This window comes from Lissotriton helveticus, chromosome 7 (assembly GCF_964261635.1).
Source record: "Lissotriton helveticus chromosome 7, aLisHel1.1, whole genome shotgun sequence".
NCBI lineage: Eukaryota > Metazoa > Chordata > Amphibia > Caudata > Salamandridae > Lissotriton > Lissotriton helveticus.
The window spans coordinates 1,111,348,052-1,111,636,409 of record NC_136068.1 but is presented as its reverse complement, the minus strand read 5'-3'; the positions used below and the strand labels follow the sequence as shown (position 1 = coordinate 1,111,636,409).

The 288,358-nt window shown below is 45.5% G+C and overlaps 1 long non-coding RNA gene across 1 annotated transcript; it reads right to left on the bottom strand.

The window, feature by feature from the left end:
• Nucleotides 1–80,672: 80,672 nt before the first annotated feature.
• LOC144767258 (uncharacterized) lies at nt 80,673–247,182 on the bottom strand. The gene is made up of 4 exons (XR_013598124.1): nt 247,053–247,182; nt 217,507–217,589; nt 86,533–86,581; nt 80,673–80,786 (listed from the first exon to the last, which is right to left on the bottom strand). It is a non-coding gene; the product is annotated as an uncharacterized LOC144767258 (long non-coding RNA).
• Nucleotides 247,183–288,358: the final 41,176 nt, after the last annotated feature.

The following is a 288,358-nucleotide window of genomic DNA, read 5'->3' as shown; positions in this document are numbered from 1 at the left end:
AGTTTTAGTTGGTGGGTTGAAGATCATATACTTCGTCTTCTCTGTGTTCACCTCCAACCCGTGTTGACGACAGAAAAGACCAAATCCATCCAGGATCCTCTGGATCCCCATGGGGGATTTGGAAAGCAGGAGGGTATCATCGGCAAACATAATTGCCGGAACCCTCCTGCCTGCCAAATATGGGGCGTCGTTGTCCTTGACGTTTTCCAAATGAGAGATGACATTATTGATGAATAAACAAAACAGGGTCGGTGCCAAGACACAACCCTAACTCACCCCTCGGCGGACAGGGAACCTGGACGAAAGATTGCCATCCCTCCCACACCTGACCTGCGCATAGTTGTTCTCGTGCAGCCTGGTTATGATGTTAAGTAACTGGGGGGGTACTCCTAGCTTTTCCAACACCTCCCACAGTTTCCTGCGCGGGACTAGGTCGAAGGCTGACCTCAGATCCACGAAGACCATGTACAGTCTTCCCCCCTCAATCCTCACCGTCTTCCAATAGAGGAGGACGAGGCGGAAGATCTGGTCCATGGTCGACGTGTTTTTTCTGAAGCCAGCCTGCAAGGGACTCATGATGTCATTATCCTCTACCCAGTCTAATAGACTGTTCCGCTCTGCCCGCAGTAAATTCTGTGGCGCCATCCGACATCAGAGTCGAGTGAACAGGATACTATCCTGGTTAGGGATTCTAAAACAGAGCAGCCAATGAAAACTACAGAATCAAAACTACATTTCCCGTGACTGTTTTTAGCTACATCGCAGGTACAATTAACCAGTCAGATCCTTATAAGTCAGAGAGTTACTAAGAACACTCCTCTTTCTTTGCAAACCAAATTCAACACTAAAAGAACAGTAGAACATTTTCTAGCATTTGCAACAAGAATTGTAGATTCTATTAAGGATGGAAGATGAGGATTGTCCTTCTCAATCGTTGCTACTCGAAAATAGCATAAAATGAAACAAGCATTTGCAATGAGGTAGGTCTTGCATTTGCGAGAGTTTGAGTACTTGGCATTGTAAATGACAATGCCTTTTATTTATATGTTTTGAAAACGTGCAAGTGGTGATTAAACACACACTTTGTTTTATAGTCTTTGCTTACTAGAACCAAGGCTGGCAGTAAAAAAGATGCAGTTACTGCCAGCCTTGCTTCTCATAAGCAATGACTATAAGGACAAAGTGCGTGTTTACAGACCGCTTGCAGTTTTTCAAAACACATAAATAAAAGGCATTGTCATTTACAAGCCAATAGCTCAAACTCTCACAAACACGAGAACTATTGCATTGCAAATGCTTGTTTGCTCTTGTTTTCCTAGTCTTTCTCTGTCGCAATGCTGAGCCCTAACTCCCCTTCATCCCAATATGCTCAGTTCTGTCAGTTCTGTCTCTTTGTTGATTTATTTTTGACCCTCTGCCCAAGTGCTGAGATCACCACCTGCCAAACAGCTGGACTTCATTCACTCTTTGGCCTCTCTGGGACGAGGAGCTCGGCACCTTTCGTGACGCCACTTCCTGTTGTGACGTTACTTTCGGTGACAGAGTCCTCCCACTTCTTTTTTTTACGACTTGTGCCCTGCAACCCAGGAACTACATTTGAGTGTAGCAACATAATATCCACTTCACGTTTTAATCTGGCAGCAGTACTCTGAGTTCTGCATTATATACATTTCTGAGAATCTACAGAATTGAATATCTTTTTTAAAGATCATTTATTTTAATTTTATTTTACTGATGGGTGCAATTGACAATAGAGTGCACACCTTAAGTAAGATATAATGGTTGTTATGTAATGTCTTTCACACAATGAGGCGATCTAAATGAACGATAAAAAAAACGTTGTCTGCAGAATTTGCAATGGTCTCGTTAGGGCCAGTCAGCCTTTGGATTTCGACGCAATTATGCAAAAGGAGCAGTGGACGATTTGTTGACCTTGCGGCTGCATTCCGAGTCATGGGTAGGCAACATGAAGCCTTCTCCTATTCACCTTTAGTTTAATTTTCTTCTCCTGTGCTTGGGTCGGGGGTCCTGCACATATGGGAACTTGAAAAGCAAGCAGAACAAAGCCAAACTCATTACTAGCCCTTTTGCTGATGGTGAACTATTGGGCCAAAACCCACCCTGGAGAGGAACACTTTGCCCCTTGAGAATCCATAGCAGGAAATGACTCGTCTAGATCTGCCTCTTTCCCCTGGCATAGCTGAGCAGCCCCACTCCAGTCTTGCTTTGTTCACTTCAAATGTAAACTGTCTGCTTACAGTCCAATCCCAGTGAAGCACCCATCAGGCACCGCTGTTGATAATGCCAGGCTGCCCCGGGCCACCGAAGGGGGCCACCTAAGAGGGCAGCCACCCTTAGTGCCACAGGATGGCCCAGACCCCTTTGAGCGGTCTAGTGTGGGGACCAGGGGTCCCCAGTGGCGTACTTCCGGCGGAGGGAGGGGCTGTCCGCGGCTATATGGCCTGGGGTCGCGGGCCTGGCACCCTCTTTGCCCCTCGATCCGCCACGCGGACAGGAACCTCTCCCCTTTGACCAAAAGAACGCTAGAAGGTGGGGGGGCTCTGGGGCGGCGGCGGCCACACCCAGAGCCATGGCGGAGTTACAGGGCGATCCAATGCTGGAAGGTACAGAAGGGTACCCTCTACAGGAGCACCGGAAGGGTCCGAGAGCCAATTATCCCCAGCAAGATCCCCGGTGGGATCCTGGAGGAGTGAAGGCGCCCCGTTAGTCCTTCGGGCGGTTGTGGACCTGAGCAACCGGGGGTTGCCTGCAATGCTCTGCCCCTCCCTAGGGGGGAGGGGCACGAGTAAGGGGTGGACTGGAGGTCCACCGGTGGGAGGGGCTAGCCCTTCCCCCAAATTGACAACACCCCGCTGTGAACACCACAGGGGGTTTATGGCTTATCAGGTGGGCAGGTGGCGAGAGGCGGCCTGACCCTGGATCGCCCGTAAGATAACCCAACATGTTGGCATTTATTTTGTTTATGCAAATAAAGCTGCAACAACTTTCTCCAACAAATATATTGTGTGGTGTCTGTTATTTGGGAAGAAGTTGTGAGCGGTCTGGGGTATGGGCTGATGTTGACACTATGCCAGGCTGCCCCGGGCCTCCGAAGGGGGCCAACTAAGAGGGCGGCCACCCTTAGTGCCACAGGATGGCCCAGACCCCTTTGAGCGGTCTAGTGTGGCGACCAGGGGTCCCCAGTGACGTACTTCCGGTGAGGGAGGGGCTGTCCGCGGCTATATGGCCTGGGGTCACGAGCCTGGCGCCCTCTGTGCCCCTCGATCGGCCACGCGGACAGGAACCTCTCCCCTTTTACCTGACGGTCGTTGCTGCCCGTACGCTTTTTTCCATCCCTACCGCTAACCCGGCTTGCTGACAGCAGGGGGGGGGGCTTATTTAATGAAATTTTGTTTTGTGTTGCAGGCGGAGTTACAGGGCGATCCAACGCTGGAAGGTACAGAAGGGTACCCTCTACAGGAGCACCGGAAGGGTGCGAGAGCCAATTATCCCCAGCAAGATCCCCGGTGGGATCCTGGAGGAGTGACGGCGCCCCATTAGTCCTTCGGGCGGTTGTGGACCTGAGCAACCGGGGGTTGCCTGCAACGCTCCGCCCCTCCCTAGGGGGGAGGGGCGCGAGTAAGGGGTGGACTGGAGGTTCGCCGGTGGGAGGGGCTAGCCCTTCCCCCAAATTGACAACACCCCGCTGTCAACACCACAGGGGGTTTATGGCTCATCAAGTGGGCAGGTAGCGAGAGGCGGCCTGACCCTGGATCGCCCGTAAGATAACCCAACATGTTGGCATAATGTTTATGCAAATAAAGCTGCAATAACTTTCTCCAACAAATACATTGTGTGGTGTCTGTTATTTGGGAAGTTGTTGTGAGCGGTCTGGGGTATGGGCTGATGTTGGCACTAAGGGAAGGCAGGTCTTTGTGCCGGGGAAGGGGTAAAATGCTCAATGCCCGCCATAGCCATGTGCAACTTTCAAAAGGAGCCATAAAGACCAGCTGTGAATAATGGCATCTGATGAAGTCTAACAATGGTCGCACATGAATGCCCATGACAAACTGCACCCACCATGAAATCAAGCAAAACTGCTCTGGAAAGTTTGAGTGGTCTGAGTGGAATGTCTATTACACGCCAAGTATGCAAGTCAGCATTATGTCAATTGTGGCAGCCATTATGTCATGGACACCAAAAAATGCCATCATTATGCAAGAGCCAGCATTATATCAGGGGTGGGCACTAATTGGTACAGGTCTCTCTCCAAAATATCAATATTTATAACAACAAGTACTCCCTGGACTCAGGTTCTAAAGGAACAACAAAATCAATATCTTAAAAAATGTGCTAATGTTTTACACTTTAGGACATTTACTTGAATTGGCCAATTGGAAAGTAGTGTATGAGTCCAGAAATGCATAGGCTGTCTACACCAATCAGGGAGACTAATGCGAGTTCAAGGAGACCTGAGAGGCCTATGTTATTCAAGGAGACTCGGTGCCAATCAGAGAGACTTTTATGAATTCAGGGAGCTATGAGCTATTCTCGCCAAACAAGGTGGTACATGTGAGTTCAGGGAGACAACCAGGGAGACAATCGGGGAGACATATAGGCTGTCTGTGATGCTCAGGGATATCTGTGAGTTCAGGGAGGGGCTGGGATGAATGTACCAATTGAGGAGATTCTCACGAGTTCAAGAAAACGTGGGCAACCTGTGATTCCACCTTATAGGGAACGAGAAAAGTCTGTCACATTGCTTCTCCTCCAGTGTCACAAAAACTCAATCTGCTGCCCCCAACACCAACAAGCTACAGATGGCAGGGTTCACTGTTGGGAGATTCAGCAAGCTGAATTGGGACAGAGGCACTAGTACACGCTCCCTTGCAGATAGACAAGCACATACAAACACAAGAATTGGTAAGCACATACATCATGGGTACTCGCAAACAATTGCCCATGGGCTACAAAGAATGGTCTGCGGTGTGACCGAGGGTCGTTCTTATGCCAGCAGGGTGGGGTTGTAGGTCAAGAGGTCCGCAAGCGGCCCCCGGTCCGTACTTTGAATATCACTGAAATGGAGGCATGCTCGTACACAGACAAGACAAGCGTGGCCTCACGGATCTCAGATTGGTGAAACAAGTTTGCCATTAGTCCAGTGCCAAGAGATAATGCAGTTTGTGGTAGGAAGCAGGGGTCATTCTAATGGTCGATGCTAAGTAGGTTAGCCATTGCTCAGCACTCTGAAGTAAACATTGGTAGCATGCATAACTTCCTGTTCTAGGCTCCCTTTACCATACCTTTTGAATCTCTTTCCATATGCCTATCTTCCTCTCCTCACTTCTTTCTCCCTTTACTCCCTTGCTTCCTTCCATATTATGCCTCTACAGTGACGTTCTTCCACTTTTCTGTTTACCCCTAAAGACCACTTAAACCTTAAACCTGGTGTGTGTGTGTGTGTGGAGGGGGGGGGGGGGGGGGGGGCGGTCGTGTAATTTGCTTTAGTGTAATTATGCAAATTTTCTGCAAAGTTATGTGAAATCATGCAAAATGTAAATCTGTCATTTTACACTATATTGTAGTGTGAAATCCATCTTCTAGCCAATTTTTTAAGTGGCGATGCAATTAAACAAAAGCAAAGTAAACAGCTAGTCACGTTTGGTTGTTCTAGTCTGTTCTTTGTACATTTTTAGCCCAGTTGGCATGTTTGCTGTACGTTTTTACTGCAAATGGTGCATATTTACATAAAGTGGCATAATGGCATAATTTTGGGAATTTTATGTAACAAGTGTAATGCAAAATTCACAAAATTGCATGAATTATTCTGAGGGATTTAAATTTTGCACATGCTTACATAAACTGTTATGCAAGAAAAAGATGGCATGGCAATGACAATGAAAGCAGCAGAACTGTATTTATTTAAATCTTAAGAACCCTTTGTTTGCAATTTTTAGGGTTGGGTAGTTGGCTATGATGGAACCTGAAGGAAGTTGAAATAGTGCTCAGTGCAGTAAACGAGTTCAACTTAATTGTCTGTGGACATTGAACACTGTGTGGCATTTGAGACATTTAAATACAAATAACTTGTTTTTGTTATTTTTAAAATAGTGGTTTATATAAATATTGTATTGCTTCCAAGTACTGCATAAAATTGGTGATACTATGGCACAATCTAATGTACTCAATTTGTCAACCTTACAAGGATGAAAGGCTGGCTTGATTCTGTTGTGATTTAAACTCTTAAACTACTCTTCACAGTTAAATTAATGCAGCGCATTGGGTGATCTAGAAAGCTAGGTTGCTGGGAAACGTCTATTTACAGACACTTTCAATGGTAAAAGAAGCAGCGCCAATTATAAACAACTATGAAATCGCTTTATGGCCAGAAGCCAGTGTTATTTGCTGTACATCAAAATATGAACAGGCTCTCTCTGGCAAAGCCAATATAACTGGCTGCCAGCCTTTTTCTGTGCTTCTTTTGTCATTTTTTTTGTAAAAATATTTTTGTTGAGGCAGGTGACGGGCCCTTGTTAATATTAAAAAAGTACTGCCTGAAAGCAAAAATATTTTTGTGGTCTCATAACGCACATATTGACATAGTGGGCCATTGGCACTGAAGGAAGCTACTTCCAAGCAGCATTAGACCTTCTTGCATGCCTATGCTCTCACTGTGAAAGAAGAGAATGACTGACTCCATCCTTTAATCTCTGGAGCCCTATCCACGATCTCTGCAACAATAGGTCTCTCCTGCCCTCATCTTTGGACTCCCCACCTGCTCCTACCCCTTTATATCAATTAATAGCACTGTTTTGAAACACTTTCTTTTTCACTTTACAAGAAAATAAAAATAGCTTTCAGAGTGGACTGCAGATGAATAAAAGCAGTGGACATACATTTGTGCCCCCACCGTTGATTAGGGACCCCTGACTCTATACCACACCTTATATCTAGACTAGAGCACCCTCTAACTCCCTGAATTTTGCCCTTGCTAAAGCCCTTTTTCACACACACACAAAGTAACCCCATTCCCTCACCTGGGATATTTCCCTACTTTAAAGGTTCTCATTAAACATGTACATTTGAAAAAGCTGTAGTGCAAGGTGCGCATGTAGTGTATGCGTTTGAGTCTGTAAGGGTTGGAGGAATTGAGGAACTATTTCAGAAACTGTTGGGGTGTCTTTTTAGGGTGCATGTGGGAATGTAAATAGGTGGGACTGGCCAGTGTCCTGAGCAGTGCAAGGGGAATTGGTGCCCCGTCTCAGCATTTGTTACTAAACTACAGCTTCAATTTACATCCCCTGAGCAGCGTGCCACTATTTATAGCTATGTTCCTGCCAGTGTTAATTGCAGGTCGTGGGTCGCACATATGCTACGCTCCCCCCAGAGGGACTGCCGTCTCCCTTCCTCAGTTCCTCTCTGCAATGACATTGATATTTTTATCAAAACTTACCTCTTCATCCTGCAACAAACCCATAGCGTGCTGCGCCTCATGTTCTTCTATTCCTTCAAGACCCCTCTGACTTCGGGTTAGGCAGAATGGATTTACATTCTCTCTGTGATTGGTGTTGCTGAGCCTGCATGTCTCACCTGTCCAGTGATGTCAATCAATCAGAAAGAGCCAAGTGGAGCGAGCCCAGCTGCCCCTCGGAGGTAGAGCGGCCGACTTTGTAGCCGGCGATCCAGGCTCGAGTCTCTGCAGGGACGCTCAAGCATCCTGTGATTCTGGGCAAATCACCTAATCTCCCCCTGTCTAAATAAAAGAGAAGGTGTCCATCTGTAATGCAAGTGGTGCTCACGGGTAAGGCGCTCTGATACCTTCGAGTCTAGTTTGTGCTTTATAAAACTGGAAGAAAAAAAAGTGGGAGGCAGGCCTGCAAACGTAAGGGCCTAGTGGGAGCAGCATTGTAAATCCGTATTTGTAAAGCACAAACTACTCACCCTTACGGGTCTCAAGGCGCTGGGTGCCGTCGTGGAAATTAAGTGAGCTATTGCCCAGAGTCACATGGTGCTGAGCTGAGCTGTCGCCGGAGGCAGGGATCGAACCGTGAACCCTGTGCTCCGAAGACAGCTGCCCTGGCCGCTGCACCACATCTCTCCACCAGATTGGGAACCCAGGTGGAGCAGGGCGGGAGCCGGTCTCCACCTGGGCTGTTTGACGCAATTGAAGTGGCCGTGCGAGGGGCAGGTGTAGGTAATTAGGCAGGGGAAGGGATTCAGGAGGCGGTAGTCAGAAGCAGGCGGCGGAGGTGCCCGGGGTGTGTTGTAGCTGTTTTTCCCGTTGTTGCGGTCCCTTTCCCCGTTCAGGTATTTGTTTCAGGGTGCAACGGGTACTGTGGCTTGGGGCTGTAGTCTTGGCCTGGCTTGGGGCTGTAGTCTTGGCCGGGAGCCAGGGCCGGACTGGGAACGAAAAACGGCCCTGGCAAAGTGCTCGCCCCCCCCCCATTCCCCCTGCCCCGGGGATGGGGGGAGACACTTTGCCGGGGCCGGTTTTTGGCCGATTTTGTTACAGGGCCGATTTTGCTGCTATGCTGCAAAAAAGGTCCTGTAACAAAAACGGCCACCAGGGGCCCAAAACCGCCCCCCACCCTTGTGGCGCACCGGGGAATTGCCCGGTGCCCTCAACGGCCAGTCCGGGCCTGCCGGGAGCTAAGAGGTGCGAGCGGCCATTCTGTGTCCTGCGGGACGGGAGGATTTGCTGTGGCCTGGGGTCCCTGGCGAAGCGTGGGTGGGGTGTGCTGGCCCTAAGAGGAAGGCAACACTAAGGGTGGAGAAGGTGGCTGCGTGTATGCCGGCGCAGCCCAATACCTTTAAGGAGCCGCTTCCTTCTGTATCGCGAGCGGGTGAGGGTGGCGGCCCTCCCAGGAGTCAATCTTTAGGGGCTAAGGGTCACGCGGAAGTCCCCTTTTCATCAAATGCTGGTCCTTGTGTGGCGGTGCAGCTTCCCGGGTCCCGTGCAGGACACAAGTTGAGGCGTTCTCGGTCACTGGGAGGAGGGGCTCTAGGGCTCGTTTTGCTGGCTCCCTAACACGTGGGTCAGCTTGGAGGGGACGGGGCTTGAGTCTGCAGTCTCCTCCTACAGAGGTTGTTGTGGGGTCTGCCCCTTTAGAAGCTAATGCTCTTGTTGAAACTGGGGTTGCTGGATTTTCAGAGCCTGCGGTCAGCTTTGGCACTCAAACGGAGACGCTGGAGGATGTTTGAGGTATATCTGGATGCTCTTCTTTGCTGGTCGCTTATTCTAGGGACAGCGGTGAGGAGGAGGTTTATGACTCTGCTGGCAGTTTTCCATCGCAGCTCGGGGGTTACCGCTCCTCCCCTGGTTGGTGACTTTTACGGTCAAGTGTCTGACAGGGAAGGGGTTCACTTTGGTTCCGTCTCAGTGGGCTCACACACAGTGGCGGGACCTGATGCATTTATGCAGGTTGACCATGATGTTGGCGCAGACGGCGAACAGGTTGTTTTTTCGCATTGACCAAGCCGTAGGGGCTTCACACATGTGTCTCAGGATGGGGTGTCTCATGGAGATATTTTTGATGTACCCTCAAGCTTTCAGGTCCCTTCCAAGCCTCCTCACTATGTTGACTCTGCGATGGGTTCACAGTCTGGTCAATGGGTTTGGGTGGAACATTCGATAGGGGCCTCTGCTGCAGGGTCTGGTGGAACGTCTTTGTGGCACTGGAGGGGGACATGGGGTGCTACATCTTCTTCAAGCACGAGCGGTTTGAAGACACAAGTATTGCCCCCCTCAGAGTCGAAATTGGGCGGCTCCACAGGTCAAGAAGTGGAGCACGATGTGGCTTTGCTGCGTTGGTCTGATCCACACGGTAATTCACGTGCGACGTTTCCTTCACATGCTGGACATCAGAAACGGAAGTCGGAGCAGCATTGGAAGTCTTATGATGAGGTTTTGGAAAATGGGGGAAAGCTGGGGATGAGTACTAATGAGTTGAATCCAGTCGATGATAATTTGATTTATGGGGATGACAGTGACTTGGAAGAAGGGGAGCTGCGAGAGAGGGACGGTGTTGAATCATTGACGGTTCCACACTTCAAGAGTGGGGTAAAAGGGGTTCATTGGGGGCAACAACTGTGCTTAGTATGTTTCAGATGTCTGGAGCGGACCGAACAACAGCTCACAACTGGCTAGGCGGCCCTCGTCAGTGTGATGACCCTCGGGAATACCAGAAACGCTCTGCTCTATTGCCATCAGGTAACTCACAATGGTGGGACACATGGACACATTCTGATTTCAGAGAGCACAGTGAGCGCTCTATTGGTGTTGGGGGTGGGGTGTTGGTTGCTGAAGCTCTGCAAACTGAAGTGGGAGAACAGGATTCTGTTATGCCAACCAAAGTTACAAGTTGTACCACATTAGAAGGGGTTCCCAAGAGTCAACCCAAACAAGGGGCGGAGTTGCTGCATACTGGGTTAGAGAAACAGGATGAAGATCGGAATATTTATAAAAAGCTGCCCTATATGGGTATTTCAATGCCTCTTGGATCTCACCTTTCCAAGAAAACTAAGGCTAGGATTTGGAAGCATGAGTTTGTGGACGTTTTTAAGTTATTACATAGGGACGTTCAGGCCAAGGAGGGATCCAAGGAAGAAGAGTGGGAGCTGGCCAAACGGCCTAGGGTCCCTAAAAATATTGACAACTGGATATCTGCTTACCTCATATATGCAAGTGTATATTGTGAGCGGCACCAGGATAGGGCAGTGGCTTTGTTCAAATATCTTGATATAATTTGCAAGACACAAATGCACTTTGGTGGCTATGCTTGGCTCAGCTACGATGAGGAGTTCAGGGCCCGACTCAGTATATTTCATGACAAGCCATGGAGGGAGGTGGATTCGGAGCTGTGGCTACAATGGATGTCTTTCACCAGCCAGCAACGACTCACACGGCTAGCGGGTTACCTATCACTTACCGGCCCTTTCAACCTTGTCCCACCCAGGATGGGGTGGGTTGGCTTGAGAGGGGCACACCACCGGTTCGAGGGGCCTGCTGGAATTTTAATAGATGATTCCGTAGCCATCAATTTTGTCGATACACGCATGAATGCTCACAATGTGAGGAAAGCACCCAGTCACTCAATGCTTCGCAGGTCCTAAAACCGGAGATCAAGGCAGGTTCCAGAGGGAGAGGGGGTCGTTTTTACAGTATCCACCAAAGGGCTCCTACCCCAATTAGACTAGAAGTACTAGAACATTAGTTGGGTTCCTATTCAGATGTCGAAGTGGCTTCTAGTTTGTACTGGGGTTTCAAGGACAGGTTTACAATTGGTTATCAAGGGCCGCAGCAGCAGAGATGGGTGGAAAATCTTAAATCTGCTAAGGAACTTCCTCAGGTGGTGCAACAAAAACTTCAGTCTGAAATGCAGGCAGGTAGAATTCCTGGCTCTTTCATGCAGAGTCCTTTTGCGAATCTGATAGTCTCACCCCTGGGAGTGGTCCCCAAGAAAGCTGAAGAGGGTTCTCATTTGATACACCATTTATCCTGGCTATAGGGTCAATCGATCAATGATTTCATTTCCCCAGCAGATACCAGTGTGTCCTATGCTTCTGTGGATGATGCTCTGAAATTGGTGAGGTCTGCAGGGGCTGGGGCGGAGTTGGCCAAGAGCAATATTAAATGGCTTTTCGCCTGTAGCTGGTCCACCCTTCAGATTTTGAATTACTGGGCACGTTTTTTGATGGAGCTTTCTACTTTGACAAAGTCCTTCCCATAGGTTGTTCTGTTTCTGGTGCCCTCTTTGAACGGTTTAGCACGTTTTTATAGTGGCGCTTTCAGCAATGCTCGGGACACGCTCTTGTATGCCACTATTTGGACGACTTCATGTTCATTGGTGCCAGGCAGTTTAATCAGTGTAGCTTGGCGTTGAAACATTTTCAGGATATGGCTCAAGAATTGAGTGTTCCCTTAGCTCCTGAGAAAACGGAAGGTCCTAGCACCAGGCTAATGTTCTTAGGGATTTAAATTGACACGTTGGACATGCAAGCGAGGTTTCCTGCAGGGAAGGTTCATGAAATTAAGTTCTTCTTGTTATTGGTTCTCACTCAGACGAAACTGTAACTTAGCAGGTTCAGCCCCTGCTAGGTTATTTAAACTTTGCTTGCAGAGTCGTCAGGGCTAGTAGGGCTTTTTGTAGATGATTGGGGATGTCCATGTCTGGGGCTTTCCTCCCACATCATAAGGTCAGGCTTTCCAAGGCTGTTAAGGATGATCTCCATATCTGGTTGTAATTTCTGAATGATTTCAATGGAGTCTCCCTTTACTTTGTGGAAGACAACATGTTGTGGCAGGTTCAACTTTACTCAGATGCGCCAGGAGAGCATTGATTTGGCCTTTTCTGGGAGGGGCGGTGGTGGGCAGAGAGCTGGCCTCCCATTGGTTGCAGCAGGGACGCAGCATTGCTTTTCTAGAACTTTTTCCTTTGATTGTGGCCCTGTCGGTTTGGGGTGAGGAGTTCAGAGACAGGTCGGTTCTTTTTCATGTTGATAACATGGCAGTGGTTGAGCTCATCAACAGACAAAGGGCTACATATCTGAGAGTTCTATGTCTTTTGCGGTCTTTTACGGTAAAGAGCTTACAGTTCAACATTGTTTTCAAGACTAGACATATACCTGGTACGGATAACTCAATTGCAGACGCTTTGTCTCGTTTTAATTGGCAGAAGTTCCACACTTTGGCGCCAGGGGCTGCACCCAGCAAGACTTCGATCCCACAGAGCGTTTGGGAGTTGGGGGATTGAAGTGCGCATAGTTCGTGGAGAATTCCGTGACCCACTCTAAAAGGAGAAGTTGTCGCCAGGCCTTGTTAGAGTTCATAAGATATGGCAATTTTTTATTTCAGTCTGAGATGGTGGCTACTTCTGAACAGCTTATTCTGGGTTTTGTTTTGCATTTAATTAGCAAGGGTCTGTCTCACTCCACCATAGCAGGGAATTTGGCAGGAATTTCATTTTACGGTCAGTTGTGGTGGGGGCAAGATCCACTTGTAGGTTGTTTAGTAAAGAACGTTTTGAAAGGCCTCAGCAGGCAGCAGAAACCTACAGCAGAGCTGCGCCAGCCAGTGAGTTTTGATCTCTTACAGCAACTTTTGCTTCAACTGCCTGTTTGTTGCTACAATGATTGGGAAATTTTCTGTTTTTGTTTATGTATGATTTGGATATTTTTTAGAGCATTTAGAGTTTTGGAGCTTTTGGGTTTGCGTGGCCAACCTGGCAGTTGCAGCAATGAAGTGTTTTTGCAGCAGTCCAGCCTCAGAGTATGGCTGAGGGCTTCTAAAACGGACCAGTTAGGTAGGGGTATAGGTATACCTGAACAGGAGTGGTGTAGAGGGATGTTGCCCAGTGGTGGAGTGGGAACGTTTAGCAGCACAGGTGGACCTGCTTCGGGTGCCATATTTTGTCATCAGGATGGCTCCAAGTTTACTAGTGCTCACATTTTGGCAGTTTTACGGAAGGCTCTCCTTAAGATAGGTCTCAATCCGACTTTGTTTGGCATGCATTCCTTTCCGGATTGGGGCTGCTATAGAAGCAGCAAGGTTGGGTTGGGCATGGGATGATATTAGGTGCATTGGGAGGTGGAAGTCTACTTGTTGTGCTTGTTATGTTAGGAAGTGATTGTTTTGTTTTCTTCTTTGCTAATTTTGATTTTCCATTTAGGATGCACCGAGGCCCACTGGCAGTGAAAATGAATACATGGATAGTGGGCCATTCATTCATAAAGTGGGCAGTGCTTTTCGCAGAGCAGCAGATCTACGGCAGATCAATTGGACTTCCCGGTGCAGGGCATGAAGTCTTATGGAAGGGTAAAAGTGGAAATAGGTGGGAGAGTTTGTTTAATACTTTGTCTGGCTTGCTTGCTTCCAGAGGGGGTCCTCCGGATATGCTGATATTACATTTGGGGGAAAATGATTTGGTGTCACTATCCAGTTTGTCCTTAATCAAACAAATGAAGACCTTGCCGTTATAAAAAACAATTGGGCGGGCACTTGTCTGGTTTGGACTGAATTCATTTACAGGCAGCAGTGGCGGGGGTCAGGAGTCACATGGCAATCGAAAAAGCCTGCTGCAAACTCGCCCGTGCTGTGAACATTTTTTGTCAAGCAATGGGAATTAAAGTACTGTCTAACAATAACATTACAAAGGATGAAGGCCACTTATTCAGAAATGATGGGGTGCATCTATCAGAACTGGGTCAAGCATATTATTTGCTAGAAATGAGGGACTTACTGGCTCAATTATGGAATGAGAATCTCTGGTGTAGTCAAAGTTGTTGATGTTTTCTTTTCAACACATTTGGGTGGGAGCCAGGAAAACACTGGGGGTTTTCCTGGGTGGCGTGTTATGGGGGGGTAAGTCAGGAGCATTCTTATCCCCTCCTAGGGGTGGGGGGAATATCTGAATGAGGGGTTGGGGAAGAGAGAAATAGGGGGTTACACTGAAATGGGGTGTATTATAAGAAGTTTTGATTGAATTGTTGGAATAAAGTTTGGGGGAAAATGCAAGTTATTTCATGATGTCATACTGTATATATTATGCGAGTGGGTAAACTTCAACTGTCCTAAAAAAAGTGGCCTTTTCTGCTATGATGTACATGAGTGGGGCTGTGTTTATTGCGCAATGGGAACCCAGGTGGAGCAGGGCGCGAATGGTCTTCACCTGGGCTGTTTCGCGCAATCAAAGCGGCCGCACAAGGGGCAGGTGTAGGTAATTAGGCAGGGGGAAGGGATTCAGGAGGCGGTAGTCAGAAGCAGGCTAGCGGGAGGACAATTGCGGCAGAGGTGTGTCGTAGCTGTTTTTCCAATTGTTCCATTCTCCCATACTTAGATGTAAAAAAAAAGTAGAGTTGCTTGCCACTCTAGGACGGCATTGAAGTTTCCAAATTTTTTCCTGTTGTCATTTAAGACGTGTTTTGGGAGGGGGTAAGTCAGGTGTGGTCTTACCCACTCCTAGGGGTGTGGGGGATGTCTGAAAGAGGGGGTGGGGAAGAGAGAAGTTGGGATTTACAATGAAATTGGGTGTATTATATGAAGTTTTGATTGAATTGTTGGAATAAAGTTTACGGGTTTCAGGGAAAATGCAATTTATTTCATGATGTCATACTGTATATAGTTATGCGATTTGTTAAACTTCAACTGTCCTAAATAAAGTGGCCTTTTCTGCTATGATGTGCGTGAGTGGGGCTGTGTTTATTGTGCGAAGGCCTCAGCCAGGCTGTCTGTCCATGCAACTTTTAAGTTGCTTTGTTTTATTACTTTGCAGCAGGAACTCTGACAGGTGTGGGGGCCCCATACTGCGAGACCTTTGTTAAGTTATTACGCTCTCTCTCTTCTTTTTCTCACTCTCCAATTTTAGATTAAACTAACTCTCACATCTTGTTCTCTTACTCTCTCACACTTGTCTCATTTTGTGTGTCATTTTCAACCTCCTTGCTCTTTCAACCTGCTTGGTCACCTTTTCCCTGTTCCTTTTTAGGTCGAGCATTCAAGACCTCTTGTATATACTTTAGTATATACTTTAGTATATTTACTTTAGTATATACTTTAGTATATACTTCAGGGGCAGCTGGCCCATAGAGGGCGCTGGGGCACAGCCCCAGTAACTTAATCACAAAAACCCGAAGACATTGTTTTTACAGCTACGGCAGCAGAAATGAAAGCAGACAAACTGACACACCTGTCACTTTGAATGTTTTCATTTCTGTTGTGTGTGTGCTATGTGTGCTATCAGGGCCAAATGCCTGCTCATGTCATCAGGAAATAGGAAAGCACAATTAGGAGAGTTGTGGTTACTGCGCATGTTTGAGGGGCGTTTTACATCTCCGCTCCTTTTAAACATTCGCAAGCCATAGACATGCTGCGCATGCCCAAACCAGCGCGGCATGTCTGAAGAATGAAGCCTGTTCGGGCAGAGAGACATTTCCGCCCGCTACCCAAGCACCCTATCAGAAGACTGATTAAAACGGGGGAGAAGCAGGTTGAGACCCAGCCCTTTACTGAATTCCGATTCTTGGGAGTCAGTTCAACAGCGTCAGACCCACTTGCAGTTGGATAGAAACATGCAGCTCAGCCTGCCAGATACCTATATAGCTGTGTAGTTCCAGCAAGGATTAAAGGTAAATAAATCGAAACACTTGTTGGCCGTATATTATATAAAAGCATCGGATCTCCAGTGCACTTCGTTCCCTGTAACTGCTTAGGTGCCTTTCGATGTTTCACCCAGCATTCTCTCCCTCAAATCATGTTTGCATTGTTATCATGCACCAATCGTGGGAAATACACCGACTTTCAAAACGTAAGACACCGATTTTAATTCTTGCAATCCACTTTCCTAAATTCTATGATTCCAGGCAAATGCTCTGCTTCAAGTTGTCTGTCTGCCACTGAATACGGATAGGCGGTTTATTTTGCGCTGACAAGAAACATGAGTACAGTTTAATTTAATTTTATTGTGGAACGTTTCTATCCGATATTTCCAAAATCCAAAATGATGTGCCCTTTCCAAGCAGACTTGTGTCCACATTAGTGGCGCTTCCCTATTCCTCCTGCCACCGCTGCACAATCCCTTCTTACCCCTCTTTCAGAAAGAAACAGAAAACACGTTTCAGGGCAGTATTTTCACAGATTTGTCAGTGCATTGAACCCTTTGGTGTTTACATGCTATGCCAAAAACCCTAAATTAAATAATATAAAAACATAATATTAAAAAGCAACACTCAGGCTGGGATTAGATGTGCAAAAATAGACTTCCATTGAGATTTGTATACATATGTGACCTAATGGCTCCAGAGTTACATACTTTTAGAGTACTTGTTCCAAATCACAGGAAAGGGCAGTGATGGCATGCCAGTGACAAATTATGTACTATTAAAATGGTAACAACGAAATAACGACAAATGCAAACGAGGGAAAATGCACAGGTGTTACTACTTGGTAAAGCTAGTTGCTATAACATACGTTTTTGTAGCTCATAACGGTCACCCTCTAGGGCCTCTCATCCTATTGAATGTCAGCATGTTGTTTGTCACCTTCTTCAAGGATATTCGACCTTTGAAAGATGAAAGGCTGAGTGGATGGGGCAGAATAAACAGATTTGTCTTGCTTCTGCATAGTCCACCAAGCTACCAGGCCCTGCTTGTGCACTAAAGAACTATGGGCCAGATGTAGGTAGCCAAATACCGGTCGGTAACGGCCGGATTCGGCCGTTACCGACCGGTATTTGGCTTTTGACATGTAGGGGGCAGGAAACAGGCCATTTCGGTAATTTTACCGATTCGGTAAATATACCGGTCGGTACATTTACCGACCGGTATTTTTACAGAATCGGTAAAATTGAGATGTAGGTGGGACTCTTCTGAGTCCCACAAGCCCTAAAAAATCGGTATTTTACCATCAAATTCAATTTGATGGTAAAATACCAATTCAGGTGTGCATGCACATGTGTGCATGCACACCTGTGCCATATGACAGGCAGACCTGCCCTTAGGGCAGGTATGCCTGCCACATGGCCCCCGAACCTTTTTTGGGGGTGCTAGAGGGTGTCAAAGTGACACCCCCTGCACCCTTGTCAAAATCGGTATTTACCGAATCGGTAAATACCGACTGGTAATGCCCCATTCATTCCTATGGGCTTCAAAGCCCATAGGAATGAATGGGGCATTACCGGTCGGTATTTACCGAATCGGTAAATACAGATTTTTACCGATTCGGTAAAAGGAACATCTGGATGTTCCTACATCTCCCCCCTTCCTATTTACCGATTCTTATTTACCGAATCGGTAAAATTCGGTAAATAAGAATCGGTAAATTACTCCTACCTACATCTGGCCCTATATTGGCCACTTAAAAGAAAAAAAACTGTAATTACATATGAAACCTTTTAAAAACATCCTTTCACTATTGAAATACCCTCAAAAGAAAGTGTGCGCTTCAGTTGTTATAAAAGGCACCCTAGGGCTACACTGCTGGGACAGGGAGTTTTAACAACTCGAAACATCATGCACTCGATGCACTGCTAGTGCAAAGCTTGGTTTACCAACATAAAAAGCTGGCCTATGGTTGCACAGCCAGTGTAAAAGGTTTTTACCAATTCAATAATATTTCCAGGCCCAGGCTTTTTTCAAAGTTTCTAGAAGGAAGGCCCCTATGAATCCCGTTCAAGGACATGGGTATTGTTCACTTTGCTCATTAAATTGGATCTAAGACATGTACTTTCAACTCACCACTTTCCAAGTTCACCAGCCGCCACTGATATAATTATATGTGTATGTCCTTTGTGGGCTCTGGAGACCAGCCCTAGGACTTGTCTGCTTTCACTTAGGAACTTTTTTTTCTCTTCCACTGCCTCTATTTAACTGTCTTTATAGAAAACGACCAGCAGAGGTCAGTAAAATACCAGAATTGCTTTCTGCTGAGGGACTTTCTTTTTTATATTTTTCTGGCAACTGCCTCATTCAACTTTCTTGATATAAAACGACAAGCAGAGGTCAGTAAAATACCAAAATCACTTTAGCAGTCTCTAGATTCCAGTCCATAGAAATGGTCTTCCACAAGCACCTGTACACAATAATATTTTTTTCAAATCTTGTATTTTCAGTGATATGACCACCGAAGGCCCTGCTATTATATTAAAAACAGAGCTTTGGTCTATACTATTTCCCACTGAAAGGCAATATTTCTCTCCATGTGTTCCCATACCGGGCATGTCACACAGTTTGGTGCTTACTTTCCCTCCATGTTAAAGAACAGTAGATGTTTCAGCACCCAGGCTAATGTGTTGCATAGCTAAATACATATAAGGTCCCATAGGCGAGACCTATCGCATTGCAAATGCTTGTTTCTCTCCTCTGTGCTTTTTGTCTATCTGTTCGCTTTCAGGCAGTACTTACTTTGTAAAAAAACATACGTGCCAGGGCCCTCATCAGGAGGCCATCCAAGCTTGCACCATCCATTGACTTCACTGCCAATAACAGTACTTACAAAATTACTAGCCATCACACTCCTACAAGTGTGACAATACAGAGTTTTCGAGGCCCCCCAAAGCTGTAAGAAATGCTTGGGAGCCAGGTATTAGTTGTTTTAATGTCTATTTGCTTAATAAACAACTGTTGTTGTGGTACTCGATATAACACAAACGGCGCCACCATGAGGTAGCTGTCATAAGTCCTGGTGTTGTCAATTAAGAACCGGTGCCGAGCACTGGAAACCACTGGCTCAAATTAAGCACTTCTTTCAGGACCAGTAACATTGAGGGACAGGAGCACCTATTCACTGGGTCTATGTCCGCCGGCAACATTAAATCCCCAATGTTGAAAATTTGTTACTTTCTATTTTGGAAAACATAGCGACTTTTACAAGCATCTATCTATTTGTATGTTCCAAGCCATTGCAGGGCTGTGATATTAGAATATCAGTGTCAAATATCTTTTGAGGTATATATTGTGCCCTAAATATCCTCTAGAAAAATATCCCATCCTTTTGGAGTTCACAACAAAGTCTCCATCCAATGAGACACATTTGTAAATAATATTTAGGATTAGTATTTAGACGACATTTCCGTATATGACATTCTGACATGAAATCCACCGCATGCATTCTGCAGAGGGGGTTTAGGGTACTCCAGTGTTCCTCTCCAGCATGGAAAATTTCACCCGCCCTGCAGGGGTTGAAGGGGAGTGTGTACCCTCTCCTACAATGTGGCTATAGGTCATGGCCGGTCTTGCATCGTCCACAGTATTCATTCAGCATTGTCAGCTTGCATGTCAACATGTATTATGATGTTATCCCACATTCATCGCCTGAGAGAATTTTCTTTCATGTCATCAACCATTTTCATACATTATCAGTCTAGCATTATAACATTACACTCTGGGAAGACACTTGTTTCAACTTGGCAATGCATGAAGTGCATTGTCTTTATGATAGAGAACATTTTCATTGAGTTTGAAACAGCACACTGTTGTGCCATCAGAATATCCAGTGCCACATTTTCTTTATTTATTTAGAAAGTTTTATATAGCACAAACATGACCCATGTGGGTATCAGAGTGCTTTACACATGACAGAGGCAGGGGATATTGCTATTGTTCTCCGATTCAAATAGATGCAAGGAAAAGAGCATACAAACAATAAGAAAAAACAGTAATCAAAACAATGGAAGAGAACAAATGCAGCACGGGGTCAAGATCCTAGTATCTAGGGCAAAAATGTGCTCATGCGTAAAGACTTCACTTATTTCTTGAATGATACCCTTGAAGGATTCAGTCTGGTTTCTGGGGGCAGTGAGTTCCAGATCCTCGGGGCGATCCTAGAAAAGGCTTGGTTGTATGTTTTCTTTTTGGAGAATCTCTATGGTTTTAAGTAGTAGAGTGACGGTGCTTCTGGAAGATCTGTTGCCAGCTGAAATTCTGGGTCAGATATTCCGGGGTATTGAAGGGAACGGCTTTATGAGTCATGAAAGAGATATTTAATTGAATTCTTGCTTCATAGGGGAGCCAGTTGAGAATTTTAAGGTTGGAGGGGATGTGACACTTTCTTTCTGATCCCATGATAAGTCTAGCAGTGGAATTAGGGAGGCTCTTAGAGGAGCGGTTGTAGACCTGGGTAGACCACAAAGTGGTGCACTACCATAATCGAGCCTAGGGATTACTAGAGCTTGTACTGCAGATTTGAAGTCATTAGGGGAGGAAGGCATTAATCATTGCCAGCTCCACAGTGCAGTATGATGTCATCAATCATTGATTGATTGATACACACCTTGTCATGTCATCAAATGTTGTCACTCTAACAAAGTACATTAAGGTGTTATCAGATGTTATGAGTCTAACAATTCGCATTGTGACAGCATCAGCATGGACAGCATCATCTTCTAAAACAATTGCACTGGCATCCAGCATTGCCACTTCACATTTGCTTATCTAGTAGCTCAGGTTGTGATGACTTCGGCCTCAAACAGCCTACTGGATTACAGGATGTGTTCAGAATTAAGAGGACCGTTTAAGCAATTATTAAAAATTTTAGAGCAATACCTGTAGAAATGACTTGAGTTGAGAAGTTGGCAACAGGCCAAGCATTTCAGTTTCAACATAAGTATTTAGCCTGTGTATACACACTGATGAATGAAAAAAGTGAAATGATCATTGAGAATGGATAAAGCGGGAGGTGAACAAACAAACCTTTCACAGTAAGGATCAATATGGGAGCTTTAAGTTGGGAAGCTCTACAGTAGTTCTCCAAAAGTACCCTGTAAATTATCATACAAATGTATGACTCCATGTGCTGCTATGAATCAGTGCAGCCTCCAAAGGCCATATAGGCAAAAATGTGTTCACGCAGAAGTGCATACACACCCCTCAAATTGCAAAGTCTCCAGGTCCAAAAATGCAGATTGTAGACGCAGAACTTCATCACCAAAGAGGGGGTCCGTAATGGACCTTAGATTATCTTGAGAAATCTTCATCTGATCATTCAATCTATGGACAACTCATTCCATGCTGTAATGCACAGCATCTCAAACCACTATACCCATGAGTGAGACACAGCAAGATATGTCTTCAGCCATCAATGGTCGTGTGCAGTGTATACTAAACATCATATCAATATTTGTCCAGTTCAACTCCAGTAAATATGCAATATATCACAGTCTGATTGTGTACACCTCTACTAAAGGAGAATGGGTTCACCAATGCCCGAGAACACTACGTGGTGACCAACTGTGTAGAATTTTAAAGTACAGAAATTTCAGTCTAGCTTCCGTACTGCAGCTGTTATGTGAATCCAGCAGGGAGGAATCATCTTCCGCAATGTCCTCTTGTTGTCTGAATGTGTATGGAGGGTGTTTGAGTATGTTTTCCTGAGACCCCCCCTAATGATGGTCCCATACCGTGAGGTACGGTACAGTTAGGGATGTGTTAAGTACCAAGGGAAATCACTACAACGGTTTTCTGAGGCAATGGCTCAATTTCAAGGCATGAGAACTAATCGGACCAAATTTGCTACACAGAGATACAGAGATTCAAAGGTTTAAGGGGAGAGGTCACAGAGCAGCTGATTGGTTGTTGATATACTTTTATTACCCCAGGAGCAGACAAACCATCTTACCCACCCACTTGTAGCCCTATGTTGTACTAAATGGAAGCCCTGATATGTACCCATGGATCAATGTTAAGTTTCTTAGCCACAAGGAAATTTCCCAGATGCTGTAGTAGTTGCGATAGATTTGGAAAAAGCTTTTGATTCTTTGCACTGGGATTTTTTACTAGCAGTAATGGGGAAAATGCAGATAGGTGAGGGATGGCAGAAGTGGATTCGTCTTCTATACGCAAAACCTCGAGCACGTGCGCGTACTGGCCATGTAATATCTACTCTGTATCTCATTTATAGAGGCACCAGACAGGGATGTCCCCTGTCGCCCCTGATTTTCGCACTATCCATGGAACCACTGGCGGAATGCTTTAGACAAGAAGGGAGTAGATTGGTGATCCCCCTCGATGGGGCGAAACACATAATATCCCTATATGCTGATGATGTGTTGATATATTTGCGAGATGGCCTCAGTGGGATCCACACAGTGATACGCATATTGAAAGAATTTGCAGGACTCTCTGGTCTACGTTTGAATCGGCGGAAAACTTGTGTTCCCGCTGCACCCGCTCTCCCGAAGCCACCAGGGTTTCCGCCTAGCCTAGAATGGGCTTTGATCTCCTTCAAATACTTGGGGATACAGATTTACCACACACAAACTGATTTATTTGACGCTAATTTAGGGGTCCCTTGAGAACACTTAGGGCGAATGTGGCCTTCTGGCGTACGCTCATACTTCCACTAATGGCTCGCATAGCATTATCCAAAATGGAAATACAGCAACAACTTTTATATTACTTTGTCAATCTGCCAGTTGTGGTGCCCAAACACTGGTTCCAGACGCTTGGAGGGATAATGTGGGATGATGGTTGGAATAGAGTGTCGCTGCAGACCATGAGGCTCTCGTTGGCGGCGGTGGACTGGGAGCCCCTGACTTTGAGGCCGACTACCTGGCGGCTCAGCTTCGGTGGCTTGCTAGATGGTTGGATGGGAGAGACCTGTCTACATTATCGTTTACCCCTAAGACTATGCACATGTCTCTGCTTACGGGGTTGCTTAATCGTCATCAGAGAATTAATCGAATGGGGGTGTTGCTCTCCGTGGCGGTGACTTGCTGGGATAGATGCATAGCACGTTCCAAGGGAACCCTGCTCTACGCACCTGATATTCCACTTACAGGTATCCCTCAAGCGGGAAGAGGTCCTCCCCTTACTGACTGACAATTGGTGGGATGGGAAGAGGCGGGCATATGGACAGTTGGTGATTACTCCAGAGATGGCGAATTGCTACCATTGGATGAGTGTCTTGAATATCACAAACTCCCACCAGGACAATTTTTAAACTACCATAAAATTCGAAGGGGTGATGACAGAATTATGGGGTATAGCAGAGAATGAACCGGGTACCCACCCCACCCTACAGGCTCTATTGACTCTGGGTTTGGCGGGGCATTTGATTAAATGGTTGTAACTGGCAATAAGGGAACTAGCTTCACCATTATTGCCTAGACTGCTAGAGCGATGGGAGAGCACGCTAATTAGACAATTGACTGAGAAGGAATGGGGGAGGGTTTTGGGCAGTCCAAAAAAGATATCCCGGAATCAAGCTTTTAAACTAGTGCGATTTAACATTATACACAGAACTTACCTCACCCCACACAGGTTAAATGTGGTATATGGCAGGGAGGACCAGGCTTGTGCTCGGTGCTCACAACTGGATGCAGATTTCGACCATATGATCTGGTCCTGCGGGCAGCTAGTAGACTTCTGGTGCAAAATTGTAGAAATGCTTAATGGCGTCTTCTCTAGATCACTAGCGTGTTCCCCGGAGATTTGTCTGCTGGGATTATTTCCGAGACCCAAGCCACAGAGAATAGGGCATAGGTTTATAAACTTCCGTCACTCGACACTCTTGTGGGGCCCTCAAGTGTATCTGTCAGTCTGTGTATTCTCATGGCGGGATTTCTACCTGGGATGAACCTCGTTTGATCAACATGGATAAGATGCTGCACACATGGCATAAGCCTCATAGCAAATATCCTACTGAGAATTTCAAAATCAAGATTAAGCATGAAGAGGGTCTGTAAAGTCAAGATTCAGCATGAAGAGAGGTCAGTAAAATCAAGATTCAGCATGAAGAGGGGTCAATAAAATCAAGATTCAGCAAGAAGAGGTGTCTGTAAAATCAACATTCAGCACGAAGAGAGGTCAGTAAAGTCAAGATTCAGCACAAAGTGGGTTCTGTAAAGTAAAGATTCAGCTAGAAGAGGGGTCTGTAAAGTCAAGATTCAGCATGAACAGGGGTCAGTAAAATCAAGATTCAGCATGAAGGAGGGTCAGTAAAATCAAGATTCAGCATGAAGAGGGAACTGTAAAGTCAAGATTCAGCATGAAGAGAGGTCAGTAAAATCAAGATTCAGCATGACGAGGGGTCAGTAAAATCAAGTTTCAGCACGATGAGGGGTCTGTAAAAATAAGATTCAGCACGAAGAGGGGTCTGTAAAGTCAAGATTCAGCATGAAGAGAGGTCAGTAAAGTCAAGATTCAGCATGAAGAGAACTCAGTAAAATCAAGATTCAGCATGAAGAGGGGACAGTAAAATCAAGATTCAACACAAAGAGGGGTCTGTAAAATCAAGATTTAGCATGAAGAGGGGTCTGTAAAGCCAAGATTCAGCACAAGGAGAGGTCTGTAAAGTCAAGGTTTAGCACAAAGAGGGGTGTGTAAAATCAAGATTCAGCCTCCAACCAGGTATTACAGTCCTCCCCCTATCGCAGGCTAGAGTCAGCATCAGAGGGCTATGATCTGATAATTATTCTTTCCATTTCTTTATTTTTATTTATGTTTGATAATATGCCAAATAAGCAAAACAAACCTTTAAACCATTGCATATATTTACACCATATTATATTCTAATACATTAAAAACTATGGGGCAAATTTACAAGGACTTAACACCACCAGAACATCACTTTTTCTGACATTCTGGTGGCGTTAACTACTTTGCCTAATTTACAAGACGGCATTGATCCACTTAACGTGGCTTAATACCGCTGTGAATAATGCTCTAAATCAGGGGTACTCAAAGTACGGCCCGCGGGCCAGTAGCGGCCCGGCAAGCCTTCAGTGGCGGCCCGCGGAGCTTTAGACATCGCTCGCACCTGTGTGTGTTTTTTTTTTATCCTCAGCAAACACCTCGGGGAGCAGCAGTGCGCACTGTGGGGGCACGGGCGATTCCAGCCACAGTCAAGAGTGAAGCTGCAGGGGCGCTAAGAGGTGAACAAAGCCTCATTAACAAACAAATGGTCGTTTAAAGACCTGTTAAGTACTGGGGTGCCCGAGAGGCTGTGTCAGCCAGCCTGACGCACAGAGGAGAGGGGGTGGGAGGGGGGAGGACAGCAGGAACTGAGAGCGTGGTGAGGTGGGGGGCAGAGCAGGGAGTGAGAGCCTGGGTGAGGGAGGTAGAGGGCAGAGCAGGGAGTGAGAGCTAAGTGAGGGAGGTGGAGGGCAGAGCAGGGAGTGAGAGCCGGGTGAGGGAGGTGGAGGGCAGCAGGAACTGAGAGCCCGGGTGAGGTGGGAGGGAAGAGCAGGGAGTGAGAGCCGGGTTAGGTGGGAGGGCAGAGCAGGGAGTGAGAGCCGGGTGAGGGAGGTGGAGGGCAGCAGGGAGTGAGAGCCCGGGTGAGGGAGGTGGAGGGCAGAGCAGGGCGTGAGAGCCCGGGTGAGGGAGGTGGAGGACAGAGCAGGGAGTGCGAGCCGGGTGAGGGAGGTGGAGGGCAGAGCACGGAGTGAGAGCCCGGGTGAGGGAGGTGGAGGACAGAGCAGGGAGTGAGAGCCCGGGTGAGGGAGGTGGAGGGCAGAGCAGGGAGTGAGAGCCCAGGTGAGGGAGGTGGGGGGCAGCAGGGAGTGAGAGCCTGGGTGAGGGAGGTGGAGGGCAGAGCAGGAACTGAGAGCCGGGTGAGGTGGGAGGGCAAAGCAGGGAGTGAGAGCCGGGTGAGGGAGGTGGAGGGCAGCAGGGAGTGAGAGCCCGGGTGAGGGAGGTGGAGGGCAGAGCAGGGCGTGAGAGCCCGGGTGAGGGAGGTGGAGGGCAGAGCAGGGAGTGAGAGCCCGGGTGAGGGAGGTGGAGGGCAGAGCACGGAGTGAGAGCCCGGGTGAGGGAGGTGGAGGGCAGAGCAGGGAGTGAGAGCCCGGGTGAAGGAGGTGGAGGGCAGCAGGGAATGAGAGCCTGGGGGAGGGAGGTGGAGGGCAGCAGGGAGTGAGAGCCTGGGTGAGGGAGGTGGGAGGGCAGCAGGGAGTGAGAGCTGGGTGAGGGAGGTGGAGGGCAGAGCAGGGAGTGAGAGCCCGGGTGAAGGAGGTGGAGGGCAGCAGGGAGTGAGAGCCTGGGTGAGGGAGGAGGAGGGCAGAGCAGGAACTGAGAGCCGGGTGAGGTGGGAGGGCAGAGCAGGGAGTGAGAGCCGGGTGAGGGAGGTGGAGGGCAGCAGGGAGTGAGAGCCCGGGTGAGGGAGGTGGAGGGCAGAGCAGGGAGTGAGAGCCCGGGTGAGGGAGGTGAAGGGCAGCAGCGAGTGAGAGCCTGGGTGAGGGAGGTGGAGGGCAGCAGGGAGTGAGAGCCTGGGTGAGGGAGGTTGAGGGCAGAACAGGGAGTGAGAGCCTGGGTGAGGGAGGTGGAGGGCAGAGCAGGGAGTGAGAGCCGGGTGATGGAGGTGGAGGGCAGAGCAGGGAGTGAGAGCCTGGGTGAGGGAGGTGGAGGGCAGAGCAGGGAGTGAGAGCCCGGGTGAGGGAGGTGGAGGGCAGAGCAGGGAGTGAGAGCCGGGTGAGGGAGGTGGAGGGCAGAGCAGGGAGTGAGAGCCTGGGTGAGGGAGGTGGAGGGCAGCAGGGAGTGAGAGCCCGGGTGAGGGAGGTGAGAGGGCAGCAGGGAGTGAGAGCCAGGTGAGGTGGGAGGGCAGGAAGTGAGAGCCGGGTGTGGGAGGTTGGAGGGCAGAGCAGGGAGTGAGAGCCCGGGTGAGGGAGGTGGGAGGGCAGAGCAGGGAGTGAGAGCCCGGGTGAGGGAGGTGGAGGGCAGCAGGGAGTGAGAGCCGGGTGAGGTGACAGAGGGCAGCAGGGAGTGAGAGCCGGGTGAGGTGACAGAGGGCAGCAGGGAGTGAGAGCCGGGTGAGGTGACAGAGGGCAGCAGAGAATGAGAGCCGGATGAGGTGACAGAGGGCAGCAGGGAGTGAGAGCTGGGTGAGGTGAGACAGATAGAGGCAGAGACAGCTAGAGACAGGGACAGGCGGAGCTAGATAGGGTCAGAGACAGGGACAGCCAGAGACAGATAGAGGCAGAGAAAGACAGCAATAGAGACAGACAGCAATAGAGACAGACAGCGATAGAGACAGACAGCGATAGAGACAGAGAGAGACAGAGGGAGAGAGGGAGAGAGAGAGAGAGGGAGACAGACATAGGAAGGGATGGAGACAGACAGAGAGACTGACAGAGGGAGACAGACAGAGGGAGAGAGGGAGACAGACAGACAGAGAGAGGGAGACAGACAGAGGGAGACAGACAAAGGGAGGGAGACAGAAAGACAGAGGGAGACGGTGGCAGGGAGACAGACAGAGGGAGGGAGGGAGACAGACAGAGGGAAATAGACAGAGAGAGGGAGACAGACAGACAGAGGGAGGGAGGCAGACAGACAGAGGGAATGAGACAGACAGAGGGAGGGAGACAGACAGACAGAGGGTGGGAGACAGAAAGACAGAGGGAGACGGTGGGAGGGAGACAGACAGAGGGAAGGAGGGAGGGAGACAGAGGGAGGGAGGGAGCGAGACAGAGGGAGGGAGGGAGCGAGACAGAGGGAGGGAGTGAAGGAGACAGAGGGAGGAAGACAGAGGGAGGGAGGGAGACAAGGAGGCAGAGGGATAGAGGGAGACAGACTGAGGGAGATAGACAGAGGGAGGGAGACAGAGGGAGAGAGGGAGGGAGACAAAGACAGAGGGAGGGAGACAGACAGAGGGAGGGAGACAGACAGAGGGAGGGAGGGAGACAGACGGAGGGAGGAAGGGAGACAGAGGGAGGGAGGGAGGGAGCGAAACAGAGGGAGAGAGGGAGGGAGACAGAGGGAGGGAGGGAGACAGACAGAGGGAAGGAGACAGACGGAGAGAGGGAGGGAGACAGACAGAGGGAGACTGACACAGACAGACAGACAGAGACAGACAGAGGGAGGGAGACAGACAGAGGGAGGGAGGGAGACAGACAGAGAGAGGTAGACAGAAAGACAGAGTGAGACAGACAGACAGAGGGAGGGAGACAGACAGAGGGAGGGAGGGAGACAGACAGAGGGAAGAAGGGAGACGGAGGGAGGGAGGGAGGGAGGGAGACAGAGGGAGGGATGGAGACAAACAGAGGGAGGGAGGGAGACAGACAGAGGGCAGACGGAGGGAGAGAGACAGAGGGAGATGGACAGTGGGACACAGATAGAGGGAGACAGATGGAGGGAGACGGAGAGAGGGAAGGAAAGAGAGGGAGGGAGACAGAGAGAGAAAGAGAGGTAAGACAGAGAGAGACAGAGGCAGAGAGACAGAGGGAAACAGAGAGAGAGGGAAGGAGGGAGCAAGAGAGAGATAGAAGGAGGGAGACAGAGGGAGGGAGAGTTAGGGAGAGAGAGTGTGTGTATGCTGGTCTGTTGGCTCAGTGGATGAATGTGTCAGCTGCAGGGGCCTGTGTTCAACTTCATGGTCACAGTTTTTTTCTTTCTAGCCCCTTCCCCGTCCCCCACTGACCCCGCCTCCACCGGTGCGGCCCTTGGCCACAAACCACACTGTAAATTTGGCCCCCGAGAGAAAGTTTGTGAGTACCCATGCTCTCAATCATGCAGCACTTAGCGTGAAAAAGGCGTGCAATGGATGTAGCAGTGGGCATTCTGCCGCAACACACATTTCTTTTTGACATCGTCCCATATTTACAAGGTATGGGGCAGGGCCAAAAATACCGCCTGTGAATACTTGGTCTTATGAAGGCCATACGAGGAGAAATGTTTTATTTCTCCTCGTATTTTGCTCTTTCCACTTGTGCTGAATTCTACAGCACACATAGAGCAAATGGCCTGTAAAGATTGCTTTTGTGCAGGATGGTATCCCTTCCTGCACATAAACAATCGCCCCTGCAGAGCAGGCACCCTAGCTAAATGGCCCTAGGGTGCCAGCGCTAGTGCTAGGCAGCTTTTTCAGCTCCAGTGCTAGGGGTAACGCAAGGGTGCACCACATTCTTGTGATTATGGCGCATTCCCTGCATTTTAAAACTGTTGGAGTGCAGCGTTCCTGTTGCAAGTAAGAATCTTTAGGATGCTAAGATGTAGGTTCCAAGTAATATCTTTATTTGTAGTTAAGTTACAAGAAGGTTAAGGTAGAGCCAAGATGGTAATTAGGCATAAAGTACGCCCCACCAGGAGCAGTCTCCTCACTGCTCAGCCTGCTGACTCCAGCTGCCTAAGATCAAGCACCCAGCATTACATGAAGTCATCACATTCCACACACAACTAGGCTGAACAGGAAAGGAGGATATGGTGGAAAGAAGGAAGAGGAGGAAAGACCGTATAACAGTTATCAATGTTGGTGTAACACTAGGCTCCACCAGTTCTTGTAAATATGCCTGTCCAAAAGTATAACAAAAGTAGTGGTAGACTAAAAATGTGTTAACAAATTCAGAACCTCTGTAGGAAGAATACTACACAATGGAGAAGAAAAATAAGCAAAGAATCAATTTCATTCACAGATCTGTTCTTAAAGTACATCCGCTCCCTAGACCACTCCTCCACATAAACTCCCTCTCCACTATGCCCGAGTCATATAAGGGGGAGCAGCAACGGAGCGTTAGGAGTCGATAAAGTGCAGTGGTGATACTGGGAAATATGCAAAAATTAGGAAAACTTGCTTTTTGGAAGTTCTGTGATTTATTTTTACAACATAGAATTAAAATTCCCACCAACAAATTCAACCATAACATTAATCTTGTGTTATTCAATCGTTTCTATCTATTGCTATGTCTAAAAATGTCTTAAACTTAAAACTATATTCCCATATTTTTACTCATGCCATTAGGTCAGCGATGCATCGAATATGCAATTCTCTAAACACTGGGAGTAACTAATACTTTCATTCCAGTTCAAAGGATGTCCATAATACTAATAAGTGTAAAAGAGTTCCTTGGGCAGTCTTACAAAAAACGCAAAAAGCAGCTTCAATGGGCCCTTTTTCAATAGGCTCCATCGTCCTTTTTTTAATGTAAATATACGAGGATTTGGTCCAATCTTAGCTTCAACATTAACCTCCTAGTACTTCTTGTTTTGATGTTTTTTAAATATGGTTCCAATTTCCTTCTGAAATCTTTGTTCAACAGGAGAAAAAGCTGTTTCCGGCCCCCACAGTCCTCTAGTTCTTTCTTAGGGCACCGTCTTTGTCCAAACCTTTTATACTCTTTTTTCAACATGTTATGGTTATTTATAAATTTTCCAAAAAAAGAGGGTTTTGTCTGACGCCCCCTTCATTTTATCCATGTTGTCCAGACAAAAACGGTATGCCTAATTTGGAGGTGAAGTTTGTAGTACTTATTAGGCCTAGGTAGACCAATCCCATTTTTAGGTCGAGCCTAAACAGCACTTGCACTTTTAGGCGATCTGTTGTCTTTACTTTGTGGGGTCTGACTCCTCCCACGTTTTGGATTGGCTTATGTGTGTGTTTTTTAAAAATTAAAGCCTGCAATGGCTAATGGTGGGTACATGTCCCACCTTTTCTCGCAAATCCACTCCCAGGGAGTATTGCTGCGGGAGCGAGTAAGAACGAGCACGCTGCTTGCGTGCCTTTATCTTCTTCTTCTTCCTTTTAGACACTGACCTTTCAACATCGAGACTTGATAGTCGATTTCGAAAATATATCGATAATGGCAAAAACTCTAATGACCTTTTTGAACATATCTTGTGCCTCATCGTGCAGGCAGAGTGTGACAAAGGGTCTACAGGGACAGCAACTCCTCTTTTTACGGCCAGCAGGGGGTGGTGAAGAGAGAGTAAACATTTCAATAGTGGCAAACGCAAAGCTGTATCTCCTTTAAAGGGACCTTGTCAACCAGGAGGTACTTGTGCTGCTACTGGAGGGGCAATGCAGTGGGCTAAAGCTGCTGGGACATATTGGGCCCCCTCTCACATTAGATGGGGTAGGGAGCCCCCAGGGAGTCCCCACCCCAGAGCTTGTGTGTCACCGCTTACTAGGAAGTAGTGCTGAGGCTGCTCAACTCCTCCCAGCCCAGTCCACACAGTCGTTGTCTTCTGTGGCACCTCAGTCTTTGAAACTCACGACATAGTTGGCAATATAAACGTGCCTCATTTCCCATATAGTGTGCGCTGACAGTCAAGAATTGGAGAACAAGTGGCTTTAAATCTTTTTTAACATCCAACGCACACTATCTCAGAAATGAGGAAGAATGCTAATTGTAGTTTTATACTCCCAAGCCAGTCATCAGTTTCAAAGAATCATTCAGTCACTCATTCTGCTGCCAGTGCTGGTTCTCTCCTTTCCCGTAGAGGTGACAAAAGCCAGTGCGCAGGTCACAGACGCCGAATGACTGGAACTCTTCCCAGCTCCTCCACTGCTTCCTCACCATGGTAATTTGGGAGTCAAAAACGTGTTGAACTGTATGTGCGTGCATTTGTATTATGTGGTGTATGTGTGGTGTTTGTGTAGGTGAGGTCTTGTGCGTGAGAGTCCCAGATTGTGCATGTGTACCATGTGTTCATTGTGCTTGTTGCATTTTGCGTGATTGTGTGCTGCATACATGTATGATTGTGTCGGCATTTGTTATTTTGCATTTCAAAAACAGTGAGTCAGATTGTTTATATGTGAACACTTTGCCAATTGTGCATCTGGTGTCGGGCACTGTACAAAAGTCTTTTACAATCTCAAACTGAAGTTCTGTTTCTTCTAATTGAAAAATTGTCAGCAACTCGGCACAGACGCCTGACGTTGCTTCACTCGCTTGCAGAGCAGTCCCTCTTGGACACGGCTTTCATTATTTATTTCATTTGAAGGTATTTACACTGTTCAAATATTCATGTTGTGTAGCTTTCCTCTAGGGGCGCCCTATATTCTCCTGGGTGTTACTGTGTTACAAAGATGAATTGTAGGAAACTCCATACGTAGCCCTGAGGTATAATTAAATGGTTTGTTTAAGCTTAGATGTTGTTCATCAGTTAAGTAGTTAAGATGGTTCAAGGCCCCACCAGGAGCAGTAACCTTGCTGCTCAGCCCACAGTCTCCAACTGTCTCTCTCTCACACAACTAGACACTCTACCATTCTGCTCACTCATCAACATTCTAACATTCCACATCCACACCACATTCATACTGGCTGAGCAGCAGGGAAAGGAAATCAAGGTACAACATATTGGTTCTCAGGTGTTTATTCCCAGTGTCAGAAACAGGCTTGGCATCAGTGTAAATGGTTAAATTAGCACACATACCAGATGAAATTAACACAATACAAATAAGGCAAAGTGGCTTGGGAGAGAGGACGCAGGAGGCAGAGGGTGAGGCGTGCACAGGCACCGTGTCACGTGGTGTCTGATGTTAGCCCATTCCCATCATGTAATTTCCAAACTGGACAGTAAGACAACTCAGGGGGTTGACGCATACATGCATGTGCAGCAGGTCACTGTTTTTTAGGTCTTGCCTAGCGTTGCAGCGAGCATGCGCTGCGTGCTTGGCGAGACATATTGTGAGAGAGGACATTTCAGAAGGGGTCTTGAAGCCCCGCCCCTCATTTTCATTGGAAGGCATCATCGTTTATGGCAAACAGTGGCCTCCCATTGAAAATGAGGCGTCTTTGTTATCACCCTTTCACCTTTTGGGACGGTCCATCCGGACTGGATCGTTTGCTTCATGGCTGTCGTGAAGCACTTTCATATTAAAAGGAGGCGTGTTAGATAAACAAGCCATGCTGCAAAGGATCCAGTCCAGATGGGCCATCCCAAATGGAGGAAAGGCTGCAGGCAGACACAACCCACACAAAGCTATAAGCTTTCCTTCCACGCAGGACTACCTCATTTTTTTTCTTTCAAGTGCAATTTTTTTCACTTTAGGAAGGGCTGCATGCAGGCACAACACGCACAACGCTTTAAGCTTTCCTTCCGCGCAGAACTGCCTCAATTTTTTCTTTCTATTGCGACTTTTTTTTTCACTGTACATACTTACTAATAAATGCCCCTCCTACCTCCCAAACAGCATCGAGCGGCAAACGCCGTGGCCATTTTTTTTTTTACTTCAAAGAGCGTGCCTGTGTCTAACTTTGCTGCCATTGTGAATTGCTCGGACTCAGCGTCGCAGGTGTCTGCTGCTCCGGTCGTGCAGTTCTGCACCCGCCCGTCCGCTGCTCACATCTAGCCCTCTATGTGGTTGCAGGAATCCTCTGCGCAGCTTGAGGGCGAGCTGTATCACACTGTGGACTGCAGGGCACCTCACTTTGTGGAAGCGGTTTCCAGCATGTTTAAATAATTATCCACTCCTTTATTTTCGAGAATGAAAGTGTAACAAATTCACGTGTCCCTCCAGTAATCCCTCCCCCTCCGTCCAGGCGCAGTCATAAAATGTTTATTTCACGGTTTAAGTTCTACTTGTTGTTTTTAAAGGTGCCCTAATGTGTCCACTTGATCTCTAACATGTGTCGACTAACGGACACACATGCAGCGGGTATGGCTCGCAGCCTGGAGATGTGCCCTCGTGTTCGGAGCTGTGAAGGGCTGGTGAGTTCTGTAAACTCAGCCCCGGCCTGCCCATTATAAGCAGCTTCACAAAGAAAATGGAGGGGCTGTCTGGGGATAGGAGTCGTTTCTAAGACTGTTTTTCTAGTTTCGGTTTTGTTTTTACAAAAGTTGAGAATACAGGTTGCCGAAAGTTCCCTCATAAAAGTTTAGAGCAGACTTTAGGATGCACGGGTGTGGGTGGGGTGTTGGGAGGGTTGAGCAAAGAGGCAAGAGGTGTGGGCACAGTGCCCCCCTCACGAAACTACAGCAGTGTCTGTCCGAGCAGTGATTGCGAACTGCTGCCTCAGACCTGCCGACCAACAAATATGAAGTGGGCCACTGCGGCCCAGGTAAATGGTGACATTGTGTCGTACTATAAAGGAACAGCAAATAAGCAAGTCCTTCTTGGGGTTCAACGGTGTCCCACACAGATCACAGCAGCATGTGATCACAGCAGCATGTGCATAATACCCCTAAGCTGTCTGTCCAGCTGGAACAAACGTGATCCAAGGACGCAGACACTGATTCGTGGAGTTTTGGCTGTCATACACTCGGCTCCTCAGCTGCTATCCGTGTGGTTTTTACAGCTGTCTGAACTCAGATCCCCTGAGTCCTGGTCCAGTTCAGGAGGGCATCAGACTTGCAGCCGTGGAAGTTCCAGAGGCGGCTAGTCGCTGGAGTGCTAGAGCCGACCAACAAACCCCGGCCGAGTGAGCCGCTCCGTGGAGCCCGTGCTGCATTGCTGCATTCCCCGACAATCCTTTGGAGTGGCAGGATATCTGGTGTGCCTCAGTGAGTACCCCGGAGTGAGGTGTGGATGAAGGAGGACTCGGATGGGTCATTCTGGGCAGCAAAGGGGTGCCGGGTGAAGCTGTGTGCCTGTTGTGCAGTGTTGCCAGGTTTTGAGACCTTCGTCGTACTGCCTTCTCTGTGCCTTATTTCCCCATCTCACATTTCTCGTCATTTCTTCTTCTCTCTCTGCCCCCCAACACACACTTTTTTTTTTCTTCTTTAACAAGCGCGGCGCCGTCTTCACGTACACCGTGCTATGCAATGCAATAGGTGTGCTTTTGGTATTGTAAAGAACAATGCCTTTCAATTTTTTAAAAGGCATTGCCATTTACAATGTCAATAGCTCAAAATAATGTCATTGTGAGACCTATTTCATTGTAATTGCTTGTTGACTAAGGAGCCAGCTCGGCCTTTTATGTGCCAATAGCAAATAAAAGCAAGGGCAGTATTCCACAGTGCTGTGAAGTGTCACAGTAGTGGCAGCAACCATTCATAAAAGGTAGTTCTTTTCATAGTTGCGGATGGGAAGAGGTGCCTACACACACAGTCTGGGTTATCAGCAGCTCTGGGAGGCTGCCAGTGATGTGCCAGGACCCTGACGACGCACAAGGGGCCCTTCAGGGGCAGCAGCCTACCAGGGCATTCCATCATCTCCTTAAAAGCAAGGCCTTATGCTGGGACCTCATAATCTCCCAGGGAAACCTGCTTCTTCTGACATCAGTCGATGCCCTTACACTGCAAGACATGTGACTGACTCCACCCATCTACCCTTTTCAGGGTTAGTGGGAGTAAATCATAGATATAATGCACGCTTCACCAGCAGCAAGATGTGACGGTGCTTGCTCCCAAGGACCCGGGCGGATGTTGTCATGACTCCTTTGTTGTTTTGTTTACCCAATTGCTTGCAAGAGCCGGAAACATTGCCTCTCAAGTAGCTGGGGACGTGGGCCGTTCTGCTCTAGCCTTTTCCTCACAAGCTCACAAACGCCCTCTGTTTCCCACTCCGTCTCATATTTCTTCTCCCCTGTCCTATTCTTCCTAACCATCGTTTTGTCCCTATCACTAACGCACACTTCTCTCTAAACCCTCGTTCACTCTCTCCTCTTTCACACACATATCCTGCTCTGGTATCACGCTCTCTCCTGTAATGCATTATCCTCTAACCTTTATCGCAACTCTTTCCCTAGTTTTTAACTGAAACCTATTTCCCATTTTCTGGCTCTCCAGCACCACAAGGACATACGAATGGGAATAGCTCTATGCAAATATTAACGCATGTTGGAAATGGGATCCCCGGCTGGCCAGGGCTTTCGCCAAAGTCAGTCAGAGACCACCACTCCCAAGTCAGGGCAAGGGAGTTACACGCCAAGATAACCCCTACTCACCCTCTAGGTAACGTGGCGCGAGCAGCAAGGCTAAACTTGGAGGCGATGTAAGTTAAGTATTTGCGCACGCACCCCAGCAACAACAACCAAAGGCCCACCACAAAGGAAACTCCACACAAGGTTATATAAAAATAGCCTTTGTATTACACCAAAACACATTAGATAAAACACACTTTACAATGTGCCAGAGGCACGGGCAGAATTTACAAGGGATTATGTACAATGTGTAGTATGTTTTGCGCACCCTGTGTTCTGCACCTCTGAATGTGTTGTTGATACATTATGTGCCCTGTTCCTTACACCGCTGAATGTAGGTTCTGCATCATGTGTTTTGTCCCCAGGTCTATGCCCCTACTTGTATTGTGATACTGAGGTGGTTGTTCTTGCTAGTGCAGGTGGTGCTAGTAAGGTCCTGGTTCCCTGCGTGACCTGTTCCTAGGGTGGTTAGGATTGCGTAGGGGGGACTTACCAGTTACCAGTGGGTACTGGTTGTGTGCTTTATGTCTTATTTTGTATTACAGTGATCTTCTGTTATAAGTGATCCCAAGGGCTTGATACTAAGCTTGCCCCCTGACCAGAGTCCCAGGACCAGTGGACTCTATGGTGCCTTCCCTGCCAAATTGCTGGGACTTGTCTGATCTCCCTGGGCCCCTGGGGCCTCGCTGAAGTGTGCCTCGCTCGTTCCCTCGGCAGCTCGTGCACGGCAGCCCGTCCAAGCCTCGAGCAGCGCCGCTCTCCCCTGAGCCGCGCCGCTTCGCTGGGTCGCCCGCATCCTGCCTCCCCCTCCTCTTCTGAGCCGCACACATTGGTCGCCCCAGAGAAACGCTTGTACCGTGCCGGCAGCCCGTCCAAGCCTCGAGCAGCGCCGCTCTACCCTGAGCCGCGCCGCTTCGCTGGGTCGCCCGCTCAAGCTTACTAAGGAGGTCACTCGCATTATCCCGTGCAACCAGGACGGAAGGTACTGTTTGATAGGCTATGTTCTAAGTTCTAGGCCTACAAGTATTGTATTGTTACTTCTAAAAATGCTGATTCCTGACAGTGGTCCAGGTGGCCCTGTCTTGTAAATAATCCCTTGTAAATTCTGCCCGTGCCTCTGGCACATTGTAAAGTGTGTTTTATCTAATGTGTTTTGGTGTAATACAAAGGCTATTTTTATATAAACCTTGTGTGGAGTTTCCTTTGTGGTGGGCCTTTGGTTGTTGTTGCTGGGGTGCGTGCGCAAATACTTAGCCTACATCGCCTCCAAGTTTAGCCTTGCTGCTCGCGCCACGTTACCTAGAGGGTGAGTAGGGGTTATCTTGGCGTGTAACTCCCTTGCCCTGACTTGGGGGTGGTGGTCTCTGACTGACTTTGGCGAAAGCCCTGGCCAGCCGGGGATCCCATTTCCAACATTGGTGGCAGCGGTGGGATGAGGATTTGTGTTTGCGTTGTACCTTAGTGGCAGCTGGCTGCACCACAAAACTCTGCATTTTAGATGACAACATTTTGGGGATTATTGTATGGAGTTTGCTAAAAATGTCATTTCTGTGGAAATGTGTTTCTTGTGCACTTTGAGTTAGGTGTCCCTAGCTCGGGAGGGTAGATCATCCCCCTAAGTGCAGTGTGTTTTCTGGATTCACCAGAAGGGTGGGATCCAGTGGTGGCAGCATAAGTGTGTCCAGTGCATGTGTCCCCCGTCCCTGCCCTGGAGTAATGGTACCTGTGTCAAGTGTGGTCAGGTTGAGAAGTCAGGGGTGGTAGAAACTGCCTTACCAGTCTGGGGAGGGGTGTGCGCGGATGAATGGTGTGTGGCACTGAACGTGTTGGTGAGTTCTCTGGATGGGGAGCTTGCTGAATGCTTGTGTACTCTTGTTTTGTTCAGATATTTAAGTCCTGTGTGTTGAACTTTTCCCAAGAACGTCTGCAGACAGTGGAGCCTGCTTTTTGATTTCTGTGGTCTGTTGAGAGACAGAATTTTGGAGTTGGTAATGTTCTGGGAGTAGGGAGACATAGGGGATGGAGTGATTCCAAAAGGAGTGTCTGAGGTGTCTTCCAGCCCAGCGTGGTGGAAGAGGTTCAGTGTAGCCCAGCTAGGTCTCGGTGTAGGGGCTCACGTCCTGTCTCAAGAGGAGAAGGAGTGGGTGGGACTAAATGTCTCCAGGTGCCCTAAACCCAGTGTCAGGGCCTGGAATGTTTCTGAAGGGAACATCAGGTCGGGGGCCTAGGCTGTACCAATAGGTCATTTGAGGAGGATCTTCCAGAGTGTCTGGAGAACGTGGAACCTCTGTAACCAGGGTTCCAGTAGTTCTGGTGTCTGGCAGTACCGCTCCAGTTGGGAGGGTGCAGAAGTCCAGATGGAGGGGTGCGAGGGGGATAGGTTCCCCAGTGGAAGAGCCAGTGGGTCAGGGGCCAGCCAGAAGGGTTGTGTCGCCAGTGAGTGACCATGGTGATGCCACTTCTGTCCTGAGTGTCAGGCAGACTTGTACACGACACATTAGTTGTGTCACCCTCAAGGAAGTCCTGGTGCGCCAGGCATCTGACCAAAGGGTACGTCCCTCGGTTGGGGAGCCAGTAGCCGGTGTTTCCGGATCTGGACGTCAGGGCAACTGTATGTAGTGTCCTGAAGTTACAAGAGGGAACTCCTGCCTGATGAGAAGGAACCGGGTAAGCTGTATGGGGTATTGACCTGCAGTGGTTGCCTTGCTGCTGAAGGAGGAGAGAAAGTCTTAGATTTTTGTTTTCTACTTGTAGAAGTCCTGGTGTGCCAGGCATCTAACCAAAGGGTAGCGTCCCTAGGTTGGGGAGCCAGGGTCAGGTGTTGCCTGTCCTGGACGGCAGGGCGACTGTAGTCAGTGTCCTGGCCGGTTTGTCTTCTAGGGGTACCCCTGTGAACACAGGTGGGGCTCATCTTAAGTGAAGAGACCCTGTGTTTCCCAGAAGGGGTGGTACAGGCCTAGCGGGGATCTTTAGGGTTCTTGGCTGAGTGTTGTGGTACTACCCTGAGAGCAGGTGGGGCCTACCTTAAGTGGAGGGACCCTGTTCTACAGTGGGAGGGTGCAGAACTCTGGAAGGGGGTCAGAGGGAGTCTGACCCCGGTGCATCCGGTGAATTTGGATCCCAGGTGGGAGATTTGTGTTCTGGAGGGTGCTTCAGAAGTAGAGGTAGGGTGGGGCATTCTTGCCCGTGACCTCTGGTCAGCTTGAGGGTACGGACCCTAGGTTGAAGGATCAGTGGTAGTTTGGAACTACGCTGAGAAAGGGAGTGGAGAATGGCTATTGTAGGCCAGGGGTTACTACCCCCCACTCTGTGTATTGGCAAGGACCAGTGGTATCTAGGTGGCCTAGGGCCTGGTCCTAGCCGTGGACAACTAAGGAGTACCAGTGGGGTAGCCTAGTTGGGCCTGTTTTTTTAAGGATGTGCTTGTCTTATGGATTAACTTGGCGTAGAACCGGAGGGTGTCCCTGCAGTGCGGGCCCGCGTCCGTGTTCTATCGCCCCAAGCAGGGAAGTCCATCACGGTGGTGATTGGTCTCCCCTGCGTTTTGGCTGGAAGGGGGTTGTGTTGGACTTGGGCCTTGTGGCAGGTTCACCCCTGAACTTTTTGCCTTAAATTATAGTGATTTCTGTCCTTTGCGCACTTTGACACTGTGGCGCAGTGTAAAGTGCGTGCTCTCCCTGAGTGCGTGTGTGAGATTGGCCTACCCTCCCATAGGAATGCATGGGGAATGTCTGTGTCCCTGGTAGTTCCTGGTGCGTGAGGTGTGCATGGTCAAGTTTGGTATGTGTGAACTCGGGGGAGTGAATGCTGCGAGATGGTGTATGCCGCATGTATGTGTCTAGTAGGGAAGCGCCATTTCTAGACATGGCTGTACGTGTGCTGTGAGGGTGCTGACGCATGATTGGCTGGAGCTGGCTGGCATGCCAGGCTCCTGGAAGTCTGGATGGGTCTGCCCGGTGGTGAGTGGGAGATTAGCATGAGTGATGTGTGGGAGGAGTGTACCTGTGTCCTGGATGGGCTGGGTTTTCCCCACACAATGCTGGCTCCGCCCCCCTGTGGTGTGACTGATGACCCAAGCCCTGCCAGTGAATAGAATGGGTGGTTGGGCCATCAAGAGTGCTCCAGAACCAGCTGCGACTGGTTCTGCCCCCACCCTGCACCTAAAGACAAAGGGAAAAGGTGTATAAAAGAGGGGCTGTGACCCCCTGAAAATGTTCTTGTTTGCCAACTTGAAACTACCAGGGGCGTGTTGCTGCTTGGGCCCAGGGGAAGGCTTGCCTCCCTGGGCCCTGCCCAGCCCCTGGATGCCTTCTCCCTCTGGGGTCTTTCTGCCCTGCCCAGCTCCTGGATGCCAGAGGGACTTTTGCTGGATTTTTGGTTGCCATAGTGCTTGGGAGCACTGTATTTACCCTCCAAGCGCCTGAAAGTCCTTTCTTTCCCCTCCTAGCGCAAGGAGCGCTTTTATTCTGCCTCTAGCGCTTGAAAGCGCTGTGTTGTTCCCTAGCGCTCGGAGCGCTTTATTTTTACTTTTGCCCGTATTTTCAGCATGGTTTCATTTATGGGTGCCACCCCTTTTGTCTGCCCCATTGGCGAGTGCCTACCTCGCTGTGACGTTGGTTCTGCCTACGGAGGGTGCCACCCCTCATTTGCCGACCTGGAAATCACCGCCGCGGCCCGAGCGCCGCAAAACAGGAAGTCAGGCACTACGGTGCCTGACGCGGGGCGGGACTTCCGGTTTTCCGGAGGAAGTCCCGCCCGCCGCCGCGCTGGGATTGACCAGCGCCGTCAGGGAGACTGAGCCTGGGGCTGAGTCCCGGTCCCGAGATGGGGGACCGGGTGAAGACGAAGGAGAGAGCGGGCGGGGCTCCCATGAGGTGAGGGAGAGCCCCGCTCCTGCCAGAAGATGCCTGATGTCTGCCGAGGCCCCCGTGAGCGAGGGAGAGCCCCGGCAGACTGCTGAAAGAAGATGGTGTCCCCCGCCGCCTCCGGAGAGCAGCCGGTGAGTAGAGCTGCCCGGGGGGAGGGGCGGGGGGGGCGGGAGACCTGGTCGGTGCTTCCTTTCCAGGGCAGCCCCGCTTGATAGAGGGCTGCCCCAACGGTTGTCCACTGCAGAGCCCCAGTGAAGGGGGCTCTATGTTGTCGGTGCCTTCAAGGCACAGTCCTAATGCACTGAGCGGCCCCCGATGGCAGCGGGCCGCTCCCACATTTCGGGGCATCAGTATTTAGGAGCCCGTTAATTCTAGAGCAGAGGGCTCCAACGATGGGCCAGTGTTTGTGCCTAGTAGGCTCCCAGCTTGCGCAGCATTTGTGGTGGAGGAGCCAGAGTGCTCCAAGGGGCCCCGTTCTTCAAGAGCCTAGAGGGCTCCCACGTCTTGGCGCATCTTTGTCCCAGAGGGCTAGTAAGAGCCCTGTCGCAGTTCTGTTTTCAGCTGCCCAGCAAGTAGTGGGCAGCTGCACCGTTTAGGTCTTTCTCTTTTAGGGACATGTACTATGGACTTAGGAGTGAGACGCACTCCTTCATCCCTGGCCTTTCCCCAGCTGCGCAGCACGTAGTGCCAGCTGCAGCGTTTAGGCCCCCCTGTCCTGTCCCTCAGCTGCCCAGCAAGTAGTGGGCAGCTGCAACGTTTAGGTTCTGGCGCAGTGGCGCAACCTGGACTTTGTGAGTTCTGCGCTAAAGGTTTAGATGCTGTTATCATCTATGTCCTATTGCTTTTGGGTGTTAGGAAATGTACAATGTGTAGTATGTTTTACGCACCCTGTGTTCTGCACCTCTGAATGTGTTGTTGATACATTATGTGCCCTGTTCCTTACACCGCTGAATGTAGGTTCTGCATCATGTGTTTTGTCCCCAGGTCTATGCCCCTACTTGTATTGTGATACTGAGGTGGTTGTTCTTGCTAGTGCAGGTGGTGCTAGTAAGGTCCTGGTTCCCTGCGTGACCTGTTCCTAGGGTGGTTAGGATTGCGTAGGGGGGACTTACCAGTTACCAGTGGGTACTGGTTGTGTGCTTTATGTCTTATTTTGTATTACAGTGATCTTCTGTTATAAGTGATCCCAAGGGCTTGATACTAAGCTTGCCCCCTGACCAGAGTCCCAGGACCAGTGGACTCTATGGTGCCTTCCCTGCCAAATTGCTGGGACTTGTCTGATCTCCCTGGGCCCCTGGGGCCTCGCTGAAGTGTGCCTCGCTCGTTCCCTCGGCAGCTCGTGCACGGCAGCCCGTCCAAGCCTCGAGCAGCGCCGCTCTCCCCTGAGCCGCGCCGCTTCGCTGGGTCGCCCGCATCCTGCCTCCCCCTCCTCTTTTGAGCCGCACACATTGGTCGCCCCAGAGAAACGCTTGTACCGTGCCGGCAGCCCGTCCAAGCCTCGAGCAGCGCCGCTCTACCCTGAGCCGCGCCGCTTCGCTGGGTCGCCCGCTCAAGCTTACTAAGGAGGTCACTCGCATTATCCCGTGCAACCAGGACGGAAGGTACTGTTTGATAGGCTATGTTCTAAGTTCTAGGCCTACAAGTATTGTATTGTTACTTCTAAAAATGCTGATTCCTGACAGTGGTCCAGGTGGCCCTGTCTTGTAAATAATCCCTTGTAAATTCTGCCCGTGCCTCTGGCACATTGTAAAGTGTGTTTTATCTAATGTGTTTTGGTGTAATACAAAGGCTATTTTTATATAAACCTTGTGTGGAGTTTCCTTTGTGGTGGGCCTTTGGTTGTTGTTGCTGGGGTGCGTGCGCAAATACTTAGCCTACATCGCCTCCAAGTTTAGCCTTGCTGCTCGCGCCACGTTACCTAGAGGGTGAGTAGGGGTTATCTTGGCGTGTAACTCCCTTGCCCTGACTTGGGGGTGGTGGTCTCTGACTGACTTTGGCGAAAGCCCTGGCCAGCCGGGGATCCCATTTCCAACAACGCACCACTGCAAGCAGAACAAAAAGTGGAAAACATTGTCATTTACAACGCAAATAGCTCTAACTTTCACAAATGCGAGACCAATTGCATTGCAAATGCTTGTTCAAACGTTTGTTTCAACTGCCTGGAGATGGCTAGAGGCTTTCTCATCCAGTATTTCACTGCCATGCAGCAATAGATTTACTATTTTCATGTTAGATTTCTCCTTTAACCCATCCCATGCTCGTGACGGAACCGTTCCGTCACAAGCCTCGGGTGGGCTGTGCTGGTGACGGAACGGTTCCATCATGGCCCGCTCGCCGCGCCTGCGTGGCGCGAATTCCGTGCCTGCGCTGACGTTCTAAAGAGCGGGCGGGGTGGTGACGGAACCGTTCCGTCACAAGCACAGCTCACCCGAGGGCTGTGACGGAGCGGTTCCGTCACGAGTACGGGAGCGCCGCGCGGCCCTTCCTCCCGCTTCGCACTGCGGCGGAATAGCCGCCGCAGCGAAGGGGTTAAAATTCTAGTAACTTTTGACCCAGTAAGGAATCCATCTTTCTCAATGTCCCAGCCATTGCCATCCCACTTTGTTCTAGGCGGCATATGTGGCTGTTAAAATTAAAGATTGCTTGTAAAAACCGTTCTTAGGTATGTATATTCTTTCACAGATTCTAGTCGATCTCCGTTCAATCAAAACCTCCTCTTCATTTTTCACGTTACTTTTTTAGAGAAAACTTCAAATTATTGTTTCGGAAACATTTATAATACGTTTATTTAAAACACAATATTTCGTTTAATTGTCTTTGTAGACCTACCTTTGTTTGATCAATAAGAAGCAGTGATTAATTTGAGTGGGTGGCTTACGATGCTCGGCACCTGCACTTTATTGTCAACTCCAGGCACTTGTTACAGTCTGCCACAAGAAGGCGCTGTCTGGGTAATTTATAGATGACCATAACAACACTTAATTGTTAATTCAATATACATTAAAAAATATTATTACCTGCAGCCCAAACCTTTCTTATCACTTTGGGGGCATGAAATAGTCTGAATTATACAAAAGTAGGTGTGTGATGGCGAGTAATTGTGTATCATGGGCAGCATGACAGGGCCAGAGTGTGGTGCAAGCTGCAGTGGCCTTCTGACAAGAGCCCTGTCACTTATTGTTTTTCTTACAAATTAAGCACTGATAAGAAAGTGCATCTTCTACATAAAATATGTGTGAGATTGTTTTTGCCACTAATTTTGGGGGAGCATCAAGCGAGCCGAGCTTAAGGCTTGCGAAGCATCAGCTATATCAATTGAAAATAGGAGTGACGCCAATATACATACCTGCTGAAGCCCAATCGGGGTACTTATTTCCCTGAACAGTGCCCCGTTGTTGCACAACTCTATTTGGTCCAGGAAACTCCGTTCAGGTGAATTATGAGTTTTAATAAGTCCATACGGATCCTCCATTATTCCATTTTCTTTCATGGGCGAGCTTGGTTGATGTACTGAATGCAGCAACTCTTCTAAGACTTGTAGGATATGCTTTATGTATATCTTTCTTGCAATATCATTAAGGCAATCATCTAGTAAATATTTCAGAATATTTCATAAGCCCTAAAAATCTGAACCCTTTCACTGCTTTACCAAGTTGTTGGATTTTTTCCCCCATTAATTACGGCTTCAAACAACCCTCACATTTGGATGACGTTTGTATACGTTGGCAAAACGTCCAGCTGGTCCCTGAGCCTGTGATTTTTTAAATTTCCTTATAAATTCTTATTTTTATTTTTATTTCTGGTGTTGGTATTCATTGTTCTGGACTTGTGCTTGTTGTATTACATAGCCTTTGTCTTGATAATGAAGGAGATTCACAAATGGGGGGCGTGACCCGACACCGATGGAGACGGGAGCCTGAATCGGAGCTCCCTCCGGTGGTCCCCTCTCCAGCACCGACCTGACCGATTGAGGGGGCCCTCAAGTCCAGAAATAGGCCCAGGGGGTGTTAGAAGATCTAGGGCATTGGGGCACCACGTTGCCGAGGGCTGCAAGCCCCACCTTAAAAATAAATTGCAGACAGACCTGCGAGGCCGCAAGACAGACAAAATGGCCGCCGCGCGTCGATAGTGTCCTCGGGACTGAAGAATAGTACACAGATCAGTAACTGCGGAGTGGAAGGGGAGCATCGCCGGAGGTCTGGTCTGTGCAAAACGCAAGTGACGAGGCGGCGCTGAACGGAGCGGAGCCCCGAGACCGGCATATAAAGATACTCACCAGTGGCCGCTGAACACCTAGCTTTGACAGGGGCCCAGAGAGCCGGCGCTCACTTGTAAGGGGTTGGAGCACCTGCGCGGTCTGAGCGGACACCCACGGCGCTCTGTGGCCCTCAAGGACTTGAAGCAGGGGCACAGTCTGGCGGCCGCATACCGCAGGTAGTGCTGGGGGACCACTGCGGGGACAGAGACCCACACGGTGACGGGACGGACAAAATGGCGGCCTCGCGGCGGTAGTGTCCCTGGGGCGGATGAAGTGCGGGCTGCGGAGTGCGGGGGAGTGCCCAAATCAGCAACTGCAGGGAGAGAGGAAGGGGAGCGCCGCCGGAGGTCTGGTCTGTGAAAGGTGCAAGTAAGAAGGCGGCGCTGAGCGGACCCCGGGACCGGGCACATGAGGGCACCCACCAGTCACCACTGAGCACCTGGCCCTGACGTGGGCCCAGAGAGTCAGCGCCGACTCGGGAGGGGTCAGAGCGCCAGCACGGTCAGGGAGACAAGAAGCTTGCAGCACTCCACAACCCTCACGGCCTTGGAACAGAGACACAAAATGGCGGCCGCATATAACAGGTAGTGTTGGGGGGAACACTGCGGGAACAGAGTTGGGCGGCGAAAGCAGCGGGCAAAGCGGGACACACGGTTGGGCACTTATACACTGCGGAGAGTGCCTGGCGCCCCTGGGCGGACTTGGGAGGCCTGGGTGAATGCCTGGTGGTGCCTGGTATAACGCGAGAGGGACAACGGAAGCAGGGGAACAGCGGCGCACCACTCCAGGCCTGCAAGGAGACCCACACTGAGGTGGAACTGGTGAAAGCGTTGGCCCCAGGTTTCTCCAGGAATAATATTGGCTGTGATAGAGCCTCAGTCACAGATCCACGGAGTCTGAGGAGGAGGGTCACCGATGCAGCCTGGTAGCCAGATGACTGAGCCATACAGGAGGACGGTGCAGCAGTCATTAATGCTGAGGCATATGTGGGAGGAAGGCGATGTGGACTGGACCGATTGAATAGATGGCAAGACACTGTTCAGCTGCATACAGGCCCACAGAGCCACAAGGAGACATGCGTTGGCAATCGAGACCCCAGGCCTGACGCAACAATAACACAGCCTGGTTAGGTGGAGACAGGCCAAAGAGGCAGTAGATCCTGTGGTAAGGGAGGAATTTGACCGCCACGAGCACAGTGGACCCAGGGCGCTAAGGAGAGGCTATCGGCAAACAGATGAAGCGCCGTCGGACGGTACAATAGAGGTGAGGCCGAGGGTTGGTACCTACCCACTACATAGTGGAGGCGTGCACAGTCAAGACCCTGAGCACCAGTAACGGCGAGCGAGGCGTACGGACCAGTACGTCAGAGGGCCGCAGTCCCATCCAACTGAACGCCGCATCGGAGGCAGCGAGCATCTACGCCAACGGCACCATGGGTTGGACTACCAAGAGATGCGATACCGAGCATCAAGAGGTAACGAGTGATGAAAACAGAGAACCCTGCTCATGCTCGGGGACCAGAAAGTTAGGGGTGACACACCAAGAGGAGTTATCACTTCACAACATCCTGCAGGCCAAAGAGAGATCGCAGACGGCATTGGAGACCAAGATTGACACAATCCGGAAGGACCTGGGCCTCCTACGAGCAGACCACATGAAGCTGGCTGACCGGGTCACGGTCGCAGAGGAGGAGCTAGAAAGCTTGAAGTCGCTGGTAGCAGCGACTGCCCGCAAGGTCACAGACACAGAAAAAAGAGTCCTGATCCTTGAACAACGCGCAGAAGATGCGGAAAACAGGGCCTGCCAAAACAACATAAGAGTCACAGGCCTACCTGAAAAAGTTGTGGGGGAACGACATGGTGGCATACCTTGAGCGTTGGCTGCACACAGCGGTGGCGGAAGAGGGCCTGTCAACATTCTTGGCCTTTGAACGGGCACACAGAGTACCCGCTTGACCACCGCAGCTAGGCAGGCCTCCGGAGCCGGTGGTGGCCCACCTTCTATTCTATAAAGATAGAGATCATGTGCTGAGCCGGCACACCTCAAAGGGCAACTCAAGGTGGACAACAGCATTGTACCAATATTCCCTGACTTCTCCCGGGAGGTGCAACAACAGAGAGCATCCTTCATCATGGTCAAACGAAAACTGCGTCAAATGGGGGTATCCTACTCTATGGTATTCCCAGCCAGACTTCGTATAGTGCGCTCAGGGCGAACTACATTCTTCACCACTCCCCAGGACGTTTGGGACTGGATTGAGGAGCAAGATCCCCAAGGTCTGCCATGGGAGGACAAAGAACCAGCTGGAAAAGACATGGCACGTTCTCCTGACAGAGGAACGACCTCAAAGAATCACCCGACGACGGAAGAGGCAAACCGGGCTAAAGCTAGTGCGATTGCAGCGGTTGCCTCATAGAGCACAGCGCGCCCGCGTGACCTACTGTCACCTTCCGGAGAGGAGAAGAGAGACTCTGAGACCACCGCGAGCTCGGTGGGAGACGCCAGCCAGGCCATGCCGCATGTAACTCCCAGATCAGCAGACGACCGGATGTGAAGTGAACTGCGCAAGCAAATATGGTCAGTACATTATTGAGAAGGGGTGGGGCATAGTGTTAGTACCGCCCTACATATTGCCAGGTGGGGTCACTAGGTACTTATACGAGCTCCCTCTGCTGGGGAGGGAGACCCGGGGGCGGAGAGGACGGCTGTCCTCCAGGCGGACATTGGCCTAACCACCACTTCTGGATTCTGACTGTTCAGGCACAGTTTGGATGGGAGAGATGTTCTCGCTTGACCTGGGGAGGGGGAGTTGGGATGTTTATCTAGTTTTATTATTAACATGGGGGGAGCGCTGCTGGTGACGAAGGGAAGGGCCAGGGCATGAAATCCTACATGGGACTTCTGCGAGAACCGCAGAATGGATCTGGGTACAGGGACACGAACAGGGGGGAGTATGAGCACTCATGCAGTCGACACAGGCCACCTATAACATAATGTTGTGTAATGTTAGGGGCATGCATTCCATGAGCAAACGGTATAAAATATTCTCGCAGTTGAATAGGCGGGGAGTACAGATAGCGATGCTCCAAGAGACCCACTTATTGAACACAGAGGAGGCGGCATAGCGCAGGCGCTGGAGGGGCCAAGCATTTTACACATCTTATTCAGCATTTGCCCGAGGAGTCTTGATCTGGGTAAGGGCGGGGGTCCCCTTTCAACCTATTGGGCATAAAATCGATCCTGAGGGACAATACGTGCTTGTCTCTGGGAGACTTGAAGGGCAAGATATCACCCTGGTAAATGTGTATGGCCCAAATGTAGATCATATTCGATTTTTGGAGCAGCTGTCGGGTGTTCTGGCACCGTACATGACTGGAGCAGTCCTAATAGGGGGAGATTTCAATTGTATAGCGGACCCTGAAATGGACAGATCACACCCGCCACTTTGAGACTCTCCTGTACATACTGTAGCTTGATCCTTTCGCGACTGGCAAACCCACTGGGGCCTAGTGGAAGCATGGCGCAGCGCACACCCAACTGACATGGACTACTCGCACCTATCCCACACCCATGATTTGCATGTCCGCCTAGACACTTTTTTAAGCACCCCGGACCTCTACACCCAACCTGGGGGGGCGAAGTACCTGACCAGAATGATCTCGGACCATAACCCGCTCATGCTTAGGCTAAAGGGGGGTGGGGTGCTTTCACAGCCCATCCCTACATGGCGACTCAAACCAGAAGCCCTGGAAGACCAAGACTACCAACACGAGACTAGGGAACATATCATATAATATTTTGCTGACAATGCTGCCTCCACGGACTCTAGAATTATGGAATGGGAGGCCTTTAAGGCCGTAATCAGAGGGCGGTGCATGGCAACCTCTTTTGGGGTTCGTAGGACGCTTACAGCAGACATTGAGAGAGCAGATGTGGCACTCAAGAACTTAGAGCGTAGACGACCGGAACACCCGGAACTGAGGCAGGAACTACTTTCCGGAAGAGCATCTGCGCTGATTTGACTACAAAAAGTACGTGGATAGGACACATGCTGAACGGGACAAGGCAGGGCGACTGTTGGCATGGCTTGCCAACCCGTCCAAGCGAGGCAGTACTATATTGACAATTCATGACCAGATAGGACGGCCCTTACATAGGCAAGAGGAGATCAATAACAGATTCCATGACTACTATGGCCACTTGCACAAAAGCACAGGCAGCCGTGAGATAGCTAGAATTGTAGACTATCTGTCACCCCTCCCTCTTCACACCCTTGAGGCGGAGGAGGCAGAGTTACTGGGAGCCGCAATAACAGAACGGGAGATCAGAGGGGCAGTCGCAGCTATGGCATGAGGGAAATCCCCAGGCACCGAAGGGCTACCCCAGGAATTCAATGCCACATACCTTACAGAACTAGCGCCTAGATTGGTGGAACTATATGCAGACAATGGGAGTCTACCACGGACAACGCTAGAGGCGGTAATGACTCCCCTGCTCAAGCCTGATAAGGACCCAATGGAGTGCGCAGCATATCGACCGCTGTCGATGCTATATTTAGACTTTAAAATCCTAAGTAAGATATTAGCCACCAGACTGCTGCCACATAAGACCTCCTTGGTACATTCCGACCAAGCAGGATTCCTCCCTAGCAGAAATACAACCCTTAACATCAGGCGTCTCTTCGCAGTCCTACAGCAGGGTATGGAGGAAGCTCCGCAGGGGGCGATCTTTGCTACCGATATTGAGAAAGCATTCAATAGTCTCGAATGGGAATTTTTGTATGAGGTTCTCATGTGAATGGGGCTTGGACAGGGGTTCATTCAGTGGGTTAAAATACTATATAAGGACCCAATAGCAAGGGTCCGCACAGGGCACACCATCTCCACGCAGTACCGGGTGGAGAGGGCACAAGACAGGGGTGTCCCCTCTCCCCCCTATTATTCGCTCTAGCGATAGAGGCACTTGCATGCATAGCGCTCTCGGGGACGCCATAAGAGTGTATTAGACTGGCTGATCAGACACATCACATTGCAATATATACGGACGATCTCCTGCTATTCATAAAAGACTCTGTTGCAGCTTTAGAGGGGGCCCGACGCATGATGGATGAGTTCGGAACGCTTTCTGGACTGTCCGTTAACTGGCAGAAGTCACGATTCTTCTCGGTGACAAGGGATACTCCGCCTCCCATGGACCTGGGCGACCTATAGTGGGAGCTGTGTTGTTTCAGATACCTAGGGGTGAAAATATATCATGACCTCTCTGATGTTCAGGAGGGGAATGTAGGGGGGCCTTGCGATCGTTAAAAGGTTGTATGACTTTCTGGGGAACGCTACCCCTTTCGGTGGCAGGGCGAATTTCCCTACTGAGAAGGATAGCACTGCCCCGATTGCGATATTTCTTCACCACCCTACCAGTGTGGATTCCCAGGGCGTGGTTTCGCTCGCTCGACTCTCTTATTACAACTTTTATCTGGGGGCCCAGCAGAAACAGAGGGGCCTTAGCTACGTTGAGAAGGAAGCCAGTGGAGGGAGGGTTAGCTGTGCCAGATATGGAGAATTATTACCTGGCAGGACAACTCCAATGCTTTACGCAGTGGGTGGCGGGTAGTCTTGATCCAGAAAGGAGGAAGCCCCCATTCACTCTGAATAGGGCAGATGTCATGAGCACATTAATGGCCACCATTAAACAGCGAAAGATAAGCTCTTCGAAACACAGCGTCCTACAGAGCTGCTGGGCCAGATGTCTCCAGAAGACACAAACCAAACGTCCTTACTCCCCAAAGATGTCGGTGGCGTTGCTAGAGGCGCTCCCGCATGGGGCCACTGGGGGGGGATTGGAGGAATGGGCGCAAGCGGGAGTCACTAAAATAGGGGACTTGTATAGCTACGGTGAACTGCTTACATTCCTGGCCTTCCGAGCAAACTGGGACATTCCGCAGGGACACTTTTTACTATATGGGGCGGTCACTGGGGCAATGCGCAGACACTGAGGACAGGGGTTAACCGAACCACCCACACATTCCACATGCGAATACATAAGCCTGGCAGGAGGCGTCATCAAGGCGGTATCGTGCCTCTACCGAGCCATTCGGCGGGACTCCACAAGACCACTGGAGGGACTGAGGGATAAATGGGAGGGGGACCTTGGGATTCCAATAGAGGATAAGGATTGGGAAAATGCACTACTCCGGGCCACCAAGGTATCCTGTAATGCAAGATTCCAGTTAATTAGTTTTTACACCCTGAATAGAGCGTACATTACACCAGATAGAATTAATCGTTATTTCCATCAGGATGATGAGAATAGGCCAGGAGATAGGAGCTAGCTACATCCACATGATGTGGAGCTCCCCACAGCTAGAAGGGTACTGGCGAGAAGTGGTTAGGGAGACAGCGCGCGTCATAGGGAAGGAGATCCCATGCATCCCCAGCCATGTGCTGCTCAACCTGTTCTCCCACTCTGCTAAGACCAGGGTTACGGCAAGGTTCCAGGACCTAGCATATATACTGGCAAAACGCGAACTAACAAGCACATGGAAGGCACCAGCGGGTCCTGGGGCGGTCAGATGGATGAGGGACTTAGAGAAGTGGGTGGGCTGCAAGCATAGAATACTACTCCGGAATGCGCAACGAGGCACAGGCAGACTAGAGAGAGCGCAGGCTTGGGGAGTATTAGTAAACGAACTGAAGAATGTAGATCAAGAGTCTACTCCCAGCACACCACAGGCCAGGTTTCGACCGGCCAGCCCTAATAACCAGGAACAGGGGGGAGAGAGGGGGCGTTATAAGCAGACCATAGCACCCTAACATTTACAGAGCTGAAGGTTTACGTGAGTCCGGCATTCGGATAAGCCAATAAAAACTGCGACCCAGATCGCAGGTACAATGCGAGACATAGTGGCAGGTTAGTCGACAGCAGCGAGGGGTGGGGAGAGGTGGGGGGGATAGTTGGGGGGAACTGTTTGTTATATTGGAGGACAGTACCTTACTCCTAGAGTTGCATAATGCGGCGGAAAGTCACACAGTGAGCCGAGACATGGGCAAGTGAAATAGCTAAGCTACTAGGAATAGCACTATGAAATTTTGACCAGAAATGTCTATGATTAGGAAATGAATTGAATGTGTACTGCTGATGCTTAAATGCCAATAAACTATGTTTAAAGAAAAATAAAATGAAGGAGATTCACAACAACTAGCCATGCAGTGACACATAGAGTTGGACGCTACAAGTAGACCCAATGAACTCTTTCACACATAAAGAAAGGGGATAGACACTAGGGTCTAGTGACGGTTTTATCCAGCTCTCCAAAAAATAGCCTCCTAATTTGAGGTTGGTTGTCATTGTTAGGCATTGACTTGTTTTGGCCCGTGATTGTTATTGCCATCTCGCCCCTCACTCCTCCTTCTGAGCTCTGTTTTTCTTGCATCCTCCCGCTTGCCGCCTGCCAGCACTCCTCCCCTTTCCCAGGACCTACTTAATGGAGGCCGCAGCATTGGCCCCCATTGAGCAGTGCCATGTGCTAGCTCCTCGCTGCCCTCAGCCTAGCACCTCTTCCTTGGTTTGCCGGTACTGTGCTACACTTCTTGCCCTTTGTATTTGTGCCTGTTCTAGCTCCTGTTTTGAGGTCGTTCCTCATTGCTAGGCATTGACTTGTTTTTGCCTGTAATTGTTATTGCCATCTCACCCCTTGCTCCTCTCTCGTAGTGACATTTTTCCCGCTTTCTCCTGCTTCCCGCCTCCCAGCGCTCCTCCCCTCCCAGGACCTACTTAGTGGAGGCAGCAGAGTGGCTGCGCAGAGGACGTTCACAGGTGACACATCACTGGTATGCCAAAGGTGAGAAAAAGGCAAGCCATCTTTGCCCGTCCGTATTTGGACCACACTGAGCACCAGGAACCCTGGCCCTCTAGTCACCCACACATACACCACTGCAGAACGTCAAGCCCTAGACCCCGGACACAACAACTGGTGACTCACATCTCCTTATTCTACAACAGGACCATACACCTGCCATAGCTGTCTCTTCACTTGCAACTCAGGACATCCAACCTAACAGCAACTGGCACCACTCCTAATTCGCTGACAGAGACCACCCAACAACCACTCCGATAACTCCTGCTCAATGCCCAGTCCCTCTGCAAACATGCCACCGAAGTCTGGGACGCCATCTTCACCCTTGCCCCCGACATGACCTTCATCACAGAGACATAACTCACCCCTCTTCTGCCCGTCATCGCCACCGCAATGACCACCGGTTACAAGATGACACACTGGGACTGCACCAACAAACACGGAAGAGGCATCACCATCATCCACAAAGAAATAATTCATTGCACTACCACCAATGATGACAACACACTGATCATGGAACACCTCAATTTCCAACTCCACTCTGACAACAGAGCAACCATCAATGGCACCCTTGACTGCAGACCCACAGGACCTCACACCAGCCTCAGCAACACCGTCACAGACTTCATCACCCCACTTGCCATTGAGTCCAAACACTACATCTTCATTGGAGACCTCAACTACTAACTTCACCAACCTCCTGGAGCACATGGACAGCATCGACCTGACCTAGCTGGTCATTGACGCCCACATACAGAGCAGGACACACACTAGGCCAGATCTTCACGTTCAGAGTCAGAAACAACCATACCACAGAACTCACCTGGACTGAACACTCCATCATCCACTTCACCATCGCAGGATGGCCCCAACACCTCCTTTTGCAGCTGTAACAAAGTGATACAGACCCAATGGACAGATGCCTTAAACACCACCCAGCTCGACCCCCCCAACCAACCTGGAACAAGTAGCCCTGAACTTCACCACCTAATCACCAAAGCCGCAGACCGAGTCGCCCCCATCAAGCCAGTCAAGACACACAGATCCACCAAACATGCCAGCTGGTACACACTAGGAATAAGGATGATAACAACGCAGCAGCAAACAACCGGAGAGAGGATGTGCACTAGCATAGGCGCTACAGACCGATCCACTTCAAGTCAGCCCTCAGTCAAAACCACCAACTACTCAACGTGAAAGCAGACTGCATTGAGGCAAGTGCCAACCACACCACGGAACTCTTCGGCATCATCAGAGTTCTCTTTCCCCGAGGTCACAAGAACACAACCCTTCCTCTTAGGAACTCTGCTACGATCTGGCAAACCATTTTCACAACAAGTTATCCACCATCTACAGGAACTTTGAACCCCAACCCACCCACCTCCTCAGCCTCCTCACTCTAACAGATGCCATTACAGACCAGCCACTCACTACAAGAGAACATCTCACCTCACAGAACACAAAGCCATCATCAACTCCATCCACTGGGGATCACCCACCAACCCCTGCCCCCATCACCTCTTCAACCTAGAAAGTAAGGATATCAGCCTCCAGCTTGACACCATCCTCAATGCATCCATCTCCACATCCACCTTTTCCGGCATTTGGACATATGCAGAAGTCAGAACCCTCCTCAAGAAACCCTCCACCAACCTTAGCGAACACCAGAACTACTGCCCCTTCTCGCTGCTCCCTTTCCCCGCCAAAGTCCTTGAGAAGTCCATCAACTAGCATCTCGCCAAACACCTGGAGAGAAACATCCTGCTAGATGCCTCCCCCAATCTATTTTCTGCACCAACCACAGCACCGAAGCCGCCTTGTTTGCTGCCACTGCTGACATCTGCACCTTACTCAACAGGGGTGAATGGGCGACCCAGATCCTCCATGATCTATCTGCAGCGTTCAATACCATATCCCACCACACACTCATCAAGAGACTACACCAGATCGGTATTCAGGGAGACTCACTCAGATGGATCACATCGTTCCTCATGGAATAAACACAGAGTATTTGCCTATCCCCATTAGACTCGAAACCCAAGAGCACCATCTGCAGCATCCCTCAAGGTTCATCTCTCAGCCCCACCCCCTGCAACACCTACATGACACCAATAGCTGACATCATCAGAACCCACAATCTCAACATCATATCCTTTGCCGATGATACCCAGCTCATCCTCTCACTCTCAGCAGATCCCACCACCATGAAGACCAACTTCCATGACTGCATGATTAATGCAGCTGACTGGATATAGGCCAACTGTCTGAAGCTCAACACCGGCAAAACCGAAGTGCTGATCTTTGGCAATATCGCCTCCTCCTGGAACCACACCTGGTGGCCCCAGAACTCGGATTCCCTCCCACACTGACAGCTCACACCTGCAACCTCTGCATCATCCTGGACAGCAAACCCTCCATGAAATGACAGATCAATGCAGTCTCCTCCTCCTGCTTCCACACTCTCCACATGCTCTGAAGAATGTTCTAATGGCTCCCCATCAACACAAGAAAAACTGTCTCGCAAGCCCTAATCACCATCCGGTTGGACTATGGACACACACTGTACACAGGAACCACTACAGAAGTCACGAAAAAACTCCAGATGATACAGAACTTAGTGGCTAGACTTATCATCAACTTGCCCAAATTGACCATCCCTCCTCCTCCTCCTTCGCATAGACGCGTGCATCTGCTGAAACCACAGCAGAGACTGTTCCTTCTCCTACCTTGCAGCCAGGTCCTGAAACAGCCTTTCCCTCTACCTCCAAACATCACCCTAACTGGCTGACTTCAGGAAGAGACTTACGACCTGGTTTTGACTGAGCCCAGAAACCTAGCACCTGGATACCCTCACGGGTGAAAAGGGGCTCTTTAAAAACACTGTTTGATTTATTGACATTTACCCTCAATATGCTCAGGAAGACCTACTACTCCAATATTATTTCTGCGGGCCCACCCCTCAAGTACACCACCCTGTATTCCAAAAACTTGTATCCTCTTTGTTAGATCATTTAGCTGCACCTGGAGATAATCAGATGTGGTCCATAGGGCCGCAGTGACTTGTTCTCTCTTAGCAGTCCAAAACGCCATCTTACACTGATCATCCAGTAGTAGTGTAATATCCAGCACCACCAAGTCTATTTAAAATTCAAGAGCATCTCTAGTACCTATTAAAGGAGCTAGAAAAGTGTCAAATGTGTCACCTTAATCCATGCCACTGTTGTTTATCGCAATTCCCCCTTATTGCCTGCGTGGCCTCTGGCTGTCTATACATCTCTAGAGTTTTGCCTCTGGTGTGCCTTCTCATTGCCATAAAGACTGTGCTTTTGGTAGTCGTTATAAGTCTTACACAGAAGTGCTGGCACACCAGAGTCCATTTCATAATTATATGGTATCTTTACATGGTGTCTGCACGTAGCTTAGAAGGTGCAGGTAGGTTCCATCATTTCATTAATTTGAGGTCTCATGTGGTTGGTATCACCAATGATCACTCGACAGGGGACTTTTCAGTACAAATGCCCTCAATCAGTTCCCAACCTGGAACCAGCAAGGACTTCAAAGAGGAGGTGGCTATAGCAAAGGTCTGAAAGGGTGAACCCTTGACATGTAGGTCAGATTGAGAGGCCTCCTGACCTCCTTAATCTCCTACCACAACTAGCAGTGGAGAAATTCCTCCATCAAACGGTCTTCTAAATTGGCATTGCAGACATTGGTAGTGTGCTGCTGAATTTTTCATAACAGGTTTGAGGTTGAGTTTCAGCGCAAAGGACAGAACTGGTTGCAGTGACCACATAGAGAGGTTGCTCATTTCCCTGACCACACCTCTGGGGTGGCAACAGGCCCAGAACAAGGGGAGAAGGGTTTTGCCATCTTGGAGTTAGGCAGAAAAGGGCACTGTGGAATTGTTTGGAGTAGGGCGAAAGGAAGTGCTGCAAAAGTGGGTAGGGCAACCCCTTCAAATGTTTACCTAATTGGTTAACAAGTCACCCCTCCCACCCACAGGCTGCTGCCAGGGTATAAAGTGGCATCGCAAGCACACTTCTCAGACCACTACAGGACCTGAGGGAGATCAGAAGAGTACTGCGCATTCTGCCTGAGATCTGAGAAGAGGCCTGAAGGAATGGACCTGTTCTTTGGCAACTAGAACAAAAAAGTGGACTCCTAAGGACATAGGCTGACACGAAATACTACAAGAGGCCTTTTCTGCAACTGCCCTACTGACCAGCTCCAAATGGACCTACCATGGACTCTGCTGTTACACGATGCGAGAGGGAGTCCTGACCCCCAACTGCTGTTCCTAAGGTTCTGGAACCTTTGGATGTGTCTGACTGGACTTCGCCTACATCCCTGAAAACATGGGTCCTAGGGAAGTTCTTGGCTCCAAAGACCTACGGAATACCGGAACAAAACTACCAACCCAACCTGACTGGGATGCGTTGCCACTGGCCATAAGATTTAAGTTTATCCTACTAAGAGCTTTCTGCAGCATCAAATCTGATTCAGCGGGACCTAGCAGAGAAAGTGTGCAGTCTTGAGGATCCCTCATCGGCTACAGCCTACTGCTGAAGATTTTGGACTTCCATATTTTAGACTAAGCCTCTGGGTAAAACTGGGTCAAACCTAGTTTTTGTATCTGACCCCACTCCTGAGGGGTCAGACTCAAATCTTGCCTATGTCCTGATCTACCATGACTAGTAGACCTTGGTTGGTACTTAATGATTTCTGGCACCATTGTTATTTAAACTTTAAAAATTCATAGCTATGATTCTCAAATTATATTTTTGTTGTTTTGTTATTTCATTTATTAAAATTGGCTCTATTTTTCTAAATTGGTTTGAAATGTTTCTTCTGTTGTATTTTGACTTTACTACTGCTTTGGTACTGCATAAATACTTGACACAATGGCCCTAAATTAGGCCTGTCTGCTCTGTGCCATAGCTGCCAAGGGTTTAAGCTCAGGTTAATTTAGTGACTTTTGTTGTTCACCCTGACAAATTGTTTATTATTTAAAGTAGGTAATCACCTCCACTTAACCAATAACCCAATTTCTTGCAAAGAAAAACTGAGAGTGCTTTAAATTTACATGACCACCTATTTCTGCTGATCAATGTTAGGCTTTACCCTCATCTCACATTCCATGAGGTCAATTAATTAACTGACACACTTGTCCTGAGCAATTTGAATTATGAGAGACTGCTAGTGGGCTTCCCAAGCTTTCCCTTACCCTTGACAAAGTGATCAAATTTGCAACATGTACTTGTTAATCTTCTCTGACTCCAATCCACCTCCCATCATCTTCAACAGGCAAGTTAACTAAACACCTGCTGCAGAGCACCGATCATTTTCCTCGGTTGGGTTTTCATGGTGGATCATGGTCACTCACCTGCTTTGTTGCCAACTTCCTTTTCGATTACCCTCCAGTCAAACCATTGTGCTGTACCTCTCAGCTGTTTCCAATCCCTACTGCACTTGAATGGGCTGATCAATCTCAAGCCACAGCTCCCTGTCTGCATTCAAGGACTACTCTCAAATCCCTCCCCCACAATCTGGATACCCATGATGAGCTCTGACTGAGACCATCACCATGACTCCTACGCCTGGCCAGAACCACTCTTTGGCAGCAGGCATCATGACATCACAACTCAACTAGAATGGTGTATTACAGTTGACCAACTAGACCATTTCACTACTACACCACTACAGACATCATACGCCAATGGTAACAAAGAAATTAGGGACAGGCTCCTATGTACTATATTATGACCACAACCAGTGTATTAACCCCCAGTGGCCCCTGAAAGTATCTATTCATAGACAAAGACCTTTCAGCAAACATTTTAAATATGACAGTTACTCTTATAGGCTGTATGGATGATGTGACGTGCCTATCCATACCTCCCAACATTTCAGGAAATTGCCTATGTGCGTACTCAAGCTGCGTACCTATTCCAGTTACTATGACGTGTTGCCATATAAGGAGTTTCTGTTCGAAGTGATCCTGCCTCTTTGTAAATAATTAAATTCATACTTTTTTCAAAGAGCAGACGGCCATGTCTTGAAGCTTTAGAAACCCAACAAAGTTATTGTGAGATCATTAGGCCGATTGTGATGTCATCAATCAGTGCAAACACATTAAAGCTCATTGTGCACGTCATCATAGATCACTGTGATGTCATCTTAACCGTGCAGAAATGAGGCGAGAGCATTGTGATGTCATAAAGCAATGCTAAAGGTTGCTTGTTAGTTCATCTCTATAACAACCACATGCCGCTGCCCCGTTCATCTTTCAGCTGGTTGGCCACGTTTGTTGTATATTATTTTATATCAACTTGTAAATCTCTTTATTAGACAGAAGAGGGAGGAATTGAAGACATGGTGAAAATAATGTCCTCGGAGGAAATCCCAGCTACGCTGTGGATATAAGAATGTAAATCAGAGGGGAGGACGGGGATGCGAAGTTCTACAAAAGGAAACACTGTCTGCAGCAGTTCGTAAATCATTTTTTATGGTACAAGATGGGCCCCGGTGGGCTCGAGAAAATAGGTGCATATTTCTTTTCGCATTAGGAAAAGTCCATGAATATAAAATGTAATGAGTGAATGGAAAGTGTCTGAAAATGGGATTGTGATATACTCACTGGCGCTAACCTTGGCAGGGTATGACGTACCCCTAGGGTACTGTAAAACATAACCGATTTTCTCACCGGAGCAGTTGACGACATCCATTCGGTTGAATCCCCAGTGACAGATTCTCTTCCTGGGCAGGAAGGGTCAGAACAGCCATCTTCTGTTCAAAAATTAATACAATGTATTAAAGAAAACAGGTTCTATATCAATTGCCTTCTGAATTGTAATTACGTTTTAAACGGTAAATGTCTTTCCTGACCTTTCCCTCTGAGCAAGAGACCTACCCTCAGGACTTTGGGACGTTTGATAACTTAGTCACAAATGAAAACCAGCTTTATTGTTACCACACGACAGGGACACGTAAATCGTGATAGCAGGAAAAGCCGGAGCATTTCAGGAGCTGTGTTTGCCAGTACGGAGACGAGCCCGTTGACATATATACGGATCCCCATGCATCATGCCAAGTTGTAGACAGTGTCAGGCCTCCACTTAATGTCCATGAGGGTCGCTTGGGGTTTCTCCACAAGCCTTCTGACCCGCTCGTCTCAATTAAGTAAAATAATTCCAGTCATTTACTGCAAACCTTCTTGAAGCGTAGGACATGAACGGGGGCATACAATTCCAAGATCCTCCAGCCACAATGGGCAACAAAGTTCCTTTGTGAAAAGGCTGGAGGCCTAGGAAACTCCTACCACTGGCACCTAGTGTTATTTCGCTAACCCATTCAGGGTGACCCCCTAACATGCATCTTATAACTGTGTTTCCCATCTACGGTAATGGAACCCAGGGAAAGTTCCCACACAAGGTCTCAGAGCTTGTTCTCTCATCTTCCCAGGTGCCCAACTTCTGCATGTACCCCTTCGCAGGGGTCGGCAGATCCCACAGACTCAAGTTAATCTTCTTTGCAGACGACACTCAACTGATTGTCTCGCTCACCGAGGACCTCTCCAACGCCAAAACCAACTTCTGCAACATCATGACCAATGTAGCCGAATGGATGAGACAACTGCCTCCAGCTCAACTCCAACAAAACTGGAGTGCTGATCTTTGGGAAGAGCAACTCCACATGGGACCACAGCTGGTGGCCTGCAGAAGTCAGACCTACACCAACACCGACAGACCAGGCACGCAACCTCAGCATCATCCTCGACAGCCAGCTGACCATAAAACAAGTCAACACACTTTGCATGCTCTACAGAATCTTCAGATGGATCCAACCAACACCAGAAAGACCGTTACTCAGGCCCTTGTCACCAGCTGTATCGCCCTCTATACCGGCATCTCCACCCAGCCCCTCACAAGGCCCCAGACCATACAGAACACCACAGCCAGACTCATCCTGGGCCACCCCAAGTGAACCCACATCGCACCACCCTGAGAGACCTCCACTGGCTTCCCATCCAGAAGAGATGCCAGGGCCAGGCCCTCACACACACCAACAAAGCCCTCCAAGACCTAGGACCTGCCCACATAAACTATCAGCTGAACTTCCACCAACCCTCAAGATACTTGCACTCCTCTTCACTCGCCCTCACAGCCACAGTGAAGGTCACTCCTTCTCCTAGATCCGTGCCAAGACCTGGAGAGACTTCCCCCTCCAGCTCTGTACAGCTCCCTGGTTGGCAGACTTTAGCAAGAGATTCAAGACTTGGCTCTCCAAAGGAGACCACAGCTCCCAGATACCCATAAGGGTGACAGAGTTGCGCTTTGCAAATGCTGTTTGATTGATTGATACCTAGCTCGACTACTTTGATAGCAAGGATCGGTTTACCTCACATTAGTCCAAATTCTAAGGTGTTTTTTTTTAGTCGGGGCTATTGTTTGATGAGCGTTTGTGACGAAAATCGTGGTGTTAGGGGTAGAAATTAATTTAAAAAGGAGGTCCAGCATACCTCAACAATGCATATGGTTTCACAAACCTTCCAGACACCACCTCCCATACAGACTCCTACTTGCAAATATCTCACACATACGGAGCCTTCTCTTTCATCACTCCGAAAGAATCGGATGACCTGCCACTTAGATAAGAGTCTCCTCCTCACTTCTTGAATTTCGCAAGAAGCTGAAGACCTGGCTTTTCAAATACTCCTGATAGGTTCTTGGTGGGGCTAGACTCACATCTACTCAGCGCAAGGATACCCTCCTGGGTGATAGTGCTCTCTACAAATATAACATAGCATAATCTGCCTCTGCTATTAGTAGTCCAGCAAACCAGACGACTAAATTCACAAGCCAGTTTCTGCGCTAGCAACGCTGGCAGAAGTGAAAAATGCTACCAATAGTAGTTGCAGTTTTTTTCTTTTTCTTTTTAAAATTAGTCGCTGCCTGTGCTCTCTGCATCCATTATGGTGGGCGGGGGTGAGAAACGAGCATGTGCGGGGGACCCCTAAGCTCCTGGAGCCTCCGGCCCTGACAGCTCTTGACTGGGCCCTGAGCATGGGCACTTTGCAGGGAGGCCCCCTCAAGTTTCGTTATGCGACTGGAACTTATACACACACATATGGAAAAACACTGTCTCTGCCTTCACTGTGACACACAAAGATACACTCCATATGAGAAAAGCATTAAAATACAATCTCTAAAGATTATTTGTGTAACAACAGTTCTACGTTCTTGTTTTCCAGATTTTTAATATCAACATCCTCTATCGACCCGTCCTTGGAAGAGGTTTACATTACACACTGAAGCGCCTCATTTATTCTCTGAAGCACAGCATGGTCGTGCATCAGTTTTCCTCCTCCTGCATTCCTAAGTGAGCGGGCTGGCACAAGCAAGAGCAGAAAATGACAGAAAGAGTTCAAGTTGGCTGTAAAAAGCACAGGTGTGTTACTCACAGAGCTGTCATTGTCACCAGTATGAATACACAAAGGGAGCCTTTTTCTAGTTGGGCAACTGCAGATGAAGCCCTCCAGCACCACGAAGAGGCCCCTCTTCCCTGCACTGTACTTGTCAGGTACGGACTGGGCTGTCATCTAAAGGGATATGGTATGGGTGATGTTACTGAAAGCCTCCGTACCAACTCAAGATGTCTCAAGCCCCCTCTTCACCCCCACACATCACACACAATAGCCACAGCCGCCTTCTCGAGCAGATCGAAGTCTCCTGCCAGGCATACAAAGGCTCCTACAGTGTTGCCTCTCCTTCCACTGGGTCAATACTCTAGGCGGGCTGTAGGGAGCCCTCCAGCCAGGCTACTGGGTCAATGCACCTTCACGCTTTGTGCAAAAGGTGCCCAGTCACGGTGAAGTCTCAGGGGCTGATTTAGAGCTTGGCGAGCAGAGCACTTAGTAGCAAAGGCGACAGAGCACCCCGCCCATCCGACCACCTAATTTATAGATGGGTGGATCTTAAGTTTTCCACTAACAGAGTCACCGTTGGTTCTGCCGATGGAAAAATTCCACTGATGGCACAGCGGAGTGGTATTTAGGGTGGACGATATGATTACTTTTTCAGACAGACTCCATTGTCTGTCAAATTCGAAATTGGGACCTAAATATACCCGGTTGCCTCAAAAGCCTTCCCCCACTCACCCGATGCAAATCCCCCGAGGCTTTATATTTGTTAATTTAGGAGTTTTATATCGATAACTCACCCATGCATCAGTGCCCGAGATGTCTCTTACAATACCATGAGCAAAAATATCATCTAATGCCTCCCAAATATTGCTTATAAAGACATCATCTCATTGGGAGTTGATAATCTATTATTAACTCTAGTGGTCTGATAGTTTTGTAAACGATATTTAGGAAACAACATTTCTGTCAAGCGATATCCTACTTATGATTTTCTAGTACCATGCAATGGTTTTCAAAGCACTGTGCCCAATAACATGACACGATGTTACATAAAACATGTCTTAAAGCGTGGTATAATACCACACATGGCTAAGCCTTCTTTTTCAAGAATCGGGGGCACCTGAAAATGCTGCAAAGATAACTATTTGTTTATTTCTCTAACATATAAAGTTTTATTTTGCATATTAAAAAGTGTTAATCCCAACATGTCTCAGAGTGAAGGGGTTTTTCATTTTCTTGGAGGCAAATATATGGAACAGCTTTTATGGTCTTGACAAAGAGAGAGAGAGAGAAAAGAGAGAGAGAGAGACAGAGGGAGAGAGGGGACTGGGACATTCCAGTAATGTGGCATCAGAGGAGTACATGCAAATTCATGCAAAGTATAACATATTTTAACAGTAACCCTATTCCTGTGATTTAACAAAAAGTATGCTGCTCATGTAAAAAATTGTGTCTAGCTGTCCAATGATGCAGGGACAATAGTTTTCTTAGTTAATTCTGGTGGTCATCCAATTTCTGTGATTTAAAAAATATATATATCCTGTGCAGTAAATAGTACAGTGGGGGCTTTATTTGTCCTTCAAATTAAGATTCTACGAAAAAGGGTAACAAAGACCATGATAGTCCTGCACGGAATCTTAATGCACAGTTTAGTTAGTCATACATTGAGACCCAGAGGCAGTGCTTAATTTGAGCCAGTGGTTTCCGGTGCTCAGTACCTGCACTTCATTGTCAATAATGGTACTTATGAATGTGTTCCACATGGTGGTGCTGTTTATCTAGTTTAGAAGTGAGCACAGCAGCAGTTGTTTATTAATTCAATGCACATAAAAGAGTACTAATACCCACCACCCAAGCCAATCTTACACCTTTGCGGATCTGGAATAGTCTGAGTTGTCTCACTTGTAGAAGTGTGATGGTTAGTAGTTGTGTTGGCACTGTCATTGGCAGTACTGGCAGGGGCAATGGGTGATGCAAGCTGCAGTGGCCTCTGACAAGGGGCCATGGCACTTATTGTTTTACAAATTAAGCACAGCCCGGAGGGAATGCTATGGTAACCTAGGGGCATATTATCAAGGCAGGCGAAATGAAATTATCGCCGCTTTTTCGGACGCAAAGCGGCGATAATTTCATCGCCCTATTAGCAAGCTGTCGCTAACATCAGTTAGCGACAGCTTTTAGGTGATAGCGAGCAGTTTGGGGCCCGCATTGCATGTCAGCGATATTTATCGCTAATGACATGCAAAGTGGGCATACCTAACCAGTTAGCGACTGAAAGCAGTCGCTAACGTCGCTATCGCCTATTAGCAAGGCAGGCGTAGTGATAAAAAAATTTGCGCTAAGCGCGAATATCGCTAAAAACGAACGCCTGCTCAGACCAGTTCTTAGCCATTATATCCAATAGGAGGTGGATATACTGGCTAAGACCCTATTGGCGATGATGCATGAATATCTCTGGTTTACCAGCGATATTCACGCATTTTGCCGCTAACGCCGGTTATTTTATTGGAGATAAACGTTGATAATAGCACGTTATCTCTGTGATAAAATCCGGCGATGCTTGGCGATCAAAAAAATGTCCCTAAGCTTCTTTAGTGATAAATAACGCTAGTTGTTGATAATATGCCCCTTAGAGTTTAGAGAAAGAGATGAAGTGGATCGAAGGCTATACTGAGGGTGCTGCATACCAGGCTGAGGCAACTGTGCCTGGCTTTGATAAACGCCGATCACAGGTTTTGTGATGGGGAGACAGACCTTTGATAAATGAAGGTAAATTGGCTCACCTGATCAAAAACATACGCTAGTCTGGGGAAAATGCAGTCTTGATTTCTTTGGAAATTTAGAAGGCCTTTCACTGGGTGAGTTTGTCCTTTCGAACTGTATTTTGTAAAGATTCAGTCTGTTGGAAGTCTTTCAAGATAGTATCATGGCTGGCTACGAGCTCAATCATCCAGGGTTGAGGACAATTGGGTACTTGTGACTGTTTGGGCAGAGGTACAGGACAAGGGTGCCCCCACAGACCATGGCAATGGAACCACTGGCAACTTAGATTTGAGATAATGTAAGGGTTAAAGATATTACATTTGGGCCCATGGTTGATAAGGTTTCACACCTTCACCAAAATGGTACTTTATCTGCTGGATATGAATGTGTTAAAGGACTACAGTGTGGCATCAGGATTAGGGATTATTGAATGCAAAATTGAATAGTTCCGGCAGCCACAATTTTCGGTCACTGGATAGTCGTAATTAGTAATAGGGATTGAAATATATAAAGATGGTCCTGAAGGAAGCTATAGTGACCCGTTGAGAGCAAACAAGGGCTGAAAAATGTAGGCCAGAGTTGATCTGGAACACTTAATGATACTCTGTAGACATCAGTAAACATAATTCTAGCCTTGCCTAGGGGCCTTGAGAAATAAACAAGTAAATGGAGGCAATTTAAGGCAGTTTTAACCAAGCAGATCCCTTCCTCTAAAAATCGGCCTCACCATAACAGCTCCCCTGAAATCTCCAAGGTAGAGCCCACCCAGATAGGTTTAGAATATTTGAAACTTGAAATGAAATTAAATGAAAATTAAATGTATAAAGCAAGCCAATACTCTAAGGCATCTAGGCACTGTGCTCTGACAAATAGATCATATTCCTTCAGAAAAATAAGATAATCCTAGATTTTATTAAAAAGCCAGGTTTTGAGAGCTTTACAGAAAACAAGCAGTTGTTTTTTTTTCAATGCAGAAGGTATTGAATACCGGTGTTTAGTGGTGCAAGTGATAAAGCTCCTGCCACCCCATTTAAGTTTTTTGAGTTTGGGAACCACCAAGTTTAGAGCGGAGGATGCTCTGGGAGGTCTTTTGGGTAGGTAGAATTTAAATCGGTGTCTGAGATATCTTGGTCCTATTGCCATGGAGTGCCTTGAAGGCGATGCAGAGTGCCTTAAACTCAATTCTTTTCCTCACTGTTCGTCAATGAAGCTGTACAAGACCTTGGAATACTTATTGTAATTTGGGAATTTCCAAAAGAAGATGTGCCACCACGTTCTGGAGTATTTGCATTTTTTTTTAAAGTTTCTTTTCTTAACTTTAATGAAGAGTGAATTACAATAGTCTCAGTTTGAGGTGATAAGAGTGGAGACTACACATTTCCTTAGATCTACTGGTATGAACAGTAGAATTTTCTTAGCATTTTGACCACATGAAAATATAATGGTGTTAATGTGGCCCTCAAAAGAAAGGTCAGTGTCGAAGACCACTCCTAGGTTTGTTACTTTGGGGACTGGGGTAGGCGTTGTGCTGAATTCAGGAGGCCACCATCTACAGGACCAAAACGATGTGTCTCTGCCGAGCAGTAAAACATCCGTTTTGTTAGAGTTCAATTTAAGGAAGTATTGGGGAATCCATTTGCAAATCTTTATCATGCAATCGTGGAATTTATTGGCAGTGTCTTCTGGATTGCTAACTAGAGACACCATAATCTGGGTGTTGTCTGCGTAACACACTACCATAAACCCAAATGATTTGATCAGTTCCGCCAAGCAGGTCACATATATATTAAAAAGCGTAGGGCTCAAGGATGTACCCTGCAGAACCCCACAGGCAGGGAAAAAGATGAGGAGGAGAACTCGTCTAGGGCAACCAACTACTCTACGTCAGAAAGAAATGTCTTTAAGAGCTGGAGGGCCTTGTCTTTAATGCCCAGGGAAGATAGACAGTCCAGTAGAAGTGTATGATTTGCCATGTTGAATGCTGCTGAAAGGTCCAATAGGACCAAGGTAGCATTCCCACCCAGTCTGTGTTCTTCCGAAGCTGTGAGTAGGGTGGATTTGGTGCTCTGTTGGCTTGTAAATCGAAACTGGGTGTCATCCAGGAGCCCATCACTCCTAGTGTACTCAGACAATTCGATGTGTATAGCCTTCTATATCACTTTGGCTGGAAAAGGAAGGCACGAGTATTAGGATCGTTGGCATCTAAGGTGTTTTTTCAAAGGGGACGTATGGATGCTTTCTTCCATTCCCTCTGGAAGGTACCTGTCTACTATATCTTATTGAAGATGTCAGTTAAATATTTCGCTACCGTCTCTATTCTAGGGGGGCAGGGGTTGAGCGGAGAGCCTGACTTGACCTGACTAAGTAGATTTTGAGTCATAGTGGTAGAGAGAGTGGAAAAGGAAGTTAAGATTCTATGATCCACCATATACCCGTATGAGCTGACTTCTTGAGGGGTCAGATTATGAAGATGGATTAGGATTATCATTTCCTGTTTTCTACTACTCTTGTGATTAATTAAGATGGAAGAAGATGAATTAGATGAAAATGCATTGTAAATGGTCTCCACCTTTGATTAAAAAAAATACCACTAGTTAATTGCAAAAGATTTGAGCAACATTATTATTTTTGGGGCCCGAAGCCTTTGTCAGTTGTTTTATTACTGTGTCGAGTTCTTTAGAGGAACTAACTGAGGACTGACATTTTCCTGTTAAATAACGTGATTTGGCTTCCATTTTCATGACTTTATAGACTGAAATGATCTCTTTGTATTGGTATCTGTCTCATGAATCATAGTTGACCCACCATTTTCATACATGTCGACTACAGGTTTGCCTTTGTGCTCTAAATGAGTCATCAAACCAGGGTGCCATCGGCAATTCTCTGTGGTTTTTATAGAAATGCACCAGAACAAGATGATTGATAGTGTTATTAATCCTTGGTTAAAGATAAGAGTGCTATTATCAAGGTCCATACATTTTTGTGGTATTGATTGAGATAATGGCAAATTTTTCTCATCAGCATTAACTTTGTGCTAAGGTCAAAGGCTCTTAATAGCACTGTTGACTTGCTTAGTTGGAGTCTTGGTGGCCCTTTTTAGCAGAAACATAACTGACCGGTGGTCAGACCATATAAGAGGGATGGAATACAAGAAAGATAAATGACGATTATTTGAGAAAATGCCGTCTAAATGATGGCCTGCTGAATGAGTGGGTCCTATTTCTACTTGAGTAAGACCAATGCTGGCCATCGTATCGCAAAGATTGGCTGGATCATCAGCCGCTGAGTTCCCAAGATTAAAGTTTAAATCACCCATTATGGTGAAGTCAAGTGAGTCTACTATGCCATCAAGCAGTTGGTTAATATTACCTATAAAAGTGGACCTTATGCCATCATTAGAAACGTATAAAAAACCTAACTTAGATCCATGGGACTGTAAGAACTACCATCCCATATTTTTGCTTCCAATTCCTGGAGCTGCATCTTAATAAGCAGCTCATGGAAACTTCAGAACAATAATCATGCCTCAATGATTCTCATTTTTACTTTAGGAGGTATCATCAAACGGAAACAGCTTTAATATCAGCCACTGATTATATCAGGCATACTGTGGATGAAGGACAGGGGGTAGTGCTGATTCTCTTGGATCTGTCAGCAGCATTTGATACCATTTCACCTATTCTGCTGCAGGACAGACTCCGGAGTCTCGGTATCGGGCATCGAGTGCTAGCCCTCCTGTCCTCATTCATGTCCGGGAGATCCCAAAGGGTGAATTTAATATCGTTTCACTCAGACTCCTATGTTCTACCCTCTGGAGTTCCGTAGGGATCGTCTCTGAGCCCTGCTCTTTTTAAACTGTATGTGGCACCCTCAGCAACTGTGATCCACTCATTTGGACTGGAAGAGGTGTCATATGCAGAATTTAGGGGTGGGTGAAATTTGCATATTCGCGCTACGCAAAGCTCAGCGAAACGGTAAAAAATCTCCACGAGCAAGCAAAAGTTCAGCAAACACGCAGAATTGCTTGTTCCGCCCGTTCGCAGTGCTCGGGGAGAAATATCTCGGGAACACGCATTTTGAATGCGCGAACAAGCAAAAAAATCCACGAAGCTGCGGATCATGGAATTTTTCGCAATTCCGCGTTCTCGGCGGAACACAAAATTACCCAAATTCAGCAAATTCCTTGAGCGAAACAGAATTTGCTGCCCAGGCCTAATGCAGATGACACACAGATTATGGTTACTGTCCCTAAAGGGCCATGCACATCATCAGAAAATATTCTTGGATACATGACCAAAGGTGCAGAATGGATGTCTGCTAACTTTGAAACTCAATGGGATGTAAGTGCTGGGGTGGATGCCTCACCTCACTTCACCGGACCTTTCTTCTGGCTGCCTCCGGTGGCAGACAGAAGAAAGATCCGGGGTACCGATGGAGAGAGTGGTGCTTCACGTCCTGAGCTGTTGCCAGGTGAGGTGGGGCATCCACCCGTGCACTTACTTGTGACCACAACAATCCTGTATATTCTTCACAAAGGAGACCGCAGGTGTTTGTATGTTGTATTGCTCCAATCACAATATTATTATTTTTGATCACATAGGGGGCCATTAGGATGGCAGGCGGACTTAGTCCGCCCGCCATCCTATCGGTGTTTGGGACTGCCCGCCGTAAGGGCAGGGGTCCCGTGTGGGGGATTAGGATGCACCCACCACTGTGGCGGGCGCATCCTGCATGTTTAGCATTGTGGCAGGCGGTGCTCTCAGCACTGCCTGCCACAATGATAAAATTGCACATATGCATTTGCATTAACAAAGCGGCAGGCACCGTGCGGTGTCTGCCGCTTTGTTAATGCAAATGCAGGGGGGTACCACAGGTACCCCCCGTGTGCACCCCCCAGCTGTCCTTCACTCCAGGGGCCCGCAGGGGGGCCTCGAAGTGAAGACTGCATGCCTTTCCGTGGCGGCATCGCCGCCACCGAAAGGCATCTGTTTTGGGCAATGCTAATATGGCTGGCGGTGTCTAATGGACATGCCACCATATTAAACCAAAGCGTTGGACAGTCTTTCCGTCCGCCGCGGTCCCCCCCGCCATCCTAATATGGCAGGGGGGAATTTAGGTGCAGATGGTGGGCGGATTGCAATCCGCCTGCCATCCTAATGGACCCCATAGTCTTTGCAGTATCAATCACCATCTAGGTCCTGAGGAAGGCAGCGATCACAGATTGATCATCATGGCTGAAACACGTAGACCATTTGTCTCCCAATATGGCCACCGCTTTTCTCATACACTTCCCAGCGCCCCCAGCCCACCAGTCTGCAAGCTTCAGGCCCAGTCCACCATTGGCGTGACCAGTGCAATGACCTGTGAATGTACTGGGATGCCACATGCCATACTCAACTCCTCAAGAGCCAAGGGGTCTCCTCTAGCACTCAAGTCAGTAGAAGCTGGGTGTTACCATTTCTGCAGTGCATTGACTCACCATGCAGGCCTTGGTCTGCTGCATGCAGTGAGACCAGGCGTCGGTAGAGTGGGTCCATGGGAGGCTGCCCAAATGTGCCCAGGAGTGAGGTGGCGCCAATCAACCAGACATAGGCCCGATGTCCATATTAAGCAGCAGGCAGACACTCCTGGACATTGACATTAAACCATAGGCAAGATCAGTAATGCAGACTGACTGTGGAGCCTTCAGTGCCGATGTGGTTGGCAAGACATTGTCATTGTGCAGCCTGAGACCCACTGAACCGCAATGCTGCTAGGCACACAGTCGGCCATCCCCACCTACACAGTACAAGGGGGTGCCTTCAGGGGAGTAGGTGCACCAATACGCAGCTCTGTTGTCCCCGCTATGTAGGGGGTGATCTTCAGGAGCCCACCCGGATGGAAGCCAAAGTTCAGCGCTTGCGGCTGCTCTGAACCTCAGGGGGCCACCATCATGTGAGGCTGACAGTCAGCTATCCCGTCCACCACTCCGTGGAAATCAGGCACTCGTGGGCCCAAAACAGCACTCAGACAGGGTCATTGTGGTTTGAATGTCTCGGAGGGCAGACTAACCAATCAATATCTGCACAGGGATGCTGTAGGTGATATCCTTGTTTGGCCCGGGTGGCAGTGGAGCAGAGAACACATCTTACTCCAGAGCTACCTACACCAAGCCCTTTCTTTTTTGATTTAGATGTGTTTTATATATATTTTTAATTTGGTAGATTTCAATTTTTGAAGGCGGTGTGGAGGGTAGTGTCATATCATTATGTAAGGTACTGCTTTGTTTTAGACATTTTTCTTTATATGAATACGTTCTTAATCTCTTAACTGCTAAGGCTTTCCCTCTGGTGCTAAGCCAATTTTTTGATGTTTTGGGTAGCTTGTGCTTAAACCTTCATACCTTTTTTCCACAAAAGGTGTCCAAGCCAAATGTGCGTCCCTTTTTCCCAACATCCTGGACATTGTAAAGGTAACCCTTAAAGGGAAACAAGAAAATACCCCAAAATGTAGCTAAAGTATGGTTTGTGTGGGAAAATGAAAAAAAGATGCTGTGCAAGAAAGCATATTTTTTTCAGTAAAAAATGGCATCAACAAAAGGTTTGGTCTGCTAGGATATCCATATTGTCAGTTATCCAGAACAAGTAGAGTTGTATCAAAAACCGTTTTTTACCACTGTTTTTCGATTGGTATAAGAGGTAGTCCATTTTTCCTCATTTTAATGATTGCAACCTACTTGCACTTTGTGATAGAAAGAGGTGTGAAACCCATGGGTGTACACAGAAAACTATACCTTCCTGAAAAGTAGATACAATTCGGAATTCAAAAAAGCATCATTTGTGTAGATCCCGTAAGGTTTTCCTTAAAAAAACATTTGGTGAAATAAATAAAAGAATAGATAAAATGGGTATGAAAAAAAACACCATTTGTGACAACATTTTCATCTGTAATTTGTTTTCATGGGGACTGATTTACAAAGGAAATATACTGTTACATTCAGTAGACGGTTCTAGTCATGAGGGTATGCAGAGTTTGTAGCTTCTACAAAAACCTGCAATATTCAGAGCCAACAACTTACCTGCACCTTACCTTTAATTTTCATTCTGAACTCACTATACGTCAATTAAATGGGTAAAATATAAGGAACGAATAATGGCTGTGACAGAGAACTATGTTTTTCTGAAGTGTACATAAGATACTGAGTTGAGGAACCAGGAGCGGCCCATGCAGGTAAGAGCAGTGTGGTGTGCGGGGTGGGGTTGGATTTGATAGACGACGATGAGCGAAAATAATTATTTATTTAATTTTAACTCTTGGTCCTCTGCCGAATCCCACCCACCCTGCCCCACTGCCCCATCACTCTTACCTGCACGGGCCGCTCCTGTTAGCCACACTGCTTATTTGTATATGCCTGAATTTGGTGTCAGCCATGCTATCATGTAATTCAGAGGGCATTTTGTATAATGTCTTCTTTCTTGCATTCTGACATATGTTTGGATGCCCCAATGCAGAGAAGTCCAATTGGTAATAACAGATGTTCTATTATTCTGTTTTCACATATCCCCCGATAAAAACAGTACCTCACATATGTGGTTGGACTTAAAGCCGGCAACCAAAAAGGCCCCAAAATACAATCCGGAGACATCACATTTCAGTCAGCAAAATCAACACTTTTTGTGAGTTGTTGTGTAAATAGGGTTGTAGCTCAACCACCACCCAGGGAAACCTATCAAACCAAGACATTTCAGAAAACTAAACACTTGGGAGTCCATGTTGGTGTGACGTAGATGACTCTCCAAAGGTTTTCTGTACCCAGAAGCCCTTGCAAACCACAAACTTGCTCTAACCAAACATTTTCCTCACAGTTTTGTGAGGGGAAAGTTACAGAATCTGCTGGGGTTCACAATTTTCATATAACCCAGCATTTCCACATGTATCCCCAAAGAAGCAGTGCCGACTTGTGTGGGTGGGCCTAGTTCTGGTGGCTGCAAAAGGCCAAAAATGCAACACGAACAGATGTCCTCAAAACCAACCTTTTTATTATCAGTGTTGGTAGCTATGGATTTTGGGCCTGTGGTTGGCCGTCACTCAGGGACACCTACCATACCTAGACATTTCAGAAAATTAGACACCCGATGGAGTCCAGAGTAGTGTGACTTGTGTGGCTCTTACAAGGTTATTTTACACCGAAGACCTTGCAAACCTCAAAATGTTATCTAAAGCACACATTTGCCTCAAATTTCTTCGAGGGGAAGTGCCAAAATCTTTTGGGGTCCTCAAATTTCCTATCACCTATCACTCCCCACATGTCTCATGATAAAAACAGTGCCCCATTTGAGTGGGTTATCTAGATCTCTGAACAGGAAAGCAGGGCAAAACTGAACATGGAAAGATCAAATATTTTCACTCAAATCCGATGCATTTTTTTGCAATTTCAATGGCTGCAGAATTTGGGCCCTAGCTCAGCCAGTGATGTGAGAACCAACTAAACCCAGATACTCCTGAAATCTCTACACCTACTTCAGGGAGGTATGACTTGCATGGATCTGAATAGGTGTTTTACCCAGAAGCCCTTGCACAACTCAAACTTTGGCTAACAGTACACATTTTCCTCTCATTTCTGTGAGGGTAAATGTAGGAATCAGTGGTGATCTCAAATGTTATACCACCCCGCATTCCTCCATGTAGCCTGATAAAAACAGTACCCCAATTGTGTGGGTGGGCAAAAGTGAAAAGAAAAGGCCCAAAACACAAGGACAAATAACATTTTTCCATCCAAAACCAACCTTTTTTGGGGAATGTGGGTAGCTGTAAATTTTGAGCCAGACCATGGCCATCACCCAGCTGTTTCTGAAAACTAGCAACCTAGAGTAGTCTAGGGTGGTGTAACTGGTCTAGATCTCACACAGATTTCCAACCGAGAAGCCACTGCAAATCTCAAACGTTTTCTAAATAATTTTCTCCACATTTCCACAAATTTCCTACCATCCAGCATTCCCAAATGTCTACCAATTAAAACTGTACCCCACTTGTGTGTGAGGAACTAGCACCTGCACCAGGAAAGGCCCGGAAAAACAATATATAAACATCAACATTTCATGTAAAAGATTACATATTTTACAATGGGGAAACTGGATTTGGGGACTAGGCTCAGCGGACACCCAGGTTAACCTACTAAACAGGTCCCTCTCTGAAATCTAAACACCTGCAGGAGTCTAGCATGGAGAGCCTTTCATGTATCCCACAATGTTTTCTTACCCACAATGCCCTGCAAACTTCAGACTGTTACAAAAATCACTCATTTTCCTTTAATTTCCATGATAGAAACTTCTGGAATCTGCAGAATGCACAAAATGTCTGAAATCGAGCGTTCCCCCCTCTTGTACCAATAATACAGCAACCCCGCTTGTTTTACGGGGCATATTGCCCGCTACAGGAACAGATCAAACCTGGGACAATGGGAATCCATGCAAGGCACCCCACCCTGGATCCCTCGAATGTCTAATTTTCAGAATTGTGTGGGTTAGTTAGGTTTCTCCATTTGGTGGCTGACCTCCAACCAAAATAATACAGCTATTAAGCAAGGCAAGAAGGACAATATTGGGATTTAGCTCTACTCTTTTGGTCAATTTGTAAAAACAACACCCAAAAGAATTGACATTTCTTCATCATTTGTCATAGAGATGGGGATACTTTAGTTCCTAGGGGAGCAGAACACTGTTTAAGGGGTGGAGGTTGGGTCTAATATCAGGATGGGCCATACTTCACCCCATTACCTCATAAACAGTATTGCTGGTATCCAGTGACCATTCTGACCCTCCACCCAAACCATGAGCAAATTGGAAGCACACCTGTTCTCTGCCTGCCCTCACCCCCCCCCCCAAATTAGGGGCAAAAAGACTGGTTCTGAGGTGATTATGGGGACATTCCTAGGGTAAGTGGCCTGCACCCCTTTGCGTTGCCCAAATGCGAATTGTCTGGTGACTAGTGGACTTTGTTCTGCCCCAGGAACAGATTAGGATTAGCTTCCCCAATGGGACAAACCTCCTACTTGCCTCCCTCAAGGAGAGAAAGACTGTATTGCCCCTTCTGGTGTGGGAGTGGGGGTTGATGTCAGGTCTGTCCACTTCCATACTTTTGTTTGTTTTGGCAACATTTTGGAATCCCTTGTGTCTATTGGACTTTCTGTCCCCTGGGGTAAATCCTTTTTCTGTCCGATGGGGGCACAAAGACTGATTTCCCCCTTTTGAGATGGGATAGGACCCAATGCCAGGGTGGGACACCAGCACCACTTTGCCAAAATATAAAATCCCTGGTGTCTAGTGGTCCTCCTACCCTGCCAGGGAGAAGATTAGAGGCCAACTTCTCTAATCATGAAAATGCTCCTCTCTGCATCGCAGAAGGGGCAGAAAAATGTATTGCCCGTTCTGGCATGGGGACATGGCATGATGCCAGAGTAGGCTGCCTCCATCCTTTTTTTATGTTGTCACTGTTTTAAAATCATGTGTTTCAAGTTCTATCCTGAGGGCACATTTGGGGACAAATCCCCTAACTGCCATGGGGTCAGAAAGACTGGTTTGCTTCTTTTGGGGTGGGGTTAAGGTCAAATGCCAGGGTATGATGTCTGTGCCCTTTGTTGGCAAAAATGTGAGATCCCTGGTGTTTAGTTGGCTTTCTGCCCTACCTGAGGCAGGGGAGGGCAAAACCCCAATCTGCCATTCCTGGTGGGGAACGAGAGACAGTATTGCCCCCTATTGGGGTGGGGGCATGGCCCTAAGCCAAGTTTAACCGCCTCTATCACTTTATGTGCTTTCTCTGGTGTCTAATGGACTTCTGCACAACCCTGAGAGGCAATCTACTCCCAGGAGACAGAAGTATGGTAATGTCCTCTTTTTGGAGTGGTGGCACAGCCCTACACATGGTGGCCGCCCCTGCCCCTTTGTTTTCTTTCAATAAATATATCCTTGAAAGCCAGCTGCCTCTTTACTCTTTGAGGGGTGCAGATTGGGAGTAATCCCTCCAACCTTTATAAGGGAGGGGCATAAAGAATGTAATGCCCTTTTTTAACCTTTTTTTACTAATGGCATACGTTAATGAAGCACAGTGATTGTTCACATATCCAATAGACATCACATTTACTGCTTCATGCATTGTCGTGCACATTTACAACTTCCACTCTGCTTAACATAATTAGCTCTGACTCTGGGTAAGTACCTAGTAGGGGAGATGCACATATGTCCCCTCTATATGAATTCCGTTTTCCCCACACCTGGTCCCATTTCCTCGTGCAGCCCCGGCTTTCATCTGCTATCTTTTCAGTTAACATACACAAGTCCATATCCATCAGGAATGCCTAAATTGTTGGTGTTTCAGGGGCACCCCATCATTTTGCAACATTGCGCTTGGCTGCTTTTATTCCCAGTGTCACCTAGGTCTTTTCTTTGCTCTTTAAATCTGTGGCACCCCATATGTTTAGGAGGCACCACTTTTACTCTGGCTCCAATCTCGTCCCCCGTACCTCCCCAAGCAGCCTATAGCTTCCCTCCAATATTTTTTAATGTGCACGCAATTGCAAATTATATGAAAAACGTGCCCTTCCAGTTACATTGTCTCCTACATTTAGGATATGTCCTGTAGCCAATCCTGACCAGTGCTTGTTATCCGAGTTATATTCTATGCTAAATTTAAATTTGTACTAATTTAAACCTAGAAGAAATTGCTACTTCCTTCGGGGAGGCCAGCGCTACTTGCCAATCTTCATCATCCAGCTCCTCTATGTTCTGTCTCCAATTTTCTCAAAGTTGGGAGAGGGGGGTCAGGGGCATTATTAATCTGTTTTTGGTAGGTCAAATTGATCGCATTTTGATTCATATATTCAGTAAGAATTCTATCTTCCAATGGGAGAGCCTCCACCTTGGGAATTGCCACTCAGAAAGCGTGTAGAATTTTCATGTATCAAAACATTTCTATGGCAGATAGGTCATATTCTCTTTGTAGTTGAATGAAAGGGACTGCCCTTCCCTGTGACCACAGATCACCTACTCTCAAGGATTGTATGACAAAATATCGAAAGACAGAAAATCGACCTACAAAAATATCGGCACAGAAATATTGACATCAAAAATATCGAAGACCTATCTACATAAAGGTAAGTACAAAAATATCAAAGAAAAAAATATTGTTGTAAAAAATATCGATGTTAAAAATATCGCTTTTTTAAATGTTTTAATAATAATGTAAAAATAAGTAAAAAATGAATATAATTTACAAAATTATAGATATAAACATTAACACATATTTAAAGAATAATAACTAATACATATAATAAAACATTAATTAAACAACTACATGTAAATTAATTATATATACTTACTCCACATATTGCAACAATAGGGAAAGCGTTGGATAGCGTAGGGTTAAAAATTACTTTTCCAAACTCCAGAGAGTACAACAGTAGGGAAAGCGCTGGATAGCGTAGGGGTAAAAATTACTATTCCCACTCCAATGAGTGCAACAGTAGGGAAAGCGTTGGATAGCGTAGAGGTAAAAATTACTATTCCCACTCCAGTGAGTGAAACAGTAGGGAAAGAGTTGGATAGCGTAGGGGTAAAAATGACTATTCCCACTCCAGAAAGTGCAACAGGAGGGAAAGCGCTGGATAGTGGAGGGGTAAAAATTACTATTCCCACTCCAGAGAGTGCAACAGTGGGGAAAGCGCTGGATAGCGTAAGGGTTAAATTAACATACTTATCAATTACATATTTTTTTATACAAAAATAACATAATAATTAATGTAATGAATTAATAAATACCAATAAATTAAAATTAATATGTACCTAAATAACATTAAATTACATCCCACACTATTCCCCCTTTGCCGCACAAAACACTACACATACAAAAAACAATTAATGTAACTATCAATTAATCAATTAATAACAATTAATACTACATTAATATAATTATAAATTAACTAATAATATATATTAATTACCAATTAATAATTAATCATATATTAATAAATAATTAACAATGAATTAATTAGCAATAGCAGTCAATAATAATTATTAATAAATTAATTCTAATTAATAAAAATAATTACCAATGAAGAAGTAATTAACAATTAATTAATAATAAATACCAATAAATAACAATCTCATTAAGTAATTTAATTTCATTATTTCCCACCCTATTCCCCTATAAACCCACAACCCACTACACATAAAAAATAACAAAATTAATGTAATTATTAATTGATCACTCAAATAAAATTGATCACCAATTAATTATTACTTAACAACAAATTAATTAGCAATAACAATAAATAATAATTATTAATTAATTAATTATAATTAATATAATTAACAAAAATGAATGAACAATTAATCAATCATCAATATCAATTATTAAAAACATATTCATTAATTCATTATAATTAAATTACTTCCCACCCTATTCCCCTATAAACCCACAACCCGCTCTGATACTAAAACGCAAAATTTACTTTGACAAAATTACTAATTTCTAAACATTTATTTTAAAATGTATAAAAATACATTAAAAAATGATTAACATACATATGAAATACATACTAAAATACATAACACTAAAATTGTTTTCGATATTATTAACAACAATATTTTTGCTTACGATATTACTTACTTTGATATTACTTACTTCGATATTTAAAAAATCGAGGTATTCTGTTCAGCGATATTCTTGATTTCGATATTCTGTCCCTACGATATTAAAAACTCAATATTAAAGTAGGTCAATATTTTAAATTCGATATTTTGACTGCCTACCACTCTCGAGATGCCGATTAAATCCCACCTATTGAAGCACTTGACCTCCATCAGGGTCCCCAGCCGTTCTGTTTCCCATAGTGGGGTGGCTTGTTTGATCCTTTTTGCCCAACGCAGACTCCTGTTTACTGCATGCCAAATCTGAACTGTGTGTTGAGTGGGGTCCGTGAGGTGTAGTTGTTTTGGTGTGGTGTAAAATGCCCTTTTATAGCTCCCTCCAGGTGAGACCTTTGTCCATTCTATATCCTGGTTCATCAAACAGACGATATAAACAATGATTGAAAGGCGTTAATTGTGCTGCCCAATTATATTTACGTATGTCGCTGCATCCAATCCCCCATCATACCACCCCCTTACCAACTTATGCATAGCTATTCGAGGTGATTTCTATGGCTTTAAAGTAAGAGGTTGGTGCGTCCCATTAAAGACAGTGGGAGGGTTTTCCAGTGTCGCACATCACTTTTCAGGTGTTGTAGTGGAGGCTGTAGATTTTGGTATTAGAATCGCTCCAGATCAGTGGGGATGTATATGCCCAGATAACACTACCCTTCTACAACCATCGTTTCATCACATTCCCTGGGTACAGATTCCCCTCTCAGTACGTATACTATGGACTTTGTCCAATTAATTGTGTAGCCCAAATACTTCCCAAAGTTTGAGAATATACGTATTACTGTATTTATCAAGGATTTGGGTGAAGCCAGGTATAAAAGTATGTCGTCCGTATAGAGGGAAATTTGATCTTCCCAATCTCCTGTCCAGCAAAGTCCCCTTATCAAAGGATTCCTACGAATCCATGATCCAATGGACTCAAGTATTAGAGCAAAGATTAACGTCCACAGAGGGCAGCCCTGCCTCATCCCTCTTCTAAGGGCAAGTAGAGGGGACTGTATGTCATTGACTACTACCTGTGCTTGTGGGCCTCTGCGGAGAAGTTTAAGCAAGGCAACGCAATTAGGACCAAATCCCATCTTATTCAAAACTGCAAATAAGTAAGGCCATTCAATGGTATCAGATGCCATTTTGGCATTTAGGGACAATACCACTGCATCTTGCCTTAACATACTTACTTGTCCCATTACCCTGTGTAACCTGTGTATATTAAGTGGAGTATTCCTTTCTGGTATAAAGCTGGACTGGTTGGGATGTACCAATTATGGAATTGATCTGTATAAAGCATGTGGCTAGTAGCTTGGCAAGGATTTTAGCTTACACATTAAGCAAAGAAATGGAGGAGCTATTTCTTGGTTTGTCTTCTTTATAGATGACAACTATTGTGGTCAATCGCTGGTCAATGGGAAGTTTACCTGCTTTTCAACTCTCAACGTACATGTTTCTCAGGTAGGAAGCTATTGTATTGGTCGCCAACTTGTAAAGCTCTATTGGAAGGCAGTTAGGCCCCATTGCTTTGCTGGACTTAAGTTTTTTTTTTGTGAGGTATCAAGGGCCCCCTGATAAGGATAAAGATCCTGGGTCAGGGAAAACATACAATGTGAAGGTATAAACCCAGGCTATCTTAACAACAAAACACTAGCTATGTCCAAGCAAGAACTGTTACCAAAAAAGAGCATAAACTACACACACAAACAATGAAATTGATATCAAAACCAGTTTGTTTTAATTAAAAGAGAATTGATTTTTACAATAAAATTTTGTATACATGATGAATTGATACAAAAAAAGGGGGATATTCTTTATATATAAAACATATAAATTAAAAACATTGAAAGGACAATAATGTCTGTCCTATCTACTATTGCTGTGGCTGTAGTATGGCAGTCAACGCGTTTTGACACGTCGTGGTGTCTTCATCAGGACAATTATATTTTCAGCCAATTTATCTAAAAAGAACAAGACAGTTTTAGTTCTCATTCTTACTTAAAACAGTGTTATTGCTCATAGTCTCATCATGTCAATTTATGGTAACATAGAAAAGTTTAGGGAAAAAACGGGGGATTCCGCAACTAAGGAGGAATGAGAAGCGGCTCGCCTGTCCTTAAAATGGCGGCCGCATAGGACCACTATAATCACGCTAACAAATCGAACTCGCCAACCACCATCCGCGAGGCACAGATATAGAAATAGGACTGGCGTGCCAAGGAAGATAGACACCCTGACCCTACCGAACCGACAATGAAAAGGGACCAACCAAATTAATAATCTGAAACTGAAAAAGGACTGGCGCCGGGAATCAAGTTAAGAAATAGTAAGAGAGAAAGGACTAAGGGAAATAATAAGGGACTAATAAGGGACTAATCAACCCCTAGAAGAAGAGTGGAAAGAAAGAAAGGACCAAGGAAAGAAAAAAGGTCTAAACAACCTCAAGAGAAAAAGAGAAAGAATCCTCCCCCCTCTCAGGAAATCATCGGGGATAGACTCGGCTGGCATCTGGTCACTGGCTACTTACCTCCAGACAACCAGCTCTCACAATTAGGGATAGTTAATTAATTGTTAAATTAATTTAATCAATTACTATTGATGGCATCATAATATCTACAAAGAACGGATTTGATGTGAATAAGCAACAGAACTAATAAGGACCCATCAACTAGAAGATCTAATACAAAACAGTAGCTTGGAAGTCACTGCCACCTCCTATATCTTCCACACCTACAAAGGTATTATAACAATGAGCAAACTATAGAACAAAGAAACTATACCTTACACCTCGAAACCAGGGTACCGAGTGACCACCACCCCCAGGGGATTTCTAGGTACTGAGTTACCACCACCCCCAGGGGGATTTCTAGATCTCTAGATCCTCCTGGCTACACTAGCTGGGAACTACTCAGTTCAAAACAGTCAATAGGCCTCCGCAGACCCTCAACGTGAAGCGGAAATGGAGGGAAGAAACCAAGGATCGACTGGCTTTAATGCAAAGAGCATAGTCTACCCCTCAATGCTATTCAAGAACGCTGCCAAAAAATTCAAACACAACACATTGAGAAAATACCCGGACACGCTGTTCTCTGACCCATATTTTGATATAGTCAAAGGCATCAAGATGAACGACCTTATATTCTATACAAACAAAACAGCCAAATGGCGTAACGCCCTGACTGAAATGCTGTTCACTAAAACTATAAAAAACATACCATATGGCACAAAAATAACGACCGCATTAACTAAAAGAAGTAAGACAGAATTATGCATTACTATATATAAAACGGGAATAGTGCTGATACAAGCAACCAACAGAGAACTCGAGAAATTTGAGATAACTTTCCAAAACCTAAAGGAATACATAGATGGACTAAGCTACCAACAAAACTGGACACTTCCAGATGACACACTTGAAAACAAAGACTCCAATACTAGAGACACTAATCAAAAGGACGACCAGAACAACCATTTCGCTAACACCGAAGATTCAACCGAAAACGTGTTGGTAATAACAGAGAATGAGATAGAAAGGACAGCGTTGTCCACTAACCCTGGAATCAAAGAGAAGAACCAGGCCCCAAGGAAAGAGCCGTTGCAGCTAACGCATAACTCCACCGCACTTCAAGAGTGTACCCCAGCTCCAAGCAAGTCCCTCTATGAAATTAACGAAATGAACAAGGTAGATGATATCGACCTTCTCCATCCTCCCTCGGAGATGAAGCCTGAGTCTCTTAGTTCACTATCCACAAAAACACCCCTTACATCCCATAACATAAGAAGTAACGGGGACAACTCTTATAGAGCCAGAAATCACAACCAAACTAAGGATTCTGAGAAAAGATTTATGGCAATGAGAACGGATTATTCACGGAGAAGAGCAAAATGCAACACCCATCTAGCCAGGTCGATCTCACATAAAAAATCATCCCGAACACAGAAAGAAGTCAAGGAGCTCCAGAAACTCGTAGGTAACCTGGCACAAAATTCGATGAACGTCTCACAGACAATTGGAAAAATCTGGGAGATGGCGATAAGTACGCATTCCAAGGTCTCACACATCCAGAATCTGATACTCAGACACAACAGACCTAACAGGACTAAGCCCTTGGCAAATGAAGAAGCTCTGGCATTACTCCGATCCTATGAACAACCTGACTGGAATAGGGAGGAGAATATCAAAGTAGTACCCACTGACTCTAATAGAACGTCCAGAAAGAATGACAGGAAAGCAATGCACCAAAATTTACAACATATTCAGCTAATCGCATCTGAATCTGATAATGGAAAACGCATTAAGTCACAGAAACCCCTAAATTGTCTACTACTTAACTGTCGTTCAGCAACTAAACATGCATCAGACATAGCTGCCCTCATCATGAATAAGGAAATTGACCTGGCCATCCTCACGGAAACATGGCTCAACGAATCATCTTCCCCCACCATGGATCTCTTAATACCACCACATTATAACATCGTCAGGTTAGACAGACCAAGGAATGTGGGAGGAGGCATAGCTTGCATTCATCGCTCAGAGATCAAGGTCTGCCAATTCCAATCTGACCCCCTAGAATCATGTGAATACCTTGGTATTAATGTAAGAACACCAAATAATCAAAGCTGCAACTTGCATGCATTCTACCACCCACCAGGAGAGAATGCTAAGTTCACAGAGCAACTGATGGAGATCATAACGACCAACTCTAACTCGGATGCCAATAACATATACCTAGGCGACTTTAACCTACATTGGGAGGACGGCAATGACAAACTGATCAACTCGCTTAAGGACTTCCTCAGTGAGCTAAAACTTATACAAGCATGCAACCAACCCACTCACTCACAAGGAGCGACCTTAGACTGGATTATCTCAAGAAATGATGAGGCATCAATCCTCGCTATAGACCCATGTGATTGGTCTGACCATCACGCCATAACATTCGCGATACCTACAATGAAAAAGGGCAGGACCGTGCAACCTCGCAAGCTCAAGAAACTGATCCGAGACACAAAAGAGGCCAATATTGAACTACTGGTTGAAAGGTGCGAAAAAGATCTGAAGCCACCCAACAATAAGCAAAATGTCAATGAGCTGACGGATCACTACGTAACCTCGATCGGTAATATCGTCAATGACACAAATGCCCCAAAAACTGAAAAAAGTCACAGAGAAACCAAAAAATCCCTGGTTTAATGAGTCATTGAACGAGGACAGACGCAAACTGAGAATGGCCGAAAGGAAATGGAGACAACATCCCTCCTCCCCGGAGCTGATAGCCCTCAGGAAAACAAGAAACAAATATAACAAAAAGATAATCAACTCCAAAAAAGAATTTATCAGAGCTGAATTGGACAGTGCCATAAACAGACCACGAAAACTCTTCGAGATTTTAAAACAACAGTCAAACAAACTCGCCAAAACGGTTCAAGAGAATACTAAAACTCCCATAAGCTGCGAGGAATTCTCCTCATTTTTCACGGAAAAATCCAAGCTGCTAGAAGTTGAACTCACAAATGCAGCAACTAACCTGATGACCCTTCCTCCACCTAAAACTGAGGCCAATGTCTTAACAGAGGGTCTCCAAACAAAAAACAAGGCAATATGGAATACATTCGAACTATACGACCAGGGAAAGATCGCCAAAACGCTGGCGGAACTCAGACCAAACAACCACTATCAAGACCCTCTACCGGGAAAGTGTATAAGAGAAATCAGCTATACTCTAGTTCCAATCTGGACCGAGATAATAAATGCCTCACTTGCACAAGGGACTCTCCCTGACTGCCTAAAAACAGGGCAGGTAGTGCCCATCATCAAAAAACCGACAGCTGATGCAACAGACCCGAACAACTATCGTCCAGTGACCAACATCCCTCTACTGGCCAAACTCATTGAGAAAGGCGTGCAGGGCCAACTAAGCCAACATATAGCGAAATTCTCGCTACTTGACGATTGCCAATCAGGATTCAGAACAGGACACAGTACTGAAACTGCGATCCTGCACATTGTCGATGACGCCTTACAAGCCCTAGACCGTAACCAAACATGCCTACTGATCCTCCTAGACTTGTCATCAGCATTTGACACGGTAAAGCACGAAGTACTAATGACCAGGCTACAAGACAGGATGGGTCTGTCCGGAAACGTACTGAAATGGTTCAACTCCTTCCTACAGAATAGGACTCAGCGATTCCTGGTTAATCAAGCAATCTCTTCCCCGAGCCCCAATGCAATCGGGGTCCCACAAGGCTCAACGTTATCCCCAGATCTATTCAACTTGTATGTAGAACCTCTCACGGAGATTCTTCAAAAATCACAGATATCCTATCATATGTATGCAGACGACACGCAATTATACATAAAGATCGCCTCCCTTGAGGACATTGACCTAATGAACAAGACACTAAAGGAAGCTTTGCGATGGTTAACAATGAACCATCTGAAATTAAACGCCCAGAAAACAGAATTCCTGCTAATTTCACCGACAAGGAGCCAAGCTGAAGTTAAGGAATGGACTAAAATGGTGACGGCGCTAAATTGCGCCCCGACCCTAGTGAACTCAGCCAAATCACTAGGAATTACGCTAGATGAAAACCTTGACATGAAAGACCATATTAATTCAATGGCTAAGAGCGCCCGCTTCCACTTGAATTACTTAAGAAAACTGAAACCCTTTATCTCAGAGACGGATCTAAAACTGGCTACCCAATCACTAGTTATCTCGAGGATCGAATACGGCTGCACCACACTAGCTGGCCTACCGAAAACATCCACAGCACCATTAAAAGCCTGCCTCAACGCAGCGGCAAGACTCATTACGGGAACGAAGAAATTCGATCATATATCTCCTCACCTGAAAGCACTAAACTGGCTACCTTACGAGGCCAGAATTCAAATGAAGATGGCCTGTATTACACATAAAGCGGTTCACTACAACACCCCTAGATACCTAGCCAAGAAACTGAAGTTATCAGGAGGTAACAGAACAACTAGAAGCGCAAGAGAGCTGCTATTGCGACCAGCCTTTTTCCACAAGAAAAAGACCTACAACCGAGCATTCTCTGGAGCTGCCCCCAGAGTCTGGAACTCAATCCCGCCAAACATCAGGAAGATCCAAAATACATTAACATTCAAACGAGAACTTAAGAACCACTTGATGAGTAAATACCCGACTTAGAGAAACCTACGGACTACTGAGATGACCATTTACGCTAACAGAGGATTGTCCTCTTTATGAAAACTGGAAGATCAATACCTGACAATTGACTGTTGCCATGCTCAAGCAGAGGCTTGACACATTAATGCTACCTCATATACCTGTAAACTTATTACTATATCTCTCTGACAAAACTATATAACCTCTACCTCACTCTGTGTATTCATCCTCATTATTCTTTATATGCACTGGAATACCATATAACCCTACCTCACCGAGCTTGGTTTGATACCAGGACACTAGCCAAGCCTTACTAACCATCTAAGGCCAATTGCACATACATCAGGAATTTATATATCTAATCACGCCCACACATTTTATTGCCTTCTACCTCATATCGATTTTTTGTTGTTATTAATGCTATTATAATGGATATATGTTTTGACATTAGGAATTTATATAGCTAAATACGTCCATACACTATACTGCCTCTACCTCATATATATTGTTTGTTTTTACTGTTATGATAATGTTATATGTCATTCTTTACCTGTTAAGCGCTCTGATACCCACGGGTCTTGTCCGCGCTATACAAAACTCTATAAATAAAATAAATAAAAAATAAATAAAATAGTGCAATTATTATTTTCATTTGAGCTTTTTTTTAACCATATAACGTCTCTTTATACATAGCTTAGTGTCAAAAGGTATATTATTTCATGGAGGTACCTAAAGATGAACAGACATAGACAACATTATTTTTATCACATTCTATTGGGCACATAACTTACAGTTCTATAATTTTTGTCATGTATTACATTTCATGCCTCTATTCTAATACAGATCATCAGTTTCTCATCCTTCTATCTAAAGTGAGACCATAAGTGTAGGTAAAGGAAAGGAAAGAATAAAGTTTGCAGAATTGCACAAGTTTAGTCATATTTACAGTGTGACTGGGGAATCTCGCAGGGCATACCTATCTATGGTAAGGATCTATGGTATTCTTGGTTGCTTTATACGTGCTCCTGTGCTCCCTAACATACCATTAAGTTTTTACATATTACATGCCTATTCATATCATATTGAGGCATTCCATTTTCTTTTCTTTTACCTGGTTGGACTTTTTTTTAAAAGGTCTTTTAGTTCTTCCTTTCAGGGCGGGATAAGTGAGGCACCTTTATTTATAATATGGCATGTGAAACCTGAAGAAGACATAATTTACATCTCTTAATCCTCACACATCTGATGTTTTATCGTGATGAAGTTAGGCGCCTAATTGACATGTTTGCCATGCCCTGTTAATATGATATCGCATACCTTTAGCTCTGGATTTCACTGCTTCCTTCTCACTTAACGTATCCTGAATTCTTTATGGATTTACTTAGTTCAGAAGTCCCCTTATCAACTGTTAAAAAATCATCATAGCTAAACATTACAATCTAGCGTGAAGTCTTTTTTAGGGCCAAGTCATTGTAAATCTAGGAGTGTTCTATCTCTCACCGTTCTCGGGAATGCCTTCCGAGTATAACCGTCACACACTTGGAGCCGGTAACTGATGCCGGATGGAGATTTCCAAACACCCGCGGGCGAAACCAATTTTTGCAAGTGACTCTAAAAAAGATAAACAGCACTCGTGACTATTCTGTATTTTATTTAAAATCCTATCTCTGCTGTATCGGCTGTGGGGCGACGCAACTCCCTACCTTTTAGAATCCTTTTCCTAAGGAAACAACCGTTCAGTCTTTCATTCTTGCAGGTAGACTATCGCAGTGAGAATCGGTCTTTTTTTACCGCGGAAAGCAGTAATTAGCGTCACAGGGCGTATACTTCCACCAGGACTCGGTTTTCTTAAACTTTGCAGAAGTCTACGGAAGTTAAACAATAGTTTTGTTGGTATAAGGACAACCAAAATTATCTACTTGAAAGAAAGGGGGCCAAGGGGGTTTAATTTTACCTGTATGGCGCTCTCTGTCGTGGTGGTCGCATCAGCAACCGGCGGTTTTTGTAAAAAGGAGGGATTTGTAAACCGCAATGTCATTGGTATTTATACTATGTTTTCCTGACATCACGTCTCTGACCCTCCACCCCTATTTAAAGCTATAGTGTTTCTAAAAGGTGTCCCGTTTTTTTTCCCTCTCATTTAGGAATCTTGTTGTACTTTATTGCTACAAAATGACTTTTCCCTTTGAAAACAAAGTCATGCTCCTTTTAAATCACTTTGTAGCAAGAGTCTTGTCTCAAAGAGATGTATTTTGGGTCTAGTAATCACACATCCTAATCTAATTCAAGATAGATTCAGTTTCCTTATTTTATTTGGTGTGTGCCTAATCATTTCGTGATTGACATTTGCCGTCAGAAGAGGTATCTATATTCTGCCTTGAGAAATATTTATGTTTTAGTCTATCATGACCCTCGGTTTTAGAGAAGGTATCCTCAATAAGATGAACGAGTTATTATATTATGGCATTCTCCCAGGGACATTCTTGGTTAAGGCCGTGTTCATATGTATCAAGGGTAAAAATCCAATATAATTCTCGTTTTTTCCTAATTTTTTCCCCGCCTCTGTCATTTGGTAAGTGTATTTTCTCTAGGATCCGCCATTTTATTTCCTCAGGGGAATGTCCGAAATCCAAAAAATGGTTCACCAACGGTGCTGTGACTTTTTTTGTTTTTATCGCTGACCTATGCTCAGTGAGTCTAGTTTTTATTGCTCTTCCTGTCTCACCAACATATCCCAAACTGCAGGGACAACTGATTAAATAGACTACATTTTGCGTGTTACATGTCCATAAGTCCTTTGCTTGTATTTTGACATTATTCAAGGTCATAGTTTCTCCTATATGGATGCTCTTACATGACTTACATGAGCCACAACTAGAGGTACCTTTTATCGGGTTCTTATTTTCAAAAGACCTCTGCAAAAAAGGTGGATTTTCTGTTGTTTTAAGGAATCTGGAGCGGACAATCTCATCTTTGAGGTTTTTATTGCGCCTGTGCGCATACATGGGTTTTGCCATCTTCTGTTGAGTGTTATTCAGATTCAACAAATGCCAATTTGAATTAATTATTTGCCTGATGGTTCCATCTAGGGTTGAGTGTTTGGTTATACAGACCAAATTCGGGGCTGTCTTTAATTTTTTTGAATTCAGAAGAGCATCTCTATCGTAAAACCTCGCTCTCTTGTATGCCTCTCTGACCAGGCGGTGAGGGTACCCTCTTTGAATGAATTTCCTCTTCATGATTTCTGATTGTGAGTCATAATCTCTTAGGTTGGTGCAATTGCGCCGTACTCTAAGGAATTGTGAAAACGGAATACTGTCTTTCTGACATTTCGGATGGAAACTTTTGAAGTGTAACAAAGTATTCCTAGCAGTCGGTTTGGTATATAGATCTACCCCTAAGGTACCTTCATCGTTTTTAATGAAATGTCAAGGAACTCTACCTTATTCTTATTGGTGTGAGCAGTGAATCTCAGATTTTCATCTGCTTCATTCAGCCACAGGAGAAATTCCTCAAGAGTCTGTTCCCCATTGGTCCACACAAAGAAAATGTCATCTATGTAGCGGTACCAATGGGAAACAGACTCGAAAAAAGGGGCCATCTCATTAAAGATGTGTTTGGTCTCAAAAGCAACCATATAAATATTAGCGATTGAAGGAGCCATTGAAGCTCCCATGCTGACTCCCTTAGTCTGGAGAAATAGATGTTCTCCAAATTCAAAAAAGTTCTCTTTCAGTACCAGGGTTAGACATTCCTTTATGAAGTTGCTGGAGCATGGGATCTGGTGTTTCTCAATAAACCACATAGTTGTTTCTATGGCTCCTGTTTGTGGAATATTACTATATAAGGACTCGATATCAAGAGTCACTAGGATGTCTCTCTGTGAGTTGAACTGAAGGTTCTCAACTTTTTTTATGATCTCACCTGTATCCTTAATGTAGGAGGGTGACAGAGAGATATATGGACGCAATATATTGTCAAGATATTTAGAGATCGCTTCCAAAGGGGTACCTATTGTTGATACGATAGGGCGGTAAGGTGGATCTTCTTGGTTCTTATGGACTTTGGGTAGTCCATATATACATGATACTTTTCTCTCTGATTTGTTTAAAAACTCAAATTCTTTATTATTTATGATTCCTACATCTAAAGCTTTACTTGTTATTCTGTTGATGGTTTTCACTATTCTCTCTGTAGGGTTCAGTTTAATTTTCTTGTAAAACGTTGGATCATTTAACATCTCCAACATTTTAGTTTCATATCTTACTGTGTCAATCAAAACTATTCCTCCACCTTTATCGCTACTTTTGACAGTAACTGTTTTGTCATTTTTAAACTTATTTATTGAGTCATGTTCCTCTTTTGTGATGTTATAAATCGGTTTAGGGACAAACCTTAGAGTTTGGTCTAGTTTGTTTAACACCGCTTTTTCGAAGATTGCTATTTCTGGCCCTACCTGTTCTAAAGTTGGGGTGAATGTGGATGGTAGAGATACTATGTTTGGGGATATGTTCTCTAATGTCAGAGGATCATTGTCTGTAAAGAATCTTTTTAATCTAATCTTTCGGAAGAAAGCATGAATATCTCGATATAATTCAAAGATATTAACCTGAGCATGGGGGACAAATGATAATCCTTTGGATAAGATTGAGAGGTCAGAGGGAGCTAAATTATGTGAGGATAGATTAAATATCGGGATTACATCCCGTTCCTCCAGTATTGTTTGCTCCTTGTTTCCAGGTATTGTTGAGGCTCCTGGACATATTGGTGGTTCTGGTAATTGCCTCTCGTTGGGTTCTGAAATCTTACTTTTCTCCGTCCCCCTCTCCCCCCTCGGTTCCCTAAAAAAGGTTGGCGATTCCCTCTTTGGTTGTTTCTAGGGTCAAAAGGTCTTTCATCACGGAAACCCATGCCGTTTTCTTCTTCTGATTCTGGGTCTGATGAATCAGAGAATGTATTGATTCTATGTTGGGTTTCGTATCTGGGTGCACCATATTGATAGTCTGTTTTAAAAAAACCTTCTACAATGTATGGGTAGGTCCGTTCTAAGGTATAGAACCTCTTATCTTTGACAAATTTCTCTTCTTTTCTTTTTTTAAGATAATCCGAGAAAGAAGCCATATCCTTCTTTATGGTCTCAAATTGTTTGTTAGCCTCTTCCACCGTTGTTGATTTTTTGATCTTATCTTCTAATTCTTCTATCTCCTTTCTTATTTCTATTGCTAACTCCTTAGCTGTAGATATTATCAGGATCATTAAGTCTCTGGAGCAGCGGGTAGCAATCATGCTCCATTTGGTAAGAAAAGTTTTGGTATCGACAAACAGACCTGGAATGTTCCTAACCCTAAGCCCTAAGGGGATTATGCCATGCTTAAGGTAGTTCAACATAAATTCCCCATGGGCTTCTATCCTTATTAATTTCTTTTGTAAGTCTAACAATTTGTTTGTGTCACTATTATTAAGAGAATTGCTCGTGGAGCCATTCCCAAACGCTGCACTTGTGCCTACTAGTGTGGCAAAATCATCGTCTGAGAACCCAAAGGTCTGGAATTGGGCCATCAATATTATTAGATACTCAATGAATTAAATAAGCAATTTATAAGTGATAGAAGAAGGAAAGAAAAGGAGAAATCTCAGGAGAATTATAGACAGAGATAGAAGCGTACAGTCCTTAGGTAGCCTCCACGTTATCAAGACTGCTTCAAGAACAAGACTGGCTAGAGCCCCACACGGAATAACCGTGGGTATAATTTTTGTGAGGTATCAAGGGCCCCCTGATAAGGATAAAGATCCTGGGTCAGGGAAAACATACAATGTGAAGGTATAAACCCAGGCTATCTTAACAACAAAACACTAGCTATGTCCAAGCAAGAACTGTTACCAAAAAAGAGCATAAACTATAACACAAACAATGAAATTGATATCAAAACCAGTTTGTTTTAATTAAAAGAGGATTGATTTTTACAATAAAATTTTGTATACATGATGAATTGATACAAAAAAAGGGGGATATTCTTTATATATAAAACATATAAATTAAAAACATTGAAAGGACAATAATGTCTGTCCTATCTACTATTGCTGTGGCTGTAGTATGGCAGTCAACGCGTTTCGACACGTCGTGGTGTCTTCATCAGGACAATTATATTTTCAGCCAATTTATCTAAAAAGAACAAGACAGTTTTAGTTCTCATTCTTACTTAAAACAGAGTTATTGCTCATAGTCTCATCATGTCAATTTATGGTAACATAGAAAATTTTAGTGCAATTATTATTTTCATTTGAGCTTTTTTTTAACCATATAACGTCTCTTTATACATAGCTTAGTGTCAAAAGGTATATTATTTCATGGAGGTACCTAAAGATGAACAGACATAGACAACATTATTTTTATCACATTCTATTGGGCACATAACTTACAGTTCTATAATTTTTGTCATGTATAAAATTTCATGCCTCTATTCTAATACAGATCATCAGTTTCTCATCCTTCTATCTAAAGTGAGACCATAAGTGTAGGGAAAGGAAAGGAAAGAATAAAGTTTGCAGAATTGCACAAGTTTAGTCATATTTACAGTGTGACTGGGGAATCTCGCAGGGCATACCTATCTATGGTAAGGATCTATGTTATTCTTGGTTGCTTTATACGTGCTCCTGTGCTCCCTAACATACCATTAAGTTTTTACATATTACATGCCTATTCATATCATATTGAGGCATTCCATTTTCTTTTCCTTTACCTGGTTGGACTTTTTTTTAAAAGGTCTTTTAGTTCTTCCTTTCAGGACGGGATAAGTGAGGCACCTTTATTTATAATATGGCATGTGAAACCTGAAGAAGACATAATTTACATCTCTTAATCCTCACACATCTGATGTTTTATCGTGATGAAGTTAGGCGCCTAATTGACATGTTTGCCATGCCCTGTTAATATGATATCGCATACCTTTAGCTCAGGATTTCACTGCTTCCTTCTCACTTACCAAATGACAGAGGCGGGGGAAAAATTAGGAAAAAACGAGAATTATATTGGATTTTTACCCTTGATACATATGAACACGGCCTTAACCAAGAATGTCCCTGGGAGAATGCCATAATATATTAACTCGTTCATCTTATTGAGGATACCTTCTCTAAAACCGAGGGTCATGATAGACTAAAACATAAATATTTCTTAAGGCAGAATATAGATACCTCTTCTGACGGCAAATGTCAATCACGAAATGATTAGGCACACACCAAATAAAATAAGGAAACTGAATCTATCTTGAATTAGATTAGGATGTGTGATTACTAGACCCAAAATACATCTCTTTGAGACAAGACTCTTGCTACAAAGTGATTTAAAAGGAGCATGACTTTGTTTTCAAAGGGAAAAGTCATTTTGTAGCAATAAAGTACAACAAGATTCCTAAATGAGAGGGAAAAAAAACGGGACACCTTTTAGAAACACTATAGCTTTAAATAGGGGTGGAGGGTCAGAGACGTGATGTCAGGAAAACATAGTATAAATACCAATGACATTGCGGTTTACAAATCCCTCCTTTTTACAAAAACCGCCGGTTGCTGTTGCGACCACCACGACAGAGAGCGCCATACAGGTAAAATTAAACCCCCTTGGCCCCCTTTCTTTCAAGTAGATAATTTTGGTTGTCCGTATACCAACAAAACTATTGTTTAACTTCCGTAGACTTCTGCAAAGTTTAAGAAAACCGAGTCCTGGTGGAAGTATACGCCCTGTGACGCTAATTACTGCTTTCCGCGGTAAAAAAAGACCGATTCTCACTGCGATAGTCTACCTGCAAGAATGAAAGACTGAACGGTTGTTTCCTTAGGAAAAGGATTCTAAAAGGTAGGGAGTTGCGTCGCCCCACAGCCGACACAGCAGAGATAGGATTTTAAATAAAATACAGAATAGTCACGAGTGCTGTTTATCTTTTTTAGAGTCACTTGCAAAAATTGGTTTCGCCCGCGGGTGTTTGGAAATCTCCATCCGGCATCAGTTACCGGCTCCAAGTGTGTGACGGTTATACTCGGAAGGCATTCCCGAGAACGGTGAGAGATAGAACACTCCTAGATTTACAATGACTTGGCCCTAAAAAAGACTTCACGCTAGATTGTAATGTTTAGCTATGATGATTTTTTAACAGTTGATAAGGGGACTTCCGAACTAAGAAAATCCATAAAGAATTCAGGATACGTTAAGTGAGAAGGAAGCAGTGAAATCCTGAGCTAAAGGTATGCGATATCATATTAACAGGGCATGGCAAACATGTCAATTAGGCGCCTAACTTCATCACGATAAAACATCAGATGTGTGAGGATTAAGAGATGTAAATTATGTCTTCTTCAGGTTTCACATGCCATATTATAAATAAAGGTGCCTCACTTATCCCGTCCTGAAAGGAAGAACTAAAAGACCTTTTAAAAAAAAGTCCAACCAGGTAAAAGAAAAGAAAATGGAATGCCTCAATATGATATGAATAGGCATGTAATATGTAAAAACTTAATGGTATGTTAGGGAGCACAGGAGCACGTATAAAGCAACCAAGAATAACATAGATCCTTACCATAGATAGGTATGCCCTGCGAGATTCCCCAGTCACACTGTAAATATGACTAAACTTGTGCAATTCTGCAAACTTTATTCTTTCCTTTCCTTTACCTACACTTATGGTCTCACTTTAGATAGAAGGATGAGAAACTGATGATCTGTATTAGAATAGAGGCATGAAATTTAATACATGACAAAAATTATAGAACTGTAAGTTATGTGCCCAATAGAATGTGATAAAAATAATGTTGTCTATGTCTGTTCATCTTTAGGTACCTCCATGAAATAATATACCTTTTGACACTAAGCTTTGTATAAAGAGACGTTATATGGTTAAAAAAAAGCTCAAATGAAAATAATAATTGCACTAAAATTTTCTATGTTACCATAAATTGACATGATGAGACTATGAGCAATAACACTGTTTTAAGTAAGAATGAGAACTAAAACTGTCTTGTTCTTTTTAGATAAATTGGCTGAAAATATAATTGTCCTGATGAAGACACCACGACGTGTCGAAACGCGTTGACTGCCATACTACAGCCACAGCAATAGTAGATAGGACAGACATTATTGTCCTTTCAATGTTTTTAATTTATATGTTTTATATATAAAGAATATCCCCCTTTTTTTGTATCAATTCATCATGTATGCAAAATTTTATTGTAAAAATCAATCCTCTTTTAATTAAAACAAACTGGTTTTGATATCAATTTCATTGTTTCTGTTATAGTTTATGCTCTTTTTTGGTAACAGTTCTTGCTTGGACATAGCTAGTGTTTTGTTGTTAAGATAGCCTGGGTTTATACCTTCACATTGTTTGCTGGACTTAAGTCCTCTGATACTTTGTGCTACTTCTTCGTTTGTTATATCGCTCTCTAGTAGAGCTAGGTCTTCAGTGTTAAGGGATGGAAGGGGCATATCTACTTGTAGTTCACTTGATTCGAATTTGTTAAGGTATGAGTAGTTGAATAAACTCGTTCATAGTATGCTGCGAACTCTGCTGCTATCAGTTTTGGATCTCGTATTGTTTCTCCTTCATCCGTTTTGAGCTCTGTCACTAGTCTGCTTGCTTGTTCTCGCTTATCAAGCCAGGCGAGTAGTTTCCCTGCCTTATCACCAACCACATAAATTTAATTTTGGTTTGCTCTACTCGTTGCCTTTGCAGCATCAGTAACTAAATATTTATATTCTTTCTTTTTCTTGTACAACTTATGCTTAATACTTCCCGACTCGTCTCAGTCCATTTCACCCTCTAATTGCAAACTATCGTTCCCTAATCCGACCAGTACTGCGCTCTTTTCCTTCCGAACCCCGCCGGTCAAGGTAATGGCTTGCCCCTAACAACTTTCTTGAATGCTTCTTACTAGTGGGATTTTAAGGCTCCATGGATTAATAGGTGTTATTCTCCCTGGTTGTCGCACCCCTGCTGCATAGAGAGCGCACACAGAGGATGATCCGAGATGCCTCTTGCTAGATGGCGTACCTCTTTAAATTGGGATACCTGGTCTGCTAGAGTGAAAATGTAGTCTATTCTAGAGAGGCTATTGTGTGCACTCAAGTGGAAGGTGAATTGTCCCTCTTCTCAGAGTGGACTCACCACACGTCCACTAGCCCCATCGCCCCCAGGAACTCTGAGAAACATGACTGTTGACTGTGCAAGTCATGGGGGTGGTAGTCCAGCCTCCCCGATATAGCAGCATCAAAATCAATTCCTATAAGGAGCATTCCAACTGGGAAGCTCAATAGCAAATCTCTCAAATCCCTGAAAAGTCATATTGTGGAGAGCTGAAGGGACATATATTGTCACAATCATGATTGGATGACCCTTCCAGTTTCTTGTAACTGCAGTGTATCTACCTTGTGTGTCCACCCAGGAGTAGTCTATAGTCAGGGAAAGGCGTTTCGCAAAAGTATACCCACCCCTTTAGATCCGGTGAAAAATCCGGAGCACACTACTAACTTATATCCCCATCGATTCAGAGCTTTAATGTATTCTCAACAAAATATATCTTTTGCAGTAAAACTAAATCAGTGGAGTGTTGCTTTATGTACTGGAGCACCAGCCCACTCTTGAGCTTGTCCCCCAATCTGTTTACATTCCAGGAAAGAATCCTCAGTCCCATATCTGTTAACAGGCCCACCGGTAACCTCTAAGTTATCCTATTTACGATATCAAGCCATAGGGAAACCCTCCGCCCACCATGAAGCATAACGCCAGTCTCTGTGGAACTATGATTATTTCACGTTCCAGATAATGTGCACTCTCCCTTTACTTTTTTATCCTTTTCCTTTGTGTCATCTAAACTATAAACAATAACAAATTACAACCTAACTACCCCCACCCTGCTTCCCTGCAATCCGGGATTAAAACGACGTGGCTCAGTGGTTAGAGGCGGCAGACCCGGAAGCTGAGATCGACCGTGGACCAGGGTTCGATTCCCCGCCACGGCGGGTCTCGGGCTCAAAATTCCACGGACTCGACAATTCTCGCTCTGGTGCCTACTCAACTCACGGGGTCACACTCTGCGACTCTGGGAAATAGCTTGCTTAATCTCCACTACGGCCCCTCGCGGCGGGATGCCTGGCTTTCACCTTGTGGACACCCTGCCGGGGTTTCTCACAGGGGAATACCAGGACGGGTTCCCTAAGCAAGCGCCGGGACGCTTACGGGCAGCTGTGCGCTTTACAAGTCCAGCACATTTACATTTACATTTACATTTACATTCCCCCAACTATGCAGAGTGCCTGTTGCCTTATCCCAAACCAATGTATGAAATGAAGGGTAGTGACCTGGTCGACTCCTCACTATTCACCACCACCCAAATTTATTACGTTAGTATCTGCACAGTTATATTTGTAGTGGAAGGATATAGTCACATTACTGCAGCTGGGCCCTTCTGTACAATGTTCAGACCCATCTTCCTCCAGTGTCTCGGCAATATGAAACAAACAGCCTGTGGACTCAATGGGCACCTCAGTTGCCCACATCAGCTGGGTTTACCATTTTGGTGGCTGTTGTCCTTTAATCCCCATAGTCCATTGGTTTTTTGTGGGGTCTCTCCCGTCTTGGCCTGGGACTGTTCCCCCTCACCATTCTCTATCCATTGAGCCATTCCTGTGCTGTCTCAGGGGTGCCTTGATCCACATTTTTTCCGGAAACAGCATAGAACATTTCATACCTTTATCTTGCAGCACCTTTTTCATCTCAAGAAAGGATTGCCTTTGTTTCTGCACTTTGACTGTGAAGTCGGTAAAAAATGTTATTGTGCTGTTCTCGTATATAACCGATGGAGCACTCCGGCCTCACTGCAATACAATGTCTTGGTCATGACCATTAAACAATCTGGCCAAGGTCTGGCAGGGGCACCAGGCTTCAGTTTAACCCGGGGATCCTGTGTGCTCTTTCAACAGAAAAGAGTTAGAAAGACCCCTTGGTTGTAGGTGATTTGTAATTAGATCTTCCATGAAGTGGTCGACTGAGGGAACCTCAGCTCGTTCAGGAACCCCCAAAATTCTAACATTATTGCGGCATGATCTGCCCTCATAGTCATCTAGCTTGATCTCCAAGTTCTGACTGGAGACTTGCAGCTCTTTAATTTGCTGCTGCAGGGTTTTTGTATCCAGTTGGCGGTCTGCAGTAACAGTTTACATAGTTCTATTTTTATCACTCATTTTCTGAAGGTCAGCCGTGATGAGTGTCACCACATTTATGATGGAATCCATTCTATTTTCTAGCAAGGCACATACTCCACTTATTGCTTCCATAATGTCTTTAAGGGTGGGGTCTCCGGCTTCAGAAATTGGCACAGCTGAAGTGAGTGTCCTGATCGATGCCTCCACCTCTGGAGGCCCCCGCAGTGCATACTACACCCCAGTATTTGGCCCTATATAGGGACCTGTGGCGATGAGCGGCCTTCAAGGTGGTCTGGAAAGCCCCAGGTTAGACAGTCTATATGCGATTCCCCAGTGGATTACCACTGTCCCTTGAACCTCCACTGCCTGATATGTTAGAGAGGGGGTTTCCTTTGACCGATCTCGAGCCTACCGTAGACACCTCTCTGCGCCCTTCATTCCAACATATCCGGGTTTTAGCCACTTGATTTATGGCCATGGAAGCTCCACCAGAGCACGCCGGTCCACAGGGAGATCTGTGCAGAATCTTGCAGTCCCACCAGTTATGATCAATTCGTAAGCAGGCAGCCCCACTCCTGTTTCCGTGGTCCTTTCTTCGGGTCGCTACCGGCGTCTGGCCTGCTTGCTAGCTACTATTCAAGCCTACTGCAGGGAATCCCCAGGGGTTCGGAGAGCTCCGGGCCTCGATCCTCTGCACGGTCCTCCCCCAGAGCTGCATGAGCGTTCAGTGGTCGAATCGGTGGGGGGGGAGAAAAAGCAGCCAATTTGCCCTCGGCCCAGCTCCACCGTTCCAAATGACATCGCTGCTAAGCGGGACCCGCCTACTCCGCCGAGCTCCAACTCTGGCCTCTCAATCGAGTACAAGGCTCAGTGTCGCCAGAAGGCGACAACCGGCCTTGCTGTCTGTGGCTATAAGGATGGGCAGGATTTTACCCCAAACCCAGCACGCTGATCCAGGAGATGACTCGATGCTACAGTTACTTCAGCATACTGATTATTGAGGCAGAATATAAGGGCCTTTCTAGCTCGCGGCCATCTTCTTCTGCACCTAGCCACACTCCCTGTAATGCCCTTTTTATTGCAGAGGCATGGCTCTGTGTGATTGTGCGCCACCACCATGGCTTCTTTTTGATTTCACTGGTGTCTAGTGGGCTTTCTATCCCCTCCCCAAGAGTTCAGATTGGAGGTAAATGCTGCCTTTTACCCAAAACAAGCACGAAAGTATTAGGGATTGGAGCAAGAACAGGACCTTCCCCAAGGGGCACGTCTATTCCTGAAAAAAATCCCCAGTTTCTAGTGGTAGCGCAACTCCTCACAGTCCACTGTCATAGCTTGGTGCTTAGCAGGAAAAGAGAGGCATCATTGGATAGCAGAAAAAGTCAGCTTTCCAACAATACCTCCTTGAAGGCAGTATTCTCTAGGAGCACGGAGAATGAGGCTGATTTCAGGCCCCTTCATGCTCTCAGGGAAACCAGGAAGCTGTTTCCCTGATGCCTTTCCTGCAAATGCAAATTGCATCACTGATGCAACAATGTATTTTGCAGGACTTTCACTTACTCCTGGGGAGGGGGGGCTGGAGTGTCTCCTGCTCTGACCCAGAGGGGCATTACAGCTGCTGCTCCATTGCTGGACACTTGGACATGATCTCCACATCCATACTGCCCTGTTTTGAGCAATATGAATGTGGAGAGGATGTCCATAGCATCCAAGGAGTTAATCTTAGAATGTTTAATTATACTATTATTTATGTATTACCACGGTGCTGCTCATTTCGATCTGGTGCAATCTCAGGCGATGGTGGCCAGGGCAGAACTAGCCGTACTAGGCATCGGGCAGTGCCCCAGGAGGCTAGGAGAGTGGAGGGGGCGGTTTTGTCACTGGGGGCTGGCTTTACAGCGGTGCTACAATATCAGACCCCAGTGACAAAAGCAGCAAGCTTCCCCAGGGACTGGTCCGAGAAAATTGCATGGACTGCTTTGGGTTCATAGTCCGGCCCTGGCACTGGCGGATGTGCCCAGTTAGCCATGTCTTCCCTGGACCGGAATCAAGCATCCTAGGACCGGTTTCTGGCTATCAGCCGTCTTCAGCCAGGATAGCTTGACTCCAGTGGTGTGGACAGCACGGGACTCACGTCTTAGCATACCCGTCCCACTCGGGGTGACAAATGCAAAAACAACAGTTGATGGACAGAATGCAGAACAATGTCATACATTCACCCCAGTACAGAGATCTGGGCCTAAATCCATCATTTTTTTGCTCACCACACCACCCCAATTCAGACAATGCCATATGCAAATCAGCCTTGACCCTGTGCCTCATGGGAACAGTCCAGCCAATCAAGCATCCTAGGACCGGTGTCTGGCTATCAGCCATCTTCAACCAGGATAGAGTGTGGAGAGCACGGACTGATTTGGATATGGCCATGTCTGAACTGGGATGGCTTGGTGAGCAAAATAACGATGGATTAAACCTAGATCTGTGACTGGGGGTGAATGTTTTGCCATTGTGCAGCATTCTGTCCATCATCTTGTGTGTTTTGCTGTTCACCCTATGTGGGAAGGGTATGCCCAGACGTGGGTCCCTTGCTCACTATGCCACTGGAGTCAAGCTATCCTGGCTGAAGATGGCTGATAGCCAGAAACCGGTCCTAGGATGCTTGATTCTGGTCCAGGGAAGACATGGCTTGGCAGTTCGGTCTGGACTGTTCCCATGAGGCATAGGGTCAAGACTGATTTTCATATGGCCATGTGTGAACTGGGGTGGCTTGGTGAGCAAAATAACAATGGATTAAACCCAGATCTGTGACTGGGGGTGAATGTTTTGCCATTGTGCAGCATTCCGTCCATCATCTTGGGTGTTTTGCTCTTCACCCTATGTGGGAAGGGTATGCCCAGACGTGGGTCCCTTGCTCACTACGCCACGGGAGTCAAGCTATCCTGGCTGAAGATGGCTGATAGCCAGAAACCGGTCCTAGGATGCTTGATTCCGGTCCAGGGAAGACATGGTTTGGCAGTTCGGTCTGCACTGTTCCCATGAGGCACAGGGTCAAGACTGATTTGTATATGGCCATGTCTGAACTGGGGTGGCTTGGTGAGCAAAATAACGATGGTTAAACCCAGATCTGTGACTGGGGGTGAATGTTTTGCCATTGTGCAGCATTCCGTCCATCATCTTGTGTGTTTTGCTGTTCACCCTATGTGGGAAGGGTATGCCCAGACGTGGGTCCCTTGCTCACTACGCCACTGAAGCCAAGCTATCCTGGCTGATAGCCAGAAACCGGTCCTAGGGTGCTTGATTCCCGTCCGGGAAGACATGGCTTGGCAGTTCGGTTTGGACTGTTCCCATGAGGCACAGGGTCAAGACTGATTTGCATATGGCCATGTCTGAACTGGGGTGGCTTGGTGAGCAAAATAACGATGGATTAAACCCAGATCTGTGACTGGGGGTGAATGTTTTGCCATTGTGCAGCATTCCGTCCGTCATCTTGTGTGTTTTGCTGTTCACCCAATGTGGGAAAGGTATGCCCAGACGTGAGTCCCTTGCTCACTACGCCACTGGAGTCAAGCTATCCTGGCTGAAGAAGGCTGATAGCCAGAAACCGGTCCTAGGATGCTTGATTCCAGTCCAGGGAAGACATGGCTTGGCATTTCGGTCTGGACTGTTCCCATGAGGCACAGGGTCAAGACTGATTTGCATATGGCCATGTCTGAACTGGGGTAGCTTGGTGAGCAAAATAACGATGGATTAAACCCAGATCTGTGACTGGGAGTGAATGTTTTGCCATTGTGCAGCATTCCGTCCATCATCTTGTGTGTCTTGCTGTTCACCCTATGTGGGAAGGGTATGCCCAGACGTGGGTCCCTTGCTCACTACGCCACTGGAGTCAAGCTATCCTGTCTGAAGATGGCTGATAGCCAGAAACCGATCCTAGGATGCTTGATTCCGGTCCAGGGAAGACATGGCTTGGCAGTTCGGTCTGGACTGTTCCCATGAGGCACAGGGTCAAGACTGATTTGCATATGGCCATGTCTGAACTGGGGTGGCTTGGTGAGCAAAATAACGATGGATTAAACTCAGATCTGTGAGTGGGGGTGAATGTTTTGCCATTGTGCAGCATTCCGTCCATCATCTTGTTTGTTTTGCTGTTCACCCTATGTGGGAAGGGTATGCCCAGACGTGGGTCCCTTGCTCACTACGCCACTGGAGTCAAGCTATCCTGGCTGAAGATGGCTGATAGTCAGAATCCGGTCCTAGGATGCTTGATTCCGGTCCAGGGAAGACATGGCTTGGCAGTTCGGTCTGGACTGTTCCCATGAGGCACAGGGTCAAGACTGATTTGCATATGGCCATGTCTGAACTGGGGTGGCTCGGTGAGCAAAATAACGATGGATTAAACCCAGATCTGTGACCGGGGGTGAATGTTTTGCCATTGTGCAGCATTCCGTCCATCATCTTTTGTGTTTTGCTGTTCACCCTATGTGGGAAGGTTATGACCAGACGTGGGTCCCTTGCTCACTATGCCACTGGAGTCAAGCTATCCTGGCTGAAGATGGCTGACAGCCAGAAACCGGTCCTAGGATGCTTGATTCCGGTCCAGGGAAGACATGGCTTGGAAGTTCGGTCTGGACTGTTCCCATGAGGCACAGGGTCAAGACTGATTTGCATATGGCCATGTCTGAACTGGGGTGGCTTGGTGAGCAAAAGAACGATGGATTAAACCCAGATCTGTGACTGGGGGTGAATGTTTTGCCATTGTGCAGCATTCCGTCCATCATCTTGTGTGTTTTGCTGTTCATCCTATGTGGGAAGGGTATGCCCAGACGTGGGTCCCTTGCTCACTACGCCACTGGAGTCAAGCTATCCTGGCTGAAGATGGCTGATAGCCAGAAACCGGTCGTAGGATGCTTGATTCCGGTCCAGGGAAGACATGGCCTGGCAGTTCGGTCTGGACTGTTCCCATTAGGCACTGGGTCAAGACTGATTTGCATATGGCCATGTCTGAACTGGGGTGGCTTGGTGAGCAATATAACAATGGATTAAAACCAGATCTGTGACTGGGGGTGAATGTTTTGCCATTGTGCAGCATTCCGTCCATCATCTTGTGTGTTTTGCTGATCACCCTATGTGGGAAGGGTATGCCGAGACGTGGGTCCCTTGCTCACTACGCCACTGGAGTCAAGCTATCCTGGCTGAAGATGGCTGATAGCCAGAAACCAGTCCTAGGAGGCTTGATTCCGGTCCAGGGAAGACATGGCTTGGCAGTTCGGTCTGGACTGTTCCCATGAGGCACAGGGTGAAGACTGATTTGCATATGGCCATGTCTGAATTGGGGTGGTGTGGTGAGAAAAAAAACGATGGATTTAGGCCCAGATCTCTATACTGGGGTGAATGTATGACGTTGTTCTGCATTCTGTCCATCAACTGTTGTTTTTGCATTTGTCACCCCGAGTGGGACGGGTATGCTCAGACGTGAGTCCCGTGCTCTCCACACCACTGGAGTCAAGCTATCTTGGCTGAAGACGGCTGATAGCCAGAAACCGGTCCTAGGATGCTTGATTCCGGTCCAAGGAAGACATGGCTTGGCAGTTCAGGCTGGACTGTTCCCATGTCTTAATTGGGGTGGTGTGGTGAGCAAAAAAACGATGGATTTAGGCCCAGATCTCTGTACTGGGGTGAATGTATGACATTGTTCTGCATTCTGTCCATCAACTGTTGTTTTATCATTTGGAGGTAGTCAAGGGTCGCATCTGGGACCTCTAGCTTCCTCCCTGCTACAAAGTGTTGCTCCCTCTGGGGCCAGGGTCACAAAAGTGTCATTAATAGCAGGGAACAAGCTAGAGGTCACAGCTGCAACCTCTGTCTACCCCAAATGATGTTTATGTACTCAGCTGCATTTAACAGTGAAGTACTACAACCCCCTTCTCTCTAGTGCCCCCCTCCTACCCGCTATAATGGAGTTTCTGTCTCTACAGTTCCCAATGCTGTGCAAAATTGTAAAGGTTTAGTTACAGGAGCAGACAACTAAAAGCGGTCTCACTCGTTAATGGAGCAACTTGGTTCAAATTCCTTTTTCAACCTGTGCTTAAAAGGTTTCAAGTGGAGTGGTGGTCTTGCCTGTGTATTTGAGTCTCTGTCCCTCTCTGATGATCTACTCTTACTTGATCCTGTTTGCGTTGTAGTTCAGGTTGTATGGCATGTGTGGGACCCACGTGAACTGTGTCAGAATTGCATCAGAGCAAAATAATCTAACCTGGATGGTTGTCTCAGACTTGAGATAATAGTACAGCTAATGTCGGCATGTTGTATGTAATGTTGCTTGGAAAAAAAAATGAAAGTTGTATCGACTGAAGTAAGAAGCAAGGATTAGACTGCAGGCCACTGAGTCCACAGAGACATCATTGTGATTAAACTTGGCGGGAAGGTAATAAATGCAACATCAGATCACCATTATTCTGCCAGCTACAAAGTTCACAGCTGGCGAAGATTAGTGTGACCCTGAAGACCTGCCCAGGATGTCCATTCTGTAAACCCTGACCTGAAGAAAGCTGCTGCGGCCACAGTAAAAACATCTACACTTCTAGGATGCCGAATAGTATATGGAGCAAACATCTCCCCTCAATGGAACCTTCAATACACCTTTCCCTAAAAGACCAAACAAATCATTAGCAATATTATCACAAGAAACATCATCATGCTGAAGATCCAACAAGCATTCATCAAACTCTGAATAATCCCTCCTATTTTGGTTCCAAGTCAACTCATCAACTTCACCTTAGTTGTTGCTCACTTCATGCATGCCATATAGGGCACCCATTTCTTGCATGCCGCAACAAAGACACATTTCTTGTGACTCATATTAAAATCAGACTCTCCAGTCTTGCCAGTAGGCTTCCTTTTATTGAACTCCAAATGCTTGAGCTTCTTCAACTGCTTCCAGCAATAGCATCCTCATCCTCTCACAAGAACAAATATTCCATATCTGAGTTTTCTATCCTTCATTCTCTTACCTAGAGCAGTCTTACCGCTTCCCAAGGAGAAGCCTTAATTTTGGACTGAATTCATCTTTTTATAATTTCTTGGTTCATTGCACTTTTTGAAACCTCCATTACTGTCATTTCCACTGCCTGTGTCATTCCATACAGCATGCACTCTTTTAAAGATAATATCCATAAATAGGGAAAAAAATCATCCAATAAATACCCCTTTCCTCACTAAAATACCCAATGCTTTAAGTGGGATGAAAAAAGTACAGATGTCTCTAAAAGGGGTGTGACCAAAGGAGCACAATATGGACTCATTTCCAAGAGGCCTGGCCTACTTAATTAAGGGCGTTGCTTATAAATGTAAACTAAAATCCTGTGCTTCACACAGCATGCCACCTGACTAGTATTTTGGTACCTCTGTGAGTTTTCTCTTATTGCATCCAGACATGTCACAGAGCAACAAACATTAATTCCTAAAACAAGCCAGACACATTGGCTTTACCAATGCTTGTTAGGTGTTTAAAATAAACGAATAACATTGAGTTGCATTGTGAATAATTAGAATTGAAAATGTTTGACTTCTTAAAAGACGAGACTGCAAATTAAATGTTAATAAGCTTTGTGAAAGGGGCGGTGAGCTTCAGAGTGTCTTAGACACTCATTCTCTCCTTCACACAAACTTTCCTCTGCAGTGCCTGCCTCTTTTTGACACCTACGCCTCCTTACATCTTTCTGAAATCCTCCATCTATAATTCTCATACTTTTTCACAATTTCAAAACTTAAACTCACCTAGACACCTGGAGGCGACTTAATTGAAAGTGCACACTGTCCAAGAGTCATATGTAGCCATAAAAAAACTACAGAAACAAAACTTTATAAAACAAACACAAATACTCGTAGGGAATATAAATGAAGTAAACCATTTGAAATGTAAACAGGGATTGCATTGCTGCCATGGAATACCTTAAGGGTTTTTACAGTCATTGTTGAGAAATTGATCAGTACGTTTGCCAGTACAGTAAAGAGCATGAATAATAAGCCATATAGGAACCCGCTTCAAATATCAGTTTTCAATTTCTGCTGGGTCCAAACCCCGACTGGAGTCAGGACTCGTCCAATTTAAAGCCTTGAAAATACTTCTAGACTGCTAAATCATACTTGCACCACTTTTTCAGGGTCTTACAAATTAATGCGCCTTCAAGAATAGCTTCAATGTGGCTGGCCTTTGCTCTGTGTATGCAAGCAGCCATACCGCCAAACAATGGCAAAGAACCCAAACCAAAATTGCTGCTAATTCTATAGGACACACTGACAAGTCGCCTCACTGGTTACAGACAGTGGGTCCCTTGCTCACTACGCCACTGGAGTCAAGCTATCCTGGCTGAAGATGGCTGATAGCCAGAAACCAGTCCTAGGATGCTTGATTCCGGTCCAGTGAAGACATGGCTTGGCAGTTCGGTCTGGACTGTACCCATGAGGCACAGGGTCAAGACTGATTTGCATATGGCCATGTCTGAACTGGGGTGGCTTGGTGAGCAAAATAACGATGGATTAAACCCAGATCTGTGAGTGGGGGTGAATGATTTGCCATTGTGCAGCATTCCGTCAATCATCTTGTGTGTTTTACCTCCAAATGATGTCCATGGCTGAGCACAACCCCTTTTAAGCTTGTATTGTGTTGTATTTAGTTCTGATGTGTGATTAAAGTACTTTCTTTTTCCATAAAAGATAAGCACTGGGCTAGACATTACATTATTCTGTATGATGGCTGAGGGTTGAATTCTAAACTCATGTCCTCCAAGCACCCAATGTGAGCCGGAGCTTATGAGGGCCGGGTCTACAGTCACCGAGTCACGCTGCATTAAGTGCACCTGTCCTGCCGTCGTTACGTCGAGTTGTGCGCGTGGCACTGGCCCACACAGAGAGCGTGTGCTGACTGTGATACTGCTGTGGTGCTTTAGTGCTATGCTGCGTACTGTGACTGACTCACTTCTTAGTTTAAGAAAGTTACCGACGACAAATCTTGATGCATGCATTAAATGTAAACACTTACTGTGACGTGACATGACTGACAGTGATGACATGACACTGACTCCGATTCGATTCTCAAAATTATTTCCTCCTCCTCACTCTCTTCAAGACGTCACTTCCGGCCGCGGATCAGGCCCAGTGGGCGGGACACTGCAGTAGTTGTTGATGGGCAGAGGGTTTGCTGCCCTGGACTGATCTTCTTCTGCGGGGGTTGGGCTGTGCACGGCAGAGGCAGCGACGCGTGCCCAGAGTATGCAAAAGAATGCCCGTGCATTTTCGCTGCCCGCCCCAGCATACCCGCACCTCTCCGTCCTCACCAGCCACCACACCGAGTATCCAGTGGTGGTGCGTGTAATTTAACTACTCATGCACGCCCAGTGTCTTTGAAGTAACGGACTCAGGAGCGACGACGGTTGAGGTTGGTTGGCTACTGCTGCAGGTCTGGACTGCTCAGCACAGGTGAGGGCGAGCGTGGCTGGCAGGGCAGCCGTGACGCACAGTGATGGTGATTACTGGTCAGGTTTTCCCGTTTCGTTTTTTTAAAATCGTCAATCATTTGGTAGGCCGCCGCCGGCCAAATGATCATGGATGGTTTAAATAAATCAAGCTGCGTGATGGAAGGGCAGGGCCTGGTAGCCCACAGGCGCAGGCGCAGGATTAATGTTTTATTAATCATAATTGTTTATTGGTGACTGACAGGTTTGATCATGATGGCCGCCTGGGATAGGCGGGCGGCAAAATCATGAATTAAAAAATAAAGCTGCGCAGGTGAGGCCTACTTTTTTATGTTGATGATGGTGGTCACGTCATGAGGATGAGAGGTTGTTTTTGATCGCCTGGGCTGGTGGTGGTTTGATCATCACGATCATGTTTTACTGGATGCCAGACCAGTAGTGGATGCACTGACTGCAGAGGGCAGGGCAGTCACAGTGGCTATTTGTTGCGCAGTTGCAGGCCGGCCGGGCCCGGGCTTCCTGGACAGCACTACAGGCCCAGGATGGATTCAGTTTAGTTTCAGCCAGGGTAAGGAAAGCTCATCTGTGGGGGTTGGGGATGTGCGTGGCAAGCAGCGTGCATGCACACATTTTCTCACATTATAAGGCGCACGCACATTCACTGCTTTGCCACCACACCCCAGTGATAATGATGGTCAGTTCGCTCAAGTAGAAAGCTCCGATAGGAGTTCCCTTAACTTTAACTTTGGTGATAAGATACAGACTAGTCCTTCAGTGATAGACCAAAATAGAGGGTCCTGGTTTAATGGCTCTATTTTGGCTTTGTCAGGGTCTGGCTCACAGGCCCTGGCCCGTGTAGAGCACCGAGTCCTTAGCCCCCAGGACGAATCTCTTCCTATCAGTGAGCAGTGGTGCAGCTGCTCAACCTCTCAACTCAGTCTGATCCTCAACCTAAGCTATGACTTGGTAGAGGGTAGTCATATTCACAAAGTACATAATTGAGTTAAAATAACTACACATATCTAGCACGTTAAAGTGAGTCTACACATGAGTAATGGGTGTTGCTTTCACCCATACTAAAGGTACTCATCTTAGCTGCGGTGGAGATGTGTGACACCCTGTGAACACCTGGCAAATAAACTTGCAACACTTACAATTCACATACAGCTAGATTCATAAAGCCAAATTGCGTTCGCAATAGCTGCGAATTCGCAATTGCGCTCGCAATTTGAAGGGAAGGAATTCAAGAAACCCAAACAACTAAAATAGCGAAATCGCAATTTAAAAATTGCGAATTCGCTATTAAATTCGCAGAATCCTGGAGGATGGGCATTTGCGAATCGGAAATAGCGAGAAGCCATGGATTCTGCGAATTCAATAGCGAAGTCGCAATAAACTCGCAATTGATATTCATGAAAAATCGCTAAAAGCGAAAACTGAGAAAATCGCTATTTGCGACGCGCAAATTAAGAAGAACTCAAATCAGGTGGTAACCAGTACTGAATTTGTTTTTTTTTTTTACAAAAAACAGTTTGGTCACTCCCAACAGGTGCAGGGCTGATCAAACACATTTAAGGACATGCAGCTGGAGCCTGGTGATTCCCACAATGCCTGGACTTTACATGCTGGTGAGGCGGCGTGGGCTGCAGCGAGCTGCACGCAACAGACGGAGGATACAGGAGCGGATATTCCGCCAGCGGGTCACTCTTCTGGGCCAAACCAGGGAGCAAATCTATGCCAAGTACCGCCTGAGTGGGGCCATGATAATCAAGCTCATCCGGGACCTAGACACCCTGATGCAGCACGCCTACAAGGAGGACTAATGCCGTGCCCACACTTGTGCAGGTATTGTGCTGCCTGCACCTCCTGGCCTCCGGAAGCTTCCAGGGGATGGTCGCAGTTGCAGGGGGGGTATCCCAGCCCACCATGTCCCGCTGCCTAAGGAGTTTCCTGGAGGTAATGCTGACCCGGCTACACCACTATATATCATTCCCCACCTGCCAACAGGACCTCAATGATACTAAGCTGCAATTTTACAATGTAGCTCAATTCCCACACGTCATTGGATGTATTGACTGTACGCACGTCCATATTTGCCCACCTGCTGAGACGGAGTACATGTACCGCAAACGGAAAAGCTACCACTCCCTCAACATCAAGATGGTGTGCAATGCCAAAACAATAATCACGGACATTGTGGCACAGTACCCGGGGAGCACACATGACTCCTTCATCTTCAGGCACAGCGGCATCCACACACGACTGGCCAGGGGAGACTTTGGGGAAGGACACCTACTAGGTAAGTACGCATGCCCCAAATCTGTACGTTGTGATCATGTAGCTGCGCAGAACATGCACTCACCCTTTGCTCCTTACATACAGGTGACAGCGGCTATGCTCTCCGTGAGTACCTCCTCACCCCATACCTCAACCCTGCAACTCCACAGCAACGGCAATTTAATGCATCACACATTCGCACAAGGAACTGTATTGAGAGGACATTTGGCCTGTTGAAAAGCAGGTTCCGCATACTGCACAAGACAGGTGGGGCCATGAAATACGATCCTGAGGTCTGCTGCCGCATCGTGGCCGTGTGTGCGATCCTTCACAACATTGCTACCAAGCGCAGGATCCCTGTTGACATCTCTGGCAGTGAGTTGGAAGGGGACAACCGCCCGCCTCCAAATGAGCGTCATGCACGTGGGGAAAATCCTGCTGAAGGACACAGGCGCCGCAACCACATCACCATTAACTGTTTCTAGTGCACCCACTCCCCACACCCATTACTTGACTCATGCATGTGGACATTAAGAATGACATGAGTCAGATTAAGGTAGTCAAACCAATTGTATTTGTTAAATCACAATAAACTTGCTATTCAGGTAACTTGTACATCACTGACATATTGCGCCATATGCCTGTCCTTCAGGAGGGCATGCTTGTACCAGCAGCATGGCCCCTCAAATCAATGTCAATGTTCAATGGCGCCTCCGGGCAGATGCTCCCAGCCTCCTTTCCCCATCGTCCTCCTGATTAGGACGTGAGGCAGCAGAGGGCCTGCTGCTGCAGCGGGGTGCTACCACCGGAGGGATGGACTGGCCGCTATGGCTGGATGTAGCCTCACTTGTGTCGTCCTCCCCAACCCCCGGCCATGGTTGGCAGCCTGCATGGCCTGGACTGCAGTAGCCACATGCTCTAGAGCTGTCGTGACGTCCTGGCACCACTGGACCATTTGGACCTGCATTGCCAAGGAGCGTCGCGAGAGCTGTGAGGTAGCGTTGCCGATGATGTAATTCGAGCGCGTGTACGCCGACAGGCGGGTCAGCAGTTGGCGGTGTCTGCGGCGATTGAGTTCCCGCTGCCTGTTAATTGCCTGTGTGTTGGCCTCCTTGGCAGCTGTCATCCGCTCAGACATCAAAGCAACATTTCGGGCTGTCTTGTCCAGTTGCAGGTGGATGGCCCCAAGATGACGTGCCTGTGTCTGGTGCACATGCAGCATCCTGCGCTCGATGGATAGGCCACCTGCTTGCAGATTTAGCCCCCTACCAGCACAGGAAATGTTGGAGCGCTGACCCCTCACCAGTCCGCTGGACTGGCTCCTCACAGCCGCAGGGCGGCGGGTTGGTTGGCGAACTAGAGCTGGTGTAGGTTGTCCCACTGGGGACTGTGTGACAGGCAGTGCTACTGCAGCGCGTGCTGGCACAAGGGTGGCACTGGCCACAGGGGCAGGTGGTGTGATGAGCGCCGGTGCGGGAGCTTGCACAGATGGTCCGGGCTGTGGGGAGAGATTTGCGTCTCCCTCTGTGTCCTCCATGATGTCCATGACCAGGCCATCGCTGTCAGTGCTTGGGACATCTGCGCCACCTGTGATGTAAAGTGGACGTTGATTAGTGACATGTTTCGTACCCATTTGGACTTCCTACATGCTTGCAGACTACCATTCCCTGACTGGCTGCAGGATTGACTCTCACTAAACATGTGTGGCTTAATGGGGCAAGATGGTAAATGTGGTCAGACTACATGTCCCACAATGCATTAGGGCTTTAGTGGTGTGCTTTGGCTGCATGACTGGGCTTTGATATGGGAGGCTCTGGAGTATTGGACATTGTTAGGGGACAGGGGGTCGCAGTCGCATGGCACTTACCTGGTGTGTCCTGTGTGGGTCGGGAGGAGTCAAGCTGTGTCACACCCACGCATGCCTGTGGATTAATTGTGTCCTCCACTCGGTCCTCCAGTGGTGTATTCGGTGGGACAGTGGGCTCCCCTCCACCTGTCGCCACACGCTCACCCAGCCTCTCCGCTATCCTCTCCTTTGACCTCCCTCTGAGGTCATACCACCGTTTTTTGAGTTCGTCCACGGAGCGCTGGGTCACCCCCACAGAGTTAAATTTTGCGCGGATGAGCAACCATAGCCGCCTTTTGTCCGCCTCGGCCACCCTCCTCGAATCTTTGCCAAACAGGCGATTGTAGTCCTTGCAGACTCCTTCTATCAGGAACTCAAGCTCCTGCTCAGAAAATGTTATCTTTCTTTTGCGCCCACTAGCAGATCCAGCTGCAGCTTCCTCAGTCATGCTTGACACTGGGGTGTATCCTGCACAAATCCTGTAGGCACACTGGAGGGGATCTCTGAATGTGATGCTCCCTGTATAGGCTCTCACTGCTGAATGAAGGTGGAACCTGCCTACTTCCTGGTTGTGATGTCATCACTAGGCTCAAGATGCGACTTCCCGTTTTTGCGATCTCGCACTTAGCGAGATCGCAATTTGCGATCTCGCTATTTGCGATATCGCAATTTCAGAACGGATTTCGGCCGGTTATGCGAATATTTAGTGTTTTTCGGCAAATCGCAATCGGCGATTGCGGCCGATTGCGATTCGCTTTTTTTTCTCGCATTTTTTCATGAATGCCAATCTGCGATTCCTTATTTGCGATTCGCTTTTTCTCGCAATTAAGGAATCGCAGATTGGGACATTGATGAATCTAGCTGATAGTAATCATCTTGTGATGCATTTACTCAATACTCATTGATGATGCAAGTGCATGAATTCAATGAGTTTTCGCATTGACAAAGCAAAGGCAGCTGTATCACCTTCCAAGTGTGACGCCTCCCCCTACACATTTTTCCATTGTTGGAATATGATACAGGCCTGTGTCCAGCACAGGTTATAACATGTAGAACCTGTTCTATGCATAACATACTATTGTCATTCATACCACTGATTTTGAAGTATCAGTACCTCTGTTAAACTGGTCCCACGTTTGGTTACATGTTTAAACTCCCATCCTTTTAGGGTCACTTGATATTATAGTGTATGGCGCTGCACTGACCATTCTGTCACCCTAAGGTAGAAGGAAGCGAATCTACATAAAAGAGAAGCGAGGCAGCAGCATACACTTTGTGAGTGTGAAGGGCGGTGCGGTGGTGAGGGGTAGGAAGAGATGAGGCAAAGGTATGATGGGGTGAGGTGTAACACAGATCCCTCAGCGAAGATCTGTTTCATAATCATTCTTTTATGTAACACTATGGGGGTGGGGTGGGAGGGTCAGTTTGCCAGTATATTCTTGTTTTAAAAGCAGCTGGTGCCGAGTTCATGGGCTCCAGTAATATTCAGGCATAAATTAGAATGTCAAGATAACTCTGGAGATTATTCGTCTACCTAGAGAGAGACAGGAGCTTTTTTTAGGGGAAGCTGTGACTGCTTTAAAGGTAGTACAGGTTTATATACCTGCTGCAAAGAACGTGTACCATGCAGATCAAAAAGTGCATATAATGTAAAATCGATCAGTGTATTACTGTTTCTGTCAGAGAGATCCTTTTGTTACTTGCACTTTGTAAGTTAAAATCCTATCATAGAACAGCAAGCTATTAACTAGTCTGTCTGTCATCAAATAGCTGCATGCAAACGGCAAGTTATATATTAGAGCTATATGTTTTTTGGGCCAATCTTTCATTATCCTAATCTTGCAAAAAGAGTCTAATGTGGGTAGAAATCAATTCTTATTGAAGAGAATCCCTAACAATGCTGTTATGAATGTTTTAAATTCTGCATTTCCGTTTTTCCAGACTTTAAACCCTTAAACTATATTGCCTACAATGACAATCATGGATGACATGTGACTCCTATACCTTGTAGTTCTGTCTGATGTAACATTCGAGTTACACACGTAGGATTGTATTTATGCAATGTGTGAATGATCATGCAAAATGCTCTGACACCTTACACTGGTATGAGAGGCGCTATTAAACTAAATTAATTTAAGAAACTGGGTACTCCGCTACATAATGCTCCCAAACAGGGCGTTACACGTCGGTGATTGTTCAACAACTTTGAGCAATGTTTTTAATTTGTAGGACTGCCGGAATGAGCAAGGCTCATTTGCTATGTTTGTCCTTAGTGTATGTTTGGGATATTTAATTATTGTTGTGTTCTGTATATAGGTTATTTATTTGCATTGATTGACAGTGTCAATTTATTTAATATTTTCTTACAGTTGTCTCTTGGTTCAGATGTTATATATATTCTATTTTATATAATTTATTTTGTTGATATAAGACTTACCTTGCTTTTTCGTTTTCCATTTTAAAACATATTTATTTGTATTTGTATATTTTATGTTACATTATTTTGTCTTTATATGTTTATATTTTGTACGGCACTATGGCCATTTTGCACTAATAAGTATGACTTACTTGCAATACTTTGAAATTCAAACTGCCTCGCCATTACCTATTCCTTTGGCCTAGGTACCTTTAGGACTTTTTGGTGGAGATTATATTTTTCTGAGCTTTATGGTAAGATGCAAATCTTTAATTAAAAAGTCATATTTGGAATATATGCCTCTTTTCTAATCTGTCTTGTCTGTGTGATACAGATCTGCATAGTTCCATGTTTTATTTAACTATTCTGTGTCTAATAAATGCACATATAGCTCCAGGGGACTAAGTTATTGTAACAAGCCCGCTTGGTAATCATCTTTTTTCAATTGTTTCTCTAATAGAATACTTTACTATACTGAATAACCACATACCCCTTCGGCCACTGGAAGTGCCATGACTGACTCATTCAAGTATATTGCATGATGTTATTCAGTCTCTGTTTATAGTGGTTTAACAACATTTTGGTTTATTTTGGCACATAAGCTATGTAAAAGTTGTACCTTAGAACTCATAGACTGTTACAAATGGCATACCCTACCCCAGTATTGGCCTTTCACCAAATCAGCACATACAGCACTGAAATTGTCCCTTTTCAATCCATTAGTGATTCTAGCTAATCTATACCAAATTGTGCTTTCAATGCACTTTTGAGTTAATCTTTTTCAAAATGTTCACAGGGCAAGGGAACCTCCTATCAAAACCTTACTATGAGGAAGGCTCCCTTGCTGAAATTCGGATCAGCCAGGTATATATTACCTCTGACTTTTAGCAGTGCTAGTTGAAAATGTGGGTGGAGCTAATATAGTAAGTGGGTGGAGCCAGTGAAGGAAGTGGGTGGAGCCATAGAAAAGTAGGTGTGGCCTCCGACAAACATTTGAGCACCTGCACTTCATATTTTACAAATGAAGCACTGTCCATGAGAAGTCTGGCAGCTCGCCCTCTGTACCCGGAGAGGGCAAGCTGAGAGGGAGGGAAAGGGATTAAAAGATCTGGACTTGGCAGAGTTTGAAAAGCCATAAAGGGCAAACCCAGAGCACCAGTGGCAAGCAACCTCAACAGATGGGCCCAGAATCTCCTTTCTGTCTTGTGACACTCACTACCATGGTCCGACACACAAATGGAAGTTCTCTGAATAAAATGTACTTTTATGTCTTTTTGTATCATAACTATTCACATTTGTTCCTTATCTGATCATTTCTTTAAGTTGGCTGTCATGGCAGAAGATTTAAAAATGTGAAGTCATATTCCTTCCACTTCTCAGGATTTTAACAGTCATTTAAAGATGCCTGAAATTTGCGAGGTGTCTGGGGATTCTGCTGTGATCAAAAAGATGGGTTGATCTGAACATCCAGGTATTACATTTGAGGTGTCTTGTATAGGAAAACAGATTTGAACTTTTGTCTGAAATCCCTTGGTCATCTATTAGCTAAAATAAACTCTCTTTCCCTGGTGACACAACTGACATCTCTCTCAGCTTACTCAGTCCCCACAGTCATCAGTGCTTGATAATTTGAGGAACATACAGAAGGAAATTGCACGAGCTAGACCTAAACTGGCACCTTATTTTTTACTCAGGCAGCAAGTTAAAATTACAGAATCGCAAAATAGGTTAGCAATACAGTAATAGGAAAGGGCATGTTAAGGGCGTCCCGTACTAATTGCAACTCGCAACAGTATGTGTGAATGTTTTGCGACCGAAATACGGTCGCAGAACATTCACACTTTACTGCCTACTTCAAGTTGTGAATGTAAGCAAAATATTTTTAAGAGCAGGCACCACTGCCTGCACTTAAAAAATAGTAAGAAAACGTTTACCTTTTGTTTTCTAAATGCATCTCGTTTTCCTTTAATGAAAACAGGCTGCATTAAAAAAAAATGTGTTGCTTTATTTAAAGACACAGACATAGTGGTCTGCTTACTCCAGCAGGCCACTGTCCCTGCGTTTTTAGAGATTCCCAATGGGTCTCTGATTGTGACCTAACTCATGAATATTAATAAGGTAGGTCATGTGCGACCCACTGGGAATTGCAAACAGTGTAAACCATAGCTGTTTGCGACTTCCTAATAACAAGAAGCAAACATTTGCTATTAGGTAATCGCAAATCTGAGTCTATATACATCTGGCCCGTAGATCTCTTTTCAAATGCGGAGACAGAATTGTTCCATGCTGACAAACTTGCGTTTTACTCGAATTGTACTTGCAAATAATAAATAGAAGACGGTTCGATTTATTAACAAACTATGGGCCAGATGAACAATCATTTTTTGCGGTCACAAACAGAAGATCGGCCCGTTTGCGTATGCAGAAACAGGTCCTGGCTTGTGCAAACACTAGTTTGCGAGTCACTAACTCGCAAAATAGCATGTGCGACTCTCGCTATTAGGAAGGGGCAACCCTTCCTAATAGCGAGTCATAATGCAATGTACTATTGTTTTGCAACTGCATTTGCTGCCGCAAAACATTTGCAGTTTACCACCTACTTCAAGTAGGTAGTAAACCACTTGCAAATGGGAAGGGGGACCTCAGGGGACCCGATCCCCTTTGTGAGTGTGTGCGAAAATATGTTTTAAGAGCAGGCAGTGTTCCCAGGAACCACTGCCTGCCCTTAAAAAATGAAACTGAAAAGTTTCATTTTTCTTTTTGAAATGCTTCCTGTTTTCCTTTTAGGAAAATGGGCTGAATTTTCTTTAAAAAACTACTTTATTTAAAAAGCAAAAAACACAGTTGATGGACAGAATGTAGAACAATGTCATACATTCACCCCAGTACAAGGATCTGGGCCTAAATCCATCGTTTTTTTGCACTCCACACCACCGTGGGTTAGACACTGGCTATATGCAAATCAGCTCTGACCCTGTGCCTCATGGGAACAGTCCAGTCCGAACTACCAAGCCATGTCTTTCCCAGACCGGAATCAAGCATCCAAGGACCGGTTTCTGGCTATCAGCCTTCATCAGCCTGGATAGCTTGACTCCAGTGGTGTGGAGAGCCTGGGACTCACGTCTGAGCATACCCAGCCCACTCGGGGTGAAAATTGCAAAAAACACAGTTGATGGAAAGAATGTAGAACAATGTCATACATTCACCCCAGTACAAGGATCTGGGCCTAAATCCATCGTTTTTTTTGCACTCCACACCACCCTGGGTTAGACACTGGCTATATGCAAATCAGCTCTGACCCTGTGCCTCATGGGAACAGTCCAGTCCGAACTACCAAGCCATGTCTTTCCAGACCGGAATCAAGCATCCAAGGACCGGTTTCTGGCTATCAGCCTTCATCAGCCTGGATAGCTTGACTCCAGTGGTGTGGAGAGCCTGGGACTCACGTCTGAGCATACCCAGCCCACTAGGGGTGAAAATTGCAAAAAACACAGTTGATGGACAGAATGTAGAACAATGTCATACATTCACCCCAGTACAAGGATCTGGGCCTAAATCCATCTTTTTTTGCACTCCACACCACCCTGGGTTAGACACTGGCTATATGCAAATCAGCTCTGACCCTGTGCCTCATGGGAACAGTCCAGTCCGAACTACCAAGCCATGTCTTTCCCAGACCGGAATCAAGCATTCAAGGACCGGTTTCTGGCTATCAGCCTTCATCAGCCTGGATAGCTTGACTCCAGTGGTGTGGAGAGCCTGGGACTCACGTCTGAGCATACCCAGCCCACTCGGGGTGAAAATTGCAAAAAACACAGTTGATGGACAGAATGTAGAACAATGTCATACATTCACACCAGTACAAGCATCTGGGCCTAAATCCATCGTTTTTTTGCACTCCACACCACCCTGGGTTAGACACTGGCTATATGCAAATCAGCTCTGACCCTGTGCCTCATGGGAACAGTCCAGTCCGAACTACCAAGCCATGTCTTTCCCAGACCGGAATCAAGCATCCAAGGACCAGTTTCTGGCTGTCAGCCTTCATCAGCCTGGGTAGCTTGACTCCAGTGGTGTGGAGAGCCAGGGACTCACGTCTGAGCATACCCAGACCACTCGGGGTGAAAATTGCAAAAAACACAGTTGATGGACAGAATGTAGAACAATGTCATACATTCACCCCAGTACAACGATCTGGGCCTAAATCCATCGTTTTTTTGCACTCCACACCACCCTGGGTTAGACACTGGCTATATGCAAATCAGCTCTGACCCTGTGCCTCATGGGAACAGTCCAGTCCGAACTACCAAGCCATGTCTTTCCCAGGCCGGAATCAAGCATCCAAGGACCGGTTTCTGGCTATCAGCCTTCATCAGCCTGGATAGCTTGACTCTAGTGGTGTGAAGAGCCTGGGACTCACGTCTGAGCATACCCAGCCCACTCGGGGTGAAAATTGCAAAAAACACAGTTGATGGACAGAATGTAGAACAATGTCATACATTCACTCCAGTACAAGGATCTGAGCCTAAATCCATCGTTTTTTTGCACTCCACACTACCCTGGGTTAGACACTGGCTATATGCAAATCAGCTCTGACCCTGTGCCTCATGGGAACAGTCCAGTCCGAACTACCAAGCCATGTCTTTCCCAGACCGGAATCAAGCATCCAAGGACCGGTTTCTGGCTATCAGCCTTCATCAGCCTGGATAGCTTGACTCTAGTGGTGTGGAGAGCCTGGGACTCACGTCTGAGCATACCCAGCCCACTCGGGGTGCAAATTGCAAAAAACACAGTTGATGGACAGAATGTAGAACAATGTCATACATTCACACCAGTACAAGCATCTGGGCCTAAATCCATCGTTTTTTTGCACTCCACACCACCCTGGGTTAGACACTGGCTATATGCAAATCAGCTCTGACCCTGTGCCTCATGGGAACTGTCCAGTCCGAACTACCAAGCCATGTCTTTCCCAGACCGGAATCAAGCATCCAAGGACCGGTTTCTGGCTGTCAGCCTTCATCAGCCTGGGTAGCTTGACTCCAGTGGTGTGGAGAGCCAGGGACTCACGTCTGAGCATACCCAGCCCACTCGGGGTGAAAATTGCAAAAAACACAGGGCCCGATTCACAGAATGAACTTAAGACTCAATCCTAAACTTACTACTATTTTGGTATTCACAGAGTGCACTTACTACTTTTGGAATTCACAGAATGAACTTACTACTTTTGGTATTCACAGAAGTTAGGATTTTGTCTTAAGTCTGTCTTAAGTCTGTCTTAAGTCTGTCTTAAGTTTGTCTTAAGACAAACTTAAGACAAAATCCTAACTTCTGTGAATACCAAAAGTAGTAAGTTCATTCTGTGAATGGCAAAAGTAGTAAGTGCATTCTGTGAATACCAAAATAGTAGTAAGTTTAGGATTGAGTCTTAAGTTCATTCTGTGAATCGGGCCCAGAGTTGATGGACAGAATGTAGAGCAATGTCATACATTCACCCCAGTACAAGGATCTGGCCCTAAATCCATCATTTTTTTGCACTCCACACCACCCTGGGTTAGACACTGGCTATATGCAAATCAGCTCTGACCCTGTGCCTCATGGGAACAGTCCAGTCCGAACTACCAAGCCATGTCTTTCCCAGACCGGAATCAAGCATCCAAGGACCGGTTTCTGGCTATCAGCCTTCATCAGCCTGGATAGCTTGACTCCAGTGGTGTGGAGAGCCTGGGACTCACGTCTGAGCATACCCAGCCCACTCGGGGTGAAAATTTGCAAAAACACAGTTGATGGACAGAATGTAGAACAATGTCATACATTCACCCCAGTACAACGATCTGGGCCTAAATCCATCGTTTTTTTGCACTCCACACCACCCTGGGTTAGACACTGGCTCTATGCAAATCAGCTCTGACCCTGTGCCTCATGGGAACAGTCCAGTCCGAACTACCAAGCCATGTCTTTCCCAGGCCGGAATCAAGCATCCAAGGACCGGTTTCTGGCTATCAGCCTTCATCAGCCTGGATAGCTTGACTCTAGTGGTGTGAAGAGCCTGGGACTCACGTCTGAGCATACCCAGCCCACTCGGGGTGAAAATTGCAAAAAACACAGTTGATGGACAGAATGTAGAACAATGTCATACATTCACTCCAGTACAAGGATCTGAGCCTAAATCCATCGTTTTTTTGCACTCCACACTACCCTGGGTTAGACACTGGCTATATGCAAATCAGCTCTGACCCTGTGCCTCATGGGAACAGTCCAGTCCGAACTACCAAGCAATGTCTTTCCCAGACCGGAATCAAGCATCCAAGGACTGGTTTCTGGCTATCAGCCTTCATCAGCCTGGATAGCTTGACTCTAGTGGTGTGGAGAGCCTGGGACTCACGTCTGAGCATACCCAGCCCACTCGGGGTGAAAATTGCAAAAAACACAGTTGATGGACAGAATGTAGAACAATGTCATACATTCACCCCAGTACAAGGATCTGGGCCTAAATCCATCGTTTTTTTGCACTCCACACCACCCAGGGTTAGACACTGGCTATATGCAAATCAGCTCTGACCCTGTGCCTCATGGGAACAGTCCAGTCCGAACTACCAAGCCATGCCTTTCCCAGACCGGAATCAAGCATCCAAGGACCGGTTTCTGGCTATCAGCCTTCATCAGCCTGGATAGCTTGACTCCAGTGGTGTGGAGAGCCTGGGACTCACGTCTGAGCATACCCAGCCCACTAGGGGTGAAAATTGCAAAAAACACAGTTGATGGACAGAATGTAGAACAATGTCATACATTCACCCCAGTACAAGGATCTGGGCCTAAATCCATCTTTTTTTGCACTCCACACCACCCTGGGTTAGACACTGGCTATATGCATATCAGCTCTGACCCTGTGCCTCATGGGAACAGTCCAGTCCGAACTACCAAGCCATGTCTTTCCCAGACCGGAATCAAGTATTCAAGGACCGGTTTCTGGCTATCAGCCTTCATCAGCCTGGATAGCTTGACTCCAGTGGTGTGGAGAGCCTGGGACTCACGTCTGAGCATACCCAGCCCACTCGGGGTGAAAATTGCAAAAAACACAGTTGATGGCCAGAATGTAGAACAATGTCATACATTCACACCAGTACAAGCATCTGGGCCTAAATCCATCGTTTTTTTGCACTCCACACCACCCTGGGTTAGACACTGGCTATATGCAAATCAGCTCTGACCCTGTGCCTCATGGGAACAGTCCAGTCCGAACTACCAAGCCATGTCTTTCCCAGACCGGAATCAAGCATCCAAGGACCGGTTTCTGGCTGTCAGCCTTTATCAGCCTGGGTAGCTTGACTCCAGTGGTGTGGAGAGCCAGGGACTCACGTCTGAGCATACCCAGCCCACTCGGGGTGAAAATTGCAAAAAACACAGTTGATGGACAGAATGTAGAACAATGTCATACATTCACCCCAGTACAAGGATCTGGGCCTAAATCCATCATTTTTTTGCACTCCACACCACCCTGGGTTAGACACTGGCTATATGCAAATCAGCTCTGACCCTGTGCCTCATGGGAACAGTCCAGTCCGAACTACCAAGCCATGTCTTTCCCAGACCGGAATCAAGCATCCAAGGACCGGTTTCTGGCTATCAGCCTTCATCAGCCTGGATAGCTTGACTCCAGTGGTGTGGAGAGCCTGGGACTCACGTCTGAGCATACCCAGCCCACTCGGGGTGAAAATTGCAAAAAACACAGTTGATGGACAGAATGTAGAACAATGTCATACATTCACCCCAGTACAACGATCTGGGCCTAAATCCATCATTTTTTTGCACTCCACACCACCCTGGGTTAGACACTGGCTATATGCAAATCAGCTCTGACCCTGTGCCTCATGGGAACAGTCCAGTCCGAACTACCAAGCCATGTCTTTCCCAGGCCGGAATCAAGCATCCAAGGACCGGTTTCTGGCTATCAGCCTTCATCAGCCTGGATAGCTTGACTCTAGTGGTGTGAAGAGCCTGGGACTCACGTCTGAGCATACCCAGCCCACTCGGGGTGAAAATTGCAAAAAACACAGTTGATGGACAGAATGTAGAACAATGTCATACATTCACTCCAGTACAAGGATCTGAGCCTAAATCCATCGTTTTTTTGCACTCCACACTACCCTGGGTTAGACACTGGCTATATGCAAATCAGCTCTGACCCTGTGCCTCATGGGAACAGTCCAGTCCGAACTACCAAGCCATGTCTTTCCCAGACCGGAATCAAGCATCCAAGGACCGGTTTCTGGCTATCAGCCTTCATCAGCCTGGATAGCTTGACTCTAGTGGTGTGGAGAGCCTGGGACTCACGTCTGAGCATACCCAGCCCACTCGGGGTGAAAATTGCAAAAAACACAGTTGATGGACAGAATGTAGAACAATGTCATACATTCACCCCAGTACAAGGATCTGGGCCTAAATCCATCGTTTTTTTGCACTCCACACCACCCTGGGTTAGACACTGGCTATATGCAAATCAGCTCTGACCCTGTGCATCATGGGAACAGTCCAGTCCGAACTACCAAGCCATGTCTTTCCCAGACCGGAATCAAGCATCCAAGGCCCGGTTTCTGGCTATCAGCCTTCATCAGCCTGGATAGCTTGACTCCAGTGGTGTGGAGAGCCTGGGACTCACGTCTGAGCATACCCAGCCCACTAGGGGTGAAAATTGCAAAAAACACAGTTGATGGACAGAATGTAGAACAATGTCATACATTCACCCCAGTACAAGGATCTGGGCCTAAATCCATCTTTTTTTGCACTCCACACCACCCTGGGTTAGACACTGGCTATATGCAAATCAGCTCTGACCCTGTGCCTCATGGGAACAGTCCAGTCCGAACTACCAAGCCATGTCTTTCCCAGACCGGAATCAAGCATTCAAGGACCGGTTTCTGGCTATCAGCCTTCATCAGCCTGGATAGCTTGACTCCAGTGGTGTGGAGAGCCTGGGACTCACGTCTGAGCATACCCAGCCCACTCGGGGTGAAAATTGCAAAAAACACAGTTGATGGACAGAATGTAGAACAATGTTATACATTCACACCAGTACAAGCATCTGGGCCTAAATCCATCGTTTTTTTGCACTCCACACCACCCTGGGTTAGACACTGGCTATATGCAAATCAGCTCTGACCCTGTGCCTCATGGGAACAGTCCAGTCCGAACTACCAAGCCATGTCTTTCCCAGACCGGAATCAAGCATCCAAGGACCGGTTTCTGGCTGTCAGCCTTTATCAGCCTGGGTAGCTTGACTCCAGTGGTGTGGAGAGCCAGGGACTCACGTCTGAGCATACCCAGCCCACTCGGGGTGAAAATTGCAAAAAACACAGTTGATGGACAGAATGTAGAACAATGTCATACATTCACCCCAGTACAAGGATCTGGGCCTAAATCCATCATTTTTTTGCACTCCACACCACCCTGGGTTAGACACTGGCTATATGCAAATCAGCTCTGACCCTGTGCCTCATGGGAACAGTCCAGTCCGAACTACCAAGCCATGTCTTTCCCAGACCGGAATCAAGCATCCAAGGACCGGTTTCTGGCTATCAGCCTTCATCAGCCTGGATAGCTTGACTCCAGTGGTGTGGAGAGCCTGGGACTCACGTCTGAGCATACCCAGCCCACTCGGGGTGAAAATTGCAAAAAACACAGTTGATGGACAGAATGTAGAACAATGTCATACATTCACCCCAGTACAACGATCTGGGCCTAAATCCATCGTTTTTTTGCACTCCACACCACCCTGGGTTAGACACTGGCTATATGCAAATCAGCTCTGACCCTGTGCCTCATGGGAACAGTCCAGTCCGAACTACCAAGCCATGTCTTTCCCAGGCCGGAATCAAGCATCCAAGGACCGGTTTCTGGCTATCAGCCTTCATCAGCCTGGATAGCTTGACTCTAGTGGTGTGAAGAGCCTGGGACTCACGTCTGAGCATACCTAGCCCACTCGGGGTGAAAATTGCAAAAAACACAGTTGATGGACAGAATGTAGAACAATATTTGAAAAAAACAATTAGGAACTAATATTTGGACAAGGGACAGAGACGGACTAATGACAGCACAAACTATGATTAAACAAAATACATGGTACAAAATTATTTTATTAAATTTTCATTATGGTAAAAAAACATTGTTATTTAAATATACATGATTATTGCGTGCATGCCTTCATTATACATGTGACTTTTTATCTACATATATAGACATATATTGTCGAGTCCTATACATATTTCATGATAGTTGATTTTAACTTGAGGTCTGTGCGAAGGCTTGTTTTAGCACATTTGTACATTAAAACATGGCTAGGTATGTCATCTACGCGCGTTTCGGCTGAGGGCCTTCATCAGGGAGCCATGTAGGTATCCAAGTGGACCTGAACGTATAATTGGTATTGGTTCTCACACAGGTGGAGTTGAAGGAGTGATTTGGGATGGAGGGTGGTATGTCTTGAAGACTTGAACACTTTAATGTGTATTGCTACTCTGTTTCTGATTTTCTATTTTCACATGTCTTGTTATTTAGGAGTGAGCTTCTCGTATTAAGCTGTAAGGTTACTCCTGTTTGGTAAGAGGCTACGTACTGCTGGTGCCCAGTAGATGATGTGCAGATAACCTGTTGACTAGATTTAATAGTTCTCTAGATGGGAGTCTGTTGACGGTTCTGGTCGCACTGGCAATCTTGAAGTTACGTCAACTGCATGAGCACGTAGAACAATGTCATACATTCACTCCAGTACAAGGATCTGAGCCTAAATCCATCGTTTTTTTGCACTCCACACTACCCTGGGTTAGACACTGGCTATATGCAAATCAGCTCTGACCCTGTGCCTCATGGGACCAGTCCAGTCCGAACTACCAAGCTATGTCTTTCCCAGACCGGAATCAAGCATCCAAGGACCGGTTTCTGGCTATCAGCCTTCATCAGCCTGGATAGCTTGACTCTAGTGGTGTGGAGAGCCTGGGACTCACGTCTGAGCATACCCAGCCCACTCGGGGTGAAAATTGCAAAAAACACAGTTGATGGATAGAATGTAGAACAATGTCATACATTCACCCCAGTACAAGGATCTGGGCCTAAATCCATCGTTTTTTTGCACTCCACACCACCCTGGGTTAGACACTGGCTAAATGCAAATCAGCTCTGACCCTGTGCCTCATGGGAACAGTCCAGTCCGAACTACCAAGCCATGTCTTTCCCAGACCGGAATCAAGCATCCAAGGACCGGTTTCTGGCTATCAGCCTTCATCAGCCTGGATAGCTTGACTCCAGTGGTGTGGAGAGCCTGGGACTCACGTCTGAGCATACCCAGCCCACTAGGGGTGAAAATTGCAAAAAACACAGTTGATGGACAGAATGTAGAACAATGTCATACATTCACCCCAGTACAAGGATCTGGGCCTAAATCCATATTTTTTTGCACTCCGCACCACCCTGGGTTAGACACTGGCTATATGCAAATCAGCTCTGACCCTGTGCCTCATGGGAACAGTCCAGTCCGAACTACCAAGCCATGTCTTTCCCAGACCGGAATCAAGCATCCAAGGACCGGTTTCTGGCTATCAGCCTTCATCAGCCTGGATAGCTTGACTCCAGTGGTGTGAAGAGCCTGGGACTCACGGCTGAGCATACCCAGCCCACTCGGGGTGAAAATTGCAAAAAACACACAGTTGATGGACAGAATGTAGAACAATGTCATACATTCACCCCAGTACAAGGATCTGGGCCTAAATCCATCGTTTTTTTGCACTCCACACCACCCTGGGTTAGACACTGGCTATATGCAAATCAGCTCTGACCCTGTGCCTCATGGGAACAGTCCAGTCCGAACTACCACCCCCTTTTGTACCACTTATTTAAAAAGCAGTCACAGACATGGTGGTCTGCTGACCTCATCAGGCCACCATCCTTGGGAGTGCTAGCCATTCCCAATGGGGTCGCAAATTGCGCATGCCTCATGAATACTAATGAGGCATGCAATTTGCGTCCCCATTGAGAATTGCAAACAATGTCTGAGACACTGTTGTACATTCCATTTTGCGAGTAGCAAATTGCGAGTCGCAATTCAACGCAATTTGTGACTCGCAAAATGGAATAGTTGTACATCTGGCCCTTATTTTCTGGTGCTATAGTGAGCAATGCAGTAACCCCTACAAAAAAGTCTAAGAGATCACCTTGTAGATTATTTAACATGATCACTAACAAAATCTTTTTCTCTAGTCTACCCGCTGGTCTTTTCCCAGAGCCATCTTCCTGTTGCATTTGTCCTTTTGAGACATGTACCAGGTGATGCTTGAGATCTGGCTCCTTAGGATTTCCTGTCAAGACTATCTTCTTGCGCATGGTGGGTTAGAGGTGAGTCCTGTTTGTTGCTCTATGATCAATCAATACTCAGCATCAGAGAATGTTCCACACCTTTTAAGTATACCACGGTTAGATGATGATTGAAAAACTTCAAACTATACTCCTCAATACTTTTCATTAATGTCCTACCTCCCTCCTTTCAGCTGCTCCATAAGTTTGGATGCTCCGTGGCTGGATAAATGGCCAGCAGATTTTCGCTTCATTCAAGGCATTGCATTCTTTCTTATGGTTACACTTTAAAATGTGTGGTTGTCCTCAGGTGCCTGCTGTGTCATTGCCCTGGTCCTACTTTACCTCTCAGCAACATTTGACATTTCAGGCCATGCCATTCTCGCCAGACAGTATCTCCACTCGCTACACTACAGCAAGCACTAGGTTTACCACTGCACTTGCCTGTGACCAAATGTGCTACCTATATGAGAAGAATACCGAAGGACTTTCCTCTACACATTAGATACATTAGTGAGGAACTTGGAATAAGTGGAATAAAAGTAATTTTTCCGCCACTTGGAACCTACAGAGCCAGAAGAGGAGCTCATGTAATTAGCTGGTGAGGAAGAGTATCTCATCGCCAACGAGTTCCTAAGTAAACGTTTTCAGATAGAGATTCCTTTAAGCTAGTTTTTCATTTGGTTGCTATCAGGGACCAGTTATTCAGCACCAATAAGCAACTGCCTTGAAAAAGTCATAGGAGCAGATTTACAAATATGTTACGCAACCAAAGTTACTGCTCTGTGTTAAACAGAGTTATGACGTGTATGCATGTTTACACATCATTTCAGTTTTTTAGCCAATTCTGTTCAACATCAGTAAACTAGCATTTTTTTTGTTTACTTTTAATAATGTTGAATCGCATCTGCAAAAAGCACTGGCAATGCCAATAGGTCTGTATTAAGAACACAAAAAGGTGAAACCTATTGGCTTTGTCACAGATTGTTGCAGAGGATAATGCTGTGTCTCATGTCACACCAGCAAACTGCAATTATGGAAATTGCTGCAACGAGAACGGATCGTCCAGGCCCGAGCAAGAGAAAATTGCACTCTCTTCAGGACATTCAGAAAATGGCATTTAGCTTCATCAATGCACCAATAGCTTTTCATCTCCCATGCCATACTGCTGGAGCTCCGTGGGACAGGAGGTGTGTTACGTACTGTCTTATGGCATGTCTATTGTTCACAAGACCCAGTAGAATAAAACATCTCAATGTCCGAAAGTCAAGCCGTCTTTTTGTTCCCAAATACAAGTTCTTTGATCAATCAATCAACATTTTCTTCAAACACTGTGATTCAAGGGAGTAAGAAAGGACTTACCAGTATTATCTGTATTGGCCCCCCAAGTTATAGATCAGTCTTCCTCATTAGATATAACTGTGACCCAAGATTTGCCTTTTGGAAAACATCTCAAATTGGGGCTTGCACTGAGTTGTTATGCTTCTTGACTTTCGTATGTGCTCTTGTGAACTCATCACTTTGTTCTAGCACTAAAATGCCAAGAAAGACTGTGTAATTAGTCTTCACCATCTTCAAAAAAAGCTTAATCTACAAAGCCATCACAACCAGCACCCCAGCTTATCTTGCAGACATGCTCACCATGTTATGTTGTGTTATGTTGTATTATTTTGTATAGTGCACTAATTACCTGAGAGGATATTCAGCCACTTGGGCAGATGTGTAGGGCTGTGGCCTCCAAAGTGCTTATACCAAGAGCCAGGCCTTCAACTTCTTGCAGGGCTCAAGAAGTATGGAGGAAGCTCCGTGTTGAGGGGGGTAGTTCCATGTCTTGGGTGTGATTTAGGAGTGTGAGCGACCTCCAGTTTTGCTTTTGCAGATGCAGGGAGTGTGCGCGAGTGAGAGTGAGGTAGAGTGTAGGTGCCTAGTGGGTTGGTTAAAGTGTATGCAGCTGTTCCAGTACTCTGGTCCTGTGATATGTAGGGATTTGAATGTGTGCATGAGAAGTCTGAGTTGGTTTGGATTGCTTATGAATTGGGAGGCAGTGAAGCTTCTTGAGGTGCGATGTTATGTGTAAATTGTAAATTGATACTTGTATAGCGCACTACTCACCCGCAAGGGTCTCAAGGCGCTTGTACGAATACCGCTGTGGAACCCATCCTGGCTTTCCCTGTGAGGTGTCCACTCCTGGGCACCCCCAAGGTGGAGGCCAGGCATCCTTAGCGTTGTGGGGGCCGTTGTGGAGATTAAGCAAGCTATTGCCCAGAGTTACAGAGTGGGACTCCATGATTGGAATAGGCACCGAGGCGAGAATTATCAGGTCCGTGGAATTTTTGAGCCCAAGACCCGCCGAGGCGGGGAATTGAACCCTGGTCCCTGGCTAGACCTCTGCATCAGGGTCTGCCGCTCTAACCATTGAGCCACTGTTTTCCACGTGGGAGGTCGAGTATGAGTTTTGCTGGGGTGTTTGGAAGATCTGGGGTCTGTACAGAAGTTGTATGGAGTGCTTGCGTAATGGTCCATCTGGTGTTTTAAGGCAACCATTTGAAGATCTTTCACAGCATGCATAGGATGTGGAAGCAGGAGGTGCATACTACATTGACTTGAGCCGTCAACATTATCTTGTCGCTAGGAAGGTTCCTATATTTCTTGCGTGGATTGTAAGTGTGGGTGTTAGTCTCAGCTCGGATGATCACCAGGTCGAGTCCCATAGAGAGGTCTTGTTGCCAAATTCCAGTAATTCTCGTTTGTCAGAGTTGAGCTTCAGGCAGTAGGTTTGCATCCAATGTGATAAAATGGTCATACTATTGGTAAAGTTTACTCTGGTGGTGATGGTCTTGTCTTTCAGGGAGAGTATGAGTTGGGTGTCATCGGGGTCGGATATGACGGTGATTTCTTGTGATCGGAGGATGTTGGCCAGGGATGTTATGTATATGTTTAAAAGGGTGGGGCCACCCTCTCTGATGGTTCTCAGCACACTGGCATCAAGACACCATCAGACTGTAGACTAATAAGTGTAAAAAAGAAGAAAAAAAAAACAAGGCAACAGCCCTTTTCCATAGGAGCACCCTGGACCTGAAACAACATCCCCATATCCATCAGGGATGCACACTGCTGTAATTTAGGAAAGATGTGAGGATCACCAATTTAAAGAACACTGCATCACAATACATTAACCGTCCACAACATAGCTACCTATTACTCGTTAACACTTGTCTTTGGCCCTTAGCGCTCTGCTGCCTTTTAGCTAGATTTCCGATATGAAAATATCATATACACACATAGGCGCGTTATGAAAGATGCCCACAACATAATCAGATTTTCTTTTTCACCTCTGTCTTTGTCCAAAGTGTCTCCTTAAAGAAATATGTGTAAACAACAGAGAACGTGAGCATTTTCAATAGGAAAGTGGACTGGACTGGGCCTTTAAGTCTCTGCCCAAAGAGGTGTTTATTGACGTCTCTATCTCCATCCTGTCCCGCTGCCCAGGACACTGCGCAGAATAACTTTTCATCCCGCTGTGCTGCTTTCAGCACCTGACAGCGCGCTCTTCGAGGGCTTTCACATCATGATGTGCCTTTGAGGGATAACATCAAACTCGGCAAAGGGGAACAAAAGAATATTGTTTTTCATGATTTAAATGGTTATTGAGCAGTTCTACTCAGCTCCGCTCACTAATGAATTCCTTGACATTTCGGAAACAGAAGGGGAGGGGGAAAAACCCTCCATGCAATAAAATTAGCAGGCAAGCCGCCAGAACGATTATCCGAGAGCATTATACAGAACTGGAATTGAAATGTGAGAGAGTGCCGTAAATAACACCAAGACGCAGCCAGGACCGCGGCCTCGTGTTTCCAGAAGGAGGCAAGGCCTGTGGGAGGGAAGAGAGGGTGTTTGAGCCCAGGGGCGTAGCTTGTCAGTAAGATTGGGGGTTGGGGTTAAGGGTCACACTTTCCAACACTCACAGTGGCAAAAAATGTTAGAATACGTAATACCACAAGCAGGTTCAAATAAAGGGGCTAAGGGGACAGTGGAAAGAGAGACAAATGCGGATTGGTACATCATGTAGGAAGGGAGAGAAAACACAATATTTTGGAAAATAACAATGTTTGCAAGCTTTTAGATCAGAGAGGGAGGAGAGTGTGTGTGTCTTTTTTTTCTAAATGTGTGGAAAAATTGCTGGTGAAATTCGACAGACCTCATCATACCCGACTGAAAGCACCTGGATCAAACTACTTACCAGAAAATACATTTACTAGATAAGTGTAAAACCCCAAACACCCCCCATGAAGCTACGTCCCTGTTTAAGCTCTAAAAACTCTCTGTAGAAATGGGATCTTACAAGCACTCTTGCCATTCCGGAAATGTGAAGCTAGCACAAGAACATTCACTTCACTCTTTGACTACTTCCTGTGCTGTTATGTTATTGGCATTTGTATAGCGCACATTATGCCTCTAACGTGAACTCAAAGAGCTTCTGGTGGTGACTTTCCAGCATAGTTCTAACATATTCCTGACACAGAGAAGATTTAGACAATTATGGCCCTCATTACAAGTGGTCTCTTAATTCCGATGAGGCCGTAATTGCAGCTACCAGACCCATCAGAATGTAGGAGATCCACAAGAACACTGCAGATCTCTTCACTTTCACCTCAGAGCTTTTGAAGGCTGAAAACAGTAGTATGAAATTATGAAGAAAATGTTCCAATTACTTACTGGTAATCTTCATTACCCCGATCCGCAGTCCTCCTCGTCCCAGTCCTTACCTCTTGCGGCTTCCACGCATCAGAGGTATCACTCACCACATGCTTGGATCTGAAACTTAAGTTGTTAGTAGCTCTTCTATGTCTATGAAGCCAGTATAAAACATTCCTCCTCTACCTCTTCCCACGTTCCCGTCCCAGCCCTTACTTCATGAGGATATCCAGTGCAAAAAATACTGCATAAAAAATGAGCAATGCTGACAGCAAATGCATTACCAGTAACAGTTACTTCATTGGTGTTTGCAGAACAAGAGGCGAAGATTAAATTAATCGAATTTGTCAAATTCAATTTATAGTGTTTTCAACAAGTGTGATGACCACATAGTGGCCCTGCAAATCTTCTGCAGAGAGGTATCCCCTGATTCTGCCTATGAATTAGAACTCGCTCTAGCTGAACGACCTTGAATATTGAATGGAACAGTTTGACTCATTGAAGTATAGGCCAGGGAAATTACCTGCCGTACCCACCTACCTATGGTCTGAGAAGTCACGTTCTTCCCCTTATTTGCAATGCCACAGGAAACAAGCAAAGCTTTGGAAGATCTGAAATTCTTTGTGTGGTCTAGATTAACTGTCAAAGATCTATGTACATGAAGAGAAGATAGTATTCATGAATCACTTTCTGAACACAAAACTGGGAGGATGATCTCCTTGGAAAGGTGAAAAGAGTAGTGAACTTTTGGAAAATACTTAGGGTGCGACCTCAGAATGACCCAGTCTGGGGAAATTCTTAAGCACAAAGCTCAAATTAACAGGGCTTCAAATCCACCCAACCCTCTAGCTGACTTGAATGCTAGCAAAAATTGTGTTTTTACTGAGATCCAAGCCAATTCTGTTTGATCCAAAAGATCGAAATGAAGCTGTTGGGGGCCTTGAAGAACTATCAACAGATCCCGAGTTGGAGCAGGAGTTTGGACAACTGGTTTTCTGAGTATTAAGCTTTGAAATTGTCTGAACACTAATGGAGCCATTTTAGAGGAGCCAAGACTCAACTTCACAGCTTTAATACCCACCTATTGTGCAGACAAAGTAAATGGAGATAGACCTTGTAAACAAATGTCTCTCAAAAATGCAAGAACCTGAAAAGGAACAATTGTTATTAAAGCCTTTAGCAGTGCACCATTTTTGGAAAGATCTCCAGTTCTTCTTAAATGCTACCAACGTTGAGGGTCTTCTTGACACCTTGATACTACCCTTAACTTCAGAAGAGCAACCCAGTTCTTCCAAAGCTACCCACTCAAGTTCCTGGTTGTCAACCTGAGGGTCACAACTGGGTCAGTGGCAGCTGTGGACACTGGAGAGGTGGGGCTTTAGCGGCAGGTGGAATTAAACCTGGCAGAGACTCGAGAAAGGGGAAGCTTGGATGCAGAGGCCCAAAAGGTCCCACCAGAACTACTGTCTTCCTCTCCTGTTGCATCTTCCAAACACTTTGTGGAGGAAGGAAATTGGAGGAAAAGAATAAAAGAAGTCTTGTGACCAAGGAAATGCTAATGCATCCACTGCCCAGGCCTGGGGACACCATTGCTCAGTGCAAAATGTTGGGAGCTTTATATTGTGTTTGGATGCATACAGATCTAACCCAGGGTTTCCCAATCGAGCACAGATCTGATTGAATTTGTGAGCTGCCAAGTGGTACATTACAGGCTGTCTGACATGAAATTCAACCGTCTCTGATATTTCTCTGCCCAAGGAAATTTGTTATTCGCCACCTGGTTTGAGGTTCTTGCTTTTGGTGCCTCCTTGGTGACTGAGATCGTACCTCCCTATCTGATTGTCTGTGTAAATTACAACATTCATTCTTTCCAGTGGTGGAGAGAAGTCCCAAAGAGGTTCCCACACTGGGAAGTGTTCCCTCGGATTGGAGAAACATCTGCTCTTCGCCTGTGACCAAGAGTCCTTCCTTTCCCGATCCGGGACAGTTGCAGCTCGACCACAAAGACTGGCATCTGTCATAAGATGAACCAGGCCGGGAAGACGAAATTGAACACCCCTCGCTAAGTTGTCCTCTACCAGCCACCAAGCCAATTCCTGTTTGATCTGTGGTGTTCTTGGAACAACTGTGAACTCGGAGACCAAACTGCAACAGATGGTTTACTACACATTTCAGATGGTACTGTACCCACGGCACCACCACCATTGACATTGCCATTAGCCCATCAGAGCCTACACTCTCAACCATGACCACCCTATTGTTGTAGTCAAATGCAGTAGTTGTGTCAAGGATTGCTGAATTGACACAGTTCTGGATTAAGGGAGAAAGACCAGTTGGATATTGAACCAGACTCCAAGAAACATCTTGTTCTGTGGTGGTTGTAGATGGGAATTCTAGAAGTTTATGATGAGACACAGCTCCTAAAGCTTGTTAATCACCAATTGCACATCCTCGCATGCCTTAAAAAAAGCAAAGACGTGGGTCCCAGGCTCACTACCACCACTGGATTCAAGCTAGCCTGGCTGATAAAGGTTTAATGCCCTGAAACCGGTCCCAGGATGCTTGTTTCTGGCGAAGCCTTCAAAAGTGATTTGAATACCTTTATAAATAGCCCAGTGGAGAATGCTGTGGAAGCATCTATGAAACCTTTCTCCAAAGGCATGGAAAATTCAATGCTGAGTCTGTTGTCCAAAGCTTTAGCCCATTCTGCGGGGGATAGCAGAAAAAGGAAATTGGTACCCTCTGTGTCTTCCAATGTCCCCAAAAATGCAGAATTCCTTCGCTCCAGAATGTCGACTCCGTTCCTCTTAGACCTCCTTCTAAGGAGAGGTTGTCGTCTTCCAACGGAAAGAGAAAACTAAAAAACAAACACGTTGAGGTACCTAAGAAATTGGTTAGACGCAGACAATGATTTGTTTGACGTATTTGATGTTTCTGTCCCCCCTTTAAAGAAACTCAAATCTGACTCCTTTGCTTTTAGTATTAGTATTGGACTCTGAGGGTGCCCCCATGTTCGATTCTTCCACTATTCGCCACCTTAACTCCACGGAGTGGTTCCCTGCCTCTCATGTTGGCGATTATATCGCAGCCAGACTTCAGCTTCCCTGTGACAAGTCAGCCCATTCTAAGTTAAAATCCAAATGTCCTAAACCTTCTTTACCTTCCAATATTACCATGGCTCCTTCCACCGACCAACCTCTTCTTACTTTTGTCTCAAAATTTGGCAAAGACCCTCCCAAAGGGGTGGATAATGCTTGGTCCATCTGCCAGGACAAGCTTTTGGATGCTGTAGGTCCTATGGCTTGCATTTTTGATTTGGCAGAAGCTGCTCGCTTGGAAGGACATGATCTGAACGCAGAAGATATTTCCTGATGGGTCTAAAGAACATTCTGTCTGTTGGGCAACTCCAACGCAGCCATCACTCATGAGCGCCGTCAAGGGCTTCTTATCAAGCTTGATCCAAAACTAGATAACCCGGCTCCTCTCGATCTCCGCATTAAGGCTGATGGTCTCTTGTTTGGAGATTAACTGGTCAAAGGCCTCAGTAAATTTGTCACTACCTTTGCCTCTTTGGATAAGGCTCAACTATCAATTAAGAAAGTTTTTTACCCTCTGGTTTTTGGGCGGGCCGGCAGAGGCAGGAGTCGCTCTTCCGGCCGTTCCTATCCGAATCAAGGCTACAGAGGCTCCTTCAACACAGGCTACCAGGAGTAATAGCCACATTTTTACCCACAACGAGGCATTGATTACAGAGGCAGTGGATAGAAAAATTTCAAGCACAACAACAATCAACAAGGTGGTTCTTCCCCCAGTAGGGGGTCATCTAAAATTCTTCATCCAAAAATGGGACACTCTCACCGCAGATCCCAGGGTTCTAAACTCAGTCCAAGGCTATCTTATAGAGTTCTACGTGCCACCTTCCCAAACTATTTTTCCTCCTCCTCTAGTGTTTTCAGCAGACATGTCTCACCTCATCTCTCTGGAGATTCAAAACCTTCTCCAAAAACAGGCCATTTTCATCACCCCTCTAGATTCATTAGGTTTTCTCAGATTCATCTTCCTTGTTCAAAAGCAAAACAAGAAAATGCGTCCTGTTATAAATCTAAAGTGGTCAGTGGCGGCTCCTCTATACGGGCATTTGGGCGCCGCCCCCCTGCTTTCTCGCCGTGCGAGAAGGCAGAAACATAAATGGTGATAACTACCATTTGTTTTTGCCTTCTCGCACGGCGAGAACGCTGAAGTACCTGGTTGGGGGTGGGGAGTGGCTTGGCCACTGTTGTTCATACTGCCTGTTTGGGCAGCCTGAGGCCGCCCAAACAGTCAGTAAGAACAACAGTGGACAAGCCTCTCCCCCCTGCCCTCGAGAAACACCGCCCACTTTCCCTTTTCTCTCTGTATGCTGCAGCATACAGAGAGAAAATGACGCGTTTGGGGCAGCGGCCTCACCAATCACAACGCTGCCATTGCAGCATTGTGATTGGTGGAGGGGAGGGAGGCTGCCTGCAGCCTTCCTAGTGACGAGCTGCAGAATTAAAAAAAGCAGATCGGCGGGAGTTGGGAGTCTCGGGAAAAGCGTGATGGTAAGTTTAACTATTTTATATATATTTTTCCCTTCAACCCCTCCCGCCTCCGCCCCATCTCCTCCACGTCGACCCCATTTTTACCTCCCCGCAATGCCAGCCGCGATAATTGTGGTGCAGAGGGAAGCTCTCACCCCTGCGTCTTTTACACTGATGATAGCTGCGCCCTTGTAAGCTCCCGTGAGAATGCTGTCCCCGGTGTTATGTTCTCTTGCTGGGTATTTATTTGGACTAGCGTTCATTTATTGGTTGACTTCTGATCTCTTTCTGTAGTCTACAGGGCTTCAGAGTCTGGCAGGTAATTGATCAGCTAAGAAATATGACAGACAGTGCCGAGGTCTGATTCGCCGCATACCTCTTGTCTCAAAATAATTCACTTAGCCTTGTGGCACACAGAAGGTATTACAAAGAGAGTACAACATTTCTTGACAGCGACATGCAGCACCCATGCTCTCTTGTGGTGAATTGAGGAGACCTTTGACCTGAAAAGTGCTGGTTGTTTGCCCCTGAAATCAATAGTGGGGGGCCCTTAATCACAGGCTCGCGCATGCAGAGGCTCGGTAATCACATTCCTGACTCATTGCCTCCTGCATCCTTGTGATTGATTTCATAATCCGCAAATGTGTTCTGCACCTCCTCACGACACCTCTCCTTCCGGATTGGCTTCCTCCACTGTGACTCCTGCGGTTCGTCTATCGTAGATGGATTTTGGTCAAGAATTTTGTTCCTGGACTTTGGCCCTTTGCATTGCCTTATCTATTGTTCCCTTATTTATTGACTCTGTCCTATCTGCTCGTCCGCGAAAACAACAACAACAACAACAAAGGAGTTTATAAAGCGCCTGGTGACGCCATCACGGCGTGTCCCCGCGCTGAGAAAGAAATCAGGTGCATAGATGGAGTTACAGAGAGAACAGGTGAGTCTTCAAGCTTTTCCTGAAAGCAGTCTCCGAGTCCGCAAGTCTAATCTCCATAGGGAGAGCATTCCATTCTTTGGCGGCCATAGCCCGAAAAGAGTGGCCACCCATTCTGGCCTTCCTGATACGGGGTACTGTGAGCAAGCCAGTTCCCCTGGAGCGAAGAGTTCTATTGGGCTCATAGGGAATGGCTAAGTCTTTCATGTAGGAAGGAGCTTTTTGGGAGATGATCCTATAGCATATTAATAATGCTTTAAAAAGAATTCTCTTTTTTATGGGTAGCCAGTGGAGGGTATCTAGAGAAGGTTTGGAAGGGGCTCTCTTGGGAAGCCTAAGGACTAGACGTGCTGCTGTGTTCTGCAGGACTTGAAGTCTCCTGATGTTTTTTTGCGATGTTCCGAGCAGAAGCACATTCCCATAGTCTATTCTGGAAGACACGAGCGCTTGGGTCATGGTGCGCCTTGCTTCAAGAGGGAGGAGATCCAGGGTGCGGTTAAGGGTCTTTAAGACCCCGTAGCATTTACCGACCACCCTGTTCACGTGGCAGTCGTAGGAGAGTTTAGGGTCAACCCAAATCCCCAAATTTTTGGCTGCTTCACAGGGGGTGGGTAGCGGTCCCAGACAAGAAGGCCACCACTCCTTGGTCCAGCTAGAATCCCTACCTCCCATAACAAGAACCTCTGTTTTCGAGCCATTAAGCTTCAGGCAGTGTTGGGTCATCCAAACCGCCAGAGCTTGCATGCAAGATTTAAAGTTGTCAGAAGAAACAGAGGGAGCTTGAGATAGGGAGATGAGAAGTTGGGTATCGTCGGCATATGAGACTAATTCAATGCCGAACGATTGAACAACTTCAGCCAGAGGGGCCATATACAGATTGAAGAGGGTGGGGCTCAGGGCAGAGCCCTGAGGCACCCCCTGTTCCAAGGCAATGCTGTCAGAGAGAGAAGCACCTCTCTGAACCTGAAAGCAGCGGTTGGTGAGAAATGCCTTTAGCCAACCCAAAGCTTCCTGGGTGACCCCGGCTTTGTTCAGACACTGTAGCAAGATGGAGTGTGCTACACTGTTCGCAGTCAGTTATGACGTTATACCTACCACTTCTGCCTGATTGGTTATGATGTTTTGTTTTATAGTGTTCCCATTGACCGGTTGTTTGCTTGGCCTTCTGGGAACTGTAGTTTTGGTATCTTTCTTGGCTGCTATTTGAATAAATGCAAGCAAAGAAAGCATAATACTCGCCTCTGTGTCTTTAATAAAATTAAGACTTTCCGAAATAATTTATTAGGAAAATCTACATTGTCCTCCACCGCTAGAGGAAGAATCGACCTATTTGATATCATCCTGAAAGTGTCCATTTCGACAAACTTGTTCAAACTCTTCAAGTCCAGCACTGGATGGAGTCTCCCATTTAATTTTCGCACTTGAAAGATGACGGAGTAAAAACATATCTCTTTTTGATGATCTAAGACTGGTATCACAGCTTTCTTTCCGTCAAAAGTCGAACCCCATCTACCATTGCTTTTCAACTCTGTGGTTCTCTTCATAATGGGTTAGGTCTAATGCAGATTTGAGGGGGAGGCTGTGCAAAGGGAATCTGGAAATATCCTTGGCAATATACAGGATCAACTGATCCATTATGCACTCGATCTATTTAGTGTAAAATAATTTTAGCCTACCCCCAACTTGTAGATAGATAGACATTTATAGTCTTTGTTCTGAGGTTTGATGGGTCAGTATTTGCTTCCAAACATCGTCCCCTGACATCGGGACTGCCGCGAAAGGGACACTCTCTTTGGGTGCTGTGTAATGGGAGTTCACAAAAAAAATAATTCTTCCCAGTATCAAACTTTAAAGGCTTTGGAATCTTTTTCTCTTTCACTGCCATTTGAACCATCTCACCTAGCTCTGGATCGAAGAGCTTGGGACCTGAGAATGGCACATTTTGAATAAGCAACCTCTGATTTCTTCCACAATAAACGGCAACCCGTCACTGCTGCATCTGCTTAATAATTACTTCTACTTTTTTGTCTACAGCATCTGAAATGTAGATTTCACTCAAACAAGTGATGAAGTCAATACCATTGTGGCCAGAATGGTATTGACCTTCGGAGTCTGAAGAAAATTAGGGTTAAATCCCTCAGCAAGTTTCTTTTAGTGAGAAAATGGGGGAACTGATGTCTTATCTAGGTCTTTCCATCCTTTCAAAGTCATTGACTTAATGAAATCAGGCAAAGGTAAGTCCTCCAACACAGACCCACTGTATGGGGAAACCCATCTTCCTCCTGAGGTTGCTTCTCAAAACCAAGAACCTCACGTATGTGTTTTGGAGATCATGTAATTGAGCCACTTAAATGTATTTCTCTTTTTGATCACCTTCTTGGTCCTCATCCATACTATCATTAAGGGCCAGATGTAGGAACCCTAATACCGATCGGTAACGGCCGGAATGACTGAATTTCGCCTGTTACCGACCGGTATTAGGCATTTGGGATGTAGGTGGCTACATTTCAGATTCAGTAATTTACAGAATCGGTATTTAAGAATTCGGTAAATTACCGAACTCTTAAATACCGATTCGGTAAATTACCGAATCTGAAATGTAGGAAGCACTCAAGTGAGTGCTTTTCAACTGTAAGGATTCGTTATTTACCACCAACTACAAGTTGGTGGTAAATAACGAAAAACGTTAAAAAGGCAATTTTGTGCTTTTTTAACGGTTCCATGTGGCAGACATACATGCCCTTAGGGCATGCATGTGTGCCACATGTGCACCCATGCACTATTCAGGGGTGCAACAGGGTGTCAATGTGACACGCTGCCACCCTTGTGGGTCTTCCCCCTTACCGATTCGGTATTTACCGAATCGGTATTCCCCATTCATTCCTATGGGCCTGACCAATTCGGTATTTACCGAATTGGTATTCCCCATTCATTCCTATGGGCCTCGAGGCCCATAGGAATGAATGGGGAATACCGATTTGGTAAATACCGAATCAGTATTTACCGAATTTTACAGATTCGGTAAAAATTACCGAATTAATACCTACATACATTTACCCATTCTAAAATACAGAATCGGTAAAATTCTGTATTTTAGAATTGGTAAATGGTATTTATCTACATCTGGCCCCTAGACTTTTAGTTATTGGCTCTGAAAGGGCTGAGGCCTCAGCTTCTTTAATCAAGGTCTGGAGTTGTAATGCAGATATTTAGAGGAGTTCATCTTCTCCAGGCTGCTATGATGTCTCAAGAACGTGGCATTTTTCGTTTGCCTTTGTGGAGATACCAGGATCAAAAGCACTTCTTTTTCATATTTGTTGCTTTGGTAACAAGATCTCATTCTCATCAAATCTTGCTACCAAAGAAAATCTACCTGTCTAACCCTGCACAGACACACAGCCAAGCCCACCAGCGAAAGACTGGGACACTGAAACAAATGGCTCCACATGACCTGACACCTGGTGCCAAGTTTTTCTCCACGCCTCAGTCAGTACAGGAGCGCAGTAGCGGCTTGCACAGGAAAATGCTGCAGGGCGGTGAGGCGGGGTGAGGGCAGGGCAGGGTCAGGAGTAGTGGAATCTGACATACGACAGGAATGTGAAAACTACCTAAATAAATAAATAAAACCACTTACCTTGCACTCGCCACATCACTGAAGTCTGTGATGCGATGAGCGCAGGGTAAGTCGTTTTTATTTATTTAGTTAGTTAGCTTTCACATTCCTGTCATTTGTCGGATTCCACTACCCTCCACCCTTCCGCACCCCCACCCAACCTCATTGCCCCACAACATTTACCTGTGTGAGCTTCCGTTGCATGAGCTGGGAGCACTCAGGAGGTAAGTGTGATTATCACCATGCGCCAAGTGACATGAAGAGTTGCTGTGCTTCCAGTTAAAAGCTGAAAATAACAGTAAAAACACAATACACAAACAAAAATATAAAAACTAGGCTTGTTTTCTCATCGCAGGACAGAGCAAACCACAGAAGGAGAGGTGGGGGAGGAGTGCAATCTACTAGGATCATAGACATAGAAGATCTTCTAACAACTTGAATCTACATTTGGAGGGAGGACGTGGTGAGTGCTCTGTTGGAAGTGAGGATGCCTCAAGAGGTAAAGACTGAAATGAGGAGTACTAGATGAGGGAATAATGCGGAAATACTGGGGAAATTGGACCTAGAATTTCTGACTGACCATTTAATGTGCCATTTCCTAGTACCCTCAGAATCCAACTTGTAATGGGCTGGATTTTCCTCATCCACTGAGTTACCAATACCCCCGGTATTGGTAACTCTGTGGGGTGAGAATAATACACCTTATTTACAGCTTGTATTTAGGCCCTGTGTACTATTAAGCCTGTGTTTGATGTATGTTAGGAATTCTGTCAAGAATGTCCTGTTGGCTGAAAACTGTGCCTTGTTATGATGAGACTCCTCGGCCCAGACATCGACATCCCCATCCGGGACAGATACAAGATCCAGAGGAAGGATCGACCCAACCACCTGGTAGGTGGCATTGTCATCATGCACAAAAACCCCTTCCACCTCACCACCTACAGTGAAACCATCCCTGCTGCAGAACACCTGCACTTCCAGGTCCAGATCAGCCCTAACTCCTCACTCCCCGGCACCCCCACCTACAGACCTTCCGGCCCCTGGGCCCTCTTCGCCGACACCATCTACGATGTCATCGCACCCCACGCCATCGCCACCTCGGACTACATACTCATCGGAGACCAAACTTCCACCTCGACAACCCCAGCCACCCCAACTCCGCTGCCCTCCGCGACAACCCCGCCAATATAGGACAAAAAAAACTCGTCACCACTCTGACCTACAAGGCAGGACACACCCTTGACCCCATCTTCGCAGGAGGCAATAGCGTCCTCTTCAGTCACACAACAAATCCCCTTGGACCGACCACCACTGCATACACTTCCTCGTCAACAGACCCAAGCAGCCCATACCCGCTCAGCACCCTGCGAAGAAACTGGAGCAGAGTCACCGAGGAGCAACTCAACTCCACCCTCAACTGTAACACCCCGATCGCCGCAAATTATGCCAACCTCGCAGCCAGGGAATTCTGCATGTGGACCTCCAACTGCACAGACATACTCTCCTGCTACGCAACCCCGACAAACAGTGCCCCAGGAAAGCCGCCTGGTTCACTACCGACCTCTACGAAGCCAGACGCATTTGAAGACACCTGGAAAAGAACTGGAGAAACAGCAAGACACCTGAAAACTACACCACCTACAATTACACCATGATGGAATATCATCAACAAATCAGAACCACCCAAATAAGCTTCATCCACAACAAAATCCATGCCAATTCCAGCAATCCCAAGGAACTCTTCAGCGTCATCCAAGAATTCACAAAGCCCCACAGCGAAGGCACGGACATCGCCCTCTCCCTGGACCTCTGCGACAAACTCGGAGTCTACCTCCACCTGAACATCAAAAACCTCTACCACAACTTCAGCGACCATACACCTGTCTGCTATGCTGGCTATGCAGACAGCAATGCTAGCCAGCCCACCATCTCCTCCTGGACACCGATTCAGGATAAGGCTCGACCATGAAAAGCATCCACTTGGGGGCCCCCACAGACCCCTGCCCACCACACAGCTACCACAGAGCCGCCACAACCATCGCACACATTCTGCAACGCACCATCAAAACCACCTTCAAAACTGGCTCCTTCCTCAATGACTGGAAGCACGCAGAAGTTAGGCCCCTGCTCAAGAAACCCTCAGCAGACTCGAAGGACCTCAAAAACGACCAGCTTATCTCACTCCTCCCCTTCACGGCGAAAGTCGCAGCGAAGACCGTCAACGCAGAACTAACCGGGTTCATCGAAGACCACACCATCCTTGACTCCTCTCAATCCGGATTCTGCAGCAATCACTGCACTGAGACTGCCGTACTCGCCGCCACAGACGACATCCACGCCCTCCTAAACCAAGGCCACACTGCAGCCCTGATTTTACTCGACCTGTCAGCAGCATTCAACACCATCTCCCATCGCACACTGGCAGCCAGACTACACGACTCGGGCATACAAGGAACTGCCCTCAACTGGATCCGATCATTCCTCACCGGCAGGAGCCAAAGGATAAGGCTGCCACCCTTCCTCTCTGAACCCACGGAAATCAACTGCAGAGTCCCACAGGGTTCATCTCTCAGCCCAACCCTATTTCAACATCTACATGGCCCCCCTTGCCGCCATGGTCCAACAGCACGGTCTCAACATAGTGTCCTATGCCAACGACACCCAGATCCTCCTCTCCCTCACCAAGAACCCCACTACCACCAGACTCAACTTCCAGAAAGGACTGCAGGACGTTACATTCTGGAGGGTAGGAAATTGGTTCTCCTTCTCTTTTCTTCATATATCCGACCAGTTTATAACTAATATCTTAGCGACATATAATATCCCACACTGATATTATCACAACATGGCCTTGATTAAGATAAATATTCTATATGCTAGAGAGGAAAATAACCCCGAGCATCCTTAATTGGGATCCGCTTATTAGATATGTGCCCTTTACATAGCATAACAAACGTTTTTTTATATTTATCTTATTTTGAATAAATTTATATGTCATTATTTCAGGTTGAAAGATATAATATCATATATCTCAACGACAATATAAGAGCTGTGAATACATCATATTTTAAACCGTGTTACGTTTACTTCGATTTCCAACTAAGTTTGAACTTTGAACCCCCTTGAGTGAATTATCTAACACACATGGCAAGGTGAGTAAGTTTCACTGGAGACAATAACCCAAAATTATTAACTTAAGAGATCATTATGGAAGATTTATAAATTAAAGATGTGTTCCGTTTATACTTTTTTAGATATATACCATATTAGTCTGGCAATACGGCTCACTGGAAGACATTGATGTCATTATCAGAAAACCTACTTTTCTTATTATTATAGAAGGTGAGCATATATTAGCTCAAAAAGTTTACACAACATCATCTGATTCCTATGTTGGTCTTTTCATTCCCTCTTTATCCCCCTTCTCTCCTAGCTTGTATTTAAGGATTTTTTTCCACCATAAGAATGTAATGTGGTTGCTCTAATATAATATTTAATTTTTATCTTTTGCTGATCTATATGTATACAATATGTATACTGAATACATTGTGAAGAAGGGTTGTTTAGTAATGATATGGTGTTTTGGTTAATGAACATACAACTGTGTAAAATGTAATTTGCTTTTAATTGTTTAACTACGATTTTGGTAGAATGAAATATGATATATGTTTTTCTTTTTATATTTCTTCATTGCAGCATCATTTGTGGCTCCTGAAGAAGGCGTTCCTCTAACGCCGAAACGCGCGTCGAGCTACTAATTGTGTTGATATAATGATATGCTTTTTTAGCTGTGTAAATCGCTGTCTTTTAATTACAATGTTTTAATTTCTTTTTTTTGTAACAATTATTATATAGTTTGTTTTTATAAATCATGATAAATATACATTAAATTATAAGTTTTTTAATAGAGTGATTTTGTATGTTCTTTTTCCTTACAACCCTTCTTGTATTTCATTGTCATTATTGCCTAGGAATGTTACTAGCAATCAGTTTTTCCCTGTCCTAGGAATTAGAATATTTCGGAATCAGGGGGCCCTTGTTTCTCTCGCATTACATTCTGGATGGGCACCAGCTGCCTGAAGCTCAACTCAGAGAAGACTGAAGTCCTCATCCTCGGAACCACCCCATCGGCTTGGGACAACTCCTGATGGCACGCTGCCTCGGCAAACCCCGATCCCCATGGACCATGCTAGAAACCTCGGCATCATACTCGACTCCTCTCTCTCCATGAACAGACAGATCAACGGCATTGCTTCCAGCTGCTTCAACACTCTCCGCATACTCCGCAAAACCTTCAAGTGGATCCCCCCATGGCAAGGAATACAGTCACCCACACCCTCATCACCAGCCAGCTGGACTATGGAAATGCCCTCTATGCCAGCATAAATAAGTCTGTACTCCGCAAGCTCCAGACGATACAGAATACCGCTGACAGACTCGTCTTCGGTATCCCACAACACAATCACATCATTCAACACCTACGTATGCTCCACTGGCTTCCCATCGAGGAAAGAGTCACTTTCAAGATACTCACCCACACCTACAAATGCTTACACAATACCGGAACCCAATACCATAATGACAGAATCAACCTCCACGTACCCACAAGAAATCTCCGCTCCACCAACCTCCTCCTTGCCGAAACCCCACGCATCCACAGAGTGAGGGGAAGATCCTTCTCATACATCGCTGCCAAGGCCTGGAATGAGCTCCAGGCCGACATCAGACTTGCCCCCTCACTGAACACCTTCGGGAAGGCACTGAAGACCTGGCTGTTCAGCTGAAGGGAACTGCTGACCCCCCGCACCCTCCCGTGCCTTGAGACACTCCAGGTGAGTAGTGCGCTTTATAAAAAACCACTGATTGATTGATTGATTGTTGTGAGCACAGTGATATTCAAGTATGTGTCATATTTGTGCTGTGTTGTATTAATGTGAGGCGCTCTTTCAAATTGGTTTTGCTGTACCTCATGTATTATGGATACATGATAGCCAGCTGTATGTGACATACCTAGATCCTAATGGATAGTATGAGATGTGCTCTGACTAGTCTGTCTCGTCGATGGTTGTGTGTGGAGTTTCTTCCAGGCATCTGAACTCACTCTATTAAGCTCATGACCCGGAAGTCACAGAGGGTGTCAACATCAAGAAGTAGAAGTTACTCACTGAGCCACATTGCTTTTACAATCTAAAGCCTGGAACTCTTCTTGTAATTCAGCTGTACTAAATGAAACCAGTCATTTTATATTATTAGAGTAACACACATAACAGTCAAACAACATTCAAAATAGATAATTATTAGTCAGATGCAATTCAAATATTTCTAAAGACAAGAGTGAACCAATCCTGACACAGTTTTATGGCAAGCTACCTGTAATACAAATAAAAATTGAATATTGATAAAGCCAATAATGTTGTCTCTTCAACAAGAAGTGCATGTAATAATTTGCACCCCAGGCTGTTTGAGGAGCAGACGTCCTTGGAAGACATAGTCTTAATGCAGCCCCTTTCTCGCCGCTCACTGACATTCATCCAATCCGGCTGCATAACACAAACATGCCCTCGTGTGGTCTTAAAGTATCTCACTGGTTGACTTGCTGCAGGTGTACCCATCGTTGGTGAGGGAGCCCTATGTTTATAACAATTTCAAATAACCACTGACTATGTCACTGATTCCATTTTAAGATTCCCAGATTGTATATAACATCACATGGGAATCCTGAAAATCTGGTATGGATTCAGCCTTTGTTGACCACCATTGGACACCGTAGCTTTGATGCCTTTCTGAGCCATGCAGTAGGCACTTTCTGCCTCCTTAGATTAGCCTTGAAAATCCTTACACTCAAAGAAATCTCACCTGAGAGTACTTTTTATAACAACATATATTTTTTTTATTAAATGAGAGCTTAAACTGGTCGTGAGCCCAAGACGAGCAACTAACAGTAAACATTACAGATAATAAGTGGCACTTGAAAATTAGCTGATCAACAATCATATTGCATAAAAAATATAATCGGTTTGTAAAAGGGCATGTTTATTTTACCAAAATATGGTTACCCTTCTGGAGCATAAGACCCTATGTCTAGTGATACTACACAATGATGTTATCAGTCCCTAGGGCCGTCCAGCTCTATGGACACCAGCAATAACTGATCCAGGCTTCAGGTCCATGTCTGCACCCTTCAGCATTCAGTGTACAACGACTGTTCCCTGGCACATCTGTTGGTCCTCTGCCGCAATGACTTTTCAAGTCGTAATGCGGCGGATGGTCCACCGCCACTGCGAGTCAGGCAGTCGCAAGACCACCAGACTCGAAATCAGGCCCTGAATTTAGTAATTTTGGAGCATGAACAAATAATTTGTAGGGTTTAGTGTCCAACACTTTCCCTGAATTTAGTGATATTGTAGTAGGAATAGTAATTTTGAAGGTTTAGGGCCCCATTAGGATAGCGGGCGGAAAACCACCCCGCCCGCCATGGAGGCGGAAAACAACCGCCCACCATGGAGGCGGTTCAACCGGCAGACAAATTAGGATCGACCGCCAGTACAGACCGACCGCGGCGGTAGCGGTGAAAATGAAACCGCCCGGCGTGTGCGGTGATGACAAAACTCCGACCGCGGCGGTCGGAAAAGCAGCGGAAAATACAAAATTGCCCACAGCGAAAGTGGAGACACCGCACGGGAAATTACAATATCCCCGAGGGTGTCGCGGGCGGAACCGCAGGCACCGACCGCCGCGGTCGAAGGCAGGATTGCATGGGAGAAATGGCGGCCAAGCACCAGCAAACTCACCGCAGCGGACGAACATGAAATACATGGCGGTCGATGTCAAAGCACCGCAGTGATGCCAAATACTGCATAAACAAAGTAGCCCTGCCCACAATAGATACAACACACACACACAGATACAGAAATGTCAAACAAATATACAAAACAACATAACCACACCCACAACACACCTGACAACCACAATCCAATTGGACACACCCACACAGCTGAGTACAAAGCCACCCCCTCCACTCACCACAATCCTTTGCATCTTTCCTGAACAGAAGGCCACACACCACATCTGAGAGGAGAGGCAAAATCGCACACCACACCCACCCACCCACCACCACCATCAACACCACCATCACACCATCACAATCAAACCCCCAGCACATAACACACCTCATCACCACACCCCTGCACCCACACACCCCTGCACCCACAAACACCTCAACCCCCCACACCATGACATCACAAAAAATGCCAAAATTCACAGAGAGTGAGTTGACACTCATGGTCAACGAGATTGTGAGAGTAGAACCACAACTATTTGGTAACCTAGTCCAACAGACACCATTAGCCACCAGGACACAAATGTGGGAAAGGATAGTCCAAAGGGTGAATGCAGTTGGGGCCACCCCAAGATCCAAGAAGGAGATCATGAAGCGGTGGCATGATCTCAAGAGGGTTGTCAAGGAGAGGAGGAGCAAGAACTGGACGCTGGCAAACGCGACTGGCAGTGGCCCTCCCATCCCACCGAAGACATTCACACCATGGGAGGAGAAGGTGCTTGCTATCCTGCTACCTGAGAGTTTCACTGGAGTAGCCGGGGGAGCGGAGGCTGGTAAGTACCGACAAATGTGTAACACCACATTGAGATTTACCTCCTTGCAATACCCAACCACCAATACACTGTCCATCCCTAACCAACATGTAGCCAGCCATTCTGAGGAGGCCTGTATGGGGCGGGAATGTCAGTACAACATGCCCCCCTGTCCCACAGCCCAGCAGCATGGAGGCCTCCCCCAGCCAGGAGCAAGTGTCAGCCATTGCACTGTTTAACAAACAAACTTACAGGTAGGTAGCCATCTTCACTTGGAGGCTGTTTGTGGGTGTGAGGGAGGGAGGGAGGGAGGCCTGTCTCACTACTCCCAGCATGCCCCCCTGTCCCACAGCCCAGCAGCATGGAGGCCTCCCCCAGCCAGGAGCAAGTGTCAGCCATTGCACTGTTTAACAAACAAACTTACAGGTAGGTAGCCATCTTCACTTGGAGGCTGTTTGTGGGTGTGAGGGAGGGAGGGAGGCCTGTCTCACTACTCCCAGCATGCCCCCCTGTCCCACAGCCCAGCAGCATGGAGGCCTCCCCAGCCAGGAGCAAGTGTCAGCCATTGCACTGTTTAACAAACAAACTTACTGGTTGGTAGCCATCTTCACTTGGAGGCTGTTTGTGGGTGCGAGGGAGGGAGGGAGGCCTGTCTCACTACTCCCAGCATGCCCCCCTGTCCCACAGCCCAACAGCATGTAGGCCTCCCCCAGCCAGGAGCAAGTGTCAGCCATTGCACTGTTTAACAAACAAACTTACAGGTAGGTAGCCATCTTCACTTGGAGGCTGTTTGTGGGTGTGAGGGAGGGAGGGAGGCCTGTCTCACTACTCCCAGCATGCCCCCTGTCCCACAGCCCAGCAGCATGTAGGCCTCCCCCAGCCAGGAGCAAGTGTCAGCCATTGCACTGTTTAACAAACAAACTTACAGGTAGGTAGCCATCTTCACTTGGAGGCTGTTTGTGGGTGTGAGGGAGGGAGGGAGGCCTGTCTCACTACTCCCAGCATGCCCCCTATCCCACAGCCCAGCAGAATGGAGGCCTCCCCAGCCAGGAGCAAGTGTCAGCCATTGCACTGTTTAACAAACAAACTTACAGGTTGGTAGCCATCTTCACTTGGAGGCTGTTTGTGGGTGTGAGGGAGGGAGGGAGGCCTGTCTCACTACTCCCAGCATGCCCCCCTGTCCCACAGCCCAGCAGCATGTAGGCCTCCCCCAGCCAGGAGCAAGTGTCAGCCATTGCACTGTTTAACAAACAAACTTACAGGTTGGTAGCCATCTTCACTTGGAGGCTGTTTGTGGGTGTGAGGGAGGGAGGGAGGCCTGTCTCACTACTCCCAGCATGCCCCCCTGTCCCACAGCCCAGCAGCATGGAGGCCTCCCCAGTCAGGAGCAAGTGTCAGCCATTGCACCCTGCACACTCACCTTACAGGTATGTAACTACCGTATATCTTCATGAAGTGTGTGTGTGTAGAAATCAAATAACTATTGTACGCAATGCATAGACAATCAACCTTTATGACTCCATGATGTAACTCTGCACTATGTAATGTAACACGGTGTTGCCATGATTTGTACAACTGATGACAGCAAATTGCACTAGTGTACAGACAGCTGATGATACGCAATGACACAAACACTGACCACTCCCCATCTACTCCACAGGTGATGAAGAACTCACTGCTGGGGACAACACCAACGACCAGCAGAGCCAGTCTCCACCTCCGGCACATGGACTCACAGATGCAGACTCCCAGGACAGTTTGGATGATGAGCTCCAGGCCGGCCCATCTGGTGTTCCACAGAGCCAGAGGTCCCAGGCCCCCATCCTCCCCACCACCACCTCTGCTGCAACAACAACGCAGCAGACCCCTGCTGTCACGGCCTCTGCCTCCACCGCAACCACCACCGCAGCCACTGCCACCAACACCACCACTACCACCAGTACCACCTGCAGCACCCTCCCTGTCCCTAGGGATGACCAGCCCACACCAACAACTGTGAAGGGCAGGGAGCCAGTGCGTGGCACACCAGTGGCGAGGGAAGAGGTCCGTGGCAGCAGAGCAGGCGGGAGGGCCAGGGTCAACACCAGACCTCGGGAGGAGTGGACACCATCCCTGGACCACTTCACCAGAGTTGTGGATGCCTACCAAGAGGTCCAGGGACAAAGTGGCCGGTCGGATGAACTATTAAGGGAGCTCATACTGCTGATGAGGTCCATCGATAACCGCCTGGGACAGATGGTGGACCTCATGGGCCAGCAAGTGGCGTTGCAGAGGGACAGGCCTGTGTCCCAACCATCACCGCCGTCCCCTCCTGTTGTGCAGCAGGATGACAGTCCACCATCCTCCCCTGCGCCAACAGAGAGGGGCGAGTCCTCTGACGCCGCTGGCCATTCAGCAGGCCCCCCACCGCCAAAAAGATCTAGGGGGCGTCCGAAGAAGAGCCTGGGAGTCTCTGGAAGCAAAGCACCTGCCACACACCAGTCACGGAGCCAGCCGTGAAGACAACCCTCTCCCCAACTGCATTCACTGTTTGGACTGTCTTTACCCACATTGCCTTGGCAATGGCACCTGTCTGTTGGACTGGGTCACCACATCCATGTGGTGTCTACTCTTGCATCTCTGCGACCATGACTGTCAACTCACTGCTCATTCCCCACCTTCCTATAAATATTCCCGCACAATTCACATGTCCACCCCGTAAATAAAATACCTGACACTCCAGATTTTGTGTATTGAATTCTTTAGTGCAGTATTTACATTGATGATAATGTCCATGATGTGTAAACATGATGTACAGTATGCAGGGCAGGAACACTCTGGAGCACCTAGGGTGACACAACAGAACTACAGTCACTGGTCTCATCATGCCAACACACACAGATCACTGCTCCACAAATATCCAAATTATCACTGGTACACTACACATTGTCTAGCTGATATGCACAAATACGGTCCAGAATACATCTCCGTACGTAACGTCCATTCCAACAATACCATACATAGGTGACAAAACATGTGGCTATTGGGAACATCTGCGCATATCCATTCACAACAAAAGCTACCACACTAGACTATGTAGACGTTGTAACTTGTCACACACCTTCAAGTGAAGTAGCGTTGGATTAGCTGCTGGCGTAGGTCAACTCCTTCCTCCTCTCCACTGTCCTCATCACTGGATTCAGGTCCCTGAGCAGGTTGTGGCCTTGGTTCCTCACCATCGTCCAGGAGCAGGGGGAACCCCTTCTGGATGGCCAGGTTGTGTAGCATACAGCATGCCACAACGATCTTGCACACCTTCCCAGGCGAGTATGCGAGTGCGCCTCCAGTCCTGTCAAGGCACCGGAACCTTGACTTCAGCAGGCCAAAAGTCCGTTCAATTACCCGTCGTGTCCTGCCATGGGCCTCATTGTAGCGGATGTCTGCTGGTGTCTGGGGATTCCGGAGTGGGCTCAACAGCCATGGCCTACTGGGATATGCAGAGTCCCCTGTGAATGAAAAACACCGATAGCAATGTTGTACGCCACAGTAAAGCCAGTGACACATAGCACGTGATAGCAGTAGTGTAACTCACCCACAATCCAGGCACGTTCGGGATGCAAATTCTCCATCATCCGTGGCACCATGCTGTTCCTCATAATGAAAGAGTCATGGGCCGAACCGGGATACTTTGCACACACATGTGATATTGTCATGTCCGCAAGGCACACCACCTGCACATTCATCGAGTGGTAGTGTTTGCGGTTCCGATAAATGTGCTCCGTCGCCTGCGGTGCCACCAGAGCCACATGGGTGCAATCTATGGCACCGACTACATGTGGGATGCGCCCAAGTGGATAGAAGTCCCCCTTAACGGCAGCCAATTCACGTCCCCTGGGGAAATGTATGTAGCGATTGCGATATATCATCATGGCCTCAAGTACATCCCTCAGCACCATGCTGAACATGGGCTGCGACATCCCCCCAGCGTTAGCCACGGTCTCTTGGAAGGAACCAGTCGCAAAGAAGTGTAGTGCTGCCATTACCTTGTAGGTGGGTGTGAATGCCATAGGATAGTGACGGCGAGGCTGCAGGTGGGGCTCCAATAGATCACACACGATCTTCAATGTCGGTCTGTCCAGCCTGAATTTCCTGATGATTGCCTCATTCTCCATGTCCTCAAGCACAATCAACTGACGTAGGAGATTTGGCCTCCTCCTAGTTTAGGATTATAAAGAATAGGTCAATGACAAGCATCATGAGATGGCCATAGCACAAAGCATCAATGATGTAATGGGAAAATAACAAGGGCCAGAGAGATGCATGGCACATCTGGTTACATGGCTGGCCAATAGCTACACACAGAGGGCAGGCCTCTCCAGTGACAATACCCAAGTGACAGTAACACATCGGGTAATGTGAAAGTGGATATAATGATTGAACTTTTGACATGCGCAGACATGGAGCTACTAGAGCCACAAATGTAATGTGACTTAACATGTCTGTCATACCCATCTGCCGTACCTGCCACACCTCAATGCATCATGTACATTCTGCCACCATTCATTAACACAATGATCACAGTAGCAGGGACACTTCTGGTTGTGTGCATGATCAATTGTGAATCCACAAGTCAGGTATGATACAATGCAGTGCCACCAGCCCGGTCAAGGTCTGCACTGACCAACAACACATTAAACCTCACGACATCTATGTAGAGCACCTGACGTCTGTCAATCATCATCACACATCAAAACCCTTACTAAAATGGCACAAACACATGCTAAAGTGGCTCACACTGAACGTGCGTCTCCTGTGGATGCAATGGCTGTGTGGCATCGTGTGTACAATGATGTGCCCTACACCATGTAGCTGCAGGGTACTTATACATTGTCCAGGATTGACATACACAGCAATGTGTACGAAAATGCCAGAACCTACCGCCGGTCCCCGGCGTTGTGACCCCCGCACCACCATCTACCCAGCCAAGGTAGCCATTGGCACATGGACTTGTGTACATGCCGGTGGCTATGCTCCGCCGCATGAGTCGCGGTACCTACCGCCGGTCCCCAGCGGTGTGACCCCAGCACCACCATCTACCCAGCCAAGGTAGCCATTGGCACATGGACTTGTGTACATGCCGGTGGCTATGCTCCGCCGCATGAGTCGCGGTACCTACCGCCGGTCCCCAGCGGTGTGACCCCAGCACCACCATCTACCCAGCCAAGGTAGCCATTGGCACATGGACTTGTGTACATGCCGGTGGCTATGCTCCGCCGCATGAGTCACTGTACCTACCGCCGGGCACCCGCGGTGCATCACCGCCATGGCGCATTGCATACAGCCAATGGCATGGGTGGTCGCGTTGGCATGATGCATATTTGAAAATAGCGGAAGCTGTGCTCCACCGCCGCGGAGCCGGTCATTGGATGCTTTTGAATGATGCACCATCGCGGTAGCGCACCCCGGACACCCGCGGTGCGTCACCGCCATGGCGCATTGCATACAGCCAATGGCATGGGTGGTCGCATGATGCATATTTGAAAATAGCGGAAGCTGTGCTCCGCTGCCGCGGAGCCGGTCATTGGATGCTTTTGAATGATGCACCATCGCGGTAGCGCACCCCGGACACCCGCGGTGCGTCACCACCATGGCGCATTGCATACAGCCAAAGGCATGGGTGGTCGCGTTGGCATGATGCATATTTGAAAATAGCGGAAGCTGTGTTCCGCTGCCGCGGAGCCGGTCATTGGATGCTTTTGAATGATGCACCATCGCGGTAGCGCACCCCGGACACCCGCGGTGCGTCACCGCCATGGCGCATTGCATACAGCCAATGGCATGGGTGGTCGCTGTGGCATGATGCATATTTGAAAATAGCGGAAGCTGTGCTCCGCCGCCGCGAAGGCGGTCATTGGATGCTTTTGAATAAGGCAGACCCAGACAACCAATTGTAGCAGCTTATTAGCTTCCTAACTACCCCAGGGGGCTATAAATCTGTGGGAGTGAGCCACACATTCCCACTGCTCGCAGAGCCTGCTGCCTTGGACCCTCTCCTGCTGCTGCCTGGGACCCTCTCCTGCTGCTGCCTGGGACCCTCTCCTGCTGCTGCCTGGGACCCTCTCCTGCTGCTGCCTGGGACCCTCTCCTGCTGCTCACAGAGCCTGCTGCCTGGGACACCTCACAACTCTCTTCCGCCACAGGTCTGCCATATCCACAGGGATGTCAAGAACAGATAAGATCCGTGCCAGTCCATTCACGAGTGAGGAGCTGGATGTCCTTGTGAACGAGGTGCTGGCACAGTACCCACGCCTGTTTGGTGGCCCCAATGTCGTGGTAAGTCAACATGAAGGGAGCAGTAGGGCAGGGTGGTGTCAGACGTGTATTCATGATGCTGCAGTATGTGCTTTTTGATGTGGGGTGCAGACAAACACTGACAGACAAGATGTTTCCAGGTGGTGGGAGTGTGTGTTTTGCATTGTGACTCTGTCCTAGGCCTATACTTGTATGTGTGAGTGGGATTTGCTACTTTTTCGGGCAGACATAACCTACAGTTGTTTGCCTTGTAGCTGCCTGGACAGTGTCCGCTTGTGATGTAATTTCAGGGTGCCCCTGTAGTCATAGTCAGTGTGCCCCACAGAGTAGGTTCAGTGGCTGCACAGCCAAACGTTGTCCATCAGCCAACTTACATGCTACAGTTGCTTCACACTGATTAGTGGATATGCCCCATCAATGCCCTGTACTATTTCTGAATTACACAGTGCTGTCGATGCATTTGTGTTGAAGCATCATTCTTTAGTGTAATTATCATGGAGACTACGAACCTCAATGTGTGCATGCATTCACTAATGTTTGTGCCATGCAGAGTGGCCTTGTGAGGGTACCCCCAGTTCTGGAGGGAGGGAGGTCACTGTGAGTCCCGATTCAGTCTCTGGCTGCTGTACTGATAGATGCTGACATATGACATTGTGTAAATGTTCATTTGGCCTTCTTTACTCTCATTCCTGCAGCTCAAGGTACACCAACGTAAGGCTGTCTGGAGGGCCATAGCAGCAAAGGTGCGAGCCCTAGGGGTATCAAACAGACGACACACACACTGTCACAAGAGGTGGGACGACATCAGCCGGCTGGCTAAGCAAGTGGCAGAGATGACCTTGGGGATGGTACCACGCACAGGGCGTGTGGCACGGCGCACCATGACTCCGCTGATGGGACGCATACTGGCAGTGACCTATCCAGACCTGGATGCACGTCTGAAGGGGCTTCAGCAGCAAGACAGAGATGGTGAGTATCCGGGGAGGGAGAGTTTGTCTGGGAGAGGATGCATGTGTAGAGTGCCTGTGGCAGCGGTGACACATGTGATGTGCGTGTGCTGCCATGCTGTGATATGTGATGTGAGTGGCAACTGTGATGTGTGTCTGTATGAGGCATTGGCCCACCATGGCCTTACTGTGCAGCTCCTGCCTGCAGTTTTCAGTCCTTGACAGATATTTTGTTATCCACATGGTCACTCTTCTTTGTGATGGTGGGTGTAGTCCCTATTCTGCCGTACAGCTGTGTCCACTTAATGAGTGTGACACCATGTCTGTCTACTTTGCATGCACCTTCATGGTAGTGGCCCACACATCTGACGACAATGTGAACCCAGATTGGCACATGGTGATTGTAATGGCCTATTTGACAATATGGCATGTGTAGACAATACAGGTGTGTGTATTCACCTCTGGATCCCTTTTGGTCTGTAAGTGGTGATGTTTGTTGTGGCTACATCATGTCCATGGGGCAGGTCAATGTGGGCTGGGGGAACACCATCCATGGGCAGGGTGTAGTGCTGTGTGTCATCGACATTGGCCCACTCCTGCCTGTTTGTCCGCATGACAGGTACTGTTGTGGTCTATATGGTGTGTAGCTGCACAGTGATTGGAGGGTGTGGTGGTTACCATGTAGCTCTAGGCCTCTCATGTGCTGCATCGATCTGATATCGTGTGACCAGACAATGACACTTAGACAACCATGTTTCTGTCACTAATGCAGATTTGCAAGACACCACGGCGGAACATGATCCTGAAAGTGGTGGCGAGACCAGCACGACAGCGCCAGCAGAGCAAAGTGAGACGGAGCCAAGTGACACTGACCACACCAGCGCTACTGAGGGTGACAGGAGTATGCATGAGGAATCTGTGGCTGAGACACAGAGTACCACTTCATCTGAGGGCAGGGGGGATGCGTCCCTGTTAGCAGCCACAGGAGATGGGGAGTCTGCTGCTGCATCAGACTACCAGCGGCCACTGCCCACCCTCCCATCCACTTCCTCTGGGGCTGCCCGTATCTGTGTCACTAAGAGGGGACATGTGACATTCACACATGGCACCGCTGCACCTGCACCTGTCCCCCCTGCTGCCCTCAGTGCAGAGTGCGTAGATCTCCTGCGGCAACTTTGCGTGGGCCAGACCGCCCTGCTCAATGCCTTCAATGCACACGATAACAAATTAGGCCAGGTTCTGGCATTCATGGAGGGCATACACTCTGACGTGGGTGGCCTACATCGTACACTCCTGTCATTGTCAGGTACAGTGACGTCAGCCCTCCAACAGGCACATGCCCCCTTTGCAGCTCAGGTGCCTGTGACATCCACCCAGTCCGTGGCCACATCAGATGACAGTGAGCACTTGGGACATACATCAACTAAACGATACAACACTAGGAGCACAGGTCAGACCCAAAGCAAACAATCCCGTCCACAGACTCCATCCCCAAAGAAGAGCAGGGCCCCCCCAATATGCACAGACAAGGTGAAGTCACAGAAGAGCAAGGCCAGAAGAGCATTGTGTCAGACACCAGGCTCACATGCTGCAGAGGCATCACCAGAAATTGACTCAGCTATGCCCACAGAGGATGTGTGGGATGTCATGGCTACACCTGGGGAGAGCACAGAGACACAACCACCTACCACATCAACCCCAGAACAAAGTACATCGAGGCAGGTGGAGGGAAGCCCTGTTGTGACCAGCCCAGTCATTGTGGCAGAGGAGACCCCCTGTTGTGACCAGCCCAGTCATTGTGGCAAAGGAGGGCAGTGTTGTGTCCAGGCCAGTGACTCAGGTAGAGGAGGGCAGTGTTGTGGCCATCCCTGGCAAGAAGGGACAGGAGGGCACTGTAGACACCACCCCTGGGGTAAGTGGGAAGGTGGTCACTGTGGGGGGTACACCTTCCAGAGAGGGTAAGGTGGTCCGGAGGCGTAGCCAGCCCAAGCGTACTGCAGGATCAAGCACTTCTCCAGAGGGAGTGCCAGTGTCTGCCCCTGATGTGGGACAGTTGGGGGGGGGTGCCGGTGGTGTCAACGCCACTTCCCATCAACCCCATGACAGGGAAGCAAATTCATATTCCGAAGAAGTGGAAGGGCACCCCTCCAACCTCTCCCACCCACACTGTGTCAAGGGCGTGCATGACTCCACCTCCACGTGCCACGGTGCCACCTGGTCCGCACAGCCCTCCACCTTGCAGGCCCTCTGTTATAGCCACATCACATGTCCCTCTGTCACACCAGTCAAGTGGACCAGCAGTCCCTGACACACAGCCAGGTCCCACTCCACATGACAGCCAGGAGTGAGTTGTCAACACCCTCAGACGCCTGTGCCACACAGAGGTGTGCTACTCTAGACCATTGTTAGCGATCTGGGTGTGTTCCTGGGCCTGTTGCTCTGATGTACTCTGCTCTGCCAAGGACTCTGGGCCTGTTGCTCTGATGTACTCTGCCCTGCTCTGCCAAGGACTCTGGGCCTGTTGCTCTGATGTACTCTGCCCTGCCAAGGACTCTGGGCCTGTTGCTCTGATGTACTCTGCCCTGCCAAGGACTCTGGGCCTGTTGCTCTGATGTACTCTGCCCTGCCAAGGACTCTGGGCCTGTTGCTCTGATGTACTCTGCCCTGCCAAGGACTCTGGGCCTGTTGCTCTGATGTACTCTGCTCTGCCATGGACTCTGGGCCTGTTGCTCTGATGTACTCTGCCCTGCTCTGCCAAGGACTCTGGGCCTGTTGCTCTGATGTACTCTGCCCTGCTCTGCCAAGGACTCTGGGCCTGTTGCTCTGATGTACTCTGCCCTGCTCTGCCAAGGACTCTGGGCCTGTTGCTCTGATGTACTCTGCCCTGCTCTGCCAAGGACTCTGGGCCTGTTGCTCTGATGTACTCTGCCCTGCCAAGGACTCTGGGCCTGTTGCTCTGATGTACTCTGCCCTGCTCTGCCAAGGACTCTGGGCCTGTTGCTCTGATGTACTCTGCCCTGCTCTGCCAAGGACTCTGGGCCTGTTGCTCTGATGTACTCTGCTCTGCCAAGGACTCTGGGCCTGTTGCTCTGATGTACTCTGCCCTGCTCTGCCAAGGACTCTGGGCCTGTTGCTCTGATGTACTCTGCCCTGCTCTGCCAAGGACTCTGGGCCTGTTGCTCTGATGTACCCTGACCTGCTCTGCCAAGGACTCTGGGCCTGTTGCTCTGATGTACTCTGCTCTGCCAAGGACTCTGGGCCTGTTGCTCTGATGTACTCTGCCCTGCTCTGCCAAGGACTCTGGGCCTGTTGCTCTGATGTACTCTGCTCTGCCAAGGACTCTGCACTTCCCGATTGTATTTGACCAGTGCATAGTCTGTGCCATTTGTACATGATTTTGTGACTTGCTGGTGTCTACTAATGTTGTGTAGCTACATCTGTGCAATATGTGAATAAATACAGTTACTTATGGTGTGTTTTCTCTGTCTCCTTACTGATTAAAGTACTTTTCTTGTTTGCATATGCTTGACTGAGTACCATGCTCTATTTTGTAAATCACCATTGCAAGGCTCTATGTGGCCATATGATTATTAGACAGGGGGGACAGGGTCTTCAGTCCATTCTGGCCCTGCTGATGTTGTACTCTGTGATGGCTATTTTACAGGCCATGCAGTTTTCGTGTTGGTGAATTGCTATTGCTGCATACACTGTTCACAGGTCACCTTGGGGGACACTGGCAGCACAGGGTGTGCAGCTGTGCTGTGGTTTAGTCGATGTCTATGATGTGATGAGGTGTGTGTGTTTTCCTTTCTGTGTGCCCAGGCGTGTATGTGTGTGGTCGTCTTGTGTTGGCCCTTAGTCCTGGTGGCATGGCTTACATGGCATGTGTGGTGTTGGGTGTGGCAGAGGTTTGCAGTGTGAAGGGTGTTAGTTTGTAGTGTATGTATGTGTGCCCCTGTATGGTGTGAGACACACATGTGGCAGCCAGGAGTTGTATGCCTGTTGTTTGTTTTGTCTTGCCCTGTGTAGATGATTGTATGCAATTGTGTGGGCTGTGGGGAGTGCACTGGTGTTGTGTGTTCGTTGTCAGCCAATCCTGCAGTGCCTGTGTCCCTGGTTGTGTGTCGCAGTGTGTGTGTATTGTGCTTGTTGTTACAGTGCTTGTTGGTGTGCATGGGGGTGCATGGGATAGGCACCTGGCCTGTGACTAGCTCGGGTGGGGTGCAGTGTTGGTCGGGGTGGTGTGTCACTGTGATGTTTGGGACCTGGCCATGCCTTGGTGTTGCCCTGCCTTCTGCATAGTGCGCATGTGTTGACCGCGGCGGTGACGTGTCCGTGACCGTGACGTTGCTGCAGGTTGGCGGACGTTGTGTGTTCCGGATGCCGCGGGGTGCCTTGTTGTGAGGTGGGTGATGTGTGGGTGCCCATGTGAATGTGTTGTGCCCCCCAGCAGGATGCCAGTGTTTTGTTTGGGCCCTGTGTCGGCATGTGTGTTGTGTGGTGCATATGTGTAGTGGCGTACCTGCGCGGCGGCCCATCTGGCGATAGTGTTGCAGCAGGTACATGACCGGATGCATGTGGAGGGCTGGGTCCATGGGGTTCATGTCGGGTCTCGGCGTTCGTGCTCCGCTGTCGACTTTCCGCCTGCCTCAGCTGTGCGGTGTCTCCGCTGCCGTGCGTCTGCTTGTTTGGGCCATCCTAATTTTTTGAGCGGGGCGGACGTCATCGGCCGTGGCGGAGGGTCTCGATTGGCTTCAGCCGCCACGGTGGCGGGCGCACCTTGATGGCGGAGCGCGGCGCTCCGCGGCGGACGGAAAATGACCTGTGTTTACCTATCCTAATGTGGCGGACGTGAGTTCCGCTGCTCGCGGGCGGAAAAAGCAGTTTTTTCGCCCGCCATCGCCGCGGTAGTGCCACCGCCCGACATCCTAATGGACCCCTTAGTGTCCTGCACTTTCCCTGAATTTAGCAATATTGGAGTAGGAATAGTCTTGGTTTAGTGTCCAGCACTTTTTCTGATTTTAGGTATATCGGAGTAGGAATATTTAATCTGTAGGATTTAGTATCCAGCATGTTACCCTAATTTAGTTATATTCAAGTAGGAAGAATTATATTATAGGGTTCATAGTCCAGCACTTTCTCTGAATTTAGAGATATTGGAGAAGGAATAGTAATTTTGAAGGTTTAGTGTCAAGCATTTTCCCTGAATTTAGTGATATTAGACCTGGAAATAGTAATTATTTTAGGGTATAGTGTCCAGCACTATCTCTGAATTTAGATATATTGGAATAGGAGTATTTAATTTATAGTATTTAGTGTCCCGCACTTTCCCCAAATTTAGTTATATTGGAGTAGGAATAATTAATTTGTAGGGTTTTGTGTCCATCACTTTCCCTGAATTTAGTGATATTGGAGTAGGAATAGTAATTATGATGGTTAGGGCTCTAATTACAATGTTGGGTGGACGCGGGGAAGCAACCACACTGGATGCATCTGCACTTAGGGGTTGATTACGATGCTGTTGGAAAAGGCTCAGACTGTTGGTCGGAGCCTTTCCGACAGCATCGTAATGTGCCGGTCAGATTCCTTTCTGCCTGCCACATTACAATAGGGGCGGTCGGAAAGGAATCCGACCGGTCATTCTGACTGGCTTCCGATGGGCTCAGAGAGCCTGTCCACCAGTCTTATTGCTGTCATTAATCCCAAGGGCGGCTCTTTCCGCCGGAGGGATTACGATGTCGGATTTTGACATCCCTTCTGTGCCGGCCTTTCTGACACAGAAAGGCTGTTGGAACTTGACCTTGGGGCCCCCATCGGACCCCCATGGGTGCACAGCCTCTGGTTGGAGGCCGCTGTTGATTTCTGTACTCCGTGGCAGGCACCTTGAGGTGACTGCCAAGGGGTGTAGGAATGAACTGCACCTCCTATTTTACAAAGAGAGCATGTATTCCGGCCGGAATACATGCTCCCATTGTAAAGTATAGGAATGCGACCGAACAGTGTTCAGTCGCTTCCTAATTAGTCGGTGGGGGCTGCCGACTGGGTGTCGGTCGGTCCCATGACCGAGACGAGGTCGGGGAGAAGAAACTCCACCTGACATCATAATACGGCCCATAGTGCGGTCGTAAACATCCATTTTCCAATGGTAGCTTTTGCGGTGAGCTGAAAACGCCTGTAGCACAAGCTCCCATTAGAAAATGGAAGTTTGTAAACATCCCTGCACTGTGTGGCAGGCAAATGGTGCAGGGATGTTGAGGCCCATATGCGGAGGGCCAGTGGGCAAGGCAGCCCTGCTAGGGGTCCCCAAAGTTGATTTCCGACCGCCAATCCATGTTGGAAAAGCCAACATCGATTGGTTGTCAGAAATCAACATCTTAATCCCGAAGGCGGAGCCGAGACTGACTCCGCTTTCATTGAAGGGGTTACTTTCAGCTCCTCTGTGAACCCATCAAAAGAGGAGAAAAATCCTCCTGCCGTTTTCCCCCGACCGCCGTAATCAAAGAACCGTGGTCAGAGGGAAACCTCAGGATGTCGGGCAGAGAGCTTCCGAAAGCTGGTCGGAGGCTCTCCGCCCGACATCCAAATCAGGCCCTTAGGGCCCACATTAGGATATCGGGTGGATCACCACCACCATGCGGGCTGTGGCGATCCGCCTGACATCCTTCCCCGCCAGCCACCCATTTCCCCCTGCCATATTACTATGGCGGGGGGACAGCGGCGGACGGAAAGACTGTCTGCCGGTTTTCCGCCCGGTCGACACGTCGACCGGGCGGAAAAGGGTTCTATATGGTGGCGGTGTCTGTTAGACACCACCACCGATATTAGGGCGCACATAGGGGGTACCTATCGTACCCCCCTGCACTTCAATGTACAACATGGCAGGCACCGCACGGTGCCTGCCACTTTGTGCATTGAAGTGCGTGACATGCATTTTTAGCATTACGGGACACTGGCGGGAGCCTGCTAATGGCCCCCACGGGACCGCCGCCCTATGGTGGGCGGTCCAGTTTTACGCCGGTATGGCGGGCGGACAAAGTCCCCTTAGTGTCCAACACTTTCCCTCGATTTAGTGATATTGGAGTAGGAATAGTAATTTGTTAGGGCACCTTCCCTGAATTTAGTAAGATTGGAGTAGGAATATTTAATTTGTAGGGTTTAGTGTATAGTGATTTTGTGAATGTAATTTTAATGTGGTTGGAATAGATCATTGTTAGTGTGTAGAACGTTTTGTTACTTATGCTTTATTACTGTATAACACAAAAGAGAGGTAAATGCTTTTTGTATTTATTGGTTTACATTTTTATTAAACACAAAATATGTTTTAATTAAATAAAACATATTGTATACAATTTTAAATATGATATATTTGTTTTCAACATTTTATGTTAGAATTATTACAAAAATAAGGTTTTGCCATTTTTACATTTTATTAGAAATAGAAAATATAAATATTATGCATTTTATATGTTTGTATTTGTGCAAAATGGTACCTGCTGTTTGACATTTGAAAACATTATTTAGCAAAACAAATTTCTTTTCATATGCAGATAATGCAGATAATAATATAATTAATAATGTAAGTGCAGGCAACACAGTGCTCTAGTGTGAACAGCATATACAATATATACACACAAAACACAAACGAACAAAAAGTTCACTGGTGCTATGTATAACAGACACAGTCAATGCACGTATCACATCACATCACAGCATGTGACTTAATTAATAATTGAAGCAACCAATTGAAACTTATTATTATTAATGATATTATCTGCATATGAAAAGAAATTTGTTTTGCTAAATAATACAGAAAAATAACCACGGAAACCTTTGTCAGCATTTTTTGACCTACCATTTGTTTTTGTATTAAATAACCCCAAAGTGTGTAGGTACCACATGGTATTTATGAGTAAATGCATTGAATGAGAGCTTCCCCATACGGAGAGTAGAGGGTCACTCATTGTTTGCTTAATGATATTTAGTTTTGATATGATAACGATATTTTGAAGTAGTTATACATTGATATATTTGTACACACCGTATATAAACATTATCATTTTTTATGTATTGTAAAAGAAAATGCATTTTACAATATCAGATATAATATATATATATGTATATATATATATATATATATATATTTAAAAAAAATACAAAAATTACTATACAATATTATTTTGCATTGTAAAATACATATTAAATAATATTATTATGTATATTAAATGTGTTAATATGTATTAAAAATGTATTGCTGAATTATCAAAAATTGCTAATATAAATGTTTCTATGTTCTTTAAAAATATATGTTTTCCTAAAAAATATCAAAGTAAGGGGCTCAGTACGATGTCAGGCGACACTGTTCCAGTCTACAACGGACCGACCATAAGGCGGCGGTTACAACTGCCTGATTTGGATGTGATCGCCCTATGGGTGGTCGGAAACATCCATTTACCAATGGTCGGTTGTGCCTTGGGCAGAAAAGGCAGACAGCACATGCTGCCATTGGGAAATGAATGTTTTGAAACATCCCTGCACCGAGTAGGAGGCACCTTCTGGTGCCTGCCACATGGTGCAGGGATGTCTATGGGTATATATTCTCACAAGGACAACCCCTTCTCTGCCCATGTGGACCAGGATTACTAATATTTGTATACAAACATCGTCCACCATGGGACTTTTTTTCAAACAATGAGTGACCCTCTACTCTCCGTATGGGGAAGCTCTCATTCAATACATTTACTCATAAATACCAAGTGGTACCTACACACTTTGGGGTTATTTAATAATATTTAATATATGCTTTATCATTTTTGAAGCAGTATAACATTTTAATTTTTTTTATCATTTTTTATTTTTTAAATAAAAAAATGTAAGCATATTTTGCTCATTTCTATTTTTGCCCTATTCATTTCTATGGGGAAATTGTATTTTTTCAAGTTCAATTAAGCATCCATTTTTGAGGTTTCTTTGTTTTTTTATCTATCTATATTGTTGTTTGGATAGTTTTTCAGAAGGAAGCTTGCGGAAGGGAGCTGCATATCTTCGGTTAAGGTAAGATTGTTTTAAACTATTTTTTAGGTTATTTAAGGGTAGGGGGAGTTGGTAGGGATGTATTTAGAATACGTAGGTTTATTTTTTTTATTTTACTGTGTAGTGTTGCAGAATTTTGGTAGTGTAGTATTTAGTGTTAGTTTCGGGATTCGTTATTGGTGGATAATATAGTAGTTTACTAGTTATATCTTGTGAATTATGTCATGGATTGTAATTTATGTTTTATTGTTTTAAATTACGATGTGGGAATGTATTTGTTTATGTGAGAGGGTGTTGTGTTTATGATTTGCAGGTTTCCGCTCCGGAGTTATTGTGCGTACGAAGATGCATTTATTTTTTTAAAGGACATATTATTCAGTGTCATTGAAACTTATTTTTAAATACATTTCCTTTTATTTATCAGGTTTACTGGAGCGTTTCTTTTTTTAATCTATTTTTCGGGGTTTAGATACAGAGAGGAGTGCGTCGTTGGATGCCTATTTTTACAGTTTATTTTTTTATTTGAATATTTATGGAATATGATTTGGATCTTTGTAATTTTGGATTTTTACTTATTTAAGTATTATCTTCTGCCACAAAATTGTAAGTTTTTTTATTTTTTCATAAATGGGTGGGAAATGTTATATGTTTTATGTCTTTTCCTGTTAATATATTTTGGCCCTAATTAGGATGTTGGTCGAAGTTGCCTCCAACCGGCCTTGGATCGGCTGTCCAAAACTGCAATTACGATGCAACTGCATTTGGGGCCTCATTACGTTGTCGGGTCGGAATACATTCCAACCGACTCCTTGTCAGAATCGTTTCCTACAGACTCGGTTTCGCAGAGTCTGACCGACCAATTACAATGTTTCAGAACATCGTTCAATTAGACTACCATTGACTTCAATGGGAGCTTGTGTTCCGACCGACAACACAGGCTCCCATCGAAGAAAAGGGTGGTTGCGGAAATCCTTGCACGCTGTGGCGGCCATGCCTAGGGTCGGTTATGTTCATCCTAATGTGGATTGGAAGGCGTTATGCCATCCTTACACTGCATTGTTAGTTTTAGCTTGTTGGGCAAGGGTACTGTCATACACATTTCACAATGGAATGTGGAATTTTGTTTGGCATCTGTGTCCGGATTTGTGTAGTTGCCTTATCCGTGTGTCTTTGAAGTAGTCAAGTAGGGGGGTTAATTTTGTTTCATTTGCTTGATAAAAGGGACTTTCTACTAGTAGGTTGTAGTGGTTTGCTACTTTAGTTATGGGAAAAAAGGCAAGGGCTATTCATTTTTTTATTTGATATGCAAAACTACTATTTGTTGCATATTCTGCACTTAAGGTAGTCTTTTGTAGATGGCGTCATATACTTTGGTTAAAGTGATAATAGCATCCTTGTATTGATGTGTGTGGGTCAATTTTTAAATAGCTTGTATCATTGCTTGTTCAAAGTCAATGATTATTTTTTGAGGGTAGTACTTATTAGTTTGTTCTTTAATTTGTGGTAGAAGTTCTATATAAGTTGCAGATTGTTTATTCGGTGGAATGCATGTATGAAGGGGATATTGGTGTTGTGGTATTTCACATGGATTTTGTATAGTTGGTAAAATGGTTTGGGACATATTTTAATTTGTCCCATCCATCATCCATGTTTCGCATTATCCCAGTTTTTGTATATTACTAGGGGTGGCAAAGATAATAATTATTTTTTCATGACTTTTGTTGTCATGAGGAAGGAATTGTTCTTTTGTGTGTGTAATGGTGAATTCAGGTAGTATTTCCACTTATCTAAATGTTTTCGGGGCTAATGGTGATTTACTGGTGGATTTTTTGGTCAGGGCTATTAGGTGTTTTAGTGTTGGGATGGCAGGTAACTGGCCAGTTACAGACTATGGACATAGGTTAAGATATTTTTAAATATTTCAGTACTTGGTTGTTGGGAGCTGGTGCTTGCTTCTGTTATGTCTCTGACTACTATTTCAGTGACGGGGGTGGTTATGTTCCTTTACATTTATCACTGTAGTTTCCCTAGTTGTTACCCTCTCATAGCAGAAATTAGAGTAGTATTTGGTACAAATATGGTTAGGTGATGCCCTGTACTGGCTGTAGTCCATGTAACAGAGCAAAAATTTCCCTCTTTGAGAGGATATGAATTTAGCCTTTCTGTCATTTATACCGTAAACGTATATATAATTATAAATTAGTGAATGCAATGGCTATATTTTCAGTTACATTTTTATTTCTTTAAATACTTACATACATGTTGTGATAGCATTTTCTTTATTTTCTTTGAAGTTACTTGTTGTGTTTTCTTGCCTTTACGCTGCTGTTTGGACCTTTCGGGGGGGAGTATTTATTATTCAGAGTTAAATGTTATTTCGCTTTAGTTTAGTTAATGGCAGTAGGTGGTTAATTGTTTTTTTTAGTTCATTTAAAAAAATACTTAGGGCCTTTTTACGATGTTGGTGGGAAAACATGCCGACCGACTCCTTGTCGGAATCGGTTCCGACCAACTCTGGTTCGGGGAGTCCGACCGACCTTTTGTTCGGACTCCCATTGACTTCAATGGGATCTTGTGTTCCGACCGATAACACAGGCTCACATTGAAACAAGCATTTGCAATGCAATAGGTCTCGCATTATTAAAGTTAGAGCTATTGGCATTGTAAATTGCAATGCCTTTTATTTATGTTTTTGTTTTTAAACATTTACAATGCTAATAGCTTAGCCCCTTCGCTGCGGGGGTAATTCCCCCGCTGTGCTGGGGGAGAGGGGGGCGCGCACAGCGCTCCCATGCTCATGACGAGCTCAGCTCGTCATGAGCTACAGTGCTCCTGTGCTCATGACGAGTTCAGCTCGTCACAGGTGCATTGGTTCCCGTGGAACGCTCAGCACAGCAGGCGAATTCTCCCCGCACCTCAGCGTTCCGTGGCCCATGACGAGCTGAGCTCGTCATGAGCACTGGAGCACCGTGCCTCATGACGAGCTCAGCTCGTCATGAGCATGGAAAAGGTTAAACTCTCGCAAAAATGAGACATATTGCATTGTAAATGCTTGTTTAAAGGACGCCCCAGACACTACTTCCCCAACCTACCAACCTTCAGCTATAGGACAAAACTGCAAGCTTATCTTAACAAGTCCATACCTGAATACATCGTGCTTCGAAGAGCAGCACATGCGCTGCTCAGGAACGACCTTAAAAGTGTCTGTTTTAATAGCATTATACAATATGGTCGGGTATACAGGGAAGAGCCGATTCTGCAGCTAGGATGGCTAGAGTGTTCAGGCAGTGTTGGATAGTTGTCAGGGGCTATTCATTCGTTTTCATCAAGATGAGGGAAGAGGAATAGCTGTCCTATCTGTTCCCCAGAATTAGGCAGGATTAATCAAAGGTGGATAGGACACTTGTAACCACTACTACCAAGAGAAATATTTGGAAAACCCTCATAAACGTTGTGTATAACGTAAGCGGTATATGTTGTTGGCCGCCCCACACAAACGTTATGGCAGTAGTCATTGGGTTTAACAATTTGTAAATTGCCTGCCTCACCCGAGGCGTTCTCTGGTTTTGTGGCAGTCTCCAGAGAATTTAGAGTTACCCCACTGAGAGTGTGCAAAAAGGGTTTTGTTAAAAAAGCTTCCAGACGACATAGATACTCTTTATTAGTATCGCTGGACCGCTAGGTTAAAAAAGGTTGGGTATGCTCGCAGGAAGTTAGGTATCCATAGCATGTGATTAATAGTTTTGCAAGAACGTCGACATGTTTCTGCTCTGTTGGCCAGGGTGGTCTAAGAGCATTCATCAGGACAAGTACAACATTTAACACAGATAGAAAAACATATCACTACTTGTGATGTTGATGGGTAGATTTTTAAACTTATTAGTCTTACCCTTCTGTTTGCGGTATATGAGGTCACCTAAAAATTATTAAAGAGAAAGGTGGGGTCACTCCTAGCATTTATCCAATATTCAGGAAATGGTTAATACACAGAACTAGATACTGTTTTTGTAAAAGCTCAATTGAGACATAAGGAAACAGGTTAATGGGGACATTAATGGCGAGTAATGGGTGGCGACTGGCAAGAAACTAGCGTTTACATAGTAGGTCTGTAACTTAGTGATGATAATAGTACAGTACCTAAATTAATTCATAGACTGTGACATACCTCTAGTTAGGTAAGCTAATAAACCTAACGGAGGAACTAGCGTTTGCATAGTGAGTCCGTGACTTTTGTGATGACAATAATGCAATAACCAAATCAATTCATAAACTGTGACATACCTCTAGTTAGGTGAGCTTTCATATAAACCTAACGGAGGTAAAAAACAAGGGAAGGTAAAGAAAGGGGATTGGATCTTAATCCATGTTGATGGCAGAGAGACGATCCGAGTTACCTCAGGTGAGGTCTTACCTTAAAAATGAAGAATCAAGGTTTCATCAGGAGGAAAGGACATTGTCCCAGGCTATAATGATAGCAGACTTAAGTTAGTACAGTGCCGTATCTTGGCGAATCACCGCTAGCAAAGGCGGGAAGAAACTCACCCGCTTTGGAAGTGTGCCGCGTCTTGTGCTGACTCTGCCTCCTGGACGCCAAGAGCACGCTTTCAATGGCGTTTTTACAGGGCATTTCATGAAAATAGAAATGGGACTTATAGCAAGGTGAGAACGAGTTAGGACTAAGTAAAAGAACAATGTAAAATTTGTTTTTTACGCTCGAAGTCAATTATAAGTAAACTCCAAAACGATGTGGTAATTATCATGGCGTTATTTATAAAAATTGAAAAAATTAATTATGACACTGAAATATGGATATCACGTATATTTACAAAACTAAATCTCGTGACTTTCGTACTGCAGAAAAAGTAGTTCTTTTTTGGGGTCTATTAGCGTGCAAAGTGGTGCCAGCAAATATCATCATTTAGACCGATCTGATTGGTCTTAAGGCGGTCCACCCAACGCTGTTCCTTTTCATATAATACTTTATCAGCATTGGGTGTTGTGTCTGGTATTCTTTCAATAACTGTCCACTTCAAGTCCTCAATTTTGTGTTTCTGTTCTGTGAAGTGTGTACAGAGCTTGGTCGTATTCTTGTGTAAGCGAATGTTGCTTTTATGTTCCCCTATGCGTAGTTTAACCTTCCTGCAAGTCATCCCAATATATTTCTTGTCGCAGGGACAGGTGATCATATAGATCACGTGCGAGGTGTTACAATTACTGTGTTGCTTTTGGGTCCAAGTGAATGTTGCAGACAGCTGTAGAGTCTTTGACATTGAGGTGGATGTGCAGGCAGTGCAGGAGCCACATGGGTAATGGCCCGTCACTGGTGTCATGTTGGTATTCCTGATAGGATTGGTTGGATTCATTTGTTTTGGGCGGGTATGTACCAGCATGTCACGCAGATTCTTTGTTCGTCTATTCGCAAAACGAGGTTTTGGCCAGTTGAACTTTCCGGTGTTTACAATGTGCCAATTCTTGCTTATAAGTTTGTTAACCTGATATGATGCAGGTCCAAATGTTGTGACGCAGGTCATGAGGTCCTTGTTCTCCGCTTTTTCAAAAGTTGTCAAGAGGTTTTCTCTGGGTTGATTTGAGGCTCTTTTTTGACATTTCGATATTGTGGATTTTTTATAATGTCTTTGTTGGAGTCTCATGCTGAGAGCTTTAGATTGTGTTACATAATCCTTTTTTTGACTACAGTTCCTTTTGAGCCGTAAGAACTGGCTGTAAGGTAGATTGTCTCTTAATGGTTGTGGGTGAAAGCTGTAATAGGACAACAAACTATTTTTTGCAGTAGGTTTTCTGAAAGTTTTTGTCTCAATTCGGTTTTCCGCTGCAAAAATCGTTAGGTCCAGAAAGTCAATGCTCTCTTTATCTGCTGTAAACGTGAATCTGAGCCATGGGTCACGTGTGTTCAGCCAATCAACAAAGGTTTTTAGATCTTGGTTATTGCGCCAAATCATAAGGACATCATCAATATAACGTTTCCAGTAGAGAATACTGGAAACGTGAGGGTTGGCAGTTGTTAGTACATGATGAGTTTCAAAATTACTCACGTACAGGCCGGCCACCGAAGGGGCAAAGGCACTGCCCATGGAGGTCCCATGGCTCTGTAAGTACAGTTGGTTTTCAAATTCGAAGTAATTCTCTGTAAGTGCCATCCGGCAACATTCCAGGACAAAGTGTCTAGGTGTTTTAAAATCCCAGTTTTCTGAAAAAAGGACATCTTCCAACATTTCTAGTGTCTCTTTTTGTGGAAGGCTGGTATATAATGATTCCACATCCATTCCTACCAGGAGCATACTTGTAGGGTCAAAGGCTTGATCTTTAAGTTGGACCAGCAGATCTCGGGTATCTTGTAAGTAGGCAGGTGTTTTTTTGACAAGTGGTTGGAGGAATTGATCCGCAAATTTTGAGAGAGGTTCCAGCACTGATCCTATACCCGAAACAATTGGTCGGCCTGGTGGAGGAGTTCTGTTTTTGTGTGTCTTGGGTAAGGAATAAAAATACGGGGTCTTTGGATGTTCAGTCGTTAGGAATTCAGCCTCTTTTTTGCTTACCCAGCCGTTTGTTACTGCTTCATGGACCATGATTGCCACGGTTGTTTTTAATCTTGATGTTGGGTCCACGGTAATTTTGGTGTAGAATTTTTCATCCGTCAGTAATTCGCGGCATTGGTTTCTGTAACCTTCCTTTTCCAAGATAACTATTCCGCCACCCTTATCCGCGGGTTTTATGACAATATTTTCATTTGTCTGTAGTTCTTCCAAGGCGATCCTTTCTGATCTCGTTAGATTCTGGAAGGGTCTTTTGACATTGGTTGCCATGTTGTCAATTCCAGTTAGGATGGCTTGTTCGAAAGTTAGTATTTCTACTGGCACCATGTTTATTGGCGGGGTAAAACTCGATTTTTTACGAAGATTGGTGTCTCCGAGGTCAGGTGTTGGTGCAGATTCCCAAAAGTGAGCTTTTAATTTCAGGGTGCGGCAGAATTCCGATAACTCACACTTGAGTCGGAACAAGTCGAGGTTAGGAGTAGGGACATAGCCAAGTCCTTTGTTTAGGACATTTTCTTGTTCTTTTGAAAGGACCATCGGACTTAAGTTCACTATCAGTGATTCGTTTTGCTGGTCCCTGGTTTTGTCGAGGTCATACTTCTCGTTTGAACATTCGGCAGTTGGTCTTGCCAAGATATGTTTCTTCTCCTGCCTCTTTGGTTTTGGCCCCTCAATAAAAAAGGATCTTGATTTTGGTTGTTTCCTTGTTGAGGTATGCCCATAAAGTTTTGCATTTGTTGGGGTCCTTGATCGTACGGATTCATCCAGCCTGTGTATGGTTGCATATACGGCTGAAAGTATGGCATTGGGGGGCCCATAAAATGTTGTCTTGGCCATCTATTGCCTCTTCCCTGTGATCTGGACCTATACTGTCCTCTGCCCCGTCGGTGGCCAGAATCCTCAGACCCTGTGTCTGACCCTCCTGAGGAATCCCAGCCTTCAGAGGCATTATCTGTTTTTGAATCTGATGATTTGTAATCTTTTTTGGTATAAGGATGCATTTTCTCATGACTGAATTTTTTAATGTCTTTGCTTAGCTTTTGTAATTTACTTTGCATCAGAAAATCTTCACTCTCTGACATTTCTTTGTTTATTTCTTCCAGTCTTTTTTTGAAAACCGCAGGTTGTATTCCGTTCTTTAGTTCCGCTTCACAAGCTTCTATTTGAATTAGAAGTTCATCAGAAAGTCTTTTTGCAGTTTTGACTATTAGCACTAAGTAGTCAAGAGTGCACTTCCACGAGATTGCAGACCAATCACGTTTAAATGCCAGGTCATGTAGAAAAATTCGTGGTGCGTTGGTGATCCACAACCCTCGCGGTGCTATCTTTGAACGTAAATATTCAGTCATGATTATACCATGTATCGCGACACTTAGTCCTAACTCGTTCTCACCTTGCTATAAGTCCCATTTCTATTTTCATGAAATGCCCTGTAAAAACGCCATTGAAAGCGTGCTCTTGGCGTCCAGGAGGCAGAGTCAGCACAAGACGCGGCACACTTCCAAAGCGGGTGAGTTTCTTCCCGCCTTTGCTAGCGGTGATTCGCCAAGATACGGCACTGTACTAACTTAAGTCTGCTATCATTATAGCCTGGGACAATGTCCTTTCCTCCTGATGAAACCTTGATTCTTCATTTTTAAGGTAAGACCTCACCTGAGGTAACTCGGATCGTCTCTCTGCCATCAACATGGATTAAGATCCAATCCCCTTTCTTTACCTTCCCTTGTTTTTTACCTCCGTTAGGTTTATATGAAAGCTCACCTAACTAGAGGTATGTCACAGTTTATGAATTGATTTGGTTATTGCATTATTGTCATCACAAAAGTCACGGACTCACTATGCAAACGCTAGTTCCTCCGTTAGGTTTATTAGCTTACCTAACTAGAGGTATGTCACAGTCTATGAATTAATTTAGGTACTGTACTATTATCATCACTAAGTTACAGACCTACTATGTAAACGCTAGTTTCTTGCCAGTCGCCACCCATTACTCGCCATTAATGTCCCCATTAACCTGTTTCCTTATGTCTCAATTGAGCTTTTACAAAAACAGTATCTAGTTCTGTGTATTAACCATTTCCTGAATATTGGATAAATGCTAGGAGTGACCCCACCTTTCTCTTTAATAATTTTTAGGTGACCTCATATACCGCAAACAGAAGGGTAAGACTAATAAGTTTAAAAATCTACCCATCAACATCACAAGTAGTGATATGTTTTTCTATCTGTGTTAAATGTTGTACTTGTCCTGACGAATGCTCTTAGACCACCCTGGCCAACAGAGCAGAAACATGTCGACGTTCTTGCAAAACTATTAATCACATGCTATGGATACCTAACTTCCTGCGAGCATACCCAACCTTTTTTAACCTAGCGGTCCAGCGATACTAATAAAGAGTATCTATGTCGTCTGGAAGCTTTTTTAACAAAACCCTTTTTGCACACTCTCAGTGGGGTAACTCTAAATTCTCTGGAGACTGCCACAAAACCAGAGAACGCCTCGGGTGAGGCAGGCAATTTACAAATTGTTAAACCCAATGACTACTGCCATAACGTTTGTGTGGGGCGGCCAACAACATATACCGCTTACGTTATACACAACGTTTATGAGGGTTTTCCAAATATTTCTCTTGGTAGTAGTGGTTACAAGTGTCCTATCCACCTTTGATTAATCCTGCTATTCATTCGTTGCCTTTTAGAGGATAAAGAACATTGTTTTCTGCTCCTAAAAAATGTAATAGGTGTCAGTTATAAAGGGCTTTTATGTTAAGCGCTACACATGGAACATTGTTTAATGTAATGGATACCTAGTGTTAAGTGGTCCTTTTTTTCAGTGACTTTGTGTGCATGCGTGTGTATGTATGTGTGCGTGCGTGTTTATGTGTTTGGGTTTGTTTGTGTGTGTTTGTATGTATGTATGTGTGCGTGTGCAGATAGATAGAGGGCGACAGATAGATCGATAGATAGATAGAGAGATAGATAGATAGATAGATAGATAGATAGATAGATAGATAGATAGATAGATAGATAGATATATAGATAGATAGATAGATAGATAGATAGATAGATAGATAGATAGTTGTGCAGAACTCCAGCAAACAAAGCCATGGGCAGACTAATGACATCCAACCATACTATGCATTTCAATAAAAAGAAGTCCTACAAAAAAACATAATCTTAGTATGGCTGTTAAGAATGGGATGCAGGATGCAGCATAACAAACACTCAGTCCATACATCTAAGGAGAAACATTGACATCTCCAGGAGATTGGCTTTTGTACAGTGCATGCACACATAGGTGCACAGTATACATGTAGGACACATGCATGCAGGTCAGCAAGCATGTAGGCAACAATGCACACAGATCAACATTCATTCAGCACCCTGTACAGTAGAAGACATGGGTGACTGGGTGATGTCCAGCAGGGGGCAAAGGTAATGTGCATAGGGGCACACAGGGTGACGTGCTCCAGAAGATTTATACTCCAGGATAACACTATACATTTGGTGTGAGGTGCATGGTGGTGGCCCCATTTCAAAAGCTTCTCCTATGAGGGATTAGATCTTATTCTGCCTTACCTGTTAATGGTGCTGAGTCACTTTTTTCTGAGTGTGCATGTTGAAATTTATTTTTGAGTGGATTTCAGGTGTTCAAAACATGTCTGTGCTTCGTGACATCTCGGCAGATTCTTTGCCGGTGGACAAACTCACTGAGTTTTCTCCCCTTAAACCACTGGGTAGTGAATACCTCATGGCGGGTGTCTCTAAAGTGTCTGCTCTCACATTCTGGCTCTACAAGGGTTAAAAGCTAGTGTCTCGGATAATGAATTCTGTAATATTGTATGTTTTACGACTCAAGTTCATGTTTGTTTTGCTGTGGGATGGCCACTTTCCACCCGGTTGTGTGAAAATCAATAAAGAGCTTAAAAAAACAAGTCAAACCAGTCCAAAAGGGCAGGAATTGAATGCAGCTGAAAACAAGGGCATCATGGAGGGGGCAGGGGAGAAGCGCACAGGCAACAGAACGGGAGGGGGAGGATGGAAAACACAGAGAACGGGAGGAGGCGTGAACAAAGGGATGGGGAAAACAAAACGAGCGAGGGGGAACGGATGAAAAGCAGACACCTCTTTTAAGAAATATAGCTTTCACAGATACAAAAAATGACAAGGTCAATTTTTACATAATAACGAGTTTGTTAATAGCATTCCCATCGGTGTTTCTGAAAGCGCTATATTTTTTAGTGTTTCTGAAAGCACTATATTTTTCTCTACGTTGTGAGTCCCAAGGACACTTGAAGTTTAGCGTTTTAAAAAATAAAGCTACCGGGCCTTAATGCAGGTTAATGCCCAAATGCTGCACCGTCTGTTTCACGGAGCTAATTTCCGTATCAGTCTTCTGAATGAATGCTAGTTTAAATTTTGAGCGCCATCATGGGTTCTTTGTGATTATTTTAGTCTTTGCTGCATGAAGTATACAGAGATATTTTTTATGCATACCATATAGTGGACATACTGTGCCTACTTATTTTACCACTTAAACTCGGTGTTATTTCTACAAAGCAGTGTGCGCTTTTTTTACGTGGACTCCATGATGATAGGAAAAGGCGTAATTCTTCTAAATAAACTGTACTGCACAGGAAAAATGGGTCAAAAAAGCAAGTTTTAAATGTTGCATCCTACGGTTTGTTGTTGTGCTTTCAAAGGGCTTGCTGCTTGTTATGATAAAGAAAGAAAGGAAATCAGTCGGAAAAACAAACACTTTCGGAGAAAGATTTCGGTTTTATTTAAGTAAATGAACAGGTAAGGTTGGATTAGAAATCAGCAGTTAAAGCTAACAGTCAAAGTGAAATGTAGAGAAACAAGCAGTTTGGAGCTGGTTTGCGGAGCTTCATTTTGCTGCGTTTTGCTGGCTCAGGTGCGGGTATGTAATATTAAATCGTCCTTAGGCGAAAAATAAGCACGCTGTGTAGATTTTTCTTTTTTAACCCAAAGGTGAGTAAGAATTTATAACAAATTTAAATGGCTGTAGACTTTACACTTTTCTGTTCCAGATGCATTTGGAATATCTTATTGGAGGCCGGCATAGGGGTTGCTGTTGGCTAACAGGAGGCTGTGTAGAGGTGCCGGCAAAGCGCTGGGGACCCGCAGTCTATGTAGAAGTAGGCCAGTCGTCAGTGTTTGGAAGGTATTCAGCAAAAGCGGCTGGATCCTTATTAGTCCCTGTCACTGGGGGAACTTGACACAGTACTGCTGCATGCCAGGCTGCATCTGGCGGCTGCAGGGGGAGAACAACGGCAGGCTGTGGAAAATGTAAATAAAATAAGCACAAAAGAGGGCACCGCATTAAAACATGTAGCGTGGCGCCCATGCATGTGAAAGTTTTTAAAGAACACACAACAATGAATACACGAGAAGCATTTTCTTTTCCCAGCTTTTGAACGTACTTTCAGATTAGACTGGTGTCTGCGGTCTGCGCATGGGGGTTGTCGTTCGGTTAAACGATAGCAATCAGAAAATAAAATAATAAAAACTCACCGCCGCAGCCCGGCTTGAACAGGAAGCTAGGCAACCTGTGTTGGGACGGGGGCGGGCCGCAAAAAGACAGGAAGCAGACGGGAGCCTACCCCGCGCTCCTGTGCTGAAGCGCTCCTGTGCCCGTCAGCCGGAAGATTTGCGTGTCAGCTAGCGGGGCTCCCGTGCTCGTGGAGAGCCCCGCCTGCTGCTGAGGATGACCCGCTGCCTGCCGAGGGAGAGAGAGACACACGAAAAGAACTCGGTGAGTGGGGTCAGAGGGGGGGATGTGTGCGCGCGCGCGTGTGTGTGTGCGAGTGTGTCTGTGTCTGTGTGTGTGTTTGTGCGCGTGTGTGCCTGTGTGTGCGCGTGTGTCTGTGTGTGTGTATGTATGCATGCATGCATGCGTGCGTGTGTAAAATGAGCCGATGACTGGTGGGGGATGGAAAGTGAAAGTAACCAGCGCACGTGTGTTTCAGTCTGTGTGGTGGCTGGCTGTGTGCGCATGCGTGGATGGAGCCGACGTGCGCGTTCGCGCACCCAAATCCTGGAGAAAAGCTCGTAACACCCTTTTGTCCCTCATTCCCCCGAGACCGGCAACTATAAGTCTCCAGCCTGGACGCATCCTTCGGATGCTAATTCCAGGCAAGACCTAAAAAGGGGTGGTTGCGGAAACCATGCACCCTGTGGCAGGCACCCCATTGTGCCTGGCACACTGTGCATGGCTGTAAAGAGGGATTCCATGGGCACCCCCTGGGCCCCAACCAGTGGACTCTGGGTGAAGCGTAGCCTGCTACGGGCCCCCAGAGTCAGTTTCCGACAGCCATTTTGTGTCAGACGGACCAATTCGGAAAGGCTGTCTGAATCAGACATCGTAATACCTCGGTCTGAAACGCTGTCCATAGACCTATACAATTCGGCTCTGACCTTCTCTGAGTCTCTGAATGCCGGTCAGAATTGAATCAGGAAGACTGAACTGTTACCTTTCAATCATAATCGGTTGGTCAGTAATGTTTCCTCACTGTCGGAAACAGAGGTTCCGACACAGGTTAGAAAAATCTGAATGCCGTTCGCAGCCTTTCCGACTGACTTCGTAAGGAGGCCCTTACTATTTTAGGTGGATATTTCTATTCATTTAATGTAGTTTGATTCTTTGCAGTTGGTGAAGGCTGTTGAAGAGAAAAAAAAGTAGGAAAACATTTATTTGTTTGATTTGTTCTGAAAATTAGTTATACAGATTAGTAAATTACATTTCTAAATTAATTTGCGGTCATACTTACTTTGTTCAAAAAATGATTTGTTTATTTTCTTGTGTCTGTAATATGTAACCCTGAGCATAGTACTATCGGAGCATACTTAGTTTGTACTAATTCGCACTCCGCAAATTGCACGTAGTACAGTACAAAAACTGTGCCTAATCACGTAGCGTAGCAGCTAAATCAACAACATCCTCAGATGCTTTGATGAAGCAATTTTACATGCTAAAAACCATATAACCAATTCACAAAAGTGATCTTTTTCAAAGAAAACATTAGGCAATGAGAGAGGTGATGATTTTGGGGTCCCCCTAACCTAGGGGGAGGACCAAGCAGATGCCTTGAACACAAAGAGCATAAACAAAAAGCACATCTTGTTGAACTTCGGTGGTGGTTCCATCCTCTTAGGATCACCCCAAGCACAGTAATTGGCAAAAAAACAATCCCAACCAAAGGCCCTGCAAAGCATTATGGGACGAGATTAGCAGTGAGCAGTGAATATTATAGTATCCAGTATCCAATATCAAAATAATTCTACAGAGAGCTACAGTTCAACTAGTCTTTACTAGATGTCCCTCAAGATAGAGATACTTATTTTATAATAACTGGCACTGTGCAATTATTTTACAGTGCAGACAAGTACACAGTGCCATCAGCTACGCAGTACTACGTGTAGTTCAAAGTATACTACGTGCAGCTACATGTAGTGCTGCTCCACAAACTATGCCCAGGGTTAGTAATATTTTGTTGGCCAAATGTTGCACAGTTTATTTTCTCAAAGCATTTCTATTTGGTTAGGTTTTTTATTTTGCCCTTAGATCTGTAGAAATGACAAAAAAATGGGTATATGTTTATTTATTTAATTTGGGAGGTTTTACTTGTTTTAATTTTAGTTAGAATATTTTTTAGATATATTACATTTGTACTTACTTCGTATTGAGGCTCTATTTAGGTTTTTTGATGTAGAGGTTTAGAAGATCTTCAGTTTGGGGAGTAATCCAGCAGCGTTTCATCCTTTTTCAATCTTTGTAGGTTGTGAGCTAATTTTGCTAATAAATTGGATTCTCTTATACTGTTGTTTTAATTAGTTGAAAGTTTCTATTGCTTTTTGTTGTTATGCTTTTGATTTATTGGTTGTTATAGCAACTGTTTAATTATTTTGACATTTATGTGTGTGTTTAGAAAACTAATTTCTATTTATTTGAAGGAGTGTTTTGTATTAAATGAATATATGCTAAGTAATATACATGGATCAATATGTTTAAAAATTAATTATTTGCATTTAATATATTTTTTGAGACAAAGAAAGGCAGTAGGGCAATAGGACAGCCACACTAGTATTTATCCATCATAGTTAATTAGTTAGACCCAGACACTCAATTGTTTGTTATTCTACCACCAACGAATCACTACACAAAACTACGTAGCACATACAGGACAGGAGTGTCTATTATCTACACATGTGTTATCATTGATAATATAGTTAATATTTTTTTAGAAACTTCACATTTCCATCATTGTTGATGCCCCGACATCATAATTAATATAGACCAAATATATAAATTACCCAACACAGAATTACGGGAGTGTACATTAGTAATACACTGGAGGCACGGAATCTTGATGAAAAAAATCTTGATTTATTTCTATTCTTTTTCTAGATGTAAACATGAATTCAGCCCATCCAACGCGTTTCGTCCTAAATGGACTTCATCAGGGCTGAAAAGATTAAAACACATACAAATACATTTTAATCTGATTTTTGCTTTAAATATATATCTTAGCAATCTAAATCCCCTGAATAATGTTCATAAATTAATCAACAAATAATCAATACAAATATACCCTTACTCCACCTACACCAATGGATCATATGCATATTCATACAGATCAGATATCTACAATGAATATTTCTAAAATGCACTGATACATATTGAAAACACAATTTAGATAAAAAACACAACAATGTGATTTTGAATACAATACAGATCAGTTTACCATGATAGATTAAGACACTTCACATTTCTTACTGTTGATGAAAATCAATTTTCATGACCCCAATTAATATAATCCTCTTCCGTGAAACTCACTTGTAAGTAAATGCTCAAAACCAGGTGTATCATCTCTAGTTAGGCTTTGCATTGTAATTGAGTGGCTTCAGGTGCATTTTAGAAATATTCTTTATAGATATCTGTCTCCTGTCCTGTATGTGCTATGCATTTAATAAATGTTTAGCCATTTGTTTATGGTAGTAAATGTTATTTGTTAAATAGTTTTTAATTTATATTTAATAAATATAGATGTTTTTATTTATTTGCTAATAATGAATATTTTATAATTTTAAATGATAATAAGAAATATTATATATGTTTTAATGTGTTTAATTGATATTATTTTAAATGTGGGATGTTTTAGTAGGCTTCTAAATACATTTTTAATGTGTGCATATTATGTTCCAGATATTTATGTGATTTTTTAACAATATTTATTTTGTGAATATTGTGAGTTTTGATATTTTTGGTAAATTTTATGTTTATTTAATTTTTGCAATATTTTTGTTAATATTTTTATATTTGATATTAGTTATATCAATTTTTTTAACAATTTGATTTTTTTTATATATTTTTAAATTTTAGTATATGTAGTCGATAAACAGTTTTGTATGCAATATTAGTGCCTCGATAATTTTATAAGTTGATATTTTAGGTGTTGATATTGTCAGTGAACCATTTGAAATGACAAAATTGTTGATATCACTGATGACATCATCCAAGCTTCTTTTGTACATATTGCTCTATAAATCGGTATGGACTAGAGCTCTGAAAGTAAGTGCAAAATACCACAGAATAATATGAAGCACCACTGCTGCTATCATACATACAACCCCCATAGTTGAAGCAAGTTCATTGTATGTGCAACATTGCCCCTACACCATACACTTTGTGGGTAGCCAAGTTCATGTTGACTATCAATCACAGATCAAATGGCAACCTGTACTGCAGACAGTGTTCAATCTGTATACAACTGCTGAGGGAAAACCAAGTTACTCCATAGACTCAAACTCTGTTACATAACTAATGCCCTACTACAGGCAGTCAAACCCTTCACAGTCACTGAACATACTTTGTGAAATTAGGCGGATATGAGCAGAAAAGTGTATTCTGTAAACAGAAGGAGAGTTCACTTCTGTACCACACTGTTGGCAGACAGTGAAACTCTCATGAGAAATACATCAGAGAGTGTTAAAAAGTATCTACTAAGAACAATGTGCACTCTGCCAAACTTATCCAAAAAGAGACTATTCACTTAAAGTAACCAAGGTCTGAAGGTGCTAATGATCATACTACTTGCAGCCTTTACCCTGTGGTGAAAACTTTACATCTTCTGAAGCAAAACAAGCACATGCACATAAGTAAGTACCTGGTACACACCATCTTCTATGTTACGTAGAAATTGTCATGCTGAGACAATTCAGTCTAATAACCCAAGGCTGCTTAGCAGAAGATTTACCAACATTTTGCTCTGTTGTGATGCAAACCAGCACCATTGTTTTTTATTATTTACTTTCCAGCACAAAACCTGTCTGGTGACACTGTAATAAACCTGTCTCTTAGTATGTAGCTCGTAGAATCGTTGCCTTGTTGGAAACTTTTTCTGCAAAGCCAAAGAACTTGTGTGGAAGTACACACTGTACGCTGTACAAAATTAGGTAGAACAGTAATATGGTAGTTATCTGCCACTATGTAAACTATAAAACAAACTAATGTACTCATTATATGATGTTGTCATTGATGGCATTTTTTATGACATCAATGAAGTCATTTGAGTTGTCATCTGTGTAGCTATAAATGATGTCATAGAACATGTCATGATTGTTGTAATATATGAGGTCATAAGCAGTGCATGGCAGGGGCACAAATTATAATTAGCTTTGCTAAACATGACTGGGGACTTTCTGTGGCTTTTTGAGTATAAAATGCTAATGTTGCCACTGATATTCACCTAACCATAACGTTAATTTACGTTTGGTTTTTTGCAGTGAATTTTTAAGGTTTTTTCCAAACAAAACAGATCTTTTTGTCATACCTAACTATAACGTTACTTAACCTTTGTTTTTTTTAGGGAAGTTCTATGTTTTCTTAACACAAAGCAATATTATATGGCCTGCAGCCCCCCTCCCGAGCCTTCATTGGCCCCAGGGATCCCATTCCCCAGGGACAGATCCAATAAAAAGAGGAGGGGCAGCATGACCCCCCTCCTCAAACCTTAACATGCCCCTGGACCCCATCCTCTGGGATGATATACAGTTAAACAGGAAAGGGGGGGCATGCTACCCCCTCAAGCGTTCTTGAGCCCCAGAGACCCCATACCCAGGGGCCAAAATCTATGGAGAGGGCTGTGCAGACCTCCTCCCCAGGCTTTAATATTCCTCGGGGACACCATTGCCTGGGGCCAAATTCAATAAAAAGGGGGAGGGAGTCAGGCAGCCCCCTTCCTGACCTTCTTGGACCCCAGGACCCCACCACAAGACCAAACTCTAAGGGGAGGGGAGCTAACTCCACGATCTTTAATCCCAGGGACCCTATCCCACTGGGCCAAATAAAATAAAAAAGAGGAGGGGCCATATGGTCCCTCACCACAAGCCTTCTCTGGCCCCAGAGACCCCATCCCCAGGGATAAAATCTATGGGGAGGGGAGCACATAGACCCCAGGCACCCCATCCTTCGAGCCAAACACAATAAAAAAAAGGGAGTAGGGCCACGTGGCCCCCCTTCCTGAGCCTTTTTAGGCCCAGTGAATCTTATCCCCTTGGGCTGTGCATTATTTTAAAAGGGAGGGGGCTGCACGGAGCACCAGGACCTTCACGGCCTCAGGCGGCTCTCCGCATGGTGCGGAAGCCGGCATTGCTACCGCCCCGATGGAGCAGCTGCTTTTTCCATGCTTCCTCCCATCGGGAGCAATATGTGGCAAACAGAATACAAGTCTGCTCGCAGCCAGCGGAGCATTTTTATATTTACCGCTGGCAGGGAGCAGACTTAGGCCCCTATTATGACTTTGGTGCAGTTGTGTTGGCTCTCCACCGGTGCGGCTGCGCCAAAGCTGCATGAAGACCGCCCGTCTAATAATGACTTTTTAAGTAATTGGGAGGCATTTCCTTTGCTGTTTCAATGGCGGTGCCTATAAAATAGGCACCACAATGGGAATGTCTAAGGAAGTTCCAGCAAGGCATGGACTAGAAAGACCATCCCATTCTGGAACTTCTGTGAATGCAATCAGGGGGGCACATGTTGTGCCCCCTGTGTGCATCCACCAGTCATGAGGCACAGGCCCCCTTTCTTTCCTCTCCGCCACTTGTTTCATGGAGGAAAGACCTCTGACTGGACAGAGGATCCAGTTAGCGGCGGCCAAGTTAGTTCTAGGGCTGCCCAGAAGGTCCTCTACATCTGCGGCCTTGGCAGAACTGCACTGGGTCCCTCTGAGACAGAGAGTTCAATTCAAGTCTCTCTGGCTTGTTTTCAAAGCCCTTCATGGACTGGGTACTGCGCTCATGCGAAAAAATGTTATTGGTATGTCCCTATGAGAAGGCTCCGCTCCTCATCAGCGAGGTTTAGGAAAGTCAGGTCAGGTGGTAGATCTTTTGGTGTGGCAGCGGCCAATCTTTGGAACAAGCTCCTATGGGAGATCAAACAAATTAGGGAGCTCATCCCGTTTAGAAGGAGTTTGAAAACCTGGCTGTTCCCCAAGACATAGTCGTCTGTCTATGGATCCGACACACCCTTTTCCTGTACTCTGAGTTGCTTAGCGCCAGGATGCCTCTAAGGTGATAGTGCGCTTTATAAGTTGAATAAATAATAATAAAAAATAAATAAGTGGTGGAGATGAAAGTCATAATATGCTTGCATACAGATGCCTCTTGACCGTCGATCAACTTCCAGGGATGGCAGAGTCAGCGCCCCCAGGCCGGCACGACCACTAGGGTCATAATGTGGTGGTTGCAAGACCGCTGCGCCACCACGAGTCTGGCGGACCAGGACCACCAGACTCGTGATTGGGTCCCAAGTGTTTGCTGCCATTTGGCAGGACATTTACAAAACTGTTGGCCCAGACTGGAACAAACACATTTCCATACCTGATAGTGCAGACAGGGAAACTACTGTGTCCCAGGGGTAGGCTGCCCGGGACACTGTACCTGAGTCAGCCCTGGGGATCGGGGTCCCCGGCACCATTAAAGGCTAATGGAGTGGGGCCACATGGCCCCTCTCCCTTTTAATCTAATTGACAGCCCTGGAGGATGGTATTCAGGGACCTCTTTAAGGATCAGTGAGGGGAAGCAGTCCCTTTTTTTACATTTTAACCCCAGGTAATGGGATCCCTGAGGCCTTCACATTCTCGGGGAGAGGGCTGCAAGGCACACCGCACCTTTTTTAATAAATCGGCCTCATGTGTTGGGGTCCCTGAAGCCATCATCTTCTCAGGGAGGGGAGCCGTTAGCCCCCCATAATTGTACCCAGAATCCCCAGGCTATAGATGGCCTGAGGAGGGAGCCCCTACTGAAACCCCCTCCCCATACATACTTTAGAAAATGCCTTTTACAATTTTCTTTTGCTGCTATCCTACGGCAGAATTTGCCAAAGGTTTTTACATTTTGACCCTGACAGTCCCACCATTGGGGCCTAGTGGGAAAAGGTATTGGTACTCTGCCCCCTTATATCACTTTTATGTAAACATCATGAAGGGGTCTAAGTCCCTGAGTCCTGTAATGACTGCCAACAACTTTTTCTCATGCTGCTGGCAGCCAATCAGAGCATTCGCTGCTCCGGGAGTCTGACTCCTGCTGGAATGAGATGGCCTGAGAGACAAAAGCTCTCTGGGCCACTTAGAATGCTCTATTTTTGTATTGGTGCTCCCATGAGACTCTCAAGGGAATCCATCAGACTTAAACATTCCCATGTACAAATATTTTATACCTTAATTTCTTAAAAACTACTTGATGGATTTAAACTGATTCACAAAATGCATAACCTGCGCACCAAGATTTTGCTTCCTGCCAAATTTTGCATCCTTTCGTTCACCAGTTATTGCGGTAGCGGTGATTGAAGTAGTCTGAGGAAAATGCGTGGGGAAATGTACTTTTGAGACCCCCCTTTTTTCTTGCCCCTTACACAACTGATCACCGCAAAACCTTGCAGGAAGGAGCTGAACTAAATATTTTTTTTTACTGGAAAGTTTTGTGAATATTTTTTAAATGGAGACAAAGTTATAACAAACTAAAAAACATAATGTCTCTTTCTCTAAATATCTCTCTCTCTCTCTCTCTCTCTATATATATATATATATATATACATCACACGAAATCTTCAGACCTCCACTTTACGCGGCGAAAGAAGAGACAGACCCCACGATATCCAGGCAGGTTGTTTATTCACAAGCCTTCAAAATGCAACGTTTCCAGTACTGGCGTACTCTTGTTCTCACACACAAATTTTATTTTTTGGTTTTCTTTTATGTTGTTGGTTCTGACCCCACCTATGGGCCACACCTCCCACACGTGCATCACATGGTCCAACCTGTGGCCCGGATTTAAGAGATTTAAAGCAACAGCGCGCCGCTATGAATATACTGAAAATCAGGGATATTAGACAATGTCACAATAATACATTTAACATACATAGCGATGAACATGATGCCGCTGATGTCAATTCCACCACAGTGAATACTGTTTGGAAATTGCACACATAAAAATTTCTGTATGAATACATTAATAACTTCTTGTTGTATCTTGACTGCTTGAATGCAGATAAATGATCCACTGATTAATTTAAAAAGAAATGCCTACATGCATAATACATAACTTAATGAGCTACATATGTCAATGGACCAATCAAAATGTATGAACATATAATGACATTATAAGCAAGTTTAAATGCTAGGCCTGACGCAGTGTTGTTGAAACTTAAATCAAAGCTCAGCTGGATTATGTACAGAAAAGGAATTACCCCTAAACGCACCTTAGTGTACACCCGTGACTATAAGCTACAGTCCTATATATTTATTAAAATTTATACATTCATAAATTTCATTCTTCATAAATATTAAGACCTATTTACAAAAAATTATTTACAATAGTAAACAAGTGCTCCTATATATTCACAGTGTAACATAACCACCCAAAAAAATAACCAAATATTATTTAAAAGACCGCATTGTTCAAAAACATAAACAACCAATCTAAAAACGGTAGTAGGACTGCAAGTCACCATACTAGAGTACAATTTGTGTTTTTATCTCGATGTGTATCTTGTGAATTACTCATTTGTACTCCATTGTAAAGTGCACAGTAAAGAATTGCTGAAACCTCCAATATGGAGGTGTGATAGCCTGATTGCAATGTATATGCGATTGAACAGACATTCTACAAAAAATTGTGCAAATCCTCCGTCGCGTTCAACCCGTTGGGTTGTTTGCTATCAAGCTTAATTATGTACCGCGTTTCCAATCTGCGTAATAGTTTGTCGCGGTCGCCACCACGTCTGAGAGGGGCAACAGCGTCAATTACATAATATGTAAGACAAGACAGATCCCTGTTATGTCTAATGTTGAAATGACGAGCCACTGGATATGCCCCATCATGATTGACAATGGCGCGTAGATGCTGCAATATCCTGACATGCACCTGGGCACCGGTACTGCCCACATAGCGCAGACCGCAGGTACATGTCAGTACGTAAACAGCGAACTCCGTGCGGCAATTGTAGTTGCCATGAATAGGTGTTTCTGTGTTGGAAAATGGAGTACTATAATGAGTGATGTTTTGACCATATTTACAAGCTCGACAGGAGAAACATTTGTGGAAGCCTTTGCCTCCAAACCACTCATTTGCCCTGGGAAGTTCAGGACTGGATTTAACCAACTTATTATGCATGCTGACTGCCCGTCTGAATGTCACCACTGGTTTATCAGGGGTCCTATCACGAAGAACACCATCTGTCTTAAGTATTGCCCAGTGTTTGTTGACAATGGATTGGATACGGTGATGTTGTCTACTGTAAGTTGTTATCAATCTAACAGTGTCTGCACTAGCATTGACGTCAAGCAATTTGGGTGCCAGTAGAGAAACTCTTGACCGTTCTCTGCTCTTTACTAGTGCATTGGATAAGCAATTTTTACTGTAACCCCTAGCTTGAAGTCTAGCCATCATGGCAACTGCTCCTTCCTCAAATTTCTCCTGGGTGTTGCAGATTCTTTTTAAACGCAGCAACTCACCCAGAGGGATACTGCTGATGACGTGTCTAGGATGCCCACTGCTGGCGTGTAGAATGCTATTGCCTGCAGTGGGTTTCCGGTGAAGTGAAGTACCAATCACTGCATCATTAATGCTAATGCAGACATCTAGAAATTCAGCAGAAGAAGTGCTGATGCTTGATGTAAAGAATAAGTTAAAACGATTAGTGTTGAGAGCATCTACAACGATTTTTGCACTGTTTGTGTCGCCCTCCCATACACAGAACACGTCGTCGATAAATCTCATCCAGTTCTTCACATGTTCAATACCAGGGACGTTGACGAGATCCTGCTCCTTCCACAGCCCCACGTGCAAGCACGCGTAGCTGGGAGAGAAGCAGGATCCCATAGCAACACCGCGTACCTGTCTCCATATCTCCTTACCAAACAAAAAATAATTATTGTTGAGGCACCACTGCACCAAGTCACATATCATCTTGTTATGGCTGTAATATGAACAGGATTTACGTCCCAAGAAATGTCTGATTGCCTCAATACCCGGAGTGTGTTGGATACATGTATACAGTGACTCGATGTCTAACGTGATAATGCACCAATTGTCTTGCCACTGTATGGACTCCAGCTTGGTCAAAAAGTCCCCTGTGTCCTTGATAAAACTGGGCAACATTTGGACGTGCTCCTGTAAATAAAAGTCAATGTAACGTGAAATGTTCTCACCCATACTCTTGATCGCTGAAATGATGGGTCTCCCCGGTGTTGGATCTTTCATTTTGTGCACCTTGGGAATAAGATACAGATGTGGCATAACCGGATGTTCCACCAAAAGGAAGGCACATTCAGCTGCTGAGATTAAGTTGCTTCTTTTGTATGATGACAACATTTTTTTGACGTTGTCCTTAGCATGCTTGTATTGGACATCATTGCTTTTTACATAGCAGTTAACGTCTTCAAGTTGTCGCATTGCTTCCTTGATGTATTGATCCTTTTGCCACAAAACAATGTTTCCTCCTTTGTCGGAAGAGTTCACTATTATTTCTTGGTTTTTTGACAGTTTTGCCATCAAGTTGTGGTATTGTTGGGTTTGAAAACTGGACATGTTGTTTGTACTTTGGATTTGTCTATTGAGTTTTTTCAAATCCTCGATGATGCACTCGTGGAAAATGTCCACCGCGTCCTTTGGCATAACAGGGACAAATTTGCTTTTAGGTTTGAAGGGGCTATCACCGGCTCCCTTTTGTTGAATGTCGATCGCTCGCAGCTCACACTGCGTATCAGTGATGTCCATGTTGGTTGTCGGTGGAGCTGTTCCCATACTCAGATTGCACAGTGTTAGGAGCGTTCTTGCCTCATTGGCTGCAACCAGTGGGGAGACAGTAGTTGAGTCGGCTCCCCCAGCGGCTGCTGATGTATTCGCAATGGACTTGGATTTGATTGCGTAAAACTTCTTGAGTTTTAATTTACGAATGTACAAAAAGACATCAGCTCTGGTGTTAACATAATTAAAAGAACTTTCGGGACAAAAATTGAGTCCGAGCATGAGGAGTTGTTGCTCAGCTGTTGTTAGAGTTATATCAGATAAATTTATAATTGTATTTGCGCTCATCATTGTTTGCTGTTTTTCTTTTTGTGCCACTTCTTTTTTTGCTGCTGCGGTGGTTTTGGTGCGTTTTCTCCTTGCCCTCCGCCTAGTGTTTTTCCTCTTCCTGCGTTCTTCGACCGCGTCCGCGGACCTAGAGATTGCAGATGGTCCTCGACTAAAAAATGTATTTCTTCACCTAAGTCAAGGATGGCGTGTGGTGTATTGTCGTCGGGCATACTTGACAGAGATCCGCACGTGCTTGATGAGCTAGCCAGCGACATTGTGTCCGCTGCTAACAGTTCATGATTTTCCGATACTCCAGCTGAGTTTTGTTGAGCTGCCTGGGCCTGTGTTCCTTGCACAGATTTCTGCATTTGCCGCTGCTTTTTAGCTTGGTCAAATTTGCGTGCGAACGTGTATATTTGACCAGTCTCGTAATCATTGAGGTCTCTGGCAAACTTGTTTATTTTGCGTAGCTTTATTTTATCTTCATGCTTGTTTCATCGCTCACTGATGTCTTTGCGACCTTTAGCAATAACTGCTTGGATTTCACTGTCCGTGAATGCATCAAGGTCTGTGTTGATTTTTATAATTTCATCCAATAGAACACCACGGTCCAAAATAGCGTATCTAATTAGTAGCTTGATTAAATTCATGGAAGCTCCAAGATTTAATTCGCCCCACTCGCGCAGCATATTGGGGTTTGGATCCACAAAACTCGGGGCCAGCATGATCCGTAGCCCTCTCGGACCCGCCCGACTTCCTCGTATTTGGTGAGCGATTTGTGCTCCCACCACTTAGTAATCTCGGACCGAGATTTCTTTTCCAGCAAGCTTAACAATTTTTTGGCATCCTGGTTGACCGCTGTGGCGGCGCTGACTTGTATTTGTCTGCTGCCCACTCCTCGAGGCACCTGTGCACACAATGCAACGGCCGCCGCCTCCCGCTCCGTTTCCAGACTGGCTGCCATGGTCTCTCGCAATGCTGCCAGATGGTGATATTTTGAAGTTTTATGTCCAAAAAGTTGGTAATCGTGAGTAGGCAATCCAATAGTGCCTTTTGCGTTTCCGCATTGCCTGAAGATAATCGCTGCCTCCTCACCTGAAATGACTTGATGATGCAGGCCACGCCCACTCCGTGATCCGTAGTAGCCGGTATTCAAACTAGCCATATATATATTGGATATATATATATATATCCAACATACAAGAAAGCTCCTGCTGGAACGCTGGGACCCGTAGAAGGGTGGCGGATACCCCGGTGAAGCTCGCCGGTAAATTCCAATATTTCAAAAATCCAAATAACATACGCTCTCAGGAAGAACAGGGCACTCCAAGTTGCAGGCTTGAAACGATTTATTTCACACTACGCGTTTTGGCAACAAGCCTTGATATATATATATATATATATACAAAAAGCAACGCTACAACAATTGAGATGCCACACACAACGTGATTATTTCCTTTTATTCAGCAGGTTAACTGGGCATACAGCGTCACCCTTCCCTCCCGGTGACATTCACCAAACGTGTTTCGGGCTATTCAGCCCTTGCTCACTGGTATCTTCACAGGGGAATCACGGCCATGTTCTCGACGCCCTTGCAACAATTATTAATAGTCGCGCCTCAGTGGGCGTATCTGTACATTGCATTCTGGTCTTTGTATTTCTTAAGCATGGATTTCATCAGGTAGATATCGCTCAACCCCCAAGTGTCTAATCTTATAAATTCTTTGCTGGAAACAGGTAAGGTTACAGCATTGTTCATAACACCTCATCGAAACGGTCACGCTGCTTCACTGGCACCCTGTAGTGATGGGTGCGCGGGGCCGCTGCATCCACGGTGGGGCGGCTCGCGACTAAGGGCATGGCCACTATATATTCAAAAAGCAACGCTCCAACAGTTGAGACGCCACACACAACCTGATTACTTGATGAGTCACTCATCAAACACACAAATTTCTCTGTTTTTTTACGAGTGAAATGTCCAACTTACTATAACATCCCTGAAACCTGTGTTTCTTTCAGTGAATATCTATGGTTATTTAAATGCTAATTCTTAACTATAAAGTCGCTAAAACCTATGGTTTTTTGGTGAATTTCAATGCTTTTTTAAATGATCATTTCTAACTATAACGTCCCTGAAACTTATGATTTTTTCAGTGAATTTCAAAGGTTTTTTAAATGAAAATTTCTAACTATAATGTCCCTGAAACCTATGCCTCTTTCAGTGAATTTTTAAGATTTTTTAAATGCTAATTCCTAACTATAACACCCCTGAAACCTATGGTTTTTTCAGTGGATTTCAAAGGTTTTCTAAATGCTAATTTCTAACTATGCCTACAGAGGTGGGACAAGTGCAGAAAGAGGAAGACAAGCGCAGAAAGAAGCAAAGGGAATGCAGAAAGAGGCAACAGAAGTCAAGAAAGATGAAGAAAGGTGTAGAAAGAAGCAAGAGTTATGCAGAAAGTACCAACAGAGGTTCAGAAAGAGGCCTTGTTGCAAAGTCATCCTGTTCCCCCAACTTTTTGCTGACTATTACTGGTGGTAACTCACTCTGGCTAACCAGGCCCAGAGCCAGTGCTGTGCTGAAAGACACTTAGAATAGAGTGAAAACACATACATACAATAGGTTAAATTATGGGCTTGGGTACCCTTGTGATTGGCATGACCTCCCTGGTAAGGCCAGAAAACATAATAGGGCAGGTGGGTTAAAAAAAACTCTAAGTCCCTAGCATATAATAGGGCCTGGCAGTTTAGAGGCCAGTAGCCCTTTTCTGCACTTGCATGTGTGCACTGCTGAGCATGAGTTCAGCTTAAAAGTAGCCCTACATGTGCAGAAAGAGGCAAGAGAAGTACAGAAAGAAGCAACGGAGGTGCCAAAAAAGGCAAGAGAGGTGCTGAAAAAACAAGTGAAGTGCAGAAAGAGGCAAAAAAGGTGCAGAAAGACGCAAGAGAAGTGCAGAAACAAGCAAGAGAAGTGCCAAAAGAGGCTAGAGAATTGCAGAAAGAACCAACAGAGGTACAAAAAGAGGCAAAAAGGGGTATAGAAAGAGGTAGGAAATGTTCAGAAAGAGGCAATAGAGGTACAGAAAGAGGAAGGAGGGGTGCAGAAAGAAGGAAGAAAAGTGCAGAAAGAGGCAAGAGAATTGCTGAAAGAAGCAACAGATGTGTAGAAAGCGGCAAGTGAGGTGCAGAAAGAACCATGAGCGGTGCAAAAAGACCCAACAGAGGTGCAAAAACAGGCAAGAGGGGTACAGAAAGAGGCAGGAGAGGTACACAAAGAGGCAAAAGAGGTACAGAAAGAGGCAGGAGGGGTGCTTAAAGAAGAAAGAGAAGTGTAGAAAGAGTTGCTGAAAGAGACAAGTGAGGTACAGAAATAAGCAAGAGAGGTACAGAAAGAGGCAATAGAAGTGCAGAAAGAAGCAACAGATGGGCAGAAAGAGACAAGATGGCTGCAGAAAGAGAGTAGAAAGGTGCAGAAATAAGTAAAAGAGGTACTCAAAGAGGCAAGAGGGATGCGGAAAGCGGCAAGAGCAGTGCAGAAAGAGCCAAGAGAAGTGCAGAAAAGAGCAACAGAGGTGCAGAAGGAGGCACGAGGGGTGCATAAAGAAGAAGAGAAGTACAGAAAGAAGCAACAGAGTGCTGAAAGAGGCACAAAGGGTGCAGAAGGAAGCAAGAGAAGTGCAGAAAGAAGCAACAGAGGTACAGAAAGAGGCAAGAGTGATACAGAAAGAGGCAAGAGTGGTGCAGAAAGAGGGAAGAGAGATGTAGAAAGAGGCAAGAGAGATGCACAAAGAGGGAAGAGGGGTGCAGAAAGAGATAGGAGGGGTGCAGAAAGAAGCAACATAGGTGCCGAAAGAGGCAAGAGAGGTGCAGAAAGAAGCAAGTGAAGTGCAGAAAGAGGCAACAGAGGTACATAAAGACAAAAGAGGTACAGAAACAAGCAAGAGAAGTGCAGAAAGAGGCAAGTAAGGTGCAATAAGAAGCGAGAGCATTGCTGCAAAAAGAAGCAAGAGGGGTACAGAAAAAGGTAGGAGGGATGTACAAAGAGGCAAGAGAGATACAGAAAGGAGCAGGAGGGGTGTAGAAAGAAGGAAGAGAAGTGCAGGAAGAAGTAACAGAGGTGCTGAAAGAGGGGCAAAGGGTGCCAAAAGAGCAAGATATTTGCAGACAGAGGCAACAAAGCTAAAGAAAGAGGCAAGAGAGGTGCAGAAACAGGCAGAAAATGTGCACAAAGAGGGAACAGGGATGCAGAAAGAGGCAAGAGAGGTACAGGAAAGGAAAAGAGGGGTGCAGAAAGAGGATTGAGATCTGCAGAAAAAAGCAACAGACGTGCTGAAAGAGGCAAGTGAGGTACAAACAGGGGCAAGAGATCTGCAGAAAACAGAAACAGGGGTGCTGAAAGAGGCACGTGAGGGGCCGAAAGAAGCAAGGGAGGTTCAGAAAAAGGTAATAGAAGTGCAGAAAAAAGCAACATATGTGCAGAGAGAGGCAAGAGGGGTGCAGAAAGAGGCAAGAGAAGTGCAGCAGAAAGAGGCAAGAGAGGTACAGAAATTGCCAGGAAAGGTGCAGAAAGAGGGAATAGGGGTGCAAAAAAAGCAACAGAGGTACTGAAAGAGGCAAGTGAGGTGCAGAAAGAGGCAAGAGATCTGCAGAGAAAAGCAACAGATGTGCTGAAAGAGGCAAGAGAGGTATATAAAGAAGGAAGAGAAGTGCAGAAAGAAGTAATTGAGGTGCTGAAAGAGGCGAGCAGGGTGCAGAAAGAGCAAGAGAAGTACAGAAAGAGGCAACAGAGGTACAGAAATAGGTAAGAGAGGTACAGAAACAGGCGGGAAAGGTACAGAAAAAGGAAACAGGGGTGCAGAAAGAAGAAACAGAGGTGCAGAAAGAGGCAAGAGGGGTGCAGCAAGAGGAGAGAGAAGGACAGAAAGAAGCAAAAGAGGTGCTCAAAGAGGCAAGAGGGATGCAGAAAGAGGCAAGAGCAGTACAGAAAGAACCAAGAGAAGTGCAGAGAGAAGCAACAGAGGTACAGAAGGAGGCACAAGAGGTGCAGAAAGAAGGAAGAGAAATGCAGAAAGAGGCTACAGAGGTGTTTAAAGAGGCACATAGGGTGCAGAAAGAGGCAAGAGAGGTACAAATAGAGGCAAGAGTGGTGCAGAAAGAGGGTAGAGAGGTGTCGAAAGAGGCAAGAGAGTTGCACAAAGAGGGAAGAGGGATGCATAAACAGGCAAGAGAAGTGCAGAAAGAAGCAAGTAAAGTGCATAAAGGGGCAAGAGTGGTACAGAAAGAGGCAAGAGAGTTACAGAAAGAGGCAAGTAAAGTACAGAAGGAGGCAAGAGAACTGCAGAAAGAGGAAGGAGAGGTGCAGAAAGAGGCAAGTGAGGTACACAAAAAAGCAATATATGTGCAGAATGAAGCAAAAGAAGTGCTGAAAGAGGGAAGAGGGGTAGAGAGAGAGGCAAGAGGGGTGCAAAAAGAAGCAAGACAGGTGAAGAAAAAAACAGAAGAAGTGCAGAAAGAAGGAACAAATGTGCAGAAAGAGGCAAAAAGTGTACAGAAAGATATAAGGGGGTACAGAAAAAAGGCAAGAGAGGTGCAGGCAGAGGGAAAAGGGTACAGAAAGAGGCAAGAGGGGTACAGGAAGAAGCAAATGAGGTTCGAAAAGAGGCAAGAGAGGTGCAGAAAGTAGAAGAGCTTTGCAGAAAGAGGCAAGAGAAGTGCAGAAAAAGAAAGAAAAGAAATGCAGAAAGAGGCAAGAGAGGAGCATAAGGAAGCAAGAGTGGCTTGCACACCATTAGTACCAATTTAACACCCACATTTAGCAATAAGTAACAGGTGACCATTCTCGGTTTGCAAAGGGCCTTTCACTACTCGTTAACACTTGTTGCTGCATTTTTGGTAACGTTTGAGCTAGAAATAAGGCTTTTTTTGTTCAAATATGCAGATTAGGGACCAGATGGTGAATTATGTGGCTAATGTGGAAAATTAATAATTATGCGAAAGTCGGTGCAGCCAGACAGTCGCATAATTCCAGTGGCCCCGCTCATACCTCTGACTAGGTCCACAAGTGCTCCTCAGTGATTCCTTCTGTTTGTGTCTCACTGAGTTCATATTTGAGCATTTATGGAAACGAGGAAGACTAAACCTGTGGTTACCACTCAACAAAACAGACTACCATACCACATATTTACTCTCCATAACACATAATCCCAGTCTACATAATTCCTATAAAATATATTCCACATACTTTCTATCCACATAATTTCACTGCACAACTTACCACATAGTTCCACTACACCCAACGTATATCCACTCCACTCAAAAACATTAGTAAAAATTATTTAAATGTACAACGCCAATAGCTCTAACTCTCGCAAATGCAAAACCTATTACATTGCAAACACTTCTTTAACTAGTAGTCACATTTGCAGAGTGGTGGAGAAAGGGTGGTGGACCTCCGACCAGCGCTCAGAAATTCTCCAGTATAGGACTTACAGGAGGTACCAGGAGGGCTTCTTGGCCCCCAAAGTCCCTCAGGAGTAAATTGGACTTCATCCCCATCCCGTAGTCTGCCAGGAGGCGCGTTGGCAGAGTGGTGGAGAAAGGGGGGCATGGCCTCCGAAGAAGTCCTAGCAATCCCACTCTGTGGGTTTTACTGGAGGTAACAAGAGGGGTAGTTGGCCCCCAAGGACATCCTTGGGGGCCAACTACCCCTCCTATTACCTTCAGTAAATCCCACACAGCAGGATTGCTAAGTTCTTATAGCAGGCCATGCCCCCTTTGCCCACCACTCTGCAAGCGCACTCCCGGGTGTGCACTTAGATGGGGATTGAAGTCCCCTTCGCTGCTGGGGGTACTTAGGGGCCAACTAGCCTACCACTTACCTCCAGTAAGCCCCAAACAGCTAGACTGCTGTGAATGCTCAAAGTCTACGCCCCCTTTTTACACTGGTCTGCAAATGAGGCTCTGCTGCTTAGGGGATGAAGTCCACTTTAGTCCTGAGGTCCTCAAGACACAAGAGAACCTCATAGCCCCACCAGCAATGCTCCAAGAGGCACGTTTGCAGAGTGTTGTAAAAAGGGGTTTGGCCTCGGACCACCTGTCAGCATTCCCACTGTTTGGGGCTTACTAGAGGTACTTGGTGGGCTAGTTTTATTTATTTATTTATTTGCATGTTTATATAGCGCTATGAATAGACTCCCGTAGGAGTATCTCCGCGCTGCAGACAACCGGTACAGAAACTGATAAAAGAAGCAATGAAGTTAAAAAGTGCTGTGAAGCTCCTATAAGCCTACAGAGGTGCTAGTTAAATTAAACTAAACAGAAAAGTTTTCAAGTATTTTCTGAATTGAAGGTGGTTATGGTATTGTCTCAATGAAAGCGGGAGTGAGTTCCAAAGGTTGGGACCTACTACAGACAGAGCCCTGCCACCTAGCCTAGATTTAGTTATCTTTGGGACACTCAATAGCAACTGGTCGCTGGATCTAAGGGCACGAGTGGGGACATAAGGAACAAATTTGTTCGCCAAATACTCTGGTCCTAATTGATTGAGGCCTTTGTGAATAATGCAGCAGGTCTTAAACTTCACTCGTTGGCGTATTGGTAACCAGTGAAGTTTATGAAGTAACGGTTTGGAGGAGGATCTGGGGGGTGCATTTAGCACCAACCTAGCTGCTGTATTTTGCACCACCTGTAGACGATCCAAAACCTCCTCACTTGCACCTGCCAGAAGACCATTACAATAATCAAGCCGGCTGATAACCAGAGCCTGAACTAAGGTTTTCCTATGGGAGTCAGGGAGGAAGGGAAAGATTCTACGTAGGAGACCAATCACATGGAAGCAAGATCCCACAGTAGTATTGACATTTTGCTTCATGGTCAGCTCCGGCTCCAGTCTAACTCCCAAGTTCTTGATTATTGTTTTAGGCTCAGGAACTGGGCCCAAATCAGGAGGCCACCAATCGGGGGACCATTGGACCCTGGCTTCCCCGAAGAGCGTCACCTCTGTCTTTCCAACATTACATTGAAGAAAGTTGGCAGACATCCACCTTGCAACTGCCTTCATCCCATCGGAAAAAGATTGTATAATTTCCGGGCTAAGTTGTTTAAAAGGGAAGAGCAGCTGCGTATCATCAGCGTAGGACACTGGGCAGACTAGTTGGCCCCTAAGGGCCCATAGGATTCTAGGGGACTTCCTTCCCCAATCCAAAACGTGCCAGGAGGCGTGTTTGCAGAGTGGTGCAGGGAGAGGGTGGGGCCTCTGTCGAGATGCCAGCTTCTGTTTTTTTTTGTGTGTTAGAAGGTTTGCTGTGTGGCCCCCACTTCACTTAACAATTTTTGGAACCTGGGGACCCTATCACCCAGGGCTTGAGCATTTTCTTAAAAAAAAAAGAAGGGAAGGGCGCCGCATGGCGCCCATTCCTGGGGCCACTATTGGCCCCGGGACCCCATTCCCTGGGTCTGGCCTCATTTGGCCTCATTTTTTAAATGTATTTATTTTTGCTGGGAGGGGGCCTCATGGCTCCCCTCCCCTGGGCCACTACTGGCCCCGGAGACCCCATCCCCACGGGGTCCATCCAGCCTGGAATTGTTTGTGGAGGGGGCCATGTGGCCCACCACTTAAGGCCAATTATGGCCCGGGGACCCCATCACCCGGGGACAGCCTTCTGTTATTTTGTTTAAAAAATAAATTAAAGGGGGGCTGAGTGGCCCCCCTCCCAGGCCACTTCTGGTCCCTGGGACCCCATCCTAGTTGGGGACCGTGGGGGGAGCCCTAATGTACCCATGGACCCTGCCGGCTCTCCTACTCCTGCAGTAGCAGGCATTGCTTTTGGGCAAGGGGAGCTGCTAACATGCAGCTCCCCTTGCCAAAAAGCAATTCTGCTTTGCTTTGTTGAAGCGAGAGCAGGTTTTCTGCTTTCGCTTCAATGAAGCAAAGCAATGTTTGCTATGGCAGGGCCGGAGCCTTGCTCTCACCCTGCTGTAGCAAACAGCAATGTCCTGTGGGTGGGCACCCCAGGACCTTGCAGGAACCGGCCCTGGGGTGTGGCTGTCCTCAGGGTCAAGGAGGGCTCCAAGAGGGGGGGCACACTGTCCCCTCCCAACTCTTTAAAGCCCCAGGGAGCTGGTGGTCCCCGGGGCCCTAGGGTCAGCAATGTATCTCCTCACTTTATTTATGTATACACCACGAAAGTGGTGGTCCCCAGGGCTTGTGGTGGAGTTAAGCCCCCCACAATTCTTTGTTTAAAAATCAGAGCCTCAGGGAGGTGGCAGTCCCCGGGGCTGCACGGGGGGGCGCGTGCCCCGTGTTTAATTGTCAAAGCCCTGGCAGGAGCCCCCCCAAGCATTTTTTTATTAATAAGCCCCGTGAAGTTGGCAGTCCCCGGGGCTGCAGGGGGCTGCGTGCCCCCGCACATTATGGACGAAGCTGCCGCTACATAATTGGGCATTGCCCCTGTGACCTGACCCACCCGGGCCTTAAGAAAATGAAGCACGGGAGTCTGTACTTTGTTTTTTTTTTCATCCAGACCTAGAGGGAATTCGGCTGAATAATTTTTATAAAAGATGCTTTTTTTAGACCCTGAGTGTCCTCGTGGGACCCCCTGAGCAGGCCTAGGGGGTCAGGGTGTTTCTACCATGCCCCCTTTTCTGGTTTTCATCTTTTTTTCCACTGATTTCTTGTGACTCGGTTACCAAGTCACAAGATGGCTGCCAACACTTCCTGGTTTGTAGTGTTGGCTGTCAATCAGAATGTAGATCGGGCTCTGGAGGATTTGCGACTGTTCCCCAGTGCTCAGATACCAATATTTTTATTTTTTTTAGTTTCTCAGGAACTACTGAACGGATTTACACCATTTTTAAAAAAAAAGTTGCTTTCTGAACCAAGAGCTACATTTTAGCTAAATTTGGTGTAATTCCGTTTAGCAGTTTAGGCTGTGGCCTGTCCAAAAAATCCTATGGAAATTAAGATGGGAAAACGCGTTTTGGGACGTCATCAGTGATGTCATTTGAGATGTCATCAGTGATGTCATCAGTGATGTCACTAACCATGTCATGAATGATGTAATATGTGACATCATCAGCAGTGCATTGCGGGCGCGCGAGTTATAGTGAGTCCAACTAACTATAACGTGGGAATTTCAATGGTTTTATGTCAGTAAAATTTCCAGCTAACTATAACTGGTGTGAAACCTATGGTTTTTTCAGTGAATTTAATAGGTTTTTTAAATGCTAATTCCTAACTATAACTGGTGTGAAACCTATGGTTTTTTCAGTGAATTTCATAGGTTTCTTAATAGCTAATTTCTATAGCTATGAAATATAATATTTTTTATAATGAATCCTATATTGTATATTTATGTAATACTATTTTTTTTATGTATACTGTTCATGTTTATTTATTTATTTATTTTTTGCCCTAGAGCGCTCCGGGTGCGCGTACCGGTGAGCGCACCGGTAAGCGCAGTCTTGCGGCGCGCCCCGGTGCGTGTACCGGTGAGCGTCCCGTTAGCGCTATTTCCGCGAACGAAAACATCATTGTGACGTATCGCGTAGCCGCGTGATGCGTCTTATGATGCACGGCGCATACGATCGCGCTACGTAAGCGCCCCGGGGCGCGTAGCGTAAGCGCGTCGGGTCATGTGACCTGAAAATACCACTTTTCATTGTTTGCAGACCTGAGAAATGGCTACAGTAGCAGCAGCAGCAGGAGCACCTCAACCACCACCACCACCACAACACCACAGTGGTGGTGAAGAAGAAGAAGAGGAGGAGGAGAAGGAGGAGAGGCAGTTCCTGCCTGAAGATAATACCCCCTTTAAACCTAAGGAGCACTTTGTGTGGGAGTTTTATAAAATCCCAAAGGACCAAAAGAAAGTCAATGCGCCAAAAGTGACATGTCTGATCTGTGGCACTGTATTTTCCAGGGGGAACCCTGCAAAAAAATATTCATTTGGGAACCATACAATGCTTCGCCACATGCAACGCAGGCACCCAAACAACTATGCTGCGGCAGAGGTCAGAGAACTGACCAGAAACCCTCCCCAATCTTCTCCGAGCACCTCCAAAAGCAAACAACCCACTCCATTGGGTCCAGAGACAAGGGAGATGGTCCCAAACATCCAACGCCAGTTTGGAGATTACAAAATAATTTGTATATTTTGCGGGACTACAATTTCCTATGGTGAGCAAAGCATCAAACTCATCAACCGTGCTGGAGACAACCACAACTGCAGAAAGAAACCTTAATTTTTTTTGCTCCAGTTAAGCGGTTTACAATTCCCTGTTTTTTGTTTGTCCCCATAAAAATTACAAAAAAAATATAAAATTGTTCATAAAAGCCAAAAAAACAACAAAAAATTCAAAAAAACAATAAAAAAATATAAAACAACAAAAAGAATAAAAAAACAGTTCTTTTTAAAATTACCTCCAATTTATAAAAAAATGCTACATTTTTTAAAAATCTGTCATTCTTTTTTCTCCATGGTACGCTCCCCGGTACGCTCCCCGGTGCGCGTACCGGGCGCTCCCCCCGCGCTCCCCCTTTGTTTTTGCCACCTCTTGTCTCTCAATCCTACCGAGACACAAGATGGCAGCCACTCCGGACTGTTTGGAATGTTGACAGACACCCGAGAGCCAATCAGCTTTCCGCTCGCGAACTCGGCTAGCGCGCTGGTACGCGCCCCGGTGCGCGTACCGGGGCGCGCTTATAGATATATATATTTTTTTTAACCTAAATTACTCAAAATCCACTGGAGCACATATCTTGAGACATAGCAAAGGCATATCAGGCTACCAGTCCCTACAATTTTGCCAAGTTTGGTGGAAATCCATTCAGCCGTTCGGGCTAAAAGTGAGTCCAACCGCCCTAGAGAAATTAACATGGGGAAAACACGTTTTGGGACCTCTTTTATCTCGGCCACTGCTTGACGAATCCCCCCCAAACTATCAGGGAAGGAGCGGACCGAAGCTGGCCATTTTCTTGGAGAAATTCAGCCAATTCCGTCCATCAACGCCAAAGTTATTCCCAATAGAATGTTGCGGATTTCCTATGGAAACTAGGTCCTAACTATAACTACCTACTGGCGACCGCCAGTAGGTAATATACATATATATATATATTTTTTTTTAGCTCGTTTTTTTCTCCCAATTTTGCATAGAGAAAACACCGCACTCAGGGTGGGGGGGCTTACACAAGGCTTTTAATGGCAAAAACAAAGAACAGACGTTTCGGCATTAAGCCTTCCTCTGTGTTACCGTTACATGTGTACAACAATGTTTATAAAGCATTTGTTCAAACAACATGGCAGAAAAACAGAAATTGAAAAGGGACTAAATGCCTTTAGCAAATTTAGACGCCATTTTGTAGAAGCTTCACATCTACCTTTCTATCTATACCGATCATAGTGTAGATTTGGTTGAAGGTGATTTTAATGTGATTACAAAATAAAAAAAATGAAGATTATTGGGCACATAGATGCGCTTAAATCCTGCACTTAGTATTTGCTGCAATTCAATTATTTCATTACTCACAAATTTCATCTCGTCGTGTATCGGCAAGTGTCCCCTTTTCATAGATGTCATTTATATACTGCCACCATATTTTTAAATACAAATCATGACCGTCCCTGAAGATACATTCAACATTCTATCTTTGAGTCTCAAAACCCAATAGAATCAGGAGAAAAAATAGTTGATAGTCATAATAATTCTATGAAGTACATTTGATTTTCCTTAATTGGCAAAGAAATAAATACATATATACAGATAGATCAACAGCCGTTGTCTACTTAACTCTTCATAATTAGCACAGAGATAAACACCTAAATAGAAAAATCAACAGTCGTCATCTGCTTGATTTTTAACTTCAATTCATTTAGTAGTGGGATCTCATATCTTACTTTTCTTCTCTTCCACTTGTTTTAATAATCTTCCTTGGTGAACCCCTAGTTCTTCCCCGCAGTTCAGTCCTCTAGGGTGTTTAGTTGAGAGATCAATGATATATCTCGATTCTAAGCGTCTCAAAGTGCGGAGTCTATCTCCTCCACGAGGGTTTGCTGGGACCGAGTCCAAGCCAAAATACTGTAGCTTGGTTCTATCCCTGCAATGAAACTCCGCAAAGTGGCATGCCACAGGATATGCGGAATCTGCCTTTTCAATTGCTCTCTGATGTTCCAAGATTCTGATCTTTAACTGGTGGATCGCACTGCCAATATATTTTAGGCCGCAAGGGCACACTAGGCAGTATACCGCATATGTGGTACTGCATGTCAAGAATTTCGAGATAGCCTTTGTCATACCAGTGTCTGGTACAATATAGTTTTGGACTCTTTTACTTTGTGCGCAGGCCTTACATCGACTGCAAGGAAAGAAGCCCCTCCTCTCTCTCAAAGTATTGGGTTTTTGTTGTACAATCCCTAGATGACTCTTTACCAGCATGTCCTTGAGCGATCTCGCTTTCCTAAATGTCACTAGGGGATAAGATGGAATATCCTCTTTTATGACATTATCTGTTTTCAAAATGGGCCAGTGTTTTTTGAGGAGTTTTTTCAGATAGTTAGACTTCATAGAATATGGAGTAACCATTCTAAACTTGCCCTCATTTTTACTGTTGCCCTCGCTACTTTTTCTTTTTCCATCCATGAGAAGTTTCTCCCTCGGAATCCGTCTGACTTTGTCTAGAGCTCTTAAAATTGTGACGTCCGGAGGCCCCTGGCGACTTCACCAGTTGACACACCACGAGCGCCACCCAAAGTGCACCCACGGACAGAGGTCAGATCGCGGTAAGCGAGGGAGGCGGACATTGTCCCATGAGCACACCCAGTGCCTTGACCTTCGGGGGGAGAGAGGATGCCATGGGGAAGCCCCTGAAACGGAAAGACAAGGAGGAAGCCATGGCGAGCGCACCCTTAGACGAGGCTGAGAAGTCCACAACGGGGACAGAACGCCCTGCAGACCCTACGCTATAGGACATACTGCAAGCCATCACTACCTCCAGCGAACGCCTGGAAGGGAAAATTGACTCTCTAAGCCTGGACATGGGATTGCTCCGGGAGGACCATAAGAAGCTAACGGACCGGGCCACGACAAATCAACGAACATTAGCCGAAGCTGTCCCAGCGATCGCAGACATGCAACACCGAATGGATGCACTGGAAATCAAAGTGCGGACGCAGGAGGACAGGGCGGAGGATGCCCAAAATCGCTTGCGCAGAAGCAACCTCAGAATAGTGGGTCTGCCAGAGAAAATTGAAGGCCGCAACATGGCGGACTACCTCAAGAACTGGCTCAGAGAGGAAGTGGCACTGACCAGCCTGTCGAATTTCTTCGCCTTGGAAAGAGCGCACTGCGTCCCTGCCAAACCTCCTGTACCAGGAACACCGCCACGAGTGGTAATAGCAAAACTACTCCACTACAAGGACAGGGATCACATTGTAACTCAGGCACGGCTCTAAGGCGACATCCACGTGCACAATTTGGTAGGACGCATTTTCTCGAATTTCTCCCGCGAACTAAAGTGCCGAAGGGGATCGTACCGGTATGTGAAACAGAGGCTGCACCAACTGAACTACAAATTACTGACCCAGTACCCGGCCACGCTACGGGTTACCATGACTAAGGGCACAGAATTCTTCAGAACTCCACAGGAGGCGTCCAAATGGATACACAGACAGGGAGGAGCAGAGCAACCACAGAATCAGCTGAAGGGACGGAGGCGAGGACTTCGACCACGCAACTGGAAGAATGGGAAAGAGACCATGGCACCCTCGCAGGAGGAGGCACAGCGAGAAGGGCGGAATGCGATGCAGGTGGTGGGATTGATCAGCGGCGGCACAGAGAATCCGGGTCCGCCTGAGAGCGGCGAAGAACTGGCAGACATGGGCTCGGAGAACCGGTCCAGCGATTCTGACGCGCAGAGCCTAACACTGCCAAATGTTACCCCGCAGACAGCGGACGGCATCATCTAGAGGCAGGGAGCGAAAGACGGCGCTCACTACAACCAAACTGCCATGAGACACTTCTGCTTCACCATTAAGGTACAGGGGTAGAAGGGAAAGGAAAGCTGAGGGACAGTTCACTGAGAAATCAGTGGGGGATGGCAGCCGCAGAGGCTGGAGAGCACCGGTGAGGGACCACCCCCAGGGACTGATCGATCGAACTGCAAGCAGTCACTTGTAGACTTTTTGCACTAGTTTGGATGGGAGGGGTTTTCCTACTTATCCTGGGGAGTGGGAGATGGGGAACATGTTCACTGTTGACAAAGGGGGGAAACCTTGAGTTGCACTGTATAACAAATAACATAGTAGGGAAAATGGAGGGTGAGAGGAGGGCATTGCTCGGCTTGAGTAGCGGCCGATTCACCGACTCCGCAGTCATTGGCTGATAAACTATGGGGAACCGCCATGACTACGCGGGGATTACCCCGCACTGCCATTACAACGCAGGGATTACAACGAAAGTTGTTACAACGACTTTCGCTGGAGGGCGCTGTTAGATAGGGAATAGTTAAATTTTCTATCCAACACCTTCCCTACTGTCAACGTGGGCTGGAGTTGGAATAGAAAATTAAACTATTCCACTATCCAGCGCCCTCCAGCGAAAGTCATTGTAACGACTTTCGTTGTAATCCCCGCGTTGTAATGGCATGCAGGGTAAAAGCCTGCGTTGTAATGCCATACAACCATAAACTACACTATAAATGTTTGATGTGGAACATTAGAGGAATGCACACGATGCCAAAGTGCCACAAGGTACTCTCTTACATTAAGAGACGGGGAGCCCAGATAGCTTTCCTGCAGCAAACGCACTTAACACAAAAGGAAGGGCCGGTACTACACAAAAGATGGAGGGGGCAGCTCTACTACACCACCTATTCAGCCTACGCGAGAGGGGCGTTAATATGGGTCAAACGGGGGTGCCATTCCAGCTGCTCAACTCAGTAGTGGACCCCGAGGGGCGATATGTGGGAGTAAGAGGGAGACTAGAGAGCTGAGAGATCAGCTTACTTAGCATCTATGCCCCTAATGTGGACCAACCTGCCTTCTTCGTGACACTGAGCCATAAACTAGCACACTACCTGGCTGGGACGGTTATGGCAGGGGGTGACTTTAATAGTGTGGATGATGTATTGCTAGACAGGTACTCCCAGGCAGCGCGCGCTTCCCAAGCATTCACCGCATGGAGACAGAGTTGGGGATTCTTCGACACATGGCGCACCCTAAACCCGCAAGGAAGGGACTACTCCTACTTCTTAGCAGTCCACAAAGTGCACGTGCGCCTAGACGCCCTTCTTATCTCAGTAGACGTCCAACCCCTTGTTACGGGCGCAGAATACCTCATGCGCACCATTTCAGACCACAAACCACTGATCTTGTCTCTGAGATGGGCGCACCCGCCAACAGTGATCTCCACGTGGCGACTCCGCCCGGACACTCTGGAAGACCAAGTCTTCAGGGAGGAGATCAGAGACGAAATACCTCGCTACTTTCAATCCAAGGTGGGCATGGCTATGTCACAGAATGGAGAGTGGGACACGTTCAAGATGGTCCTGAAAGGCCAGTGCATAACACGGGCCACGGGGGTAAGGCGCGTCATTACGCGAGAAGTGGAGGAGGTGAAGACGACACTAAGAGAGATAAAACACAGGAGGCCGGGAAACCCGGAATTGCATACGGCACTCCTAAATGCTAAAGAGGAAGTGGCGAAGCAAAGGGAGAGGCTTAGGAGCTTCGATTACAAGAAGTACTTAGAACGCATGCACTCTGAAAGGGACAGATCAGGCTCGCTCCTGGCGTGGCTGACAACCCGACAGCCAGGGGTACTCCTTTAGTGGAAATGAAGGATGAAAAGGGGATCAGACACTTTAAGCCAGATAAGATCAATTAGATTTTTGCGCGTTTTTATACTAACCTTTAAACGAAGACGTGCATATGCGAACCGGCAGACTTTGGGGACTATCTCGCTGACCTGCCACTAACAGCTTTGAACCCCGAGGTGGTGGAATTATTAGGGGCTGATATTACACAGCGGGAGATATGGGTCGCTATCAAGGGCATGACAAGAAACAAAACCCCGGGCACAGAAGGCTTACAGGACGAATTTTACACAACATACGCAGACGAGCTGACCCCCTAATTGGCTACAATGTACCAAGGGGCCGAGAATTGGGAGAGCTGCCTGAGAGTGCCAGGGAAACCCTCATAATCCCCATACCTAAGCCTGGGAAGGAACCTCATGATTACACGACCTTCAGGCCACTGTCCATGCTGAATATGGATTACAAAATCCTAAGTAAAGTCCTAGCATCACGCCTTTTGCCACACATGCCCCTACTGGTGCACGCAGATCAGGCGGGGTTCATACTAGGGCAGAACACAGCCATAAACATACAGCGGCTCCTGGCAGTAATTTGAGGTGGGCGGACATTTCCGTTCCGCCCACGGAATGTGCTAAAATTTGCACCTTCCGCAAAGAAGGCAGAAAAACAGGGCAAATTTCCGCACATTCGCGGGCGGAACGGAAGTTGGCCGCCCGCCCACCTCCCGCCCGCCTCCCGCTTCCTGCCCACCTCCCGCATGCCTTATTAAATTATATTTAAAGGCTAAAATACAACTTAAATAAAACTTACCTAATTGCGCCGCAAACTTCCCCATCGCGGCTTCATCTTGGAAACTGCGCATATTCAGGAACATGCGGAGTCCTGGCGAGGAATGCGCATGCGCAGGCTCCCGTGCACTTAGGGGTGACTAACATGTAGAAAGGGGAAGGTTTAGGGACTGGCAAGTGTGTGCACTGGCCAAGTCGACATGGCAGTTACAAACTGCTCGTAGACTCTGCAATGGCAGGTCTGAGTTTTCTTTTCAGGGCTACTCACGTGGGTGGCACAATCAGTGCTGCAGGCATGGGCGTCCGCAGAATTTTTTCCAGGGGGGGGCAAAAGGTTGACCTCATTACCAGCTCGCCAGGTTTGTATGAGTGTCAATTAACTCTGAGTATAGAGTGTTATTGCAGAAACCTGATGTCCATCTGCTAGTATATTAGTACTGTGTTGGATGGGTGATATGCACTGTTTGATGATGTGCTTTGATGGTATGTAGGAACTCTGCTTTGGGCACATTGATATTCATTTAAGTTCTGAGGCTGAGTACTTTTGAATGTTTACGAGTTGTTCATATTTATTTAATTTGTACTGTGTTTATTAACCATACAATAAAATCAATTTATTTTGAATTGTTCAGTCTAGTGTGTTGGGCTTGGTAGTACTTGTGTGTCATTATTAGTAGTTTTGTAGGTAGTAGGTTAAACCTCAAATATATGCTGTGCTTGCTAGTGAAGAATCCTGTCTACTGTGTGCTGTGGGAGGTTGTATTAATGAGGAGTCCTTGTGAGGCCCACTGCAGTATGTCTGAGCTGTGTTGGGTGCATTTGCCACGTTCTATTTAATTTTAATTTTGGACTAAAGTAGAATTGCATAGAAAGATAGTTACAAAATAAAAAAAACAACAGTACATAGCAGTCATTTAAATTAAGTGCTGATTTTAAAAGGTAGAAAAGGCTCATTCAATGTTACACAAATTCAACAGCAACCCTTGTACCTACACTCAAGGTAATAGTGTTAAACATTGGATAAGCGCACACAGCAGCATTGGTTGCTCTCCCTTTGACCACAGTGCACACAAGGTAAGGAAACACAACATGTGGGGTCAGACTGCCAGGGAAGATTGCACAAGACTGAAAAAGTGGGGAGGCTGCAACAGTGTAGAGCAATGTCAACACTGTAGCCCAAATTAGCTCCCTTCTCTTACCTGGCTCACAATCGTGTCGTACTACTAGTATTCAAATACTAGAACACATACCCTACTCTGCACCTTAATTATGCCCTATACCACCACTGCTATTGGCCCCGCTGTGCTTCATAACTGACAGACTGTAGCAGAGCACCCTATTATGGCATAAGTTGTACTTGCACACAGGTAGGCAGGCACTTCGATTCTTCCTGGATGCAACTTCAAAATTGCTAATTGATGCCAAACACAGTTCCCATTGCACCACAAACCTGCACATTACTGGAACTCACAGCCCTGCTAGTGCATCTCAGACCTCGTACCAATAAATTGCTGTCACTTTGTTACACGATAATCCTGTTTCCTACACACCGCTCTGCAATAACACCGCAGTTGAACTACCAGAAATTCCAATGCTGGAATATGCACAAAGTACTGCCATTGCATCTCAGTCGATACCATGAAGTGCCAGCACTAGTAGCATCGATAGATCTCTGTGCACTTCAGTCCTGTATGCAAACCCCATGTTATTCCACATAGGTCCCCGTGCCACAGTCTACATCTGCAGTTGCACAAAGCAAGCATATTAACCTACTGAGTTATCCTATTAGGAATTGAATTGTGATATACAGAATACACACTGACCTTAGCAGCACACGCATTCACCCACTGTGGAACCTTACTAAATGAAGTTTTACGAAATGCTACAATTCAAAGTCAAACTCTTTGTAAAATAACAACGGAGTAGTCTACCTGGAAATAATAGCTAAATAACTATTATAGCCACCTACCAACATACTCACAGCTACAATAAAACAAAAAAACAACACCAGCATAATATAAACACGTATAAATATACACCCAAGCTCCATGAGTGCTTGAAAAGGAAAAAGGGCCGCAGGTCACAATTCAGCTGCATGTAGCAAACAGTAGACTGTGCTTTGGTGGGAAGCTGCTGCAGACCAGTTCCCCAAAATACCTTTCAATGACTTGTGATGCTCATGCACTCTCCCAGGCACTATGAGGAGACACTATGCAAAATTTCAGGTATCTAAAAGTATTGTGGGAGCCCGAGGCTTTAAATACTAATAGACGGTCTCCAAGAGAAATGCCTCAAAGGCAAGTGCCTTTGTGTTTGCTTTCTTTTCAAACATGGATGCCCACCCCAATGGAGCTCCTGCTTGTGGCCATAATTTATGATGTTAGGAATTTAGAAACACGGGCGGGCTCAGAACCACGGCACTAGGTAGGAGCTAAAGGCTGATGATCAGAGGAATGTTAGCCCCCCTTGCCCCCCCCTGCGGACGCCCATGGTCAGGTGGCAATCCTAGTTGCCACCTGATCAGAATTGCGTGGTGGGAGGTTGGGTAGTGAGACCAGGGCCAGCTTTAGGTCTGGTTGTGCCCAGTGCAACAATCTTTGTCGGTGACGCCAATGACCTCCTTCTATTTCCCCGCTATCACCCTCCAAAGGTACCCTCAGCTCACCATAGCCCTTCTCTAACATGTATTTAATTTCTTTTATAGCAGTAGTCATACCAATATAGGGTGTCAGAACAATTTACCATCAGATACATATTATGCAGACAATGAATCATGTGTGTGTAAATCAACATATAAGAAATATTGCAAAAAACAAGAACTGCACGGTGTAGGAGTCACATGTCATCTATTCTGGTAGGCAGTATATTTTAAGAGTGCTTCATCAGAAGAAGTACAAACTCAAGATTTAAAATGCAACAGTGGTTGGGATTGGTTTTACAATAATAATTTATTTCCATCCAAACACACTTATATAAACCTTGAGATAAGGAAAGACAGAGGAAAAACATACATTTCTAATCCATGTCTTATAGTCTGCCTGCAGCTCTTTGTTGCCAGTTAATAGTTCACTGTGCTACACTAGGACTTTAACTTATGAACTGTAAGCGACCAAAGGATCTCTGTGACAAACGCAATAACCCACTGTGCTAATGGATCTTTGTGAGTGGAAATACTCAGTCCACCACGAGTTACATTTTGGCAGCTGTTTTCTTTATTTCACGTGTTTTGTTCTGCACTTTTGAAGACAGCAAAATTGTCAAAAACCACCAACACACTAAAAGTTTCCCACACGAATATAGCATGTATTAAAGCTAGTTTAATGGTATTGTGTTTGAGAACGGAGTTCTATGACAATATAGGAGCACTAGTACATTCAGGTCGTTCTTAACTCTGCGTAGGCAGATCAAAACGTGTAATTTGCGAAAATTAAACGCAGACTGCCAGGCCTTCCATCCCGAGGCCGGGGCTCATTTTGGAGATTTTATAGCGCCGACACCACTCCCCCTCCGCCTCCTCACGAGAACCACTCAAATGCCTCCTACTAATTTGATTTTAACTAGGTTGTTGCAGACAGAAAGGTGTCTTGAAACAGGCTTTTTTGGAAGCGGGGGTACCCGGGGGTACCTGGCTTACCGAGCAATAAAAAGGTTTACTCGCTGGATCCAGCCTCTGTCAGCGTAGAAAAGACACATGAAAAGGCAGCAGAATTTCAACATTCCGCAACATAGTCTACATGACCATTTTGTAGCCGTGCACAGATGCTGAAAAGATGTCCGGTGTTCCATGTAAAATAAACTTTTACAGCTGGATTCCTCTCCATTCATTCAAGAAAAGGCAATTCTAAAACCTTTACTTATGCGCTGGCGTCACCTCGCTTTACAACGTTTTGGGGATGTAGATAGCCATAGATCGGGCCGGGGCCACTGGAATTAGGCATCAAGGAAGGAGGGGAGGGCCAAATTATGCGGCAGGGCTGACTAAATTATGCGCATGAATAATACCTGTGAGGCTTTCTGTAGTTAATGGGTCCTGGGCGGCGGCTCAAGCAGACGTAAGGGGGGGCTGTGATGATATGCGAGGGAAAGGTCGTGATTCGTCGTGAACCCACTACCGCCTTCAGATAATATTATACACACGACAAACCATTATTTTTTTTATGAGAAACAGATTTCTCTTACTTGCAGACCTTCGCTAAATGCTACTCGGAACAGGCAAGGCAGCAGCCGTTTTCCCGAATTCCTGCTCGGCGCCGGGCTGCTCCTAATGTTGTGTCACCGGGCTGGCCCTGGAAACAAACACCACTGTGTGTGTGTGGTGGGGCCCGGCTGTGTGTGACCTAACGCGCGGGCGCGCCCTGCGCGGTACTTTGCAGCGTAAGATAGGTGGCGCAGCACTCTCCGGCGTCATGATGTCATTGGGATTTTGGTGCTGCTGCTGGCCTAAAATTCTACAATGAAGAGGCCTGCTCACAAAATAAAAACTTCCGAAGTTCGGTTCTTCCATTTTATTTATTGTAAATAAATGCCACACTGACTCACCAGATCCAGGGGGGGGCAAGTGCCCCCCCTTGCCCCCCCTGCGGACGCCCATGGCTGCAGGCCCACTAGTAGCATTTGATTCACAGGCCCTGGCACACTCAGTGCACTTTACTAGGGACTAACACGTAAATTAAATACCCAATCATGGAAACACTAATCCATAACACAATTTACACAGAGAACATATGCACTTTAGCACTGATTAGCAGTGGCATAGTGCCCAGAGTACTAAAACCAACACAAACAAGTCAGGAAAAATGAGAGGAAAAGCAAAAAGTTTGGGGATAACCCTGTATAAAGGGCCATTTTCAACAGAGCTGCTAACATTCAGATCCCTGAATGTAAACACTTTGGCCCGGGGGTGGTTTCTGGGGACCAGGGGGGTCTGAGAGGCCCCTCATATCAAAAATTAAAAACCTTAGGGGGTGGTGGTCCCCGGGGAAGGGGGTCCACGAGGCCTCTCCATAAAATTAGCTCCATGGAGGTGGGTCCCGAGGCTGCAGGAGAGGTCACATGGGCCTCCCCAGTAAATAGCCCCTCCTTCATGTTTATTATTGTTTGCCCCTGGGAGTTGGAAGTCCAGAGGTGTGGGGTGGCCGCATGGGCACCCCCACATATTTTAAAAACATGCCCCTGGAATTTGGCCCACCCAGGGGCTTCTTTTAAAAGATGCGCAGGGGCCTGTGCAACTTTCTTTAAATTTAGCCACGGATCTACCTGCGAATGTGTAGCAAATTTGAAAAGAAATCCTTCTAATCCCCAGCGGGGTGCCCGTAGGACCCGCCATCATATCTTGACAGACAGGGTATTCCTACTCTGCAACAACAACACTTGATGGACAGAATGCAGAACAATGTCATACATTCACCCACGTACAGAGATCTGGGCCTAAAGCCATCGTTTTTGTGCTCACATGCCATTCCAGGTTGGGCCCAGCCATATGCAAATCAATCCTGGCCCTGCGCCCAATGGGAACAGTCTAACCCGAACTGCCAGGCCAGGTCCTCCATGGACTGGAAACAAGCATCCTAGGACCGGTTTTGGGCTTTCAGCCCTCATCAGCCAGGATAGCTTGACTTCAGTGGCATGTGTTTGCTTTGTTCGCCCTAAGTTGGCAGGGTATGCCCAGACGTGGGTCCCTTGCTCACTTTGCCACTGGATTCAAGCTACCATGACTGATGGAGGGTGTTACCCAGAAACTGGTCCCAGGATGCTAGTTTCCGGTTCAGAGAAGGCTTGTCTTGGCAGTTCGCGCTGGACAGTTCCCATGAGGCACAGGGTCAAGACTGATTTGCAAATAGCTGGGTCTGAACTGAGGTGGGGAAGTGAGCTAAAGAATGATGATGGATTCAACCCAGATCTGTGACTGGGGGTCAGTGTGTGAAAAATTCCAGCGCTCCATCCGTCATTTCCTTGTGTTTGCTTTATTCCTACTCTACCCCTTGTCTTTAATTTTTACTTCTTTTGTGGGACTCAGCTTCAGGCCGAGTCCCAAGATGGCTGCAAACACCTCCGGGTTGAAGTATTGGCAGCTAATCAAATTTCAGTAGGATCCGCAAGTTCACTGCAAGGACTCGCATCCCCAGATATCTATATTTTTTAAACTTAAATATGTCTGAAACTTCTACACAGATTTAACCAAATCACAGAAAGCATGCTTTCTTGACCAACAGCTAGCATTCTGCCACATTTGGTGTAATTCTGTTCAGATGTTCCGGCTGTCGTCATATCTAAAAGATAAAAAATCCCCATAGACATAACATGGGGAAAACGCGTTTTGGGACCCCGCTTTTTACTCTGCCTCGTTTGACAGATCAAAAAGGAGTCGTTTCTTGAAAATTTAGTGAAGATTCGTCAAGCGACACCAAAATATATCTTTTCATACCTTCTATATACTTGCCATTCCAATGCACAGACATGAGTGGTAAAAGTGTGCATGGTAAAGGCACTGCATGGTAAAGGCAATGCGTGGTAAAGGCATTGCACAGTAATTGAATTAAAAGTATTACACTGTAATGCTTTCATGGCAAAGGCAGTTTCCCATCACTTATTCCCATCTGGGATGGTACACCTTTCAGAATTGTTAAGGGTCTGATCTAGCTGATTTTCAATGCAAAGCAAACTTTGTCCCGAGGAGAGTCACCCATTTTTGAAAGGGGTAGTTCTGATAGATTTGTGAATTGTTGGGAAGTCTTCTTTCAAGAGACTCTCGTTCAGTTATAGGCTAGGTTAATTACTAAGATTTGGGCAAGGACTGTTCCAGAAATCAGCTTGCACAGTGGCAACTATTTTTTCTAAGTAAACCTTTTTAAGCCCCCTGATTAATCTTCATTAAAAATTGTTGTCCAAAGATTTGTGTTTTTGGAACATTGGAGTAGTAATTAAGCTTGGGTAGACATTGCTGATCAGGGCCACATTTTTCTGGATTACATTATTAAAAATGAGTGATGTATTGCAGTGATGATGTCATATTCCAGGTACCATGAACCCTATATCCTTCATTTTGGTATCAAAACATACTTTTTGGAGGTTAAGTAGTCTCATAGAGACAAAACATAACTCCTTAGGGCAACCCTTCCTCTATTTTCCAAACTGGTGGATATAATAAAGGAAGAAGAGACATATATAGAAATTATCAAATAATAATGGTTTTTAATCCTTTTTATGTAAACACCCAAAAATGTTTATGATCTGAATATGAAAAAAAAAGTGTTTATGACTCCTGTTTTAGACACAATTTCATAGTTCACTTCATTTATTTGTTCAGCAATCACTCGTGGTATATTTGCAAAATGTTGAACATTTGAGAAGAGCATATTGACGGGGACATCTTTTTGTAGCACAGGTTTGCAAGTACATGTACGTGTAAGTTCTCTGGGTCAAGTTTCTTATACAGAATAAGAAGCGGGATTAAGTGTCTTTTCTTGCCTGTTCCATGGCATATCCATAACTCTGACAATCCTTGACTTACGAACATTGCAACAAATCTAAGTAGCACAATAATAAATGATGTGTCGTTTGACAGTACAATGACTCGGTTGGAACAATTTTGAACAGCCCACTCAACATGTGGCTCAAAACGAAAGTCGGATTCCTCCAATTTAATGTTACGTTCTTCAACAATATGGCCCATACCTTTTGAATATATCTCTGTAGGCACCAACTCCTCATTAACAATCATTCCACTAGCAATGATTGGAAATGCAGTGGTCACTAGAGCATCAGGAATGTTTTGGTGAGTTAACATCTCCAAGTTCATCTTGTTTGATGTTGATGATCAGAGTTTATCTAGATGCACAGGTATAGGTGTCAAGTTTTTGATGCAGGCAAGGTCAATTATTCCACTTGTAGACATTCATCTGATTCTCTAACATTCTTTGACAGACAGTTTAAGATAACTGTCAAAGACAATGTTGAGTTCTTGCAAGCTGCGCACTGACTTTGATATCTGTAGAACAGTCTGAACGACCTCTCCGAAGTTTGCACGGATGAAATCTTGACCATTCATATTCGTGACATATAGTCCACAATATCAGCAGTTTTCAATGAGGACACCTTTTTAAATTGAAATTCTTCAGGCAAAAGTTTTTTTTCAGCTCTTGTACGAGTTTGTGCTTCACTGGTTTGGTTGCAGCATAGCTATCAAATAATGTGTTTGTTGGAAGAAGATCATGCAACACAATGTCCTTGATAAATTCACCCCTTTTTTTGCCACACCCATCTTACTATGTGCTTACAAAAGTTCTTTTTTAGTAACCTGTTTTGTAATAGCTGGTTGGAAGAAACTCATATTATGGCAAGTATAGTTTAGCTTTAGTGAACATGCCATAAAGCTTTTCCTCTTTCAATACAAATCACTCTTGCTTCAATTCTGCATATAATTTTTATCCATGTTCCAGGACATCTTGTAGACATGTCTATATATCGTTATCCACATATTGTTTTGTCACAAGGTTGTGTAGTGGCACAGGCTCAGTCATTTCACAGGGGTTTCCTTGCTGCTGCATGAAATAAAGAAGGCTGTTAACATGTTTATTAAAAGGTTCCCCTCTCTTTCCTACAAGTGTGTGGTGACGAACAGTTTCACAATGGTCCATTAATTTTGAATTTGTCATCTCTCATTGCAAATAAAAAAGAACTTAATGGTGAACTAGCTGCCATTGAGCAACATATTCACGTTTACGTGTTTGACCAACAATTCCCTTGGAGCTTTACTGTGATCTCTAGATCCTTTGTTCCAGATTCATAGCCGGAGCCGCAGCATTGAACCTTCCATCTCTTTCACCACAAAATGTCTTTGGATGAATTTTCTGTAGAGGTATGCTTTTTACACCTCCAGATTCTTCACTCTTTCCAAATACCAAGAACCATTTCTCAGGTAGTTTATGCAATCTAATTCACAAAACACAGTACTCAGTTACTCCATAGTCTTCACGTGCAACTCTCAATCACCTTTCCAAACAGCATGCACCAAGTTTTTTACTAGAGCTATCATGGGTAAAACATTTCCCCCGTACTTGCAAAGTTATGATTTTTCTTCACATTCTTTGACAAACTCTATGAACTTGGTTTTCATGTTTACTGATTTTGAACAGAGTATATTGAACACTGACTGACTTTGCATTATGTCTTTTGAATGAAGTACACACTGTGCCTTGTTCACTTCTAAAATAAGATATGCAAAACCTAATTTGTCATTCTTGTTCCAGAAAGCATTCCAACAAATGTTTCTATAGCAAATGATATGATTAGTTTACCATGTAACGATTGAACATAATGAGTTCCGCACAATACTGACTGGACAGTTTTGCTTCTAATCATTTCAGCCTTAATCTTTCGGTTTGTTTGGCATATGACACATTTTTCTTTGCCAAAGGAGTACTTAGATGTTGTAGTTAGCAACACTCTGTCAGAAGCTAAAGATTCTCTGCTACCACCTGCTTTGTTCGTGTTTGCTAGTTTAAAAAAACGGAAAACCTAAAACAAAAACACAGTTAAAATGAATTACCAATATGATGCCTAAAACATCATCATTATAGAGCCGCATTTTGGAAGATGGCAGAAGGGTTGCTCTACGACTGGAAGACTACTTGACCCCCAAAACCTATGTTTTGACACCAAAATGAAGTATATAGGTCTCATAGTTTCTGAAATATTATCACTGCAACACATCCGCCATTTTTTAAAATGTCATCCAGAAAAATTGGCCTGTATTTGCAATTTCTGCCCAAGCTAAATTGCTTCCCTAAAGATAAAAATACACAAATCAAAAATGAAAATCACTGGACAATATTTTTTTTATGGAGGTATATCAAGGGGCCAGGACCATTTGCTGAAATCTGGCCAAAACCAGCAGGTTTACCTTTCTTAAACTCAGATTGTAATTTGGCATGTTGATCAGGTACAGAGAACAATGCTATTTTTAGCCATTTCCAAAAGGTGAAGAGAAGTTTGAGCTTTATGCCACATCCACTGAGATAACTTCCTACACTCCGCAACGTAACATTTGCCATGTGGAAAAGGCCCATCATTGGATAAAGATCATCAAATATTACTGGGTTGCTCGTAAAAATGTCATCTACATTACGGAAAAAACCTTCATCATAGAAAATTGGCAGGATAGGCTGGTCGTCAAGCTGAACATGCATATTTTGGAAATTTTTTAGAGCTGTGTATACTGTTGCGTAGTTTGTGACTGGAGATGGTATTACTAGTAAAAACCCAACCTTCTACAGTGGGATGGTATTCTGGTAGAACAGCATGAATTGCAGTTCACAGAGGAACTGGCTTTTCTTCATCCTTGTGTCCGCACCGAAAAAGTGATATGATAAATTCAGTTAAATCAGATTTATGGACCGCAGCCTCAGGTAGAAGAAGATCCATGTCCTCAGCCACTTTGAAACTTTCTGGTAGACTGGGACATGTTGATGGCTTGTAGTGAGCACATGTTGACAAGGCAAATGTGGTACAAGTATGCAGCTTCATTTGTTTATGCCAACAGTTGACACAGCTTGTTTTCCAGCAGCTACATCATTGGTACAGTCTTGAAAAAGCACTATGGTAGCATCATGTGTGCTGGATGTTCCAGACTTAGAAGAGTTGTCTTCAAAATAAAAATTATCAAGAGCAGCAATTGTAAATCCTTTCCTGATAAAGTGACGTGGAAGTGGTATGCTGTTAGATTCACAAGATTTTACAGCATGAGCTTCTAACAAGTTTCTGCTCCGTACTATGTCATTATAACTTGTTTATACACCAATCCAATTCATTGAAGTGATTAGCTCTCTACTTTTGGATTTGTCATAGATTGTGTGGGTGGTAAACATGTGTAGCAGAGTTTTCTTTTTGCCGTGATGTAAATCATAAAACATGATTTGGAAAAGACAGTGCATTTGCACAGCATAAGCCTTTCGGTTCATGGGGTTGTCTACCAGTTCTTCATTTAAGTGTCATGATTCACGTCCTGACAAGGCACAGCATAAGACTGTTTCCATTCAAGAGACAAAGAACAAGTATGTGCAATGTCTCTCAAAGGAAATACCTTATCTCGAATAAAACCCTACCCTGTCCCGTGCTAACCAGCACTCCAAAGTAAGAATGTGGGTGAATGCAGATTTATTGTATGTATTCTCTTCTAGTGGTTATATGGTATATGTGGTACTGGATAGCAAGTCTCGAACTTACCAATGCTTGTTTGTGTATTTGACCAATGCTTGTTTGTGTATTGAACCAATGCTTGTTTGCGTATTTAACCAATGCTTATTTAAGGACTTCAATGCGATGCCTAGTTAAGGTTTTAGCATTAATCAGAACAGTATTGCCAGCGAGCTAAACATCGCATCAGAACTCGCGCTGACTTGCACTGCTTCTGACTTTCAAGAAAGAGCCCTTTTCTGTATAGGAACGGAAAGGAGCCACGCTTCATCACGCACATGACGCAGCCGCCATCTTGGGTGTGGCATGGGTATAAAATGCCACACCCGGATCTAGTAGGCGCTTAGCCTTCCGGTAGTTGTCACGGAGACAAAGTTTGTTTACCTGCTCTTCGTCGAAGATCTTTGAAGTCATCGTCTTGATTCTGAAGATTCTCAGGGGGCAGCAAGCAGTTCTTTCATGACGATCTATGGAAGGAAAAGACAAAAAACAAAGGTAAGTGAAATATTCTTTCAGGCGCCCACCGCAAGAAAGTTCGTTTTGAAAAACATTCTTTAAAGACATTTAAAGGAACAATTTTTGGAACATTGTAGAAAAAGCCATATGGACAAAGCTTCTATTAGGAATAAGAGTGTTTGTTTGCAAGTGTGTATATATTTTCTCTTTTCGGATGAATGTGATGGTGTAAACCTAGGAGAGTCAACAATTATTCATAAGTGAGTGAACCTTTTGTAATATTTAGCAACAAACCAAAAGAAAGATCAGGGCAAAGAATAAATTAACTTATTCTAGGTATTCTTTTTCTTGTTTAGAAAATCATAGGTTCATCAACAAAAGACTCCACAGGACTTCACTACGTGATTAACTACGCTCCGAACACACACCACTACACCTTCACCAGACTGCTGGACGCTACTCATAACTCCAAAAGATCGCAGGTAGAAAAGGTTCCTCTTTACTTTAAGGGTTAGGGCTTGCTGTAAGCGCTAAAAAGACTAGAACCATAGAACTCAGAACCTAGATCTAATATATACCTTGTTGCCTCGCAGGTCGACAACAGGACATCGCCAGTGCCCAGCATCCGGCCCTCCTCCCTGAGTCCTATTATTTAGCCTAAGGGAATTACAGATCGTAGGTTATTTGATAGGGGTCTTGGAAGTTGGCTCTTAACGTCTCTGCGAAACTCAGCCAAGCACCTTTCAGGTAAGAGAGTGTTTGGTAACCTGACACAGAGCCATCATCAATGTTGTCGGCTTCTGTTCTGAACTCAAGAACTTTAGTTTGTAACAGTTTTGCTTTGCTGATATTAAACAATGGTGTAAACAAATTAAGAAACAATCAGGCATTCTTGTTTACTTCCATGATTTGCAGAGCTCCAGGGCATCACAAAATGTGTCATTAAGTCCAAAATCTAAATCTTTCAGGATGTTTATTAGAATGGTCCCTGCTGATTTTACTGCATCCTGTGATCTCATTTTGGCAGCAGGAACTTCAGGAGTCAAATCAGATGAGAACATCATAAGTGGCTCGTTTTTTTTCTTAGACTAACAAAAACTAATTCTGTCATTGTACATTCTCACCAGAAAAATCTTAATTTCCTTACTGTAGATCAATACAGTATCGCCAATGTTGAGCTTTATTTCTCTGATCTCACTGAGTGTGAACCTGTAGTCAGCACTCAATGGTGGCTTTAAAACTTTATTTGCTTTTTCAAAGAGTGCAAACTTTACTTAAGGCTGGCTGTTTTGTTGCTGCTGGGGGCTCATTGTACATTAATATTTTGGAATATATGCATGCATGCATTTAAGGTGGGCATACAAATCCACTGCAAATACATTCACCTCGCTGTTTAGATCATCTACTCAGCTGAAAACGTCATCTTGGAAGAAACTAGCTAAAGATAAAAACATGTTTGCCCTTTCAGACTCACATATTCTGTGCTTTTGTCAGTCCCTGTTTGTCCTTGTCCTGGCTAAACCACAGATAAGATCTGGGATGTGCACAGTCTATAAGTTTAACTGAGTTCTCCGTGCTCCATCGGTATCACTCTCCTCCCTGAGTGTACTTGAATAATCCAATGGTCGCAGGACTATTACAACATAGTCCTCTCACCCCGGGCACAAGACGATTGCTGGATCTCCAGCTCAAATAATACAAGCGTTTTTTTCTTTGTGATTATATATATGTGAATTTATTTCTTCATCATAATCCACATTTGTCAGAAAGTTCACGTATTCAATATTTCATATAACATCATTTGTTTAGTTCCCAAATTGATTATTTCCAATGCATTTCGGTGCATCTAGCACCTTCATCAGGGAAATCTGTAAGTTAATTAAACAAAACAAACTTGCTTTAGCCTGCGTTCTTTCATATAATTCACAATGTTAAACATTACCATCTTCCATTGTAATTAACTGCATTAAGTTTCAACAATGCACAACATAATTTAATAATTATTACCACGTTGGACCGCTATCTCATAAAACATTTTACAAACTTGACTCAATATGAGTTGGGCGTTCAATGATACAATGTTACGCTACTGCTGAACTCGTACTTCGATGTTCATATGCCGTTCAACTACGCCCTATCATGTTCTCAGTTCCTGGCCGCTCTATCGCTTGCATGCTTTTCTACCAGTTCTACTAAACTTGTAAGACGCGGCTGACTGTTGCGAATGCGGGTACTGTGAACGCTCACCTTGTTAGTTATGTAAACTGCTTACGCGAGCTCCATGCTGCGCTTCCTAATGGCGCCGGGGTCAAGTGTGTTCATTTTTCTATCCGCTGTTTAGCGCATGCGCGTTGCTCTACCCCGTTTTTTTTCACTAAACTTTATTAACGTTACTTAAACGTTGTGCTGGCAATGTGTGTGAATTCGACTGCCCGTCCTTACTATGTAATGCCTGACAGGTTTAAAGGATGTGTGAGAAACTTCATGCAATGTTGTGTTTCATATGCACGATAATTTTTACAATTCAGCAGAGATTTACGCACTACTTCATAGATAGCATAAAAATTCTGTTCGATCGTTAAGCCCATTGGGCTTCAGACTGTTCAAGTAATAAATCCAGTGGTTCTCTCTTTTGAGTAAGTTTTTTTTGTTACTTGTACCCTCTGTTTTAAGCACTGTTTCCAATATGCAAGCTCGCAATTGGCTTATGTGGTGCTGTTTTTCCTTGAAATGGACTGCCACCGTTGATTTTGTTGATTCTGTTCTTATATTGCTTTTGTGTTCTGTGAGGCGCGTTTTTAGTTTGCGCTCAGTGTGGCCTACATACACTGCGCCACAAGGGCATTTCAACATATATATTGTATTCATTGTGTCGCATGTCCCATTAACTCTTAATGGTATTTGGAATCCTTTCATTGGATGGGATATGGCATTGCCCTTCATGATGTTATGGCAGCTACTACAGTTCATACATGGTGTAGTTCCACGATAAGTGCTTTTTGGAGGTCGCTCAATAGGATGCTTTAACATTTCTCCTAGGTTCTTTGCTCTCGTGAATGCGAACAGTGGTTCTTCTGAAAAGGTGCCTTTGAAATCCACTTCCAATTTCAAAACTTGCCAATGTTTTCTAATAATGTTCTTGAATTGGGTGCTTACATTTGAGTATTTACTCACACATGTGATTCTCTTGGTAGCCTCTTTTGTTTTGTTCGTTAATAGTTCATCTTGAGATGTTTGTTGTGCTCTAGTCAGTGCTGGTTGTATCGTTCTTTCAGGGTATCCCCTGTCCTGGAACCTTTTTGCCATAATTGTCAGTTGCTCTTGACATTCTTGAGTTTGCGAGACCACTCTTCGTACCCTGAGGAACTGGGAAAATGGCAGATGTGTCTTCAAGGGTAAGGGGTGATGACTGTCAAATTTCAATAAGTTGTTTCTGTCGGTTGGCTTTCGATAGAGGTTAGTTTGAAACTGATTTTCACTTCTAGTGATTTCTACATCCAAAAACTGAATCTTGGTGGTGCTCATTTGCCACGTGAAGCTTATCCTTTCATTTCTGCTGTTCAATCTTTCCAATTCATTATGTAAAGTTTCCTCGTCGCCTTTCCAAATTAAAAAGATATCATCGATGAATCTTACATACATCGATAGCTGGCTGGCCCATTCCTGACGTTGGTAAATATGCAGGTTTTCAAAATCAGTCATAAACAAATTAGCGTACGCCGGTGCGGCGCAATTACCCATGGATGTACCGCTCCGTTGAATGAACCATCGTTGTTGATGTTCAAAGTAACTATTCATCAGGGTAAACTCCATTAGTTCCATTAAAAATATTTGCAAATGTTGTTCATACGTGCTGTTCAATAAAGCTTTTTCAATAGCTTCCAGGCCTTCTTTATGTGGTATGGACGTATAGAGTGCCCTAACGTCGATGGTTACCATTGTTATTCGCTCTGATGTTGTCAGGCTGTTCAATTTTCTCAAAAAGTCGGTAGTATCCTTTATGTATGAAGTCGATTTAAGCACTGACTGCCCTTCGTAGAAACTATCGGACGGCATGGTGGATTGTTCAAGTCTTTATGGACCTTGGGTACCATATATATGACTGGACTCTTTGGATTTTCTTGGGTTAAGTATTGTCTAGTTTTGTCTGTTATGGTTCCCATGTTTTGAGCTCTTGATAGTATGTTGAACAAGGTTTTTCGGATTTCTTCCGTAGGCTTGTAATCAATTTTCATGTATAAGGTCTCATCCTCTATATGCTCTTTAATCACTGTCTCATAATAAGATTTGTTCAAAATAACCATGGCCCCTCCCTTGTCAGCCTTTTGACACACAATTTTGTCATTTTTCGCCAGTGCTTGTATTGTGCCATATTCTTTGTTTGTCATATTCTTTTGTTTCGGAGTCTTCTTTGTGTTGACTTTATCTATGTCTTGTTTACATAAGACTTCAAATAGGTCTATTGTCTTGTGGCTGATTGGTGGCATGTAAGTGCTTGTGGTTTTTAGTCCTCTTAGTTCATCTGGTTTCTCTTGCAAAGGTTCCGTGATGACGTTATCAAAAAAATGTCTGAGTCTTATTTTTCGCGTCAATTTGAATAAGCTCACCTCTAGTTCTAATTTATTAGTGCGGGCTGTGGGGACGAATGACATCCCTTTTTGTAGCGTATCTGTTTGAAATTTGGTCAGCCTTTCATCTGATATGTTAATGACCAGGTTCTTACTTTCTAGTGACCTTTCTTGTTCTTGTTCTTCTTGGACGTGACTGTTCTCGTCTGTGGCGTCGTTTTGTCTATTTCTCTTGTTCTTTCTGAGTCCCCTCCGGGGTCTACCGTTTCTGTGGGGCCTCCTTCTAAAAAAGGACGCTGTTCAGTTGATGGTCCTGCTTGTGCGGAAGATTCTGGGATTTTCCTGCCTCTTTCTGGGCGTCCGGGTCGTCTGTCTTCGTCCGTAGAGGATGAATCCGTTTGAGAGGTGTATGTTTTTGTCTGGCGTCTTCTGGCATATACTTCAGCCCACGTGTACACTTCCTGTAACTTGTAGTCTAAAGTATCTCTCTTGTATTTTCGTAATTTTCGTTCATTAATTTCTTGTGTGTGTTTAACCAACTGATTGTTTATATCGTCTACGATGTTCTTAAGTTCTTCTTCAGATACCGCTTTCTTTAATTCCTCCGTGGTGATGTCTATTTCTGTTTTCAGTTCTACTAATATCTTGGATAATTCCTCGATGATTAATAAAATCAAGTCTAAACTGCACTTGTTTAGTATAGCGTACCACCGCTCTGTAAAAGGTTTTGAATTTTTACACAAGGACGGCCGCAGGGAAATCCGAAGGCCTCGTGGGATTCTTTGGGCTTTGTGATATTTAACCATAGTGCTGGCGTGCAGGCGTTGGTTTATCTCTTTTCTGGTCAGGTATAGCAAGTGTTTTATTTGTTGTTCTTTATTTTTCACGAACGTATGTTCTGTACTTTCAGTGCCGATTAAAAAATAAATCTTTTCACTAGCTTCTGCTGTGAAAGCAAATGTGTCCGCTCTAATGTCTGTAGAATGTGTAATTTCTTCGTACTGCATATTTTCAAATTAGGCGTGCTCCGTTCCCTCGGGGGGTTGGTTAGTGTGTCACTTCAAAGATCTGGGATGTGCACAGTCTATAAGTTTAACTGAGTTCTCCGTGCTCCATGGGTATCACTCTCCTCCCTGAGTGTACTCGAATAATCCAATGGTCGCAGGACTATTACAACATAGTCCTCTCACCCCGGGCACAAGACGATTGCTGGATCTCCAGCTCAAATAATACAAGCGTTTTCTTCTTTGTGATTATATATATGTGAATTTATTTCTTCATCATAATCCACATTTGTCAGAAAGTTCACGTATTCAATATTTCATATAACATCATTTGTTTAGTTCCCAAATTGATTATTTCCAATGCATTTCGGTGCATCTAGCACCTTCATCAGGGAAATCTGTAAGTTAATTAAACAAAACAAACTTGCTTTAGCCTGCGTTCTTTCATATAATTCACAATGTTAAACATTACCATCTTCCATTGTAATTAACTGCATTAAGTTTCAACAATGCACAACATAATTTAATAATTATTACCACGTTGAACCGCTATCTCATAAAACATTTTACAAACTTGACTCAATATGAGTTGGGCGTTCAATGATACAATGTTACGCTACTGCTGAACTCGTACTTCGATGTTCATATGCCGTTCAACTACGCCCTATCATGTTCTCAGTTCCTGGCCGCTCTATCGCTTGCATGCTTTTCTACCAGTTCTACTAAACTTGTAAGACGCGGCTGACTGTTGCGAATGCGGGTACTGTGAACGCTCACCTTGTTAGTTATGTAAACTGCTTACGCGAGCTCCATGCTGCGCTTCCTAATGGCGCCGGGGTCAAGTGTGTTCATTTTTCTATCCGCTGTTTAGCGCATGCGGATTATGATGAAGAAATAAATTCACATATATATAATCACAAAGAAAAAAACGCTTGTATTATTTGAGCTGGAGATCCAGCAATCGTCTTGTGCCCGGGGTGAGAGGACTATGTTGTAATAGTCCTGCGACCATTGGATTATTCGAGTACACTCAGGGAGGAGAGTGATACCCATGGAGCACGGAGAACTCAGTTAAACTTATAGACTGTGCACATCCCAGATCTTTGAAGTGACACACTAACCAACCCCCCGAGGGAACGGAGCACGCCTAATTTGAAAATATGCAGTACGAAGAAATTACACATTCTACAGACATTAGAGCGGACACATTTGCTTTCACAGCAGAAGCTAGTGAAAGGATTTATTTTTTAATCGGCACTGAAAGTACAGAACATACGTTCGTGAAAAATAAAGAACAACAAATAAAACACTTGCTATACCTGACCAGAAAAGAGATAAACCAACGCCTGCACGCCAGCACTATGGTTAAATATCACAAAGCCCAAAGAATCCCACGAGGCCTTCGGATTTCCCTGCGGCCGTCCTTGTGTAAAAATGTAAAACCTTTTACAGAGCGGTGGTACGCTATACTAAACAAGTGCAGTTTAGACTTGATTTTATTAATCATCGAGGAATTATCCAAGATATTAGTAGAACTGAAAACAGAAATAGACATCACCACGGAGGAATTAAAGAAAGCGGTATCTGAAGAAGAACTTAAGAACATCGTAGACGATATAAACAATCAGTTGGTTAAACACACACAAGAAATTAATGAACGAAAATTACGAAAATACAAGAGAGATACTTTAGACTACAAGTTACAGGAAGTGTACACGTGGGCTGAAGTATATGCCAGAAGACGCCAGACAAAAACATACACCTCTCAAACGGATTCATCATCTACGGACGAAGACAGACGACCCGGACGCCCAGAAAGAGGCAGGAAAATCCCAGAATCTTCCGCACAAGCAGGACCATCAACTGAACAGCGTCCTTTTTTAGAAGAAGGCCCCACAGAAACGGTATACCCCGGAGGGGACTCAGAAAGAACAAGAGAAATAGACAAAACGACGCCACAGACGAGAACAGTCACGTCCAAGAAGAACAAGAACAAGAAAGGTCACTAGAAAGTAAGAACCTGGTCATTAACATATCAGATGAAAGGCTGACCAAATTTCAAACAGATACGCTACAAAAAGGGATGTCATTCGTCCCCACAGCCCGCACTAATAAATTAGAACTAGAGGTGAGCTTATTCAAATTGACGCGAAAAATAAGACTCAGACATTTTTTTGATAACGTCATCACGGAACCTTTGCAAGAGAAACCAGATGAACTAAGAGGACTAAAAACCACAAGCACTTACATGCCACCAATCAGCCACAAGACAATAGACCTATTTGAAGTCTTATGTAAACAAGACATAGATAAAGTCAACACAAAGAAGACTCCGAAACAAAAGAATATGACAAACAAAGAATATGGCACCATACAAGCACTGGCGAAAAATGACAAAATTGTGTGTCAAAAGGCTGACAAGGGAGGGGCCATGGTTATTTTGAACAAATCTTATTATGAGACAGTGATTAAAGAGCACATAGAGGATGAGACCTTATACATGAAAATTGATTACAAGCCTACGGAAGAAATCCGAAAAACCTTGTTCAACATACTATCAAGAGCTCAAAACATGGGAACCATAACAGACAAAACTAGACAATACTTAACCCAAGAAAATCCAAAGAGTCCAGTCATATATATGGTACCCAAGGTCCATAAAGACTTGAACAATCCACCATGCCGTCCGATAGTTTCTACGAAGGGCAGTCAGTGCTTAAATCGACTTCATACATAAAGGATACTACCGACTTTTTGAGAAAATTGAACAGCCTGACAACATCAGAGCGAATAACAATGGTAACCATCGACGTTAGGGCACTCTATACGTCCATACCACATAAAGAAGGCCTGGAAGCTATTGAAAAAGCTTTATTGAACAGCACGTATGAACAACATTTGCAAATATTTTTAATGGAACTAATGGAGTTTACCCTGATGAATAGTTACTTTGAACATCAACAACGATGGTTCATTCAACGGAGCGGTACATCCATGGGTAATTGCGCCGCACCGGCGTACGCTAATTTGTTTATGACTGATTTTGAAAACCTGCATATTTACCAACGTCAGGAATGGGCCAGCCAGCTATCGATGTATGTAAGATTCATCGATGATATCTTTTTAATTTGGAAAGGCGACGAGGAAACTTTACATAATGAATTGGAAAGATTGAACAGCAGAAATGAAAGGATAAGCTTCACGTGGCAAATGAGCACCACCAAGATTCAGTTTTTGGATGTAGAAATCACTAGAAGTGAAAATCAGTTTCAAACTAACCTCTATCGAAAGCCAACCGACAGAAACAACTTATTGAAATTTGACAGTCATCACCCCTTACCCTTGAAGACACATCTGCCATTTTCCCAGTTCCTCAGGGTACGAAGAGTGGTCTCGCAAACTCAAGAATGTCAAGAGCAACTGACAATTATGGCAAAAAGGTTCCAGGACAGGGGATACCCTGAAAGAACGATACAACCAGCACTGACTAGAGCACAACAAACATCTAGAGATGAACTATTAACGAACAAAACAAAAGAGGCTACCAAGAGAATCACATGTGTGAGTAAATACTCAAATGTAAGCACCCAATTCAAGAACATTATTAGAAAACATTGGCAAGTTTTGAAATTGGAAGTGGATTTCAAAGGCACCTTTTCAGAAGAACCACTGTTCGCATTCACGAGAGCAAAGAACCTAGGAGAAATGTTAAAGCATCCTATTGAGCGACCTCCAAAAAGCACTTATCGTGGAACTACACCATGTATGAACTGTAGTAGCTGCCATAACATCATGAAGGGCAATGCCATATCCCATCCAATGAAAGGATTCCAAATACCATTAAGAGTTAATGGGACATGCGACACAATGAATACAATATATATGTTGAAATGCCCTTGTGGCGCAGTGTATGTAGGCCACACTGAGCGCAAACTAAAAACGCGCCTCACAGAACACAAAAGCAATATAAGAACAGAATCAACAAAATCAACGGTGGCAGTCCATTTCAAGGAAAAACAGCACCACATAAGCCAATTGCGAGCTTGCATATTGGAAACAGTGCTTAAAACAGAGGGTACAAGTAACACAAAAAACTTACTCAAAAGAGAGAACCACTGGATTTATTACTTGAACAGTCTGAAGCCCAACGGGCTTAACGATCGAACAGAATTTTTATGCTATCTATGAAGTAGTGCGTAAATCTCTGCTGAATTGTAAAAATTATCGTGCATATGAAACACAACATTGCATGAAGTTTCTCACACATCCTTTAAACCTGTCAGGCATTACATAGTAAGGACGGGCAGTCGAATTCACACACATTGCCAGCACAACGTTTAAGTAACGTTAATAAAGTTTAGTGAAAAAAACGGGGTAGAGCAACGCGCATGCGCTAAACAGCGGATAGAAAAATGAACACACTTGACCCCGGCGCCATTAGGAAGCGCAGCATGGAGCTCGCGTAAGCAGTTTACATAACTAACAAGGTGAGCGTTCACAGTACCCGCATTCGCAACAGTCAGCCGCGTCTTACAAGTTTAGTAGAACTGGTAGAAAAGCATGCAAGCGATAGAGCGGCCAGGAACTGAGAACATGATAGGGCGTAGTTGAACGGCATATGAACATCGAAGTACGAGTTCAGCAGTAGCGTAACATTGTATCATTGAACGCCCAACTCATATTGAGTCAAGTTTGTAAAATGTTTTATGAGATAGCGGTCCAACGTGGTAATAAATATTAAATTATGTTGTGCATTGTTGAAACTTAATGCAGTTAATTACAATGGAAGATGGTAATGTTTAACATTGTGAATTATATGAAAGAACGCAGGCTAAAGCAAGTTTGTTTTGTTTAATTAACTTACAGATTTCCCTGATGAAGGTGCTAGATGCACCGAAATGCATTGGAAATAATCAATTTGGGAACTAAACAAATGATGTTATATGAAATATTGAATACGTGAACTTTCTGACAAATGTGGATTATGATGAAGAAATAAATTCACATATATATAATCACAAAGAAAAAAACGCTTGTATTATTTGAGCTGGAGATCCAGCAATCGTCTTGTGCCCGGGGTGAGAGGACTATGTTGTAATAGTCCTGCGACCATTGGATTAAACCACAGATAACTCATTGAAGATCCTCTGGTTTCTGATCAGTTATTGGAGGTGGATGAGGGACAGCCGTCGATCATTTTAGTGGATGGGCATTGGGTTTGGCTGTCATCGCTTTCTCAGAAACTTGGATTGTGTGTGTCTTGATTTACTGGTTTCTGCTATTTTTTTATTATTTTTTCCCCAGGCTTTTTTCCATTGTATATGACTTGTAGCACTTGTTATTACAATTATAAAATATTTCATCATCTTTACCCATAAGTTTCAATCTTTTGTGAAATTTGTCTTGCTGTATTTCTACAGCATCTCAAGCTCTCTTCTGTCCATTCGCAGTTGATGTTAGCTTTTCTTTCGGATTTGTTTGGCATATGACACATTTTTCTTTGTTGAAGGAGTATTCAGATTTTGTAGTTAGCAACACTCTGTCAGGATGCAAAGATGCTCTGCTACCACCTGCTTCGCTTATGTTTGCAAGTTTGAATCAACGAAAAACCTGAAACAAAAACAATTTTAAAATGAATTAACAATATGATGGCTAAAAAATCATTATTGTAGAGCTACCATTTTGGAAAATGGCAGAAGAATTGCTCTATGGAGTTACTTTCTGTCTCTGTAAGTTTACTTGAACCCAAATCCTATGATTTGACACCAAAATAAAGAATACAGGTCTCATGGTTCCTGAAATATTACATCATCGCTGCAACACATCCACCATTGTTAAAAATGTTGTCTAGACAAATTTGGCCTGGATTAGCAATGTCTGCCCAACCTAAATTACTTCTCTAATGATACAAAAACACATATCAAAAATGAAAGTCACTGGACAACAAGTGTTCTTAAGGAGGTATACCAAGGGGCCATGATTATTTGCTGAAATGTGGCCTAAATCAGCAGGTTTCATTTTCTTGAACTCAGATTGTAATTTGTCATTTAGATCAGGTACAGTGAACAATGCTATTTTGAGCCGCTCCCGAATGGTGAAGAAAAATGTAAGCTTTATTTTCTGTGCCACTGGAAGCCCATGTATGTATGATATGAAGTATGATATGAGAAGATGTCTTTAAGTTGAAACAGCCTAACTGCTTGGTTTAGCAATATTGTTTTCGTAGAGGGTAGAGGTCTGACACAAGCGGCAGTGCAGTAGTCAGGTCTCATGATCACCAAGGTTCTGAACAGTGGAATGAAAAGATGTTACTGAAGCAGCAGGATGATATTTTCTTTTCCAGTACTTCATTTGTAGCAAAGTCAGTGCCATCGTCAGAACGCTACAGCAGCTTGCACCAGCCATTGCCCCTACCAGCACTACCAATGAGAGTACCAACACAACTACTAACCATTGCACTCCTACAAGTATGATAATTCTGATTATTCCATGCCCCAAAGGTGTAAGAATGTCTTGGATGACAGGTATTGGTCGTTTTTAATTTATATTCACTTAATATTTAACTGTTGTAGTGCTCATAGCAAAATTAGACTGACAGTACCACCATGTGGCAGACTGTCATGAGTGCAAGTGTTGACAATTAACTACCGGTGTCGAAACTACGGGCTAAACTTAAGCACAGATTCTTTCCCAGCACCCTGTCTCCTGACCCTGTGACTTTCAGAATTTCCCCCTGTGCATTTTGGATTCCCATCTACGATAGAAGCTGAAACGTGGAAGAACTGTCATCCAAAGATGGTACAGTGTTAGACCTTTTTATGCCTGTTTTTATTATATTTTAACCTCTGTGAAACCTTGGTCACTTTTGGTATTTTGCACACAAAAAGGAATTCGATGGGCTTTCAGGGAAGTGGCAGCAGCTAAACAACTTTGGGGACTTTCTGTCCATTTGTTTCGCCCATTTCTTTTTCTTTGGGAGATGGAGAGGCGCCATTTTGAGCAGTGCATGCTCTAGTCCCTGGCTATATGCTCTTAAGGAGAGGCGTTGCACAGGCACAGTAAGGTTTCATTGCCTGTTTTTCACTAATTGCTGATCGTGTTTATGCTTGCTTTAATTATGTTTAAGCCTCTGTGAAACTTTGGGCACTTTTGCTATTTTGCACACAAAAAAGAATTTGAAGTGCTTTCAGAGAGGTTGTGCAGCTAAATATCTCTGAGGACTATCTGTTCATTTTTCAGTCATTTCTTTTCCTTTGGGACATGGAGAGGCGCCAGTTTCAGCAGTGCATGCTCTCGTCCTTGACCATATACTTAAGGAAAGGTGATGTAGGCACACGCAGTGGATGCACGCAGCAAGCACGCCAAAAGGTGCACTATAAGCAAATCCGTCTTCGCCCATCAGCTTCCCGGAAGCGGCCAGCCATGTTGCCAGTTTTGAGACAGAAGGTAGGCCTTATGTTACCTACAATAGTCTTACCCTGCACAGCTTGCTTCATAAGTCGGTCTGTGCGCCCCACCATCCACCTAATATACTAAATGCTGATTTATTTTGCACACGCTACCATTGGACCCCTAAATTCTTAGGCAAGAGCAAGTTTACTACTCTTATAAAAAAAAAATATTCAGCCTTGGTAGATTTTTTGGTGATGCTGTCGAATGTCTGCCCCTTGCAAAAGCATGAAACGTACATTTTTTAGCTATTAAATGATGAAAAAACAGATTTCCTATTTCGGACACACCCATTCCTTTGGGATATAAAATCCTTAGGAAGGACCGCCTTAAGGGCAGAGGTGCAGGGGTGGCTATAATTTCTAAAAGACAGTATGAATGTGTTCGTATCTCCCTGGAAGTACTGGATGGAGCCGCAAGTTTGGCCTTTCCCTGCACTCTATGTTCTCAGCAGTCTATCACAGAGGTTCCAATTTATAGACCTCCAGGTTACGCCGGCCCCTTTTTTAGATCATTGAAGAACATCTTGGCTCCTTGGTCCTTTAAATATGCAAATGTTTTGGTGTTGGATGATTTTAATATCCATATGGACAAACCTTTAGAGTCAGAGGTAGCTTGCTTTACAGATATCTTGTCCTCCCATGGTCTTGTCCAACAGGTGTTCCTACCAACTCACCAGGCCGGACATATTCTAGACCAAATCGTTTCTAATGCAAAGATCGTATCATCCAAACCTTTTCCATTAGTATGGTCTGATCACTATCTAATTTGGCTCACATGGTTAAAATCTAACCACAATCGGCTTCCATCTGAAGAAACTGATCATGTCTAGAGCCTTTCATAAAGTTCTTTCGCCTTAGAAACAGATCCTCAACCGACTGGTTTGACCAGCTGGCTGGTTATTTTGTGACAAAAGCCTGTTGAATGTCTTACAGGATCCCTTTGTGGTGTCATATTCTAGCAGGCTCAGTTACGATTTGCTCACTCTTTTATACTTTACTTTCAGTTCCTTGGATAAATCTTTTGCAGCTATCAAGTGCCTTAAATCAGAGTCCCGGTCTGACCCTTGTACGCCTAGCTTACTTGACAAAGTGGCTCATGTTATCAACCCTGTGGTGAATAGTGTTTTGAATGTGTCTTTGTCTACTGGGACAGTGCTCACTAAATGGAAACATGCTAAAATGTTGCCTTTACTTAAAAACCCCACTGCTGATCATAAAGTTCAAGCCAACTATAGGCCGATTTTCCCTCTCCCTGCATTCTCGAAAGTTTTGGCAACATGTGTTAATCCCTAAATCTAAGCTTACCTTGAAGGTAACAATCACCCGAGTCAGTCAGGTTTTAGAACCAATTGAAGCATGGACCAGCTTTGCTAGAAGTAGGTGATTACATTAAAGGCATGATAGATAAAGGGGGCAAGGCAGTCCTGATTATGTTGGAGATATCGGCAACGTTTGATACAGTTCCCCACGAGAGACTGTACGCTCGTCCACAATCCATTGGGATTGAAGGCCTCGTCTAGAAGTGGCTGACTTTTTGAACAATAAAAGCCAAGAACTGTGGATTCCCCCGGTTTCTTCTCCAGTTTGTGAGTTGGCAGTTGGCTTGCATCAAGGTTCACCATTAAGCCCCACCTTATTTAATGCCTATCTCACACCTCTAGCTGTGCTAGCTGAGACATAGGAAGTGAAGGTAATATCATATGCTGATGACACACAGTTGCTTTTCACATGTGAAAAAGGGGCACGTTTTGATGTAGGAGTTATTAAATCTTGCCTCACCAATGTGCTCAATTGGTTGTCCATAAGCAATTAAAATGTAATCCCGATAAAACAGTGATTATATTTTTTTGGTTCCATGGCACCTGATGTTTGGAGGACTTGGCCTCTGCATGCTGCCCCTCCCTGGCACACAACAGTGCACAATAAAAAATTTAGGAGTCAAAATTGACAGAGCCTTGTCTTTCTACCTCAAATTCAGGCTCTGGTTGACTCCATGTTAGGCTGCTATGCTCTTGTTTTTACCCCTCATGTCTGTTGAAAACAGGAAAATGGTAATCCAGGCTTTGATTACTTCCAGACATTATTACCGAAATGCACTTTACTTGTGTCTTCCTGAATAGCTTTGTTAAAGATTGCAAGAATCGCTGTTATTATGAGCTGAAAGCCATTTTGTACTTGGCAGCCATTTTAGTTAGCCATGTGCTCGCTATGTGCTTTCTCCCTCTTCACTGTTGACTGCCCTTGTATTCTGCTTGTGTCATCTATTTTAGTTAACTACTGCAGCACTGAGCCAGAGCCTTGCACGTGCTCAGAAAGGCCTAGCTTCTCGAATGCGCCTGCTCTTAGTGAATAACTGTCAGACTATTCTAACTGATGTCAGCAACTCTGTTACTCCTCCTACTTTGTTGACTAAGTATTCTCTGTTAGTACCTTATATGTAACTAGCTATTCACGTGCACATCTGTACTGCCTCTTTTGAGCCCTCATGCTCATTCAGTAATAAATTGGGCATAAAAGGCCCCTGTTTTCTGGACTCCTTAAAATGCCTCCTACAGTGGCCTGAAGGTACCGTATGACACAGTCTCCCTCATGTGAGGTTAATAAATGGATTGTTTTATATTACAGCTTCTGTGCCAATCTCTTCTTTGTTGGTTTAAAGGGCCAGGTGTATCAATGAACCCCTCAGAAGGTTTTTATTTCTTCAAATGGTGCCCGACGTGGACCTCATCGGAGAAGCGGCTATCCAAGGGAGTGGTCTTGATGGGAGCCAGGAATCTACTGAGGAGGACAGGACAGGAATCTACTAAGGAGGTACTCTGCGCACGGAGATTCTCTGCCTCTGCAGCCCAGTATATTTCTGGTCTCTCTGATCTGATCATCCAACTGTTTGCAACTCCTGATTGAGAACCTTTTTGGCGTGAGTATTTTAAAACGACCGTCAGGTCACTCAGAACTTGGCAGTGACAGGCTGGAGATTTGCGCTTGGACAGGTCATAGACATGTGCCTTGTTTTGGTTTGCCCAAAGATTTTGAAACTTGGAAATCTATGAATTGCAATTTGTGTAGGCAGGTAATGAGGAGACTTTTCTCTAACTTTTAAATAATTCTTAACGGCACATATTGCGTTAAGTGCCACTGCTGTATAATATTGTATATGCTGCAATATTTTTGGCATGCCTGTTTTAAGCGCACATCAAAGAATGTGTTGCTTTCTTGGAGGTACCATAATGGAATTAGAATGGAATCAGCGGTTTCCCTAGATGGGAGACCTAAATAGGTTTAGGTATAAAAAACGTATTTCTTCCTTGGTGACTAAGTACTCCATGGAATTAAATATGTACATTAAAATGATCCTATTCTGTGCACTTCCATAAGTGGTGAGATGCACAATGTTTTTTTTTTTTAGTGTTCTGCCAGCCAAAACTGACAAATTTGGTATATTTTGACTTCTTGAAAATGGAATAGTCTTTTGGCTGTTTAGGTGCAGTTTTTTTTCCGTCTACTTTTGAGAAGCTCTTCTTGTAAATATGACTTACAATTAGTATACACAGATGGTTTAGTTTAATTACAGTCTGTGGGCTGTCTCTTGGTTCTGTCCTAAGTGTTGATTTGTGGGTTAATTGTGTGTTTAAATGTCTATGTGGTTTGTGATTTGACATCGGTGGTACTTGTGTGAGTAAGTAGCGATTGCGGTCTTTGTACAAGAATGGCTAGCCTTAAGCGTGCTGTATTGTGTGTTCTGAGTGTATGACTCCCTTCTGAAAATGTCTGGAATTAGCTCAAAGTGTTTTTTTTGTCATCATTCTGTTATGCAAAATGTCATTTAATTAATGACATATTAAATAAAAAATCCAGAAATGAATTGTATAACATATGCTAAATAGCTGCATGCTACTATTAAATTGACAAAGTAAGAAACTATACATGTGTGCAAATTGCCACAATGTTAAAGATAAAATTAGAATTCACATTCAATAGGAATAAAATAGGCCTCATTGAAAGGAAGGGAAACAACGAAATTGTGTGATTTGCAATAATTTGGACTAAAATGCAAAATGTTACAGCATTTTCCTTAGATACATTGTATTAGATATTAAAAGGCATTCACATCATCTAAGTAAATTGGTTGTTGCTGATCTAAACACAACATAATAGAATTTGACTGCCTTGTAATGCCTCCGTTTTTAAATAGACTATGACATGCTTACTTTCAGCACCAGAGAAAAACAAACCTTTCCAACAGCTGTGTTTAAACTGTCTCACTGAGAAGAAGCTATCTGACACAACTAACGGAGATTACACTTTGTCAGGGCATTACAAATACAGAAAAGGTTTTTTTCTCATGAGAAAGGTGCCGAATTTGACGCCTGCTGGTCAGAGCAACAACTGCAATAACACATGGCTATTTCTGGTCCCAAGCCACACAGAAAAACTGTTGAGTTAACTAGATTTTACTGCATTACAGACTGCTGATTTTAAAAGTTGCAAAAGACAGTTTCATTATTTTGGATAACAGAGAAAAGATTGGAAGTAGAGATTTCCTTTCTTAATGCCTTTTTAAATAAGCAAATCTGTGGTTCTGATGTTAAATAATAACTGTCCTTTAAAAAGATGTGCAGACTTTCCATGTTTCAAGTAAGGCTTTTGTGCTTAGTGTTATAAATAAATACATTTTAGGGCAAAAAGGAATGAGGCTTGCTTTTCATATGTGAAACCATCAAGAGGGTTGGTGTTATTCAAAAAAAAAAACAGGGGGGGAATTTTGATTATATGAACAAAATGTTTATTAAAAATGAGTGCACTAAATGTGTTTTTTAATCTCTATACTGCCTAATGATCATACTATGAACTCCTAGCATCAATGTTGAATTTAAGCAGTGCTGTACCGCAATCGGGGGAACTAAAATGTGAAATGTCACTTTACCCAGAAGTACAAAACTCATTTTTATAAGGGTGTACCTTATACATTTCTGAACCCTCATTCCTGGGATATCTAGGGAACACTCTGGGGATGACTAATATGCCAAAACATTGTAGGTTATTCATTTTTAAGTGCTCCTAACACCAAAGTCGAAATTGGGCAAAATGTACTGTTTAAAAGCAGTTCTGCCACTCAAACTGATCTTAGGCTTCAGTAAATGCACACATTTACGTATAACACAAATTGATGATGCTAGTAAAGCACACTGCACACTGCTTACAAATAAATTAGTATATAAAAACCAGCAGAAGTTATTAAGCGTGCCTCTAAATTACTGGAAAACAGGAATGGAACAGGACTGCTTTTAGCTGTGATTCTTCATAGTTGCTTTGAATTGGAAAGTCTGTATGGCATAGCCCTTCTCAGACAGGGGGCATAAGGTTTAAGGGTCAAAGTCTGTTTTTAGAACTGGCCAACCCTAGCCACAGTGACAGTATGTGATTTCTTTGATTTACTTAAATATCCTGATCCTCACACTGTAGGGTAAAGCACTATAAGTAATGTTTTAGATAACATTAGCTAAAGGAATTATTGCATATTTTGTTAGGAGCACACAGGGATATCACTGTTTTCTTGAGATATAATACAAGTGTAGGAAATGTGCAGGTGGTGTTATCCTATTGAATAACATTATCAAGGGATAGCAGCATTTGTATGTTATATGCAGAGATGACTCTGCCATGTATATAGCACTAATGGTTTTAGCTTAAAGATTACTGTGAACAGCTGAAATAAGGAGGCAATGAGATTCAGTTTGTATTCATTCGCCCTCATGTTACAACTAGTACAATTGCTAAAGGAATTGGTGGTTAGTTATTAATGTTTTCTAGCTAGCTAAATGTGCTATTCACCTACTACAAGTGTGTTTGTGCCCAGTTGCCACAAATAGAGGTTAATAGTGTCGACAGAAGTGAAACCTGTTTTATGTTTCCTACTGTCGAAATGGGGGAAGGAGGTTAGCTCCTCTACAAATTAATGGTAGGCAAGTTTATGTTTTCTCTCTTTTTCTCACTTTTCTTTTAGTCTGTCTAAGTTGTCTGGGAAACAGCCATGAGACATTTATTTGGCTATTCAGTAATACTGTTTTAAACGTGTTTGCATGTAATAAAATGAGAAAAAATACATATGCTATGTTACTGCCCATCCTGTCTGATGAAATTATGAAAGGATGAGTAGTCTAGATTGCTGTTCCCTTATTTGCCCTTTAAGGGGAACTAGATGTGGGTAGTATTTGTTCTAAAATTCTCAGGTGATAACACCATTATTATTAGCTAGTCTGTGTGAATAAGCTGACAGCCCTTATTAGAGCTGATATTGCATAGTTTGGATCATGAAAACTAAAATGCAGGAAAGATGCCCATCTGCTCCTTAGCAAACATTTTTGAAGAAAATATTTTTTATAGGAGTTTCTTTGTCACAATATGTTCTGCTGGAGAAATGTATGTACCCACTATGTTGAAGTTTTGTTTAGTTCTTTATGTAATAAGAATCCCTGTTAAATTAGCAGTTTTAGATTTTCCTGCTGCATCTATAATATAAGAGCATGGTCCTAAGCGTACAATTTAGGTGCTTTTATTAAGAGAAATCATTTTAGAAGTGTCTGCAGTCCTGTACAAGTGATGCAAAGTCACGAGTAAAAGTGTAGAAGATTTCTCTCTCTTGAGGGTCTTCAGATGAATAATATAGGAATACACAAATGTAAGGATTTGGAGTATGTCTGTATTGTTTTTCTCTTTTCCTCAGAATTTAGTAAATGAACACAGACTTCCTTAGCTGCTTCAAATAGTGTAATAATAGGTCCAGGTTTTTCTTTTACTCTCAGATAGATGAAGTGGTTCTTGGGTACCTTGCTAATATATGGGGCGACCCAAGACTAGGAAGTATTCTGAGACTGTACTCTCTGTTGATAAATTATTTGTATGCCTTGTATAAAGACCTTTTGTTCTGTCCACCAATAGATATTTGCTGCCTTACAAAAAATTGCCAGAGGGGCACGGACGTCAGATCAAGCTTGGGGAGTCAGCACCAGTCCAGCTTGAAGCCAAGGTGAAGGTAACCAGCACAGGAGTTGCTGGCAACTAGGACCTCAGTGAAGGCGGAAGCACTGGGATGAGAAGTGTGTACCCTTGACAATGTCTTGGGCAAAAGACAGGATCACAAATCAGAAAGGAGAAATCATGGATCAAGTTTTTAATGCCCAGCTGAGAGAGTCACAGACTGACCAGGAGGCAAGGAGGCTTTTGCTTGAGGTGACCCCTTTTGAAACGAGGGTTGCTTCAGAGATCCTAGCATTAGGCCCCTGAATCCTGGTCCCAACGCGAATGAAAGTTTGCACCTGTGTTTGTTGATCAAAAGATACCTGGGCACACTGCATAGAATTTGTGGCCCCAACAAAAGAGTAGTGCGACAGCAGAGCAATACAGGAGTTAGGGAAGGACTTGAGTTTAGGGTACAGGTGCTGTGTCTCTGGTGCCTGTTAGATTAAAGAGAAGAAAACTGGTGCACAGACTGAGACATTGGACAGGATCGTTGAAAGACTTTTTCTTCTCAAACTGGGCCGTGATTCCTGATTTGCGAGTTGTGCAGCTCCACCGTGGGAACAACAAGAGCCTGCCTGTGAGGCTCAAACGGATACAGGGAGAAGGCTCCCCTCTGGCTGGTTGTATAGCTGCTTCAATTTCCCATGGACCTCTTTTTTTTGTTAGTGATGTACCCTTTCGGACATCCCATTTTTGAGGAGGAGCAGCCCTTTGCGGCTTCTCATCCTAATTCCTATGTCCCTGTGTGGTCCTCCTGGTCCCTTGGGGCCAGGATAATGTTTGTAATAATTTGTTTCACTGCTTTAATATTTGCATTAGGAATAATGTTTTTTTTGCGAGAGAGACATTCTTCTGTGCAAGTGACAAATGTTACTTTGCCCTTTCCTTGACTAAATAAATTGATACTCTTGCCCTCATAAAAGAAACACTGGAAAAGTCTATTGAAAATGTTTTTTACATAGAATTAGACTAGATGATTCTAGGATTTGCTTTTTGCTTATGGTTAAAAAATATTGATGGTTCTGTTTGTGATAATAGTCATTACTCTCTCCTGCTATATGTATGTTAATTATGACCCAATGCTCTGTTCCCTTTGTACTCCTGCTTATACCATATATATACCCGCTTAATGAAATCTTTAGAATGAAAAAAGCCCACCTAGTATAGGATTAGGATATTGATGAATTTATGAGAATAAACGTGAAAAATATTTTCTATGTTCCTACTAGGTCATAGGAATGTCTTTAACTCATGCTAAAAGGACTATCTGTTAAAGATTTCAAAAATTGCTGTTAGCAAGAGCTGAAAGTCATTTTGCACTTGGCAGCCATTTTAGTTAGCCATGTGCTCACTATTTGCTTTCTCCTTCTTCACTGTTGACTGCCCTTGTATTCTGCTTGTGTCATCTTTTTTACGTAACTCCTTCAGCACTGAGCCAGAGCCTTGCTTTTGCTCAAAAAGGCCTTGCTTCTAGAATACACCTGCTCTTAGTGAGTAAGGAGTAGTTTCTGTTCTGTAACTCCAGTTCTGTAGTAGGGGTATCTCTGTTATAGTCATAATCTAGTGAATAGTCCCGCCCATGTGCGTGGACCCCGGCAATCAAAAATAATCTCTTAAGTTGTCAAAAAATTGCAGAACTGCAAAGACACTTAAGAGAAAATTTAAAGACAAATAATGCAGCCTATATCCACAGGCTACACTGTCCAGTACTTCAACTAGAAATTCCACCAAAAATCCACAAACAGCAAAGCCTGTCCAGATTTCCCTTGCCTCCACTGCAAAACCCCTCAGAAATGATAGAGAGGAAGGCCTGGACAGACAAGCCCCATAGGCTGCCATTATGTGGCTCAAACAGGATACTGTGCCTTTAAGGAAACCTTCTAGAACCTTCTCCCAGTATCCCAGAATGCATAGCAGGTCCCACTGACTTCAGTTCTTTTTGAAGGCGTAAAACGCCAGACCTGTAGCATTAATTACATGAACAATTCTCCACCGGGGAGGAGGGCGGGCGCTTATGACTATAACAGAGATACCCCTACTACAGAACTGGAGTTACAGAACAGAAACTACTCCTTCTGTAGTAGGGGATCTCTGTGTATAGTCATAATCTAGTGAATAGAATGGCAAGCCCATCCCCACACCAAAGCGGCGGTGGAGAAAGAACATGACGCCACTACTGCGCGAACAAATTCCGCAGCGAAGCCTGCCCAACCTGAGCGTCTGCCCTGGCATCAGAGTCCAGGCAGTAATGCTTAACAAAGGTATGAACCGACTTCCAAGTGGCGGCCTTGCAGATTTCTGCAATCGGCACATTACGGAGCAAGGCTGTCGTGGCAGCTTTGCCCCTGGTGGAATGAGCCTTAGGCTTACCTCCTAAGGTCTTATTAGCTTTTTGGTAACACAATTGAATGCAGGACACAATCCACCTAGAAATGGACTGCTTAGAGGTAGCAAGACCCGTCCTGACTGATCCATAATTGACAAACAATTGGTCTGACCTACGAATATCTTTGGTTTTATCCAGATAAAATTTCAACACCCTCCTCACATCCAGGGAATGTAAAGATCGTTCCGCCGGAGAGGAAGGATTCTGAAAAAACGTAGGCAAAGTTATGGTCTGGTTGACATGAAAATCAGAAATAACCTTGGGAAGAAATTTAGGGTGAGTACGCATCACAACCTTAGCAGCATGAAAGACAGTATAAGGTTCAGTACAACACAACGCCTGAATTTCACTCACCCTGCGGGCCGATGTAATGGCCACGAGGAACGCCGCCTTCCAGGACAAGTGCTGCAACGAAGCCTTGTGAATGGGTTCAAAAGGCTCCTTCATCAATCTGGACAGCACCACATTCAATTCCCATGAAGGCGAGGGAAGCCTGACAGGAGGGAACACCTTCTTCAATCCTTCCAGAAAGTCTTTGATCACAGGGATCCGGAAAAAAGAAGTCTGTGAAGGGCATTTCCTGTAGGCAGTCAATGCAGCAAGATGAACCCTAATGGAATGAACATTAAGGCCAGACTGCGCCAAATGTAAAAGGTAAGGAAGGATGACATCTTCCTTGCAGGTCGTAGGGTCATGGTTCCTAGACTGGCACCAGATACAAAACCTCTTCCACTTGTAAGCATATGAAGTCCTAGTGGAAGGTCTCTTAGACTCCTTCAGTATGTCCATGCAATCCGCGGGCAGATTCAGATGTCCATACTGCACTATCTCAGGAGCCATGCCGCCAAACTCAAAGACGAGAGGCTGGGGTGTAACATCCGCCCCCCGAACTTCGTGAGAAGGTCCGGCCTGCACGGCAACCGAATGTGAGGAAGGAGAGATCGGTGAAGCAGGTCCGTGAACCACCACTGCCTGGGCCACTCCGGGGCAATGAGAATCATCCGAGCCCTGGACCGGGCCAGCTTGATGAGTACCGCCGGAATCAGGGGAATGGGTGGAAAAGCGTACAGAAAGCTGTTCGACCAGCTGATCCATAGCGCATTCCCCAGCGACCCCGGCTGGTAGTACCTGGAGGCGAAGTCTCGGCATTTGCTGTTTTCGGCGGTGGCGAACAGATCTACGTCCGGAGTTCCCCACCTTGCGAAGACTTCTCCCAGCACTTCGTCGTTTATGACCCATTCGTGGTTTTCCTGAATGAGTCTGCTGAGTTTGTCCGCCTGAACATTCTGCACACCTGGCAGATGGGTAGCCGTCACCGTCAGCCCTCTGGCCAGGAGCCAGTGCCAGATCGTCTGCGCCTCCTGTGACAGAGTGCGAGATCTCGAGCCCCCCTGCTTGTTGAGGTAGTACATCGTGGTAGTGTTGTCCATTTGCACAAGCAGGGAGCTGGTCTGGAAGGACGGAAGAAAAGCCTTCAGTGCCAAGTGAACAGCTCTGAGTTCCAGGAAGTTGATGTGATAAGTGGCCTCCACCGGAGACCACGTTCCCTGAATCTGCAGAGTCCCAGAGTGCGCTCCCCATCCCAGGAGAGAAGCATCCGTCACGACAGTCTGCGTGGGAATGTCCTTGTGAAAAGGAACCCCTCTGAGGAGATTCTCCGCCGAACACCACCACTTCAGAGACTGAAGAGCATGCAGAGACAGACGTATCCTGTCGTCCCAGGATCCTGTCCTCTGATCCCACTGGTCCTCCAAGCACTCCTGCAACGGTCTCATGTGCAGGCGTGCGTGCGGCGTCAGGAAGATACAAGAGGCCATCGAACCCAGTAGAGAAGACACCGTCCTCACTGTTGTAGATGGAGTCGACATAAGAGCCTGAGCCTTCCGAAGGAGAGATAATCGTCGCTCTTCCGAAGGAGACACGCTTGCTGACAGCGTATCGATGGAGGCTCCCAAGTACTGTATGCATTGGACCGGAGTCGGGACCGACTTGGCCATGTTGATGTGCAGCCCCAGCTTGTCCAAGAGAACGCACGTCTTCTGGAATTGTGCTCGCGCTTCCGAGAAGGAGGATGCCTTGATCAACCAATCGTCCAGGTACGGGTAGACAAACACCTTGTTCTTCCGCAGGTGCGCCGCCACCACCGCCATGCACTTCGAGAATGTTCTCGGCGCAGACTTCAGTCCGAATGGGAGTACTGTGTATTGATAATGATTGGTGCCGACTTGGAACCGCAGGAACTTCCTGTGTTTGCGCGCAATGGGCACATGGAAGTATGCATCCTGTAGGTCTATGGCACAGAGCCAGTCCCCTTGTTGCAACTGAGGATAAATCTGATGCAACGACAGCATGCGAAACTTTTCCCTGCGAATCCACTTGTTTGCCTGTCGCAAGTCCAGAATGGGCCTGAACTCGTTCTTGTCCTTCTTGCGAACCAGGAAGAACCGGGAGTACAGGCCTCTTCCCCTCTGGGACAGAGGCACGTCTTCTATCGCCCTTTTCCTTAACAGGGTATCGGCCTCCACCTGGAGCTCTAGCAGCTGAAACCGCGAGCTGACCGGAGGAATCGATGGAGGCGGGCTGGTGAACCGAAGACTGTATCCATTGCAAACAATATTCAGCACCCACTTGTCCTGAGTAATTTTTCTCCACTCTGCCGGAAAAAATTGGATGCTTCCCCCTACCGGAGTGGGTAACGGATCCGGGGGAAGTAAGTTCCTAGGGCCTAGACCCAGCCTGGCCCTTGGGCGTCGGAGCCGACTGCTGGCCTCCCCTGCCCCTCTGGCGCTTCTGGAACGGCTTACGGAACTGTTGTTGCTGTTGCGAATGTCCCGAAGCCTGGCCACGTCCACGGCCTTGTCCACCGGACCGCCGTTGGAAAGAGCGGTACGGCTTCTTCGTCTCCTTAGGCTTCTCGAGGCCCACCGCCGTGAGCGTCTCGGCCTCCGCTTTCATGCGGGCCATCTCGTCGTCCGCATGCTGTCCAAAAAGAGACTTGCCGGAGAACGGCAGGTTGGCCACCCTCTGCTGTGCGTCCGGTTTCAGGGACGTAAGACGGAGCCAGGCGTGACGCCTCTGGTTGACCCCATGGCAAAACCCATGAGCAGCCAACAGGGAAGAGTCCGCTGCCGCACTGATGATCTGGTTGGCCACCAGCATCCCTTCACTCAGCACTTCCTGAAAATCCTCACGCTGTTCACGAGGCAAGTGCTCCGCAAAACGCTCAAGGTAGTCCCAGAGGGCGCGGGCGTACCGACCCAACAGCGCCGTGGCACTCGCAGCCTTCATGGAGGTGGCGGCAGTTCCACAGACCTTTCTCCCTGCAGAATCCATCCACCTGGACTCCTTATCCGGGGGAACCGTGGATGACGGAGCGGAGGCATGTTGTTTGCGTGCCGCCGTCACAATGACGGAGTCCGGAGGTGGCTCCGCTCTCAGAAAAGCCGGATCCGAATCCGGGGCCCGGTACTTCCTCAGCAACCTAGATGGTGCCGCCTTTGTCACCGCTGGGGTGAGGAAAAGGTCCATAGCTGGTTCCTCCAGGCCCGGTACCAGAGGAAGGAGAGGGCGAGACGAGTGTTTTTGGTGCAACGTCTCAAAGATCACGGACGTCTTTGGCGTGGGCACTGTCAGGGGTATGCCCAGCTTCGCAGCGCCCCTCAAGAGGACATCCTGGAACGCCACCAGGTCATCAATAGGGGACACCCTCGTATCCGGTGATCCCGACAGGGTAGGAGAACGATCCCTGGAGCCAGAGGATCCCGTGCGGGAGCGAGACTCGCGCCTCCTATGGCGGCGTCTCGACCGCGAGGACGATCTGTGTCGCGACCTGTCCCGTCTCCCAGAGCGAGAGCGAGAGCGAGACCTGCCAGTCCGTGGCCTCCCCACCGGTTTCCGTGGTGGAGTCTTCCTCGGAGCCTCCTTGGGCGCAGGTTTAGGGGTCCCCTTAGGAGGTACAGGCAAAAACGGCAGCGAAGTGGACCTCGGCGGAGGCACCTCCGGCTGCGGTGCCGGCCCACGCGGAGGGACCGGTGGCGGCGGGTCGTCCGCTGGAAGTGGAGGCAGCGTCGGAGGATCCTCTTGAGGCAGAGGAGGAGGAGGAGTGACCTCCTTCGGAACAGGTGTATGCGTCGACCGAGGCCGAGAAGGAGTGTACACCGCAGAGTACACCGTGCCCTGCGATCCTTTAGGCGAAGAGGGCTGAGAGCCCGCCCCTTCAGCCGGAGACCGCTTCCTCTTGCGTCCCCCACTGGAAGCAGTGCGACTCCTGGGACTAGAATCCCTCTTGCGACGTTTTGGAGAGCCTGACCGACTCCTAGACGTCGACCTCCGTCTGCTCGACGTCGAGCGTCGCTTTTCCGGCGTCGAAGGGCGTTTCCTTGACTCCGGCGTCGAACGCCGCCTCCGCGACGTCGACCTCTTCTTCCTCGGCGTCGAACGCCGATCCCTCGACGTCGAGCGCCGACTCCTCGACGTCGACCTCTTTCTTCTCGACGTCGACCTCTTTCTCCTCGACGTCGCACGCCTCCTCGACGTCGAACGGTCCTTCCTCGACGACGAGCGTCGCCGTCGTCGTCTGGATGTTCTCGACGTCGAGGATCCCCTCGACGTCGACCGGCGGTGTCGCCTCGACGGCGAGCGCCGATGTCCATGACGTCGGTATGAAGCCCTCGACGTCGACGCCGAAGACGACGTCGACGGCGGCTTCGTCCACGGTGGCTTCGACGTCGAGTCGTCCCGATGTCTCGACCCGGAGCCCCGGGGAGAAGGGGAGCACACCGCCGTCATCCCTCTCGACGTCGTCGTCGACGCTATCGACGTCGACGGAGACCGGGATCGCTTGCTGGGCTTCCTGCCTCTGGGGAGCCCCCCAGAGGCCTCAGCAGAGGCAGAGGGAACCTTCCCTGACTGCCCAGACCCACCTGCAGCCTGCAGGCGCCTCTCCTCAAGGCCAGACAGCCTGATCTTCGCCCTTTCCTTCAGAGTGCGAGTTGTAAACTGCTGGCAGATGACACACTCCTCAGGGACATGATCTTCAGGGAGGCAGACGATGCAGATATCATGTGGATCACCTCTGGCCTTCTTCCTCTCACATGCTGGACACTTCACAAAGAGGCCAGGCATTTTAGAGCCCTAAAACACCTGAAGCAGCACACAGAAGAGAAGAGAAAACCAAGAAAGTAAACTGCAACACTTTTAGAATGCAAAAGTGCCAAAACATGCAATAACCCCTTGAAACAAGGGAGAGCTCAATGCCAGGGTCCTGTAAGCAGGAGCCGGAAAAAAGAACTGAAGTCAGTGGGACCTGCTATGCATTCTGGGATACTGGGAGAAGGTTCTAGAAGGTTTCCTTAAAGGCACAGTATCCTGTTTGAGCCACATAATGGCAGCCTATGGGGCTTGTCTGTCCAGGCCTTCCTCTCTATCATTTCTGAGGGGTTTTGCAGTGGAGGCAAGGGAAATCTGGACAGGCTTTGCTGTTTGTGGATTTTTGGTGGAATTTCTAGTTGAAGTACTGGACAGTGTAGCCTGTGGATATAGGCTGCATTATTTGTCTTTAAATTTTCTCTTAAGTGTCTTTGCAGTTCTGCAATTTTTTGACAACTTAAGAGATTATTTTTGATTGCCGGGGTCCACGCACATGGGCGGGACTATTCACTAGATTATGACTATACACAGAGATCCCCTACTACAGAACTGTCATGCTATTCTAACTGATGTCAGCAACTCTGTTACTCCTCCTACTTTGTCGACTAAGTATTCTCTGTTAGTACCTTATATGTAACTAGCTATTCATGTGCACACTTGTACTGCCTCTTTTGAGCCCTCATGCTCACTCAGCAATAAACTGGGTATAAAAGGCCCCTGTTTTCTGGACTCCTTAGAATGCCTCCTACAGTGGCCTGAGGGTACCGTATGACCAGTCTCCCTCGTGTAAGGTTAATAAATGCATTTTTTTATATTACAGCTTCTGTGCCAATCTCTTCTTTGTTGGTTTAAAGGACCAGGTGTATCAGTGAACCCCTTAGAAGGTTTTTATTTCTTCAGCTTCTTAATAGACTTAAAGTGGTGCAGAATGCAACGTCTAGAATAATTCTGAACCTTGCCTCAAGAATTCACATGACCTTGCATTTAAAAGTGCTCAACTGTCTCCTGATCAAAAAGACGATTCTCTTTAAAACACTGGTGATGGCTCGCAAAGCCTTTTAAAAGAACTGAGCAGTGTACCTGAGGAAGAGGATTTGTGCTTATGTCCTTCCTAGGAATTTAAGGTCAACTCGCAGCCATTTAGCCAGAATCCCCCAAAAACGCCAAGCCAGAACCAGAGGCAGATTCTTTTTTTCCTTGGCTGGGTGGCCTGGAACAACCTCCCCCTGGAACTTCGTTCCATTTCTGAGCTATCTGTTCAAAAAACTAAAAACCTGGCTCTTTCAACAAGCTTGATAGGATGATCAGTACTGTTAGGCAGGAAACCTTACATTTCAGCGCTGGGACACTTCTCTGGAGTATGTGCGTGCTTTACAAATGCCCTTCATTTCATTTCCAAACAATGCTTCCTTGCGTGGAAAATGTCAGTGGCAAATTTCAAAACTGGAATTGTGCCATGTGTACTGAGTGCCTTGCCCTTTGTAAACTCTTCATCAATCAGAGCAGGGAACATAAGCGGCCCTCAGTTGCACTGCAATGAAATTGTAATTGGGCCAGAAGACTCTGTTACAGTGTGGCTCTGTATTACTGGTATTTAGAAAACGTTACATTCTGTGAACCTTAGTTTTACTCCCTTCAGCTTCACCACAATTAACATATTTACAAGTCAGATTATAATATTATGGAGGAATATAACAAATTCTTCCGGCGCAGTAGCCTGTTTTCCGGTGACATGGAACGAAAATACACACCTAATTGCGAGTGGCATAAACCACAGTTTCTCGTGACTTAATTATTTGTGATGCACTGGCACTACCGCCGTCGAAGGTCTTGAGGGATACTTTCCAATTACTGGAGATATAGAACTCAATAATTGAGGTTAATGGGTGATGCCAACCTGTACACAGCCAGCCAGTCAATGGACATCCCTAGTCACCGAAGCCCACTTCGCCTCTTAGGACATGGAAATGACGGCCTCCTTCTGCAGGCTCTGCTCTGGAAAACATAGTGTGCCAACCGAGCCCCAGCCTGACGTGTTGACACAATGATGAATGAGCCGCGCGTGCATCTTCGCGCTTCAGCAGCAGATGCGCTCTGTACCAGGAGCTCGCCACGCGCACAGAACGGCGGAACGACGAGTTCATGGAAGAGAGAAAGAGGGCACCTGTGACGGTTCGAGGGGAGAGACAGGCTGGCCAAAAGAGGCATAGAGTGTTCCGTGGGGAAAGACCGATAGTGCTAAAACTGAGACACCCCATCTGCCCTCAATATGCGCAGCCTCGAAATTTATATCAGAAGCTATATTATGAGCTAACATATAGGTGATGCTTCTTACCTGTGAAGCTAAGAAATGGAGGATAGTTAATTTCGGTAGCGATTATTTGCATGCGTTGGCCATTCGGAAAACCCGACTAGATTTCAATCGTGTAGGTGGTCTTCAGTTCCCAATCCCAATCCTAAATATGATGTGAGCTATTAAATGATGTGAATAATGTGAATTTGTTTATTTGTTTGTACTATGCTGCAACACAAAGAGGGGAAGGGGCAGATCTATAGTATGTCCGGTTGAAATCTCAATTACCCCATCTTAATATCTGTAATTTCAGTATTTTTGCATTACACGAGCTACGACAAATTCCAAAAATTACACCACATCTCATTATTTTGAGAAGCTTGCAGCAAAATTATAGCACAGAAATAATGCAAAAATGACCAGAATGCCAGTGACTGTCGTTCCCAGTCCCTTTGGCGCTATTTTTAAACTCAAATGCATCCTCACATCAAAAACGATGCAAGGATGCATTTTACACTAAATTATAGCGCTAAATTCCGAATTTGCATTTCTCACATAATGGTCCCAAAAGTTTGAGTAAGTATAAGAAATCACAGGAATTTCACAAACGCCTTATCCATGTACATACAAGAAAGTCTGTTGAACAGTGACACTAGAATTTCAGTTCAGGTTTGTGTAAGAATATTGCTTCTATAGTGTTAATGACATGTTGTCACCCCCCCTTGAAGTGGGAACGCATTTGTATGGGCAACATGAAAGCCTTCTTCTTTTAGCACCTCATGGAGTCACTCCATATTTCCTCATACTAGAATTATTAATGGTCACAGGAGCTCCCTCACAGAGTGGGCACCCATCGCAAATGAAAAGTCTGAAATGCCATGATGCCTACCACATTATTCCACTTCCTCTTTCACCCACCAGAGTATCAATGTTAGATACATGTATTTAAGCTGTGAAAACTCCCAGTTTTTTTGTCTTTAATATGGGAACCTTTGTTGTGTGGTGAACCTTCTTAATGGAGTATCACACACAGGAAGCATTGTTTAAATTGAATTATGAGCTTCAGCCAGCTGTGCCCACCTATTACATAGCTAGGGTGAGGGACTCTGGGAGTTTGGAGGAGGCAAGTCTGGAGAGAGTGTGCAATGTACATGTTGAGCGTGTGGAACAAGGTGAGTGTGGAGAGTGCCTGCAGTGCTTTATTCTGTGGGGAAGGGATACTCTTTGGATCTCTGGTGTATGTGTGATACTGAAAACGAAAATGCACAGAGAGCGCCTCACAGAGATATAGAGTGTAGGAACATTCCTGAGGTCTTTTGAACTGGACCAGGCTTCTGTGGAAGGATGGAGGAAGACAGGTGCCCATTTAAAGTCTAGAGATGCACCATGCACCCTGGCCGCTTCATTCTTCCCGCAGAGGTGGTTCACCAAACAGACTTAGGGGTAGTTATATAAGTAAGCCTTTCCTTCTTTTGTAACTTTGCTTTTGTCTTGTTTGACTGGGGGTTCCCTCCCCACCTCTTCTTGTTGCCACAAGTTGGGATATATTGTTGCTCACTCAGTCTGGGAGAGATACTTAAAATGTCAGGAACTGCCTGAAAATTGTCCCAGATATGGACCAGTGAAATACATATTGTTGTCTGCATAATTAGGATGATCATTGATTAGAAACCCAATTTGAAGTTCCAGTATTCTCATATGTCACTGACAGGACTGGATGAGTGGACATTAATTGAGTGCCAGAGCCAGGATCTCTGAGTGCTGGCTTCATTCTAGGTGGGGACAACCTGGGCAAGGAGAGAGGGACAGACTGCCTGTGGTAGAAAGTAGATAACTGGACAGTATCCCCCGAGAAGAAGCCAGTCTTGTGCTGACTACAGGGTGTGCAAGAAACGTGGGTCTTGCTGGAGAAGCTGTGCCTGCCTTGAGGGGAGAGCTAAACTTGCTGTAGAAAAGAGTACCCTACAAGGTGGTACTGGTGGCTGGAGTCTGCCACCTGGAAGAGAACACAAGTGATCTGGACCAAAAGAGTACTTCTTCAGAGCTGCCCCGGGGAATCTAACTTTGGTAATGGACCTCTGGTCACTGACCAGGTGGAGGTTACAAGTCCCAGGGCAGCTAGACAACCAAGGTGTGCAAGGTTTGAGACACAGAGGACCTGTGGTTTCCATGGCGAAAAATTCTCCCTGGGTGGAACTTTACTTAGCTCTTTTGAGAACACATTGTTAATGATAGTATACATTTTACAAGGTCTAGCAAAATGTATTGTTGCTTTTTGGGAGAAGGTCTCATTGTTAATGTTCAAATGCAATAATGCTACCGGAAAGTTATTTTAGGCAGGGGTGGCTCCTCTCCTAAGGCAACCCCACTGCTATGTGAGCAGGTCAAAAAGAAAAAAGAAAATGATAATAATGCATTGTTGTTATAATTTTATTTTTCCATTGTGGCTCAGCTGGTTAGGGGCGGGTGGGCTGAGTTGTCACATAGGAGCAGAGGAGTGGTGGGTAGTCTGTAAGTGTGCATGAAGGTTTGGCTGGCCGTCTTGGGTCGGCCACATAGTCATGCACACTTATCATGTTCTCCAACCAGGCTGTATTGCACACCCTTGGTAGTAAGCATGCACTGGTTCCCACATCCTGCCTGAGCGCCAAACCACAGAGCCCAGAACAATCACAACTCTGCTGTAGGGCAGCGTTGTGATTGGCAAGGGGAGTCTGGGAGACTGTGTGCTTCCTGGTTCCTGTCCCCGGAGTCCTGGAGTCAACCGAAGAGGACCTCTGCGGCTGGCCTGCAGTTGGTGATTTCTTTTCATTTGTTATCCCCCCCACACCCCACAACCACCACCCCCACCACTTTTAAGTAGCAGCCACTTCTGGTTTTAGGTCTCTTTAGTGAGCACCTTAGGTTAATGCATAAATGGTGGTAACGTTTTTAGGTCTGGGTTAACAAATTTCAATTGTTAAAGGCATCATTGCTTGTGTCTATAGGACTAACTGTGTTTATCATGACTAGTTTATGAACTGTAAAAGGTCTACTTCAGGATATAGTGGTTTAGTTGTATAATTAGTCACTAAGAATCTTGCAGATAATGTCAGCTGACTAGATCGATGTAGAAAGTTAGTTTCCCTCTGTGATAATTCTTTGGGCTACGAGATTTGTATGTTCGATATGATAGAGTGCTGTAGGTAGGGTTTAAGGGTAGTACTATTTAGAATACTCTGTTGTCAACTGTATAATATGTATGTGTTTGGTATTCAGTGCATAATATTTTGCTTTCTGCACATAAAGTACATTCCTTTTAAAAAATGAATGTACTGACTGGACAATGATTTTGTTGAGTGTTATTAGATGTCTTACTGATTTCCAAGTATTCAATACACATCATCTCCTCGAGGGAGGCCTGGAAGGCTCTGCAATAAATAATTTGAGAGTTAAGTGATGAAGGGTTGTGTTTGGTGTCATTTTGGGGTAACAATAGTATGGGGACTAAGAGATGTCAACGGTAAACTACATACGGTGTCTCAATTGAGACACACTAACCCCAGGACGCCCTTTCCCCCCTCAAAAACAAGTCCTCAGAATTGATCACTGGGTAAATCAAAAAAGTTGCTTTGGTCTTCCTCCTTAGTGTTAGGTCGTAGATGCACATAGCCCTGTAGCCTGGTTTCAGGCAAGGAAGTTACAACTGTCTTTATAGGATATTTTAAAGAATAATGTTTCAATATGAAGGCGAATGCTTAAGAAATCTTCAACAATCCCCGTTCATTCATTCAATATCAAGAAGAAACATTTTTGGGATCCTAAACAAGCATAAGCAGGGACTTTCATCATTACAAATAATGCAGAAGATGTTCTATATCTTTCTTCTTTTTCTAGCCTTACCACTGGAGACTCTAATTTGGGTTTCCACTTCTTTGTGGTGGGAGAGTCAGTACCACCTTCTGCTGAATCAGAGCTTCCTTTCCTAGATTACAAATATGCTTCAGAAGGGTTGGTCTTGTGATTCCCGATTGGGCCTGGCCCTCCCTGCAGGGTCATACCCAAACAATTTCCCTTCTCCCCTCCTGTATGCTGAACTAATTTTTGTTGGCTTTAGAACTCAATGTCCATTACCACTGCTAACCAGCGCTAAAGTGCCCGTGGTCTCTCCTTTAAAGATGGTAAAATTGGCTTACACCCAAGAGGCATGTATAATTTAGTTGTAAGTCCCTAGTAAAGTGGCAGTGCATGTACCCAGCGCCTGTAAATGAAAAGCTACTAGTGGGCCTGCAGCACTAATTGTGGGTGACCTGAGTGGAGGTTACAAGGGCCTGAGGGTTGCAAGACAACCAAGGTATACAACGCTTGAGCCGCAGAAGAGACTTTATGTATATGTCTCAGGCCTGCCATTGCATCCTATATGTGCCCTTTTAAACTGCCATTTCGACTTGATAAAATAAACCTTTTTTCAGGCTTAAACCTTCCTTTTTATTACATATAAGGCACCCCTAGAGTAGGGCTACAGAGCCCTTAGGGCTATGTGTGCTGGATTAAAAAGGTTGGACATGTATTTTTAAGTTTTATATGTCCTGGTAGTGAAAACTCTCATATCGTTTCTCACTATTGCAAGGCCTACCTCTCCCATAGGAAACCATTGGAATACTTTGTAACATTTATTAAGTGATAACTTTTGATTGGGAGTAGGTAGGAAAGTCATATTTGGTGTCTGAGGTATTGTAATTTAAAACCCTCTATAATAGTAAAGTCAGATTTGAGTCACAATTCTGAAAACACCACGTTTAAAAGGTTAATAGCAAACCTGGGGTTTGGTCATTATAATTCAGCAAGGATAAACCATGTTTAACAATTTATTAGGCCCGGGCGGGTAACTGGGCTCCGCCAGTGTAGTTTACGTAGTTTGGCCTACTCCGCGTTCCGTTGCTAACGCAGAGTTTAGGCAAAACTATGACTCCTTGGCGGAGCATAGTTAGCCGGCCCCTACACCCTCCCAAAGTAATTATAAAGTCATTAAAAAGGCACTTACCTTCCGTGGCTGCCTCCTCCTCGCCATGGCCGCTCTCCTTCCTCCTCCCCGCCGTCCTTATTCACTGATAACCCCTACAGTGTACGTCTTGCGAGTGTGCATGTGCTGTGGTGCTGAAAGTTCTAGGGCTACCTATCTAAGTAGTAGAATGTAGTTTTATGGTTCTCATGTGACATGTGATACGGTCTGTTAAAATGTTGTTTTCCAGACTGGTGACAGTTGCTCTGTGGCATACTGGGTGGTGGAAGCAGTGCACCATGGCTCTTATAATCACTATAGTTTATTTATTTTAAAGTTTTATAGAGCGCGAACCAGACCTGTGAGGGTATCAGAGCGCTTTACAGTATTAAGGGAGGTGTCCAGAGCGCAGGGAAGGGAGGGATCATTTGGGTAAAAAAAGGGGATACATAATGCAGGGAAACAGGTAGCAAACGTGCCAGCTACATGTGGGAAGGAAATTGCAACAGGTAGATACATTGTATAGGAAAGTACCTAGTCTCAACTCTTGTTCAATGTCAATAGAGGGATAATCATGAAACGTGTTCGTTAGGTGAGGTATTCACCAATTAAGAAGGTTTTTGTCTCCTTCCTAAAATTTGCCAAGGTCTTCTGATGGCAGGTGGGAGAGAGTTCCAAATCCTTGGCGCAGCCCCAGTGAAGGCCCGGTTGTAGGTTTTCTTTTTCCGGAAGCGTGCAGGTTGCAGCAGTAGGTCTTTGGCAGAGCGGGAGTTTCTGGGTCCACCTGATATCACGAGTTTTTGTGCTAGAAATGGAGGGGAGTTGTTATACAGAGCTTTGTGAGTAATGCAGGCCAGTTTAAATTGGATTCTGGCCTCTAGGGGAAGCCAGTTCAGCGCTTTGAGGTGCGGAGAGATGTGGTCGAATTTCTTTGAGCCGGTTAGTAGTCTGGCAGCGGTGTTGAGACAGGCTTTCAATGGGGCCAGAGATATTTTGGGAAGCCCTGCAAGGGTAGAGCATCCATATTCCAATCTAGAGATGACTAGGGCCTGTACTGCCGTTTTAAGGTCAGACACCTTGAGGAAGGGTTTCAGGCTTCTTAAGTAGTTCAGGTGGAATCTAGCCGTTTTGGCCATCGAGTTTATATGGCCATGCATGTTCAGGCTGCCGTCCAGGGTTATTCCAAGGGATTTTGCCGAGTTAACAATGGTAGGAGGGAAGTTTAGTTCTGAGATGGTCTCGATCCAACCTTGGATGTCTGGTTTGGGTGGAGAGATCAGGAGGAATTCAATTTTATTTGCGTTGAGTTTAAGCTGGTTGGCGGCGAGCCAGTGGACTGTTAGCTTCAAGGCCTCATTCAGGGAGAAAATGTCCTCAGGGGAAGAGATTTTTATGTAGATTTGAGTATCGTCGGCGTACATATGGTAGAAGATGTTAGCGGCACGTAGAAACTCGGTGAGAGGTTCCAGGTAAAGGTTGAAGAGGATAGGTGAAAGGGTTGATCCTTGGGTAACTCCAACTGTGACCGGAGATGGGATGGATAGATTTCCGTTGATGAGGATTCTCTGTGTGCGATTTTGGAGGAAGGATCTAAACAATTCAAGGACGGTGCCCTCCAACCCCATCCTGAGTTTGAGGCGTTCCAGGAGAAATTGATGGTTTACCGTGTCGAAGGCAGAGGAAAGGTCTAGGAGGATTAGGAGACAGGTTTTGCCTTGGTCGAGGGCTTGGAGAGTGTCATCTACAATGTGGAGGAGTGTGGTTTCCGTGCAGTGGCCTGATCTGAACCCAAATTGGAAGTAATCTAACAAGTGATATTTGTTGATGTGTAGGCTCAGTTGCTGTTGTTCACATTTTTCCAGAACTTTGGCTAGGAGTGAGATGTTAGAAATGGGTCTATAGTTCCCAGCGGAAGCAGGGTCCAGAGTGGTTTTTTTTAGGATGGGGACAACTTGGCCCGCCTTGAGCGAGTCAGGAATTGAGCCTTGGAGAAGGGAGGCGTTGGTTATTGCCGTCCAGGAAGGGGTGATGGCTTGAGAGGCAGCAGCTAGGCAGTTAGATGGGAGAGGATCGTTGAAGAGATTGTTCGGGTTTAAAGAGGCAAGATTTTTCGAGATAGAGTGTTCATCATATTCCTAATTCCATTTCCTGCCTCCATTACTACAATTATTTTGGTCACAAGTTCTTTAGGCATCCCAGGAAGGCCACTTAGAACCCATCTTGAGGAATCATTGACCTGCTACCATCTTATTAACTTGTCTCTTCTTGGCACAGGATTTTCTATGACTGTGGCTTCTCACCTGCTCTACTCACCATGCAGCAGTATAGACCCGTTGAGGAGGTTTTTGGAGAAGGATCAAGGTGGCTTGAGATGGAATGAAATTAATCTTTATTGTATGATTACTTCAGATCTTTTATAGAAGCAATAGCACAAAAAGGACAGTGAGTATAAAAATATAAAAGACAGCATAAGTTATGCCATAAAATGATGCCAAATAAAAATCTAGAGGTGTCATAGCATTTGACGCCAAGCAAAATTAACAGCCACCCGTGGTGTGCGTACAAAAGTGGTTTGTATTGCGGATACGGGGTGAGATGATGCTGCGCAAGGCCAAGACTATGAAGCGCACAGGTGTGCAATATTGTGGCATGCAGGCCTGGATGGGGTCAAGTTATGCAGGGCGAGTGTCAAGGTAAGTGTGACAAATAGAAAACGATACTCTGCCCGGATCAATAAAAATCTAATATTAAAATCGCCAATTGCATGCTCTGTGAAGTGTCTCTCTGTTTGGTGCATGGTAGTGCAAAGGGCCCGCTAATAGATTGTGTAGGGGGCTAGATGGGAAAACAGAACCATATGCGAGCCCCTAAAGTGGTACGTCCTTCATCTGTGCGTCTGATGTTAAAATAATCAAATAGCAAGCTCTACAAGGTGGCTTGGTGTCCTCGCGGTGCAGGTGATTTACTGAAAGGGAAGAGCCAGCCACCAGAGATACTTTGAGTGTGACCCTAGGCCGTAGTGATATTAATGACTTTTAACCACACAGTGGGTAACGTTGAAAGGGACCTCACTAGATCATGCCTTGTGACCTCAGGTTGCTGCCAACTTAGCTACGTGGTCAGAAAAACCATCCACCATGGTCTAACACATAATGTGCTTTCTTCAGATATTTTACCACTCAAATCCATGAAGACAAGAGTTAAGACGCTGGTACTGCAGGGCATATTTAAACTAAATTCTCATTTTGTCCAATTTCTTCCAGTTCTTCTCTTTAATTTTTTTACCATGTCTTGCAAACTGCACTACTTTTGATGGAATTTTTACATTTTAGATTTTAAAATAATTGGAAAAACACGATGTGTGCTGCACGAACATTCACATTAGCCACTCCACAGCCTTTCCTGGACACACATGGTGCTCGTCTGCCAAAATGGCAAGAATGGAAGGAGTATTTTAATACCTTCATTGAAATGATTATAAAGATCCTACAACCGGAAAGAAAGAAAAAATATCCTACACGTTCCTGCTCCTCATGGCCCTAAAGCTTATAAAATAATGGAAATGAAAGGCAGTCCCCTGGCCGAAGTGAATGTGTTCATCGATCCCAATTGTGTGTATAGCAATTGACACTTATATTGTCTTTCATCGCAAACAAGGAACGCGTGAACAAATTGACGTCTCTTACAAAATTAGCCTTTAACTATAAATGTGGTACACTGCGTGATTACCTAATCAGAGACCAAATAATAATGCACGTTAATAAAAACAACGTAGAGCAATGATTATGGGTGCATGGGGAATCAACGCCTAGCTGTTATTGCCCTTGTGATGGCAGACGAGATTCCCAGTAGTTGAATAAGGTCAGTTGTAAATGACTCATCGCTGTCAAAGCAAGAGGTTGTGATTATGATGAATCAAAGATAAGATTACAATTTAGGAAAATCTGTGCGGGAAAGTTTAATGAAAGAGTCTACAATGGATGAGAAACTCAAAGGAATTGTTTGGAAGCTTAGATCAGTTAATTTTCAAGAAGATTCCCACAGTTCATCAGAAGTGTTCTAGTTGTGGTGTAAGGGGACATTTTCCGTGGGATATGGAATTAATCAGGGTAAGTGAATCAAACTTAAACATGAATCAGTTAATGAAAGTTAGGAATGAGCAAGTTCTGATTCACAGGAGAGCAAATAGTATAAGGAAGCACGCAGACTTTGTGGAGTATTTTTTTTGTCCAATTGACCTTTTGCTACCAGCACCACAGCACCTAATTTAACAGCCCGGCAGTAGGAGATGTATCAAGTGGGTGGCACCCACGTAAAAAAATTCCCCTAAAGTGGCAATCACCATGGGGCAAACATGGGCGGGGGAAACACCGGCATAGAGAGAATGCAGGTGTTTGCATCACAGTTAAGTGTCCAAAATCATTGAAGTGTTGAATCTTAGAGATATAAATACAAGATAAACAGGTATGTAGTTTGAGACAGGGACCCAGAAGCCACCCAGTTTGCAAGGTTTACAAATGTTGATTGTGGCAGACTTTGGTTCACCTTACACTTTTGTAGATAAGCAAATGTGGACAGACACATTTGAAGTCTGGAAGTTTTGAAGCAGGAATTATTACTTTCAGACATTAATGCGGCGCTAACACCAATGTTAGTGGTGTTCTCGAATTAAAAAAGAAAGGCTGTTGGGAAGCTTAGTATTGAGACGGAGGGCCCTGTCTGTTCTCAGGTGGGTTGACCAACATGTCCTTTATGTAATATATGATTCCTATAGTCTGGAGCAAGTGCTTGTTGTGGGAGAAAGTGGTGACTCAGGCATCAAAATAAATAATTATTTTATGTTTGAGGAAGATGCATTGATGAACCGGGTAATGGGGTATGTTATTCTTGCTTGGTCGAAGAAGAAAGAGGTTACACATGAGTGTAAAAGATTTTGGAAGGCAAAGAATGAGCTTTCCGTGGAGGGTAGAAGAATGATGAGGAGTATGAGAATTATTCTGCCTGAAGCTCCTAGAGGGAAGATTTTGGGTTTGTGCCATGAGGGACATCTAGGTATAGTCAAGACCAAGAAAAGTCAAAGAGTTATATTGATGGCCTTGGAATGCTGGGGAGGAGGAGCATTGTGTGTGGAATTGCTCAGGATGTGAGGGTACTTACAAGTCCTGTGTACAGTTAAAACTTTCTCTCATTCCTGTTAAATGTCCTTATTCAACGTAGGGACGGATATGAGTCCAACTGTGGAGGAGGATGGTAGTGCCAAGTATTTATTTGTATGGATAGACCTCTACTATAGGCCCGGATCGAGATCACAGAGTTTCCCCAAGCAGAATTCCACAGAGTTGCTGAAAACTCTGCCAAATTCCACGTAGCTCCGTGAGCGGACAGAATATTATAGTATTACACCTAGTGTCTACCCAATTCTAAAGTGCGAAGCCATTGAGATCTCTCCCCTTCAGAATCGTGCATGGCCCCAACAAGACTGTCTGTGCCTGGCTCAAATTTTACTTCCCAGTGTGTGAATGACTGACTGTGACAACTAAGACACACCAACCCAACCATCTGGGAAAGGAAATCTACAATTCGTGGAATACAAGTACCATCCACAAGTTACCTGCTTTCCACTGACCAGCCCCTCAAACTCCTGAAAGCCCTGCACCCTCAAATAGGTACACAACTCCTCGGTGTCTCCGTGCCGTGGTTCAGGCGTAGAGTAGACTGCTTCCCGCAGGCAGCTTAGCACTTCCCCAGCATCTGATATAGACCACATCTGTCTTGCAGATCAAGATGGCTTCTGGATTTATTTTATGGTGGGCTCTTGCACTCAGTCACTAGAATTCCTATGCAGGCGTCGTGCAGCACGGTCCATGTATTTAAGACCCCCACAAAGTTGCATATGCTGACTGTGCACTGCTGCGCTGTGGATGTGGAAGTACTACCAATAACTTCACCCCTTGGATGAGGTTGCATCCAGCCTGCTACTTCCACAACCCGTCCGTAAAATGTCAACACTTCCGGCTCGCAAGACAGCAAAGATCTCAGCTGCCAGATATCTGAATACATTCTGAGCGTGGAAGGAACTACAAATTTGGAAGGTGACCTAGGAATGGAGAATTGGCAGCACCTCAGCCAATCCTAGTTTAGTAGACAGAATTCTGAAATTCTCATTAGAATTGGAGTTAGTCCGCAAGTGTCTAGTCACGTCTAAGCGCGCCGACCAGCAGCACAGCAGTAGTACAGAGTGACTCCTGTGGTACCAGTAAGGCACAGACAGCAAGGCACTGTCCAACAGTGACGGCAAAGTAGGGCACATAAGAATGATGGCAAAATGCAAGAGTTTGCGTGAGGAGGTTGGATGTGAAATGGCTTTAAAGCTACAAAGATTTAGATGGATGGATGAAGAAGTAGCTGAAGGAATGAAAGTTCCAGGAGTAAGAAAAAACTTTCGCATCGTGTGAGAAGTCGAACTTGATGTTGTGAAGGGAAGTGGCAGTGTGAGCTGGAGCAGAAGTGTGAGAGTTGTGGTACGGCCTGCATATGCAAAGGACTAATTTTCATTCTTAATTGTGCCATGTTGAACGCTCATCGCATCATTGATTTGGGAGGAACCCTTGCCTGTATTTTATTCATTGTATGTTTGGTTCTCTTTCTTCTGTTTAGTTAATGACATTTATTTTATTTTTAGCGATTCTTCAAGGGGAAGAGATATGTGGGGGTCAAACCTTGTAGAGCTACCTATGTAAGTCGTGGAATCTAGCTTTATGCTGGTGATAAAAAATAATTTATGGTCAATTATAATGTTGTTTTTCAGACTATTTACAATTGCTCTAAGATATAGGAGGTCGCAGGAGCCATGCCAAATATAATAAAATTCACTTTTCAGTACTATATCCGCTTCCTGCTCCCATTACTGCACAGAGCACTCAGTGGGCACCAGGAGAGGGGCTTCTATCGTGATTTCATGTAAATCCAATCTTTCAGTTTCCCATCATAGACAGTAGATTTTCAAGAGCGTATCAATTAAACAATTCCAAGCATCAGCCCCACAGTGGAGCACGTTTTTAATGTGTTTACATTTGCTATAGGACAATAAAAACAGCTGAAACTCGAGCCAGAAAGCACCGAAAGTTCAATATTTATAGAGCTTCCAGTAGCCTCTGTAAAGTGATGCGGACAGACCACTTTTGGGAACGCGCTGTGGCAGCCGATAATATCCCAGGCCTGCCTCAGTGTGCTGCTTTCTCAGCACTATTATTGGAGCAGAGGTGCTTGCAAAGGCACAACTGTACAGGGGCGGTGGGTGAGATTTGAAAGTGGTAGGGCGCAAAGTGATTTGCATACAGCACCGTAGCGAGCAAGAGCAGCGAGCGAGCCCGAACCCCAAAAGGTTTCTTTTGGGGGTTTACCCCCCATAAAAAAATATTGAAAAAAAAGATGAAAAATTGTGCATTTTCAAGCAAATTTGAGAAAGCAGGAAGGTTAATAAAGCAATTGTGAAAGTGCAGTTATTACATTAATAGATGGCATAACATAGGTAGCTGCTTATTCAGTATAACCACAGAGCTTCATACATTCCGTCCTATTATGCTCAAGTGTTGCATTCAGATTATAAGACTTTCATGGAAATCTCAGTTCTAAGAGTAGAAGAAGTTGCACAGCCTAACTCCCATGTAAAAAAATATAGCATCAGTTTGCTTACCTTTAACACTGGTGTTTGCTGGGTGGTATCCGGGGTGAAAGAGCAGCAAAGGAGGTTGTGGTCCTCTTCTTGTTTGCTGAGAGATGGCCCCAAAATGCAGTAATGTTTCAGGTTGTCAGGTGCTGAAAATGAAAAGATAACAATTTATTTTTGAAACAGTAGGGTAATCAAACAAAGACTGTGGGGAAAAAACATAACGCTCCAATTTTGTCCTTGCAGTTTGCATCCAGCTCTTAGATGACAGTTAATAGCTCGCTGTTGTATGTTAGGATTTTTACTTTGAAACTGCAAGTAACAAAAGGATCTCTCTGACAAAAGCAGTCACTCACTGACCTATTTACATCATTTGCTCCAACCGGGGTTCAATAAATTCTCCCTGAGGATGTTTGGCAGGCAGAAAGCTGTGCTCATTTCATTTTTGAAACCCACCAGATACATAGACTGTCTTTTATGTTTGTAGATAAAGTAGTACAAGACACCAGCACAATGTCATCAGCAAGTGTTTCATCTTAGGGTTAAGGGCGAAGCACAGAAGTCTGAGTTATTTCTAAAGACTGTAGGATTCGATCACGTAAATTAAGAAATTATGTGGACATTTTTCCAGGTAGACATTTTCAGTGCATACTTTTTAAAAATATTCAAAAAAAAGACTAGCGTACAGAACTTTCCTGTTGTGCAAGTCATGTGCAAAATGTTCATAGCTTGATACTGGCTCATGTCCCTTTGATTCTGGTGCTTGGAGTTGTGCATTTTTAAGTAAAGTCAGAATTAACAGGCACCAGCATTCTAAGTGCTCTGTACTACAAAACCAGGCCCAATGTCCCACATCAGATATGAGACAACTTAGTCTTTGTGCGGGTGGGTAGATGTGTGGATTGTATTCAGCTGCTGACTTTGCTGAGAGAGGGCGTCTGCCAGGGTGAACTGTCGGTAGTCAGTCCCCCATGTTAAGTTGTCAGTGACTTTGACATTTTACAAGATAAATATATATACAGCACCACCAAAAGGAACCGTTTGTGTCAATTAAGGTAACTAACTCCATTTCAAAGAAACTGCGCTTAAATTAAGCTCTCATTTGTATTAAACGAGCATCATTTATTTGCTCTTGCAATTGTTGTATATGAGTCATGAGTGTAGCAGGAGTGTAGTGTACACAGCGTCTATCCCACAGTCCTAGCGCACAGAGGTTCTGCTCCACATAGCGTCTGCACCACGGCCTTCAGGCGCACACAATCAGTTCCCGTGGTGTTAAAGGTATACATAGTGTCAGCCACTGTGATTTTAGTTTATACAGCGTCAGCCATCAGGGATCTTAGCTTATTCAGTGTCAGCCACCGGGATCTTAGTCCATGCAGTGTCAGCCACTGGAACCTTAGTTCATACAGTGTCTGCCACCAGGGTTTCGGTACACACAGTGTCACCCACCAGGACTGAGTGCACAAAGCGTATACCACCAGGGTCTTAGTGCACATAAGGTCTGCATCGGGGTCCCAGTGCACATAGCGTCTGTCCCAGGGCCTTCGTGCACACACAGTCAGTCATCATGGTGTTAGTAGTGCATACAGTGTCAGTCACCAGGACCTCAGTGCACACAGCGTCTGCCACCGAGTCTTATGCACGCAGTGTCTGCCCCAGGGCTTGGTGCACACAGATTCTGCCCCATAGTCTTAGGGCACACCGCTTCTGCGGAGGGGGTGGGTGGGAGGGTGGGGGGGTTTAGTGCACCCAGTGTCTGGCACTAGGGTCTCACTACACACAGCGTCGGGCCCTGGCAGGGTCCTCCTGCACACCGGGTCTGCTCTAGGGTCTTAGTGCACACTGTGCCAGTCTCCCAGATCTCAGTGCACACAATGGCATTGTCAGCATCTTAGGGCACACAGGTCTATGCCATTGGCCGGATCACTTTGGGGTCCCTTTACAAGTACAAGACACCACAGTACTGAAGTATACCAATGCTTACTTACAAAGGGTCAAGGGATAGGAAACTATTTCGCGTTAACACCATGACATCCTGCCACTCTCGCGTGCATTGGTTTTGTTCGTTATCCTGCAGAGGACGACCCCGCTTTTTTACTGAGTCAAATTCAGAACTTTGCAAATCTTTAGATCAATTCATACCTGGCTCTAAATGTGAGGTAAACTACAACCTCGGGGCTAAGTTCAGACCCCGCTTTTCGACCGAAGTAGACAGGCTGAGCTGTCCGACACCCCAGAATCCCTGATTCCTGCGCCGACAGCGCCTCTGGCGTGATGCACCGCGGTGCTGTTGCCAAGGCTTGCTGGGTATTCCTGCCACCGAGGGCCTCCCGCCACCAGCTGGATTCCCTCAGAGGCGGTAAGCAAAGCAGCAGCAGCTGAGGGCAGCCCCTCCGCCCCCACGCGGTGCATGCTGTGATAATGTGCAGACTTGTGCACACAGTAAACGTGCAGCATTGTTATACACGGAGAGGCCCAGTAACAACAACAATGCCCGGCTGTTCGGGGAAAGCCAACCATGTTGGAGTGGGTTGCGCAGTCTGAAGCAGGTTGCTGACCCCCAGCTTGCTGGGAAAGGCGCAGCTAGGGGTGCAGGCACGTGCACACTTCACGAGACATCGGTTCTCGCCATTATCTGAGGGGACATTGTGAATATGAAATGGCCACACTGCATGAAATAGATGTCCAGCAAATTTCCTCTGACCCAGAAGAGCCAGGCGCTTGCATCAGTGGTCAGTCGTCCTGCTCACATAAGATACTCCATGGAAATAGGGAATTGATGGCTTTGACACATTGATTGATGGCTTTGACATGCTGATGGCTTTGACACGTTCTGTTTGGAAGAAAAGGGGGCATGATGGATTTAAGAACTGCATACCAAGATTTTGGCTAATTCATTTTATGATTGTTCTTTTTAGCTAATTTATATAATGTCAATTACATTGATGATTTTTCAATTGTTATCATGTTTCCATTCCTGTTATTGCTGTAAAACATTCATAACGATTTTAAGTAATTGTATATATTAAATTTAGTACAATTTAAAATCAATTCAGTAAGATAGCCAAGTACATTTGCTGTACAAGCCTCATGGTGGGTGAACTCGGATACGTTCATAGCTGGAGAACTCGAACCCTTGTCACGGCCCTTTGGAATTGTGTCTCTTAAGATAATGAGACATCTAATGAGGGTACAAGCCCTCATGCACTGAAAACCACAAAACCTACTCCACTCTGCAGCGATAAGCGAACATACCAACCCCTTCACACCACAGCTGTGGCTTCCTCTCATAAGTAAATCCCCAAATTCAATGTTTGAAACCTAGCAGGTGTCTTGGGCAAAGCAACAAGTGCAGTGTGAAGAACTAAGAACGCAGCACTCTAACGACGTCTGATTCAATAGTCAAAAGTAATGTTGTTATAATTATAATTATATCTCCCCTGCCCTGGTTTTCTTAGCAAATACTGAAATTTGTGGGTGTTGTAAAAGCACTCGGGGAAATACAGGACCACTGGGTACGATTTTACTAACACATTCCACCTTCAGCACACAGGAAAGGCAAAAATGCACTAAAACATGGGTTTTCCACCTTTATGAGATGCAAACCTCGTAGAACAAATTTAGGCAGGTATTCCATGTGGTAAAAATTTTGTTGTTAAATACTGCGTGCAAGTACATGTATCGAACCACTCAGAATAGGGAAACATGCCCAAATGCTGTTTGGCTAGACTAGTTATTTTGTGCAGCCCTCGGTCTTTGTAATTTGCACATAGCTGAACTGGAACAACCAGCTGGAGATTACGCACAGATTGACCTGCATTTTGTTCTGCAGCTCACTGTGCCTTGGAAACAAGACTCAACTGAAGCAATACTGTATATATGTGAACATATTTAATGGTTCACTTTACAATTGGGCAGCTACAGTTCACACACAGACTGGCTTAGGATATGCGCAGCGTATAGAACAACAGACAGAATATCTCGACACACTGAATTTGGCTTTACTTGGTATTCATGAAGCACCCTTAACCTCTATTAGTGTCCACTCCATAGAGCCATCCTTAGGACAGGGCCTACCAGTCTCAGTCACACAAAGAGAATTCTCTCACCCACAAGGCAGGGACATATTCCTGCAACAAATTAACTATGATCGGCCGTGCCCACAGTGGAAATATTCCGCAAACACGCGGTCACATACTGTTTCAACAAGTAAAACCGCAAGGACTGGGGCCTAAACAGCTGCTCCGCCATTATCATAGAAAGGCAGTTGAACCTTAATCTATGGCAGCTGCGACACAAACAAAACCGTCCCCAGTCTACAGCGTTCCGGAATCCGTCTGCCTTTACATGTGACAATTAGTACTCCAAGTGGTAATGAGTCAGAAAAATAAAACCGCGCATAACATGACTGCGAGGCAGAGCTAAATGTTCATATCCTTTCTTTCAGGGGGAAGATGGGATTTGTGGGCATTTCGTTAGAAACTTGAAACGCGGCTGCCTAAAGCTCAAAGAATTCTGTATATTTTCTGAAAAATCGTTTTCAACTTTCTGTGCCCGAGGCGAATTCCACACAAATCCCGCCGTAAGCGCTCAGCGCTGTAATTTAAAATGCCTACAAAGCACATCGCCGCACACTCCACCACCCACCCGCATTGTGGCCTGCCTGAGACCTCATCATCACATCATGTCATGACTCATCAACAATCATATATATAAATATGTGCCTGCCCTGCCCCCAAGTGCGACCCGACCGGCTGCACCTACTTTTAGTATTCCTTCTAAAATTTCAGTCGATGAGTCGATTCAATTGACGATACTATTGAACCTCTCTGAGCAGTGTGTTGTGACTCAGGCTGTTGTGACTACTCGAGTCGAGTCAACAAGTGAGTCTAGACTCTAAGTGTCGGACGGACGTGCTGTGTCCTGGTGCTGCCTGGCCTGCGTGCACAAGACATGTCAGAGAGGGAGCCCCACCCCCTACCCTACTGGAAACTTACACGGCGCGCACGTCCCCGAATGGCCAATCACTGAATGGCTTCACATGCTGAAGTCACAGTGATTGGCCATGATTGATAAAGTGCTGAGCCTTGTCCTACGGCGTGGTGGACCAGCCAATCCTGGCGCTGCATAAGCACCAGGATTGGCTAGGGGGGCACACAGACTCCTCGCCCTGGCACCTTTCAAATGACGGGGCCCGGCTAAAGCTGCACCCCCTGGCCCCTTCGGTCCCTTCAGCCTGTATAATGGGAACTGCTGCCCGCTAACGCGCATGCTCGGGCTAGTCTCAGACCGAAATTCCTCATGCGCAGTGGCCGGATCATGCAGACTCTCTGACTGCAGTGTCACTCAAGCTGCAGACCACCAGCCCCACCCCCTGCGCACTCCCTATTCCATCGGGTGTGTCCCGCAAGCGGATTGCAGCGGCGCTTTATTTAATTTATCGGTGCTCTCAGTGTGTCGTGCAGGTGCGTCCACCAGGCTTAGTGGGGCTACGCCCCTACGCCCAAATGGACGCACCGCGGCTGCGACTGTACCCTGTAGAATTGGATATTACTACTCCCTGTGACACATTGAAGCGGGAAAAGGTGTCTACTCTATAACTACAACCTGGAAAAAAATGATATAACTGTAAGAGAAGGAGGGCGAGGAAGCGGGGATCCCTGATCAGGCTCCAATGGTGGAATGGGTGGAGAACACATTTGGAGTTGCGGATTGGACTTTCTAGTTTTTAGTTTTCTTTGAATATTTTTGTTATACAAAATGTTATGTTAACCCCTTCGTTGCTCATGACGGCGTCACGCGTCACGGTGGGCGTGTGCTAACGACGGCCGGGACCGTCCGAATCCCACCCACTCGTTAATTCTCCAGCACAGCGGGAGAATTAATACCGCACGCAATGGGTTAAAGACTTGAAGGTTGAATATTTCACAACAGCACTGATTGTTATGCATGGATCTAATTAATTCGAATGTACGGATTGAGCAAGTTTATCAAAGAACCGGTTCTTTTTTTAAAACAGTTTAATATATGCTGTATTTTCATAACTTGCCAATAATGGTTTTGGTGTAATTATATAATTATTTCTCGCATGAATGTATGTATTTGGATGAATTTATCAAATTAAATTAGTTAAAATAAAAAAGTAAGCAGGAAAAGCTGAACTGTGTGTAGCCTAAGAGAGATTGCATGGAGGTCGAGTCACCAAAGGGAAATGGCAGGGCTTAATTTGTAGACAGAAGACTCCGTGATATTATTCCATTGTGTCCCTTAATGGGAAGTTTCTACAGTTTCACGTAAGTGCAGTCGTCTCTCGCTTATGCGTTTCACTTCCTCTATCCCTTGTTCACGTAACCCCAATTCGGTTCACTCACACAATCGAACACTTTGGGTACGGTCACCCTGCACTCGTCGTTTTTAACACACATGTTGCACTCAAGAAAGTTATTTACATTCATGCTTATTATCATCCATATATAAAGATTTTAATGATGGACTATATCTGATTTTGTTTGCAGAGCTCCTGGATAAAGGGCTATGGGGCCCGAAATGCATCGGAGCGTTTGAAACATGATGGATTGTTTATGTGATTTAAAGGATTGCTTGAAACTTTGCCATGATATGAATTGAAATATCGAAATGAACTCTTCTTGATACTTCCCATTAAAGGACACAATGGAATAATATCACGGAGTCTTCTGCCTAGAACCTATGGTGTGCCATATGACAGGGATGTACTCATAGTGCATGGGTACACTTCTCTTAATAGTAATTCAAGAACGTAGCAGGACGGATACGTTACCTGTTTGAGCACCCTACCCTTCTGAATACTACATTTAATTAATCTGTTAAACCTCAGCTGTGCACCGAGCCATCTCTTTTTTGTTTAGGGCTTAATTTGTGCCAGTGGTTACACTTGGTGAGCACTGGTGCTCATTTTTAGGGATTCAGGCGTGCTTTTTCCTTATCCGACTTTGATTCAGAGCAAGAGAGAAAAAGGCAGAAAAGGGAGAAAGAAGAATGAAGAAAGACACAAAAACAGACAAAAATGGAGAAGGCAGGCTGAAAAAGAGCACACAAGAGTGAGATCAATAGACAGGAAGTTTGGGGTAGTGGAGGAAATAGACATGAGGTAAACGACTAAGCAGTGGTCGAAGTGCATTAAAAAAGTATGGGAACTGTGTTGCTGCGCTTAATGGGGACGAGTGAGTGGGGGTGGGGTTAAAGGTGTGGCTAATAAAAGATTTTGGAGCTTTTTTCAGTCTTTGTCATTCAGGGAACTTCATATAAAATAACACACAGCTGAAATAAAAAATAAATACAATTTAAGTTAATCAGTGGGAAATGCAGTATTGTGCATTATGAAACCAATATTAGGCGATGTACTACAGAGGTCTGTGTGTAAACAGAGAGCCACAGACTTGAACCTTGGTTGGTGCAGTGGAGAAGAGTGACTTGCGTATCTTTAGTGCTGTGAGGTCTCAGTCTGTGACAGAAGGCACTGTGAATATGTATGTCATTATTTTAAACTTGCATTACAGACAGTATGAGGTAGACTATTAAAAAATGAACAAAAAGGTTTAAGATCAATAAAGTGCTTCCAAAATATAGATCTTAGTAATATCTAGATAGAACGTATCACATGCAATTTTTTTTATAACTGCCTTTTAAAAACACACTTCAAAGCTCAGCTGGTAACTCCCTTGCAATACCACTCAAGAATAATAAATCTATTTAATTAAAAAGCTTTAAGCGATTCTATCAATTAAGGCCAATACCAGCTTCAAAGCATCCTTTACATTTGCAAATTAACCAGTTGTGACCATTTACATTTCTTTCAGGCAAGTTCGCACCCTGGCAAGAAGGCCTGTTTTGCTCTCTGCCCCACACTCAGCTTCACAGTAAAGGAGTCTCCCTGCCTTACACTTCAGCTGAAGCATTTCAACTGTCAGAATTAACTGTTGCAGAACGGTTGTCCTATCATAAAAAGTGGGGGAATTATCGTTCTTAAATTAAAAAAAACTATGAGCACACTGTGCCCCTCAGATCCCGCCCTCTTGGTTACTGCAACTAAGCAGCTATGGTATTCAGCCACACTGGCATTCGGCAGCATCGAAACAGGCTCCCAATGAAAACCTTTATACCCTTAGACTTTTATTACTATTAATATTACTTTTCTGCAAATTAAGTAATGGTGACATCACACACTGTTTGACCTTGACAACATCATAGGGTTTAGCCATTTTACCATCCTTAGCTCACCAAAATACTCCTCTGTGCTGTTGAGGGTCTTGTGATATTACAAAGAAAATAAATAACAGGATGAAATAAACAGGGCACATTGAGTTGTCTTCTCTTCTTCATGCTACCTTCATGAGCCAGAGACAGGCATTAGAAGACATGCGGGAGGGGGCGCGGGGGGGGGGGGGGTAGCAGATATTTGTTTTAGGGTATCATTAAACTAGGAAGCAAGCATCACATATTTGGTCAGTGTAGTAGCGGTGTTAATCCTTGTGATTTTGGTCCGCACTTTAGTTGTACAAATCTTCAAATTGAGGAATTAAGGAAAACAGGCATTGGAAAAACTCATCATTCTTTGGACAACCATTGACAAAGCAAATATGGCTGGCTTTCTTTGAATGAGTATCAATTATTTTTTATTACTGCAATATAATATAACCGTCTGAAATGTACAATGCCTGCATCACCTGTGGATGCATTCCACTGGGTGTTGGCAGGGAAACAAGGGTGTGATTATTATACTTCTGTTGTGCAATTGCAGCTTAGTTTTACACAAAGAATTAGGACAACTGAGCTCGTATTTTGTGCTCATGATGTTTGCACACCCTTGATAACTCACAACTTACGCCCCGTGCTTAAACAACTCAAATGCTTACAGATGCTAGCAGACACCCTGGAGTGATGGGCCAAAGATGCAGTGGGCAGATTCTGCTGAAAAAATGTTCAGTAGGTGGGTCTGCCAGAAGGTGGAGAGGCCAGAAACCAGAGTCTTTCCTCGCCGAGTGGTTCAAATCCTGAATGACACCGCTAACCCTGCTTCATCCTATAGTAGGTGCACAGGGCACTGACACCCAAGCCTCTTCCTGGGGGTCCAGTGCACCCACTCATCATCGGGGGACCTAACTATGCCAAAGTGATGCCATTCTTGGGCATGCAAGGCAGCACGCTGACCTGCTTTGTGCCTCAGCAAGAGATATGCTCTTCGCAGACCACACAACAAAAGTTCAAACTCAACACAAATCATTCCTGGGAGTTAAGAAGAAGCTTGGGCCCTCCAGCTGTAATGCATGCTTATGTACCCAGCACCTTGAAGGTGTTTTTTCAAAGCAAGTTCTTTTTCTTTCACCCCCCGAATCAGCGTCGGACTGACTTAAAGAAAGAAAACAACTTTGAAATAACTTGAGTAAACCAATGATGACCCAGGGAGGGAGGAGAACCAGAGAACAGTGCTCAATCAAAAACAACGGGCTTAAAAAAAATGAAACAGGAACCGCAACAGCTCTAGGGCGCAGGAGCGGCCCAAAGACAGGGGTTCAATATTGACGGGCTCTAGAGATGGTGTCAGAGAGACGGACTAAGAAGTCCCAGAGGTCCAGGTGATTTACACCTATGGGAGGGGCCTCCTTGAGAACTATTGGTAAGAGTTTTAGACAGCTGATCATACTCAGGATGGAACAAATGCCATGCCATGACAGGTGCGGTTATCAGAACCATGCTCCACTTCTTACATTTGATGCTTGTATACCCAATTTCTGTTTTTTCCTTTCTTTCTCTTCCTCCCTTAGTTATGTTACAGCGTATAGGGACGACAGATACTTCAACTTTGGAAGTGTGGGATGTAGGGCCATGGAGATGTTAATGGTTTAGTCACATTTAGCTGCAAGTGTTACGCAAGTACAGGTAACCAATCGGCTTCCTCATGCTACCGGCCATGAACATCAAACACACAATTCCAACGTATCAGTTTTTGACGTAAAACATAAAGAGTCTGAACGATAAGGTAAAAAGAGGAGTGGCATTATGCTGGACTAAAGCCTTGTGCTGTCAGTGTGCCTCCTCAAAGAAACCCACCTCCCTGGCAACCATTGCGTATTCTTGGGTCGATTCAGATTCAACAGGGACTATGAAGTGGGGTTCATCAGGGGATTTAGAGGGGCAGCGATTCGGATCATGGGCACAATAAAAGGGAAGGCCTGGTCAATCATATTTGTAGATGTGCCACCAGCCCTGAAAGATCAAACCCTAGTGGACCTCACTGAGATTAAAGCTGCTACCCTGGGGGGGTCGTACTGTCACTGGGAGAGATTTTAAAATCATTATGCAAGCCTATTTGTATGACAAAGATGGGGAAAACAAGAGAAAGGGAGTCTCTCTGAGTGAGTGGGCAGTCACACTGGGACTACGAGATGCATGGAGGCACCTACGCATGGAGGCCAGGCAATGTAATTATTTCTGACACCCCAATGCCTCCTACTCGAGACTCGACTGCAAATTTGTCCCATCAGTAGTTCTACAGGTGGTGACAGGGGCGCTCATGCACCCATAGGTGGTGTACAACCACTCCTCTGAAATGGTGGAGCTACAGGTGGTGAGAGGGGAAGTGTGTCGCAATTAGAATCTCCATCTGGGGTGGCTAACAAATACAGAATTATTTGAAAAAACCTTTTGAAGCAGGAGAGGACTGGTTGGCCCACGTCCTAGAAGGTAATATACATAGGAATTTTGTCCATGGGTTACCCTTAATCAAATATGCCTATCAGGGAGAACCAATTATAACAACAATTTACACAGGGAGCACTTGCACTTTGACATTGATCACCAGTGGCAAAGTGCCCAAAGCATCTAAGCCAGCAAAAACAAAATCCAGTACAGCATCAAAAATACAGGAGATAGACGTTTTGTCAGGGGAAACCATGCCAAAGATGCCAAGTCGAACAGTTCCTATTGCCCTTTTATGCACATATGAAGCCCGAACTACCACCCCTGAAGACGATCTATTTGTGCTTCATCTTGTTTATTCTTAGAGACCATATCACTAATTTAGCGCATATGTGCATGCCAGGTACTGTTGATACCCCATCCCTTGTGACCTAAGTGTAGAGCCACCGTTTAGGTGTTATATAGGTATGTTACACCCACTAGATATCACTTTGAAAGGATTTCTTCACTGCTTTTATATCCACGATAATTAATTAAACCACACTTATGTGCAGTGTATCTGGCTCTCAGTTGCACTCCAATAGTGTGCCTGGATAGCGAATATAACCTACAAAAAGAAGTCACAAGGCACTTTAGTATGACTTCGAAGATGGAGCTTGGCATACGTTTATGTGTCCTATAAACTAACATATTTACCCCATCACACCTCTACAGGGCATTCGTGGATGTCCTCTGTTCTTGTAAAATGACATTACCATAAGTGCAGGTGTAATGTGTCTATGTATGTATATCTGCTAACAGATTAGCATCTATAAGGGAAAAGGGAGAGAAAATATTAATGCTTTATAACTGCCTTCCTATGCTGGTCCATAGTGCATCCATTTGCCAAAAAATGTATTCTACACCCACCATGTCACTTAGAATAAGTCTAATCTAAAGGGTACAATTTCAAACAAATCTAGTGTTGGATGCAGTTAGTCCATACATATTGCTTGATCTTACCAGCACAATACCATAGAGCCTATTATAAACGTATCCTTTGTAAAATCGCTGCTACTACTGCTTTACTTGCCACCAACCCTGCTAACTCCATAATATGGTGGCGCTAGTCCATGCATAATGCTTGATCAAAGAGGTTCAGTAAAACGGGACACACTATAAGCATATCCTATAGAGACTCACTCCAGCTACTGCTCTCCTTCCACATACCGTATTAACTCCAGACTGCAGTGCCACAGTACATGTTATCTCAACCCGGGAGTCTCCCACTTAGTTTAAATGTTGTTACATGCACCATTCTATTGACATGTTCCATGCACACCTTATCTAAGTGGCTACTGTCTCTTAACAGCACTTTGTGCCTCGGCTACATAGGCGTCCCCTTCTCAAGCTTACCTGCTGTACACTGTTCCCCAATACATCCTGCATACCTCCAAGACACCGTCCTCCTTCACCACAATCATCCTCCATCGCAGCTCAAATGTGAAGAACAAGTTGGTGCCTATATAGCCAATGTATGAGGTCTAATTAAACAGGCACAGGTGTGTGTGCATTCCTAAAGATTACAGCCACGCCACGTGATAAACACGCCCAGAGATATCACCATTTTAGACTGGTGTCTAGTTACTGGCTTTTATTGTAACTAGCACTAGTTAGCCGACCACATAGCTGCAAATGGCCTTCATCTTCAACTAGTTATTCACTTGTTGGCTGTTATTGTTAAGTATATAATGCTGTAATCATTACCACAGCTTTATTCACAACCATGTGTCATGCGTTCTGAATGCCCCAAGGTTGTTGCAATCTTAGACCAGTGCCTAATTGCTGCCTTGACTGTGCCTATGATAATCTCAAATGGATTAGAGATCCCCAGAGAACATCTGAAGCGGTCCATAGCTCACTAGCAATACTCGGACCTCATGAAGTATGTTTCTAGTGTCTGAGTATGTCCATATAACTACAAACTACCCCCCCTTTTCGGTTAGTTGTGCATGTCTGTAACTTGCCTGCCTGTGTCTGTGTATCTCTGATGGGATCCCTTGAACAATCTGCGTCAAGGTTGGAGAAGAAATGGATAAAAGGACATAATCTAACACAATGCAAAATTTAAAACAGATTGAACAAATTGTTCAAAAGTTATAATGGTCACAAATCGATCTACCTCAGCAATACCACTATGATTCGCTGCCATCACATGGATGGTGGCCTGCTGGGGTCAGCAGACCACAATGTCTTTGATTCCTTTTAAACATACCATATTTCAAAACACTGCCCCCTCTAGGTGCTAAACAATGTAAGAGTTTTGAGACATTAAACATCAGGACACTATGCAAACGCGTTTCACATTCACACTTTGAATTAAATAATTTATATTTTGGGAAAAATTTGGTTGATGTCTAACAGTACTTTGCAAATACGCAAAGATAACATAAATAACATTAGCAAGTCGAGCACCATTTCTGTAAAAAAAGATCTGCATCGACGTATCCCACACTGATGTTGTAAACACTGCCAAACCCGCACTTTGCACTGGTGGTTGATGCAGACTGTTAATACTGACACGGACTGTCATGGTTTATTTTTATTTCTTTATTTGAAAGTTTTATAGAGCGCGGACAAGATCCTTAGGGAAATCAGAGCGCTTTACAAACAGAGTGTGAATATGCATGCGAATGAATAATAATTAAACAAAAACATTTGAGAAAGAGGTGTAAATGGTTACAAAATAAAGAAAAACTATGTAAGGTGGCAACGATGCAAGGCAATCAATATACATACAAAAAACAATATAAATAGTGTCAGGAGGAAAAGTATTGAGTTACCATATTACAGTAGTCAGAGTTCAGGTGAATTTGGCTAAGAGGAGAGCTTTTACTTCTTTTTTGAAGGATGCCATGGATGAGATAAGTCTGAGTTCTGGAGGGAGGGCATTCCATATCCTGGGCGCCATTCCTGAGAAGGAGCGTTTATACGTTTTTTTTCTTGTGGAATCTCCTAGGTTTCAAGAGAAGATTGTCTGCGCTTCTTGTCGCTCTTGATCCACCAGAAATTGTCAGTTTCTGCGCGAGATAACTGGGGGAATTGTGGTGTAAAGCTTTGTGGGTCATACAGGCGATTTTCAGATGTATTCTGGCTTCGTAGGGCAGCCAGTTTAAAGCTTTTAGATCGGGAGTGAAATGTGACCTTTTTTTCGATCCTGTGATAAGTCTGGCTGCAGCATTAATAGAGGCTTTTAATGGTGCGATAGTTGATGGGGGAGACCACAGAGGGCAGCACTTCCATATTCCACTCCTGGAATGACCAAGGCTTGGACTGCAGTTTTGAAATCCTTGGGAGGGAGGAAAGGTTTCAATTTACGCAGTGTGTTGATGTGGAAATTAGCTCCCTTCGTTGCATTGCTGATGAGATGATGCATGTTGAGATTGCCGTCAAGGGTTATGCCTAAAGATTTTGCAGAGTCCACAATAGTAGGTTGAACGTTGAGAGCAGTGAGATGGTTAAGCCAGGCCTGAGTGATGGGGATTTTGGTGGGAGGAGCTATTAGGAGGAATTCTGTTTTTAGCGCGATAAGTTTGAGGTGATTCTTTGGTTGATGCGAAGAGCACTTGTTGCTGGAGATTTGCATTGGTGAGTGTCTCAGACAGTCGCTGTTTGGTATAAAGAGGCTTCTTTGTAGTCACAAAGAACCCAAAACTTCTCTATTTTCACCTTGAGATCAGGAGGAGTATACTCCGATGCCAGCCAAGAGTCCATGACCTGGGGTGCACTTTTTGGCCATCCGGACTCATTCCAGCAGAGACTAGCAGCAGGACTCAGGTAGGTCCAGGCAAGTCCATTTGGTGCAGGTCAGCCAGGCAAATACAGGAAGGTGTCTGAAAGCTTGTTGTATCCCTTTAGCTCAAACAGGAGGTCAGCCGATTGACCCTTTTAAACACTTCTGGGGATCCTGGGTTCAAGGCAAGCTAGTCCAATCTTCCTTCTTCAAACAGGGTAGTCTTTCTTCTGAATCTTCCACAGGTCTAGGAGTGTTCTGATGAGAGGTTGTGAAGGTGCCACTTTTATCCCCAGTGGGTGGGGATGCTCCCTTTGTCTGAACTACTCTCTTTCCCGGGTTTGCCTCCAAACTGTTAAGAGTAAAAAAAGCAGGCAGGCCTAGTTGTGAACTGCATTTGTCAGTGGCAAGGAAGGCAGCCCTAAGAAGTCAGGAAAGGGGTTGGCAAGCCCCGAGGCTACCCTCAGGAAGGTTAAAAACAGCCCTGCGGGAACATCCTACGTAGGTGAGAAACACATTGCCCCACATACAAGGCCCTTTTGTCCCCTTGTCTGGAAGAAATACACAAAACACCGCAGGAGAACCATTGACAGTCATGTAATCCTGTACATCAGAGCTTTCCAAAGTGTGTGCCGCGACACCGTACTGTGTCCCCTCCACTCTGTGGGTGTGTCGCCTGACAATGACCCCCCCCGCGTGTGTGGCAGCGCGGGCTCAGACAACTCCCGGGCATACACACAGCTGCACCCGAGCACTTCACAGGTCATTAAAAGACCGTGTGCATGTTAAAGAGGCTTTGTTGATTTTTCACCCCTTCTAAGAGTTCCTGCAGCGCCACCCTACCTACTGCTTAATGTTTCAGCCCCCCCCTGAAATGTGGCTCTAGTTGCGCCTCTGCGCTGGGGGGTATCTGCTGCTGTTAATATGCTGTGTAGCGCCTCCCTCCACCCTGGGCCCAGCAGGCACCAGTCTCGCCTGCCAAGCACCAGCCTTAGCCAGGGGCACCGGCTGCTGGGAACATGATTTCTGGTCCTTGACCTTGTCGGACACCTGGCAGTGGCAGCTTCCGGGCAGTTTCGGAAGGAGTCTCTGCTTGGCGCACTGGTTCAAGGCGCTGCATCTTATTACTTAGAAAACTCAGGCGTTAGCAGACAGGTAGGGACTCTGTCCAGCCTCAGGTCCATGGGCTTTTTATCTTATGACCTCCGCATTTATTTATAAACATTACATCACTGTATTTGTCTATTTCTCAGTAGTTGCATTAGAAGGTAACGGCGAAAGGGTGCCACAGAGATATGCGGGGGCAGAGATAGAGGGAGTGATAGAGAGGGAGAGAGCAAGCGAGAGAGAGCAGAGAGACAGAGACAGAGAGATACTGAAGGATGGAGAGAGGGGGCGAGAGACATACCGAGGGAGAGAAACACAGAGAGAGGGAGAGAGACTGAAAGATGGAGAGATAAACAGAGAGGAGGGATAGAGAGAGGGAGAGAGACTGCAGGGAGAGGGAGAGGAGGGAGAGGAGGGAGAGAAGGGAGAGGAGGGAGAGGAGGGAGAGAGGGAGAGGAGGGAGAGGAGGGAGAGGAAGAGGAGTGAGAGGGAGATGGAGACGGAGAGGAGGGAGAGGAGGGAGACGGAGAGGGGGAGAGGGAGGGAGAGGAGGGAGAGGAAGATGAGGGAGAAGAAGAGGAGGGAGAGGAAGGGAGAGGAGGGAGAGGAAGGGAGAGGGAGAGGAGGGAGAGGAAGAGGAGGGAGAGGAAGGGAGATGAGGGAGAGGAAGGGAGAGGAGGGAGAGGAGGGAGTGGGAGAGGAGTGAGAGGAAGAGGAGTGAGAGGGAGACGGAGGGAGAGAGAGGGAGAGGGAGAGGAGGGAGAGGAAGAGGAGTGAGATGGAGAGGGAGGGAGAGGAGAGAGAGGGAGAGGAGGGAGAGGAAGAGGAGGAGAGGAGGGAGAGGAAGGGAGAGAGGGATAGGAGGGAGAAAGGGAGAGGAGGAGGAGACAGAGGGAGGGAGAGGAAGAGGAGTGAAAGAGAGACGGAGAGGGAGAGAGAGAGGAGTGAGAGAGGGAGAGGAGCGAGGGAGGGAGAGGAGGGAGAGGAGCGAGGGAAGGAGAGAGAGAGAAAAGGGAGAGGAGGGAGAGTGAGAGGAGGGAGAAGAGACAGAGGGAGAGGAGACAGAGGGAGAGGAGAAAGAGGGAGAGGAGGGAGGGGTGACAGAGGGAGAGGAGGAAGAGGAGTGAGAGGGAGAGGAGGGAGAGGAAGGAGGAGGGAGAGGAGGGAGAGAGGGAGAGGGAGAGGAGGGAGAGGAGAGAGAGGGAGAGGAGGGAGAGAGGGAGAGAGAGGGAGAGGAGGGGAGAGGGAGAGGAGTGCGAGGGAGACGGAGAGGAGAGAGAAGGAGAGGAGGGAGAGGAGGGAGAGGAAGAGGGAGAGGAGGGAGAGGAGGGAGAGGGAAGAGGAGGGAGAGGAGTGAGACGGAGAGGGGGAGAGAGAGGGAGAGGAGGTAGAGCAAGAGGGAGAGGAGAGAGAGGAGTGAGACGGAGAGGAGGGAGAGAGATGGAGAGGAAGAGGAGGGAGAGAGAGAGAGAGAGGAAGAGGAGGGAGAGAAGGGAGAGAGAGGGAGAGGAGGGAGAGGAAGAAGAGTGAGAGGGAGACGGAGAGGGAGAGGAGAGGGAGAGAGAGGAGGGAGAGGAGGGAGAGGGAGAGTGGGGAGAGAGGGAGAGGAAGAGGAGACAGAGGGAGATGAGGGAGAGGAAGAGGAGTGAGGGGGAGACAGAGAGGGAGAGGAGGGAGAGGAGGGAGAGAGGGAGAGGAGGAGGAGGGAGAGAGGGATAGGAGCGAGAGAGGGAGAGGAGGGAGATGGAGAGGAGTGAGAGGGAGACGGAGAGGAGAGGAGAGAGAAGGAGAGGAGGGAGAGGAGGGAGAGGAGAGGAGGGAGAGGAGGGAGAGGGAGAGGAGGGAGACAGAGAGAGGGAGAGAGAGGGAGAGGAGGGAGAGGAGGGACAGTAGTGAGATGGAGAGGAGGGAGAGAGAGGGAGAGGAGGGAGAGGAAGAGGAGGGAGAGAGGGAGAGGAGCGAGAGAGGGAGAGGGGGGAGAGGAGTGAGAGGGAGAGGAGCGAGAGAGGGAGAAGAGTGAGAGGGAGATGAAGAGAAGAGAGAGGGAGAGGAGGGAGAGGGAGAGGAGACAGAGGGAGAGGAGACAGAGGGAGAGGAGGGAGAGGAAGAGAGAGGGAGAGGATGGAGAGAGGGAGAGGAGAGAGAGATGGGAGAGGGAGAGATGGGAGAGGGAGAGATGGGAGAGGGAGAGATGGGAGAGGGAGAGGTGGGAGAGGGAGAGGTGGGAGAGAGATGGATAGCAAGGCACAGTGAAGTAAGGATGATGTGCCTGTTGGTGTGCTGCACTGAGAAAAGCGGTCTAACCTGAGTTTAATGTGCAGAGACCGGCTGATAAGTTGCATGATTGGTCCTGAACGGATTTTTGTATAACTCATATTCAGCAAGGCATCAGGTGGACTTTGTGCATGGTTGGAAGGGTTGGCAGTGCGTGCACCCCCCCTTTTTGTGCTGTAAATCAATGGGGCATGTGTCAATGTGTGCATGGTTATATTCTTGTTTCAGGCACACACCTAACCTTGCTTACACCCAGTTTTGCTAGTCACTGTCTTTGTTAGAACCTTCCTGCTTTCTCAAATTTGCTTGAAACTGCACCATTGGCCCACTATTTTTTCAAAATGTTCTTGTAGGAGTACCCCCCCAGAACCCCCTGTAGGAGGTTCGGCAGGCTCGCTGCGCTCGCTCGCATTACCGTGTCACACGATGAAGATTGTCGAAAAGGTGTGTCACTGACGTGGAAAGTTTGGAAAGCTGTGCTGTACATTGACAAAAAGGCACATTTGGGTAATGCAGGAAAACCCCAACTTTATAAAAATTACATTTTTGGAATAGTAACTTACTATTTTACTTTATCATTAAAGAGGGGTTTCAATTGCAATTCATTTGAGTGGAAAAAAACATTTCTGTATCTGTTCCCATACCGAAGTTATCATTAATTGAGCGTAATAAGGAAACCCTGTGGTAGAGATAGCCTTACGGTCAAACAAGTATTATGCAGTTCCTGGGAAGGCCTAGGCGAGGAATGGAGATGGGGGAGGGAGGGTAAGGAAGCTCCAGGTGTGGAAAGAAAGACGGGAGTGGGAAGGCTCCTATGAGGAGCAAGGGCCCTCACACAATCAATCAATCAATCAATCAAGGCACTTGTAAAGCGCACTACATACCCATGAGGATCTCAAGGAGCTCGGGGGTGGGGGGTGGGGTGCTGCTACTGATTGAAGAACCAGGTCTTGAGGAGTCTTCTGAAGGGCAGTAGGTTTTGGGTCTGCCGTAGGTTAGTGGGGAGGGTGTTCCAGGTCTTGGCGGAGAGGTGAGATAAAGATCCGCCACCGGCAGTCGTTCTTCATATGGGGGGACTGTGGTCAGGGCGAGGCCGGCAGAGCGGAGATGGCGGGTGGGGGTGTAGAAGCTGAGTCGTCTGTTGAGATATGCTGTGCCGGTGTTGTGGAGAGCTTTGTGTGCGTGGGTGAGGAGCTTGAAGGTTACTCTCTTGTTGACGGGCAGCCAGTGCAGGTCTCTCAGGTGCGGTGTGATGTGGCAGCTGCAGGGGATGTCGAGGATCAGACGTGCCGAGGCGTTCTGGGTACGTTGCAGTCATCTCAGGAGTTTGGCCGATGTTCCTGCGTAGAGGGTGTTTCCGTAGTCCAGCCTGCTGGTGATGAGGGCCTGGGTGACTGCTTTTCTCGTTTCGGTAGGGATCCACTTGAAAACCCTGCGGAGCATTAGGAGGATGTTGAAGCAGGATGAGGAGCCGGCGTTGACCTGCTTAGTCTTGGAGAGGGTGGAGTCGAAGATGACCCCCAGGTTGTGTGCGTGGTCGGTGGGTGTTGGGGCTGTTCCTGATGAGCGGCTCGCATGAACTGCAGATTGCGGTGATCTGTGTAAACAGTCACCTGATGGTGTGCACCCATGAGCCAATGCCTCCATTCTCAAAAAGGCATCCCGGATAGCCAGGAGCTCCTTTTCGGCTATCGTATAATTAATCTCAGCAGGTTTCAGTTTCCTAGACATGAACGCTATAGGGTGCAGCTGTCCGGTGGTTTCGTTTCTCTGGGACAGAACAGCTCCCAACGCAACTTCAGATGCGTCAGCCTCCACCAAAAAGGGCAATTCTGGGTTGGCATGTGTGAGAACAGGGGCAGAAGAAAACGCAGTCTTCAACCGGTTGAAAGCTTCTTGGGTGTTTTCGTTCCACACAAAAGGAGTGTTTTTCCTAGTAAGACTGGTTAACGGAGTCACCATCTCGGAAAACCCCCGGATAAATCTCTGATAAAAATTGGGGAAGCCTAACAGGCTCTGTATATCCTTGACATTTTCCGGGCGAGGCCAGTCTTTAACTGCTTGGACTTTCCTTTCAGCCATGACTTGACCGGATGGAGTAAGCATTACTCCCAAAAACTCCACTGTGGTGACGTGGAACTCACACTTGGTGATTTTACAGTAGAAATGGTTTTCCTGTAATGCTTGTAGAGTTCTTTTCACGTGTTCCACGTGCTCCTCAGTGGTGTCAGAGAAGATCAGAAGGTCGTCTATGTAGACGACAACGTATCGGTCCAGATGTTCCCTCAATACTTTGTTCAAGAAGAATTGGAACGCGGCCGGGGCATTACAAATCCCAAAGGGCATCACTAAGTATTCGTAGAGCCCATACCGTGTCTTGAATGCCCTCTTCCATTCGTCCCCCTGTTTAATACGAACAAGGTGATAAGCTCCCCTCAAGTCAAGTTTGGTATAGATTTTGGCTTGTCTCACCTGTTCCAGTAGAACAGGGATTAACGGCAACGGATACTGATTCCTCACCGTTATGGAATTGAGAGCCCTGTAATCGATGCAGCACCTTTTCTCCCCATTCGCCTTTGGAATAAAAAATAGAGGGGATGCAGCAGGGGATCTTGAAGCCCGTATGAACCCTGCCGCCAGATACTTATCCAAATAGCTACATTTTCAGGTAGAGTGAGGGCATACATCCTTCCGCTAGGAACCACAGCTCCAGGGAGAAGATCGATCCTACAGTCGTATTCCCTGTGTGGTGGGAGGACCTCGGCCTGGGTGTCACTAAAGACCTCTTCATAGGCTTGGGAAACAGTAGGTAGAACCACTTCCTTCTCAGCTGCGGTGGCAATATGTCTTATGGAGGCTAGTTCTCTTGAGGGGTTGCCCGGCTCCAGTATACAATGAGTTAAGCAATAGTTGGAGTCGAACTGTATGGATTTGGAGGTCCAATGTATTGATGGTTCGTGCTTCTGTAGCCATGGAAGGCCCACGATAAGGCCATACTGGGGGGCTCTGATGATGTTAAACGATAAGGTCTCTTGATGATACTCGTCATATGTAATAGCATAACCAGGAGTGTGATACTTAATGGGTCCAGCTTCCAGCTCCTTCCCATCCACTGCATACACCGTTTCAGGTATGTTCTTGGTTACGAGGAGCACTCCCAACCGTTGTGCCACATCGAAGTCCATAAAACATCCCGTGGCTCCTGAATCCACCATAGCGCTTATGTTTTTCTCTTCGGCATTTATCACCACAGTCATGTCGAGAAACACGTGGTTACTTTACTGCGCGCTACCCGGAGTCAATGAAGGGATGATGTTGATGCTCGAGGGTTCCTCTTCTTCCACCCTCAAGCTTTGGAGTTTTCTACCCCCTTCTATCAAAAGTCTTCTCGAATTCCCTACGGAATTCGTCCCAATCGTAAAGCAGCGGATCCTCACGCTTCACTATAGGAACTGCCCACTGCGCTGCGTCACCCCCTAGGTAAGAGATCACGAAAGCTACCCTGGCTTGGTTGGTGGAAAACATTTTGGGTTTGCACATGAAGTGCAGCAACACCTGAGTCATGAAAACCTGCACCTTTTTGTTGTCTCCAGAAAAGCGCTCCGGAGGAGCCAAGGGAATTTGAGCAGGCATTTCAATGACCACTGAGGCTGGTGAGGCCTGGGTCTCACTAGCACTGAAGGGATTCCCCTGTAACCGGTCTACTCGGGCTTGTAGTTGTGCAGTTTCTGCTCTCGAGTAGGCTACTTCTTGTCTGGATGCAGCCAACTCTGTTTGTACCAACGCCAGGGCTGCCATGACATCATCAAGGGTAGCCATGTGTGTATCTCAGCACAACCAAGAAGAAAAAGAAATCGTGGGCCGATTATTCTGTCAGGCTTGGTCTTCCGATGTCTCCGGGATTGTGCTGAAGATATAGGGTTCCACCTCTCGACGTCCCCGGTGTCTGAAGTTTAAATACACAGACCACCAGGATAGTCAAGCGAGGGAGGGAAAGGAAGGGGACAGCGGGGAGGGAGATCTGGAATAACAATAAGTATACTGAGTATACACTCTAAAAGGTTGCATGTATCCCAACTGTATTTCCTTCCTTTACCACTTTACAACGGTTTGAACACATTCCTACCTGCAAAGAAAAATACGGTAGCCTCAAATGCAAGAAGAGATTAAGGAGATACCAGGGATTTAGGCCAACTGAAAAAAGACAAAGAACATATTGGAATCACTGAAGCTGTGGTAATATAGCATTAGATAAGTAACGTTTATAACATACCAACACGTATCGTGTATACTTCTTTGTTCTTTTAATCCCGAAATAAATCCCCTGATAACCTCTCTTCTGTGGCAGAGACAAAATGGAAAGGTTGCGGAGAAAGAAAGCAGGTAAGGACAACAGGTCCGGTTTATAACTCTTAACGTTTTCTGCACCCTTGTAAAGTTCCTTCTCTCCGTTTATACTTTCAGCTTCTGAGCGGCTGAACAAATCCTCTTGGTATTCAACGCAAAAGGCTGACCCTAGCTTGGGCCCCAAACCAGGTAGCAACATAGTACTGAACCACCATTGTCTTGAAAAAACACCCAAGATTCTGCTTAGGTCCAACAAGGTTCGTGAAATCGGAACAGGTATGTTTCTGTGACCTGATAACAGAACGCCCGTTCAGTTCCACACCAAACAACAGAGGCTCTCCCGTTCGTGGGAGCTTTAAACAAAATCAGGCAAGCAGGTATGAACAATCACGGAGAAAAACACTCGCAAACGTGTTTCCTCCAGCCGGGTCAAGGACAGTGTACCCAACCCAAGACGGGGTACGTAGGAGTCAGTGCAAATCACTCGTAGCACTTACCCCTTCTCTGTAGACTCACCGCTCACCAGGATTCTTCGGCAAGAATAATCGAAAGCGCTGGCTTCTGTGCGATACCCTTTATTTCCTGTTTGTACGCGGTTTGCATACCACGTAACATACGTCCCGGGCATGATGGGAAGTGTACTTCTAGGGCCCTAGAACTCCATCAGGAGATCGGAAGAAAGAGGTCAGCGTTACCGGTGTGTGAATCATGACAAATGGATGTCATCTGTGGCGGCAATTAGGGCAGTTTCTGCGCTGTGGTTGGGTCTGAAACCAGACTAAAATTAGTTGAGGTATCTGAGGAGGCGTCTATTGATGAACTTCTCTAAGAATGGTAGCAGGGAGATTAGTCTGTAGTTGGCAAGAGTTGAAGGGACTGCTGAGGATTTCGTAAGCAATGGGAGGACAGTTGCATTTTTCCCAGCATCTGGGTAGGTTTTGGAAGAGGCGGAGGCATTCAGAATGGGTGTGAACATGGAACTAATGGGTTGCAGTCCTCTGGAGTAGTTGTGGTTGTAGGAGCAGAAGTCCGATGGGTCCCCTTAGTCAATAGACTTCATGGTGGTGGTGGTTTCTTTTGTCGTGATGATGGGCCCTGTGGATAGCATTGGTTCTTTAGAAAAGATTGGGAGGTGTTTGGTGAGGTCTGTCGGGTCCTGTTTCAGGTAGAAATTGCTGTAAATAGTGGTGATTTTGTTGCTGAAGAATTGAGAGAGATTGTTGCAGAGATCCTGCAAGGGGGTGATTAAGTTGGAGGTGTTCAATGGTGACGTGAAATCCTTTACAATGGCGAATAATTCTTTGCTTCAAGATACAAGTTCAAAAATTAAATGCCACTAAACTTGTCATTGTGATGGCTGCTTAAAACTGACAGTATCATAAGCTGGCGTTATAGGCCACATACAATTTAAATATTTTTTTACTTTTTCAAGCAATCTTCAACTGCTGAAACAACTAAAACCCCCAATCCATGTGAGAGACTAGCGACAATCCAGAATTGCTGGTTCTCTGGTAATTCCCATTTTCTTTCTGGTCACTCAGGGTCAAATTTACAATGGTGAGGATTTTCTCAAGGCAGACAGTTACCGGTACCCACTGTATCATGGAATGGGGGAAATTCCAGAAATTTTTATAATGAGGCCTTATGATAGGATTTGTACTGAAACTGGCACCGGGACAGGCAATACACTAAGACTGAGGTATGGAATACATTTTCACTGGACATGTTTGATGTGGAGTGCAGAGATGACCAGGAACAAAAGGCCTAATATCAAGATTCCTCCACCAACCCGCCAAGGAACTGAATAGGGCTTAAGTACCATGTTTGATTACTCATAAAGAGTCTATTATCCTTTGCTCTAGACCCATCGACTGCACACTAATATAGCCAAGGGATATAACAGATAGCTACGACTACAGTCTGTGAGAACTTGAGTCATTCAGGTTCCCACATGTGTTTTACAAAAGTGAGTTCACACCTTTACTCTTTAGATAAAGTACAAATCTGTGGTCTGTGCACTTAACAAAGAAATTGGGACGTTTGATGCCTTGAAATCATTCTTGAATTGGAGATTTCTGTGGTTTATTCCACCGATGCATTGGAACATCTGCCATCATGTAGGAGGCATTCACATGCAATACCTACAGCAGGTGCAGCATTTGTGAGGCAGACCAGCTCTATGAAAAGGTCCCAGTGGAATCTGAGGAAATGACTAGGTGCTCCTCTGGCTAATATGCATAGATTTCTAATGAAGAGATGTCACCGGCATTGTGCCAGTGCACTGCTCCAATCAAGACAGTGCAACAGAACCCTAGAGAAAAGTGGGAGAAATTATCCTTGTTCCAAAGAGGTGTTCAGAACAATTGAGAACAAACTGCAAAAGGAAACGCCAAACAGAGCAAATCATTTCCTTAATCATAAACACAACACAACCCAACAATCCAATCTGCTATGTAGAGGGCCTATTTTCTCATGTAAAATGTTTTAAGTAGATGCATTATTAGAATGAAACAAGCTCAGCTGTGATTGCACAAATGATTGTGAATATGCATTAACTAGCAACCTTCACACCTGCCATTGCCTCTTTGGATTCTAGTTCTCCTCGATCACTGTCTGCAATGGATCAACTATCAGGTTATTTTACTAACAAAGTTGACTTGCATGTTTGGTATAAGAGTATGCTAGGCAAAGAAAAAGGATGTATTTTTTATTTTTGTTTAAATGGGAAGTTGCTTTTTAAAGCGGTAACCCCATGTTTTATCCCTCATGTATCGTTTTGCGTTCGTTTCTAGAAGCAAAATCTTAAGAATCAACCCACTATACACTTGCCTCTTCCTGTTACATAATAGCTGCACGCTGGTTTACGTTGGCTTGGATTCTGACAGTGTTTCCTTGATGACACCGGAAATCTGATGAGATGTTCGCTCCCTGGCCTGTGAACTTAAATCGGTAATTACCTCCTGGAACTGAAGTGAAAATAAATTAAACAATTTTCCTGAAATTTCTTGAGTGGTGGTGGGAGATAGCAAAGGAGATTACCCACCACATGGCCAAAGTTTAGCAAATACAACCGCTTCATGGTTTTGTAACTCAGGATCGAACATGCGTTCTCAACAGGCCCGGCTCTAGGTTTCTTGCCATGAACAAGGATGGGTAGGCGACGAAGATGAATAGGCAGTGGTACAATGTATTGCTGAAATCTAATATTTTAGGTACTTACATTGTCAACTTTTGCCATTTGAACACCAACCAAAGAGGTAGCTACTGCGCTTTCCCTACTTCTCTTCTGGCTTTGTGGAAGGGAAGGGACGCAGCATATCGATTGGATGCAGCCTGCTTCTGGTCATGTGCAGCAGCAGAAGCATTCCTGCTGCCACACATCTCTTTGCAGCTTGTCAGGTTTAAAAAAAATACAAAATGTCAGCTTTGCAGTTTGCAAAGCACTGAAGTTTAAAAATGCACTATAGTAATTACTATAGTAATCCCGCTGACAACTTTGCACACCCCTACCTAATAAAATAATGCAGGCTTTACTATTATTTACAATCTCGTTGTATGCACAAGCTCATTAAAAACACAGTTGAAAACTAAGCTGTGGTTTTGACAAAAGTGCAAAACCAAGGAAACCCACCAGTTATGGTAACCAATGCACACAATGTGTTGCTCATCATGCTCAAAACCCTTTCTCACCCTGGACTGGGGATTTTCCCCTATCTGTTTTGAGGCCACCCAAGCTTTTTTTTAGATATTCCGCATTGGCCATTCTAGCCTCTGGCAGTCTTCCCTGTAGTGGTAATACTTCCAGCATTCACATCTCCTATTTAATGGAAGAAGTAGCAACATGCTTGAAATTCTAGTATTGAGTTGTCAGGTTGTTTTGTAGCGTGTACTTGTTTTGCAGTGTGTAAATGGTAATTAACATGTATCAAGTAATAAAATAAGCTTTATTCAGGAAAACAAAACTGCAGTGCTCTATACTAAAGAATCTGCTTAGAATAGACAACACAAAAGTGTGCAAAACTGTTTCTGCTTAGCCACGCATGTAATAAATAAGGACTTTCACAGGAGTTAAGGGACCAGCGGGTATGCACTGCGAACCTTAAAACACCTTTCTTTAAGGCAGTATAATATGTCAGGTAAGGTGCTTATGTAAAAAATCATAGAATTATGATGCAAAAAGGTTGCAAATGGAGCCTTCAGCCTCATCTGTGAGAGTGAGTGAGAGAGTTCAGGATATCTGTGCTATTCATGTGTGCATGCAGAAGCTACCATCCCTGCTGACATCACACTTGTTCCCACGTCTGAAGGTAGCCTATGTCCTGGGTTTAATCAGGACAAAATATTGGCTAGAGCACCCAAAAGCAATCGGCCCATCTTTGCAGATTGCAACCTTTCTGTAAACATTACTTGGATAATATCAGGGAGTAAATTTGGGGAAACATTTGTGATAAATTAAACTTTTCAAATTTTCTAGGACCATTAGCATTCTCCACTTGCTGGAAACACTATTATTTATTTGCAGCTCACTCACACATCTTCCCACTAATCGGTCCCTGAAACTCAGGGCTGTTTCTAGATGTTTTGCCGCCCTAGGCAAGAATTGAAAAATGCTGCCCCTCCCTTTTACTACCATCACTCTCTCCCCATTGCATTAGAAAATTGTAACAACATTATTACTGAAATATTTAAGAAGCCAACGGCTGACTATGCTATAAGACAGTCTAGGCTCCACATACCCCGCATTACTTCTCATTTGAATTAAATACAAGCTTTATAATAATCACTGCAAAAAGAGGATGTGTTTTTGGAAAACATAGTTGTTGTCTATTTTAGGGGTTTGGCACATCAATATGCACTGATAAGCATAGATTTCAAAATATTGGAAAACACTGATAAAACACCACTGAAATTCACAACAAAAGAAACACTGAAAAATGGACAGGCTGATGGATGGCTCAGCTTGTGCTCTGACTCTCAACCAGACTCTGCATTGCCTCTCCTCATTAATATGCTCACCCCTCTCACCCCCTTCCCTCTGAGCAGAGGGGTGAATAGTCCCTGGGAGAGAGCCCCACTACTGCTCAGCATGAGTCACCCAAAATGACATTCAGTGCCAGGAGTCTTAAAGGGGTGAGTGAAAAGTGAGAACATGTAAATTTACGAGAAGCATAAAGAGTGGAGAGAGATGAGTGACAGGTTAGAGGGAGTGATCAATCGAGAGGTAGGATGAGAAACAGTCCATGGCTGCCCTGGGTCACAGAGGTGTGGATGATGAGCCCAGTGGAGTGGGGAGGTCCATGGGGGAGGTGATGATGGTCAGCAATATGGAGGAAACACTAGAGGGAGTGATAGAAATTGACCAGGCTGTGAGAGGAGAAGCAAAAAATGAGTTGGTTAAAGATGAGGCTGCGGAGACCAAAGGGTGGGGGGCGGACTTTATTTGGCGGGACAAGAGGGGTCTGTAACAAAAGCCCTGCATTGGGTCGCTGGTACAAATGGAACTCTCAAAGGGAGGTTCATAGAGAAAGAGTGACTGATCGCTCGAGGACTGACAGGATCGACTGGTCCACAGGCTGGATTTGTATGGCAGGCAACACAGCAGTTTGTCTGCTTTGCTGATCCCATACAGTAATAAAAAGGCCTTTTCCAGGCGTTTTTGTTTTTGTAAATTGCCAAAGCCTTTAGGCGGCGCCTTACCTCGCGTTATGGAAGCGCTGGCCCTGCTGACTGGTGAACATGTTGAAGAGGGTCCTGCCAGTCCAGGGGAGCAGAGTGGACTGGACTGTGGAATTTTTAACTGAGGTGTAGATGCTTAGAGTCTGGGGCAGTGAGGCAGGAATGTTAACTCTTACAAGAACAGATGCTCCTAGAAGTGGGCAGGCACCTTGGGGTCAGCACAGGGTGCGAGCACAGAGGTCCGACTCCGATCGGGTCAAGAGCGAAATCGGATGGCACATATTTATAGTGGCTCGCACGACGTGACGGCCCCTGCCTGTAGCGCAGAACGTGACATCACGTCGAATTGTAGAGGGCGCTTACCCAATGCGCGTTTGAAGTTGAAGGCCGTTCAAGGGGATTCC